The 265,547-nt window shown below is 44.7% G+C and overlaps 2 protein-coding genes across 4 annotated transcripts; one reads left to right on the top strand and one right to left on the bottom strand.

Annotated features, from left to right (window-relative positions):
* The first annotated feature begins 201 nt into the window (after window positions 1–201).
* SLC49A4 (solute carrier family 49 member 4) lies at window positions 202–86,115 on the top strand. Its single transcript, XM_042903729.1, has 9 exons — window positions 202–938; window positions 8,913–9,006; window positions 28,338–28,603; window positions 33,167–33,296; window positions 42,500–42,608; window positions 53,094–53,161; window positions 56,256–56,383; window positions 69,653–69,835; window positions 77,216–86,115. The coding sequence occupies exons 1-9, from the start codon at window positions 575–577 to the stop codon at window positions 77,329–77,331; spliced, it is 1,458 nt and encodes a 485-aa protein (XP_042759663.1). The 5' UTR covers window positions 202–574; the 3' UTR covers window positions 77,332–86,115.
* Window positions 86,116–107,483: 21,368 nt separating this feature from the next.
* SEMA5B (semaphorin 5B) lies at window positions 107,484–226,778 on the bottom strand. Of its 3 annotated transcripts, none has more exons than XM_042955860.1 (22): window positions 226,469–226,778; window positions 148,069–148,269; window positions 142,813–142,912; window positions 137,870–137,915; window positions 127,567–127,629; window positions 127,145–127,243; window positions 126,401–126,614; window positions 125,432–125,717; window positions 122,964–123,099; window positions 121,572–121,779; window positions 121,267–121,474; window positions 114,098–114,215; window positions 113,775–113,956; window positions 112,618–112,761; window positions 112,270–112,417; window positions 111,926–112,151; window positions 111,511–111,729; window positions 110,866–111,036; window positions 110,613–110,762; window positions 110,264–110,308; window positions 109,619–109,824; window positions 107,484–109,390 (listed from the first exon to the last, which is right to left on the bottom strand). In XM_042955860.1, the coding sequence occupies exons 2-22, from the start codon at window positions 148,220–148,222 to the stop codon at window positions 109,232–109,234; spliced, it is 3,282 nt and encodes a 1,093-aa protein (XP_042811794.1). In that variant the 5' UTR covers window positions 148,223–148,269; window positions 226,469–226,778; the 3' UTR covers window positions 107,484–109,231. The 3 variants fall into 3 exon arrangements, with proteins under 3 accessions (XP_042811794.1, XP_042811792.1, XP_042811793.1); XM_042955858.1 differs by having other exon boundaries at window positions 126,401–126,518; window positions 226,469–226,544; XM_042955859.1 differs by lacking the exons at window positions 137,870–137,915; window positions 142,813–142,912; window positions 148,069–148,269; window positions 226,469–226,778 and adding an exon at window positions 128,867–129,125.
* Between the last annotated feature and the right edge of the window lie 38,769 nt (window positions 226,779–265,547).

The following is a 265,547-nucleotide window of genomic DNA, read 5'->3' on the forward strand; positions in this document are numbered from 1 at the left end:
TGTAAAAAAATAAACGAAAAGTTAGGTTCATGCGTTAAATCTTATCCTATATCCCCTTTCATTTCTGAAGTTAGAAATCCAACAAAAATAACAATAAACCCAATATAGAAGCAAGCATTAGCGTAAGTGATCAGAAGTCTCAGAGTTGTTTATTGAGCACGTGATGTAAACTTCGGCACTTCCTCCAGCAATCCCAGGTTCCTTGCCCAACGTCCTCTTAAGCTTCTCCGGGAGTTTCCTCTTTCCCGGGCTCAGCCACGCCCCTCCCGCCTTTTCAGTTCTGCTTGTCCTCCCCCGGGGAAGCAGTCTCCACTCTCTCTCCCGCCTCTCCAGCACCCGGTGGGGGCGGGGGGCTGCCCCAGTCCGGGACCCCAGCCTCCTCTTAGCCCGCCGCACCTGCCCCGCCTTCCAGCCCCAGGCGGGCTGGCGCGGCGCAGGCGCACCAGGCGTGGACCGGAGGCCGAGGGCTACCACAGCAGCTTCGGCCTCCACCTCCTCCTGCAGCATCCGCGCCGGGCTGGTCGGCAGCCACCGGGGCCGCGCTGGGCAGGGGCTCCGCGGACCGCGCGTTGTCATGGGCGCGGGCTGGAGCACCGAGGAGGAGCGGCAGCCACTGCTAGGGCCCGGACTCGGGCCTGCGCCGGGGACTGTCTGGAGAAGCCGGGAGGCGGCGGCGGCGGCGGCGGCGGCGGCGGCGTCCGGGGTACCCGCGGCGGTCCCGGGTCCCGGACGGGTCTACGGGCGCCGCTGGCTGGTGCTGCTGCTCTTCTCGCTGCTGGGGTTCGCGCAGGGCCTGGTCTGGAACACCTGGGGCCCCATCCAGAACTCGGCGCGCCAGGCCTACGGCTTCTCCAGCTGGGACATCGCGCTGCTCGTGCTGTGGGGGCCCATCGGCTTCCTGCCCTGCTTCGCGTTCATGTGGCTCCTGGACAAGAGAGGTGAGGGGGTCCGGGCTGCGTCAGACCGGTGTTGTCGCTTCTGGGGGAGCCGGAGCCCGCCAGCCGCCGCCCTCGGCTTCGTCTTAGGGGTTATGTGAGGTGACTGAGTGTTGCTGGTATCCCATTCCCGTCTAGGAACCCTCCGTCCCCAAAGCGACAAATGTGGCAAGGCTCCTTTGCCTTCTGTATTTATGTTTACATGAAGGCCCATTATGCAACAGCAGAGACTAAGAGATCTCTAAATGTTCAGGCTTTTGCACAGTGTGGACGTCAGAGCATCCTCGTGCACGTGCTATGTATGTTTTTTACACCTAACAAAAATGACTGATGCTTTGACTTCAAAGGGATTGGGAGGTGTTGTGGGTGATAGGTCAGAAAATAGACCGACGATGCCCAGATATAAGGAAGTATTGAGTTGGCTTTGCATACTAAATGACTCCTGCCCAAGGCTGTTGGAAAACTCCTGTCCGATGCTTTGATTTCTCTAAAATGGTGAAAGGCAGTTATAAAGTGTGTGTTTGTGACTAGGTTGTTGTTTCAGTTGAGATTTGTGACTCTCAGATAAAGCGTGGCAGGTGAAGGAAGACTCTCTGAGGAATACTCCGAACAGACATCTCACTTTACCACTTGCCATGTGATTCTGTGAGGAGAAAAAAGAGGTCATAGGACTGAATTATATACTACACAGGTGTGGGTAAATGATTCTTGATCAATGTGATGTAACTGATGGAAAAGGAGGACAGTTTTAGGCATATAAGTATAGTTGCCAAAGCAAGAGAAATAGCTTGGTATGTACGCTCTGTGTTTAGTTTGAGCATTAATTTTAAGAAGACCATCGACAAACTGGGGCACTTCAAAAGTTGCATGACAAGAATAATAAAGGATGTAAATATCATAATGTGTAAGATTGAGGGAACTGGGTGTGTCATGTTTCAGAAAGAAACTTGAGGCAGAATATAAAATACGTGAAGATCAATTAAAAGAGGAATTAGACTTACTCTGTGTAGTTCTAGAAGGAAGAATGAAACCGAGTGAAGTTACAAAAGGATGTAACTCAAAGCAATAAAGGAAGAACCTTCTAAGAACAAAAGGTGTCCAGCCCTGGAAGGTGTTTCTTGACTGGCCTAAAACTTCCAGATTAGGTACTTTTGCAGAGGATGAGTGTGCTAGATGTCCAGGAAAGGTTTCTTGTAATGAATGGAGGTTTTGTTTGGATTTATTTGTTTGCTTTTAAACTGATTGTATTTGGATTTCACCACTTTTTCCATCAATGTCTTTTTTTTTCTTCCTGTTCCAGGATTCAATCTAGTGTTCCAAATTACATTTAGTTATGATTTCTCACTGATCTCCTCCAATCTGTGACAATTCCTCTGTCATTCCTTACTAGGTTGGCTAAATTTAGGGGAAACTGTTGTTTTGTTGTTTCTTTTTATTTATCTTTATATCGGGAGCATTTTCCAATATTCTAAATTAAACCAACTTTGTCTTTATGGTAGAAGAATGTTAATTTTTACTTTTTTATTATAATTTTATGAACTAGCTGTGGCTGGATAAATTAGGGACTACCTGTTCACCTTATAAAATAAGTTACTTTAGGATTTCTTTCAGTAGTTCCTCTAACCACATGGGGAATTCAGATGTGTATTTGCCGTTGCTTGAAGCTATAAAACATAAATTTAAAAATTCTCTTTTAGGAAGTGGTTTTCCTTTTCAGTAAGAGAAAGCTGCTATACTTTCATATGTTGGCTGTCCTGCCGCAGATGTCCTATCTACGTACATAGAAAGTAAGTTCCTGCCATCCTTGGGTACTAAAATACGTTGCTCCATAGAGGGTAGATAGTTGTCTGGCCTTCCTGCTACTGTGGGTCCCAGTCAGCTTAGGAGAGAAGACTGGTTATCTTCCTAAGATGGGTTTTATACCCTCTCACCACTTTTCATCATTCAGAGAAGAGACAAAAAAGGACAGCTAGTAAGATAATAGGAGAGCCAAGAGCAAGTGTGCCCTAGAAGCCAAGTGAAGAAAATTTTAAGAATGAGATAGTACCCAAATGTGTGTTGGGAGACAGCCTTCCCAGAGCCTACATTCTAATGAGGAGGTCTACGTAATAAACAAACAATAAAATTAAATATTTAGTATGCCAGATGGCATTGCTATCCAGATAATTGCCATGGAGAAAAATAAAGCAGGGCAAAAGAGAAAGAGAGGAGGTCATGGTTGAAGAATGGAATGCTTGAAATTGAGATGATGTCATGGATGCAATCATAGTAAAGGTCAGAGTATAAGCAAGAAAACAGACTGCTGAGGTGTAGGGTAGAAGACACCATCATGGAATATGAAGTCAGGGGACTGAGAGGCCAGCATATTGAAATGATCATCTAGTGGATATCAAAATCACCAGATTTATGAAAAAGTAGTGTCACAAGGAATAAGAGTGAGCCAAGACATTTGCAAATGGTGAGGGTGAATGCCTTGGAGGTGTGTGGTGGTCTATAGAGGACTGCAGCAAGGAGTTTTGAGTATTAGAATAAAATGTAATTAGAGCAGGGGCTCCTGGGTGGCTCAGTCAGTTAAGCATCCTACTTCAACTCAGGTCATGATCTTGCGGTTTGTGAGTTCAAGCCCCACATCGGGCTCTGTGTTCACAGTGCAGAGCCTGCTTCAGATCCTCTGTCTCCCTGTCTGTCTGTCCCTCGCTTGCTCGCTCTCTCAAAAATAAGTAAATATTTAAAAAATTTTTTAAGTTAATAAAAAAATATTATTAAAGCAAAGACTATTCTGGCCATGATAGAGTAATAGGAATGGGACTTATCCTTCTATTTTAAACAACTAAAAACAAAAAATGTATATGAAACAGAGTTCTCAGACATTGGACAAAAGGCAGGGCAGGACAGCGATCACCATGAATGCTTCAGCTTATTGCCTGGAGAGCATTTCCAGGTAGCAGTGCAGAGATGGGGAGTCCAGACATTCCTGCCGTTTTTCTAAGTTGAGACCATTTAGAATTGCAAGAGGCCAACTTAGCTAGAAATTTTAGGGTGAGAGTACCAGAAAGGAACTTAATGGAAAGTTCTAGATCTACAAGGAGTTCCTCTTGAGTCTGCAGCTGATAACTGATCTGCAGATAAATGTGAGGAAACTACCAAACACTGGAAAAAGGACTAGGAAAAAGAACAGGCAGAACAATTCCCCGAAGGCTGGGAATAGCTCACGTTCCCAACAGCCAGAAAGTAAAAACCTCAAAATACATAGGAGGTTGGGTTGAATACTCAGAGGGGCATTGTTTCAGTAGTAAAGACAAAAGAACTCTAAGGTAAAAAATGCTTTTGTTTCACCTAATAAAGCTTGAAAGTATGTCTTGGAGGGGCACCTGGGTGGCTCAGTTGGTTAAGCGACTGACTCTTGGTTTCGGTTCATGTCATGATCTCCTAGTTAGTGAGTTTGAGACCCTCATCGGGCTCCACAGCTGGCAGCAAAGAGCCTGCTTGGAATTCTCTCTCTTTCCCTCTCTTTGCCCCTCCCCGGCTCGTACTCTGTCTCTCTCAAAATAAATAAACTTTACCAAAAAAAGTATTCCTTGGAAAGGTCAAAAGTAACTTGGCTATATCTCACCATTGTTCACAAATATTTAAAGGAGTGCAAAAGAAAACCTGTCATCCAACAAGGTAAAATTTAGAATTCCTGACATCAAAATAAAAATTTACCAAGCATGCAAAGAAGCAGGAAAATATCACCCATAAAGAAGAGGAAAAACAATGAATAGAAACAGATCCCAAAATGGTGCAGATAACAGAACTGGTAGACAGGAACATCAAATCAGCTACTTTAAATAATCTACATATGTTCAAGAAGACAGAAGAAAGCATGAACATGTTAAGGAGAGACACAGGAAACAAAAAGACCAACATTAAATTTCTATGGTGAAAATGCAATCTGTGTCTGAGACAAGAAAAAAAAAAAAGATGTACTGGATAAGATTGAATAACAGATTAGATGTTACAAAAGAAAAGATTAGTGAACTTGACAGCAATAGATACTATCCAAAATGGAAAAGTGGGGGGCAAAAAAAGACTAAAAAGAAATGAACAAGAACCCCACCAGCATCAGTAAGCTGTAAAACAGTTTTAAGTGACCTAATATGTGTGTAATTAGGGTTCCAGAAGGAGAAGAGTAAGGGGAGAGGGCATAGAGTGAGATGAGGGAGGGCCAAAATAATTGAGGAAATAATGGCAGAAAAATTCCCTGTCTATAAACCCACAGCTCTAAGAAATACAAGAATCCTAGCAGAAGAAACATGAAGAAAACTACACTGAGGCACATCACAATCATGTTGCTTAAAACCAGAGAAAATCTTAAAAACATCAAGGAAAGAGACTGCAGAGCTTTAGGGAGGAGAGAGTAATAGTGATCTGGAAGTGCTAGAGAAGCAGTGTCATCAGGAGAGGGGTTTTGGTGGGAGTAAGAAGGTGAAGAGAACATTTGGAGAAGGGCCTGAGAATGTAGGGATTCCACTGATTCATGGATTCAGAGTGCTCCGGAAGGCACAGTGGAAAGGTTTCAGGAGTTGGGGACACTACAGAGATGAGGCCAGATTAGGGGATATATGAAGCCATATTTGTATAGCAATGACCTGTGAATCTTAGATTTCTCATGACTGATGTAAGCAGAAAATAACAGGCACAATGTGATTATTCCTGATGGTCTCTAAAGCAGATTGGGGTGGCAAGGCTGTGGTTGTTGGGGATAGGGAACCTGGGGGGTCTTACCAAGAACAAGTAGAGCTGTTCTTCACTCCAGCTGTTGAAAGTGTGGAGCCTGGGAAGAACAGGCTTGCCAGATGAACTTTATGCCTATAATTAATTTCCCATGCATCCACCATGGATATGTGTTTGTGTCTGTTTTCCAATCAACTTTGCATCCTGATTTTTTAGGCACTTGTAGAGATGCCATTCCTATACCAAATATGATCCCAGTGAAAGGAGTTATTTCATCTATGGGAAGGAGGCTTCCTGCAGTGTCTGTGTGCCATATTTGGATAGAATTTGTTTTTTCAATCATGTTTGGTTTTCTGAAATTGTTCTAAAACCTTTCATCAGATGGTTTTTGGCATTCATATCCCAATACTATAATCACTTGGTATCTACTTATTTATGTAAAAGTACTAGATGTCTCATAAGCTATTTTCCTAGGGTCCTCATACCTCTCCTTCCTAAAATCAGTTGATGTCTTTTTTGATTACATGAAATTATAGAGTTCCGCCTTGTCAAGATTCGAATGCGATAAAGAAAGCATCCTGTTCGGAATTGAGCATCATCTGGGGTGGATTAAGTAATACTTGGCAACAATTAAAAATAAGCAAGAAAAGGGGTACCCTGGGTGGCTCAGTCAGTTAAGCATCCAACATCAATCAGCTCAGGTCATGATCTCTCAGTTTGTGAGTTTGAGCCCCACGTCGGACTCTGTGCTGACAGCTCAGAGCCTGGAGCCTGCTTTGGACTCTCTGTCTCCCTCTCTTTCTGCCCCTCTCCAGCTTGCATTCCTCTCTCTCTCTGTCTCTGTCTCTCTCAAAAATAAATAAACACTAAAACAAAAATTAATTTAAAAAAAGGTAATCAAGAAAGCCACAAGTGGTACCTGTGAGATTGCTTTAATAATCAGCTTTTCACAACTTGTTTGTTCTAAAATGTATATATTTAACTGTTATTGTCATTTATTTGATAAAAACTATAATTGAGTAGAAAAGTGTGCTGACCTTCAGCCAGTAATAATAGGAAGCCTGGTTATTTGGACTATATGGCCATAAACAATGCCTCACTGCTTACTTGGTGGCTGCTTACCTTAATTACAAACCAAATACTTAGAAAAAAAAATATCATTTAGCAGGTAAGCCTTCTAGTCCCAAATCTATAAAATTTTCTTCAGTATCTCATAGGACACCCCATATAACCTTATAAGAGCAACATTTTGCAAGTTTAGCATGTTTATGACCATGAATGTACTTATTATTAATTACACTCTATTTCCTGTGGCTATAATGTGTGTTTAAAATCTGCATTCTCTTAATAGAAACAGTAAATGAACAGTATGTATATATTACTTCTTACTGAGAAACACAATTTTCTATGGTATTCCTTCTGCCAAGTTGTATTAATCATATTCAAATCATATAAGAATATCATAAAGCTAACTCAGTTCATATCACACATTATCCTCAATGTGGCATGTGTGTGCCTGATGCATATCTCGTTTATTTTCCTTTCTATGTTTAATCTGCATAATTATAGTTTTGTTGACTTTCAATTTCCTTGGTTAAGAAACAAAATTCAACTGAGTAAATTTAAAGATACTTATTGGCTTTATTCAATGATTCATGAATCAGACAGGATCTCATATAGCATATGAGCATATATGCTCATATAGAAAGGAGTTCCAAGGAGCTGTACAAAATGAAAGACCTTTATACACAGAATGGAGCAAAGGAAGTTGGATTGGTTGTGGCAAGGTCATCTTCCTTAAGGGGACAGAAGGGGTCTCTCTGTCAGGCAGGTTAACTCACTAGCACTGGTTGACTAGATTAGGGATCCATTTCTGGGAGAACCAAAAATAATGAAGTCCATTTAGTTTGGTGACATGAGGCTTTGCATGAACAACCCTATTTTTGGCCTGTTGTCTTGTTTTTAACACCTTAAAGCAGAAAAGCCCTTTGAAAACCAAAATACTTAACCATCTCCCATCTTTCAAAAAAAAAAAAAGATCTGGAAAAAAGAAACATTTGCACTAAAAAATTTGCATTAAGTCTATTCACTATGAAATGGCTTCAAGGAAGTGTTGAGTTTAGGAGAAATTGGAAGAAATGTCGTCCCTTTTCCCACATGCTTGGTAAGAGCCCCCTGTGTGATGTGGTTGCTGCAAACAGCAAGGTGGTATTAGTTTAGTTGTAACAGAAATACAGCATTCAAGGGGCCCCTTGGGTGGCTCAGTCTGCTAAGCGTCCGACTTCAGCTCAGGTCATGATCTCGCATTTCATTAGTTCAAGCCCCGCATCGGGCTCTGTGCTGACAGCTCAGAGCCTGGAGCCTGCTTCGGATTCTGTGTCTGCCCCTCCCCTGTTTGTGCTCTCTCTCTCTGTCTCTCAAAAAATGAATAAATGTTAAAAAAAAAAAATGCAGCATTTGAACAGTAGGAATTTATAGTCCCATTATATTATTCTGCCATAGCTAGAATATTGTGTGTGTTTTTGGTTATCTTATTTTAATGTTTTTATATTCTCTTTTACCTTGTTATCCATGTGACTGACCATTGGCACACATTTTAAAAATAATTTATTTTATTTGAAATAGAAAGGGAAAAGCTATCTGATCAATATTATAAAGTTCTAAACCTTTTTTTATACTGTATCATTCTATGAATTGAAAGCCATCTGATAAGTCAAGAAAAATAAAAAGACCATTATTGTATTATCAAAGTGTTCTAAAAGGACCACCTCATATAACAAGCATTAGCTTGTCCTGATTATAAGATCAAGTACATAATTAGCTAGTTGTCATTTTTCAAGAAAATTTAAAGCAGTGGTCTATCACCTTAAAAATCTTTATAGGAGCAGGTTAGAATTTTTGCAACTTGCATTTGAAAATTGGAAATTTCATATTGGACGTATAAAGCTAAAATACCTACTCCTTTAAAATTATGTTCTATATTTTTAGTGTTCTATGTGAACAAAACATTGTAGCCATTCATTTTGAAAAACTAGAGCTATTGGAACTTCTTCCTTAGTGTGATCATTCAAGTTTTCTATTAAAGTTAGAATACTTTCATTTTCAGCATGTAGAATTTTTCCCCCATTTGTAGTTTTAGCAAAAAGCTATAATATTAGAATATAACATCATTATGATTGAGTAAAAAAATCTTTGCTTTTGACATCGGACATATGTGAAAAGGATTTAAAAAATAACCCAGATGTTTTTGTTTCCTCTTAGGTCTTCGGGTAACTGTGCTTCTGACATCCTTCCTTATGGTTTTGGGAACTGGTCTAAGATGCATACCTGTATCAGACTTAATGCTTAAAAGAAGGTAAATCATAAATAACTTAAAATTTATCCCACATTTTTCTCTTTTTTATGAGTATATTATATATGTTTGGTTATAAGCTTTTAGTAAATAGTTCCAGTTTTAAGAGTCTCAGTAGAAGGTCATATATTAGCATTTATTTTTCCCCCTACATGATGATTAATTCAATAAACATTTATTAGTTGTCATATGGAAGAGGACTCTACTAGTTTTTCTGTAAATAAAAAGAACAATTAATCTTCATGCTATCTAGGAGCTATAGTGACCACAGGAAAATAATAGTATAATGTAAGGAATAAAGTAGTTAATGCAGTAGAAGAAGTATGAAACTGTCCTGAGAGACTGAGAGAAGTTTTGGCTGAGGGTGTCAAAAAGAGTTCAAGCGGCACCTGGGTGGTTCAGTCTGTTAAGCATCTCTTTTAAAAAAAATTTTTTTTCAATGTGTATTTATTTTGAGAGAGAGAGACAGACAGAGCTCAAGAGAGAGAGGGGGACACAGAATCTGAAGCAGGCTCGAGGCTCTGAGCTGTCAGCACAGAGCCCAACGTGGGGCTTAAATTTGTGAACTGTGAGATCGTGACCTGAGCCAAAGTCAGATGCTTAACTGATTGAGCCACCCAGGTGCCCAAGTGGCTGACTTTTGATTTTGGCTCAGGTCCTGATCTCAACAGTCATGAGATTGAACCCCACATTGGGCTCTGCACTAAGCATGGAGCCTGCTTGGGATTCTCTCTCCCTTCACTGCCCCTCCCCAACTGGTGTTTTTTCTCTCTCTCTTTCAAAATAAATGAATAAACAATAAAAAAAAAAAGTTCATGAAGGGGGTGATAATTAAACAAGGCATTGGAGGGTGAGTAGAATTTGATAACTGTAGTTTGGGGAAAGAATATTACAGAGTAGAAGAACAGCAGGAATGAAGGCATAGAGGTAGGTAAGCATAGGCCTCTTCTGGGATGGATAGGTAGCTTCGTTTGTGTACAGCATCATTTCTGCAACTGGGGTCTCTGGATGTATTCTCAGAGGGCACAAGGTACAAGAAAATTTTAAAGCTTTATTTTCCTGTTGGTTAGAATATTAAAAATTATTTTACCAGTAATCTGTAACTAAAAGACATTTTTACTGATCAGAACATCAATTTCTTAAATTAGTGTTTCTTAAACTGGGGCCATAGGATGTGATCTTGAAACTCATTGAGAAATTTTTCCCCTTTAAAGAGGACCCATAGGGGCATCTGGGTGGCTCAACCCGTTAAACATTTGACTTCGGCTCAGGTCATGAGCTCATGGTTTGTGGGTTCAGGCCCTGTATCAGGCTCTGTGCTGATCGCTCAGAGCCTGGAGCTGCTTCAGATTCTGTGTCTCCCTCTCTCTCTGCCCCTCCCTAGTTCACGCTCTGTCTTTTTCTCTTTCTCAAAAATAAATAAAAATTAAACAAAATTTTTAAAAAAAGGATTCATAGATTACTCAAGTTTGGGAAACACTGGTCTATGGGATAAGGTATAAGAATGGGATATAAAGAGATGAGTTTAGAAAAGGTTATCCAGAATATGAGGGATCTTAGATGCCGTCCTGTAGAATTGTGTTTTCCTCACTGAGCAGTTGGAAGCCACCTAGTTCTTAAGTGGCTCAGAGCAACAATAGGACCTGACCTGTATTGGGTAAACTCCTGATTTGAGGTATGTAGGATTGATTACAGAAGGGAGAGATAGTTGGTAGGAGACCAGGAAAGAAGGCATGAGAGCCCAAATTGGAGTCATTCTTTTATTTGTTTATTCATTTATCAGTTTAGTTACTCGACAGAATTCACTGTGTGCCAAGCTCTTTTCTGGACATGGGGAATACAACAGAGAACGCTATAGACAAATGCTTGTCTCTTGGAGTTTACATTCTAGTTGGGGAAAGAGGCGGTAAGATAGATAAGTAAATAAAATATATAGTATGTGTTATGGAGAAAAATTAAAGTAGGAAGGAAAGATTTGAAATGTCAAGGGAAGGATGGTGAAATCTCAGAAAGAATGGCCAAAACAAAACAAAACAAAAAAAAACGCTTACTAGGAAGATAACTTTATGGGGTAAAAACCCAAAGAATGCACCATACATTATCTGGGGGCCAAGCATTCCAGGAAGAACAGCAAGTGTAAAGGGTGGGAAGGGAAGAATGTGCCTGCCTGGCAGGGAGGCTGGTGTGGCTGGAGCCATGTGAGATATGAGAGATTTCATGGGAAGAGTGACAGGAAATGATGAGACCAGCCTGGTTATAGAGTGGTGGGAGCATGAGACAGGGTCCTTTAAGACCTTAGCTTTTTCTGGGCTAGAAAACCATTGGTGGTTTTGAGTTGAGGAGAACCTTGGTCATAAGCTGCTCTGTTGAGAATAGACTGAAGCTGAAGGTCAAGGGCAGGAATAAGAAAACCAGTTGGGGCACTGGTGCAATAAACCAGGTGAGAGATGATGGGTTTCTGTGGAAAGCTAGTCTTCATTTCCTATCCTTTTGAGTGAGGTTTTAACAGATGAGTTTCATTATTGTGTTTGAGATGTTCATAATTTTTCAAACATACGGGTTTTTTTTTTAAGCATCCACAGTTTTTAAGTACAAACTTCAGTAAACTTAACTTTAATGATGCATTCTTTCAAAAAGCCCATTAATATTTTTGTTAGCTTTTCTTCTGTCATGGGCCATCCATATTATTCTCTGTAGTCTTATTTCCCTTTATATCCTTTCCAGTTGTAAAATTCTAGGAATAATGAAGAGTTGACTCTCCATCTTGGTGAAGAAGATGATATGAAAAAGAAATAGAGCTCATAAAGAAATGTAAACAAAGAGTTGAAAGAGAACTGCTAAAATAAAGAGTTCAGAGAGATTGAATCTTTCATAAAAAGAGGGTATAAATTGAATTTTCAGTCCTTATATGTTCATCTATAAAGAATGTAGGAATATTATCTCCTTAAAATGACACTTCGTTTTATGTCCATACAGTATTTCTTTTAAGCAGTAGTATTAACAATGCATATGCATCTGTTAAAATGAAAATGCTACAATTAGAATATGTATTTTTGACTAGTAGGTTCAATAGATCACCACTTTTAAGCTTCAGTCTCCATCCTGATACACAGCGGGAAGGGGTAAAGACCTTTAACATGGATTTGACTAGCACTGAAAAGAGTATTTGGCCATCTATATTTTGTGCCCCTGTTTTACTTGGAGCTTTTTGAGTCTCAGACCCAGTCTTCAGGAATAGTGACCCTCCACCCTTGGCTTCCTATATCTTAGCTTCTGTAAGTCTCAAGACATGAAAATAGCAGCTTCTGACAAGCTCTTTTCTCAATCAGGATTTTTCTTACCACCTTCCTATTGGTGCTGTACCTCTGCATGGTATCAATATTTCTTTTATCTGCATAGTACCAATAAAAATTCAAGGAAATTATTTTGCCACTTCTATTAACGTCATGGATAAATAAGGAACTTAGAATAATGAACTATAAAGCATGTCTTCTATGATTGGGAAGCAGATCATACAAAAAAATTATAGATGACATTGCTCTATAGCACTATATGATATTGCATGCCCAGTAAATAAAGATTTCTGGAAGGTGAACTTAAAGTAAGTTATATCTGCTGTTAATCATATGTGTTTATCCAGCAATTCCCTAACACATGCCATATTATCTTCTAGTTCAGTATAGTTTTCATTAATATAAATAATAGATAACATTTACTAATGTGTGTTAGAAAGTTAAATAGTATGGTTCTAGTAAACATAGATTTTTTTTAAAGAAATATATTCGATTGTAAAATGCTTGTGGCTGGCAAAATTACATTTAAAATTACCAAAATGGCTGGCTCAGTTGGTGGAGCATGCAACTCTTAACCTCAGGGTTGTGGGATCAAGCCCCACATTTGGTGTAGAGATTACTTAAGAATAGAATAGAGGGGCGCCTGGGTGGCTCAGTCGGTTAAGTGGCTGACTTTGGCTCAGGTCATGATCTCATGGTCCGTGAGTTCGAGCCCCGCGTCGGGCTCTGTGCTCACAGCTCAGAGCCTGGAGCCTGTTTCGGATTCTGTGTCTCCCTCTCTCTGACCCTCCCCCATTCATGCTCTGTCTCTCTGTCTCAAAAATAAATAAACATTAAAAAAAAAAAAATTAAAAAAAAAATAGAATAGAATAGAAAGAAAAGAAATAACTGTATCAGAAATATTGTTTATTAAGTGGTTTTGTGATAATTACTTAGCTATCTGGGGACCAAAAAAAATGAAGAAAAACCTTAAATCTCTGTCTTACCACTTAAGTAAATTCAAATTGGATCAAAAATTTAAACGTAAAAAAAAATGAACCATAAAAGTGTTAGAACATGAGACTATTTTTCAATACTTTTTGCATGGGGAAGGCCTTCCTACACAAGTCCCAGAAGCCATAAAAGAAAGACTTCATCTGGGACCTCATCAAAATAAAAAGCTTCTGCACAGCGAAGGAAACGATCAGCAAAACTAAAAGGCAACCGACAGAATGGGAGAAGATATTTGCAAATGACATATCAGGTAAAGGATTAGTATCCAAAATCTATGAAGAACTTGTCAAACTCAACATCCAAAAAACAAATAATCCAGTGAAGAAATGGGCAAAAGACATGAATAGATATTTCTCCGAAGAAGACATCCAGATCGCCAACCGACACATGAAAAAATGCTCAACATCACTCATCATCAGGGAAATACAAATCAAAACCACAATGAGATACTACCTCACACCTGTCAGAATGGCTAACATTAACAACTCAGGGAACAACAGATGCAGAGAAAGAGGATCTCTTTTGCATTGTTGGTGGGAATGCAAGCTGGTGCAGCCACTCTGGAAAACAGTATGGAGGTTCCTCAAAAAACTAAAAATAGAACTACCCTACAACCCAGCAATTGCACTACTAGGCATCTACCCATGGGATACAGGTGTGCTGTTTCGAAAGGACACATGCACCCCCATGTTTACAGCAACACTATTAACAATAGCCACAGTATGGAAAGAGCCCAAATGTCCATTGATGGATGAATGGATAAAGAAGATGTGGTATATATATACAATGGAGTATTACTCAGCAATCAAAAAGAATGAAATCTTGCCATTTGCAACTATGTGGATGGAACCAGAGGGTATTATGCTAAGTGAAATTAGTCAGAGAAAGACAAAAATCATATGACTTCACTCATATGAGGACTTTAAGAGACAAAACAGATGAACATAAGGGAAGGGAAACAAAAATAATATAAAAACAGGGAGGGGGACAGAACATAAGAGACTCTTAAATATGGAGAATAAACTGAGGGTTACCGGAGGGGTAGTGGGAGGGGAGATGGGCTAAATGGGTAAGGGGCACTAAGGAATCTACTCCTGAAATCATTGTTTCACTATATGCTAACTAATTTGGATGTAAATTTAAAAAAGTAAAAAATAAAACAAGTTAAAAAAAGATTCCGATGTGAGAAAAAAAAAAAAGGCTTCATGCATCTGACCACATAAAAATTTATATTATCTTCATGATTAAATATACTACAAAACAAAGTCACAAGTTAAAAACTGGGAAATAGTTGCAACAATAAAGTTGTTGAATTTTAGTTGAAAAGAATTCCTTCAAATAAAATAACTTAGGAAAATGAGTGACAGGTATGAGTGAGCAATTACAGATATTGAAATACAGATGACGTAAACTTAGGGAAAGATGTTAAGCTCTCTGTCATAATTAAAGAAATGAAAATTAAAACAGCAAGTAGATGTCTTTTTATTGGCAAAGATGAAAAAGTGTGATGACATGGTATGTTGCTCAGGGTAGGAAAAAACGGGCACCACTGATGTGCGAGTAGTTTGGGGCATTCCTATTTGGAGGGTATTTTGACAGTATTTAGTAGATTCAAAATGCAATGTCCTTTAACCCAATATTTACACTTCTAAAAAATTAGCCCACATATAAAGCTCTACCAGTTTGCAAGGATAAGCATATTTATGCAGCTTGGCTTGTATAGTAGATGACTGGTCAGAAGGTAACCAGTAGATGACCAGAAGATGACATAGTAGATGACTGGTCAGAAGGGCAGTGTCTTCAAAAGAGGATTGGTTATGGTGAAGTGTATGATGGAATAGTATGCAGCTGTGAAAAGGAAGTGAAAGTTCTGTTAAGTGCTGAACAGAAATGTTTCCAAGATATGGTGTCAAGTTTTTTTTTTAATGCAAAGTTTACATATTATGTAACATGTTATGTTTAAAATGTTCCTACTTAGAAAAAAGTGGGAAGGGTGTATGTGCCAGTGTTTGGCAAGGAACTGTTTTTGAAAGAAACCATTATATTGTTTCTGAGGAAGATGTCTGGGGAACTAGAAGTCTGGGGTTGAGGGGAGATTTACTTTTTTTTTTTTTTTTTTTTTTGGTACTCTTTCCTATTCTTGGAAATATTTTTACCATGTGCATATATTACCTTTTTGACTGAAGACACTAGTTAAGTGAAACTAAAATGACCATGTTAGAGTTTTAGTAACAAGAATAAGAGAAGGAAAGGCAAAGAAGGGTTATATGCAGATTTCCCCAGTATAGAAATAGAAACCTTTCCATGTAAAAATGAACAGTTGATAGATTTCAGGATTAAGACTCTTCTCTGTAAAATACATTAAGATTCAGATTTCCCTAGGTCAGTGTCTTTTAAAAGTATGGTTTACAGACTACCTGCTTATTAAAAATGCAGATCCCTGTGCCCCACTGTAGTCCCACTGATGTGGTCTCTGGAATGAATCTCCAGAATCAACAGTTTGAACACGCTCCTTTAGTTAATTTTTTTTTTTTTTAAACGTTTATTTATTTTTGAGACAGAGAGAGACAGAGCATGAATGGGGGAGGGTCAGAGAGAGGGAGACACAGATTCTGAAACAGGCTCCAGGCTCTGAGCTGTCAGCACAGAGCCCGACGCGGGGCTTGAACTCACTGACCGCGAGATCATGACCTGAGCTGAAGTTGGCCGCTCAACCCACTGAGCCACCCAGGCGCCCCTAGTTAATTTTATGTTCATTTAAGTTTCAGAACTACTCCCTAAGTTCTAGCATCCTCACTTTAAATGATTAAGCACATTGCATTGTGCTTGCCCATCCTGCAGTATAATCACATAATATATTTAATGTCTTGAAGCAGATTAAGATTTAGCCTTTATTCAATAATTTTATTTGCCCCAGTTTGACTCTTAAGCCTCCAGGGGTCAAGTTTCACTACTGTTTCTGCAAGGTGGTAATATGGGCTCTGGATGAGGGAGATTGGTAGGCAAAGATAACTCATCTTCATTCGCTTTTAACAGGATAAAAAAATAGAAAGCTGTGGATAATACTTTTTCCTCTTTTGGTTATCTTTAGGATATGGTGATTTTTGAGACATTTCTTCCAAGGGCCCATTCAGTATCTTATATGAATATTTTTATTTACTTTGTTTAGGTTAAACATAATATACGTATAGAAAAGTACATAAACATATATGTACACTTTATGGAAATAATCATAAAACAGGCAGCCATGTACCCATTACCTAAGTTAGAATTCCTGAATTCCCCATGGGCCCCTCCCTCATCATACCCCTCTCCTTCCCTACTTTACATAATCATAATCACATATGTTGATAGGATTTCCAGAGTAGGCTGAGTTGAAAGTTATGAGGAGTATATTCAGAGTCTGTTGTAAATCCCAATTTTTTTCTTTTGAATAAAGATTTGCCCTAGATTTTTTTTCTCTTAATGTCAAAAGGAACAACCAATTAAAATATTATTTTATCTGCAACAAAATCATTATAGGAACAAAATAGGCCAGTAGTAGATGTTGATAATAATTTAACATAATCAAAAACCTGTAAGTCAGTAGGTTATTAAACAAATCATATTTTATTAAGTAGGTTTATCTAATATGTGTTTGGGAAAATCAGTTACTTATTTTGTTACCTTACATACATCAAAATACATTCCAGATGGAGTGATGAGCTGCGTATTTAACAGTGAGACAGTATCAGGGAAAATTAATCTTATCTCTAAAGAGATTTCTTTTTTCCAAGCATAAAAACCATGAAAAAGATCCCAAAGGGAAAGATTTATAGGTTTGACTACATAAACATTTGAACCTTTATGCTTCAAAACAAATCAAAGTTAAAACGCAAACTGGGAAAAATATGTGTTGCAAGTATGATAGATAACCGATAGAATAATATAAAAATATATAAGCAATTTAGGAGGGTGAATGGAAAAACAGATACAGTAGACATAAATAACAAATGTTGGTTTCCAGATTTCATCCTTTAAATTCATAATTCAACAGTCAGCATTTATTGACAGCCTATGCATTAGTAAGGAATAAAAAGCTAAGCTATATAATAAAGATACCAAAAATACACAGACTCAATGAGATAGAAGTTTATTTTTCTCTGGGAAAAAAAAAAAAAAGCAGTCTAAAAGATAGTGGATTGCTTGAGATTTGCTCAAAGCAGGTAGGCAGCTCTGTTCCACAAGGCCCTCCAAGGACCCAAGTTTCTTTTCTGTTGTTGCTGTAACATCCCCTAGAGGTATGTCCTCATCCAAGTGGTTGAAGCCGGCTCATAGTCATACTCTCATTCTAGCCCACAGGAAGGGGAAGTAGGACATCCAGGGCAATGACTACATCTTTAGGTGATGACGAAGAGGTTGTATATGTCATTTGTACTCACGTCCCATTGTAGACTTAGTCACATGGCCACCCCTGTCTTAAAACAGATTAAAGCCCTTCTGTAAGAGAGTCTAGAAATACAGCTCAGCAGCCATGTACCCAGTTAAAATGCAGGTAAATAATGTAGATAAATATATAAAGCATTCACTCAAAATGAGAAAGATTGCGATACACCAGTAGGGAAAAAAGACCAGTAATCAAAAAAGAAATGCAGATTAAAATGAGGAGATGCCTTTTGGCCTTACCAAGTGTGGTAGGCAGAATAATGCCCCCAGCCCCAAAGGATATCCATGCTCTCATCTCTGAAACCTATGAATATGTTATGTTACATGATGAGGGAATGCTTTGGTTGCAGATGGAATTAAGTTTGCTAATCAGCTAACCTTAAAATAAGGAGCTTATCCTGAGTTATTCATGTGGGCTCAGTGTAATCACAAAAGTCCTTAAAAGAGACTGAAGAGGAAGTCAGAGATATGCAGCCTGAGAGGACTCAAATCTCTGTTGCTAGCTTTGAAAACAGGAAGGGGGCCTCTAGAAACCGGAAAAGGCAAGGAAACTGATTATTCTCTAGAGCCTCTATAAAGGAACATAGCCATGCTGACACCTTGATTTTGGCCCAGTGAGACCCATGTTGGATTCTGATTTACAGAGCTGTAAGATAGTAAATTTGTGTTGTTTTAAAGCCACAAGTGTTATGGTAATTTGTTACAAGAGCATTAGAAAACTAAACACGAAGTTATTTGTGTGTATGTGTGTGTGTGTGTTCTTAATAGTGACACTCAATGCTGGTGACACTTAATGCTGGTGAGACAAACATCAATCATAACTAATGGGGATATAAATTAGTACGTATCCTTCTGAAAACAATTTGGGAGTATGTTTCATAAAACCTAAAATGTTCACATCCTTTGACTTATTGACCCTAAAGAAGTAATTTGGGAAGTAGCAAATATTTACATACAAAGATTGTCACAACAGCATTATTAATATTAGCAAGTAAGTAGCAAACATTAGGAAAATGGTTAAATAAGTTTTGTATATCTGCATAGTAAACTGTCATGCTGTTATGATTACCAAGAATCTTTAATGAGAAGATGCTTATGACAGACTATGAAGTTAAAATGACTTAGTGGATAAAACTGTATATTCAGTATGGTTTTCGTGGTTACCTATGCTTAAGTATTGAGAAATGCATTGGGGCGGAGCAAGGGGTAGGGGGGAGAACTGAAAGAAAAAAAGAAGCTCCTGGGTGGCTTAGTCGGTTAAGTGTCCATCTTTGACTCAGGACATGATCTCACAGTTTGTGGATTCAAGCCCTGCATTGGTCTCCATCCTGACAGCTCAGAGGCTAGAGCCTGCTTTGGATTCTGTGTCTCCCTCTCTCTCTGCCCCTCCCCCACTTGCGCTCTCTTTCTCTCAAAAATAAATAAACATTAACATAAAATTTGTTTTAAATACATTAGTATGGTTGTCTGGGCTATGTAATTGAGTTAGTGAACTTAATTTTTTTCTTTTTTCTTTTTTTGGGGGGGTGTTTTTTATTTTATTTTTAAGAGAGAGAGAGAGAGAGAGAGAGAGTGTGTGAGCAGGGGAGGAGCAGAGAGAGAGAGGGAGACACAGGATCCAAAGCAGGCTCCAGGCTCTGAGCTGTCAGCACAGAGCCTGATGTGGGGCTCGAACCCATGAACCGCTAGATCATGACCTGAGCCAAAGTCGGCACTCAACTGACTGAGCCACCCAGGTGCCCCTGGATTTTTTTTTCTTTATACATTTTTCTTCTATGAGTATATATACTTTTAAACTAAGAGGACAAAATAAAAGAAGATAAGAAAAAAGTTATGAGACAAAATGGGGGTGGGGGAGGAGGTAGACATCTCTTAGACCAAGACAACACCCATTTTCCCCCTCTACCTTGCTGAGAGATTATTACTTTTGGCCTTAATAAAACCCCTGTGAGATAAAGTACCTTTGGAGAAGTTGAAACACCAAGAGAATAGGTGATTCACCAAAGATTATACAGGTAATAAATTTAGCTAAGACTAGAATTTTTGTTTTCTGATGTCTAATACTCTTCCCTGTGTTTTTTTAATGTACTGTCTGTAACTAGTACTTGATAAGTTATCATAAGCTATTTAGGGTCAAGACCATAATATGTATTCACCTTTATATTTTCTTTAGTGTCTAGCTATAGGTGCCTTGCCCGTGGTAGATATTGAATCATAGTTGGCCAAAATTATTAAAGGATATAAAAGTGAAATAGAGTTTCTTAAAAAAAATTTTTTTTACACTTACTTATTTTTGATAGAGACAGAGCACAAGTGAGGGAGGGGCAGAGAGAGGAGGAGACACAGAATCAGAAGCAGGCTCCAAGCTCCAGGCTCCAGGCTCCAGGCTCCAGGCTCCAAGCTGTCAGCACAGAGCCCGATGCGGGGCTCAAACTCACAAACTGCTAGATCATGACCTGAGCCGAAGTCGAATGCTTAACCAACTGAGCCACCTAGGGGCCCCTGAAATAGATTTTCTTAAAACTGAAGACTGCAACAGCAGTCTTTAGAAGGCTTATTCCTTTCCACCATCAACTCTTTCTTCCTTTCTTCCTTTTTTCAGTAATTAATTCATGACATCTCTGACCCTTTTTTGCCCTATATTTTCTTGGACTAAATAAAGGAAAACTATTTCTAGCACTCTGCCATTTTCAAAATCCATGAAATTCTATAACACACCACTTTACTCTGATGCAGGATGATTAGGAATTGGGAGAAAGTTTTTGAAACATTGGCATATTGAGTCTTAGAAGTAAACATTGTTGTCAATTCTAAATTATTTTGTATTAAAAATACATAGAGTTAAAATTAAGAATGCTGGACTTAAACTGAGGAAGTATCTACTGTGTTTCTAAACCAATTTTCTATCTTCTAAACCAATTATCACTACTGCTAGTTGTAATAGATTTCTAAAGTAGATATATGCACAGAAGAAAAAATATGCTAGCTACTTGCATGCCTTTGGATCTGAGAACCTTGAGTTATCTTAGCAATCAATGATTTTTATTAATAATGTTAAGAGAACTTTGAGAATGAGACCATGTTGGAAGAGTAGAGAGATTTGTAGACTGATTAAGTCAGATTTTATATTATTTTCCAGTCCTGGCTTAGCCATTAGCTAGTTATATGACTTTGGAGCTTCCCCCAATACTTTTTTGGAGAAAAGAAAGTTATAAAATTATAAGTATGATTTTAAATGTATTAGCCTCTCTGGAACTCAATTTTTATATCTGTAAAATGCAGAGGTGGGTTATCTAGATGAGGTTTGAAGTCTCTTCCAGCTATAAAAATTCGAATTCTGAAACATATTCTAAATAGAAAATAGTTGAGGAATCCCAAGTATTTGTACCAGGATGTCAGAAAGCAAAAGGTTAGGATACCAGAATATCATTAAATACAAACTAAAATGTCAAGTACATTAGAAAACCATGAGCTGTGGATCTTCAGTTTGAACTTTAGCTCTTGGCATTTGTTTGAAAAGCTGTAGTATAGTGAATGATATGAAATGGAATGTGGCTGTGCGCAAATGCCATCCCACGTGCCACTGAGGCCTGGGCGGCAGGGGGTGGGGGGGTTTGGGGGAGATGGGGTTTGCTAATTGAGGGCTGAAGATGAAGGTGCACAGGGCAAGAGCAGGATTTTGTGAGGCTGTCTGTAGTTCCCTTCCCCATACCCCTTCCCTCCTGTCCCCCACCCCCCAGGCCTACCAAAGGCTAGCAACCCTCAGGAGTTCTGACACTAGTGGGCAGCACCTGGTTTTCCTACTCTCTACCATCTAGTTCTGCTGCTGGTGGAGAAAACTCCAGGTCTTTAATTATCCTCTCAGCCTGTTAGGGAAATCACTCTCTCACCCATTTTGCCACCTGACTTGTGAGGATGAGACAAACTTGGCCTCAGAAGTAGGCAGAAGCTAGGTAGGAGGAAAAAAGGTAAAAAGGGGAAAAAGAGCATTGGGGAAAGGTGAGAGGGAATAAATCAAGGAATCAGAGGAGACTGGGATGAAGAAAGAGGGCAGCACACCTGCCTTTGGCAGATCTGTCACATCTTGGCCTGCAGAGTTCGAGACTTGCATTCCCCTAGCAGTGAATGTGTACTGGCCACTATCAGGTGTGAAGTTTCAGGTGAGGAGGCAAGAGTTAAAGCCCGTGAGTTACTGAGTCAACTGTCTGGAGAGCTCCCTTTCTGCTGCACAGCTTGTTGCCCAGGAGCTGCCTCCATCCTAACTTCTCTCCACCCTTCCCAGGTCTACCTCACTTGCATTGACCATGCGTTTACCACCCTCAGTGTAGTATTGGTTTTGTTTGTTTGTTTGTTTTGTTTTTTTAAGTTTTATTGCCAGAATATTTGTTAATCATCTTGGTTTTTGTATCACTGGATTTAAACTTTTTAAAATGGATCTGATGTATGTGTCTAGGTAACTGAGAGTTTTGCAATGCAAGTAGTGTATTTCAGCAATGCCAACTTCCCTGTACCTGAGTCAGTCTGTGTTCTACTAGAGAGCATCCACACTTCGTGAGACACTGTGGCAAATTTAGAAGCCATGGTCCTTATCTGCAAGGAACTTTAACTTGCAAAACAAAACTGAAGCATATAATGATGACACAGAAAAATTGACATTAAATTATGGGATCTGCTTCCTTTTACTGAAGATTGTGAATCACTCCTCTTGACAGTCAGCCCAGATCAATAGGTATTAATTTCTGAAAGCCAGCTGCTTTCACGAGTGCTAAAAAGCATTAGGACAATCACAGTGAGTTGCATTTGCCTTTCAGTATGTGAAGGCAACGGAGACTTTTTGGTCCAGACAATTCGTTTAGGCTTGGGTGTTTTTTTCTTGTCACTTTGCCAAGCTTATATACCTAATTTTTGTTCTGGCATCTAACTACTAGCACCGTCTAAATCCAAATTTCCATTTCCTCACAAGTGTTAACTTCATCCTCAACATTCTGCTGAAATAGCTCTACTCAGATCATGAATGACCTCCATGTTGCGGAATCTAATGGTTACATTTCAGATACCAAATGATCTTTCTGTTTAACTTGACCTGATCTGTTTAACCTGATCTGTTGAACTTGATGAGTCAACCACTCATCCTCATCTCAAACCCTCCTCTCCTTAGTTGCTGCTGTGCCGTTCTTTCACCTTTTTTTTTTTTCTACCTCTGTAATTGCTCCTTCTTAGTTGTCTTTCTAGACTCTTTTTCCTGTATTTAAAAAATATTGGTGGGGTGCCCAGGTGGCCCAGTTGGTTAAGCATCCGACTTTGGCTCAGGTCATGATCTCACGGTTGGTGGGTTCGAGCCCTGCATTGGGCTCTGTGCTGACAGCTTGGAGCCTGGAGCCTGCTTCGGCTTCTGTGTCTCCCTCTCTGTCTTCCCTCCTCCCCCGCTTGTGCTTTTGCCCCCCAAAAACATAAAAAATATATATATGTTGCTATTCACCAGTGTTTGTTCCCCAACCCCAATATATAGCTCTTAGCTCAGATCTCTTTTTTTAGCTTCTGATGTATATTGAATCACTTATTGTACATTTTTATGGACTTAAATATGCCTTCCCAATATGCAGTCATCTCCCTATAGCCACATCTATTATATGGCTAAGAACAGTCCCCCAAACCATCCCCTGTTCTATATCCCCACTGTTGTTGGGGACTTGTATTCTAGAGTCCCTCAGGGCATGACACTTACTAAAATAACTCTTGTCCTGCAATATTAAGATTTTCATATTTGCCTGACACTGTTTTCCAGGGTGGCCAGTACTGCCAAAGGGTCCTTGCCCTGGGCTCCTTGCCTGAAAGTTACCACTCTGGCTTTCCTTCAGCTTTACTATTCCCTATGTGCTGAGGAGTCTGTAGGGCCAGGGGGATGTGCCCACCCTTCTCATCACAGTCTAGCTACACAAGACCCCAGATGTGCCAGCAACAGGCCTTTTTCTCAGGTCTGTTCTTCCCAGAGTGGACCCCATACTTGGTATGTACTCCCCAGGCTCAAGGGGTTGTCAAGGAGCAGCTGTTTGGAAGACAAAGCTTGGAGTCTGACTTTCAGGTCCACGTGCATACATGCGATGATATTGTCAGACCAGAGCCAGAGGTCAGAAGAGAAGGAAGATATTGAGGGACCTCCATTACTACTCTTCTCACAGGCCCCACAGCACTAAAGGCGGGACTAATTATTGCCTTCTTTTTCTTTATATTCCTGGTACAGTGCTGATAGGTGACACTTAAACTACTCCTAAGGATTTGAAGGGCAAGGGCATTAGCTTTGTAATTTCATATTCCCATCACAATGCCTACCCAGTACATACACTCAGTACATGTTTGTTGAACAAATTAAATAACATAGCTTGTATTGAACCGTTTATAAATTATTTCATCTTCTTTATTGTCATTGAATAGAGTTTATTGTAATATTTGTATGATTTTAGTCTTATGGCCACCTGTTTTCAGAAAAAACATACCTCTAATTTTGCATTACCATTAAAATGGGAAAACTAGATTTTAGATATACAGTGAATTTTATTTTTAAATATATTTTTATGTCCATCAACTGATGAATGGATAAAGAAATTGTGGTTTATATACACAATGGAATACTACGTGGCAGTGAGAAAGAATGAAATATGGCCTTTTGTAGCAACGTGGATGGAACTGGAGAGTGTGATGCTAAGTGAAATAAGCCATACAGAGAAAGACAGATACCATATGGTTTCACTCTTATGTGGATCCTGAGAAACTTAACAGAAACCCATGGGGGAGGGGAAGGAAAAAAAAAAAGGTTAGAGTGGGAGAGAGCCAAAGCATAAGAGACTGTTAAAAACTGAGAACAAACTGAGGGTTGATGGGGGGTGGGAGGGAGGGGAGGGTGGGGGATGGGTATCGAGGAGGGCACCTTTTGGGATGAGCACTGGGTGTTGTATGGAAACCAATTTGACAATAAATTTCATATATTGGAAAAAAAAATTAAAAAAAATAAATATATTTTTAGGGGTGCCAGGGTCGTGAGACTGAACCCCGTGTCCATGCTCAGCATGGAGCCTGCTTAAGATTCTCTCTCCCTCTTCCCCTGTCCCCTACTTGCATATGTGTTCTCTCTCTGTCTCTAAAATAAAAAAATATTATATATATATGTATATATACACATATATATATACATATATATATATATATATATATATATATATATATATATATTTTATGGACTAATTTCATAAAATAGGGTAAGTTAATGAGAGGTACAGAAAACAGTGTCAGGCAAATATGAAAATCTTAATATTGCAGGACAACAGTTATTTTAGTAATTGCCATGCCCTGAGGGACTCTAGAATACAAATGTGAAAAAGAATAAGACTGTGCTCTGGAAAACACAAAGAATTTGGCAAGAGCAGGGTCTAGATTTCCCTGTCAAGTTTCCCATGAATTCAGGAGTTAACCCAAAATCCTGTGGGTCCAATTCTTATTGAGTTCATTTGTAAGGAATGTGTTTGTGCATTATGACTTTTAATGCAAAATGCACATTACTACAGTAATTTTTTTAAGTTTATTTATTTTGAGAGAGAGAATGTGTCCAGAGAAGGAGCAGAGAGAGAGAGAGAGAGAGAGAGAGAGAGAGAATCCCAAGCACAGAGCCCAGCGTGTGGTTCAAATCCATGAACCGTGAAATCATGATATGAGCCAAAATCAAGAGTCAGATGCTCAACCGACTGAGCCACTCAGGTGCCCCTAGAATAAATTTTAAACACCAAGTTAGCATGTTTTGATTCCCAAGGTGATTTTTTCACTCTGGCAATTCATGTTTGAGGTTGGCCCCCCAAGTTCAGTGACCTTGTAGACTTAGAACCCATCTGAAATGTCCCTAGTGCTGATATACCTGTTTTGGATACTATTTTTATCACAAGCTTGCACCTTGTATGACTTATGTTTGCTGCTTAAAAAATAGTCTATTTGTGATTCCAATGAGAGGTAACACATAGTTAAACCATGGCAATAAGCTGAGTTTTATGCCTTAATTGTCTCAGGATTCATAGTGTTTTATCATGTTTTGTTTTTTGTTTTGTTAACAGATTGTTTTTTCCATGTTCGCATTCTACTCTTAACATTTTTAGGCACAATAAAATTTACTTATTCTAGCCCTTCTCCTTCTAGATGAGATGAGCCTTTCAGGAACATGTCTTTAGGTATTAAATATCAAAGCGGTTACTCTATGAGTCATCATGCACTGTCTGTTGTGCCACCACGAATCACAAATGAAACCACTCAGTGATAATTGTTTCAAAGTATTTCTAGATGAAATTGCTCTGTTATAGCTTGGGACCCACTCGTGTTTGGAGTAGGTATTCAGTTTCATAAACAGTGTAAATTGTTTTTGTCATCTAGAAAATAGTTCCCCTTTCACAAGAAGATTTTAAAATGTCTTTGGTCTTCTTAATTTAGTAATAGTAATGATGCCTAGGGCTATTTTTGTCTTCAAATAATTTTTCCAGCATTTTCAAAAATTTGAGCAGACCTAATTCACATATTTCACTTCCCACTCACTTATGCCTCTACATTAGGGCCCTACCTCTCTCCCATATGCCTGTTTATTATTTCCTTCTATATTCAAAAAACTTTTTCTAAGTCTCTTAAGGTGGCAGTTATTTTTAAAAAAAGGATTTGGTGTCCTCTTGGTGATTGAATAGCAAAACAGGGGGAAAAAGTGTCACATGTGTATCACATATACTGTTTCTTCCCCTTCCTCTGCCTCCAAGGCAGAAGAGGTTGACTTGCCTCCCTTTCTTGCATATGCTTTTTGGACTTCTGGCTTCTCTTCTCCTTCAAGGCTACTCTTGAATGTGAATGTGTATGTTGGGAATTGGAGGAGCAATGGGAGTAGAGGCTTTGACAAGGAATAGGATAGAGCACTAAATAGAATATTGAGAAAAGATGAGCAAGAGAACGAATGGAATAGAAACAAGAAACTACTTTTTTACTAACCCTTACAGTTAAAGCCACAGAGTATTAGAACTGGGGGGGATGTCGTACTCCTGTGATTACAGTAGCTTAACCTTAACAGATGCTCAATAAATGGATATTGAATTTAGACTGATCTCATTTTATGCGAGAAGAAATGGAATTGCGCAAAGATGTATTGCCCAGAACCATTCAACTAGTTAGTTGCAGAGCTGGGCCAGAACCTAAGTCCTCCAGTTTCTCAACCAGTTCCTTTTCTATTAGAAGCTACTATAATGACTGTTTTTGTTTATTTTTGTTTTTTGTTTTTGCTTTTGTTTTTACTCCTATCACCTGACACAGGGTAGGCATGAAATGTTTTATAGCATTTTATTATTTTTTTTCCATCACCCCGCCCCCCCCCCTTCCTTCCCCTCTGGTAACCATCAATTTGTTCTCTGTGGTTAAAAGTCTTTTTCTTGGTTTGTCTCTCTCTCTCTCTCTTTTTTTTTCCTTTGCTCGTTTGTTTTGTTTCTTAAATTCCACATATGAGTGAGATCATATGGTATTTGTCTTTCTCTGACTTATTTCATTTAACATTATACTTTCTAGCTCTATCCATGTCATTGCAAATGGCAAGATTTCGTTCTTTTTTATGGCTGAGTAATATTCCATTGTATTTTTTTTTTTTTAATGTTCATTTATTTTTGAGACACACAGAGAGATACAGAGCACAAACCAGGGAGGGGCAGAGAGAGAAGGAGACACAGACTCCAAAGCAGACTCCAGGCTCTGAGCTGTCAGCACAGAGCCCAATGTGGGGCTTGAACTCACAAGCCGTGAGATCATGACCTAAGCCAAAGACAGATGCTTAACAGACTGAGCCACCCAGGTGCCCCTCCATTGTACTTTTTTTTTGAATTTTTTTTTTAATGTTTATTTATTTTTGAGACAGAGAGAGAGCATGAATGGGGGAGGGTCAGAGAGAGAGGGAGACACAGAATCTGAAGCAGGCTCCAGGCTCTGAACTATCAGCACAGAAGCCTGACGTGGGGCTCGAACTCACGGACCGTGAGATCATGACCTAAGCCAAAGTCGGACGCTTAACCGACTGAGCCACCCAGGCGCCCCCATTGTACTTTTTAAATATCATTTTAGTTTAAGAAATGTTGAATACACCTGTATAATTTTTTTGAATGACTGGTGGCACTTACTAGGTCTGTTTATGAATGGCAGTCTAGTAGAAAGAATAAGGATTTTGGAGTCAAACTAGGTCCAAATCTCTGCTTTGCCTGTTAGCACTTGGGCAAATGTCTTAATCTTTCTAAACAGAGGCTTTAACATCTCAACAAATAGAGATAATAATAGCTACCACATGGTGTTGTTATAATAAATGAAATAAGGTTATTTGGAGTATTTAGTTTGGTATGTGGCATAAATCAAAGGCTTCAGTAAATATTTGTAAAATGAGTAAGGGGTAAGTATTACTGTATTGATCTCACTCCTGGGGAGTCAACATACTTTACCTTTCAGATGTGTCCTGTTCTTTACAGACATGTATCCTTATTGCCATAGTTAAACTGCAGTTTAGCTAACTTCTTTTTGTGTAGAAATGTCCACTTCAGCTACCTCACAACCTTTTAATTTTTTTTTTAATTCCAGATTAATCCATGGAGGACAGCTGTTAAATGGATTGGCAGGTCCAACGGTAATGAATGCAGCTCCATTTCTCTCTACGACGTGGTTTTCTGCAGATGAACGGGCCACTGCCACAGCCATTGCATCAATGCTCAGTTATCTTGGTGGAGCATGTGCATTTTTAGTTGGGCCACTTGTTGTTCCAGCCCCCAATGGAACATCACCTCTTCTTACTTCAGAGACTAGCAGGACCCACATTAAAGATCTCATAGAGACTGTATTATATGCAGGTATTTTAAAGTTTATTTTCTTCCCGCTCTACTTTGTCTTTTATCCCAGTAATCTTCACTCCACTCTGTACACCAGATCACTTCTTACGAAATACTTAGGAGTTCCAAAATATACATATACACGCGTGTTTTTCTTGTCATATAATATGGAGATGCCTATTTAAAACTTACCCTTTCTAAGAAGTTATTAAGTTTAAAATGTATTATTGCTACATGAAAGTTTATTCCTTAATTTTTCTCTTCCCATCTGTTTACAATTAAGCACTGTATAACACGTTGTCTAGTGTCTTTTCTAGATATCTTATCAGAATATGAAATTACTGGTAGCTGGCAAGCCCATTTTCTCCCTTGCCATTTCCCTGCTCTTCTCTGACCTGGTATACATAGGTCACCCACAGTTCTTCTCCACTTCCTATTCTCTGTATGTTGGTCTATTAATAAGGGGTATTGACCTTTCCAAAACATCTTCTTGGTCCTTTCTTTTTATTTCTAGAGTCAAGTTCTAGTCCGCTCTTCTATTACAGTCTCTTAACAGATCTCCTTAAATACATCTCCCTCGCTGTATGCCTATTTGTTATTTTCTTCTGCATTCAGAAAACTTTTTATAAGTTTTACTATATACTCAGCACTGTGCTAAGCACTGAGAATTGGTAAGGTCACTGATAAGACAGTTGCAGTACAAATAGACATACAGAGCCTGAGAAGCCTAACCTACCTGAGATTGGAGGGAACTTGAGGAGTCAGGGAAGGCTTCACCAAGACTGTGATAATTAAAGTTCAGAATTTCATAGGAGTTCAGCAAGTGTTCCAGTGAGGTAGGGTATTCCGTGTAGAAGGAATAACCACTGCAAAGGCAGATACGGTATGAGAGAACTCAATATGTCGAGAGAATTGCACATAATTTAATATGGCTGAAGTAGTGTAAATATGTGTCTTTGCATATAGGTAACAAGTGGCAGAAAATGAGGCTAGAAGGATAAGGAACTATATTATGATGAACTTTTTATTAATTTATTCACTTATTAAGTGAGCAGATATATTTTGACCTCCTATATATCTGTCCCTGTGCTAGGCGCTGAGGTAGACATGATTCCTGCTCTCACAGAACTTACAGTGTCCCAAAGGAACAGACAGGTAAACAGCTGTAAAATAGGGTAGTAAGTGCTATAACTGAAGGCTGACAATTGTTCTGAGACCTCAGAGGAGGAGGACCTAACCTAGATTTTAAAGGTCAAGTAGAGCTTCCTGATGATGCAGCATCTAAATTGGAGCCTGAAGGATGATAGGGAGTTAGCCAAATACAGTGGGCAGGAGGAACAATATACTAGAAAGAGAGAGAGAGAGAGAGAGAGAGAGAGAGAAAGAGAGAGAGAGAGAGCCAGCCATGGAGGAGAAGCCCAGTAAGGGGCGAGAGCCTGCTATATTCAAGCAACTCAAAGCCCAGAGTGGCTTAGACTCGGTGAGAGTAGTGACAGATAAAGCTAGAGAGGTAAGCCAGGCCATACAAGCCTTCTAAGCAGGGCTAAAGGGTTTGAAATTCACTATATTGTAGGCAAACATCACACTCTGAAGAATTTTACATTAGAGAGTTATGCAGTGATATTTACATCTCAAAATATGTTTTAGAGGGAATAAAACAAAAGCAGAGGTTGTGGTATATATAAAGTATTTAATCCCCCCCCCCCCGGCCTTAAACAACTCCTTTTAAAGAAAAAAAAAAATTGAAATTAAAAAAAAATTTTAATGTTTATTTCTGAGAGAGAGAGAAAGAGAGAGAGCATGAGCAAGTGAAGGTCAGAGAGAGAGAGGGAAACAATCCAAAGCAGGCTTCAGGCTCTGAGCTGTCAGCACAGAGCCTGACTCGGGGCTCGAACTCGTGAACCGTGAGATCATGACCTGAACAGAAACTAAGAGTCAGACGCTTAACCAACTTAACCAGTCAGGAGCCCTAAAAACTTTTGTGTTTGAAAGGATATCCATCAACAAAGTGAAAAGACAGCTTGCTTTGGGAATGGGAGAAAATAGTAGCAAATCATATATCTGATAAAGGACTTATATCCAGAATATATAAAGAACTCTTAAAACAACAATAAAAAGACAACCCAATTAGAAAATGGGCAAAGGACTCAAAACTTCTCCATAGAAAAAATATATATGGCCAACAAGCCTGTAAAAGATGCTTGTCATTAGTCATTAGGGAAATACAAATCAAAACCATAATGAGATACACTTCACATCCAGCAGGATGCTATAATCAATAAAATAGGATGGGGCACTGGCTGGCTCAGGTGGTAGAGCATGTGACTCTTGATCTCGAGGTTGTGAGTTCAAGCCCCACACTGCGTGGGGAGGTTTACTTAAAATCTATTTTAAAAAGTGGGAAATAAATGTTGTTAAAAAAGTAGAAAAATTGGAACCTTCATATATTGCTAGTAGCAAAATAAAATGGTACAATCACATTGGAAACAGTTTGGGCAGTTCTTCGAAGTGTTAAATATATATTATCATATGATCTAACAATTGCATCTCTAGGTATATACCCAAGTGAAGTAAAAATATATCCATGCAAAAATTTATACACAAATGTTCGTAGTAGCATCATTCATAATAGCCAAAAAGTAGAAACAATCCAAATGTCTATTAACTAAATGAATAAAAAATGTACTTCATCTGTTCAATGGAATATTATTTGGCAATGAACAAGAATAAAAGTACTGATACATGCTCCAACATACTTGAACCTTGAAAACATTATGCTAAGTAAAAAACGCTGGTTACAAAGACCACACATATGGTATGATTCCATTTATATGAGATGTCCATTATACTCAAATCCGTAGAAACTGGAAGGTAAACGAGTGATTGCCTAGGGCTGGGAGATTTGGGAATGGGGAATGGATACAGAGTTTCTTTGGGGGATGATGAAAAGGTTCTAAAATTGATTGTGGTGATGGTTACACAATTCTGTGAATATACTAAAAAATGTATCTCTGGGGGCGCCTGGGTGGCTCAGTCGGTTGAGCCACTGACTTTGGCTCAGGCCATGATCTCGTAGTCCATGAGTTCGAGCCCCGCATCGGGCTCTGTGCTGACAGCTCAGAGCCTGGAGCCTACTTCAGATTCTGTGTCTCCCTCTCTCTGACCCTCCCCCGTTCATGCTCTGTCTCTCTCTGTCTCAAAAATAAATAAACGTTAAAAAGTGTATCTCTGAAGCTCTTTGCAAAAATGCCAACAAAAAGATGGGTCAAAAATGTCAATAGAATGTGAACAAGGCAATCCCAGAAGAAGAAATACTAATGGCCAATAAGTGTGTAGAAGATGCTCATTCATTGTTGTTAATTAAAAGATCTGCAAATTAAAACAATTCATTATCTTCTTATTGCTCCTCAGTCTAACAGAGAACAAAGACATCTTCTATGGTTAAATGCCTTATAGGAATATTGTACCTTTTGCTCAGAATATAATAGCCCTAGAATCATAAGTATCCAACTGAAAAGACTCTAGAAATCACTTAGTCCAGTCCCTTTATTGACCACAAAGAATAAAGAATTCATCCAAATTATGTTAATTAATGGTACAGGCAGGTCTCTATTCCAAGTTTCTTAACTTTTCTATTTGAGTCTTGCTTTTCTACTAAATTGGACATAATAGAAGCTGGGATTTACATGTGCCAAAACTCTGGAGGGAATGATCAGGACTCCAAGGAACTTTTCCTTGTTAATAGTGCCAAACTAACATTGTTTGGATGTTCGTTTTACTTCTAGTTGCTTAATATTCTATATTAGCGAGTCTTTTTATTCATTAAGTTTTGCTCTCTTATTTTTGGATGCTTTCCTGTTTTGTTCAAATTCCCCATACAGCCTATAAATTCAGTCTTTCCTAAACTGTGCTTCAGAATATCCAGTCATTGATCAAATAAACCAATTAAACTGATTGGATGGCCCATCAGTTAGGCATCTGACTTTGGCTCAGGTCATGACCTCACAGTTAGTGAGTTCTAGCCCTGCATCAGGCTCTACAGTGACAGTGTGGAGCCTGCCTGGGATTTTCTCTCTCTGTCCCACCCCCACTTGTTCTTTCTCTCTCTCTCTCTCTTTCTCTCTCTCTCTCTCTCTCTCTCTCAAAAATAAAGAACCTTAAAAAAAACAAAAAACAAAACCCTTCTCCTAGCCTGTTCCTACAATTTCTGTATCATATACTTTCTTTCTGATTACAGTACTTATTAATCAACCTAGATCTGTTTCAAAGGCTTATAGTACAGTACTGTTGATTTTTTATGTTTTCTCCATAGAATAATATTTGTTTACTGTCTCAATCTTTTCATCTATGTGGTATACCATTGTATGACTTCTTACCTGACTTTCCACGGGCTAAAATTTATATCTTTACATATCTATTTTTTTTCCACAAGACTGAACTATCTTGGCTAGATACTGTATTTTGGTTATCTTTTTATGCATAGAGCTTAGTTGATGATTTGTTAGATAAGTAAATACTTGAAACATTGAACTTTTTATGTTATCTGGTTAACATTTTATTCTTTTTTTTCTTCCCTACCCCCAGAATTTGGAGTTGTCTGCTTACTATTTTCTGCAACACTAGCTTATTTCCCACCCCGGCCTCCACTTCCTCCCAGTGTTGCTGCAGCTAGCCAGCGACTGAGTTATCGGCGGAGCTTTTGTAGATTATTAAGGTAAATATACTTTAAGTCACTGAGTGGTTTTGATCAGTACCTTCAAGATAATTTCACATTTAGTTAAGGTCATTTTGCAAGTTGATTGCAAATAATTGATAAAATACTGATTAAAACCTCTATAAGTTTTCTACATGCCACCAATGCTATTATTACTTAATCTTTTAAAAAATCAAACTTTTATTGAAATAATTTTCTTTTATAAGGAAATATCACATAATAGTATCTGTGGAATCATGGATTTTATGTGTTTATTATATTTTTCATAATATTTAAGTTTTTTGTTCATTATGTATTTCTTAGTTCACATTAAAATAAACAAGTACTAGTCAGTACAAAGTGAATAAAATACATAAGGTTTATTTACAGCTCCCCTAAAATTAATCATCTCATGCCGGGATCATACTTTTAAAACTTACTATTTTATTTTATTGATATAACTTAACTGTAATTTTATTAAACTCTACCCTTGAATGTTCAATTGCCCAGTACTAAATTTAATTCTTTGAATATATAGACTATCACTGGTGATTATGATTTGCAGTTGGGCTGCTAGAACTTATCTTTTGAATTTTTTTCTCAGTTTGTTGTGATGAGTTTTTATTGATTCATCAGCAACTCTCTGGTTGGTTCTTTCTCTTCTTTTTTTTCTGCCTCCTATCAGTGGTAAGTTCCTTGTGGCCAAGAACTGTGTCTTTATAGCCACTTTAGTAATATTGTCCAGTAGGAATGTAATGTGAGCCACATATGTAATTTTAAATTTTCTAACAGCCTCATTAAAAAAAGTAAAAGAAACCAGTAAAATTAATTTTAATAGCATATTTTATTTAACCCAGTATATCAGAAGTATTATTTTAATTTGTAATAAATATTCAAAATTATTGAGATTTTTTTATGTTCTTTTATTCGAACCAAAGTTTTGAAATCTAGTTGTATACTTTTACACTTAAAGCATATCACAATTCAGATGCTAGATTTTCATTAGAAATAGTCTGCATTGAAATTTCATTAAATTTAATTTCATTAAATTTTTTACTTGAAAATTTTCATCGAGCAGTCTCGCACGTTGCACTACTTATCTAAAGTTCAAAGTAACTTTGCAATATTTCAAATTTTGAATCAACACATCGTTGATATTTGAAAAATCTTATATTCTACAAGCAATTGTTGGGGCTTTAATGGAAGATCTTTTACTTCCATAAAATAGATATAAAATTTTTTTTCTTTATCATTTTTAACAAAATTATCATAGCTAACATAACAATTTCTTTTACCATCTCTCCATCTAAAAATTATTTTCTTTTTGGAGGAGCCAAGATGGCAGAACACCATGGAAGTTTTTTTAGCGTCTCACGTCCATGAAAGACAGCTAGATCAACACTAAAAATGGTTTTCTTTTTGTGCAGGAACCCAAACCGTTTTATAACTGGCCAAAGTTATAAGTCCGATCTGTTTTAAAAAACTGTTTTTTAATGTTTGTTGGACATTTAATTCTGGTTAACTAATTTTTTACTAAAAATTACTAATTTACTAAAATTTACTAATTCCAGTTAACTAATTTTTTTTATTCCTTTTTGACTGATGAAAAGGAGCTTCCTATAAAATTTACTCTGTATCTGTTGAACACGTCCCTTATTACTATCCACTTAATGGTCTTAAAATTTTTTTACACAGCATTCATTTTGCTCTGCTGCAACAGATTGCAGTTCCCATTCATTGTGAAATTTACAACATACTTTCTTATTTTTTTTCATAAGATATTCAAATAAAGTACAATGTTACCTCTATGTGGAACAAAAATACTGAGAACTGAGTCAGTTCACCGACACCAAGATCAGTGGTAGGTTGTAATACTAGAAACAACACGTGCTACACCCACACATTACAATAAAAATCTTACCCGGTGCAGTTAAAGTGAAATGTAGTCCTACCAAAACAAAAATAAAGTTGTGATTAATGGGAAAGTACTTTTCACTGCTCCTGTTTTTTAAGTTTGGTTTAGGTTAATTACAATGAAATAAAATGAAAAATTCAGTTCCTCAGTTGCACTAGCCACATTTCATGTGTTCAATAGCCACATGTGGCTAGTGGCTACCAAGTTAGACAACATAGCCATGCAACATTGTTTTTCAAACTTTGGTTCACAGCCAACTAATTTAGTAGGTTGACCACCTTAAAAAAAAAAAAAAAGAAAAGAAAAAGTAGAATGAAATTAGAATGGAAATATTATTGTATCACCTGTAGTAAGAATACATATTTTTTGTGAGACTTTTGTTTCAGAATCTATGTCTGTGTATGTGGGTAGATCACAAAATAATTTATTTCTTGCTTTGGAGTACAGAAAAAAGCTTTTAAAAACCGCAACTCCTGGCACCAAAGTGGCTCAGTTATTTAGGCACCCAACTCTTGATTTTGGCTCGAGTCATCATATCCTCGTTTGTGGGGTCGAGCCCCATGTCATGGCCTGTGCTGAGAGTGCAGAGCCTGCTTGGGATTCTCTCTCTCCCTCCCCCTCCCCCACTCATGTGTTCTCTCTCTCTCTCTTCTCTCTCTCTCTCAAGATAAATAAATAAACTTAAAAAAAGAAGCCATATATCTACAGGGGGGCCTGGTTGGCTCAGTCAGTAGAGCATCTAACTCGATCTCAGGGTTGTGAGTTCAAGCCCCACACTGGGCGTGGAGCCTACTTTAACAACAACAACAACAACAACAACAACAACAACAAAACACATGTCTACAGCACTTAGTATATTGCCTTACATGTAAGAGGCAAATTAAATATTAGTGAAATTGAATGGTGATCAGTGGCACATATTTGTAAAATAACATTTTAAAATGATGGTTATTTTAAGTTTATTTATTTTGAGAAAGAGCATGAGCAGGGGAGGGCAGAGAGAGAGTGAGAGTGAGAATCCCAAGCAAGCTCTGCAATGTCAGTGCAGAGCCCGATATGGGGCTCGAACCCACAAACTGCAAGACCATGACCTGAGCAGAAACCAAGAGCCAGACACCCAACCGACTGAGCCACCCAGGCACTCCTAAAATGATGGGGTTTTTAAATGCTATTTAAGTTTTTCTCCATACAACACCAGAGATTAGATAGCAATTAATAAGGCTGGAGAGGTAGCTTAGGCTATATTATGCCATACTAATAATTTGGATTAGTCTATAGAAAATGAGGGGTCACTGAAGGATTTTAAGCTAAGGAGTTAGGTAAAAAATTATTCTGACAAGGAAAAACAACCTAAAATTATCACTCTGGCCAAAGTATATACCCTGGATTTGCTTCTAATTACTCTACCATTGAGATCTTTATTCTCTGTTTGAACTATAAAGGGTAAGATCTTTCCTCTCTATAAAAAACCCTTTTCACCAATACCTAACATTCCTTTGTTTCTTCCATTATGTGTCTGTTTATTCTGCAGGATTGCCTGCTTCTCCCTTTAGGCTCTCTAGGGTACTTCTTTGGACCTGCCATGCCCCATTCCCCTAGCCTATCAATGTAATTTTCTCTGGCCTTTCAAAGGACACTTGAAGTCATTACTTTCTGGATTAATCAGAATAACTAACTAGATTCTAATTCCCTTGTCTGGGGAAACAACAAAATCACTGGTTTGCTCCAAAGTTTTCACCGCTGTTATTTATTTATTATCCACATGATTCCCACGTCTTACTATGTGTTTAACCTGTGTAACCTGAGTGAGCCTTCCTCTCCCTTTATACATTACTTTAATGTTTGATGATAGTGGTTGTTGTCTTTGCCTTTTAGACTTCAAGAGTGGAGAGCTGAGTTGACGTGTTTCTTCAGGGCACAGGAACACATTTATTCATTCATTTATTTATTTGTTTATTTATTTATATTTCCCACTCCCATTTCCCTCCCCCTACCCAGGCTACCTCTCAAATGCATTTAATCTTTATTTTTCGTTTATTTAATTAATTAATTTTATTTTGTAATACGTGTTTTGTAGCATCTGTGTTTAATTTATCCAAATGATGGCATATTATGTATCTCAGTCTGAGTTTTTTTCACTAAATGATATATGGTTTTTTTAAATAACTTTTCATTTTTGGAAGTTGTAGTAATATACAAAGGTAGAATAGTATAACCCCCATATGTCCATAACCCAATGGGAACAGTCACTGATTTATACCCAATATTGTTTCTTCTGTAATCCACCCACTCCTCCACTTCTTGTATTATGAAGCAAATCCAAGATGACCAATCAGCCATAAACATTTCAATATGTGTAATATATGTTAGAAAGGTGGGGACTCTTTTAACACTAGTTTGCTAATATCAGATCAATGCTTAAATTTCCAACTGTCTCATAAGTGTTTTTTTAACAACTGGAGTCAGAATCCAAATTTGGTTCATGCATTGCACTTGGTTCAAATGCCTTATAACCTATAGGTTTCCTTTCTATCTCCCTTTTTTCCTTGTAATTCATTTATAGAAGAGCCAGCTCTTTTGTCCCCAAGGTCTGGATTTTGTTGATTGCCTCCTTGTGATAGAGTTTGCCATGTTCCTCTGTCCTTTGTATTTTCTATAAATTGTTAGAGCTGTGTTATGATTTGGAGTTTTATTTGGTTTTACAAGACTACTTCACAGGTGATGCTACTTTTTTCCATCAGGAGGCACATGATGTCTGTCTGGATAGCTCTCATTTTGTGATATTAGCACTCCATTTTCTTTTCTTTTTTTTTTATTTTTTTTTATTTTTTTAATGTTTATTTTCAAGAGAGAGAGAGAGACAGCATAAGCAGAGGAGGGGCAGAGAGAGAGGAAGACACAGAATCTGAAGCAGGCTCCAGGCTCTGAGCTGTCAGCACAGAGCCCGATGAAGGGCTTGAACTCATGACCCGTGAGATCATGACCTGAAGCCAAAGTCAGACACTTAACCAACTGAGCCACCCAGGTGCCCCAGCACTCCATTTTCAAGATGCATCCCTATTGCTGTGTTTTTTGTGCTTTTTTTTTTTTGTACTCTGTAGTATGAAACCTTCACATTTTATGTACCCCCTCTGGCTGTGTGTCCAGATTGCCTCCAATTCATTGTCACCACAAATACTGCAATGACATTCTAATATGAGTCACCATGGACCTGAGAATTTCCTTGGAAAATAGATTCCATGGGAAGATGGTGGGGTCTTAAGATATTTTAAGCTTGATTTGCCAAGTATTGCCAGAGTTTCCTAAAAAATGCCTCCCCTTAGCCATACCTCGATCAGCAGTGCCCATTTCCCTGCATGGCTACCAAACTTGGTATGATTCATCTTCCTAATTTTTGCCAGTCTAATAGATATGAACTAATATATCTTTTGTTTAATTTGCATTAATAAGTTAGAGACTCTCATGATATGATAGCTTGCCTTATGGGTTTCATCTACTATAAATTCCTCTTCATAGCTTCTCTCCATTTCCAAATGGTAATTGTTTTCCTATCTTTTTCTTAACGATTTACATATTCTAGGTATAAGCTCCTTGTATATTAAAAAATTCCAAGTATCTATTCCCATTCTTTCACCTGCCTACAAATTTTATTGATGGACTCCTTAATTATCAACTTTCTGGTTTTATCTTTTACATTTAGGTATTCAACCCACGTAGAATCTACCTTAGTATGTGATGTTATCTAATGATGCAGGAGTTTTGGGGTTTTTTTTCCCATAGAAGAAACTAGCACTACTTACTGAACAATTGTTAGCAGTTTGTTAGCCCTCTATTCTCCTCCATTGTGCTAGTTCTTGGACTATTCCCATACTACTTTTATTATGGCCCTGCAGCTTGTCTTTTTTTTTTTTTAATGTTTATTTATTTTTGAGAGAGAGACTGAGTGCGAGTGGGGGAGGGGCAGAGAAAGAGGGAGGCACAGAATCTGAAGCAGGCTCACAGAGCCTGATGCGGGGCTCAAACCCATGAACCATGAGATCATGACCTGTGCTGAAGTCAGATGCTTAACCAACTGAGCCACCCAGGCACCCTAGTTTATCTTGGTAGGATAAGGGCTTCCTTTTTCATATTTTTTAGAAGATAAGTTAGCTTTCCAAGGACTTTTTTTCTTCCATATAAACTTTAGAGCATGTTTCTTAAGTTTCTAAAAAAATTCAACTGGAACTTTAATAATGATTACATTAAATTTATAGATTAATTTGGGATCAGTTGACAGTATGGATCATCTCTCCATCTATTTAGATCATCTTCTATGCCCTTAAAGGTTGCTTCCTCCTCCCCTCCCCGCCCCCCCCCCCCCCAGAGATTTTGGACTTTCCTAGCTATTGTTAATAGTATGTAATTTTTATTACATTTTTAAAATTAAGCTTTTTATTTTTGAGATACTTACAGATTCACATGCAGTTGTAGGAAATAATACAGAAAGATAATGTGGGCTCTTTACCCAGTTTCCCCCAATGATACTATCTTACAAAACTGTTAATAGTCAAGATACAGAACATTTCCATCACCACAAGGATTCCTTTTTTTTGTCCTTTAGTAGCCATATCTACTTCTTAACCCCTGGAAAACACTGATCTCTTCTCCATTACTATAATGTCAGTTCAAGAATGTTATATAAATGGAATAATATAGTACATAAATTTTGCGATTGGTTTAAAAAATAGAGATGCAAACCAGGAAATGGACTCTTAACTGTAGGGAACAGATTGAGGGTTACTAGAGGGGGGTGGGGGGGGATGGGTTAAATGGGTGATGGGCATTAAGGAGGATACTTGTGATGAGCACTGGGTAGTGTATGTAAGTGATGAATCACTAAATCCTACACCTGAAACTAATATTGTATGTTAACTAACTAGAATTTAAAAAAAAACAAAAACATAATTCTCTAGAGAGTCATCCAGGGTGTTTTGTGTATGAGTAGTTACTCCTCTTTATTACTGAGTAGTATTCCATGGTGTTGATGTACACAGTTTGTGTAACTGTTGACCTGTCAAAGGACATCTGGGTTGATTTTAGTGTTTTTGTTTGGTTGGTGTTTTTGGATATGATACATAAACATTTGTATATAGGTTTTTGCTGTGAACATAGGTTTTCATTTCTCTGGGGTAAATGCCTAGGAGTATAATTGCTGGATTGTATGGTAGTTGCATATTTAGTTTTTTTTTAAAACCCTGCCAGTCTATTTTCCAGAGTAGTTGTGCCATTTTTCTTTACCACAAGCAGTATACAAGTCATCTAGTTTTTGGGCATCTTCACCAGACTTTGGTGTTATCACTATGTTTTTGTTTTAACCATTTTGATAGGAATGTAGAAGTACAGTCTCTGCAGAGGGCACTTGGCATTATCGATTAAAGTTACAAATACACATACTCTTTTGACATGGTAGTTGCACTTCTAGAAGTCAATTCTCCAACTGTACTAGTGCAGACGTGAAACGACTGTAAGAGCAAAGGAATAAATTTATATATATATATATATATATATATATATATATATATATGTATATATATATATAATAAAAATATATATCTCTCTCAGTGGGAGCTGGTGAAATAAATTATATACCAACATAATGGAGTACTACCCAGCTCTAAGAAAGAGTAAGGAAGCTCTGTCTGTATTGACTGTGGAAGAGTTCTAAGACTTATTAAGTTAAAAAAGTAAAATTCAGGGGCACCTGGACAGCTCAGTCCGTTGGGCTCTCAATAATACATCTCTCAATAATAAATAGATGTTAAAAAATAAAAAATAAAGTAAAATTCAGCAAATGGTTGTAACATACTATCATTTATGTAAAAAGATTGGGGAAAGAATATATATATAATTGTGAATATATGTTAATATGTACATATATAAAATAACATATGTAGTACTATATATTTATGTACTAATGTATATACACACATATGTATATACATAGTCTTATATATTTTGAGATGTTTCTGAGAAATTGCCCAAGAAAGCAAGAACATTGGTAATTGTGGGAAGAGGGGAATGGGGTAAGAGGGACATGTTTTCCCCATATTTTTATACCTTTCTGGTTTTGAGCCATTTGCATTGTATTGCTTATTAAAATCTTTGATTAATACAAACTTAAAAAAAATTTTTTTTAATGTTTATTTATTTTTGAGAGAAAGAGACAGAGTATGAGCTTGGGAGGGGCAGAGAGAGAGGGAGACATAGAATCCGAAGCAGGCTCCAGGCTCTGAGCTGTCAGCACAGAGCCCGATGCTGGGCTTGAACTCAACAAACCGCGAGATCATGACCTGAGCTAAAGTCAGACACTTAACTGACTAAGCCACCCAGACGCCCCAACAAACTTTAGTATCAATAAAGCAAAAGTGAAAACTGCTCTCTGAAAATAATAAAACTAGCAAGTTATGTATTTTTAATCTTTGGTTTTTCTTCCCTCTACTCTGTTTATATAGAGAAATAGTAATTTAACCTATACCTACTCACTGTATGAAATAATGTTGATAACTCATCTGTATAATAAACTTTGACAATTTTAATATGAACAAAAAAGTGTTTTTTTTTTAATTTTTTTAACGTTTATTTATTACTGAGAGACAGAGACAGAGCATGAGCATCAGAGGGGTGGAGAAAGAGGGAGACACAGAATCTGAAGCAGGCTCCAGGCTGAGCTGTCAGCACATAGCCCGATGCGGGGCTGGAACTCACAAACCAGGAGATCATGACCTGAGCCGAAGTCAGACGCCTAACCAATTGTGCCACCCAGGTGCCCCACAAAAAAGATAATTTTTAAGTAAACAAAAAATTTAAAGACCGTTGAATTTATTAACAAACTAATTATTAACAAACTGAATATTTTCTATTTCTGATTCTGGTGTTCCAATTTCCAAATGACTTACATTTTTCATGAGTAAGAATTTAAATTCAGGGGCAGCTGGGTGGCTCTGTTGGTTGAGTGTCTAACTCTTGATTTTGGCTCAGGTCATGATCCCAGGGACATAGGATCAAGCCCCATGTTGGGCTCCATGCTGAGCATGGAGCCTGTTTAGGATTCTCTCTCTTTTTCCATCTGCCCCTCTCCCTACCTTGTGCTGGCTCGCCCTCTCTCTCTCTCTCTGTCTCTGTCTCAAAAATAAATAAATAAATAAATAAATAAATAAATAAATAAATAAATAAATAAATAAAGGCATGAAGAAAGTGATTCTACTTGCTTTAAAAAATTTTTAATTCACAATTTTGAATCTGTAATAATATTTTCTTTTCTCATTTACAGCAATATGAGATTTTTGATGATTGCTTTAGCATATGCCATACCACTTGGTGTATTTGCTGGCTGGTCTGGAGTTCTGGACTTAATTTTAACACCAGTGCATGTCAGTCAAGTAAGTATTTCATTTCTTTATATGTTGGAGATATTTTTTAGTACATTTAAATTGTAAATATTGTCTGCGTGTTCTTGGTTTAAACTTCAAGGCCTGGGTAACCATTATCCAATACCATTGTTGCAAAAGCAAGATCCTAGGGAGCCTGGGTATCTAGTAAGTTAAGCGTCTGACTCTTGATCTTGGCTCAGGTCATGATCTCTCAATTCATGAGATCGAGCCCCATATTGGGCTCTGCACTGACAGCGTGGAGCCTGCTTGGAATTCTCTCTCTCCTTCTCTGTCTGTCCCTCCCTGGCTCGTGTTCATTCTCTCTCTCTTTTTCAAAAATAAATAAACTTAAAAAAAAATCCTTTGAAATAGTTAAAAATAATATTGATTTTCTTCCTGGGTTTTGTTAACAGCCATGAATTTTACATTTATTTGGCTATTATTAATGATGCTAATAAACAGAAAAATAAAGAAGGAAAATCTTCCTTTGTTGACTCCATCCTAATCTTGCTTCATACTTTATATAAAGAAGATTAAGACCCCATCATCAAATATATGGCTAATGTCGACATCTAATTTCTCACTTTCTCCCTAGTCTCAGAATAAGGGTACCTCATTTCTTTAAAAATAACCATGTACCTATGGTTATTTTTGACCTATATTTTTGACCTATATGATTCAGGCCATGTATACCTTCTCCTTACTTCCAGACAGCATGGTAGAAAGGGGTAGAGAGATTTGGAGGGGCAAATGGAAGCAATCCAGCACGCTGGTGTGACTTTCTATTGTATGAATGAACAACAATTTTCCATTCTGCTTTTGATGAACATTTGGATTGTTTACAGTTTTTAACTGTCACAATCACAAACAATGCTGTATGAATGTTATCATACATGTTTCTTGATGCACCTCTATACACATTTCTGTTGGATATGTAGCTAGCAATAGAATTGTTGGTTATAGTATATTCCTGGTTTGATAGATGATGCCAAACTTCCCCAAAGTGGTTGTATGAGTTTATAGTTTTACCAGCAGGATATGAAATTTCTCATTGCTCCACATCTTTACCAACACTTGACAATGTTAGTCTTTTTTTTTTTTTTAATGTTTGTTCATTTTTGAGAGATAACATAAGTGGGGGAAGGGCAGAGAGAGAGAGGGACAGAGAATCCTAAGCGGGCTCTGTGCTGACAGCAGAGAACCCAATGCGGGGCTCAAACTCATGTGAGATCATGACCTGACCCAAAGTCTGACATTTAACCAAATAAGCCACCCAGGTACCTGAGTCTCTAAAGTTAGAAATGCTGGGCGCCTGGGTGGCTCAGTCACTTGAGCGTCTGACTTCGCCTCAGGTTGTGATCTCACAGTTTGTGGGTTCAAGCCCCACATTGGGCTCTGTGCTGACAGCTCGGAGCCTGGAGTCTGTTTCAGATTCTTGTACCACCCCCTCCCCCACACTTGTGCTCTGTGTCTCTCTCTCCCTCAAATATAAATAAACATTAAAAATTTTTTTTAAATTTTTTTAATGTTTGTTTATATTTGAGGGAGAGAGAGACAGAGTGCAAGCAGGGGAGGGGCAAAGAGAGAGGGAGACACAGAATATGAAGCAGGCTTCAGGCTCTGAGTCGTCAGCACAGAGCCCGACGCAGAGCTCGAACTCATGAACAGCAAGATCATGACCTGAGCTGAAGTCGGTCACTTAACTGACTGAGCCACCCAGGCACCCCTAAAAAAAATTTTTTTAAGTTAGAAATGCTAATGGATATGCAGTTAAATGCCACTATAATGATATCTTTTTGTTTGATATTTGAATATCCTTTTTTGTGACACACCTGGTCAAGTCTCTTGCCCACCATTGGGCTGCCTTTTTCTTACTGATTGTAAAGAATAGAGCTATGCAGGGCACCTGGGCAGCTCACTCTTGATTTCAGCTCAGGTCATGATCTCATGGTCATGGGATCAAGCTATGTGCACATCAGGCTATGTGCTCATGGTGCGGAGCCTGCTTGCAAACTTCTCTCTCCCTCTCTCTCTGCCCCTCCCATGCACACACTCTCTCCCTCTTTCTCAAAATAAATAAACTTTTTTGTGAAAAAAAAAAAAAAAGTACTAAAATATATTTTTAAAAAAGAGCTGTGCAGAAGGAGGCTCCCCAGAGCACTGTATGGGGTCCTCAGCACGTCTTAGACTGAGAAATGAACTGCACATGTAAACGGCAAAACTATTAGAGGCTTAACAGAAAGATTTCTGTGAGGTTGAAAGCAGAACGAATACAGTAGAGGGTAAGCAGTGCTGGGCTCTTAGAGTTCTAGTTCAACCAGAATGGTAATACCTCATTAACACCTTTTTAATACCTTGGGCTTCTGCTAAGACATAGAATCTAGGCCAAAATTTAAAATCAAGAACCATGTTCTAGGTAAGATAAGGCCTATTCTACTTAGACCCACAATACCCAAGGCCTATAAACAAGCCCTGACAAAAATCTGCAGAGGAGACAATTTGGAGACTGAATCCTACCAAGTGAGGGGGTCTTGAGAAACATTTAGGTTTCTACTTATCTTCCTTAATAAAACACAAAATCAAGCCAACAGAAGTTCAAGGTGATCAGTTATTAATTGAACTGCCTACTAACACAAAAATCAACCATTTTAGAGAAAGATAAAAGGATCCAGAACCTTTATATTGTGTCATCCACAACATGTACCACACTGTTAAAAAAAATTAGACGGGGCGCCTGGGTGGCTCGGTTGGTTAAGCTTTGGCTCAAGTCATGATCTCACGGTTTGTGGGTTCAAGCCCCACGTCGGGCTCTGTGCTGACAGCTCAGAGCCTGGAGCCTGCTTCAGATTCTGTGTCTCTGTCTCTTTCTGCCCCTCCCCTGCTCATACTCTGGCTCCCTCTCTCTCTCTCTCTCAAAAATAAACATTAAAAAAATTTTTTTAAATAAAAAAAAAAATTAGGAAAATGTGGCCCATATTTACAAAAAGGAAGTACTGAATAGAAACCAACTCAAAGATAACCTACATGTTGGACAAAACAGAGACCATAATGCAAAAGAGTGAGAAAGAAAGAAATCTTTGCTTGCTCAAAGTTTATGAGCATATTCCCCTATGTTAACCTGTGGCACTGTGTTGTCTGGTGCAGTAGCCACTAGCCAATCATAGCTATTTAATTTGGAATTTAAATTAGTTGGGATGAAATAAAGATAAAAATTCACTTCCTCAATGGCCACCTTCTGGCTACCTTTCAGGTGCTCAGTAGCCACTTGTGACTTGTGGCTGCCATATTTTGGACAGTGCAGATACAGAACATATCTGCCATCATAGAAAACACTGTCAGTGCTATTCTAGAAGTTTTATCATTAGTCCTGTCACATTTAAACCTAGAATTGAATTTTGTGCTCATTATAAGGTAGGCGTTAAGTTTCTTTTTTTTCCCCCCGTATAGGTATCCATTAACCTGGTATCAGTTTTTGAAAAGATTATGCTTTTCTTATTGTACTCTAGTGTCAACTTTGTCTTAATGAAGTGCCCTTATGTGCACAGATGTGTTTCTAAACTGTTTTTTCCCCTATAGTCTATTTGCCTGTCTTTGTGCCAATACCAAAGTGTCTCAAGTGTTTCAGTGTTATAATAAGTTTTGGTATTTCATAGAATAAATATGCCCCTTTATTGGGATTTTGACTAGAATTTTTTGAATCTAGAAGATCACTTTGAAAATTAAGGTCTTTGTAATACTGAGCCCTCCGAACCATGTTCATTGTATTTCTGTACATTTACTAAAGTCCTAATGTCTCTGAATGATGCTTTATAATTTTCTGCAAAGACATCTTCTATGTATTTGTTAGATTCAGTCCCAGGTATACGATATTTTCTGAGGCTATTGTAATTGGTATCTTTAAATTTTTTTCTTTTCTGGGGCACCTGGCTGGCTCAGTCAGTAAAGCATGTGACTCTTGGTCTTGGGGTTGTGAGTGTAAGCCCCACAATGGGCTTACTTAAAATTTTATTTTCTGTTGGCTGGTGTATAGAAGTATAGTTGACTTTTGCAAGGAATTGAAATATACCTGATCTTGTATCCAGCAGCCTTGTTAAACTCACTTACTTGTTTTAGTAATTCACCAACAGATACTTTGGCCTCTTTACATATCAGTTGTGACTAATGACAAGTAGATGGAGAAAAGTACATTTAATAAAATTTAACACTTGAGATAATCATATGATTTTTCTCTTTTAAATTTCTAATGTGGCAAATTACGTTTACTGATTATTAAATGTTAACCCACCTTGCATTCCTGTACCAAATCCTATTGTCAGTGACTTGTTACATTTTTTATATATCACTGGACTCATATGTTCATGTTTTACTTAAGACTGTTTACATTTATGCTCATGAATGAGATTGGACTATAATTTTCTTTTCTTTTTCTGTCCTTTAAGTTTTGGTATCAAAGTTTTTACCAGTCTCAAAAACAAATAAGGAGGCATTTTTTCCCCTCTCTTAGTGGGGAGTTTGTGTAATCTTGGTGGTTTGGGGCTTTTGTTTTTCCCTAAATATTTGGTAGAATTCACTGATGAAACCAGCTAGCCTTCTTGTAAAAGGGTTTTTAATATGGGTTCAGTTTATTCAGTAGTTATAACATTACTCAGATTTCCCATGTATTCTTACATCAATTTTAATAAATTCTACTTTTTTAGAATTTGTTCATGTCATCTCATTTTTCAAATTTATTGCTAAGAAGTTCTTCATAGTATCATCTTATGATTTCATTAGGTCTCCAAGATAAGTCAATGTGTCATTCTAGATACTGATTACGTATCTTCTCTCTCATTTTTCCCTTTAATAATTTCACCAGTGTCTCTTTAATGAATCCTTTTCTATTTTATCAGCTTCTGATTTATATCTTTATATTTTTCTATTCTGTTCGTTTTTTTGTTTTTTGGTTTTTTTTTTTTTTTTTTTTTTTTTTTTTTTTAGGGAAGGTACTTTGCTCTCCTTATTCTAACTTTCTCTTTAAATTTTTAAAAATGTTTTTATTTATTTTAGAGAGAGACAAAGAGAGAGTAAGCAGGGGAAGGGCAGAGAGAGAGGGAGACACAGAATCTGAAGCAGGCTGCAGGCTCTAGGCTGTAAGCACAGAGCCCAACACGGGGCTCAAACCCACAAACCGTGGGATCATCGCCTGAGCCGAAGTCAGACACTTAACCGACGGAGCCACCCAGGTGCCCGTCTAATTTTTTGATATAAATGCTTAGATCTTTGGTTTTCAGCTTTTCTTTTTAATGTGTGCATTTTAAAGCTATGTATTTCCTTTTAAATATAGCTTTATCGTCATTCCATAAGTTTTGCTAAGTAGGATTTTCATTATTTTTCAATTTCAAATGTTTTCTAGTTTCCATAGTGATTTCTTCTTTGAACCATGGGTTACTTAGAACATTTTCTTAATGTATAAACTCTTGAAGATTCTCTCGTTCTTTTTTTAATTCCTTACTAAATTGCATAAATGTGATCTGTATTTTCAGTAGTTTCAAATTTGTTCACCCAGTATTTGGTCAACTGTATTCTATAATTCTTGGGTATGGTGTTATATTGTAAGACTATGTAATTAGGTGCACATAAATCTAGAATTATAATATCTGACCACTGAATTGAACCTTCCATCCATATGAAGTATTATTTATTTCTAGTGATGCTTTTGCCTTAAAACTTATACATTATACCAGCTTTCTCTTGACTAGTGTTCGCATGGTGTATCTTTTTACATTTCTTTACTTTTAGACTTTCTTTACGTATACCTCTTATAAGCAGCATGTCCTTTTTTTTCTTTAAGCCAGTCTGATAATCTTTGTGTTTTAATTAGAGTATTTAGTCCATTTACACTTAATATAATTATTGATAAATTTGGGTTGGGATCTATCATCTTATTGATTTCATTTTTTTCAGTCTATCCTTTTTTCTACTTTCTTACTTTCTTCTGGGTTAAGTAATTTTCACTATTCTGCCTTCCTCTTTTATAAGCTTGATAGTTATAATCTCTTTTATTATTTAGTGGTTACCCTAGAAAGTACAGAATGCTCTTGTGATTTATCAACACCTATTATAAATTACAACTTTCACCTCTTCCAAGACAGCCCAAGATCCATAGAACCTTTCAACATTATTTAACCCTCTACAATCTTTTGTGCTATTATCATCATGTTTTACACTGCACAAAACATTATTATTATTGCTTATATAGTCAGTATTTAGATTCACCTTCATATTTGCCCATTTTGTTGCTCTTCATCTCTTTATCTACAGTTTTCCACCTGTGATCACTTTTCTTCTGTCTAAAAAGCACCGTTTAGTGAGCATGTGGTTTGGTTTTTGTGCAGGTCTGGTTGTGACAAATTCTCTTGTTGTGGGTTTGTTCTTTATTTTTGCCTGAAAATGTCTTCATTTCACCTTCATTTTTGAGGATTATTTTCACGGAGATAGAATTCTTGATTGGCATTTTATTATCTTTTGGTTCTTTGAAAATAATCCCATTTTCTTCTGGCTTCCAAGAAGTCAGCTTTTAAGTTTAAAAGTTTGTTGCATTTAAGGTTTTTTCTTTGTCTTTGGTTTCAGCAGTTTTACTATGATATAACTAGGTGGTGACTTTGAAATTTATTCTTCTTGAGGTTTGTAGGACTTCTTGAACCTATAACTTGATGTCTGCCATCAGTGTCTGAAAATTCTTTCTTTCTTTATTTTTTTAGTTTATATTTTGAGAGAGAGAGAGAGAGAGAGCGCGCAAGCAGGGGAGGGATAGAGAGGAAGTTGGAGAATCCCAGGCAGGCTCCATGCTGTCAGCACAGAGCCCAATGCAGGACTCAAACTCATGAACCATGAGATCATGACCTGAGCCAAAATCAAGAGTCAGACACCTAACCAACTGAGCCACCCAGGCACCCCAGTGTCTGAAAATTCTTAGCCAGTATCCCTTAAGCTTTATTTTCTCTAATTTCCTTATGTTAAACCTTCACACTCTATTTCCTATGTCTCTTACTCTCTTTTCTGAATTATCTATGCTTTTTCCTTCCTCTCCTTCAGACTGGATGTTTTATCTAGCTTTTCTTCAACTCACTATTTCAGTTTTCAGCTCTAATATTCTGTTAAACACATCTATGAGTTAATTTCAGTTTTTATATTTTTAAGTTACAAAGTTTTTATTTGATTTTTTTTTGTAGTTTCCAAGTGTCTGTTAAGTGCTTGATCTTTTACTTTTTCAAATTATTAAAAATAGTTGCTTAAAATCTCATCATTCCTTGATCTGGATCCCCTGTGGGTCTTTTTTTATTTGTGGTATTCATTTATGTTTTTTTATCTCCTTATGTGTTCCTTTATTTTTGACTGAGTGCCAGACATAGTATATGAAAAGTTATAGAGATCATTTAAGCTTCAAGGTGATGTTATTTAACCTCAGAAACAACTTATGTTTTCTCTACAGGAGTGTAAGGATCATTTAATCCAGCTTCAAGAATTGAGATAATTTAAAGCTGGGCTTCTGTCCCACAGAATACTGTTCTATTTCCAGTGCACAGTACTCTTAGATACAGCCTTTCAAAGTTACCATCTAAAGGCTCGGGTTTTTATAAGGCCACCCACACCACAACAGGCCCCACACTCACAGTTTTTTCTTTCCTAAGTCAGCAGGCTATTGATATCTGTCAGCCCCTTAGCTACCTTTTCTGAAATCAGGTACCCCAAAGGAAACCAGGCTTACCTTTCTGGGTTTCCCTCCCATTTTACATCATGGTTCCATAATTCTGAATTACCTTCTGGGCCCTCTGATGCCATCAGATAGATTTTCCCCTGGATTTTCTAGTTTTCAACCAGAATATCAATCCAGATTACCTAGTGTACCTTCACCAGAAGAAGAAAGTCTTCCTTTAGTTTTCTAACTTATTTTTCTGGATGTCAGGTGTTCCAGGCATGCTCAATTCCAAAGAAAGAAAAGTGTAGCACCCATTTGAATGATTCTGATTTTGCAGATCTTATGCTTATAAATCCTGAGAAGCCCTTTCAAGTATCTCTGTCTGTATAAACTCTGAGAGGTAGAGAGACCAAGAATTACACCAGGTATTAAATGAAATGAAATTTAAAATTAAATGAAAGCAAAAAAAAAAAAAAAATTAAAGAAAAAAATTTTAATTAATTAGTGGGTAGAATGTTATTAACTAAAGCAAATGTCATGAACAAAGGAAGCAGTAAAGCACAAAAGCCTTACCTAAAAGGACTAGGATTAGTACAGTCAGATGCACAGTGGTTCTTAGCCTAACACGGAGCCCCACTCAGCAAGGGGATAGATGGAAATGTTTGGGAGGCCCAATGGCATTAAGTGGGCCTTAGACAATGGATGTTAAATGCTCTGCAGTGAGAGGGGCAGTTCTGCAGAACAGAGAATTCTCTTGCCCCAAATGCCAATGATATGAAAAAAAAAAAAAATGTAGAGATAAATTAAGCTTCAGGCTGTTCTCTTTCTCCAGAGAGTACTTATCTTTGCTCTGGCACCAAACACTGTTAAGTAATTGTATTACTTAGAGTAGGCTAAGCTGCTATGAGAAGTAGAATCCCAGAATCCTGAGGCTTAAGAAATTTATTTCTCATTTACATAGCAATCTAGGACAGTTTGCATAATAACCTAGGACAATTGTGCACAGTTTGAATAACTTCCTCACACTGATTTAGAGACCGAGGTTGCTTCTTTCCACTTTGCAACAGTCTTATCTTCTTCTTTTTTTTTAATTTTTTTTTTTAACGTTTTATTTATTTTTGAGACAGGGAGAGACAGAGCATGAACAGGGGAGGGTCAGAGAGGGAGATACAGAATCTGAAACAGGCTCCAGGCTCTGAGCTGTCAGCACAGAGCCCGATGTGGGGCTCAAACTCACGGACCACAAGATCATGACCTGAGCCGAAGTCGGCCGCTTAACCGACTGAGCCACCCAGGCGCCCCCAACAGTCTTATCTTCTAAGACCTTGTTGTATGCATCAGTTAGGCGGGTGACTGCATTCAGAATCCAGCTGTCAAAAAGGGAAAGAAAGCATGGAGGAGGCATACAGCTGTCCTCCAGATTCTAACCTACAGGTGGCACACCTTAATTCTGCCCACTTCATTAGGAACTTAAGTCACCTAGTCATATGTAATTGAATGGGAGCTGGGACATATAATCCAGCTAAGTGTCCAGGTAGAAGATCACATATTTTGGTAAACAGGTATAATGAAAAATACAACTGGGAAAATAATAAAAGGTAGAAGTTAGTTGGGCATCTCTCAGTGCCAGGTCAAGCTTGGACTTGACCCTGTAGCCACAGTGAAAGCTTGTAACTATTTCTGAGCAGGAAAGTGGGATAGTTAGGATAATTATTCTGGCAATAGTGGGCAGAACAGGTTGTGGAGACCATTTAAGAAGCTATTATAGCAGTCCAGAAGTAAGAACTAAGGTAATAAGCAAGCATGGTGACCGTGGAGAGGGAACAAGGAGACAAAATGCACTGATATCGTTAGGGACAAATGGAATTCCAGTGGTAACCTCTAACACGTATTGAACATTTTACACATATTAGTTTATTTAAGTCTCAAAAAAATAAAAATCTCTTGTTATCCTTATTTTAATGAGGAAACAGAGACCTACGGTATGAATTTGGATAGAAGCCAAGTAATAGCAGGAGTTAAAGATACATGAATGATGGGTAAATCTAGGCAGCATTTGTAGATTTCTCTGAGAAAGTTTGGCAATGAGGTGAGGAAAGAGTTAAGACATTAGATAGATGGAGAAGCATCATCAGGTAGTAATAACAGATAGTAATAACACATAGATAGTACTTCCTGTTTGCTGACCACTGATCTAAGTCTATGCACAGATTATCTCTTTTAGTTCGTTTTATAGATAAGAAGACATAATCCATCCAGGGTCACAAAGCTAGTAAATGGCAGGGTTGGAAATGTTTTCTCAAGAGTGGAGTGAGCTCTGTATTTGAAACCCAGCTCCAGTTCTCTTTCAGTGGTCTCCCTACGTGCTCCATTCCACATTGCTCTTGCTGTCACTCTCTCTGTCTTCTGTGACCTCTTGATACATCTTTAATTGTTGCCAGATGTTTTAGCACCTAATTATTTCCTAGTAGTGTCCTGTATATTGCCTATATTTAAGCTTCTTGAAGTCACTGACCATCTTCTGTCCTTTTCCTGTTTGTGATGCTGATTATTTTTTGGATTTAAATATTCCAATAAAAACTTAAATAAGGATATATTTACTTAGATAAGTTGTATTAATTAGTCACACATGAATCCTTTCATTTTATTCATTTTCTACATTTGTTGCCATTTAGCTGTTGATTATATTTGAATTATACGTGTATATATAATATATAAATATATTTACATATTGATGACAGAGGATCTTTATTTCTTGCCTTCTAAATTGCAACATGATAGTCTTATATTAAATGTGTCTGCCACTTTCTCCGCAGGTAGATGCTGGCTGGATTGGATTTTGGTCCATAGTTGGAGGCTGTGTTGTTGGAATAGCTATGGCAAGGTAAGAATATTTTACGTTAAACATGTGGGTGGGCCAAACCAAAAACAAAAAAAATGGCTCCTTTTGATAAGTGTTAAAATTCAGGGGAAAATAAAACAGGCAAAAGTCAGAAAAGGGCACTTGTTCAGGCTACAAGAAAATTCACATGCAGTAAGAATTTGCTGCTGCAAGAAACATTCTCAGGAGTAGTCTGTCTTCAACTGTTTCCAGAGGATAGAAATGTGTTTCCAGTGTAATTAAGCTGCCTGTCTCCATATTATTGGAGAACAGAAGCTACAAATGGAGCCCAAAGAAAGGTAATACAGTAATAAAGGAAAATTGATTATTTATCGAGAATAGAAAAGAATTGAAAAGAATCATTTGTAAGAACATCTTTAGAACTTTACATGAAAAGGGAGTATCTGATTAGCAGATATTTATTTTTGGTCTTTTTTGGCAGGTACATCCCTATATTTATCCCATTTTGATGAAAAGTGTCCATAAAGACTTCCAGTCACCAAACTCCCTTTGATCCTAACCCATTATGACAACACATTTTTAGAAGGAATCAGAGGAAGGAAAATGTCTTATTTTTTCTTAAAAAAAAAAAAAAAAAGAACAGAAATGTCACTCATCCAGGTGACTGCCTATAAAACTATTCTTGGTGTTTCCAAAGAAATGAGTTATTCACTTCCCAAATTGTTTACCCTGTTTAATCAAAAACAAAATTAGGCAATCAACGTTACCAGAAAGAGAAGAATCTAATTACATGTTTGGGGAGATCAAATAAGATATGTAAATCACCTCAATTTCTAAATACTTAAACATAATTGGCACAGGATAATATATCTAGACCTTACAGTTTGCATAGTGTTCCTGGGATAATGAAAGAATAAACTGACACTGATTTCTAAATCGCTCTGAGGTTTTTATAAGTTAGGGAAATATAAGAATAAAATCTAAAAGCTAAAGAAGAGGAATAGGAAGATAGCATTTGTAGGAAATCACTACACAAATACTGAAATACATTGACTTGTCACATTTGACAGAATCATATCTAATTTTTCTGATTAAATATCCAAGCCAATTATAGTGAGTCATCATTTCCCAAATCCTATTCTGAGCACTAGATAGGTCAAAGAGGAACTATTGTATATCAGAAATGACATCTCACATGTACCTTTTGCTTTATTTTCTTTCTGTAAACCCTTAATTTTATCTATATAGAAATAGAGCTAGAGGGAAAAATGAGACTGAGGACATTTCTGTTTTTAATTCATTGAAATGTAAGATCTAAAAAATACGACCCTTACTCTGAATTGAAGTCAATTATAGCTATCTCCTAGGCCTAGAATCAATTTTAAAATTATGTTCATAACATCATTTTGGGGATCCCTAGAACAGAATCTCCTTATACACATTAGTGTTTGGGTGATTTTTTTTGTAATTATGTTGCTAAAGGCCACTACCAGGTGTAATAATTTTGATGGTATTAGCCCATTTGAAAGGACTAGGTCTACATAAATAGCAAATCACAGTGGTCAGTTTATTCTTATGTGACCTGGCCCTGTCAGCTCTCTCACTGTTCAACTTTATTCAGTTCTGATTATACCATAAAACTATTTTATTCTCTCATACTTTGCCATCTGCCTATCAGACAAGTATGTTCTTGCAGCATACCAAAACATAAATCAAAAAAGTGTTTGGTGGGCATGAAAACTGTTTTTGGAGTTTCTTGAGGGAAATTTCTATGAAGCTGTGGAACGTTTTCAGAGTACAAAAGAATTTTCTGCTGGTGAACTTTAATAGTTGAGAACAAACATAAGTCACTGGGCAAAGATGCATCCATGTTTTCCACCAAAAGATGGCATCAGCTGTCACAGAAAGCTATTTTAGTCCAGGCAATGCTTACAAACATGATTAACCTTATCATGTCAAATAAGCACAAAAGATAGCATTGAAAATATTAAGAAGGACAGTAATATAATTACAATAAAAATTAAAATCAATTTTAAAACTTCAAAGTAGAAAAAACACAGTAAATGTTATATTTGGGATGAGATCAGTTTTTCTACAGCAGGAACAATTCTGAAGGCCTGAGTACGTTGCATGTAGGCACAGCCAGAGGATTGTGCCTGTACAAATTAGCAGATGAGGAAAAGCTAATTGGCAAATGGGAAAATTGTGGGTCATAACTAAACAATAAGCATCTCTACCATTTGCCTTTTAATTTCATGTTAATTCATAAAAAAGCAGAAATTTTGAGAACTTACAATGCCCTGAAACATTAGCCACAACCTTTGTAGGACAGTAGTCATTACTCCAGAGCTACATTCTTGCTCTCCTGGAGCTTACTAATAGGGAAGACAAAAAGTAAATGCAAAAACAAAAGAAATGCCGATAGAGATAAATGCTGTGAAGAAAATAGAGTGTGGAGATGGGATGGTGAGGGTTTCTTTCATGAGCAGGGAAAGCTTTATTGAACTGAGACCTGAATGACCGGAGTAAGCTAGAGAAAGTCACATGAAGAATGAGGGTACCAGCATTCCTGGCAAACAGGACAAATACCAAAGGTACATATTGCTATGGGAAACAACCCTAGCTTGTATGAGAAACAAAAACACGGCTGTCCAACTGGAGAATAGTAAGGCAGAGGGAGAGTGGAGGCACAGACCAGATCATATAGGACCCCGGTGGCTCTGTGGGTAAGCATTTGGATTCTCTGAGTTTGAATTTTGGGAGAGCCATGTTTGCAAGTTGATGTCAGCAAGTTAGCCTGTTTTCTAAAACGAGAATAATATAATGCTCATTATAGGATGTTTGGAAATTATAGAAATATATAAAGAAAGTAAAAGTAGCATTTAAAAAACACAGAATCCATCCTGTAAGTTACAGACCTTGAACAGAGATCACATTTTGTATGTTTTGTAAGAGAAAAGAATATTTGCCATGATATATGCAAAATGTGCTAGTTAAAAAAGGTTTTTTTACTTGCTTTAAAAAGAACTCCTAGAAATTTTTTCAAGAAATTATTGCTTAATGAAAGTGTGTCATTGATTTAAACAGTATTTTAAAAATCCAAGTAGAATTATAATAGAACATTGTTTCTTTTCAGGTTTGCAGATTTTATCAGGGGTATGCTGAAACTAATTCTTCTCCTCCTGTTTTCTGGGGCTACACTGTCATCCACGTGGTTCACCCTGACCTGTTTGAACAGCATCACACACCTGCCTTTAACCACAGGTGAACACAGACTATTTTGAACTTTGAATAGATATTTTCAGATCACAAAAATATATAAACCCAGACAGTAGGAATTTTCCTTGTTAGAGATATAATGGAAATATAATAATAATTAATATAAAACTATAAAAATTCTAAAACTAATAAATATACAAAAAGGTCTCCCACATCCAGACATCAGACTATCTTCCCATCTAAAAAGAGTCCAAGAATAACTAAAAATATTTTCATTGGTATTTTCACATGGAAAAGAAATGTAATCCTTAGCCTAAACTCATATAGCATGGAAAAGCCTATATTCTTTTAAAATTCATATCAGAGCATAATACAGAAATTTTTATCTTCTTTATAGCCATTACATCATTAAGCAGTAAGGAAAATGAACAGAGGCAAAAAGCTATGATGTTTGAAGTATATACCAGTAAAATTCTTTCTACACCTATAGGTTATTCAGTCTTATTACACTATCAATACAAAACAAAACTTACTAGAAAATACCTTTAGGAAGTATATTACAGACAGCTTATTCAGCTCATCTAATTGACCTGAAATATTTAATTTTTTTTTTTACTGTTTATTTATTTTTGAGACAAAGAGAGGCAGAGCATGAATGGGGAAGGAGGGTCAGAGAGAGAGGGAGACACAGAATCCAAAGCAGGCTCCAGGCTCTGAGCTGTCAGCACAGAGCCCAATGAGGGGCTCGAACTTACGGACCCTGAGATCATGACCTGAACCGAAGTTGGACGCTTAACTGACTGAGCCACCCAAGTGCCCCTGACCTGAAATATTTATAGTTGCTATTGCATTTTTTTTTTGTTTTATTTTAGAGAGAGCATGATCAGGGGAGAGGGGCGGGGGGGGGGGGGATGGTTAGGAGAAAGAGAGAGAGAGAGAGGAATGAATCTTAAGCAGGCTTCATGCTCAGCGCAGAACCCGACTTGGGGCTTGATCCCATGACCCTGGGATTATGACCTGAGCTGAAACTGAGAGTCAAATACTCAACCAACTGAGCCACCCAGGTGCTCCGCTATTGTGTTGTTATCAATACTGTCATTTGGGGGTCTGTATTAGTTTACCATGGCCACTATAACAAGTTATCACAAATACAGTGGCTTAAAACAACACCAGTTTATTGTCTTACATTTCTGTAAGTTAGAAGTCCAATGTGGGTCTCACTAAGCTAAAGTCAAAGTGTGGGCAAACTCTAGACAAGGGAAGAATACACTATCTTGCCTTTTCTGACCTCCAGAGGCCACCCAGATTCCTGGATTCCCTTCCTCCATCTTTAAAGCCTGCCATGGGTCAAGTCCTTCTCACACAGCATTACCCGCGCCTTTCTTCCAAGTCACATCTTCCTCTGAGGTCTAATCCTCTGCTCTTTTCTCTACTTTTAAGGATCCCTGTGATTATACTGAACCCACCCAGACAATTCAGGATAAGCTCTCAATTTTAAGCTCAACTGATTAGTAACCTTAATTCCATCTGCAGCCTTAATTGTATACAGACAAAAGGAACCTTTCTCTAATGGGGTCCCCATGAAATACGCATGCCATTGGTCAATAGGCCCCAATAGAGCCACTTCAGACTCTTGTTAACTCTTACCCATACAAGTGCTTATTACAGCAAATAATCCTACAATTTTATAGCCTACTTTGTAACAAAGAATCCTATATTCTACCTTTATAACAAATAATCCCATAATAAACACATAATCCAGTAGGTGGCTATTACTTACAAATGGAATAAAAAATCTGCATCTTGAGCAATCTTTTATTTAAAAAAAAAAAAAAAAGGAAGTGGGGGTGCCTTGGTGGTTCAGTCGGTTAAGTGTCTGACTTCTGGTTTCCTCTCAAGTTATGATCTCACTGTTCATGAGTTCGGGCCCCATATTGGACTCTGTGCACTAGCACAGAGCCTGCTTGGGATTCTGTCTCTCCCTCTCTCTCTGCCCTTCCCCCACTCACTCTCTGTCTCTTAAAATAAATAAACTTCAAAAAAATTTTAAAAAGGAAGAAACAATAACAGAGCCCTCATGGTCTATAAAATAATATGTCATAGTATCCCAGTTTGGATTTCAGTGCTCTGTTATAAAAGGACCAGCAATTTATATATCAAAGGTATCAAATTTTTCAAAGACAGCCTTTGAACTCACAACCCTGCAATCAAGACCTGCGCTGAGATAGAGAGTCAGATGCTTGCTTAATGGACTGAGCCACCCTGGCACTCCAAAGACAGCCTTTATTTTGGAGTTCCTGCCACTTCTACAGTGACACTTTTATAGGTTGCCCTATATCCACGACTACCAAACTACACCAGGCCAGCTTCCCTGGAGTTCCACAGCAAACTCAAAAGGGCAACGTGGGTTATTTTAAATTTCTGCAGTCAAATGCTCTACCCCTGAGCTATACCCCCTAAATTTCTGAAGGAAACACAGAGATATTCCACATCCGTCAGACACTTTGTGAACGTCTAGTTCAAGAGAGTTCCCAGTTTCGTCATTAGATCCTACTACATTCTTTTCGATGACATCACATCTCTCCGAAGTTAGGTTTCCTGCAGCTGCTGTGATAAAAAGGAAGTGCTGCACAAAAATCAGGACCAGGAAATGAGGGTGTCGATCTGATTGTAAGAGTTGATCCCAAGATTTGAGAAGGCATGCATTGCCCATCAGATGCACGTGTCTCATTAGTAAGCAATTGTGGTTATTTGAGATATATATATAGATATATATCTATATATCTATATATCTATATATATATATATACACACACACACATATATATATAGATAGATAGATAGATATACACATATATATATAATATATGTTAAATTGTTTGGACCTAACTATGTAATTAACAGAATTGTTAGCTATTTCTTTTGGCCTTGGGGCACCATGAAAAAATTACTAAGGCACTAAGGGTGCTGCAAAGGAAGGTTTGGAAATCTCTGTTTTGTACCATCCTGCCAGGTATCCTTAACTTTAATTTTTATTGCTTTGCCTATAAAGCCCAGTTGTCCAGAGTAATAAGTTTTGGTTACTGTGTACTTTTTTTATACTAACATACCTACATTAGGTTTTTGAGCAATTTTGGCAAGTATTTTGGGCCAGAATTTTTTGTTTTATTTTATTCTGGTATAATTTCATAATTTAGCAATTGCACAACATTCCGGTAGAATAGTTTTAGTTTACAACTCCTCATATAACATTACACTCAGATTTTTGTATGTATCTGTTAGATTTTATAATAACAAAGTTATGAGTACATAATGAACACATTTTTCCCTTGAATTAAGTGTAGAATATTCGTTATAAGATATTGCATTCATTAAATTTTATGTGTTTTCTATTTAACATGATGAATTAACAGTTTTATCTCTGGGTGGTGGCAGTAAGAATGTTTCTTTTATTGCCTTCTTTTTTGTCTAGATTTGTAATAATGAGCATTTTTTTACTTTTATAATCAGAAAAAAGAAAGTATATATTTGAAAACTATACATCTTTTTAAATCTTAAGGGAAAATTGATATTATTGACCTTGGTCAGGACTATGGTTTTCCCATCTGTCCTTGAAAACAATTATGTTGGACAGAAAGGAAAGCAGAATTCTAAATTAAATCAAAGCCAGAATTGAAAGGTTGAGTTTGTGTGGCCATCTTAACAACTGAATTTATAAATTCTACTGTTGTTTTCAATTACAAGTGAGTTTTTGAATGTCACTTAGAAACTCCTGAAAGAAAGAAACTCCTGAAAGATGCGTTAAATTAAAAGCACACTGTTGAAACCTAGACTTTTCAGTCCTTCTCTGAATGATCATAGTGGGATTTTTTTTCTTTCCTGATACCATTTAATAGTTACTTGAATGTGTGTCTTACCTCCCCTACCAATCACAAAATCTGGAGCATAGACTCGTGCCTTATAAATTCTGACACCCAACTCCCAACCCACTACCTAGCTCTAGATCCTGACTAATGAGTGAATGAGTGAGTGAATGAATGAATGAAGTGTACATTACCTCCATTTTTTTTAAGTTTATTTATTTATTTTGAGAGAGTGGGGGAGGGGCAGAGATAGAGAATCCCAAGCAGGCTCCATACTGTCACTGTGGAGCCCCATGCAGGGCTCGATATCACACTTATCATGACCTGAGCCAGAATCAAGAGTTGGACGCTTAACCTACTGAGCCAACCAGGCACCCCACCTGCATTTTGAATCTCAGTAGGTATGACTTATTGCAAATAATAGCAACTGTGGCCACTCTTTGTTATTCAGCACTAGCTGCAGAAAGGCAAAAGGGCACATTTTAGTGGAACAATGGAGAATTTGAATAAATCTGTCACAGATACTCTTACTGCCTTTGTAAAAATCTGACCTAATTCCTTCTAAGTAAAAGAGGTTTCATGAAAGGGAACTTACTACAAAATCTAATTATAGACACATCTAGACCTTTAGACTGATATTTAAAGCCAGTAATGGCAAATTCGTATTTCTTTTTTACCAGAGTCATTATTCTATTTTTAATGTGGAAAATATCTAGTCTTTTTACCATTTCCAGTAAATTTAGTATTCCTTTTGTTACTTTTAAATAACAGAGGACTCTACATGAAAAGTGTGAAAATATATGCATTGATTGTAATTACTGACTTAATAAATTAAAAGCTAGTTAATTTTGTTCAAGCCATGTTTAAAAGTGCTGTTACTGCTAAAGCCTTCTGTTGCAATATTTTGTGGTCCACTGATCTTGATACTATTGTTGCCATCTCTATAGAAGAAAAACTGAATCATTCCATCCTATCTAAAGGTGTACTTTTTTTTTTAATGTTTATTTATTTATGTTGTGAGAGAGAGAGCAATCGAAAGGTGGGGAAGAGGCAGAGAGAAAAGGAGAAAGACAATCCCAAGCAGGCTCCACACTGTCAGTGCAGAGCTTGACGTGGGGCTCAATCTCAGAACACTGGGATCACGACCTGAGCCAAAATCAAGAGTTGGTGGCTTAACTGACTGACTGAGCCACCGAGGTGCCCCATAAAAGTGCACTATTTTGATACGTGTACTTGCATATATACATGCCCTTGGAAGCTATCAGCAGTATGCTTTTATTTCCTTAAGGAGATTCAGAATTTATAATTGTGTTATATGTTTATTAATTGAAGTATCTTCAACAGGGCAAATAAATTCATGACTAGATAATGTGAGTTTCAAAATCTTGAAGCATATTCTATATACAAAGTTATGAAAATGCATTTCACCTTATCTGAAAAGTAGACATCTAGCCCCGTTTGCCACAACTCACACAGTCATTTTTCACTGAACAGATAAATGCTTTGAAAACGGCATTTTGAAAAATGTTAGCACTTTGGTGTTGAGTTTACTGAAACAATATAATTTGAGTTTTAGCAGAAGTGGCCTTAGGAGGTTCTTTATCTAATTCAAGTTACTGGAAGGCCTCAGTGGCAAAGTCAGACATAGATAGTGAGTGAGGAGTAAGGGGGAAAGATAAGCTAGACACGAGCCCCTTGACAATGATAGGTGACTACAAGCTGACTTCAAGTGCTATTTGAAGAAAGAAAATATACTCAGTTGTATTGAAAGGCATGTGACATGTATAGGGTAGAGAGTGATCCTCTTAATATATTTTCATGTATCTTGCTTTTATTAAGATAATTATGTCCCACTTTAACAGCATGCAAAGAAATAAAAACATACATTTACCCCAAAATGGAGGGGAAATGAGAAAATTCAGAAAGGGATGATGAGCATGATTATAATATGCACACTTTTAAGGAAATTAGGGATTTTAAGGAAAGGTAGGTAAGTGACTTAATTATTCTTTCCAACTTTATGAACTAGAAGTGACTGTTACTCATGTTCATGATTCTGTGATCAAGAAGGAAAAAACAGAAGGTGGATTAAAGGAAGAAAATGGATTTGTGAAAAATCTTAAATGTAAGAGCCATGATATGCTGATAGGACCTATTGAGCAAGATAATATAATGTTTATCCATGGAGATTTTCAAGAAGAGAAATGAGTCTGTAAACAGACTCTGTTTCTGAAAGATAGAGGGCTTGACCAGGTGATCAGTGTTCCATGATGCAACTGTGCATTGCCTTCTATAGAACCGTAAGTAGTTCTTTGGGAACTTAAAAGTTACTGATAAACCTATACCTATACTACCTGATATAGTACAACCAATCTCTACTCTGGGCCCACTATTTCAAAGGGTTATTAGTTGTGCTTCATTTCTGCAAGATAACTACCTTGCCTTCCACCGTAAGAGACTCTAAACATAACTGTCAGCCTTTATAGGACTAACCTATGCCAACAAAGAGGCTAAACAAGGGACACAAATAAAATAATAACATAAATAAAGTCATTGCTATTAATGAATATTGCAGCAAAATATGCCCTATACTTTTTTGAAACCACGGTTTCATGTACTGCATGTTTTAATCAGTGGCAGATCATGAAGGCCACAACAATCATTTTTAGGAAGAAAATCTGAGGCTGAGAAGAGAGGCACAGCTCAACAATATAGAAATGTTATATCAGTGTGTGTGTACATATGTATGTGTGTATCCCGTATATTCAACACACCTAAAACCCATGAACAAACATATTGTGAATGTTTACTGTTTCTCTTTATACGTGTGTCTTTATTTCCTGAAGGAGTATTTTCAAATGCAATATCAAGGTTAATTTAGACTGTAGAAATATTTTTAATAAAGGTTTAATCTAATAATTCCCAGGTAGCTTTACTAACTTTATCATAAAATAAAATTTAGTCAGTATGCATAATCATAAAATTTATCCAATAAAGTATATTAATAAACCAACTCTTCAGGGAAATTTCTTGATTCTAATCCTTAAAACTTTTCATGATAAAAATTTATTGTACTTATTTTATAATCTTATTTCTTATTTATGATACTTCCTAATAAAACTGGAAAGAAATTCTGTATTATTCATATCTACTGAGAAGCACCTATGAAAGTTTTAGTTTTAGTTAGGCTCTCTACCTAAATTTATTTGTTATTGATCTGCTTAAATGAACCTCAGTTATCATCTGGTATAACTTATCATTCAATAAGTGAGTCTCTTCGCTTACAATCCAGAGATATGCCCATCTCACTGCAACTGGAATCCCGCCTGGATGAGGAAGCCATTCCCTGTCCCATTGTTTATCAGCTCTGGGTCCTGGGAAATTCTTCCTCCTATGGAGAGAGCTGATTTGGAGCAACACAGCCCACAGGGCAAGTCAGCTCCCTCCCTCTTCCACTGACACCCTCAAAACATTGTACCTGTCTTGTCTGACCTTAGCCTTAATCTAAGCATCCACCAGTTCTCACAAGCTGCCCTCATCAAACATGGATTCCCAGCACTGACCACCACAATCAGTCTCTTCTAAACCTACCATACTTTGTCAGGGTTTTCCTTAAAACCTATTGCTAATAGATTTCAGCCCACTTTTCCTGCTATACTCAGCACCTGATAGTGGGGGCTATTGCTTCTCATGGTTAGACATAGCTTTTTTTTTTTTTTTAAGAAAAAAGAATGAAGTATAATTATTTTCTTCACACTGTGCATATAAATGGCTACTAAGCCAATAGCTGTCGATCATATTCCTTTAGGTTAGGAGTCATTTGAGGATACAGTGTGTCCTATTTATTGTTCCAACATAGTGGCTTACAAAAAATAGGTGCCTGATAAATGGTTTTGAAAAAAGTCTTATGTTTTCCCTATTAAATACCTAAACAATCATTTTTGAACCCATTTTACATGTATCATGATTAAGGTTCATCTTCTTTGTAACTTTTTCGGTTTTTTATTTTGTCATCTAGCTTATTTATGTTCAGTCACTTCAAGCTTTTAGTGCTGAACACAGATTGGGGAAGCATGCTTTTTGTGTGAATACGATTGAATAAAAGAAATACCAAGTCTTGTTTGGGGTTTTGGGGGTTTTTGTTTTGTTTTGTTTTGTTTTTCAGTCTGACACAGTGGCTTCATGCTAGATTCTGTACACCTTAATTATATTATTTTTAGCAAAGCTAATTTACATTGTTTCCAAATAAGTCATTTTGACTTCCAGAACTTTCGTCACTTCATCTGTAAAATGCTTTACCTGCTTCAAAGGGTCGATAAGGTGATCAAATATAATATATTTGAAAACAGCTTTAAAAATGCCTTAAAAATTATGTAAACCCAAGATTGAAAATTGTTTCGTTATTAATGATATCTTAAGAATCTCATTAAATGGTTGGGGCACCTGGGTGGCTTAGTCAGTTAAGCGTCCGACTTCGGCTCAGGTCATAATCTTACCTTTCGTGAGTTCAAACCCCACGTCGGGCTCTGTGCTGACAGCTCAGAGCCTGGAGCTTACTTCAGATTCTGTGTCTTCCTCTCTCTCTCTGCCCCTCCCCTGCTCGCACTCTATCTCTCTCTCTCTCAAAAATAAATAAACATAATAATAATGAAAAAAAGAATCTCATTAAATGTTGAATGGGAATAGTTCTTACCTGAAATTTTGTGATTTATTTTATGACACCTAAGGTTTGAGTGTTTGGGTTACTAAAAATTTATTTATACGTAGTTTTATGTCCCTAAGGTTAACTGACTTGGTTTGCCATTGGGAGCAGGAGTGGGGGAGGTAGTAGTTTCAGGGTTATGATCCAATTTGTGTTCTTGAAACACATCCATTGTAACTGTATTCTGTGTTGCACAGGACTTTGTTTTTTGCAGTTTGAATTGTGGGCCTGTGAAATTTTATTAACTTCTTTGAAAAAACTCTGCATCAGCATTGTATTTGTTCTGCCAAATTACCTTGACTTTTTAATTGAAAGGCAGTTTATTATAATTTTAGTATCATAAAAAGTCATAGAAATACTTAACAATTATGTAGTTTGAGCCCTCTCTGACAAGCAGGAAATTATCTTGTCTGCCTGACTTTTCGTAGATGACATTCACCCACTGGATCAGACAAACCAGTGTATAAAGATACTGTATCAGACTCTAAACTAAAAACTCAAATGAAAGTCAAATTCAAATCGGCTTCTACTTTGTGCATGTCCCAGAGCACTGGGGAGTATATGAATTCAGTCCTGACACAGCTACTTTTCCCCACTTTGATTATGAATGATCTTAATTTAACCCTTTCCTATGTAAACTATTTTGATCCTTTATGCAATAACAAGTGATTTCAGCACATCCATCCAGTGTAAAACAACCTCTTGGTCATCATTTTTATATAATAGAAGAAGCAAACCCCAAGAGTGAGAGAATTAAATGAAAATACTTGCTTTTTCTTTAATTTTTTAATGTTTATTTTATTTTTGAGAGGGAGAGAGAGCGTGAGCGGGGGAGGGGCAGAGAGAGAGGTAGACACAGAATTTGAAGCAGGCTCTAGGCTCTGAGCTGTCAGCACAGAGACTGATGCAGGGCTCGAACTTAGGAACCGTGAGATCATGACCTGAGCTGAAGTTGGATGCTTAGCCAACTGAGCCACCAGGCACCCTGAAGATACTTGGCTTTTTGATTACTGGCCTCTGAAGTTATATTACACATCTTAGCTCGTCTATCCTACATGTAATAGGAATTCTTATAAAATGAAGTGAGAATATTTGTGTCAAGGATCCTGCACAAGGGCTGAGTTACATGGCTCCCAGGTGTAGACATTAGGTCTAGGGGTCTTGCCACTCAGTGATAGCCGTTTCTGAATCAGTGAGCTAAGAAACTTACATGGGGGGGCAGGTTGGATCAGCTGCTATTTCGTTAGTTTACAATACAGTTCTTTTTTTTTTTTAATTTTTTTTTTTAATGTTTATTTTTGAGACAGAGAGAGACAGAGCATGAATGGGGGAGAGGCAGAGAGAGAGGGAGACACAGAATCGGAAGCAGGCTCCAGGCTCTGAGCCACCAGCCCAGAGCCTGATGCGGGGCTCGAACTCACAAACCGTGAGATCGTGACCTGAGCTGAAGTTGGACGCTCAACCGACTGAGCCACCCAGGCGCCCCCAGTTCTTTTGTTTTTAAATAGCTAAGATACGCACAAAGTAAATAATTCAAATTCAAATAATAGGAAAAAGGTATAAAATGAAAATGTCTACCCTCCTGTGGCCTCCAGTTTTTCTCTTTAGAGGCAACCCTGTATGTCAGTTTCTTAGGTATTTGCCCAGAGAATTCTATAAATTTACAAACAGCAGTGCATGTGTTCTTTTTAAAAAGATAACACTCTTCACCTTTTTCACTTACGCACCTTAGATATCATTAATATCAGTATAGACAGAGTTACTTCCATTTTTAATAGTTGCATAATACACCTTTGATGTTTGATACATTTTTAAACAACCAACCCCCTATCGGTGGACACTTAGCTTATTTATAATCTTTTTGTGCTACAAACAATATTGCAATGAGTGTTCTCTATAATCTTGTACCTGTATAGCTATAGAATAAATACCTAGAAGTGGAATTGTTGGGTCAAAGAGTAAGTGCATTATTTGTTTTGAAAAGCATTTTCAAATTACCATCAGAAGATGAACTATTTACAGTTCTATCAACAATGTTTAATTATAATAGAAGTCTAATATTTCCAGTGATAAAGATTTCCTCTTCCCTTTCCAGAATTCAGATACCTAGGAAACCAAAATCATAAGATTCTTAATGAACATGAAATGAAACCAAGGGAGTTGGATGATCTTGAGTTTTCAGATGGGGCCCCCTGCTTCACCAAGCTCTGCTTCTCTGAGAAATTCTGTGTGTGTGTGTGTGTGTGTGTGTGTGTGTGTGTGTGTCTCATTTTTTTTTGTACCATGCTTGATAAAAATCGATAAAACCAAACCTCTCTTTTCAAGACTTCATACTGATAGTCCTCTTTTTGTATATCCTTATCATTACATTATCATTCTTTCTTTTACAACATGCAATTGTTATATACATATTGTGGTAATTTTTCATTTTCACTTGCCTGATTACAAACTACATGTAAGGGTATATTTCAGACATAAAAATGTCAAAAGGATTATTTCCAAACGTGTTTCCTAGAAACAGCTGATTCTATTAGTAGTTTGTGAATCTTTAGAAGTAGTACTTCCTGGTTCTTAAGAGATTGATTCTTCCTGGCATTTATTTCAATATTCTCTTATTTTGAACTCTTAGACTCATCTGTGTTTGGGTCGATAGCCATCTCTGCTCTGATTACCACTGTCTGGCTGATAAATTATTATAGAGTGTTTTGTAGATAGAGTATGCTATAAAAGCTACCAATGACATTCCATCCCTACATTTCCAAATGTCCCACTAATGAGTCACATGAAAAGGGGAATGTGTTGATTTGTTTATGTGATATGTGTCTAGCAAATATATAGTGAGCATGAGGGGTTTTGTTTTTAAGAATCTTGAGGGGCGCCTGGGTGGCTCAGTTGGTTAAGCATCTGACTTTGGCTCAGGTCATGATCTCGCGGTTTGTGAGTTCGAGCCCCGCGTTGGGCTCTGCTGACGGCTCAGAGCCTGGAGCCTGTTTCAGATTCTGTGTCTCCCTCTCTCTCTGACCCTCCCTCGTTCATGCTCTGTCTCTCTCTGTCTCAAAAATAAGTAAACATTAAAAAAAATAAAAAAAAAAGAATCTTGAAAGTTACTTCATATTTTAAGTGGTATTTATTTTAACTATCAGATGCTTCCCGTTTAATTCTGTGAATAATTTGGTCACTGCTTTAGCCAGTAGTATGTTCTTTATTCACGGTGATCCTTTTGTTCTCTCTTTTCATATGTGTCTCCTAGTCAAAGAAAATCAGTATAATCACCAGCTATTTGTGTTATTAGAATGACTAAATATTTTATAATCCTGAAAGGCTAGTGTAATTAGAGGAGGAAATGGAAGTTGAGGTTCCTATACAGAAATTTTTTTTCCAGGGCATCTGGGTGGCTCAGTTGGTTAGATGTCTGACTCTTAATCTCAGCTCAGGTCACAGTCTCAAAGTCTGTAGGATCAAGCCCCACATTGGGCTCTGTGCTAACATCATGGAGCCTGCTTGGGTTCTCTCCCCCTCTCTCTGCCCCTCCCCTGTTGGCACACTCCTTCTCTCTAAATAAATAAATAAATATTTTCAAAAAAGAATTTTTCCTTAACAAATATTCAAAATATTTTCCCAGAAAAAATAAAATATTTTCCCCAAAGTTCCCCTCTACTTGCTGGATGGGATGCTGCCCAGTTATGAATCGTTTAATAAAGCCAATTAGATCTTCAGAATTCTTAAAATAAAATGTATTTTCCTGCTAACCTTAGGCTTAGAATAAATTCTACTCATTATTATCTATGGGTATGATATACTTACTAGTCCAAAAGGGATGTGTTTTATAGGATATCATTTTTACCCCATTGGTTCTTTTTTTACCTTCAAATTTAAAATAATGAACATTTGTAGCTATGAAAAAATTCCTTGGAGTGGGGTGCATTTCCCTAGACATTTTTCTAAGAATAAGAATAATGCCCTTATTCAAAGATCAAAGATTTCACTACAGAATAGGGTTAATGGGCTTTTTATTGCTAACCTGGGATCCTAACCACTATATATTATACATTTCTGGGTGAAATTTTTTTTCTATCTTCCTAAAAAGTTACATATTTTTAATTTTTTCTCTAAATTTTTATTTAAATTCTGTTAACATATAAAAAGTTATGTATTTTTTAAAAACTGTTGCATAAAATTCATTCCAAAACTGAAGACTGGTTATATTTTTAGCATTTCTCCGGGAGTTACATACTAAATATTTTTATTTTGTATTTGAAGATGATTACTAACCAGTCCTTTTAAATATGTAATTTTTAGGAACACTTAATGTTTCTTACATTTATTCTTAGATTTTAAGTTTTCTTTAAAATTATAGAATGAGTTTAGATTTCAAATTAAGTTGCTGTATTTTATGTAAACCTCTGTCTGCCAGGAGTGTGACTGAGGGCGAAGAACCCTTTTAATTATATATTATAGTGGTGAAATGATTATAGTGATGAAATCACTTCCGTGCTTTGAAGTAATCCAAACCAAAATGATAAAGCAAATCCTGATGGTCATCTGGCAACAAAACCTTCTCCTATCTACTCCACAAAACCTGAGCAAAGAGCTGACAGATATGTGATGCTTTGTCAAACTTTATCAACTACCATTGAAAAGATATGAAATTCCAGAGTTGATACTTCTGAAAGAGAATACCCAGAAGATCTATCTGATATGACTCACTGTTGCTACCATGAAACTAAAATGTTTGTGTTTTCATTTTAGTGACATTATATGCCTCCTGCATTCTCCTGGGAGTGTTCTTGAATAGCAGTATACCTATATTTTTTGAGCTTTTTGTGGAGACTGTCTACCCAGTTCCAGAAGGAATTACTTGTGGAGTTGTCACTTTTTTAAGTAATATGTTCATGGGAGTACTTTTATTTTTTCTCACATTTTATCACACAGGTAAGAAATTTGACTTTTTATTTACTATCTAAATGTATTACGAGAGAGGTTTGTGGCACTGGTGTATAGGGAATTTATGTGGAGAATTCTCACCAAAGCAAATTACTTTGACAAAGCTTTCAGGTGCCTAAAAAAAAGATCCTCCATTTTGTTTTTCTTGAAATGCATCCTAGACTAATGTAATGCACCCTCACTCCCTAGAGTTTCTGGTTTAATTAACCTGGACTGGGGCCCTGTATTTGTATTTTTAAAAAGCCACCAAGTGATTCTAATATACTGGTTCTTGTTGAGAACCACTGGTATATTGCTTTTTAAAAGATACTTAGAATCTACTGTCTTAACATAAGGTACAAGTTAAAGTCAGAGGTAGATTTGTAGTGTCAATCCTTAGAGATGAATGAGAGGTCACCCAAGGAGTGGGTAGAATATAAGGAACAGCACTCTCCAGTGAAACTTTTTAGGAGGCTGGCAGTGTTCTTTACTGTCCAGTACAGTACCACTAGCCACACTCAGCTAGTGCAAGTAAGGGATTGGACTTTTTACCATTTTCTTTTAATTAATGTAAGTTGAAATTTAAATAGCTACACATAGCTAGTGGCTAGTGAATTGGTCAGCACAGGTATAGAGTGAAAAGAAGGTTGAAGTGAGAACCCAGGGGGTACGCCTTTGAAGAAAAGGGAGGCCGTTACAAGAGAGGAAGGGATGGGGTCCTGAACTCAAGTGGAGGAGTTAGACTTGGACAAAAGGAGTTAGGAGAGGAAGCAGTGCGGGCGGCCACAGAGGCAGACACGCTTCCCAGGGCGATTGTTGAAGGAGCTCCTTCTTGATGGCACCAGCTTCTGCTTAGAAGCCAGTTGTCTGTCAAGAGCTGGTGGGAAGATAGTGGAGACAGGGCTTAAGGAGAGAATGGAACATTAAAATAACCTTGGAGGGATGGGAGGAGACACTGCAGGGACAGCTGGAAAGATTGCTGGGCACACTGAAGGCAGGCCACCTGAGGTTGGGATCCATGGGTTTGTAGTGACTCCGTTTTGCACAGCTGTTTGGTTTTCTCTGTTACTCATTCTTCTCTGTCCAAAATCTGTCTTGCTGTTTTGAAACATTTGAGCATAATTATCTAGTATTTTTTTCTTGCATGTTAAGGGTTTATACTTGTGATTCTTGAATGTAAATTTTTATTAATTTCTACTAGGCTTGTATCCTATTTTATTTCCTCATCATAAGCAATCTGTTATTACTACCTTTTTTTCCTCATTGCTTTTCTCTTAACTGCTCATCAAATACCAGTAAATTTGCATAATTTGTACATGGAAGAATCTAATTTTAAGATTCAAATGTAACACATGCTCTAAAGTGTGACAATCCAAGAGGCCTAATATTTTATAGGAAACTTCCTGACAGTCTTATAATTGAAATAATAGCCACAATAACCACCTTGACTGGAAAATACATTTTTGAAACTTTCAAAGCTGATGAAACAGAATCTGGCCTGGGTTTTAGACAACTTTTAACATAGCATTTTCACCTAACGGCAAAAAGCATCCAAATGATATGTTAATTTCTTAATATATATGATTAACAACAAACTAGATCATTTCCACCAATCAGTAATGCAGGCGAAGTAGGTTTTTACTTTCCTAGACTTGATGTGAGGTCAGTTTCTCTTATGAAGGAGAGAGAGATTGATGAAGCCAGACTCCTGTTGACAGTCCTCTTGAAAACATGTGTTTCCATTAGGGAAAATGCCATCAGGAGGTGTTAGAATAAGGTCTTTCCCTCCAATGTGTTTTCTAAACAGAACAAACAATTCCAAATAGAATAAACAATTATTACACATCAGCTTTAATCCACTTCAGTTTGTCACAGTTGAAGTTAAGAGGCTTAATGCCTCTCTTTTTGCATGGTAAAGTATGAGAGATGGCTATGTTGCCCCCTCAGGTGTAGAAACAATTTTCCAGCCCACGGACACAGCTCTGCTAAGTGGTCCCTGCAGCCTGGTAGAGCGTGTTTTTTTCTGTCTGCTGGGAATAAGTTTTGTCCTCCCAGTATATAAAAACGACAACAGTAGAAGCCCGATAATGTTATCCTCCAAGAAACCTCTTGCATGTGGTCTCTAAAACATAACACATGTTTATTCATCAGTTTAAGGCAGAGACTAACTACCCTTACACTGACTATGGAAGAGCCCAGTGTACCCCTGACCATCTTGCTTGGCCAGTAGAGAGTCTGTGTCACTCTGCTGGTCCAGCTGCAGCTTTCAACTTGTTCAACAGAGACTGGAGTCTGGCGCAAGGGTGCTAGAACTGACATCAGTTGGCGTTCACCCCCCATTTTGCAGATTCCTAGTGACCAGGTACAAGCAGATGTTTTTGTTTCTTTGGCATAGGTGGCAGAAGAAACACTTAGCAACGTTTCTGCTAATTCCTGTCTCACTGATGTGATCAAGGATTTATCCAGCTGGGGAAAAAAACTTCCCTCTTTTTGCTTGGTTTCTGGTCACATGTTTGTATACATCTCTTGTGTGGGTGTTAAAGGTTTCTGCCTAATCTCCATGATTATTATGAAAAATGAAACTTTAATAATTAATTTTAGTCCGGCAAGATGATTTTCAGGAAAAAAGAAAATCTCAGTTCATTTTGACATTTTAGAGAGTTAATGAGAAGGTATGTGTGAAAGAGCCCTAGGCCAGGGCATTACTGGCACTCACCAAATGTTTGTTTTGTTTCCTTCTAGATAATTTGCTGTTTGCTGGTAATAATTTAAATATCTAGGCTTCTTTTTTTTTTTTTTTTTTTTTAAGTTTATTTATTTTGAGAGAGAGAGACAGAGTGAGCAGGTTGGGGGCAAGAAAGAGAGAGAGAGAGACTGAGCCATTCAGGCACCCCTAGGCTTCTGTTTTCTAGGGGTGCCTGGATGGCGCAGTCGGTTAAGCGTCTGACTTGGTTTTGGCTCAGGTCACGATCTCATGGTCCATGAGTTTCAGTCCCGTGTTGGGCTCTGTGCTAATAGCGCACTGCTTGGGATTCTGTTTCCCTCTCTCTCTCTGCCCCTCCCTGCTCACTCTCTCTCCCTCTCTCAAAAATAAACATTAAAAAAAAATGCTTTTTACATGTTTATTTGTTAGTGTGTGTAATAAATGCATACAAATATGCCCACATCTCTCTAAGGCTAAGGTTACTAGAACCATGAAGACCTTGTTGAGGCTCTTTCATATATGACTAGTTGATCTCGCCCAGAAGTCCTGTAGCGGGAGTTCACATGCCTCACAACTGAGGTTTGAGGATACATACATTACAAGTCTGAAGATTCTGCAAAGTTATCTCCTAAAAATAACTTTCAGTTCCCCAGCCAGTACCCCAAACATTTCATAGGATGAATGGAAGTCCCTTCCATTACAGCCAGCATTCAAATGCCATAATTCAGTCACGTTAAAACTTGAAAAACTCACCCAGAAGTTAGTTACATGTCAGGACTCAATTCTGTCAGTTATGTGATTGGAAGGCCTGTATTTTAATCATCATGAAGATCTCTGGTTTCGTAGGTCACTCCTTGAAGAAGTACTAAACTTTCTGACTAGCATTTTATTTCCCCACAACGTGCTACTTAGTGGGTGGCTGTGTCAGATATAATTTTTCAGGGCTATACAGACTAGCCACAAAATGACCACATTAGAATGGCTTGCCAAGCAAGAAAGGCTCCACTGGTGATTTGCTTGCAGATCATGGCCATTGCCATCATTGACGATGGATGTCATACCAGTTTCTATGCCAGTGGCACTGGCTTCTTTGGAGCCCTGGGCCACAGGGTCTCCCATGTCCTGTTTTTATTCTATTTGGGGTACCTGGAACAGTGTCAGAAGTTTCTTAGAGTTTTTCTGTCTTGGGGTTTTCAAGGTCACTTTCAAAAAAAAAGAAAAGAAAAAAAAGAAGCCAAAAACTGTTACTTGCTCCCTAATATAAGCATATTTATAAAACTGAGTTGCTTCGTATAATGTTTGCTTTGAGAATCTCAGTGAGTTATTTCAGACAGTGCAATGAAGCTTTATTCTAATAACTTCAATTTGACAAAATCAGTCTGAGGGTGCTCTTAGGTTCTTTATATGCTTTGAAATATATTCTCATGTTCTACTTGATAGTTTGTAGCTTGTTCTGAAGTTTGTATTGTTTTGCTATTTTGTTGTTGTTGTTGTTGTTCTAGAAGCTTTGCAGCAGGTTTTGGCTAAATGAACTAAAGGTTTTTACCTCTGGCCTTTCATTTTTGAAGTAGCTGACCACATGAATCTGAGGCTGCATTGAGGCTCAAAAGATTCAGGAGCCTGGCTGAGGGGGAGGCATTGACTGCTAGTTACCAGAATAGGTTCACCAGATATGGACTAGTCAGGAGTAATTTTATATGTAGGGAGTAATCATACAACATTATGGTTAGATCATTGGATACTTAGTGTGGAGTGAAGACAGCAGGGCATTATACCATGAGATCATGATGTCAGCTGGCTCTTCTTGAGGGTGAATAGAGGCAATTTTGTTAAATCATCATAATTCTGGTTAAATTCCCAAAGAAAGTAGAAGGTTGGTTCCAGAGGGTGGTATCTGGGAACAGACAAGTACTCAAAGGTGATAGAAAACAAAAGCATAACATCATTAAAGGGAAAGATGAGATGAAGAGTATAAGAGTGCTTCTAGAAGAAAAAAGTAAGAGGATGAGCGAAATCCTAATTAGATAATCCCAGAAGAACATCACCATTTGGTGCAGAGCCCACTTCACTGAGTAAAACATAGCATAGCACCTGTCTAAACTGTAAAACTGGCAGACAGTACTCAGGATGCAGTATATATAATAAATGATAGAGAACCAGCAAAAATAGAGAGAGAGGCAAACTGTGTAGAATAGATTCGTACTTTCTCTAGTGAAAGACCGAAAGAAGGAATATTAGAAAGCTGTGTTCCTTTTAAAAAGGTGTCAAGTTTAAGAACGTTTCAATGAATCAGGATTCTCTTGGTTCAATTATGTCATATGACACCAGGCTCAGAAAGGACAGCAGGTGACTTTGCTACTCGAAGGTCATGTTAAACTTTTAAGCAAGCCATTTCCTGCTTATTAGAGCACCTAAGCTGTGGTTCATGTGAACGGTTTTCAGTGGGAAAATATATAGATGCATACCTTTTTGCTTTCTGAAATGGCAAATAATTTCAAAGAACACTTGTAGTTGGTTGAGCCAAGTGAACTTAACTAAAAGGTGGACTTAACTTTTCAGAGGAAGGCACAGTAGTGAAAACCAACTAAACCATAACACTAAACAGCAGTTATGAGGCATTTTTATAGATTTCATCTGAACCCAGGGCGAAGGAATAATTTACAACTCTGATGAAATAAAAGGTCTGCTTTCGCAATATTCGATAAATTTCTAGGTTTGAGGAGAGCAAGGACAAGTTGGTTGCTGCTACATGTGTGTTACTCTAGCTCCCCATAAAATACAGTCTCTTAAGATTTAGAAAATGTCATTGTTGTAGACTACTTTGTCAAGTACCATACTTTTTTTTAGCTGTTGCTTAAAAGTCAGAATGTTCACTTTAAAATTTTTTTTTTTTAATGTTTATTTTTGAGAGACAGAGACAGACAGCATGAGCGGGAGAGGGGCAGAGAGAGAGAGAGGGAGACCCAGAATATGAAGCAGGCTCCAGGCTCTGAGCTCAAACTCACAAGCCATAAGGTCATGACCTGAGCAGAAGTTGGAACCGACTGAGCCACCCAGGCATCCCCAGAATGTTCACTTTTAATATAAATAGTATGCTGTTCTATTTTACTGCTTTTTCTCTTATTTTTTTTAACTGCTTCTTTTTGCCTGTTAAAATTATCATCAGAAATCCAGAAGCTACATGGTTAATATAAAAGCTGAAAATGCTGGTGTGTCATTTCAGGGGATATTGGAATAAAGACAAGATTCCAGGGGTCACAGCCTTCCTGGGTGTTTAGATTATACTCAATCCAAGTAAAGCACAGAAACAGCTTTGCATAGAAATACCATTGAAATATATGTCTTTGTTGTATGCTATAGAATAGCATGTCTGACTTTTAAAATGTAAAAATTGAGAGGTGGGGAGCCTGCTTTTGTAAGCATATTACAGAAAAAAAAGTATTTCAGCACCTTTTCTTACCACTTGGTTTTCTGATTTCCATTCCTGAGCATAAATTGCTCTTTTAGCCATATGAATTATGGATTGATTGAAAGCAGCAGTGTAGAAATCTTTAGGATGATTTTTGAAAATTAAGGCAGTATTAGTATTCTGTAGAAGTACAAAAGGAAAATATAAACCTATAGCAGTGCCCAAAGGAAAAAATGTACCAGGGAGCTTTTTCCCTTCATTTGTTGTTGTTGTTGTTGTTGTTGTTGTTGTTGTTGTTGTTGTTTTCATTGAAATTGCTAAAGAGATATTAAACTAGGGAAGTTATCCCCACCACCACCAACCCAACCTCTTCATGCCAGGGAGCCGCTCACTTGTGCTCCCAGAGCCTCAGGATTGCCTGCCAAGGAGGGTTGGGTAGAAGGAAGCCAAATGGATGCACAGCTCAAGGGCCACGGGAGCTGGAGGAGGCAGCCACGGGCAGCCACAGCGAGTGGGTGTGTCTTGTTAGCACAAGGCTGGGACTGGCCTGTAGGCAAGCCCTGAATTCACGAGTGAGCATTTTTGAAGAAGGATGTTCTTGATACCATTAAAGCAAGTAATGGCAGAATCACCTGTTCAGAGGATTCCTGTAGGTTTTCAGATAATGGGCATCATTTATGCTGGTAGGGGGGAGAAAAGAACAGAAAGAAACAAACCAAAATATTCATAGTAGTTTTTCTGAGGGTAGAATTAGGATTAATTTGTTAGATTTTACTTTATTTTTTTCATATATTTTCTAACCTGTTTTACAATCATTACTACTTGCTGAGAACTAGATTTTTCTGTCCAAGGAAATCTAAAAAACTTATCTCAAAATTCAGGTCATTTTCTTATCTTTAACCCATCAGATATTTCTAAACAGAGATGAGAGTGATAGTGATAGCATTAAAAAATAGCAAACGAACATTTAAAGGTGATTATTTTTTCTTTGAAGAAATGGATTTTTTTTTTTTTTGCCACCAAGGTCAAGGTGAGTTAAACTGATGAAAAGTTATTAATAATATTGATTTAAAATGTTCCACATGAAAGCGGTATAATACATCATATGTATCACCCAGACTCCAGATCGCCGTTTATTGAACACCGGTTTCCAGGCCTTCCATGATGCATTTAGTGTAAGTGCTTTGGAATAATGCACAGCGATTGCTCCCGGCATACAGGTGCCGTTCTGCTGGTGACGTGTGAATGCTTACAACTGTGTGTTTTTGTCTTACAGAGTTGTCTTGGTTCAACTGGTGCCTTCCCGGGTCGTGTTTGCTCAGTCTCCTCCTCATTCTGTGCTTCAGGGAATCCTATGACAGACTCTATCTTGATGTGGTTGTCTCAGTTTAATAGCACAGACTTGAAGGAGTTTGAAAAGGGACTGCAAATCATACGGCATACTGCACATTTGCTTGGAGTTGCACACCTAACAGGAAAAAAAAAAAAAAGGAGAAGAGAGAAGCTTCACTCAGAGGTTTTGTCAGGTTACAGATGATCATATTCATTTCATGACTACTAGGTAACAATAATGTGGGACTTGAGTGATAATAGGGGGCTTAAAGACTCTAAATGGCATACCCGTGCCTGGTTCTGGGGTTGGAAGTGTGGATATCTTACACATAAAGCACTACCTAAATAATGCCCTCTATGTTCTGTGCCAGTGCTAAACTACTGATTGATTAATTGTAATTATGGGAAGAAATAAAGGGTATCTATCACATACCTTACCGAAGTCACATATCAGAATAGGAAGAAATGCCACTAACTTCTAAAGAAGTTTAAACCCTATATCAGATTTTAATTATAAAATAGCCAACAGGTATATCAATGATAAAATTTAGCCACGTGTACACTACGTTTTTTCTAATAAAGCCATTTCTTATATGACTCCTTATTTTTAATTAGGTCGGAAACCTTTGGCCATCTTTATTATGGTGAACAAGTGCTTCCCAGTGACTTCCGAGCACATATTTGTGTCTCGATCTCAACTTATCCTTGTTTCTGTGAAATACAGTTTCATCTACTAGGCTCTGAAATAATTATATTAAAGGTGACTAAATGTTTAATATAGTCGCATTAAGTATTGTATGAAAAATGTAATTCCGTTCTGATTTAGCACTTTGTTAAAAGTGAAATGACAAATCACATAGAACATTCTGTGTCTTCAGCCTATATATATGCATATGTACATGGTGGCGTGGGATGTAAAGTCCAGCACCAGCTATTATTTCCTAGGGTTGCATTTTACTAAATGGCCCTTGTTTGAAAATAACAATTTATAACCTTGAAATCTTCAAATCTGTTGAGTTATATCTGAATTACATTCTTGTGTTTCAATTCAGGTTGTTTCAATTCAGTTCTATATGGAGTCAGTACATTTGAGAGAACGATATTTTGCCAGTACCTGTTTTCTTTGTATGGAAGATAGCTTTTAAAAAAATGACAGTTACTCATTGGACAGCTCTCAGACATATATTTCACTGTGACGTAAAATATGCTCCGGTGGGATTATGCTGTTACCACTGTTCACATTTACATAATTCCCCTTACCCAAGGAAACCAAACGTTTCTCAAAAAGACAAAAACAGTACTTTCTTTGCCTTCATTATTCTCAGCTTCCTTCCCCCCCTCTTTTTCTCTTCAGTTGAAATTTACATCTTCCTTGTCAGCTAAATTTTATTTTATTTGTCTTTTTCTGGACAAAGCACAAGCCAGCTCCTTCCATTAGCCATGGGGACAAAATGCAGTTAGAGAGAGCTAGTCAGCCCTCAGTTCTGCTCCTCTCTACACATGTGCACACACCGTCACACACAGTCCCAAATGCCCCTCCTCTCCCCTCTTGGTAATTTGAAGGCTGTGTGTTAACTCACCTCAATCTCAGAGGAGGACCTAAGCTTTCTTCTAAGATCCTAAATTGTGCTCCTTGAAAAGTAAGAAAACCCTCCCCTTCAGCATCTGTCTTCAGTCACCTTTAAATCAGCCCCTTTATAACCATCCTGCTAACTTAGCATCAAGAATGGAAGGAACTAAGGAACTTGCCAAAGAGAAGAAAACCTGTGAAGGCTGGGCTTACTTCCAATTAACCCTGTCATTCTTAAATAAAAAGAAAGCAGATTTCTTGAAGATGATTGAAAGCCAGCCACTAGAGATAGGAGTAGTCCGTGAGCCAGTGCTAAAATCACCACCACCCCTTCCTGTATAGACAGAAGACAGAAAGGAGAGGGAAGAACTATGAAGTGTTTGGTTGTAGTCAGAACCACTGACTACAACCACTGTTTGAGGACTGCTCTATGAAATTTTGCTATAATTAAGACATGATACAAAATATTTTAATTATAGCTAATTCTACTTCTAATACAAAGTAAAGAAAAATATTAAAAATATTACCTAAATGACTATTTAGTTGAAAGACATCCCAAGTGAGTAGTGATCAAAAATTCCTACATTGTACCAGACACCAGCCATTGTCTTAGCGTACGTGAGGTGAGATGGTCCTTCCAGCTCATTCATATCTGGCAGATGCTTGTTCTGATCACAAACTGCCATGTTTTAAGTGATCAAAATTTCATATACCAAACCTGATATAACCAAAGGGCTTTGGAGGGTGGGGAAAGAAGATTACACGGTATTTCCTGAATGCTTCAAGTCATATTTTTTTTTTCACTTTGTGTGATTATTTCTAGCATGCATAAAAATAGACCAGCTGTTGTCTCTGTACTTTCTAAACAAATACTGCAGATTTGTAATGATATTTTATAATGAAAGAAGTCTTAACACTCCACTAAGCCAAGCCCTCATTTTAGAATTTATAGAAACCATCCCAGAAAGGTCAAGGGTCTTGCCGAAGGTCACAATTCTAGATAGTGACAAAAGTAGAATCAACTAAAACCCACACTGTCTGACTCCCAAAGCAATGTTTTCCCTACCTCACAAAACATCAGCTTAATTTGGACTTTTTGGGGGTGTTCATGAGCAACCCTTCATGTTCATACACAGTGGGACTTAAGAGCAAATCATCGTTATGGAGTGTGGAAAGTACAGGGGTCCAATTGAGGTGACTGTTTTTTAAGTAAGATCATTCTGTTTTCTTCACCCTGTTGGTGCTCTAAGTCTTAGCTTGCAGGAACATAATATAAAAAGATTCTGATGAATAATTCAATCCTCATAAACCAAGTCAACAGCATTAATTGGTAAGGACATGTTATAGTGTAAGTTCCCTGTGGCTTATCAATGAATACTTCACAGTTTATGGGAAGAAACATTTTTTAATATGGTCCATGGTCGAGGCATAGGAGCAAGATAATTACACACACAAATGCATTTCACTGGAGGATGGAGCTAATAAAATAACAAGAGGGAATCGAGTACAAGTATAATTTTGTATATTTAAGCATATATGGCTTAAGGGCCAAGCTTTATCATAGATCATATATTTATGCTTAATTATTGAGAATGTTTACAGCTTGTTTTTATGAAGCCCTTCTAATGAGGGATTCAAGCTAAGAGATTTTAAATCGAAGAGATTAAATTCCCATCTACTTTAAATTAGGTTTTTTTACTATTATTTTTACTAGAATCTAGGCATTCGTCTTGCTGCTTGCATAAGTAGAAGCTGCATTTCAAACTCAAGATCAAATACAAATGCACAGTAAATTTACTTTAAATTAATGTTAAAAATCACATTAATTCCACACTTGTGCCTGAGATAATAAGTACAGGAATTACTATGATTATACCATCTTATGTAATAAGTGCAAAAGCTGTGATAAGAAGAAAGTGCCATATTAAAAAAGAAACATACAAAAAACTATGAGGGTATTTGACTAGATGTGTTTTGTAGTTAGCGGAACAATAGAAATCCACTTTAATTTGGAATTATACAGAAAGGGACAAATTAAAGTTTATTTCCATACTATCAAACAGTTCGTCAGTCTGTTAGGAAAATATAAGCAATGCTCCAGAGGCAGGTGGTGTTGGACCACCCTAGAAGAACAAAAGCTGACCGGGAGATTTTGGGGTGTTCTTTTAACAGCATCCTTTGGGTACTTTGTGCTCAATGGAGGTAGTTGTGTGCTCAGTAAGCAGACACCTTTGCTACCCTGAGCAGGCATGTCCTTTCAGGTGTCTGAGACTCTCCTAGGTGTCTGCTTCCTCAAACTGACTTCCTGGCACAGGCTTCCCCCTGAACCCCACCCTAAGCTCTGAGGCAAAAGCGTGGTCTCATTCTTGAATACTTCTAAGGCCACACAGCTGGGCTTCCCTTTCCTGAGCAGGACGCTAGCGTGACTAAATCCAGAAAGATTTAACAGTTCTCCCACAGCAAGTCTGATAAGTTAGAATATTCCCTGAAATGGGAATGACAAAGGTCTCTAACAAGCTTTTCTAGTCATTATTTGCTGCATTTTAGAATATGGGCTGATTAAACTGCCTTCTGTAGTCTTTCTGTTGTGCCTTGGAACCTGGAAGACCTCTATTATAATAGCTTTCCATCTCAACCCACGCTCAGAAAGTGAGAGCAAAAGGTTACCCCACCCTAGCTGTTCTTTCATTCAACAAGGGAGAATTACCTTAAAAAAAAAAAAAAAAAAAAAAAAAAAAAAAAAAAAAAACTAAAACAAACAAACAAAAAAAAGCAAATACAAAAGGAAAGCATGGAATTCATTTTAGCTTGATAAAATGAGAGAAACACAACAAACCATTTTAGCTCTAACCCCACATCACAGTGCTCTCAGGGTTCCCTCCTGGCTCTTCTAGTCTGCAAGGGAGGCTTCTACAGTCATGACCAGAATGTCAAGAATGACTTGGAGACACTTTTAATTTACCTAAATGGTAAAAAGTGAAATGTCTGCTTAGTACAACTTAATTTAGACTTTTTCTAATTCAGATTGATTTTCTTCTCATTAACCCAAGATGAATCATGGAATCAAGGAGATGATCTAATCCAACTACCTCATTTTACAGATTAACAGAGAACCTTTTAGGTTCAATGACACAGGCAAGTTTTAGCAGGTAAACTGAGTCCTAGACCAGCATTCTTTCCATAAGCGATCAATGTGGTAACCAGAAACAATTTTTTTAAGTAAAATTTCTTCCATTTCTTTTAATTTTTTGAAAATTAAACACGAAGTGCATGAATGTTTATCCATTATAAAATACCCAGTACAGAAATACAGAGTGAAGTCTACCTCCATACAAACGTGCTGACTCCATTCCCCTTTTCCAAAGTATTCCTTATGAATCCTTTCAGAAATTTTTCTATGCATTTGCATACATATGTATAGATACTTAGAGGGAACTTAAAATCAAGTCGTCTAGGGAACTGTTTCTTAGATCATGTTGGCTTTAACTTTCTTGGGCAGAAGCAGGAGTTTCTGAGATCCTTATTTCTCTCCCAGATGAGTCTCTATCAAATGTAGGAGTGGTTAGTAGAGACATTTCACAGACCTGGTTGTGTACCATCAAGCTCTATCACATCCTGAAGCGTAAAGATGAATTCCAACATGCGATATTCTGTTTTCTCTTATTGGAAATAGAGTTTCTGTTTTTATGTCACCAACTAAGGCCCATGTACTGTGAGAGAAGAAAGTGAATGACCCACACCAAAACCCAAATAGATTTTCTTGACAGGGCTTCCTCATCTCAGCAGAGGCACAAATACTGTAGAAGGTGGAGTCAAGAGAATAAACTATGTGATTCCATTTTTTTAAACAATGGCTAGTGAAGATTCTGGTAATCCTTACTATTTTCCTGGCCACCTTCCTTAGCTATCCTATCTTTCAAGCTAGCTACCCATAAAACTGATTAATTGTAGTAGGACAAGAGCATAGTTTGGCTTGGTCACCTCCTGTTCTTTTCCTGCCCGTCTTCCCATCCAGCTTTCCCTTTTCTGGTTGTATCTTCTTACGTATTCCTGACTATGCTTGAAAGAAAGCTGTGTGAAACCCAGATATTCTGAGTTGCCAGCTTTAGAGAGGAGACCTGGCCAGTTTCTTCATGTACTAGACTGGAGAGACCCAGGAGCCCCCGTATCCCAGGCCTGGTGTCTTCAGCTATTTGACCTGGAGCAAGTCACTTCATTTCTTATTTACCACATCTCTGAAGTGAAGGAGTGAACAAGGATGTTCCCTGAGGTCTCTTCCAGTTCAAAAAACTCAGGTCCATTCTTACTTAAGTAGTAGGAAATGATTAAGCACATGCAGTCTCTAAAACTGCAGAGCTTTCCAGCACCTTCATGTTTCCCTGTGTGCGGTGGCCCTCCTACTGTGAACACATGGACGATTCCACTGCACATTTGACAAGAAGAAATGGCTTTTTCATTGTCTGTGGTAGGAGACAAGCTACCAGACAAGCTAAACAGACAAGGTACTGTTTATTTCCCCAAAGGACTTCATATATGAAATGCAGGGTGTATTAAATTTATCAAACCCAATAAGAGAAAATCTGCCATTTGATGTTGAGATAGCATTCTGGGAGCCAGGTCAGAGTACTGCATTTGTTCCCTGGAGTCAGGCCAAACCAGGAAACCCATCCCTTGGCTTGCTTTGATTCATCGTGAGTCAGTAATGGATTTGCACCTGTAGAAATCAAACTGTCAGATCAGATGTGAAAGCCCATCCTCAAACTTGTATTTCGAGAGTCATGGCCCCAAAAGAATTGCAAGTTGCTTTCCATGTCATCTCTACGTAGCCACATTCTGTCAGTAGAGCGCTGTGCAGATATTTTACTGAATGAGAGCAGGGGCGTAGCATGCCAACATCTGACCTGTGTGCAGGTGTTAGTAAATAAGGATTCACTGAGATTCTAATGTGAGCACAGCTGTCAGAGAGAGAAATGAACCAAAAAAAGAGATGAGGCTGGGAGTCTGGAGGCCTGGATCTCAGCCTCTGTCTCCAGGGCAGCTGCTGGGCACCCTTGGGCAAATCACCTGTTCTCTGTGAACTTCAGCTCCACACCCCTACATTAAGAGGGTTAGAGTAGATGTTTCTTTTGGCCGAAAAGTTTTATACACCTATTGGTCACACACCACAGAAAGTAGAAAACAACATGAATGCAATACCTATCCATCAGTACTTCCAATTACACATTATCGTTTCAAATAAATGAGGAACTATTATAAGGCAGTGATGTGTCATAGGTGTCAGGCAATGAGAGAAGCTCTCAGGCTGTCAACATACCTGTGTATTCCTTCATTCATCCTTTTATTCATTCTGTGTACAGAGTAATTCCATGTGTGAAATGTGTGCCTGTGAAAGAGAATCAGAAAAACCAAAAGATGTTTCTACCCTTCAGGACCTTTTAGATATGTTTTTAAAAACAAAAACAAATGCTCTTCCGAGCTAACAATTAAAAGAAATAATGACAGTTTCCCAAATCCTGAATTATGCCCAGCAGGAACCTAAATATCTTTCTCATACCATCGTTAACCACAACTGATTTCAAGGAAAAGATATTTTGTTCTATTGAAATTTTCATCGTAGACAGAGCCTATATCCGTGTGGGAGCATAGAATCAATTCTGGCATGAGGACTCCCAAACCTTAGCATCATTACAAGGCTGTGGGGTTACTAGTCCTTCAGGAAGTTGGGAAGGTTGTTGGCACCTGCACCTTCCTCCGAAGACAAATCGAACAACTGCGTGCACACTAAGATACACCTGTTCACAAGGCCTTGCGAGTCTCCTTTGAATTTTAACAACAAAGACTAAACACCAAAGAAGGATTTGTAATGAGAGAGCTTGGGATTTCGGCCTGGCAGCTAGATAAAGGGCTATTCTGGGGACTAGAGACTTTGTGGGAGCCCTTCAGGTCTCTCCACCTGCGAGTGAACCCAAGCACACTTGATGCATCGCTAGCAAAGTCCTGGTCCCCAAAGCCTTCGCAGAAATCCAAAGATGCTAAAAAGGTCAGGGTTTAGTTCTGTAGATGATTTTATTTATTGCAAATGTCCCCAGTGTCAAATGTATCTCTTTCTCCACCAGGAATATATCATTTTGGAGGCTTGTGAAAATTAAACTTCAGGAAAATTCTGCTTCCCTCCCACTAAACTGCATCCACGTGTCCCAAACAAAATTGCTTTCTTGACCTACACACACAGCTACCTATTTCTGTTTAGGTCTGTGACTCAGAGAAAGTGACCGGAAGAAGTCATGAGAGGTGATGGCTCCCATTTCACCTGCCATAGGCAGGACAGGGTCAGCCCAGTGGAATTCAGCTAAGATCGAAGGGGTGTGTTGGGGTGGTCTCTTTCTTCTTAGTTCTTTCCTGAACTCACTCATTCACATTGTATTGCTCTTCCCAGTGAGTAAGTTATTGCTGAGAAATCGTTTTAGTAAGTGACGTAGATGTCTCCAATGGGGTGGTCCCTCTCCTCCATAATCCTCCTGCTCTTTCAGCTCATGCCCTAGAATCCTTGCTCCATGTCCCAAGGAAATGCATTACCCTTTTTCTTTTCAGAGAAAAAACATCGATTGATGTCTTAGCCCTGCCACCTCACCCTCTTTTATCTAAGAATAGAGAAGCCTTTCCATATTTGTTGTCTTTTTCCCTGAAGCTTAGTATAGACCCCCAGGCAGGACAACTCCATGCTACCTTCTGTCGCCTGTAATTGTCCTTCCCCCGAACTGGGGGAAAGGTTATTCTAATGAACCAGCTGCTGAGTCTTTTCCTATTTGGTCTTTTATCAATATTGCTCTACCAGTAAATTCTTTGTTAGCTAGGTCCTGGAATTTATTTCATGTTTTTTTTTTTTAACTTTAATTTTTTTCCTACAAAATTGCTTCTTTTATCTTAGAGCCGACTATGATCTTTCTCTTCTGCGTACTTTATAATACAATTTGAACATAATGGAACATTCTAAAATAGTCAGGCAGGGATTTCATCATAGCCAATATTAAATGCCAGGAGAGGCAGGTCATATTAAAAGAGAAAAAAGAAAAAAGATCTAGGATGGAGGAGGCTGGGTCTCATCATTCAACTGGTATATTTTGGGCTCCTGCAGCATGCTGAGCCCTGGGCTAGGCACTGAGGATGCAGAAACAAGTAAGATATTGTGCTGGGCCTCACATTCATTTTCTGATGAGTCCATTCATAAAAACTGTGTAATTCAAAGCTAGCAAGCCCCCCCCGCCCCCCCCCCCCCCCGCCCTGCCCCGCAAAAGGCTGCTGGAAGGTTTGTAGCTTTTTTTTTTTTTTTTACTTTATTTATTTTGAGGCTGTGAGAGCACGAGCAGAGGAAGGACAGAGAGAGAGGGAGAGAGAGAATCCCAAGCAGGCTCCAGGTGGAGCGCAGAGCCCGATGCAGGGCTTGAACTCATGATCAGTGAGATCATAACCTGAGCCGAACACAAGACTGAGCCACACAGGCGCCCCCTGTGGCTTATTTCTACAATTATCTGTGGGATCTTTCTATTTGGAAGAACGTGTTCTAAATCCTGTTTTCTTGGGCCATTAAAAATCCAGGCATATCCCTAATCAATGTATGGCTATGTAACCTTCTTAGTATAAAATACTCCGGGACAGCTTTTGAAGGGAAAGGCAGAGAAATCTGTTTTGATGACTTGAAAAGGGAGGAAAGGTTTTAGGGAACGCTTCCAAAGATTTCCGATCTGTTAGTGCTCATTCAGACATGGGATTGGGCAAAGGGATGAGCCTTCTAGCAAGGAGGAGACAAGGCCATGTAAGGAGGCCCAGGAGACCTCTGTGGAAGAGTTAGTGAGACATAAGCCAGGCCTATAGGAATTTGTTAACATATCTGCTGAGCAAAAGTGGAGAAGGAGGTTTAGAGGCAGAGCTGTAGTAGAAGTAGATTCTGGAAAATAGTCCTGAATCTGGCTTCTTCTCACTGAGTCATCTGGCCCAGCCTCCTGCCTCCAAGTACATCCTGCCTGCGGCATGTCTGGCCAACTGCTTTCTCAGCTCAAGAGGGATTGGGGATCCTACAACCTCCCTGTCATCTGTTCCGGAGCCACTCCCCGCTTGCACTGAGAAGTTCTTGCTTTCAAAGGATGGAGGCCAGAGAGGGGTGGTCAAGAAAGAGAGTGGCAGAGGGGAGACAGAACACATCAAGGCAGAGGATCCCAAGTGAGGAGAAATTGCAGCAGTGGGCCAAGGGCCCCCACATTTCCCACTTCACGCACGCAAGCCCGGGGGAGCGCTAGAAGGTGGAATCAGCCATCTGGGAGCCCCGCCCTCACAGATGCCCTGTCTGGCATAGAGGGGTTTCCTGTTCTGCTCTGAGAAAGCAGTGGGAATGTAGACATGCACTGCCTCCCAAGAGGAACTGTGTTTTACTCCAAAGTCTGTAACTTCAACAGTCTCCCCTCCCTTCCAAACTCCAAGGAATGTTCTGTAATTGAAGGCATGCTTTCAATACCCTATTGTGTTTCATGCGCTCTGCCAGAGTAGTTACTTCTCATGCCAATTCTTAGATGCACAGAAATCTTGAGTAGTCCAAGTGAACTCAGATCCAAGTCAAGTTCCCATCTCTTACTCCATTCAGACTTTTCCATCCACCCCCGCCCTCTCAGTCACACTCCTGGAAGCAAGTGAGAAAGCCTGTCCAACCAGAATCACTATCCCAAAGCCCAAGCACTTTGTTGTTCTGTTCTTAAGCCACCAGGTATCTGGTCTAATTTTATACTGTTCATAGTTCTGTGGCGTACATGGTTCTGCACTACCAGACAGGGCAGGAAGGCCAGCAGAGGCCGCAGGTGGTAGGTAGGATGACTGCAGAAGAACAGAGGCAGGGCCTCACATAAGAGGCTGCAACAGTCCCATGGCCACCACCATCCACACCGGGGGCCTAGCATGCCAGTCAGGCTCCTCCACTCCCATTCCCCGGACTTCCTGTAGGTGACCCTGCCGTCAGCCTTGAGCCTGCCTCTGGGCCTCGAGTCTCATTCCTGTTCATGCCTCCGGCCCTCTCCTGTTCGTCCCAGGCTGCAGTGAAGCCCCTGATTCCTTTCATTCAGTCTATGGAGAAACAAAGTACTTTCCTGCCGGGATGGTTTTTGGCTGACACTGCTGCAGTTAAACACAAGAAGTTCTGGTTGCCAAAGTGAAATAGTGTCCAGCAGGCTGCAGCAGACTCTCTGCTTCTGGGGCTCTAAGAGGATGGGACAGGGCTGTGCCAGAGGACTGAGGATGGACCAGATGATCTCTTGAGGTTCCTCCCAGCTCCAAGACCTGATTCTTAAGATGACAACACTAAGATCTAGGCAACACGAAGATACAGACTCTTTGACAGCAGGTGCCCCGCCTCCTATGATACCCCATGTGTCCGGGCAAACTGTCTTTTCCCAGCACAAGACATGGTATAAATAGGAACAGGTGCAGGGGGGGCAGGGGGAGCTTAAAATCTGCCCACCCTGAGACTCGATGCTGGGGATGTTGTGTGCATATCTACTGGCCCGGCTCTGTGACACTGTGGGTCTGTGCAACTGTCAAAACATGAGTGCGTGTGATAAATTCCCCTCTGATGCTCGTCACAATTTAGGAAGTGTTCAGTGCGTTTTTAAACAATTCTTACCATGTAAAGATTGTATTACATTTTAATAAAAAAATTTTTTTGCATTTTACTTTTTTAATATTTGGGGTTTTATAGACTTTTATTTTATGGCCAAGTATACTTTTGTAAGCAAATGTTGAAGTCTTGAGTATTTTTATTCTTTTAAAACTATAGTTAATGTCAACTGTAAACACTGACAAATTGTATTCATATGCAATTTTCCCTCCTTTTCATCGGGTCTTTTTAAGAAACTATGTTTTGGCAAAGCATTTTATTTAAAACTCTACTTCATTTTACACATTGTGAATACTGAAGATTCTGAAAAATAAAGATGCATTTAAAATCTCTGTGCTGTTACATTGTGGAAATGGTAATGTGCATTGCTTTGCCAAAGTGGTAATTAAATGTTTAATGGTTTAGAACTCCTAGTTGAGAATTGGGTGTTCTAGTCATTACTCACAGTGCGGGAGCTTCCATATAATAAGCCTCCGCTTCTTTGGAGAATACGCATTAGAATGGCGATCTCCTGTTCAGTTAGGAAATATGGTTATGTTGACGTTATAGTTACTGTGCTGCGGTTTTGCAATAAATGTGTATTGAAAGCACTTGTGATAAAGTGGTCCGCATTTTGTTTTTAATCAAACTCCAAATGGCAGTAGAAGTGGAGCCAAAGCTCCCTGAGCACTTGGGCGGCAAGATATGGTGGGAAAACAGGAGCTCGGGATCAGGACAGACCGGGCCGAATCCTGCTGCTCCACCACCAGGCCCTGAGACTTGGGAATCTTTTCATCTCATCTGGTGATCCTGCTCTCTCATCCATTGAAAAAGTATAATTTAAATGGAGGGGGATAATTATACTTACCTCCCATGGATTTTGTGATGATGGAATAGAACAATCAACATAAAGCACCTGGCACGTCTTGGTTGCCTGATAAGTGTTATTTGCCTTCTTCCTTTCTTCCCTCTTGTAGTGCTCCCAGAGTCTTCATTTTAATTTAATTTTTTAGAATATTCAAGTTAAAATTTATTGACCCTCTGAGAAAGGCAATAGTTATTAAATCCTTACATATTTAATACTGCCTTTAATTTATCATAGTTGTTCATTCCCAAGAAGGTTTATCACAGCTGCATTGAAATAGTATTTGGGAAATGTGACAATATTGTTCATATAAGTCCGCTCCAAAAGGATTTGCCTCTGTGGAATTTAAACAAAAGAACAAGCAGCTGGGCGTCCAGGTGGCTCAGTTGGTTAAGCCTCAGATTCTTGATTTCAGCTCGGGTGAGGATCTCACCATCATGCTTCTGGCTCGCACTGAGCGAGGAGCCTGCTTAAGATTCTCTCTCCCTCTCCCTCTGCCCCTTCCCCACTCGTGCGTGGGTGCATGAAGCGTCTCCTTGTTTAGTTTCAAGGCAAGCACATCCACGCTTAAGGGGAGGAGAGCTCAGTCTTAGAAAAATTCAGAATCATAAATGTCCTTTAAGAGAGAAGTGTTTCTTTCTAGATTAGTTTCCAAACAGTGCTATTATCCTCTTGAAGGTTCCAAAGTCTTCATTTTTAAAAATACAGAAAAGCACAATGCTTTCTTTACTCTTTACTTCTTACTGATGCAGTTTTGGAGTGGGGGGGGGGGGGGGAGGCCCAGAGCTGCCAGCCAAGAAAGAATTCTTGAGCCTTGATATGTCTTTGGTGCAAAGAAGGTGATTTTTTTAAAGCACAGGGACAGGACCCGGGGGGCGGAAAGAACTGCCCTGGGGTTGTTGAAGAGTGACTGATTGATTACATACCTTGGAGTTGGGGGAGGTACAGGCAAAGGGGAGGTCTCCAAAAGCACTTTCGTATGCTGAAGAGGAGACTCATAAGATGCCAGAGGCCTTGCTATTGATTGTCAAGCTAAGGTAGTTTTTTCCTCTAGTAAGGCATTAACATCAAGATAGTAGGGAGTTCCTGGAGAAATATTACACTCTGTATTTGCCTCAAGTATTTGTCAACGGGCTGCAAGCTATAAAGAAATTTAATTGTACCTACCATTTCCTTTCTGCCTTTGTTCTCCACCTCACTATGGAGGGGAGAGATGTTAGGGCTCCAGAAAACTGAATCTATAGGTTTCTGGAGATTAGTCTATTGATAAGATTGCCTTTTTCTTGTAATTTACTAAGATATTTGTAAACTGATGGAGACTCATGTCCTTCATGACTGTGACCTCTATGGGTTAACCATTGGTTTTTTCCTTTTTTTTGTTCTTGGGCAGCCAGGAGTGTCTGGGGAATGTCACACATACCCCACCTGGGACGTGAGAGAGGTGGGATTAAGGGGGGGCGAGGTGCTGGGGAGGGTTGTGGCAGTTGCAGGGTATCAGCTTGCCTTATGCTCCCTCATCACTTACTGTAAATGATTTTAATATACAACAGATCATAACTGTACTTTTATTTTCTATCCTTAATATTAATTATATCATGAATTAATTATATCATGAACATTTCTCCATGACCATGGAAACTTTTATAATTTAAAGTATCTAATTTTATTGTTGGATATTAAGGCTGTTTCTGGGGAAGATTTATTCTGGGGAATAGATGTTGTATATTTATCCTCGACCTAGTTTCTGATTCTTTTCTTAGAAAAGATACCTAGAAGGAGAATTACTTGGTTCAGGTATGAAAACTTTTAGCTCCTGACAAATGTCCTGATATTAACTTAATTATTTATCTAGCCTAAATGGAAAAAAGTGTTACTTCTCCGTGCTCACTTCTGCCACCTAATGTGTAGGTTTTTTCACACCAAGCGATTCTCCAATTTGCATCAGACACCAACAGTTTAATTGAATTGTGACACTAACCGCCTGGAGTTAGGGTAGACCCCACAGGTTAAGGGCTCAGTCTCAGGGACTGCTCCCCTACCCCCCACTTCAGACATGAAATGCAAGTCAAATTGTCACCTGTGCTTCTGACCAATAAAATGCTATAAATCAGGGGTTCCCATGACCCTGTCCTCAGGTTTGATAATTTGCTAGAAGGACTCACAGAACTCAGGAAAAGGACAAGATAACCAATTTACTACAACAGGATAAAACTCAGGAACAGTCAGATGGAAGAGATGAATAGGGCAGGGTGTGGGGGAAGAAGGGAGGAGGAGCTTCCATGCCCTCTCCAGGCATGGCACCACCTCCCAGCACCCCCACCTGATCATCAACCTGGGAGCTCAGCTGATTGATTAAGTCATTAGCCATTAGTTGGGGCGCCTGTGGGTGGCTCAGTCCATTAAGTGCCTGCCTCTTGATTTCAGCTCAGGTCATGATCTCAGAGTGCTCACGGTTCTCACAGTTTGCGAGTTTGAGCCCTGAATCAGGCTCTGTGCTGATGGTGCAGAGCCTGCTTGGGATTCTCTCTCTCCCTCTTTCTGCCCCTCCCCCACTCGCGAGCGCTTGCTCGTGCGCGCGCGCGCTCTCTCTCTCTTTCTCAAATAAATAAATAAACTTAAAAAAAAAAGTCTCTTTAAAAAAAGTAAATCATTAGCCATTAGTGATTAGCTCAACCTCCAGTTCCTCCCAGGAAGTTGGGGGGAGGGGCTGAAGTTCTTACCCTCTAATCACTTGGTTGGTTGCCCTGGCAACCCCAACCCCCATCTAGAGGCTATCCAGGAGCCCCCAGCCACCAGTCGCTCATTAGCATACAGAAGAGCTGGCACTTCAGAGATTTTAAGGGCTTTTTTGAGCTGTGTGCCGGGAGTGGGGGCAGAGACCAAAGGTTTATTTCTTAATGTGTTTCAATCCGAATTGGGGTCCAACAGCAAATGAGTTCCAGGGATTCTTCTGAGCTAGGAAAGTGACACGGAGGGGTGACAGGAGGGTAGGTCGCACTCGCCTCTCCTTCCCTTTCCTGTTCTTTTCTTCACTTCTCATAAACCACACTCCCGTGTCTCGGATGGGCCCTGAGTCCACCCTTTAGTCCTTTCTTATATTAAAATACTGGACCTGATACTCTTTTAAGATTCTGTTCAATTCTGGATTCCAGCAAGTAAGAGGCAGAAAGGAGGCAGTGTAGGAAGGGATGGAGGGGAGGAAGGGGAATTCTCCAGTGGATAAATGGAGGTGGGAAGGCCCTAAATGAGAGACTTTAGTTTTTCACCAGTGGAGTCTTGCAAGAGCTGTTTCACGCATAATTTACTGGACTGGTACCATTTGTTTCCCCAAAGGAAGCTAGGTCATATTTTGGAATTTTGTCGATGAAGCAATCTTTGTGAAGCTCAGGACATTTTCCATATTTACTTTGATGTACCAGTGCCTCGGATTGCAGAAGCAACCCTTCACTCCCCATACTCAGCTCAGTAACAACAGTAATAATTTGGGGTGCCTGCTATGTGCTTGACACTGTTCTAAGCACTTTTGGTGCTTCAGCCCTCACAGCAAATCCAGAGTACGTTCTATTATTAGCTCCATTTTGCATTAGAAGAACAAATTGCCCAAGGTCAAATAGCTGGTGAGAAGTGGGGCGGGGTTTGAGCCCAGGCTGTGTGACTGCAGGGCTCCAGCCTTCCATTTGGAGGAAGTAGGTCCTGGGTAATGTCTTCTCTCCCCCTTTCTTTCTTTCTCTCTCTTTCTCTTACTGCATTCACACACACACACACACACACACACACACACACACAGGACTCTTTCAAAGAGCATTGTATTTGTATTGCCAGACTTTGTTCAAGGTCCCATTCTATTATCAATTTACTTTTCACAGAGTCCTGTAAGGTGTTGTCACTACTCCCAACCGACATATCACACATCTGGTGGTGGGTCTAGAATTAAAAAGTCTAGGGTCGTCCCTCTGTGTCAGGGACCTTCAGATCAGGGCTTATGAGGGCAAGAGGTTCCCAGCGTGATGGATTTAAGGAAACCCAAATACTACCCTTCCTAAAACCAGTCTGAGATCTGAGACTCTCCTACTGACAGAGGTGGGCAGGCTCTGCATTCCCACCTCCCTTTCATGTTTGTCTTTCTCCCACTCTACAGATGAAAGGCGGGTCTCTCACACTTGCAATGTACTGTGGAGGTCCCAGGGTGGAAAGGCTCCACTGCCCCCTGCAAAAAAATGGGAGGGGAGCAGGAGAACAATTAAATATATGAGTGTCCACAATGCCCCTGTAAGGAGTTATGATGAACTCAGGGTTCCACACCGCCATCCCTCTCTTATGCACATTTCTGCCACAGACAATGTGGCCTTATAAATGGGGAGCTTTGAGATGCTCAGCATTCGGACGTATTATAGAATGGGGGAGCAGGAAAGATGACAATTGTTATTTAATTTAATAACCTGGGCTGGGGGGCACCTGGCTGGCTCAGTCAGTTAAGTGTCAACTCTTGATTTCGGCTCAGGTTATAATCTCCCGGTTTGTGACATGGAGCCCCGCATAGGACTCACCGCTAATAGCAGGGAGACTGCTTAGGATTCTCTCTCCCTCGCTGCCCCTCCTGCATGTGCACATGTGTGCTCTCTCTCTCTCTCTCTTAAAATAAACTTAATTTTTTTTTTAAATTTAATAACCTTGGTCATTTAATCACCTTTTCCATTCCCCACTATTGTCAAAGATTGCCAAGCTCCTGAGGGAGAATCCCAAGAAAGCAAAGCAAGGAGAGTATCAGAGAAACAGGAAGGTGGCAGGACATTATTTCTCCTGTGTGACACACACATGCCAAGACCGCACGCCTTTTCTAACTGTATCTGTCTTAGAGTAGTCAAGATTGGAGTATTGCATGCTGCTTTTGAAGCTCGGCCTCTGCACCTGTTCCCCATCCTCAGTCTTGAGGAACAGCTCTGAGGTGCTCTTGTTCCCCAGGCTCGTCTGTGCCCCAGGGGTACACTTGGGCAGAGGATGTAGAAAGTTCCCCATTTACTTCAGACAGATGAATAGTACACCTGCAAGTAAGAGAAACGTGGTTAAGAACCAGTTAGTATTTTCTATTTTCTTGGACGTTTATTCACACTTTTTTAACAGCTTTACTGAGCTATAACTGCCGTGCAGTTCGTCTCACCCATTTAAAGTGTGCACTATGCATGCACACCCATGAAACCATCACCACCATCAAGGTAAGGTCTCACCCCCTTTAATATCCCTCCCTCCCTCCACCCCTACTGTCAACATACCCCATCCCTTGGCAACCATTGTTCTGCCTTCTGCCATTATAAATTAGTTTCCATTTTCCAGAATTGTATATAAATGGAGCAGTACAGCATGTACTCTATTCGTGCCTGGCTTCTTTGACTCAGACTGATCATTCTGATATTCATTGGTGTTGCTGCGTCTACCAGTAGTTCATTCCTTGTTATCGCTGTTTATATCCATTGTAATGGCTATACTACAATGTGTTTATCCATTCACCTAATAATGGATATTTGGGTTGTGTCCAGTTTGGGGCCCTTACAAATAAAACTGCTGTGAACACTTGTGTATAAGTCTTTGTGTGGACACATATATTCTTTTTCTTGGGTAAATAGCTAGGCAGGGAATAACTGGATCGTATAGTAAATGTTAAGAAACTGCCAAACTGGGGGCACCTGGGTGGCTCAGTCTGTTAAGCGGCTGACTCTCGATTTCGGCTGAGGTCACAATCTCACAGTTCTTGGGATCGAGGCCCACGTCGGGCTCTGTGCTGATGGCACAGAGCCTGCTTGAAATTCTCTCTCCCCCTCTCGTTCTGTCCCTACCTTGCTCGTGCATGCTCTCTCTCTTTCTCAAAATAAATAAACATTAAAAAAAGAAACTGCCAAGCTGTTTTTCAAGGTGGTTGTTGCATTTTGCATTCTCACCAGCAGTATAGGAGACTCCCTACACTTGTAGAGTTCCGCTACACTTGGTATGATCAGCCTTTTTAATTTTAGTCTTTTTAATAGTGTCTTGTGGTATCTTCTTGTGGCTTTATTTTGCATTTTCCTCACAACTAATGATGTTGATCATTCTTCCACGTAATTATTTGCCATCCATAAATCTCTGGTGAAGGGTCTCTTCAAACTTTTTACCTATTTGTCATTGGGCTGTTTGCTTTCTTGCTACTGAACTTCAGTTCTTTGTATACACTAGATTTGCCAGTACTTTCCCCAAACCTGTGATTTATCTCAGAGTTCATAATCTTGATGGTCTAATTTATTAATATTTTTGGGGTGTTGATTGGGTCAGTTGGTTAAGCGTCCAACTTCCATTCAAGTCATGATCTAACGCCAACTGGGCTCTGTGCTGACAGCTCAGATCCTGGAGCTGCTTCGGATTCTGTGTCTCCCTCTTCTCTCTGCCCCTCCCTTGCTTGCGCTCTGTCTCTCTCTTGTCTGTCAAAAATAAATAAACATTAAAAAATTTACATTTTTATAGATTGTGCCTTGTATGTCATATCAGATCCCTACCTACCCCAAGCTCATAAAGATTTTCTCCTAGGTTTTCTTTTAAAGGTTTTATCATTTTTATTAAATTTTGTCCAGAGAGTCCCAAATACTATAAGTTCATATTCATCTTTTACTTGGGTACAAGTTTCCTCCTCATCATTGCCAACTCTCTGTAGATTTCAATGTCTCTGCTCTAGCAGGAGTGATTTGTGGATCCTTCTGGAAATAATGCACTTGACAACACGCATAAAAACATGTTTGGCAGGCCCTAAGACTCTTACTCTCTGTCTCTCTCTGCTGTTAATATTTCTCATTCTGGTGATAAGTAACATCTATTCTACACCACTGCTCTCTAAAATTTTACTTGACATTTAATAACTGTCAAAATTCAAGGATCTCTGTAACGTTTGATGTTAGTAATAATCACAGTATCTCAATCCCAAATCATTTTTAACTTAGATCTCATCTTCACAGGAAATTTTAAAAATTAACATTATAATTCATATATATTTTTTAGTTGCAAGAAAGTAGGATAGTGTGAACAATAAGAGACTTTCAAGCTTAAAAATACATTACATTAGGATAAAATTCTGCGGGGGAAGTGGAATGATACACACCTTCAAAGGGTAGAAGGAACAATGTAAATTTTCCTATTGTTAAAGTAGAGCCCTGCCTGGATTTTTTTTAAATGCTGTGCCTTTTAGATTCTATTAGTTGCATTCAAAAGAACAGTTTTATTTTAAAATGTCAGTATTTACAATATGCCGGTAATTACGTTCTTTGGATCTTTAAGCTTGGATGAAAAGTTCTAGATGTCAACATAAAAATTATGAGCATGTAACTCAATTCTTCAAAATTCTTTCAGAAACTACGTGGTTAAAAATACAAAGTCATAATTATTAGCCACTGCTCTACCTGCCAGCGGCCCACATGGAAGAATTAGCAAGTGCATGCGTGGTGCTGAGTGCTGTGCACACCCCTCAGAGCAAGGAGATGAGATGGTCAGGGAACTGTATTTACCTCAGCACAGAAGACTGTTGCTGTATATGGCCCAGGAAGGCGGCCGTGCACGTGCCAAACTCCTCTTTTCTCTGAAAGGGAATTTAAGGGTAAAGATCGGAAGCCAAGCCGATCTTGTACCTTGTGGATGGAGGATCTCCTCCGTGGGACATTTGGGTGGAGGGAGGGGGTAGAAGAGCACCCGGGCCAGGAGAGTGAGTTCTGAGGCACACCACGGATGTCCACCAGCTAGTGTGCTCCTGTGGTTACAAGAGTCACTTACTTTAGCCATCTTAGCAAGGTGGCATGACTGGACCTGTGGGCGGGAGCCTAGAGAGGGGTCAACCAACCCACTCTTCCTCCAGCCAGCCCAGTCTCTCCATGGAATCCCCATGTGTCTAGTCCATTCTCGTATTGCTACTGGCCAATCTAATCTTCATTCTTCAGCTCAAATCCCACAGAGAGCCAGTCTGATTGGCTTAGGTGATTTCCCTCTGGGCTTTTGGGCAGAGCCCTTCATGCCAGGTCACCTGGTGGCAGATAGAGCCAATACGGGCCATCCTTCCGCAAAGACCAGCTTACTGTTGCTTGCCTGGCGGGAGGAAGACTGGTGTGTGGGTGGGGGTTGTGTGAGAGGTTTGGGAATAGTAGACTTGATGGTGCCGTGACTGGTGCATCCATTGGAGTGTCATTCTCTGCGGTCGAGATGGAAGTCCAGTCTCCCCCAAGCTCTTGTACCAAGCCCTTCCCACAAATCAAGTTGAAGTTATGGCCTTTATATCACTATTTAGGGACCATGGTCCTATCCAGACATAAAAATGAAGATCCACAAAGCACAGAAATTTTAAATCCACAAAGATGCCCTAAGCAGCAGGAGGGAAACCACTTCTTGCTTGAATGAAAGTACTAGAGATAAAGGGTCGGGAGGGAACCGTGGAGGAATCCAGAAACATCAGGCCTTTTCCCAACTCTTGAAATAAGGAAAAGGGTGGAAGAAGGGAGAGTCATAGTATCCCAGGCAGCTTTGATGCTATTTTAGAGAACCGGGACCCAGGAAGCCTAGAACATCAGACAGACAAGGTTTGATGGCTCAGGAAGAATAGGTGTGATGGGGCCCTCCAGGGAGATTTGACCAGGTGCCCAGGGGACCAGGACCCTGTAGGCAAGAAGGGGGCTCCTTGGAGATGAGGGAACACTGAAATCATCTTGACTGACTGTCTTTCCCCCAGAACGAACCCTCCTACTGAAACTGGAGAATTACCTCTAAAAGAAAGAGACAGATAAAACTAGAAAGTGTGATACAATGTTACAGTAAGTTGGACAAGGTATCAAATTTTTAAATGTGTATACTCTTTGAGTAATTCTATTTTTAGGAATTCACTCTGCCTTTATGCTTGTACACATACAATGGTTATCTTTGCAGTATTCTTTATGACAGAAGACTGAAAACACCCTAAAAGTCCATCATTAGGGTTTGGTTAAATAAATGGTGTGCAATTATTAGGAAAAAAGACCGCCCTGGAGCATGCCCCAGGAAGAGTGGTAAATAGACACACTGGTGCTGAGCGGTGTGCAGGCAGGCTTGTGTGTTCCCTAGAACGCAGACCCCAGCAAATGCTACAATCCACACGGGGTTAAAGTTGAGGCCAAAGTCAGTCATCACCATGTCAGAACAAATTTATGGGATGCAAGAATTAATCTGAAATTTCATCGCAAAGAACAAAATTATTCTTATCATTTTGCGGTTAAAATTGCTAATGGCCGGGGCACCTGTGTAGCTCAGCCAGTTAAGTGTCCTACTTAGGCTCAGGTCATGATCTCATGGTTCTTGAGCCCCACATCCGGCTCTGTGCTGACAGCTCAGAGCCTGGAGCCTGATTGGGATTCTGTGTCTCCCTTCTCTCTGCCCCTCCCCTGCTCGTGCTCTGTCTGTCTCTGTCTCTCAAATATAAGTAAAAGTTAAAAAAAAAAACCTTTTTTTTAAATTGCTAATGGCCACATTTTAAGTTTCCTGCAGAAGCAGTGAGTGCTCAACATGGTCATGCTCACATCACTGAGAACAGTGGAAAAGCCAGATATTTTTTTAAATATTACATTTTTCCAGACTTTTTTTCTCTTCTCTATTCCCTTTACATTCTTTGTTCTGTCTCTGATTTATCATAGATATTGCACATGATTTGGTAATTTTCTTCTGCTTATGAGATGTTGAAGTAGAAAAGCTTCCATTCTTTTTTTTTTAAATCTATTTTCATAAAATGAAAATTTCCAAGTAGAATTTATTCTTGAAAGACTCATAACCTAAATGGAATGAAATACCCCAAATTAAACATACTGCTTACAGTTTATTTTGTTTAACGTAATGAATGCTAGAGAGATGTCAACCCAGTTGACAAATATTAGAATTATTATTTAATCAAATCTCTGTTATTCTGCCCTGTAATATTTTAAATTGCTTAACACTTCAGGTTCACAAAGCCTATAATGTTCTTCCTAAAGTTATCTAGCTAACATTCTCTCACAATATTCTTTTTAACTCTCAGTCTTCTTCCTATTTATTTGCTATTTTAAACTACTTAAGTGGGTGGCTCAGACAGTTAAGTGTCCGACCCTTGATTTCAGCTCAGGTCATGATCTCATGGTTTGTGAGTTCAAGCCCCGCATCAGGCTATGCACTGACAGTTTGGAGCCTTCTTGGGATTTTCTCTCTTCTTCTCCCTCTATCCCTCCTCCACTCTCTCTCTCTCTTTTTCTAAATAAACAAATAAACTTTAACAAAAAATACAAAGTGCTTAAGTGTGTTTGAACATAAAATTAGCAGTTTGACAATCATTAATTACTGTGACATTTTACTTTCACAATATTAAACATACATATATAGTTCCACTGACAGAATTGTAACACATGAAACAGATTTTCACTTCACGATTTACCTAGACACTTACAGTATCATTTATTAACAGTAAATCTGAGAGGCATGCCCTTTGCCTACCATGAGAGTCTGTACTGATTTAATACAGTGGTAACATGTGTAACCAACGGTGACTATAGACCAGACTCAAACTCAAGGGTACTATAAATGGCAGCGAAGTACACATTCAGCTATTTAGACTTCCAAAGGCTGAGGCTGAAGACCAATTTTTGGCTGAATATCAAGTAAAGCCAGACTTTGGTGCATTTTATGTGCACACACATAAATGTACATATTTGCCTGTGTGTGGTTGCCTGCCTCTGTCCATCTCAGGGAAGAGGAACTTGGGGTTCAGGAATCAAGAATTGGAGATCCACTTTTCACTGGGTATCTTTTTGTACTGTTTTTTGTTTTCTTTTGTTTTGATCCCATGCATGTATTCCCTTTAAATACCCACTGTATTCATTAAAGAAATTAATAAAAATACATACTGAAGGAAAGTTGTGAGTTAACCTTCCAGCGAAGAAACACTGTTGGTCAAGGCTGCAGATGGCCAAACGGGAATTGGGTGCTATATGGTTATATCTGGGAGCACTGCATGACCCAAGCTAGTTGGGGCCCCCTCCCCTGGGAAATCAGGGAGATCTACTTGGGGTAGGGGAAGTGGCACCTTGTGTTTGTGAGTACTCAGTGCTGAGAAGAGTGATTAGGAATGTCCTAAGTGGGGGCGGGTAGGTGCTGTGTCCCATCAGCCCCTGGACACTGGGCTAGGGAAAACAATCTCTTATAGAGTGTTTGGAAGGACCTTGTGGATAGGAATGAATTTTCCAATGACTTCAGAGTTCTGCCCTAAGACCCTGAGGCCTGAAGTCCCCCTGCAGTCATGAGCACTGTCAGCACAGCCACGGAATTAGAGCCCCAGCTTCTTAAGCACCAGCTTGCTGGCAGCTTAGGGTGAGGAGAGACGCTTTGCCTGACTCCATGTTGGGCTGGCCTGCAAGGGTTCTCCAGTGAATCACCTGGGGTGGCCTAGTAGTGTAACTGGAGACACAGGATGACCTGAGCAGAGGGCCAGGCTGGGACCCAAGTAGCTGGGCCCTGGGAGGAGGCCCAGGGCCACAGAGACCGCTATTTGAAAGACCCTCTTCAGGTACTGTATCAGGCCTTAGGAACTCAAGGGGCTCCAGACCGAGGCAAGTCCCTATTGCTTGGTATAATAGCTGGGTGTCTCTTATCTAACAGAAGCTCTCTTTCAGAGCATTGTCATTGCAGGAAACAACATTCATCTAGTTGGCTCTCCGAGAAAGACATTTTCCCTGGTTCCTGTGTGAGGACAGTGAGTCCAGGGAGCCTGATTTCCCCAGCAGATGACCCAGCCCTGAGTAGCACAGCAGACTCTGAGACAAGTTATAAGGTGGCAGAAAAAGGTCCAGGGCCGGGGCAACACCAGAGCACTTTGCCAGGAAAGAAAAGACAAAAAGATACCATGTACAAGATTTTTTTTAAAAAAACTCTGGGAATCCTAGACTTTGGCAGGGAATCTGGGCCCAGCCCTGCCATTACATAGGCCAGAACACTGTAACCCAAAACAGGGATGAGCCTGGCTGAGACCACACAGCTGGTGAGTGGTGAAGCAAGTGGCTCAGAGCCCTTGGCAGTCTGTCCAGCATCGTTCTCCCACACAACCAATACTCTGAATGGGTACTATGGGAACAGGTGCCTGTCCGAAGCCAGCTGCCAAAGCAAGTTTCAGTCAATGAGCTCTGTCCCCAGATGACACGTACAGAGTAAGACTCCATTTTCATTTGGAATATAGAGGCTTGAACTGTGCTGTATGACTCTGGAATCAGGAGGTGGAAGCCAGTGCCCAGAGAAGACCTGACACTTGCCCAGGTACACAGCCTCCTGTCAACAGCACGTCCCTGACTGCGAGGGGGAGATTGTCTCCTTGCATCATCAGTGAGCTCCTAACCTTGGGTGCTCGAGGGTTATGAGTGGACTGCTCAGAGACACAGCTGTGACCCAGAGGGCCCTGTACTCTGGGCATGACCGTCCCCTACTGTGGCTGGTCTCTGCCACCCAAGAGAGGAGCCCTGGGATTTGTTTTTCATCTAAACCTCACTTGCATTATCAGGTACAAGGGGCCTCGCTGTATTTCTTTCTCCGGGAGAAATGTACCTCTCACCACACACTCAGTTGTTTTTTCTCACTCTTGGGCATTCTTCCTTCTCTAGGGACCATAGACTATGAGCTCCCACAAGCGAAATCCCAAATTCCAGTCAGGACCCTGTCTTTATTTGTTTAGGGTAACTGCCACCGTGCAAGGTGTGCCGGAGTAAAGTGTGTCCCCCAAACTCTACATCCTTGAGATCTATTGTGGTTGACAGTGAGAAGACTCATTACTTCAGGGTCATTGATGCAAAATCAGTGCAATTTACATTAAAAACAATCTGCAGGTCTGATGTGTAAAAAATTCAAACGTCTGTGTTTCACAACAGGCATACGATCCGTTAGAGAAATATTTCATTCTTTTTGACAAAAGGATTAATATATTTATACACAAGAGCTCCTTTGTATATTTTATACACAAAGCAGTAGGGAAAAGATCATTGCCTAAGAGAAAAGGTACAGAACACCTCCCTTAAAAAGTAGAAATGCAAGTGACCAATATGTGTATGGGGGAAAGGGTCACTCACTACCTGTGTTTACGTGGAAATTTATACAATTGTACTTTAAAAAACAATTGACGACAAGCACATGGACTTTCCCTAGGGTGAAATTCTGGGTCAATCACTGACTAGCTATGTGAGTATGAGCAAGTTACTTAGATTTAGTAAATTTCCATTTCCTCATCTGTGAATTGGCATGTTAATGGTAGTAGCTTTGTCTTAAGATTGCTGTGAGAACTGAACAAGGTATCAATGCACAGCGCTTGGTCCAGCGTTTGGAGGGGATAGCACTTATCAGTGCTGCCGATAGGGTCACTAATAATAAAATGAGAATACACTGCTGGTGGGAGAGTACTCTCATCAGCAAGAGACCCACCCAGAGAAGTTAAGAGCCTTCACTCCTGGGAATTTATCCTAAGGCTATAGAGTCAAAGATATGGACAAAAGGTCCATAAAAGTATTTTTTGGGTAAAAAAGTTTTTTGAAACAAAGGAGAGTTGTTTAAATAAATTATGATAAAATTTATGCAATAATGATACATTTATATAATAGAGTAGAATAAATGTATGTGATAGAATATATAACAGAAGTATAATTTAGATAACAGAATGTTTTAGGCCAGTATTTTTCAAGCACTATGCAAACTTTTTCAAAGTAAATCTTCGTCAGTGGTGTAAACAAATGAAATATATAAAAATTGAACTTTCTCTTTTTCAAGGGGTAAGAGTGTGGATACACTGCTGCTACCTGTGGAGCTCTGCAAACAAGGCCCTCTCTCCAGTCCCTGACCCATTCCTAGAGCAGCCACCGAAAGAGGTCTTGAGGCTCACAGAATTTTTAACAATGTGGGGAAAGAGTGATTTAATGTTACATGTTAAAATCAGAATAAAAACTAGGGTGCCTGGGTGGTTCAGTTGGTTAAGCATCTGACTTCATCTCAGGTCATGATTTCATGGTTAGTGAATTCGAGCCCCACGTCGGGCTCTGTGCTGGCAGCTCAGAGCCTGGAGCCTGCTTCAGATTCCGTGTCTCCCTCTTTCTCTCTACCCCTCCCTTGCTTGCGCTTTGTCTCTCAAAAATAAATAAACATTAAAAATAATAATGATAATAATAATAATAATAATCAGAATAAGAACCATGTACGTAGTATATCTTTATTTTATAAAATACTCTCAAACTCACACACAGCTATAAAAAAATGCCTGAAAGAGAACATAATAAAATAACAATGGTTAATTCTTGGTTGGATTTTAGGGCATTTGTATTTTCTTTTTATGTTTTTTGGGTTTCCCCCCAAATTTCTTTAATGAACATATACCATAGTTATAGTCAGGGAAAAAAATTATTTAAAATGTTTTATTCCTTTCTTTCCTAATATTTACCCAACATTCAGCTGGTACCAAAAGTTAAGGCTTGTCCTTCTGGTGATGTCTCCCCATGATAACAACAACAAAAAGTATAATATATCTGTAGTACAAGTTATGCTTAAGTCCATATAAGTGTTTTATTTATTTATTTATTTATTTTAAGTTTTTTATTTTGAGAGAGAAAGTGCAAGTCAGGGAGGGTCAGAGAGAGAAGGGGAGAGAGAATACCAAGCAGGCTCCACGCTGTCAGCACAGAGCCTGACACAGAACTCAGACCCATGAACGGTAAGATCATGACCTGAGCCAAAGTCAGATGCTTAACTGATTGATCCACCCAGGTGTCCCCATATACAGTGTTTTAATTAGGATGATTATATAAATATCATGGTTCCACCAAGTGATAAACAATGATTACATTTCCTTTTCTGTATGCTCTTTTGTTTTTTGGGGGGTTAATAATTATCTCCCATTTGGAAGGAGGGGGCTGTGACAAGGATGGGATAGAAGAGAGGGACATGGAGTGTTTGTGGAATTCTGTCTCTTGACCTGGATGGTAATTACAAAGGTATTTACCCAATATGCAGTAAGCTATACTTTTGTTCTGTGTGGTTTTTCTTTTTAAAAAAATTTTTTTAACGTTTTATTTATTTTTGAGACAGGGAGAGACAGAGCATGAACAGGGGAGGGTCAGAGAGAGGGAGACACAGAATCTGAAACAGGCTCCAGGCTCCGAGCTGTCAGCACAGAGCCCGATGCGGGGCTCGAACTCACAGACTGCAAGATCATGACCTGAGCCAAAGTCGGCCGCTTAACTGACTGAGCCACCCAGGCGCCCCTGTGTGGTTTTTCTGTACCTATATTTTAATAAAGTTTTTAAAAATAAATCATGCAAAAAAAATGCCTTTTTCCCCTTAGTATCCTTTGAAGCCAATTTTAAGTATCTCTGTACCCCCCCCAACAGTTTTATAAAATAAATCTTCATATAATTTTCCATACAAACCTTCCAGATAATCTGAATTTGTGTTCCCTGGCTCTCTGGGTGCAGGCTGTCCTCCTATACTAATCTGGATTGTGGCTCTCTGTGCCTGCCGCATGGCTGTCAGCCTGATATCTCTCCTCACCCCCTTCCTGTGTTAGATTTCCTTTTCCTTGGATCCACATTTTCTTTGTTTACTCTTGTTTTACTGAAACAAGAGCACATGTGAAATATATCAAATCTCTGAAAGTCTGAAAATGTCTTTATTCTACTCTCATATGACTCATAGTTTGGCTGGGTATAAAATTCACAACCAAATATTATTTTTATTTCGGAATTTTGAGGATAATTTCCACTGTATTCTAAATTTAAATCTTGTTAGTAAGAGGTTTATACATTCATATTCCTAATTTTTTTTGTCTGTGGGAATCTTCTCTTCAAGGCTGTTGTTTTGAAATGTCATGTTTAGGTGCCTCATGGTGCTAGGTACTGGGTGGACCTTTGATCTGAAGACCTCATCCTTTGGTTCTGGCAAATTTTCCTATATTCTTTCTTTGATAATTTCCTAAATTTTTTAAAGAAAAATTTAGAAAATTTCCTAAATTTTTCCAATTTTTTAAAAAAGATTTTATTTTTTAAGTAATCTTGACAAAAATGTGGGGCTCAAACTTATACCCCCAAGATCAAGAGTCCCACACAAAACCGACTGAGCCAGCTAGGCACCATGGTCCTCTAATTTTCTTCTTTTTCTCTCTTATTTTCCATTTATCTTTTTGTTCAATGTTTTGGGAAACTTCCTTTATCTTTAAACCCTTTATTAATTTTTTCTGCTGCCATATTTTAACTTCTAAGTTATCTTGTTCTTATTTCATGAATGCAGTATCTTCACTTATTCTGAAGAATTATGGAGTCTTTAAAATGTTCTGTGCATATACCATATCTGTTTTCATTGAGTTCCTCTATTTGCTTACTTGTTTTGGTCTTTCTTTCATGGCGGCACTTTTTTCTCTGATGTCTATGATCTTTATTTGTATATTCCTATTTATGAGTGAGATGCTGAAAACTGACTACAAGTTCTGTGTACCAGCTGGCTTATTTTTTTTCAGAACCTATAGACTTAGTTTGTTTCTTCAAAGAATCATCTTTCAATCTCCTGCCTGGAGGAGGGAAAGTGGTAGAAGCTTAGGTGCCAGAGTCCTGGAGTTAGCTGGAAAAGGCAACTGCTGAACCCCACTGATAATCATAATCTTTTTTATTCCTCTGGTTGTCCAAACAGACCCTCATCACATACCCACCTCTGTGCCCGGTATCCTCATGTCTAGGGCCTCTCTGGTTCAGTGTCTCAAGGGAACAAAACTTTTTCTTTCTTTCTTTCTTTCTTTTTTTTTTTTTAAAGAGAGAGCATGTGAACAAGGGAGAGGGACAGAGGGAGAGAGAGAGATAGAATCCCAAGCAGGCTTCACATTGTTAGTGTGGAGCCCAAGACCCTGGGCTTGATCCTGAGACACTGGGATCTTGACCTGAGCCAAAATCAAGAGTGAGATGCCCAACTGACTGAGCCACCCTGGTGCCCCACAAGGGTACATACTTATTGCCCTCGGTGGAGACAAAGAAGTGGTGACCTACCTGTAAGACTAGAGAGTAAAGACAAGTTGAAGGCCTAGCTGAAGCTTACATAAAGATTCTCAACCAAACTCGCATTTTTAGGCTCCCACCTGGACCCCACCTTCCCTGATATCAGGTTCCTCCAATTTCTGATTGTTTCTGAAACTGCATGGGTGCTTAGGTTTGACCCACACCCACTCTTCTGGATGACTGCTGTTCCTTTGCTTTCTGTATTCATGTATTATGACTTGGGAGTATAAATACATCCTAGTCTTATTGAAAATAGTGACAGCTTCTGTTTTTTGGCCTCTTTGCTTTTGGAGTGATGTTGAGAGAAGGGGAGAAGAAATGTCTCCATGCCACCATTTAAATCCCCAAGTCTCTGCCTTGGTTTTTACCATAACTGTGATTATGGTTTTGGTTTCCTATATCCTCCAAATTTTCTGCGATGCACATGTATTACTTTAATAACACACACACACACACACACACACACACACATGTTATCTGAAGTCAAGAAAGCCCAAGAAGGCCTAGAGCACCCAACCCTGTATTTCCTTCCCTCTTTTGCTGAGCCAGCTGGACCTAAGAAGTCCCCTTGTCTTTCACACTTCAACTTCTTGACACCATGCAGCCATCCATGTGGCCTCAAGTACCTGCCAGAGAGCACCACAGCCTCCCAGGAGTACATTCTTGGCTTCTTCATCTGTGGACCAGGGCTGGCTATGGAGCAGCCCTCGCCAATCATTCAAGCTAATTTGCATACAGTGTGGGTCCCTTAATGCATTCTGAATGGTCATGCCTCCAGAGCCACAACAGTTTGTATAAAAAGAGAATTCAGTGTGTGTGTGTGTGTGTGGTGCTTTGCCACAGCATCTGCAGCTTTTTGTTCCCACTGATGCCATTCCAGTCAATACAGGGTGACTGTTAGCTGGGTGTTTCTCCATTACCACTTCCTACAGACCTGTCCAGTCCCTCCACTTGGACATATGAGTGGCCCTTGTGAAGAAGGAACTTTGGACCCTTGAACACTCTTGATCTTCACTGCCTGAACCAGGTCCAAGAGAATCAGAGACCCCAAGATCTACCACACCCCACCGGCTCCCACAGGCTCTGGACTCATGATGTTAACAGGAACCCAATAAGAAAATTCCAAAGCAGAAGGACTACTATGTCCCCTGAGCTCTCTCTCTGACTGGGCTCCACCCAGGTCTGAGGACACTGCTACTTCATTTGTCCCAGTAAGCACAAGGGATTCCAAAACCCAGGGCCCAGGAAGGCTCTTTCCCTCCTCCTCACCACTAGGATCACAGGGTTTACAGCCTGGCCTACAAGTAGAACTCCCTGGGGGCCCAAGGAGAACTGACCCAGTCAATTAAGTTGGGAAATTGTTCTCTGAATTTGACATGTCCATCAATTCATCTCTCTCTCCCTCTCTGGCTTGGTGGACTGAGGCTTCAAGGTTTTCCTTAATCCATCATAAACTATACTGGGCTTCTCCCACTTCAGAGGCATATTCATTTCTCAGTCATTTTCAGCTTTATTAAACTAAGCCTTATAAATACCTCATAAAACAGCCCTCATTACTACTCTCCTGCTGGGCTCATGCATTTCCACCCTGGAGTGGTTGCCAAGAAGAGCTGCTAAGGGAATGGGCAGAACAATCTCCTATTGTGTTGCCTTTGGTGTACCTTGTGTTCCTACTTAGGGTTTTGCTTGTCCCTAATTTATTTTCCAAAAAGTATGTACATATACTCACAAGTGGAAAGATCCCCTCTATGAAAGTCAGGCTCTATGTGGGTCATTTTCTCCACCCCGAGAAGACCATCTATTAGTCTAGTGCATTGCTCTGATTGCTCTAACCCACACCAAGAGGAGCTCACACACATATGCACAAAGACAGAATTACATTTGGAGACTGGATATCATCTTTAATAATGCCACAGCCCAACATCCTTTTTGTTACTGTAGCATGTTGTGAGTGTTTGTGTGTGTGTATGTGTGGGTGTGTGTGTGTGTGTGTGTGTGTGTTCCTGAACAGATGAAGGGCCAGCAGAGACTCCCAAGCAGGTCTCAGCCAACATCTCTACTAAGCAGCAGCTAGAAGACAGTCTCCATAGTGGCATGGAGGCTGGACTCCTGCTTCCCTTTCTCTTGGGCCACCTGTTGTGCATTCTGATGGTAAAGCTGAGGCCTGTGCCAGCCCAGATTAAAGGGCTTCTTAGCAAAGTTCAATCTTCAGTCCCCAGCCCTCACTGCCTCTGACCAGAGGGATGTCCCTGGGGAAAGTACAGAGTGCTAGGCAAAGGTGGACAACCTGGGCCAGCCTTGGTCCCCAGGTCACACTGGAGCAGCACCACAGCGGCCCAGCCCTGGGTGGAGAATCCAGAGCTTCTGGGGCCATTTGATTGGTTCCTCTCAGAGATAATCAGGATGTAGCCTACGCCCTTCCTGAGGCCAGCCAGAGAGGGACAGCCTTGGCCTGTGATGGCCACATGAGCGTCATTTCCAACCCAAACTTAAGAGCCTGCTGTTCGGCCATCTCCACTCTCCAGTTCCTCGCACACCCAGTAGGTCCACAGCCCAGACAAGGCAGGGGATATCAGCACGGTAGTGAATTGCAAGGAGGCCATGAGAGACCTGGGTTGTGCTGGAACTGCAGCCACGTGCCAGCCTGAAGCCAGCCCTCTCCCCCATGGTCACCGCCAGCCAGAGCTCTTTGAAGTCGGATGGGACCCCCACAGGCAAGGCAGCAAGTTCTTGGCCTGGTGCAGAAGGAGAAAACCAAACTGGCTCCACCGTCCCATTTCCACCTGCTCTGTGCCTTAAAAAGGCAAGGAGCCCAAGTCCCCAGGACAGTGTTATCAGCTGTTGGGGAAGCACCGTTGTCCAGGTGAGGCCTCAGGCCGGAAGCTGTGTTTGTTCAGCGGGCTGGGATAGTAGGTGGTTGTGTACACATTGGTCTGCTGCAGTGGGTAGAAATTGGCTCTGTCATCAGGGATCAGGTTATTCTTGTTCAGGGTCTGTGGAAGAAGGTAGGAACCAGAAAGAAAGGGGTGAGGGAGGGATGGGGAAAGGCGACAGGCCAGGGCAAGGAGATCAGGGACTAGTCAGTGAAAAAACATTCTGGCTGCTGACGCAGCTCACGATACCCTGTGCCCTCCCGAGTGCCCAGCCCAGTCATGCCCAGCTCAGGGCCAGAACCACTGCCCCCTTTACCCTGCACTCTGCTTCTACAGGTAGGCTCCCACCTTGAACTCCATGGGCGTGTACTTCTCGTTCTTGGGGGTGCCCCCACCCTTGTAGTGCAGGTGGTTGGGGGTGGCAGGATGGACGAGTGTGGATTCCTGGGACTGGCGCTGGCAGTGCTGGCAGGACAGGTACACCGCCAAGGTCAGCAGCCCAGAGCCCAGGAAGCAGGAGACACCTGTGGCTACCAGGTGGATAAGACTGAACCCTGGGAGAGGCAGAGGCAAGTGGTAAGGAAAGGGCCACTGCGAAGAGAAAAGACTCCTGACTGCCTCCCAGCAGGAAACTCTGAGTTCTAAAGAAAGGGCTTTGAGGCCAGAGCCCACGAAAACAGGAAGGCGGGGCAGCCTGCCGCCAGGGGCCTCTCTTACGGGACACCTCTGGTTTAGGTCAGAGGAGGCAACCACAGGGTGTGGAGTTGGGTGACTCTTCTTGAATACAGACTTGGTGACCGTCGGCTAGTTGGGGGGCATGGATGGAACCTCCCAGCCCCCGCCCCCACGCATGGTCTAAAGCAGCCAGGATCTCCACAAGGTTTGTCTCTCTGGAGCAAGAAATTGAGAAACTCCAGATTTCAGGGTAGGGCTGGTCTCCTCCTTGGGGAGGAGAGGGAGAAAGCATCACGAGGTGGGGCAGGTTCCTTTTACCTCCACAGCTGGTGGCCTCCTCCATGCTAGAGGCAGGCAGGATCACTGCAGGAAGACAAACAGAGAGGGTGTTGGGGCAGGGAGGAAAGAAGGGTCCCTCTTGGTCTAGGTATATCTTTAGGAAGACCCATGCGTCAGTGCTGAGCTGTGGGACGGGGCCTGGGGGCCTTCATTCCACCCTGTCCCCACTCTCTCAGAATGGGGGGTCAGCCCATTCTCTAGGTGAGAAGGGGCAAAAGCTCAAAGTGTGTGCCCCTCCCACTCTGGTGTTTCATCCTTCAGAAGGAGAAGGAAGTTGGGGACACAGGATAGGAAGGGTGGGTGTGAAGGTGCTGGCTTGAGGACCTACCAGGAATCTCGCTGTAGGGGCAGGGGCGGCTCTGGCTGCTGTTTCCAGCACAGGTGCTGGGCCCTGGGACCAGCTCCTCACAGTGCCGGCTGCGGCTTTGGACTCCGTCCTCAGTGCATGCACTCCACTCAGACCACGGTGACCAGCCTTCTGTGGGTTGTGGGCTGGGATGAAGTTAACCGCTCTGGGACCCCCTGGTGGGGATCCGAGGGATCCATGGTGCTCCCCAGCCCTGGCAGGATGTTCTCAATACCTGGGCAAGCCTGTGTAGCACACAGCGCCTCCTCTGTGTGCAGACCAAGACAGATGTCCTCGCCCGGGGAGGGCGCGGGGCTGGTGCAGGAACGTGTTCGTTGATAGTGGCCTCCACCACAAGACGCTGAGCATGGGGACCATGAAGTCCAGCAGGACCAACCACCCCGCACTGCAAGTGGACAGGGTGTGTGATGGGGGCTGCAGGTGCAGGCACAGCCCAAGACAGTCTTCTACCTTATGGCACGCTAGGCCACCCTGCCCTGGGCCACCCTGACCCCATCATTTGCACCACCCCCACAGCCCACTGTTAAGGATTGCCCCTATCCCCTCAGGGGTGCGGTGGGGAAATGAGGCTGCAAAGGAGACATCAAAAACCAACTCCACCTCAAATCAATCTCCTTAGCTAGCTAACCTACTAGGGACAAAGAAGAGAGTGACACGGAAGGTGAGAAAAGGCCCTGCTCTGTGGGACAAGCCACTGTATCCAAGTTCAGGGCACAAACTTGCTCTAGGGCCCAGTGGACAGAGCAGCCAAAAACAAAAACAAAACAAAAACAAAAAAAACGAGGAAGACGAGGTCCTCTGGGCATGAGGTGTAGCCTAGGGGGGTCTCCTAGATGGGGATTCCTAAGCGGAAGGTCACCTGGACAAGCCTGGGGGTTGCAGTCCTGGTAATCGGCAGCGTCGCCCACGCATGGCAGGCCTCCGTTGCGGGGCTCCGGGTTCGTGCACGTTCTCTTGCGGACACGGAAGCCCAGCTCGCAGTCCCGGGAGCAGGACGACCACGGGCCCCACGCGGCCCAGCCCCCGCTCACAGAGTGCGGGGAAGTGGCCCCGCTGCGCAGGAGATCCTCCACCAGGGCTGGGTGGGGCACGGGTGGGGAGACTGGCCTCAGCGACAGGACACCCAGCGGCCCCCACTCCCGCCCCACACACAGTCCTTCTGGCTCCTTCCAAACCCCGCTATTCACCGCCCTGAGCTCCACCGGACCCCGGCCTCCCCCAGCCCCGCGCCAGCACTCTGAGCCTGGGAGGGAAGGGGCCGCGCGGCGCTGTACCATCGGTGTCGCAGGCGCCCGAGCCATCCGCGGGGCAGGTTCTGGTCTCCGTCCTCCTCCGGCCAAACTGCAGGCCGTGGGGGTCGGGCAGGGGTGCGCGGCACGTGAAGCGGAAGCGTTGTTCCTGCCGCGCCCCGCCCTGAGTCACGTTCACCGGCAGCCAAGGTGTCCAAGGGGTGTTGCGCCGCACTTCCGGGCAGCCGTCTGGGTTGCACGTCTTGAACTCCTTCGGGATGGGAGCACGCGCTGTCTCGTGACTTACAGCCCCAGGCCGGCCCTGCGCCCCCTCCCGCTCTCCCCTTGGTGCAGGCCCTCCTGCCCGCGCCCCCTCTTCAGGCCCTCACCACGCCGCAGCCTGGGCAGGAGTTGCCGTTCTCACAGGACCGCCGCCGCGATTGCACGCCGCCCCCACAGTTGCTGCTGCACTTGCTCCAGGAACCCCACGACGCCCAGAAGATGGGCACCGGGCAAGGCGTGTTTTCGTTACAGAACCTGAGGGGAAGGGTGTGTGTTGGGGGCGGGGGAGAGCAGGCAGCCCCTTCCCTAACAAGAGGTCACTGGGAGTGCAAGCCGGGAAGGTCAAGAATCCACCGCAACACTCAGAGAATCCAGGCCACTTTCTAGGAGGCCGGGGAGGTCTGGGACCTCAGGGCTAGCTTGTCTGAGGAAACTCTGGCCACACCCTCGCTCACCGCTCCTCCCGGCTCTTGCCCACGCAGATTCGGCCCCCGTGGCGGGGAGCAGGGTTGCTGCAACTTCGCTGGCGGACCTGGAATCCGATCCCACAGGACGTGCTGCACAGGGCCCACGAGGACCACGGCGTCCACGCCCCATTCCTGGTGGGGTCAGAGGGGACAGGGACAGATGACGCTCTGAGTCCTGGCTACCCAGATCTAGTCTGTCTCTGGGTGGGTGGGTTTTATGTTGTTGTCTGGAAGTTGTCAGACAGTGACACAGAAAATATCAGCTCCTAACTGGGCCGTCTCAGGCAGACTTATTTATGTGATCATTTGTTCCTTCATTCCCCAAACATGTGTTGAGAACCTTCTTCCATATATCAGGAGGTGCTCGGGGCTAAGGGCATAGAGATAGGGCATAGGCATGGAGATACTCACACAGCAAAAGGACACATTCTCTAGAGAAGGCCCCAGTTGCCTTTACAATACGCAACATTTGTTTCAGCCTTCTTGGTTGTCCAAGCTTTGCACTCAAACCCATGCTCTCTCCCCTGTTCTACATCAACACGTGCTTTGCTCCAACCTCAGACACTATTCACTGTTGTCTACTTTGATTCCAGTTTTCAAGTTCTGGCTGTACCGCTTACTGGCTGTGTAAGCCTGGAACTGTTACTGAAAATTTCTGTGCCTTGCAATAATACTCTTATCATTAAAGTAAGGATAATGATCGTATTCCTACCCCCATGAGGTTGTTTTGACCGTCAAATCAATAAACATATATAGACTTGAGTTATTTTAAGAGAGTCCAAGGTTGCACCTAGAGTGGCATTTCAGGATTGGCACCCGGTCTGCCTACTTTACTAACATCCCCTGCTGTCCCTTGTGTTTGGAACAACAGCAAGGCTTACTGAGGCTGTCGTCTGTGACTCCTGTGCCTGTACAGCCTTCCTCTTTGTATCAAGAGCCCCCACGAGGCAGAGACTTCTCTCCCAGTAGAGTCGAAACTCCCCCAAGGCTCATGTTTTAGCTACCTTTCCAGTCTCCTGCACAGCTCTGAAGTGGTTTCTGTCTCTTTGTGGGAACACCTGCCTGAAGATGCCCCATTTCCTCTATTCCACCCTCCTCCAGTCCAAGGCAGGCAGCCACCACCCAAGTCCTGTATCCTCATATACCTGGAACAGTTGGCAATGTGGATGGCTGGCCCCAGGCAGTCTCGGCCCCCACAGCGGGGTCGGGGGGAGTCACAGGCTCGGGCCCGACAAAGGCAAGAGCCCGAATTGTCCCCATCTAAGTGCTCACATGGTTGCCATGGTGACCACTGGCCGAAGCCCCCATCCCGAGTCACATTCCGCACCTGCAAATACATAGCAAACAGGTCACACAAGTCAGGGATAGGGAAGGCACCAGGTCCCAGGGGATATGGGGATTCTGATGGACAGTCACAGCCTGAATTAGGGGGAGAGGTCCCAGGTGGGGAGCATGAAAGGGTTCTCACAGGACACGTGGTTATGTTCTGCGTCCAGAGGCTCATGTTGGAGCTGTCCTCAAGCGTGCTGCAACGTTGCTGCTTCCCGTCCCAGCCGCAGTATGGGTCCCGTGCCCCCAGGCATGCCCTGCCAGACAGAGGTCCTGAGACTCAAGCCAGCTGCCTCTCAGTCTCACCTGTATCCCATTAACACACCTAGGTACTCTCCTCTGGGTGCCCTTATCCATCCAGTCGCCCTTCACAGCAATAACTAAGCTCATTGAACACTTACTGCGTGCCGGGAATCCTTTAAAACACTTTACAAGCATGAATTAATTTAATACAGCAACCCAATGAGGAAGGTACTGTTATTATCCCCACGATATATGCAGGAAACCCAAAGAGCTGGACAAGGATTAAAACCCATGCCTTCCAGACCCCACACACTTAACCTCGCCTTCCCCAAGCCTGGGTGCCCCATTCTCTTCATCTAGGTCCACTGGAGAAGATGTGGTAAACAGAAATCCAAAGTAGTGTCTATCAGACACTATAATAGAGTCCTAAAACATTAATGATGGAAAGCATCTTAGAGACGGTCTGGCCCAGTGGTTCTCAACCCTGGCTGCACATTAGAATCACTAATGTGATTCAAAATATTATTGATATTGATAACCCCCCCACCCCCACCCCAACAAAAATCTCTGGGGATAGGGAGGTTTTTAAAAGTTCCCAGGTGATTCTAATGGGAGCCAAGTTGAGAGTTACTGGGATCCACAGTACAACCTTTTTGTTGTACAAAGGAAGAAACAGAGAGAAGGAAGAGGAGTTTCCCCGAGATCACACAAATTGCACATGGCAGAGCTGGGGCTAGAACCTAGACTTTCTGACCACGCTTTTCCCACCACGCTCTTCCTTCCCAGCTGGAGGCTGTGTCTGACTTCACACACTGAGTGCACATAGGCCCATGCCTTAAAACACAGGCACAGGGTCAGGGAACACCTAGGCATAGTTCAAGGTCGCCTGGGGCATCCACATGCTTGTGCTGCTCAGGGGCAGGAACCAGAGTCCAGTGTGTTAGCATCATGAGAATGAGCTCAGGCTGCTGGGAGAGGGGTCACACATCCCAGGTCCCCCTTCCTGGTCCCTCAGGGTTGGCCTATCTGCAATGACCCAGAAAAGGTAATTGATCACACACCAATGAATGCACCAAGTGCCTTTACTTCTCATATTCTAGGCCTCCTCTCTTCCCTTTCTCTTTCAGACTTACTCTTTGTATCCTTTACAGTTTTTTTTTAACAACCACAACAACAACAAATTAAATCTCAGGGTGCCTGGCTGGCTCAGTCAGAAGAGCAACACTTGATCTCAGGGTGATGAGTTTGAGCCCCCGTGTTGGGCGTAGAGATAACTAAAAACAAACAAACAACAAACAAATATGTAAAAATAATCAAATATCTACTAGTAAGCCTTCAAGGAGGTAAAAAAAAGAGTATGGAAAACATTTTAAGGTTATTTATTTATTTTGAGAGAAACAGAGAGAGCACAAGTCGGGGAGGGGCAGAGAGAGAGGCAGACAGAGATCCCAAGCAGGCTCTGTGCTGTCAGCACAGAGCCTGATGCAGGGCTCAACCCACAAAACCGTGAAATCATGACCTGAGCCAAGATCAAGAGTCAGACGCTTAACAGACTGAGCCACCCAGGCACCCCGAGTGTGGAAATTATAGAATCAGGATTTGCTGTTCATTGCTAAGCAAAGAGAGCATCAGACTCTGGCACCTGAAGGAAGTTCCCTACAATACCCAGAGAGCCTACTGCCGACCCCAGGGGATACCCTGGATCCTTTCTGCCTCCTTTCCCCAGCTTCCACCCTTTTTCCTAGGCCTGGCTGCTCCACTGCAGTGGGCCTGCAAGAGTGGGTCTAGAGAGAGCACTGGGACTGGGGGCAGAAATTGGAAGTTAGGAAGCAGAAAAGCTTTCAGGTAAAGGAGGTTCTGGACTGCAAGGAGGGTGGGGGAGTCCACACCATGACGTGACACTACAGAGTGATTTCTGATTGGCCAAAGGGGCCAAGGGTTAAAGGAATACATGAAAGAGTCAAGGGGTTGCTCTTTTTGGTGTTTTCAGGATAGAATCTCTCTTTTCACTTGAAGCTTCAGGGAAAGTCTCCTGTCAGGTGAGTTCTTTATTTTCAGTGGTTCAACAGACCGTGTCAGGTTCCAGGGACAGAAGAGCTTATATGAGAGACCTTACGAAGAAGAAGAGGGTTGGGGCTTCCCCTTGTTGCCAGAGAAGCAACAATGATGCCCCAATGATTCTGGCCCCAATGATGCCAGAAGAAGACAATGATGCCCCTTGCTCAGGCAGCCCCTGGTCTCATGTAAGGGAGGTGATGCCTGGGGCTTCAATGGGCGAGGGCCTTGATGGACCCCAGTAAGCACACTCTGGCCCACCCAGAAATCCAAAACATTCATCTGTTACTCAAGAATCTGTTTCCATTTTATTCACTCAAGAACAATTTGTGTAAATTGTACAATATAAGTGTGTTCATATTTTCATCGGGGATCCAAAGGTCTGATTTGGGGGTGTTTCACCAGCAGAATGAATCAAACTAGACATCATGGGACTAAATGCAGTACATATGCAAAGTAGTCCCAGTAGCATGTGGTTTTGAGATTCTGCTCCTCTGGCTGACATTTGAACCAAATTTGCTGCTAGCAAATTCAACCAATCAGAACTCAATAAAACCCACTCCTGAGGGTATTTCCCTCAGCCCTCAGAAGGCAGTATCAAACTCTAGAAGCAGCTGATGTGGCACTTTGTAAGCTACATAAATTAAATGGAAAAAAAGCCATGACTAGTGATTAATAATAATAATAAATAAGATTCTATTCATCAAAAACAAATGTCTGCCAGTAGAGAATATGGATACAAGCAGAAAATCTGAATCGGTTTATACAAGATAAAAGCAGTAAATACTGGAAGATTGCAATTTGCCTCATGCTACTTCTTTAATCTAGGATCTAACCAGTTCTAGAACAATTGTTTCCAGTTTTGATTGCAAATTAGAATCTCCTGGCGATCTTTTTTAAAAGCTTCAGCAAACAAAATAAAAAACCCACCTATATCTGGGCCTTCTGGATCAGAGGAGGCCCAGGCACTGGAATCTTTTAAACACTCCCCAGGTGATTCTAAAGTATAGCATGGTTGATCATTGCTTTTCTAAGGCTACATTGGTCAGGGTTCTTAAGCTAAGAGATGAAATGTCTTGTCTTTCCAATCCATGACAGAATAAGAAAAGAATAAGGATGGAAGAAAAACACAGATTGGATGCTGGCCCAAACCCCCTAATTCCCACCCCTGCCCCGCTTAGGCTCCTCTCAGCCTGCTCTCAGTTCTCCCAGAGAGGAGACTAGATTCTCCACAGATACGCCTGCCCTGGCCTGCCCCTGCCCCTGCCCCTGCCCCTGCCCCTGCCCCTGGCTCTGGCTGCCTGAGGAAGCTTGCACGACTCCCTTGGAGCCAATGCTTGAGCTCTCTCCTTGTCCACATTTGCTGCTTTGGGCCAAAGACCACTCCAAAGCTTACAGAGCAGGGAATGTTCTTAAGAAAATTAAAGCTCCAAGGAGAGAATTAAAGTGTGTCTGACTGTAAGAATGGGTAGCAATTGAGAGTTCCTTCCATAGAAGCAGCCATTAGACTGATAATATATTACCATGTCTTTTTTACTGCAGTGTCTTAAGCAGCCATTACAAAAGGGAACAGGTTCATTCCATGGGCTGGGAGGCAGGACAGAGATGGATGGTGGAAGTTGAAAGCAGGCGGATTCCAGAACCCTGCAGCAATAGTTTCACAATGGGAGCTGTCCAAGGTGGAGCTTGAGAGCAAGTGGCCATTATTTAAGATGGCAGTGGAGGAAAACCCAGATTTCCTGCCTGGGAGGGAGGTGGGAAGGAGATACTCTGATCCACGTTCCTGAGTGAGCTGGTGTAGGCACCCCCACGCCTCCTCCAGTGCCTCAGGAAGGGCATGCTGGAAGGAGGAAGGGGTGGTTCATGCACAAAGCATCTGCTTTTTAGAGCCAGTCAGCAGCTGATTCCCTCTGCTCCACCTTTTGTGAGCCCTGGTCTCTCTCTGGCCAGGCCAGGATCCTGGTCATGCCCTATGGGGCTGAGATTTGCCTGAGTGAAAGGAGAGGGCTGGAGACAAGCCCCTGGATTCCGGGCACAGGAGGGAGCGTGAAGAGGCCTCTGCGCATCCATCCTCACCCTCCTGCCAGTTCTGTTAGGAACGAGGAAAAAGGCATGAAATGTCTATCCCGGGACACAGTAAACCCGTGTGACAATCTGCCCCACAATAGCACAGATTCTCATATAGTGTGATAGTTGGCTTCCAGACTCTGGAGTGCATGGATTGGTGGCTACACAGCCTCACCCTGGTCATTTTATTAACTTTGGAATAATGAGACCTCACATTTTCAGGTCCACCTCTAGTTTTATGGCAGGATCTCACTGTACACATCAAAGGTTCAGATCCCAAATTCAGGAGTTCAAACAGGGTGAAAGGATCAGATTCCAAACTGACTTCTTTCTCCCTTGCTGTTCCACCTGGCCATGCTCTGCACCCTCCCTGTCCCCTCTCTGCAGCACCATGTGAGTGGTGAAATGTCCCAGCGTCTTCCTTCCTCTGGTTCCACTGCAGACCCCATTACTTGATATCCAGCCTGGAGCCGCACTACCTCATGCTGGCCGACCATCTGACCCTCTACAGTGCTGTACGCCACTGTCTCCTTGATGGCTGTCAAACACCTATTCACACTGCCTGTCACTCCACTTCCCCCACTTCAGTGCCTATAGCCACAGATTGGGATCAAATCCTCCCTTGGCATTCTCAGCTGGCCTCAGTACTATTCCTCACTCCTCTCCTGCACCAACCTCCTGTCTCAGGCCAAATAATCAATCTGCTGATGGATCAGTCATGTGTGGAAGGCTATTTTGTGCCTGGGGCTGGGCACGGTCCCCTGGTGAAGTAGAAAAAGTACTGGGACAGGGGTGCCTGGGTGGCGCAGTCGGTTAAGCGTCCGACTTCAGCCAGGTCACGATCTCGCGGTCCGTGAGTTCGAGCCCCGCGTCAGGCTCTGGGCTGATGGCTCGGAGCCTGGAGCCTGTTTCCGATTCTGTGTCTCCCTCTCTCTCTGCCCCTCCCCCGTTCATGCTCTGTCTCTCTCTGTCCCAAAAATAAAATAAAAAACGTTGAAAAAAAAAATTAAAAAAAAAAAAAAAAGAAAAAGTACTGGGACAGTGAGTTTGCCTTCAAGGATTTACAACCTCTCAAAGAACAAGGCACATGTGAGGGGCACCTGGGTGGCTCAGTCGGTTAAGCGTCCGACCTCGGCTCAGGTCATGATCTCATGGCTCGTGGGGTTCAAGCCCCAAATTGGAATCTGTGCTGACAGCTCAGAGTCTGGAGCCTGTTTCGGATTCTGTGTCTCCCTCTCTCTCTGCCCCTCCCCCAGTAACACTCTGCCTCTCTCTCAAAAATAAATTAAAAAAAAACAACAACAATCATTTAAAGAACAAGGCATATGTGAAAAGTTTAATAACAACACACGAGTTAAAGAAGAATACAAGATATGGGAGAAACACTGCCAGTAGACAGCCTATCATTCATGCCACGCAGTATTACCTGTACTCAATGTCAGAGATGCTGAGACTCCAGAGATCCCAGGAGGCTGCAGGGCCCCTAAATGCATTTGTGGAGATGGGAAAGGAATAAGGACACTAGCTACGACTTGTTGGGCTAGGCACTTCATGGATGTAATTCCCAATCCTTACAACATCTCTGCCAAAACCAACTATCCTTTACTCCATCACGGTTTCCCCATTTTCCCCTGAGAGGAAAGCTCAACAGGTAAAGTAACTTGCTCAAGATGACACAGCCAGTAGATGACGGAGCTGAGGGAGAATCCTAGGTGTGTCCCATTCTGCCACATAAGCCCCGCCTAGTATGCCTCACACGTCCAACACAGGGTGAGGTTCTCTCCCCAGCCAGACATCTACAGCTCTGAGGGAAACGAGAGTGTTCTAGGCCGTGTTCTTGCCTCTCCCCTCTCACACGGACAGCTTTGCAAAGTGCTCTGAGCGTGGGAGGGCTTAGTAAATGTTTGGTGTTTTGCTGACGGAGCCATGTGTTCAGACTGAGGGGAGCCTGAGTGTCTGCGCACTGCCCTCCCTTTCTTCCTCTCTGGCTGCCACACCATGGCCATCCAGTGTCCTCCCCTGCCCTCCAGACCTCTGCCCAGCTCCCAGCACACCCCACAGGGGCTGGAGAACGACTCTTGGCAGCAGGGATACCATTTGTCTCTAAATTCTCAGGACAGATGGGCACAGCCAGGAGGTTTCTGTGTTGCAAAGGCCACAGGAGCCCATGTGGCTGTGGCTATGCCAGCCAAGGCAGCCTTTGATTATCTCAAAAATGAGGGGGCACAGCTCAGGGGAGCTTCACGTGGTAGGCATCTGAGATGCATTTCTATTTGGCTTTGGAATAGGCTTTTTGTTTTCCCCCCTAAATGCCAGTGCCGTTATTGCCAAATTTGTGAATCCACTTGAAGCTTAAGGTCTCAGAAGCAGTTGGGAAGCAAACACAACAAACAACTCCACATGGTTCCTCACCTCCACCCCACCCAAGCCAGTCCTCTCTGCCTCCTCTAAGTCAGGAAGGAAGAAAAGCAAAGACCTGGTGCTGACTCAAAAGTATCATCTCTCATCTCCCCCTCCACATCTAGGTAGTAAGTACTGTGGTTTCAAAGATAAAGACCTTTCTCTGAATTAAAGGGGCTGAGAATAAATCAGCTAAGCTAGAGCTGGCTGGGAGGCCTTAACTTTGGGGTTGACAACAGGGGTAACAGCAGCCACCACCATTTGCTAAGCACACACTTCTCCCCCAGGCAGTGATAAGTGGTTTAGGCAGACTATCTCAATTAACCTTTACAAAATCCCTGCAGATATTTTATGAGAAGGAAACCAAGGTTCAGAGAGGTTAAGTGACTTGTCCAAAGGCAAATAACGAGACTGGGTCAGGATGCCACCCTGGGTGGCTCCAAAGCTCTGCCTCTTAGGCGCCACCTCCGAGGTGCGATTGGCGGGCGTAAGCCTCGGGAGGCCCGGAGCCCGCCCACCCGCCGTCCCGCGGCCCCCGCTTACCCCTGGCTGCGGTAGGCGGCGCACCTCTCCAGCGGGACCCGCAGCACGCCGTCGCTCAGCCCCACGAAGAGCGCGCGGGCGCTGTGCAGGATGCGGAGGCTGCGCAGGGGCTCGCGGCGCCCAGGGGGCAGGACGTGCAGCTCCTCCAGGTAGCAGCCGCGGAGGCTGCGGCTCGTCGTGGACAGTGCCTTGAGGATGGTGCCCGACTCTGCAGGGGCCAGACGCAGGTGGCCTTGAAGGACCAGCCCAGCCCCCGCCCCTCAACCTCTACCCCACCGGGAGCCGGGCTGGACGGGGAGGCTCACCCGTGCCGATGTAGAGCACGTGGTAGAGCGTGTCCTTGGCCTGCACAAGGTCTACTACGAGGTGTGAGAAGCGCACGCTGTCCTGGGTGACACAGGGCTCGGGCGTTACCGGCTGCACAGCTTCGCTCATCAGGAAAAGGCGCTGTGCGTCCTGCAGGCTTCGCTCTGTCAGGTTCTCGTTGGGGCCCACCTCTGGCAGGGTGCCGCACTGCAGCGGGGAGGGGGTGGGGTCACACGTGCCCAGCCAACCGGCTGCCGCAGTCCCCTATCCCTCTCCTTCCTCATCGTAACCCAGGTGGCAGGTTCTGATTCTCCAATCCCGGCTTCCCACCCCCAACATCGCTGCGGCGGGGAGGGGGCGGCTGCAACCCCTTCCAGGGAGCAATACCTCTTTTTTGAGAACTAAGGGAACATGAGGCAGGGAAGATGGGGAGGAGGGACGTTCTGGGGATGGTGAAGAGGAAGGGGAGATGAAATAGGAGCTGGGATTATCTAAAAATGAATCATTTGAGTGCCAAAAACAGTGTCCTGTGATTTTATGCTGTTGCTGTAGGGGCTCCTCCCCCATGCTGGGCCACAACCTGCCTTTCCTTTCGTGGGTTCCTACCAGCTCCAAGCTCTTATGCCTTCTAAACCCAAGCTGGAAGGGAACTACCATTTATTGAGCACTTCTACAGTCCAGGCACTGTGTCAGGTACATATTAACCCTTGCATTTATCTTTGAGGTTGAGAGCATTATCCCTATGTACCAGAGAAGGGTAAAGAGGCTCAAGGAGGTTGGGTGACTTGGCCAAGGTCAAGATCACCCAGAGGGAGGGCTAGATCTGGGTCAGGATAATCCCATTGCAAATGGTGAGGTCTTCCCCTGCTCCATACTGCCCCTTGGGCAGGAAGTTGGATGGATGTGAAAGTCAACCACCTGTAGGTTCCTTTGCCTCATGGCTCTTTCCTCTTCTCCACCACAGCACTAGGTATGCTTTCATTACCCAACGGCTCGGCGCTGACCACTCCTGGCACTCAGACCCTCCAGGAATGAGTACCCAGGCTGGGGAGACTATAAGCAAACTCCAGCTAAAATTCCCAAATTCTGGCCAGACAGCTTGTGAGTGCTTTCCTGGTCCCCTACATTGAGTCTCCCTGGGGGTGAGACATCACATTTAGGGATGGCTCAGAGCATGCTCCCTTGCTCTGCATCCTACCCACTCTCCCTTTCTCAGTCCACAGTCTTAGATGTTACCACCCTCTTAGGGAACTATTGCAGACGGCACAGATGGGTGCAGACCCGCAGGGGCAGGTTTGGTGTTCGTGCTGAGCAGCTGAGAGCCAGCTGGTGGCTGCTCGGCTAGGGAAAGGTGGTCTGTGAGAAGAGGGAACGGGGAGGAAAAGTTGTACCTGGAAGTTGGGGATGGGGTTAGCGATGGGGAGCCAGGCAGCCCTGGGGTTCTCCTGGGAGCGAAATGGGCCATTAAAAGCCTGGGAGATGGCACTGAGGTTGAAGGCGCAGACAGCAGAAGCGGCAATGCTGTTTCTGAAAGGCAAGAGATGGCGGGATGCTGCCCTCCCTGTGGGGCTCAATGCCTGTAACCCCACCTCCCCCCCGCCAGCTGTCACATCACGCCATGGCCCGGCTCCGAGGCTGGCTGAGGACCTGGGTGAGCCTGGTGCTTCCCACACCATGGGGTGTCACAGGAGGAGGAAATATGGCCCTCAAACTCTGGAAACTCGGGGGGGGGAAGCCCCCTGACGAGAAGCACTGGGGGGGTCATTCTGTGCTACTTCCTCATCCCTTTCCCTTCTCCAGTGGGAGGCTCAAAAAAGTTAGTGTTTTTCAAACATTCTGGCCACAGCCCACTGTAAGAGATACATTTCATATTACAACTCAGAATAGCACACACATGAGCACACACATCTGTGAAGAATCTTCATGAAACAATACTGGCCCTTACTAAATACATTATTGTACTCTGATACTTCTATTCCATTCTATTCTGCTGTCTTCATTTTATTTTATTTTTAAAGCTGGTTATCAAACCACTGATTCATGCTGCATCCCACAATACTCTGAGCCGGATGACCTCTTAAGACCCTTTCAGTCCCAGAATTAGGTGTTTCTATGAGTCTGATGTGAACAGGTCACAGAGGCTACACCACTCCCCCAAATGTTTCCAGTTCTGTTCTCTGCATTTAGTCTGTGTCTACTTCCCACCCCCCCCCCCCGCCCCCATCTGGGGTCAGCCACCCTCATCTCCTGCTGGATGCTGTGTTGTCCTCTTGGCTGGCCTCCCTGTAGCCTGTTCAGTCTCCTGGAATCCATTCTCCACACAGCAGCCACAGCAAACATTTCAAAATGCACATCCAAGCTAGTCTCTGGTCAGCTTTAAGCCTTCAATAATTTCCCCTTGCTCTTAGAATAAAGATCAAAACACTTAAGCAGTCTGTAAGGTCTTTGGGACATAATTCTTCTTGTCCCAGCCCCTCAGCCTCCTCTCCTGTTCTCCTCTTCCTCACCCTCCAGGCTCCTGTCATGCTGGTCTCCACTAAGTTCCTCAAACATTTCTTTCTTCCCACCCCCAAACTCTTTCCTAGTTAACTCCCATTCATCCTGTAGATGTCACTTCCTACAGGAAGGCTTCCCTGATCACCACCCCTCCACACTGGTAGAGGCTCTCAGCACACTGCCTTTGCCCTTTGTAGCATTTATCACAGTTAAAACTGGGTGTTTAATAACCACTATTTCTAGAATGTAAGCTTCTTAAGGGCAGAACCAGGTCTTTTTTTTAATGGCATCCCTGCTTCCCCCCCACCCCCCACCATGACACACACCTGGCATGGAAAAGGCACACAATACATAAGCTCCTTACAATCCATACCAATGTCATCATTTCCCCCCGATGCCTCTCCAGAAGCTCCTGCCCTTTGCTCATGGCTGCACACTTTCTGGTGCTGACTGCCAGGCTGGTCACTAAGTCCTGGCTATCAGCTCATGGCTGTATGGGCTATGCTGCATGTCTGTCCCTTGCCTTGGATAGCCTCTCTGTTCCTGTTTCCCAGCTTTCCTCCCATCCCTGTGCATCCCCTCAGACCGTCCTTCCTATAGCTAGCCTGGCCCTCATCCAATCCCTGCTACCTGGGGCCAAGGGTAAGCAAACACCAGTCTAGGGCGCATATGTTTCAGAGGTCCTCACAAAGAAGCCCCAGCAGCATCCTGCACTACAGATGTGTTCCTTGGTCTGTGCTGCCCATTCAGCATTCTGTATAAGAAAATCACCTGATTGGGTCAGCCTTTACACAGAAGGAGGCGGTGGGGGCAGAGTCTCATGATCTCCTTATACCAAGGAAACAAAAGGAGTTCTAATTCCCAGCCTGTGTTTCCCAGTGCCATCAGGACTGCCAGAAGACTCTGCTGGTTAGGTTTAGCAGGTTCACGGAGTCCTGAGGTGGAAGGGACCAGAAAGACTTCCCTCTGAGCTTACCAGTAAAGGGCTGCTCCTGGACCCTCCGGGGCTTCCATCCCCTAGGAGGGCTATTTCCCTTTCACCACCAGCAATTTCTTCCTCCACAGAGCCATAATCCAGCTCCATTTACTTTCTTCAGATCTGGTCTAGGCCTGCCCTTCATGGCAATCTAGAATAAGTGCTTACCACTCCAGAGGCAGCAAGTCACAAGCAAGTGAAGAGTGCGTTATCTGGGAGCAAGTTAACCCTTAAGACCAGATAGAGTGCTGTTACACTCAGACTACCCAGGGCGGAAGGCACGCATTCCCCATCTTACAGAAGGAGAAACAAGGGCTCAAAGAGGGACCTGCCCACTCCCACCAGGCTGCGAGGACCGGAAGGGGCGGCAGAAGGCAAGGGACTCACACGTTGGTGGTGAAGACCCCATAGATGAGGTCCTGCTCAGGCAGGTGGAAGGCACTCTGCAGCTCGTTGTAGTAGAAGGGGACCTCGCCCGGGCGGGAGCAGTTGAGCCGGGCCTTCATGAACGTGGTCCACGTGTCCTCCAGCAGGAAGCGGCCGCCCACGTCATTCTTGCATACTCGGGCCACACGAGAATACACCGTGCGTCCGCAGTCATGCTCCACCGCGTTCTCCCGCAGGAAGAAGTAGGCGAACAGCCCGATGTCGTAGGCTGCCACAAAGTTTGGCTCTGGGGGGCAGAAGAGGAGGAGTGGGTCGGGCCAGCAGGGAGGAAGGGGACAGAGTCTGGAGTACCTACTAGTTCCGTTTCCCCGGATGGGCATCCTGACACCCTGGCCAGCTTGGGCACCTGGGCGCTCTAACTAACCCTGTTCCTACCTCTAATGCAAAGTGCAGGTATAATGATAGTTAACACGTGCTTCCAAGCACTCACTGCATACCAGACAATATTATAAGTACTTTATAGGATCCTCTTAGCAACCTATGAGGTAAGTGCTATGATTATCCCCATGTTATGGATGAGAACACTGTGGCAGAGGGAGGTCAAGTACTTGCTCAAGGCCACATAGCCAGTCAGGGGAGAAGCTGGAATTCAACGCCAGGGGGTTGAAACTCATACCACCCTCTCCCAATCTATTCTTTCCCATAACCCTTTCTCCTAATTAGTTCCTAACTCCTCCTCTGCCCTCACAGCCTCCCCTTCATCTGTTCTGGGTACTCAGGACATCTGTGGTTTCATCCGGAGTCCATCTCTGATGTGCTATGGTCCTTGGGCAAATATCTCCCTGCCTCTGGGCCTTTTGATGAAGCAAGTGTGAGCCCTTTCAGAGGCTGGGAAGGAAGGTGGATTGATAGGGGTCAGGTGGGCTGGCTGGCAGGAGAACCCCCACCCCCGGGGCTGTGCCCCCTTACCATTGAGCCACTTGGAGTTATACTGGGCGGTGCGAAGAGGTGGCCCGCTGCCCAGGCTTCGGTAGATGGCAGGGTCCCGACCTGAGAAGTCGATGACGGTAGCCGCGTAGAGCTCCCCCTGAGAGGAGATGACAGCTGTGGAGTTGTGGCGCGGGTCGTAGGGGCAGCGGGCCACACCATTGATCTTCTCTATGGTCCGGCTGAGGTTCCCCACCTGGGGACGACGGGCAGATAGGGGCACTTTTCCCTGACACCCAGGGGCTCCCTGTTCTCCCCTGCAACCCCAGAGTTTGCTTCCTCCTGGGTTCCTGGTCTCTTGGGGCCTTTCTCTGTCTCCAACCTCTTCCTCACTCCCTCCCCCACACATAGCCCCCCTGAGGGAGCAGCCATCATGGAGGGGGGAGACTGAGTCACAGGAGCTCCATCTGCCTCTGTTCCCTGCATCCCAGTCAGAACCCTCCAAGGTGAGGCTGACTGATAAAATATAGCAGGCCCAGTTGAATTTTTGATGACTAATGAATAATTGTTTAGTATAAGTGTATCCCAAATCTCCCATGGGACATACTTACACTAAATATAATTTGATGTTTATCTGAAATTAAATTTAATTGGACATTCTTGTGTGTGTGTGTGTGTGTGTGTGTGTGTGCCTAAATTTGGCCACCCACCCCAAGGCTGTGTAGTGCCTGGGAAAGACAACCTCTTGTGACCCCTTCAGTTTGTCTTGCCCTGAGGGGGCCCCACCTGTCTGCTGGAGCACACTGGGGAAAAGGCATTGGTCCCACACATGAACACTTTCCGGCCAGTGACAATCAGGACTCGCACGTAGTTCTGACATTCCTCCTGAAGCAAGAAGGGGAAGTAATAAAGGAACAAGAACACCGGGTGTGGGGCTGGGTGTCTTTCCCTCACACCACTGCCCCACAGACATTTGAAAGCACTCCCCTCTGCCCCAGATGTGCCCTGCTCTGAAGTTCAGGTTGCATCTGTGGACATCCTCTGCCCTCACATCTCCCTCCCAGGCCAGGTGGCTGTATCGCTGCCCAATCGGATCAGGCTGGGCTTCTCACACAGGCAGCCTCATGCCCACATGGTGACCCTCCATCCCCACAACCACACACCTGACAGCTCTAAGCCAGACGCCTGCACCCACCAGGGCCACATACCTCAGTCTTCCCTTTGCTTTGGCAGGAGCGACGCGTGTCCTCATTGGAGGCCCACTCTGTGGCCTGCGGGAGGAGCACACAGACATCATATGGCCGTGGCACTCACGGCCGGGGCAGGCAGCAGTCAGGGTCGGGAGTGGACTGGAAGCTGGGAAAGGGTCAATGACAGCCTGCAGGGTAAGGGTTCCCCTCACCACATCTACTCGGACCCAGAGGGCTGCCAGATCTCCTTACTCAGAGACCTTTAAGGAGGATGTGCCCTCAGTCCCTCCCCACCTGCCTGGGTCAGGGAGGCCTAGAGTAACAACTTCTTCATGCTGAATTACCCCCATGCAGCTCTGTCCCAGGACTCTCTGTCCTTCCTTCCCCAGGTCAGCCAGGGAGCTGGAAGTGGCCAAGGACGACCTTCAGAACCACCCCAGACCCAGAGCCCGAGATGGAAAATGTGCTCCCTATGTGTCAGATGTCTCTCAAATGAGTGGGAAGAAAGGCTAGATTTTGCAAACCTCAGAGATAGATCTATTTAATTTTCCCACTATTATCCTGCAAAGTGTTTTTTTTTTCCTTAACAGATGAAGAAACTCAGATTCTGTGTGACTTGCTGCTGCCATGTGCTAGAGCAGGAATTGGAACCCTCATTCTTGATTCAAAGGCTCTGTGTGTTTTTTCTCTTTATCCTGCTGTATCAGGACCTTGGGCTCCCTATTTTTTTTTTCTTTTTAAAAAAATTTATTGATTTATTTTGAGAGAGAGAGAGAGAGAGAGAGAGAGCAAGCGCATGCAAGTGGGGGAGGGGCAAAGAGAGAGGGAGAGAGAGAATCCCAAGACTCTGCACTGTCAGTGCAGAGCCCAATGTGGGGCTTGAACTCACAAAGCATGAGATCATGACCTGAGCCGAAGTCAGACGCTTAACCAACCGAGCCACCCAGGCGACCCTGGGATTCCTATTTCTTAATTGCTACCTCTCTTCCAGATTCTGTGCTGTCTGCTTCCCTTCTTGTTTCCCTTGTAGCATCACTCGTGCTCTATTATGGGGTGCACCATGGGGTGCTAGGGGACACAGTTTTCACTCAGGGCCTCATGTTTCCAAGTGTCCATGGCATTAGGAGAGGGCTATTCCCCACCTGGGAACACCTCTGCCCCTTCACCTATTCTGTCTCCACTCTGAGACATCCCTCCCAGCCTCTGAAGAGCATCTGGAGGGAAGATTGCTACCCTCCAGGTCCAGGCAATGTCAACAGCCCTGGTGTGTGGCTCATTATATATTTCTGGGTCACATGTATAAACATGAACTGCCTACCTGTCCTAGGAGAGGGAGCCTTGAGCAAGCAGGTCTTCCATCCAAACAGGGGGGAAAAAACCCCATCTGCTTTTCATTTCTCACAGAGCTTCTTCTAGCCGTGAAGTCCCTGCCTGCAGAGCTCCAGGGTTGGGGTGTGGAGGGGGGTTGCCTGAAGAGGGAGCAGCAGGTTGCAATCCACCCACAGCTCTGAGATGGCTGCTTTGTGGGGCAGAGGGAGGGCTGGTTCCTGCAGACCCTGGATTCAGGAGCCGGGGGGCAAGTTGGTCATGCCGCCATCAGACCTTTGAGCAGGCTGGGCTCACCCTGCCATGCCGGGCCCGGAGCTCAGGCAGGCCTCTGCTCCCAGACCTTGAAGGAGGGCCCATGACCCTGGCATCTGGCCACAGAGCCATGAGGTTTATCTGGACAGGAACAATGGAGCCATTGTCACCCTCCGGACCCCATCAGTTCCCTGGCTGAGCCTGATGTGAGAAGAGGGACATAAACAAGCAATTTCAGGGCCTTTGGGGTCAGAAAAGAGCAGTGACCCATAGACACTGTAGATGTCCAGGCTTAAGACTCTGGATAACGGATAGCTGTTGGGGTGTGGGGGGGTGCTGGTGGTGGGCAAAGGGGCCTTGCTCATAAGGGGGTGAGATTTCCATTGGGTGGGTGGGTGGGGCAGTTGTACAAATGTACAAATGTACAAATGAAAAGCAGACACCCGGACAGGCTCTGTGCCAGGGACTGACACACCTCTCTTGGATCTTCACTGCAGCCACTAAAAAACATTTAGACTTCTGTTCATTTTACAGGTGAGGAAAATAAAGTTCAGAGAAGTTGAGCAACTTGCCCAAGGTCACAAAGCTAGTAAGCAGCAGACCCAAGATGCAAACCCGGATAGCTGACACCAGAGCTGAGCTCTCTCCGTTACATCCTGCAGCTTGTCACAGTGAATAGATTTCTCAAACCCAAAGTTAGAACATATGGCCTGTAAAGAATATGTATATTTATAATGATAACAGCACAGAACAGGCTTGTTTGAGTCATTTTTAAAATTTTTATTTTATTTAAAAAATTATTTATATCAAAGTAATGATAAAAAAAAAGAGTAATGATGCACAGAGTTGAAAAAGTTAGAGGATATGAAAAAATTATTTAAAAAAAACCCCAACAACTCACTCCTCCTCCGCCCCAATCCCATTTCCTAAGGACAACTTCTTTCAATGCTTTTAGCTGTTTCTCTGTGTGTGTGTCTTTTAATCCAATTTCTTGAAAATATGTATCAAACTCAGACTTTTTCTTCTTACTTCCTGTTAATGGGGGTGAAGATTTTTCCCACTCACCCATCCCATTCTCCCCCCAAGTTAAAGCACACATACATTTCCCTTCTCCTCATCCTCCCACTATAATTATGTAATATTAAACTAATTTAATATATTAATATAATTATTTAATTTTAAATTAAAATCATCAGTATTTACATTATTATGAATATATAAAAATTGTTCACTACTACCAGTCAGTACCCTGGATTTCACTGAATGTAAGACACCATTGATTGTAATATGAAACACCAAGAAAGAAAATATGCTGCCAATCAAATACTTTATTGCTTAAATTTTTAATGTAAACTTATTCAAAATGCTCTTACTGAGACCTACAATTTTTATCACCTATCAATCTTATGAGTACATCAAAGAAAAATGTAAGCAAAATTAATTATTCCAAAACCTTCTTTGAATTCAGAGTTCACCTCTTCTGAATCACTTTTCTCTTTGGTTGTCAGTGCTCATTTGTTTTGTTTGTTTGCTTGTTTTAGAGTATCATTTTTTGAACCACCCAGGGTTTCAGTGATACCACAGTTCTTAAAGAATATTCCACTCTGGTCTCCAGAGTTTTCTTCCAAGCTATTGTTCCCATTCTGCAAGTTTGGATGCTGATACTCTCTTGATCTTACCAGAAGGTATCCACAGAAGGTTTTCTGAAAAAACCAGGACTCAAATTCCCTCCTCATATGATCCTGAAATGTTAATGTGTGCTCTTACCGGAATACCAGGAATGATGACCAAGTTATTGGTCAATGTCCAACAGCTGCTACAAATCCCTCTCGATATCATTTATTAAATGTAAACACAAATGGTTCTGATCATCTATTCAGTCCCATCCTCTTTCTTCTGCCCCTAGGCTCCAGCCTCCTGCCCCATTGTGGACTGGTTGCTCCTGGGGCTTCCCTGCTTGGCTGTTATCCTGGGACTTACCTTCTCTCCTCTCCTTTTCACTGAATCCTATGTTTCCCAATTTTTTGATTTACTTATTTTGGTAAAACACATCTCCACTATCTTCCTAAGAAAAGGAACATGATAGATCAATTTTTAAAAATTCATTGGGGCACATGGGTAGCTCAGTGGGTTAAACATCAAACTCTTGATATTGGCTCAGGTCATGATCTCATGGTTCATGAGATTGAGCCCCACGATAGGCTCTGCACTGTCAGTGCAGAGTCTGCTTGGGATTCCCTCTCTCCCTCTCTCTCTGCCCCTCCCCCACATGCATGGGAGTGTGCACGCTCTCTCTCTCAAAATAAACATTAACAATTTTTTTTAAAAAGATAAAAATTTTTGCATGTCTGATTCATTTTACCTCCATACTTGATTGATAGCTTTGATACAGAATTCTAGGTTAAAAATAATTTTCACTCAGAATTTTAAAGGCATTCATTCCCCCACTGTTTTCTAGATTCCAGTGTTGCGATTGAGAAGTCTGATGTAATTCTTATTCCCCAACTTTTCTAGTTTTTTTCTTTTTCTTTAGGCTCTAGAAACTTTTTGGATCTTCTCTTTCATTACAATATCCTGAATTTCCAACTGAGGTGTCTTAGTGCATGACCTTTTTGGGAACTCACTCAGCCCTTTCAGTGTGAAGCCTCATCCTCCATGCTGGCAGATTTTCTTATGTTATTTCATCCTTAATTTCTTCCTCAACTTTTCCTCTGTTCTCTTTTTTGTAACTCTTATGAATCCAACCAAGTGATGGCCATTGTGCATTGATCCTCTAATATTCTGTTATTTCTCTCCTGTTCGTGATTTCTTATTTTTTTCTTGTTCTAATTCCAGGGAGATTTTTATTCAACTTCATCTTATATTCTTCAATTCGATTTTTATTTCCCCAATCACATTTTTAGTATATTAAAAAATATATTTTTATATATCAGAAGATTCAATGAGTTTTTTCTAATTACTTTTTAAGATGTTTTCTTATATTTCTCTAATTGTCCCTGCACCTTTCTTCATTCCTTCTGCTTGTTTGTTTTGATCTTTCTCTTTTACTTTATAGGCTTTTTTTGAAATGTCTAGTGATTTGGGGCTATTTGTTTGTATTTAAAATAAATCAACTAACCATTTCCTACTGAAAGGAACCGGCATCTTAGAGTAATGGCTGAGTCCGGGTCTGAGGTTAGGAAATGTACAAGGTGAGCCTGGAGCATCTCTTCACACCAAATAGCAAGGATGCAACCAAAGGCAAAAGGGCCATCAGGTCAAAGGACCCAGGAACCAACCTGAAGAGGCTTTGTCCTGGAAGAGATGGCATAGCCATGAAAGATAAGTGCAATGGACTGAGACACATCAATAGTGTTTAAAGCCATTTTGAGTTTGTAATAATAATAATAATAAAAGAATAAGATTAATTGATCATCGCAGACACTAGGAAAACAGCTCATTCTTTGAAAGGTGGTAGATAAAGGAAGAGTATCAAACATTTACTCTGCTTTTCCTATACGACTCTATCATTGGGTAACCAAATAGGAGATGAGAAGTTTTTCTTTGTAGAAGTCCAACTAATACAATGTAATCCCCACAACATTAATGGATCTGGGAAACAATCAATGGCTGCTAACATTTAAAAAAAACACAGAGAAAATCATATACAACATACCTCCTAAAAAAAAGTACACAAAACACTTATGAAGTAACCTTGCTGGAATCTAAACTGAATAAAGTCTTTAGATCTAGCATCAATTTACAGATGATACAGAGAATAGTGGAACATGTTAAGATGTACCACTTGGATTGCAATCAGAAAAATCTGGACTGTGGAAAACGCTATTGGACAAATGACCAGGTTTCTTCAGTAAATAAATTGCATAAAGAGAGAAAGAAGAGAAACATTGTTCTAGCACCATACCCCGTTAGTGTCCTTCAGCTTTCTTGGAGTCTCCAAATTTGGAGACTCACCAGTTGGCTCTTTAGAGTAAGGGTCTTAGTCTCTCTTTGTTGGGGAAGGGGTGAAATGGATGAAGGGATTGCTGTGTAGGATGGGATAGAATCCCTGGATTACAATCTCTCAATTTAGACAATTTCAACTGCCCCCCCCCCCCACCTTATACCTCATCTTCACATTCCACAATACCCAACATCCCAACTTCTAAGCCCTTCCAGGGGCTGGGATCAGTTTGCTTCTCTGCCATATTTTCCTCTGTAAACTGTTCTGTTCTGCCTAGTCAATTATGACTATCCATCCACTTTCCATCTCCCTAAAATATGTTTAATCTCTTCTCCATTGATGTCTCTTTTGTTCTCTCTGTCATTGTGGACCTATACCTTTTAAAATTCCTCACTGTCTTTTTAGTGGGTTTTGTGAAGGAGTAGAGATATACATGTATGATAAATCAATCTGCCATGCATAAAGCTTTAAACTAGGACTGTCCCAGAAATTCTAATACGGCAATCTCCAGTAACAGAGTAACTGTATGGTTTTCTGCTACGGGAGAGAGCAGGCAAGACGGCCAGGGCCTGGATAATCTCCTTGCAGACCCAGCAACTTCCTTGGACACCAGCGACAATGGCTGATCATTAAAACATTTTCTGAGCATTAGGTCCACCATTCAGCAGACAGTTTAGATTTCAAATAACTTGAGAGCTGCCAGACCAGCTTGGAGAATGTAGAGATAACTAGAAGAGAGCTCAGAATCAGCTTCACTGTCTGCCAAGGCCCAACAAAGCCCCTGATGGGGTATGTGTAGAAAAAGTCCGTGTTTCTGCACTTCCAGGACATCTAGCAGCCCAAGATCATGAATCCATTGCAATTAGGCCTCCAGACACATCATTCCCTGAACTACTCTGGCAAAGGCCAGAAAATTGCCAAATCCAGGATAGCTCATCACACAGCAACCCCCTGACACTGTTGACCACTCGCCACCTTTTCTTTCTCCAAACCAGTTCAGGTTACACTGATAAATAACCATCACAGAGGAGCTGATTTTATTTCCCCTTCCTGACTGCAAGCAGCAGTAAACACACACACACACACACACACAGGTATGCACGCACTCATGCACTGCCCTCTGTGCTGCTACCTGTATCTCACCTCTTGTGCTTGGAGAATTGGGAAGGAGGCTGGGTATTTAGATTTTCCTGAAGGAATAGTAGTTCACGTAAACTGTTTAATAGGGGTTAGGCACTTAGAAGTCCTTTTAATGGACACTGGTTTGCATAAACTGTTTGTATTTAGATTTTTTTAAGGGATGTTAATTATTTAAGCTATCAATAAAGCATTGTTAAATCCTTCCTTGGAGTCAGTGGATCATTTGGCTGTAACTTAGAGTTACCGCTTTGCACCCCCAGGAAGTATGGACAGTAGAGGAAGCTGGCTTGGAGGGCTGGGTCCTACCTCCTCCTGACACTGGTGGTCAGCTCTTGGTTAGCACTTGGTTTCTGTAAGCAATTGTGATAGCAGATGCTGAGGACTGAAAGCTTATGAGCAGGAACCCCAAAGCCCCAAATAGGGCAATGGAAGGGTACTTGTGGAGGCCAGGCTTCTGTGGTCAAAAGTCAAGGCTTTCTCACCAGGCCAGATGACAGACCAGGGGACCTGAGCCGGGGGTTCACCTCCAGTCTGCCCAGGAATGCTGGACAGCCCACTCTAACTTCTCTCCCTTTCTTTCCCCTTTGTGGTCAGATGGTAGTCCACTATGGTAGGGATGTGGACATGAAATCCTCTCCTTATTCTGTCATGGAAAATCTAGTCTAGACTCCTGAGATCAGGCTCCAAAGAGACATCTTGGGAAGGTGGTGAAACCAATTCCTAGTGTACCTGTGGCTGGTTGGCAGCAACCTTCAGAGAAGCCCCTGCAGCTGAGCCTTTGCTCCAAGTGCGAGTTATGGGGTTAGCATAAGATATCTTCTCACGGCAGAGGCCAACTCAACACAGAGAGGTTTGAACCAAATGTCAGGCCTCATCATCAAGCCAGAGAGTCCTAACATCTGATAAGGTATGGGACCCGGGAACTGTGGGCCAACTGTCAGAAGCCAAACCAGGCAGGCAGCACCTACAGAAAAGGCACTGATATCCTAGAGCAGCGGTTCCTAAATTTGGCTGCATGCTGTAAGCACCTGGGAGCTTTAAAAAATCCCAGTGCCGGGGCGCCTGGGTGGCTCAGTTGGTTAAGCATCGATTTCAGCTCAGGTCATGACCTCACAGTTTGTGAGTTCAAGTCCCACATCAGGCTCTTTGCTGACAGCTCAGAGCCTGGAGCCTGCTTCAGATTCTGTGTCTCCCTCTCTCTCTGCTCCTCCCTCGCTCATGCTCTGTCTCTCTCTTGTCTCTCAAAAATAAATTAACATTAAAAAAATTTTTTTTTTTAAATTCCCAGTGCCCAGCTGCACCTCAGACAGATCAAGTCAGAATCTCTGAGGTTGGGACCAAGCATCAGTGTTTTTCAAATCTCTCCTGGTGATTCTACTGGGCAGTCAAGGCAGAACTACTGCCAAGAGCCAGGATAGCTTCATTCCCAACCTGATTTATGCTACCCAGCTTTGTAAGCCAGAGCCCTGGATGGCACCACCGTGGGCCAAGCCTTTGGCCGAGCCCCCCAGAGCTGCTAACTTCCCTTCCTCCTTCACACAAAAGACAGTGTGCCTGATGCGCCCTGGAGCTGTTTGATGTTGTGACCTTCTGTGTTTCCGTCACCTGCAGATCTTCCTCCTTCTTCTCTCCATCCCCACCCCCTGCCTTAGTTCAGTTTTCCCCATCACTCACCTGGGCTATTGCAGTGGCCTCCTAACAGGCTCCCCTGACTAACCCATTCTCTGCACCAGGCCAGGTGCAAAGTGGTCTCTCTCTTTTCCCAGGCCTCATCTCCCACCCTTTCCCCACTCACACCCCATGATCCTGCCACCAAGTCCCTCAGTGCTCCAGGCCATTTCACACCTCTGTGTCCCCTCCTGAGCTGCCTGGAAAATCCCCATCCTTCAAGCTCCAGGCCAAGGGCAGCTTTCCAATAAGGCTTTGCAGACCATGCTGAGCCTGATGGGTTTCTAGTGCCTCTGGTGCCACCAGTGCCACCACTGAACCTAGCCTTCACCCCTCCCTGCATGCTCTGCACGGCATCTGTTTCTCTTTCTCTCTGGGACCACTTTACTGCTCCTAGAAGATCTTCACTTGCAGACCTTGGGAACCTAACAAAAAGCCGACTGCCTGAGCTCAGGGTAGGACCCCTGCCCAGGTCCACTTCCTCTCACCCACTTTGAACCACCTCTGCGCCCACTCTCCCCAGGCCCTGACCTGCTGCGCTTGGCAACTTGGTTTCATTTTCTGTGGATGTCAATTGGTAAGTAGGCTCTAGATGGGCTGCTTGTGACCAAGCCAGCAGGTCACTGAGGCTGCTCTAGCCCAGGCCCCAAGATCATGCCACAGAAATCCCATCCAGGACAGGGAATCCATTGTGATCTCATCTGCTTATTCCTTGAGGCCAGGGACTAAGCCTTATTCAACTTTGGATCTCAAATGCTTAGTACCATGGCTCCAACCAGACCCAGCATTCTGTAGGTACTCAATAAATGTTAATTGGGTGGGTAGTTGGATGAATGGATGGCAGCTTGGCTGGTAAGGGTAAGGACTGAAGGATAGATGGAGCCATAAATGAATGGATGGTGTTTCCTTTCTATTTGCCCTAGTTCCTCCCTTCTGATGGTCAGACCTTTTCTGCTCCCTTATACCTCCCCTCTGGCAGTCAGCTGCAATGGCCCATGGGGGTATACACCCAGGTGCAGCTAGAAAAGGTCAGACCAGAATGTCACAACAGCTCACCAAGGAGGTGTTCCCTTGCCCGAATGCCATTTGCAGTGAGACTGTACCCCAAACCATCCAGCACCTGACTGCCTCCTTTAACCATTCTGTAATTAGGTTAGATGCATCACTCACCGTCTTTTCTTGGCTATACAGTGAGCCCTAGAGGTCAGAGACTCTGCTTGTCTTACAACCCCTCCTCCCCCAGCTCAGATCTGATGCACAACAAATACTCAAGCCTCCTAGACACAAGAACGGAGGCTTTCCCCTCATTGAGGAAGAGATGGACTTCTTTCATCTAGAAAGTTCCGCCTCTGCAGAGATGGTTTGGCATCTGTTTCTCAATCTGGGATAAATGTTCTGGATCAAGGAGTCCCATTAAAATGCCTCCTAGAGCACTTAGGGAATTATGCTTGGGGAGTCCTTCTTGGCAGCAGATAATAAATCAATCACAGTCCAGTGAAAACGCTGAGTTAGAATGGGATCACTCAGGCCAAGCTAAAAAAGGAACCAGGGATACCCTTTCTCTTGAGGCCAAAACTCAGTCCTTTCTGTAAGACTTAGAATGACCAACCAGTCCAGTTTGCCCAATTCTTTCCCAGATTTAGCACCTAAAGTCCTGCATCCCAAGACCCCTCAGTCTCAGGCACACAAGGCCAGTTGGTCATTCTCACTTGGGTGCTCCTTCTCTCCCCTTGTCAGCAGTTCCCCTGCACAATGCAGGAGTCCCATGTGTGCCTCCATGTTTATGTGGGTGACCCTCACTTCCAAATACCTTCCCGGCTGTAAGACCTGGAAGCCAGCGTGAGTCCATGGCCAGTGAAAAGAGCATGGGGCTCCTGTTTTCAACCATAGGGGCTGAATTCTGAACCTTGCTCCCTGTGCTACCCCAGCCCCAGCTCCCAAATACCGGGGAAATCACAAAGAAAGGGAAGGGAAGGGAGGCAAATGTACCTGAAGGAGGGAAACATTGGCAAGGCTGAGTCTGAAGAGGTAGTTCCTGTGAAAACAGAGACAAGAATCATAAATCAAGCTGGTTCTGCAGGCAGGTCCCCAGGAAGCAGCTTCCCGGCTCTAGCTTCATAAGGTGCCAGGACAGGGTGCAGACTGCAGAGGGCCTGTGGTGGGTCAACCCCCTGGGAGAGTTTTATCTCCATTGGCTCTGTTAACCCTCACAGAAACTCCATGAGTGGAGAGGGAAAACTGCATTTACAGATGAGGAAACAGGTTGGCCAAGTCATAGACAGTAAGTGAAGGAGTTGGGATTCACGCCCAGACTTGTCTACTCCTGAAGCCCACACCGTCCCTGCTCCCTGGCTGTCCTGGCAGGTCCAGGGAGCAGCCCCATCACCTTTCTCCCAGCCAGAGAGCCCACTTCTGTTAAACGTGATGCCTCATGGAGCTCCTGCAGGAGCCTAAACACACCATCTCCTTCCTTCCACCCAGACCCACTCCTGTCTGACTCCCCTCCTCAGACAGACCAGCCATCTCTCCTAACACCATGCCTGGGGCCCCCGGAGTCCTGTCTGCCTCCTCATCTCCTGCAGCCCCTGCCTGCGGTGACTCTAGATCTGACCTTCCCACGATCCCCTCCCTGGATCACCCTATCCGCTTTTGCCCCAGTGGCCCCCTCAGCGCCCCCACGATTCCTCTCCTGCGCCCCCCCCCCCAGCCCACATGGGGCTGCCAGCCTCATCTGCCTCAAATACTGTTTTCATCACATTAGCCTCCTGCTCAAAAACCTTAAATAAAGAAACGTGTCCACACAAAAACCTGCACATGGATGTTTATAGCAGCATTATTCACAATTGCTCAAACTTGGAAGCAACCAAGAAGCCTTTCAGCAGGTGAATGGATAAATACACTGTGGTGTATCCAGATAATAGAATATTATTCAGAGCAAAAAGGAAATGAGCTATCAAGTCATGAAAAGACATGGAGGAAACTTAGATGCATAATACTAAGTGAAAGAAGCCAATCTGAAAAGGCTACACACTGTATGATTCCAATTATATGACATTTTGGGAAAGGCAAAACTATGGAGACAGTAAGAGATCAGTGGTTGAGGAGAGGGAGGATGAACAGGTGGAACACAGGATTTTTAGGGCAGTGAACCTCCTCTGTATGACGCTGTAACACTGGATACATGTCATTATACCTTTGTCCGAACTCCCAGAATGTACAACACTAAGAGACCATAATATAAACTATAGATGTGGGGTGATAATGATGTATGTGTCAATGCAGTTCTTCAGCGACAACAAATGTACCCCTCTGGTGGTGGAGGCTATGGGAGCAGGAGACACATGGGAAACATGTGTACCTTCTTATCAAGTCTGCTGTCAGCCTAGAAATGCTCTAAAAATAATATAGTCGTAATTTTTAAAAAGGCCTTAAATAGCAGTGATAATGATACTACTACCTCAGTTAGTCACCCATCGAGTACTCACAGCGTCAGACACTGAGGAAATTGCTTTGCCTGGACTCTGGAGCCACAAGCCCACTATCACTATGCACAGACTTGGAGGGGGACAGGGCCACAGTCAACACGCCACACAAAAGTGGCTGCAGGCTCACAGAGTAGACCCTGCAGCGGAGGCAGGGAGAATCCCAGCTTGGCTTCTTTCTGGGGACATTGTGGGGGCCTCAGTGTCTGTGTCTGTAAAATGGAGAAACTAACGCCGTCTTTCTCATTTCACAGGACTGTGGAGACAGGGGATGGTGTGGTGCATGTTAAAAGGCTTTATTAATATCAAACAGATGTAAAGTCTTGGTTTTCCCTAAGAATTTTTTTTTCTCTCCTTCTAACATTTTCTTTTAGCTATTCCCCTTTTGGTTCCTGAGGTTTTTAGGAATAATTGCTTTAGAACATTCTGGCCTACCTCGGCTGTACTGAGAAGAGAATTGAAGGGAAACGCTGTGGAGTGGGCCAGGAGGAGATGGGGGTTGGAGGGGTCCCTGTTGAATGAATCCAGGGGCCTGAAGGAGACACTTCAGCCTGGAGGCTTCTTGTCCCCAGCTCTGGCTCCAGGCCCAGCCGCCGCTTAGCTTCTTTGCTGTTCTGGGGCCGGACAGGCCTCGCCATTGACCTTGGCTGCAGGCCTCTGCTGTCCCTCCCCAGCCCCCTGCCCTGCAGAGCTTCCCCACCCCCTCCCTCCTGGCCTGAGAACAGATGGACTCGGACTCTGCCCCAGCTGTCTGCTCAGGTAACAGAGGCATCTGCTCACAGCTTTAGAAAATTAGGGGAAACATTGCATCACTTTATTAATTTTTATCCCATCAAAAATCGTTTATCACAGCAACGTAGTCTGCTCCTCTTGGAGACGAGAACAGAGAGAAATCTCTTCAGCCTGACCTGCCCCTAAATCCCCTATGGAACAAGGCAGGGTATAAATAAATAAAAAATATTTCCAGCTGAATTCCAGAGACCTAGGGGGTCAGAAAGAAGAGGGAGAATGTCAGGCAGAAGGACGGGAGGAAGGAAAGTTCTTTCTCCCTAGAGAACGGGGGAGAAGAAACTCAGGAACCACTTCATTTGCTGTGAGGGGTGCAAGGGACCATGTCCTGCCTGACTGTCCTCTGTCTCTGAGGGCACAGACAGGCTCAAAATGCTAGGAAAAGGCATGCCTGTCGTTTGGGGAAGCCCCAGAGTGGATCCGAAACAGCAGCGAGAACACAGGCAGGCGGCCTAACCCTTCTGAGCTTCAGTTTCCTAATCCATACAGTAGGGATAATTACAGAACCCTCTGCCCGGCGTTCATGTGAAGGTTAGGTGATTTATTATATGCCTGATTTACTATATGCTCTAGATGCTTTACTACATATATGGTACATAAAATAGTGCCTGTCACATGGCTGGCACAGAAAGACCGGCAGTTTTCAAAATGTGTCCACAAGGTTCAGAGCAGAGGCATCAGTGGTATCCTTTTGGGTTTAAGAAGTACAGCTGTGAGACTGGCAGGACCTGAATAAGGGAGGATGGTCTCAATGTCAGCTTCCTAACTGCAATGCACTGTCATTATGCAAGATGTCACCACCGGGGGAAGCTGGGTGAAGGGTATGTGGACTGACTTCCTACAACTGCATGGAAATCCATAATTATCTGAAAATAAAAAGTAAAACCATTACAGCTGACCCTTGAACAACTCCAGTTTGTTCTACACACAGATTTCTTTTCAATACCGTACTGTAAACGTGTTTGCTCTTTCTTATGATTCTCTTAATAACACTTTTTTCCCTAGCTTATTTTGTTGTAAGAACACATTATATAATACATATAACACCCAAAATACGTGTTCATCGACCATTTATGTTATCAGTAAGGCTTCCAATCAACAGTAGGCTTTGAGTAGTTAGGCTTGGGGAGCCAAAAGTTATAGGTAGATTTTCAACTGCACGGAAGGGGAGGGAGGTCAGTGCCCTTAACCCCCCATGTTGTTCAAGGGTTAACGGTATTTTATTTGCTGGGAAAAATAAAGCCCATACCCTTGTATATTTGCGTAAGCACAGATTACCTCTGGGAGGACACATACTCGTCGCAGGATGTGCCTCCAAGAAGGCGTCCTGTTTGGTGTGTGTGTGTGTCTTTCATTGTATATTCTTTTGTACTTTTTGAATGTTTTACCATGACACATTCATATCACTGATGCAAAATAATTAGTTAATTAAAAAAATGCTTTCAGCCCTGGCTTCACAACAGTCCTGAGAGGTTGGCAACACAGAAGACTGGAAGCCAGACTTTACAGATGGTTCAGAGGTCAGTATCCTAAGAGCAGTGCAGCTCCTCTGGTCTTTGTCCAGAGCTCTGCTTGGCTTGCTTCCTTTTCATAATGTAAATAGGGGGTGGGTACACTCTGGAAAACCTGAAGGTCAAGGTTGGTAAGCCACGCAGGATAGCCTGGGGTTGCCCAACCTAGTGGCCACCCTCCCCTACCTTCAGACCTGCTGAATCTGAACATCTGGGGTGGAGAGCTTCTGAAAAACACCAGTGCAGTCAAAGGTGATAAGGGACTGGCAGAAAAAAACTCTAGCCCAGAGGTAAGGAGACAGGAGTTCTAGCCCCATACTCTGTTGTCGTCTTGTTCAATGGGATCTTGGGAAGGTCAATTCCCCTCTCCTGTCCCTTGCCTCCTCATATTGAAATTGAAGGCAGTTAGATTAGACTAGTGATTTTCAAACCTAGGAGTCCTCAGACTCACCTGGAGGGCTTGCTAAAACACATTGCTGGGCCCCACCCCCAGGGTTTCTGATTCAGCAGGCCTGGGGTGAGGCCCAAGAATTTACATTTCTAACAAGTTCCTGGTGCTGTTGGTACCGCTGGTCCGGGGATCACTCTCTGAGACCCACTGGAGTAAACCATCTCTAAGCTCCCTTCTCTACTAGAGCTAAGAGTCTACAATTTTGTAAGGTCTCCACAAGCCCTCCCTAGAGCCAGAATAGTGAGGCTAAACAAGATTAGGCAACAGGGAGGGAAGTGAGGTGCTTCATACAAGAAGGCCACGGCCTGAGTCCAGCATCCCAGGTGCAGGCGGCCAGCCAGCCAGCAGGGGGCTCTTGGGCACCTTCCCTGCATGGAGCTCTCAGGGAGGACTTTGCCTGGGCAGTCCAGGAAGCAGGGTAGGGACGCGGGGTAGAAGGTGGCCAGCAGGTGTTCCTGCTCTTGAAAACTACCAGCCACGGAATCTGGGGGTCTAGAGGTCACCCTCCTCCCCGCCTTGCGCCAACTAATGCTTCCTCTTGTGGGAGACAGACATTCAGATACAGAGAGGGCCTGGCAGAGAGGAACACGGGCCCAGGATGAGGGCCTGCCCATAGCGGGCTCATCCCAAATGATATTCCCTCCATCCAATCCTAAGCACACTACCCCTCGTGGCACCAACCCTCCTGCACCTCGTTACCTGGCTCCCACGATGAGCTGGTTCCTGGAGGGATCCAGAGCAAGCTGGGAGAAGTCTCGGGCTCCAGGGTAGGTGAAGTTGAAGACCCACGGCTTCAGATCTGGTGGAGGGAGAGGCAAGCATTCCAGTTACTGTTGGACCAGCTGTGCCAGCACTGGACCCCACAATGAAAGGGCGAACATCAGCAATCGGTGAGGTGGAAGGAGACTTGGCACCCCCTAAACCTGGGTTCCACTTGGCCCCTCTGTGAGCAGCCAGCTAGGGGAGAGGGGGTGGGGGTGTCGCCACTGTTCCTGCTATGTCCGCTATCTCAGAGAAGGGCTCCACCTAACCCCTAGCTGCCCAAAGGGAAAACTGTAATCATCCTTCCCTCCCCTAAACCCTCACCAGCACTTAAAAACACTCAGAAATCTTGTCTGTCCCACTTCCAAGAAATCCATCCCTTTTGCCCTCTGTACCCTACCCCCATCCAAGCTAGTATCATCTCTTGCCTGGCCTGGTGCCAGGAGCATCCTATCTAGCCTGGCCTCCACTCCTGTCCCTCTGGTCGGTCCATTTCCTACATAGCAACCAGAGCGATCTTTCTAAAATGCAAATCTGGTTTTGTTGTTCTGCAGCTTAGAACCCTTTAATAGCTCCCAGTTGACCCCAGGAAAAGTCTCAACTCCTATGAAGGCCTTTGGGCTCTGCACTGTCTTCCCAGTTTGGATGCCTGGCACATTAATTATTTAGTGCCACAGAAAGAATCATCCTTCATATTTTACATTTCCCCTCAAACTACCGCTCCAGCCATACTAAACTAGAACACTGTGCAGATCTATCCCACCAGAGCCTGCAAACTTTGCCTTTCTGTTCTCCCTCAGTAGAACAGTTCCTGTTCAGCCCCATCCCCACCCTACCTCCTCCAAGAAGCCTTTCCTGACTCCCGAAAGCCTGGGTGAAGCCTCTACTTTACTGCCATCAAAGCCCCCATATTGCTGGGTGTATATCCCCCTTGTTTTCCCTGGGGGGTAGGGAAGCCCTTGCTTCTTAGATCTCTAGGCTGTGTCCAGCACCTGGAAGGAATTGAGTAAATGCAGGATCAATCCACAATTCCCATCTGTACAAGAAGAACCAAGTTTTCAAACAAGCTTCCGTGGAGGTGGGAAACAGAAGGTGGGTTTATCCCTGTCTATCCCTGTCTCCAAGGAAGGAGCTTCCCAGCCGAGGCCAAAGTCTTCCATGGAGATTGGTGGGCAGAGAGGAGATCTCACAGCCCTCTGGATGGATGGGGCAGTGGTCTGTGGAAGGTACGCCTGGGGAAGGTACGTCAGGGTACGCTGACTTTCCCTCTTTCCCTTCCACTGGAGACCCACTTCTCCCATCCTGGTCCAGAACCCCTTAATAGCACTCCTCAGCCTCTGCCTCATAGATGGGAGGGAACTGACCAATAACGAGAGAGCCAGAGAACCATGGGGCAGAGAACTTTCATGTCAATGGAGATAAAGATGAGGGGGGAATGTGAGGCCCGGTGCTTTCTCCCCACAGTCTATTAGCAACTGGCTCACAGAAGGCCCAGAGAAGTGCGTGCGTGCATGTGTGTGTGTGTGTAATCCAGGGGAAATAAATCATTGCTCATTATCCCTCCACTACAGAGTAAAAGCAGCCCTTCATTTCTGCACGACAAGCAAACACTTAATCGCTCCCTGGAGAACTTGAGGTTTTGTGAGTTGGATGTTTTTCAGAAAACTGTGATATGCATGATTAAAAAAAAGAAGAAGAAAGAAATTCTACAGCAAAATGTAGCAAACCCCTTGGGTCTGCCTCTGTCCTCAGCAGGGGACTATAGGTTAGCAAGAATTACCGTGAAGTTGCAATGGCATTTGGGCAATATCGGTATAAGAAGTGGATCAGGAGTCAGGTAAGCTGGATTTTTAGTTGACCTCAGGGCCACACTCAGAAATCCTGGTAGAATAGTATACTACTTTATAGACTAAGCCAAGGACTCTCCTCCAGGAAGACTTCCTGGATCACAACCTCTCCACCCTGATTTTATTTTGCTCCATATTCTCTCTACCTTGTCTATTCTGTTCACAGTGTATTTTTTTGTCACTCTGAATGTGCTCAAGCCTGTTTTCTGTGGTGGGGGTGGGGAAGATATGGAGGGCTTGCCTGTCACCATCAGAAGAGTGCTCCCCAACGGTAGCAACTGGGTCACCCTTTAGTTCCTTTTGTCCCCTCCGACAGGGGTCTTCCAGATGTGGGCAGCTGAACAGGGGAAGGGGTGGCATGACTGGTGTGCAGCAAACCAGGAGAAACTCCATGTGGGGGCTTCTCAGCTCAGTCTTCACTCAGGCCCTTCCCTGGGGCAGGGAAGGGAAAGGAAGACGAAACAGGGTAGGAGATGTGAAGACAATGGGAGGCAGGGGCAGAGGAAGGAGTGGAGGGTGACGGCCGCTTCCAGTTTCTTGTAACTGACAAGGGCAAGGGGAAAGGGGCGAGGGGGGAGAGAGGCAGGCGGGTGCAGCACGCTGATCTTGGGGGAGCTGTCTTGGGAAAGGAGCCAGCTTCCTCTTATTAAACAGGCAAACAGGACCAGAGGGAAACCTGTCTTTAAAACACCAAGCACGTTCTGAGCTCCGTGTGCAGGGAAGGCTTTGGACGGTGACTTTACGAGAAAAATGACATTCTCCATGACGCGCCTGTGATTTTAATTATAGTCAATTCAATTACCCAGTTTGTGGATTAACCACTGTCAGTGTTAACTCCATCCTGGCTTCTCCCTGCCTCCTAGAAATTCCATGCCGTGGCAGAAGGAATAACGTGCAGGCCAAAGAGAGACACAGGTGGGCCCCCCTTAAAAGAAGGAGAAAATTCAACCTTACAAGATGGAAAAACGCCTGCCAGACTCTGCAACTGGCAGGTCCTCTAGGGTATTTAGGGGTTATTCACAGATCAGCCAGATGTCAGGGGAGAAGGCAACTCACAGCTACCGAGTTGGAAGCCTACTGATCAGTCAGAAATAAAATGTAACATCTGAGGGGATCCTGGAAGCTGGGGGTTGGCACTGGGCTGGGTTATATGGCAACCTCTCTGGAACGGCAGCATCACCCAGAACACAGTTCCCAACATGAATTGAGTCCCTGGTGTGTGCTCACCAGTACTAAAGGGTGTGGGGAGACAAGAGGACCAGTCCTAGTGCAGGACCAACTGCACTGGCAAACCAAAGGGAATGATCTTTAAGGAACAACAAGAGATACTCGAGTACCCAGAGGAAACTCTTACCTCTGAAGTCCCACAGCATCTAGCCCTGTCCTTGGTTCAAGTAGGGCCCAATAACAATTTGGTGAATGGATAGGAAAATCCAAAGCTGTCAGAACGGAGACCCAGGTGAGTGGAGGGGAGGCCAGGAGGGCTGGGGAGGAAAAGTAGAGATGATGCCACACTCTAGGGCTGTCAGTCTAGGATGACGGACATCTCTGCTTGCTGGGGCTAAGGGGATTCCTTAGTTACTCCATGACAATCTGAGCCTCATTCCTCCATTCCGAAAGAGGGTGGGGAAGGAGGTTATTTCATTCAAGTAATATACACCTTAAGATAAAAAATGGTGGGAATAAAGCCAGGCATTCAAGGAACACATCTTCCACCTGTCCATTACCCCTACCCCCCTATCTAGTTTGCCCCAGTACAGACCAGCCTGGCTGGGGGACAGAAATTCTCTTGCTCTCCTTCCGTTGTACCTGCCCCAAGAATCCACCAGGCCAACAGTGGCCTCCAGCAAAGCCCCTCAGAGGAAATGGTTCATTAGGAGTTGCCATGGGGCATCCAAGGTGAGGATAGCCCTGAGAGTCCTGCTCCTTCTGTCCCGCACTTGGTCCTTCCCTTCAGTGACAGCCACCAGCACGCTGGGAGCCATCAGAAGTCTGAGAGTGTACGGGTGTTTTGTAGGCTTAAGGACATTGCTAATTTACTTTAATCCACTTAAGCCTTCAAAGCCTTGGATCCCAGCTCAAACAAGACAGCACTGAGAAGACAGCTGCAAATTCTCCTCCCTGAGGCAGGAGCCAGCCCACAGCTGGGAATCCCACACTTCCCAGCCGCCCCAGCCTCCCCACCTTGCTAACCCTAACACCTATCCATATCACCCCTCCTATCCCCCAAATCCCATGCCAGCCTCGCACTCGGGCATTTATTTTTCTGCTCTGGTTTCCATCTCTGCCCTCTCGATTAGCTGTGTGGAATCCCGAGGACGGCTCCTCACCCTCCTGCCCGTGGCACCTAGAAGGTGGAGCCCCGATCGCTCTGCCACGGGGAGTAGAAAGAGCACTGGGTGCCCAACGTGAAGGCCCGCCTCTGACAAGTCTCTCCCACCCTCTACACCTCAGCCCTCCCATTTGTAAAGGGAGGTGACAGTCCTTGCCTTGCCTCCTTGCAGGGTACTTGTGATGAGGAAATAGGGCAGGTGTCTATCAGACTTAAGAACCTGGGGACCTCTGAAGCTACATCTGCAGATCCCAGTGTGAGCTGCCATGCAGGTGACGGATTCGGAAGTGCTGATGTGGTCCTAGCACCACCAGGGAGCCCCAAACTGGCCAACAGGTCATGGGAAAACATCCTGCATGTTCTGGTGTTTATGTTTTGTTTTGGTTTTCGATTATCATCGACTGTATGTATTAATTTTAGAAACCCTTATTGAGAATTTATAGGCCTCTCAGAATACGCCCAGTGATTCACAAATCCCAGTTTGGGAAACACTTTAACAGGACACTCTCATGCCCTCCCTTGACAGACAGAGGGAGTTATCAGTCACCAAGGACCCGTTTCCCTGTGGGTTCCCAGGGCCCTGAAGACAGGCATCTGCAACTGTCTTAGAGCAGAAGGAAGCCTTCCAGAGATTTCCAGGCACCTCCTAAGGAGTGAGTCATCTTCATTCTGGCCCCCCAACGAAGCTAAGAAATACTCATGCTTCCAGAAGAGCTAGAGCTGAGATGGCTGATGAACCCTTGTCCACTCTACCCAGAGTACCCACAACCCCTCCTCCTAGCAGGAATGCCAGAGCAAGGTGCCCTCCTCCTCCAGGTAAACATGGATGGAAGGCTTAAATAAATTGGAGACTAAAATCAGACCCCTCCAGCCCATGGCTACTCATCCTTCTAACATTTATCCCTAGGGGAACATCCCAGGACTTCCAACATCAAAGAGACCCTGCTGAGTTCAGACCTAAGTCCTTCAAGGCACAGCCATTGCAAAAAGGACCGAGTGGGAAGTGGCTCTCACCTGCAAAGGCCACAGTGGGGTGTTCCCTCAGGGTGCACAGCTGCTGCTCACTGCTAGGTTCAGTGACGACATCCTGGGAGCTGGACAGGTGGAACACCAGCAGTGTGAGGCTGGGCGGCAACAGGGTGACAGCCAGGGGTCCCAGGAACACCATCGTTGGGCCCCTCTGCAGTCCTAGCTCCGGAGGCAGGCAGGTAAGGTCTGCAATGCAAACATTGACTCTCACCACGAGCTCCCTCAGCAAGGCCCACTTCTCCCAGTTTCCTCCATGGTTGTTGGCAGGCCCATGGGCTGTGTTTGCTTGTTTAAATACATTTACATTTTACCTATGTTACTTACAGTTTACTCTGCTCTAGTAACACAGAGTTATAGATCATATCTGGAGAGCTAATTTCCCTTGCAATGGTATTCTGGATAAAACTGACAAATTATAGAGCTTTTTCTATTATGATCCCAAATGGCGTAAAATTAGTTTTAATGATAAAGGTGGTATCTAGGGATCTTAATAAGTGGAGCTAGGACACGTGGGTAGCCATTTGTAAAAAGATAAATTTGGATCCATAACCCACACCTTGTACTAGGAAAAATTCCTACTGGATAAAAGATTTAGGTGTTAAGAATAAAACCATAAAAATACTAGAAGAAAATGCGGGCAGAATTCTTTATAATTTTGGAATAAAGAACCGGGACTCAAAATCCAGAAGCTATTAAAGAAAAGATTGACATATTTAACTACATAAAACTTCAAACTTCTGCATGCCCCCCACCCCCCGCAAACAAACACCAAACAAAATCAAAAGGCAAATGACAAACTGGAAAAAAATATTTGCATTACATATCACAGACAAGGGGCTAATATTCCTAATGTATAAATAATTCCTGGGAATCAAGAGGAAAAAGGTCAATAATACAGTACAAAATAGGCAAAGAATATATGTACAAATAGGGCTTAAAGATATGAATGACACTGGAGCACCTGGGTGGCTCAGTTGTTAAGTATCCGACTCTTTTTTTTTTTTTGTAACATTTATTTATTTTTGAGAGACAGAGAGAGAGAGACAGTGTGAGTGAGGGAGAGGCAGAGAGAAGGAGACACAGAATCCCAAGCAGGCTCCAGGCTCTGAGCTGCCAACACAGAGCCCGACGAAGGGCTCGAACCCACAAACCACGAGATCATGACCTGAGTTGAAGTCAGACACTCAAGGCACTGAGCCACCCAGGTGCCTCAAGCATCTGACTCTTGATTTTAGCTCAGGTCATGATCTCAGAGTCATGAGATCTAGCCCTGCAGACAGTTTGGTGTGGATGGAGCCTGCTTAAGATTCTCTCTGTCCCTCTCTCTTTGCCCCTCCACTGCTTGTGCATGTGTGCATGTGTTCTCTCTCTCTCTCTGTAAATAAATAAATACTTTAATTAATTAAGACGCTATTTTCACTCACAATAAGAACAATGCAGATTAAAACCTAGACTGAGCTACTACTGTTCACCTATGAGTTTAGCAAAATTCCAAGACAGATGACACTCTCGGCGAGGCTGTGGGGAAGGGGGCACTCTCATATACCATCGTGCAACAATGGTACAAGCCCTATGGAGAGGAATCTGGCAAAACGACAGAGGCATGTACCTTTTGATCTAATTTCTGGGAGTCTTAACCAGTGCTACTCAAAGTGCGGTCCGCAGATCAGTGTCAAATCCACAAACTGTGACAACTTCGTTGTAAGATAAATGCAGAAACTTGAGAGTGTTTAAAAATCTTTATAGTAATGTGACAGAGTAATTTTGATGTCTATTGGATCTAATAAAATTTGGAGGTTTGTATTTTTCATAGTTTTTTTGTCAATTCACTTCTCCAGTAATTCACTTTTATTGAATTTTATGTAAGTATCCATCTGCGACAGATTGTAAATTGAAATGTAAAACCTGCTCCTTCACCAGAGATAGTTGAGAAGCAAAAATAGACTAAACAGTCACCTGTACATGTGCCAGGTGATTTATGCACAAGATTACTCCTTGGGGGCATTCTTTGAAGTAACAGAAGACAGGAAACAACCAAACACCTAGCAACTGGAGACTGCTTGAATACGCGAGGGTGTATTTGTGTAACGGAATACTACACAGCTCTAGAAGAGAATGGGGATTTTTCCCTAGATTTCGATATGGAGAAGTCTCCAGGTATAGTGACTGGAAAAAACCCAATGCAGAACAGGGTATTAGCTTGATACCTTTTGTGTAAAAAAGAAGGTGGAAATAAGGATACATATTTATAATTGCTGGTATGAGCATTAACAGACACTGGAAAAATAAACCCAAACTAATTTTAAATCAGGCTACCTATAAATAGCAAAATCATGACAGATGCTCCTTAATATATACCTTAAAAATTTTTTTTACATTTATTTATGTTTGAGAGACAGAGCACTAGTGGGGGATGGGGGGGGGGGAGAGAGAGAGAGAGAGAGAGAGAGAGAGCGAGCAGGAGACACAGAATCCAAAGCAGGCTTCAAGCTCTGAGAGGTCAGCACAGAGCTCGATGCAGGGCTCAAACTCAAAGACCATCAGATGATGACCTGAGCCGAAGTCGGACGCTTAATTGACTGAGCCATCCAGGTGCCCCAATATATATACCTTTTTATATTATCTTCACTTTTGATTATTAAATGTTTAATATCACCCATTCAATAAAAACCTCAAAAACTTTTTATTTTTTTAAAGTTTATTTATTTTGAGGTGGGGGTGGGGAAGAGAGTAGGAGAGGGACAGAGAAAGAGGGAGCCAGAAAATCCCAAGTAGGCTTTGCACTGTCAGCTCAGAGTCAGATTCGGGGCTCGAACTCACAAACCCAGACTAGTTTTGGTTCCCTAAAACTTCTAATATGGGGCAGCACAACACTTCCTCTGGAGCTTGACTCAGACACTCTGAATCAGCTCCCACCTCCCTCCTTTCCTGGCCCATCCAACGTGTCACCCACCAAGCCTTGCTGACATCACATCCCTCACAGGTCCCTAACCCACCGATAGACCTCCTTGGTGACACTGTCGTCATCTGTGAAATAAAAGGTTGGACTAGATCAGGGATTCCCTGCTGGAGGTGGGGACAAATCAGAACCCCTTCCACTGGAGGTGGGGTCCTGGGACCAGCAGGTGAGTGATTCCAAAGATGACTGTGACAAACCTCTGCAGGGACTAGGGGCCCCTAGGGTTCCTTTCCTCTCGAACACCCTTTGCTCCTAACCCCTCCTCTCTTCCTTTCCTACCACCACTACCTTACTCTAGGTCTGGAAAATGAGAGTAGGATGACTGTCTTCTTGTCTGTTTCCTCACACCTGTGTGAGATGGGGTAACTCCTGTCATCGTGTTGCTGAGAGGCTTTGAGGAAATACCCCAGTGACTATGCAGACGGTGCACCTGGACGAGCTCCCTTCTCCCTTACCTGGCCTCATCCTGGATCCCAGGGGGCCTTAGTCTCTGGAGCAGCTCTTGGTCCCCTCAGCCTCAGGTTCAAATGTGGAATTCTCTGTCCCTCCCCAGGAGAGGCTGGACACCCCTGCTAGTGGAAACCCTCTGGGAGGGAGCTTTGGCCCAGACATCCTCCCTGGAGTGACTTTCACATGGCCGCTCACGTGGCATTATTCCTGAGAGCTAAACTGGGTCTTTCCTGCTGCATGGGGCTGGCACTGCTATGGAATTTCCTCTTGCCCTTTGACACTTGTGCTGGATGCTTTCTATTTGTCCCTCTACTCTGTCCCTCCTCCGTGCTCAGTGCCTGGGCTGCAACAGGGGACTCCTTCCCTCTGTTTGGCCAGTGGGGACACTGGCGGAAGATGGGAGGAATGGGAGAGAGAGGAGGCAGCTGGGTGAGCAGCCACATCCCCCCACAGAAGGTCAGAGTTAAGCTCCCCCCTCCTCTCTTTGCCTGGGGTGGTGCCAACCCCTCATTATCGGCGGCAGGGTAGAGCCCAGTGAACAGTCCCATATGGCTCCCAAACCCCTTCCCACACCTTCGTAAATAGTTCCTTTATTAAACTGCCCTCCCATTTCCCAGTTTGAGTGTGCCATCTGTTTCCGGGGGGGACCCTGACTGATATGACATCTCATTGGTGATATTCGATGCCTATGCAAATATCATCTTTTTAGACCTTAGCTGGGGCTTTTCCTCCATCGGCCATCAGCCCTTCATCTGAGGCAGTGTGACAGCCACCCTCCCCTCATTATTCCCAAGCCTCCCCTGGCCCCTGCTTCCCCCAGGAGCCAGGCCTTAAAGTACCTAATTTCCACAGCAGAAGCTCCACTCACATTATGGTTTTTATGTAAATATGTCCTCCAAGTCCCTCCGGAATCAATAATTACTAGATTACCATCACCTGGTCCACCTGGGCCCCAGCACAGCATGCCTGCTCTTTAAGGAGAAGGGAAGGGAAGGGAACGCAGCATGTGGATGGGGGTGGGGAAGGACTGGGGGCAGGACCTAGATCCAGATCGGCTCCACTCAGGTGAGGGAGGAAAAAGGAATAGAGAGCCAGAGCAGTGGATGGACATGTACACAGCACACCGACCAGAAAGCCCCCAGAGAGAGACAGACTGAAGGCTAAGCAGGAAGAAGATAGGAACAGCCTTTATTCAGATGAGCATTCCAGTCCTTAGGGATGCAAGTATGGGCCAAGGTGCTGACTTCGGGGATCCCATGGGGGCACACGCACAGGCCTATTTTGCCATCACCTTCAAGGACGCCTTCTGTCCTTAGTAAGGAAGCCAGTAGACCCTAAGAGGGGTACAAAGGAAGGAGAGAAGCAGGGCACCGAGGAGTGGGGCTGGGGTGTGGGGTGCTGGTGGTCAAGGCAGAGCTCGATGAGCCAGGGCTTGCGGCTTAGCAAATGTCAGCAAAAGTCAAGGGCGCCATACTGAAAAAAGGAGAATGGTCAATCCCCACATCACTGAGTGTTACAGGACTGGTCTTTGTGAGCAGAGTTCTAGATACTTGGGTGGGGGGTGAATTTCTAGCTCCCGAGAATCCCCCTTCTTTGGAAATTATCTCCCCCTTCCCTCCACAGGTCAAAGGGGTAGGCCCCCGCAGCCTTACATATGCCTATCCCCACTCCACCATAGCTGCGTGCACCAAGGATAGTCATGTCAAAACAGACCAATCAGATGTTCTCTCATGGCAACGTGGGGCTGTAACCCCCATCCAACCCCCAGGGTCAAGTCAAGTCAGTGTTGTAGAGGAACCTGGAACAAGCAACATGGGCCCTGTGGGGTGGCCATCTTTTACCTGTCATGTGGGCTGAGGAGGGGAGCAAAGGCAGTCTGAAGACAGAGAGCCAGGACAGGAGACAGACAGCAGAGCCTCTCTGGGTTGCTAACAGACTCCCAATTCTAGCCCTTTCCTGAGGCCTGACTACTTTCTACTACCACGAGCCATCAGCCGACTTCCTGGATCCTTGTAATAAAATCTCCCATTTTCTCTTAAGCCAGCCAGAGTTGTGTCAGACCAGGAGTTGCCTGCACAGTATTGCCTCCTTGGTGTCCATTCTCACCGCCTCCTTCCTAAAGGAGCTTCTGCGTCGGTGGGGGTTAGGGGGAAAGGTACCCTGCTCAAAGCCATCCAGACAGGGGTGGCCAGTGAGATGTGTGAGGAAGTCATCGGTAGGGCTTGTGGGGAAGGTCTCTAAGAGGGCTTTCCTTCTCTCAGAGCGGCCGGTAGCTAGGATGGATGATGCTACATTACTTAGCATCCCTTAGCCTCGTGATCCAGACTGCGGTGCAGAAAGATAGGTGGGACCTGGGAGATTGATGACAGAATCAGGCAGCTCTGGCCTGCCCTCCTCCAGACTTCTTTCTGTGATGTTTGCTCATCATACTTCTGTGCCTGTTTCCTTGTCTGTAAAATGGGGAGAATAACACCTACTGCAGAGAGGTGTTATGAAGATTGAATGAGTTATTTTGTCTAACAGGCTTAGAGCAGCAGCTACCCCAAGGTACACAGCATGGGATACACAACCTATCCCATACAGCTTGGGTTTTCATTCTTATACCCAAATATGCCTATGACAAACAGGAATTTCTATTTGTAGTATATTTGTCTGATCTGACACTAAAATAATCCGGGAGTTTCTCTGCCGGCAGTGCGCAGCGGAGGCCTCTCGATCTTCCTGAGGGCTGTAGTTACCACAGCAAGTCCTGAGCTCAGGAGGCCACCAGGTCTCTACAGATCTTAGTTCTGTCACCTATAAATTGGGCTAATATTTCCCTGCCTTGGAACTATGTCTGGCACAAGTAGGCCCTTTATGAAATCCACCTGTAAAAATGTATTCGTGTACATAAAACACTCCCTAGTCACTGAAATGTCTTCCCAGATTCATCCATTCAGTTGTTTATATAATACTTCACTGAGCATTTGCTGAACACCTACTATGTGCTGGTTCTGGTACAGATGGGGGAAATGAGGGATGGGGGAATACTCCTTGAAAAAGTATGGTCCCTGCCTTCAGGGAGCTTACAGTTTAATAGAAGAGAGGAGACAGTTCTCCAAGGAACAATATATCACAAGGCAGACACAGTGAGCTGGGGCCTGGACAGGTAAGGGAGCACAGAAAGCCTGTGCTTCATCCTGTCGTGGAGCCACGTGGCGCTGGCACTGTGTGGTAGGGTGCTCTAGGAGTGGGGAAAAAGGGAGACGTAGCAGCAGCCGACTCCTGCTATTTTGGGAAAGCTTCAGTGATAAGGAAAGCATTTTCCTAAATCATTGGCCAGAGCTTCCATTGCTTTCTCTCTCGCTGCTGCCCCAATTCCCTGTGGTCCTCGATACAGGGTCACTCCGATGACACTGGGAGGCATGTGATGCATGTGCTTGTGTGTGAGAGAGGACGCACACCCACACATGCACCCCCCTGAGGACTCCTCGCCTTCCATGGGACTCCTCCAGGGCTTACTTTCCCAGCACAGACAGTGGGAGGAGGATTAGCTGCAACCGGGGGAGGGGATGAAATTGCTGAGTGCAAAGGAGAGAAAGCAAGAGAAGGACGGAGGGCCAGGGCCAGGCCTGCTGGAAGGCCCAGTTACACAAGGACCTTTGCTCTTCTCTCTGGGGCAAAGGAAGAGGGAAACAGGGGTGGAATGTGTGTGTGTGTTTGTGTGTGTGTGTGTGTGCGCATGTGTGTGTGCGTGTGTGTGTGTGTGTGTGTGTATGTGTTATGAGAGAGAGAGAGAGAGCGGGCTGAATCCCCCCCAAAAGCCCAAAGCAGACCGTGCTGCTTGCTGGAGTGCTGACTGCCCAGACCTTCCTGCAGCGGGAAGAAGCTGAACTACTGCACTGGAGACCATCTTCATTCACCAAGCCATTCAGTGCCGGGAGGAACAAAGGGGTCTCAGTGTCCAGCAGGTTACAGTCCTACAAAGGAGATGGAGGCCTGAGTGCAAGATGAGCAGGAAGCAGATGACGAGGGGGGCCTGAGACAGGTGCAAGGTGACCTGGGAAAGGGAGAGAGAGGAATGCCAGGGGCCGGAGGTCTAAGATGCCTCCTGCAGAAGGGAGAACTCAAATAGGGCCTTGAAGGAAAGAAGGTGGGAGCTTCCCCGGCCATCACGGGCAAAGAGCATTCCAGAACGATGGAATGGCAAACAGCACAGGCAAAGACTTGGCCCTGGACCATCCTCACATAATCTAGCAAGGCTGGAGAACGGGGCAGAGGGAGCTGAGTCTGGAGAGGAAGACCAAGGCCAAATCATGGCGAGACTAAACCTAAAGCGTTGCGAGATTTCCTTCTGCTGAAACAGAGGACTCGTTAGTGGCTGGGGCAGTGGAAGGATGTGGTCACATCTGTGCTTTGGGAAGTTGGGTGGCAGTGGACAGTGACAGCAATAGGTTAAAGCAGCCATCAGTCTGCAGGACAACTCAGAGAATGGAAGTGGGTGTGCCTCTTGCTCCAAGAGACTTGAGCCCCACGCCTGGAGCACGGCAGATCTCAGCTCCACCTACTCCCCCGCAGGGGACATATCAGCTCAACTACAGGCAGTGGCCCTGCAAAAAGGCTGGGAGTGACTGAGGGATCAGGTAGGAGAGGGTGTGTCATAGGGACGAGTCAAAGGGGAAGACCACTCAAATTGCTACTGCCAGGGGGTCCTCTCCAGAGAGACCAGGGACCTCTTTCCTTTTGATTGATAAAAAGAGTAATTGGAAAGGAAAAGACAACCTACAACCCTAAAGATAAGGGCTTAAATAAGCATGGTTGCTGTGTATGGAGAAGTGCCAGGTACTGTGCTAAGCTCTTTCCCTGCAAGACCTCATGGCATTTTGGCAAGAAAGCTGAGAGATGCCCTTGTAATCATCATTCGAAGATCATCATTCATAGCTGATATGAAGAAACAGAGGTTAGCCAGGCTGAGGACCATGCCCCAGGTCCTAGTGCCAGTTAATAACTGAGTAGGGATTTGAACCTGAGACTGTCTGCTGTAGACACAGGCCACTACACACACAGTGTCCTCCCTGGAGGAGAACTGGCCTCAGCCCTCCTGGCACCTTCCAGAGCCCTAACTCCATGCACTCTCCAAGCAGCCTTCAGAATTTAATTTGGTTTCCTGAGTTGGCTTCCCAACCAGGGAGAGCACTTTCTGGCTATAAATTATTAAACTGACTTCCTGCTGCAAATCAGTCTCCTGTGAGTTTGGGCTGTGGGAGCCAGTTTTCCAGGTCTTGAGCGGCTATGGGGAAGGAAATTCCAGAGGTTGCCTACAGACAGGGCAGAATCCAGACCCCAGCCAGAGCACTGACAGCCACAGCCCACCCCCCAGCACAGGCTGTATAGCTAGGGGCCAGGGTGGGTGGGAGAGAATGAGACGCTTCTGTTTGTCCCCACCTCAAGCTCAGCCCAGGAGCCCTTGAGTACCTTCCAGGAAGGGTGCACTGCTGCTCCTCCTATCCGGCCCCTCCCTTCTTGCCACCATTCAAAGTCCCCACTTGGCTGCCTGCCTGGGAAAGAGGGAGAAAAAGAGAAGGAAAAGAAAAGAAGAGGAAACAGGGGGAAACCAAGAGCAGGAAAGAATGCATTCTGTCTGCGGTTTGGTAAGGAGGGGAAGGCGCAGGGGTGCCCCTCACTCCCCCACGGGGGCCACCAATGCCATCTTCCCACCCACCCATCACTCACCACTTGGGGGGCAAAGTTTAGCCAGGCTCAGCACAAAGATAAAATTGAGATGCAGATTCCTTCCCATTGCTCTGAATAGAGCAGATTGGATACGGATTTTCCTCTTTTCTTCCCATTTAGACCATCTGGGCGACTGGGGCCCAGAGGGAAGGGTTGGGACCAGGTGGGGGAGGGACAGAGGCTCGGAAAAACTTAGCACTTTTCAGCTCTGGAACCTGGGAGTGGGGGTGGGGATGCTCCCCCTGTCCCAGGTCAAGTTCACTCCCTGCCTTTGCACCATGCTCTCTGCTCTCTGGCCAGGCCAGGCCCTGCTTGGGTTCTCCTCTCCTCTGTCTGTTCCTAGCAAACTCCAGGTTGTGCATTTGCCCTATCAGCGTTGGGCAGTCCTTGCCATCCCACCCACATCCTCCCAACTGCAGTGAGACCCAGGGGGAAGATAAAAGGAAAAGGGTGATCATAAAAAGTTAAACAGGAAGGGCTCTTGAAGATCATTTAGTTCAACCCCATATTTTACAGATGAGGAAACTGAGGCTTGGGGGAGCGTATCTAGCTCAAGGTTGGGCAGGGAGGTGGTGGGAGATCCAAAACTAAGTAAATAGCAACAACAGAGACATGTTTTCATACATCAGGTGGTATTCTTTTTTAAAAAATTTTTTTACTGTTTTATTTTATTTTTTTTGAAAGACAGAGAGAGACAGAGTGCTAGCAGGGGAGGGGCAGAGAGAGAGGGAGACACAGAATCAAAAGCAAGCTCCAGGCTCTGAGCTGTCAGCACAGGGCCTGATGCGGGGCTCCAGCCCAAGATCATGACCTGAGCTGAAGTAGGACGCTCAACTGACTGAGCCACCCAGGCGACCCTCAGGTGGTATTCTATGCTCGTTATGCCATTTAATCCACACAATAACCCTGTGAGGCACATACTATTATCATACCCATTTCATAGACAGGGAAACTGAGGCATCAACCAGTTAAGTAGCTTGCATACGGTCAAACTGGTATCCAGATCCAAACCCAGGCAGTCAGGCTCCAGAGCCTCTCCCTTACACAGTCTCAGTGCACCAGGCAGGAAAATGGCATTATTTGACATAGCTTCCGGAGCTTCTCACCAGGGCTCAGGCTGCTGCAGTGATCATTCGCAGATGGGAACCCTCTAATGCATTCAGTCATTCTGTATTTATAATCACGGAGCCTGGACTTGCTCCTGTGAACAAAGTATGTCCACACAAGGTAAGAATTGAAAACAGGAGTACAAAGGGAATGTTCACATTACTTGGGAAAGCAAGCAAACGTGAACCTCATGGGGGCAACTTTGTAGGAAACAACACGTGTGTGGAGGAAGCTGGACCAAACGCACAAAGAGAGAATGAGTGCAGAAGGGAGATGCCATGGGTTAGGCCCAGGACACTGCCTCACAGTTGCCACGCAGCTTAAGCGAAGCAGGGTGAATAAATGTTTGGTTCGTGCCTTGCACAGATAACTGTCCTGAATGGTGATAGTGGTCCCACAAAGGTAGTATGACAATGAGTAGGGATTCTTCCCCCAAACATTCTGTGATATTTTATTGTTTTTGCAAGGAAAAGGAAAACAAAGGAGACTTGCCTACTTTAATTGCTAGAATTAAATGCTAAGGATGTTGCCAAACACAAATCAAGCTTATCTATTCATTAGAGCAGCCTCCTTTTCCTCCTCCCCATGGGCAAGCTCTCTCTGTGGAAACATTTTGCTATCAGATATTCAGTTACTGCATAAAAGGAAAACTGCATTTGAAAACATGCCTACAGCTCAAAAATAGAAGGCAAATCCAGCTGAAGGCCTGGGCTTCCTCGGGTTTCAATGACAGATTCACTTGCTCAACATAAACCTTTGCAAAGAGGGCCCGTCTCCACTCACTCTCCTGAGCATGGCTCTCCACACCCTGGGTGGTGCTGACGGTTGCACAGCAATGTGAATGTATGGAAGACCACTGACCTGGACACTTAAAAATGGCTAAAATGGGTTGGTGGGAATGTAAAATGGCACAGCAGCTATGCAAAACAACATGGTGGTTCCTCAGTAAATTAAAAGTAGAAACGGGGCACCTGGGTGGCTCAGTCGGCTAAGCATCCGACCTCTGCTCAGGTCATGATCTCTCGATTTGTGAGTTGGAGCCCCACATCGGGCTCTGCGCTGACAGCTCAGAGCTTGGAGTCTGCTTTGGATTCCGTGTCCCAATCTCTCTGCTTCTCCCCCACTCTCGCTCCAGTCTCTCTCTGTCTCTCAAAAGCAAAATAAACATAAAAAAAAAAAAACAATAGAATCATCATCTGATCCAGCAATTCCACTTTGGGTACACACCCCAAAGAACTGAAAGCAGGGACTGGAAAAGGTATTTGGACACCTATGTTCCCAGCAGCATTATTCACAACAGCCAAAAGGGGGAAGCAACCTAAGTGTCCACTGGCAGGCGAATCGATAAACAAGATGTGGTACATACATACAATGAAATATTATTCAGCCTAAAAAGGAAGGAAATTCTGACACATGCTGTGACGTGGATGAACTTGGAGGACCTTATGCAGAATAAAATAAGCCAGACACAAAAGGCCAAATATGTGATTCAACTTAGATAAGGTACCTAGAATGGGCAAATTCATAGACACAGGAAGTAGAGTAGTGGTTCCCAGGAACCAGGGAGAAGGGAAGATGGGGAGGTCATTATTTAATGGGTGCAGAGTTTCAGTTTGCAAGAGGAAAGAGAGCTGGAGACGGATGGTGGTAATGGTTGCACAACAATGTGAATGTACCAATACTACTGAGCTGTATACTTCAAAATGGCTAAGAAGGTAAGTCTTATCTTCTGTGTATGTTGACACAATTAAAAAAAAAAAAAAAGAACTCCTAAAATCCACTGGTCCAAGGAGGACCAGGAGATCCCAGGAGGTGAGCTACTGGCACACCTTACCCCTGAACTGAGTGAGAAGAGGCCCCCTACTGTCCATCCACAGCTTGGCTGTGTGGCTGAGACATCGAGCGGCTCGGGGATGAGGTGTGGGCAGCCAGAGATGGAAGGGAGCCATAGGGCACCCAAGAGACACAGGCCCCAGAACCAGCTGAAATCACTCAGCAAAAGGGGGAATTTTTGGGTGAGTCCATAAGCACAAGGTGAAGGAGGCAAAAGAGACAAGGTCAGGTGTGAGGTCAGACTGCTCCACAGACAGGGTGGTTGCCCCTGCACTTGCTTCCTGTTGCTGCTGAAACCAATTACTACAGACCTCATGGCCTCAGGCGACACATTTATTCTCTTACAGCTCTGTGGGTAACAAGTCCGACTTGGGTTCTGCTGGGCTAAAATCATGGTGTCAGTACGGCTGCCTGCCTTTCCAGAGGCCCTAGGGGAGAATCCATTTCCTTGCTTTTTCTAGCTTCTAGAGGCCTCCCATATTCCATCTCAGAGCCAGCAACACTGGCTCCCTTTACCCATTCGTCCATACTTACATCCCTCTCTATCAAAGCTGGGAAAGAGTCTCTGCTTTTTTTTTTCCTCTAAGGTTTATTCATTTTTGAGAGAGAGAGAGAGAGAGATAATAGAGCATGAGCAGGGGAGGGGTTGAGAGAGGGGGAGACACAGAATCCTTAGCAGGCTCCCGGCTCTCAGCTGTCAGTACAGAGCCCAACACGGGGCTCGAACCCACAAACCATGAGATCATGACCTGAAGCTGAAGTCAGAAACCCAACTGAGCCACCCAGGTGCCCCTTTAAAAATTTTTTTTAATGTTTATTTGTTTTTGAGACAGAGAGAAAGAGCACAAGCTGGGAGGGGCAGAGAGAGAGATGAAGACACAGAATCCAAAGCAGGCTCCAGGCTCCGAGCTGTCAGCACAGAGCCTGATGCGGAGCTCGAACTCACGAACCGAACCGTGAGATCGTGACCTGAGCAGAAGTTGGACGCTTAACCGACTGAGCCACCCAAGCACCCCAAGAGTCTCTGCTTTTCAGGCCCCCTGTGATTACGATGGGCCCACCTGGATAATCCAGGATGCTCTCCCCATCTCAGCATCCTCAGCTGAACCACATCTGCAAAGTCCCTTTTGCTGCATAAGGTAACATACTCACAGGTTCCAGGGATAAGGACAAGGGTATCTTTAGTGGCCTACCACACCTGTCATACATATTCCCACCCAAGTGGTCACACGTGGCAAACATATCTAATGTCCAGAGACTGATCTGTGCCTGAATTTTGGAAGAAGGAAGAGCAGCAGCCAGTAAAGAGTCACGGGCAAGTCAGGGCCACACAGTCTGGGGGTGGGGGAGAGTGGTCAGGGGGTGTGATAGGAGAACCCTAGGGGGCAGGGAGAGGGGGCTACACATTGGACAGCACACACAGGGAAGGGGCACAGTGTGTCCCGTGGAAAAGAAGATGGTCACAAGATGAAAAGAGGAGGTCACGAGAAAGACTTTACAGGTGAACCGCACTTCAGACAAAGAAATTCTTGAATATTGGCACAAAAGTTTTACCAAAGCATGATTATTCTTCACTTCCCAAAAGGATTTTCCAAAGCTTTCTTCAAGTAATGAGTTCCACTGTGTTCTTAAAATAGGATTTACACCCAATTTTTCAGTAACACATAAAGGGATGCTTGTAAATCTATTGAAATGAAGTGAGACCAGTAACATCTGCTGCCTTCTGTGCTGCTGGTGTCAGGGGGAGTGGGAAGGAGCTTCTGTTGGGGGTGACGGGCCCACCCCACGAAAGCCAGCCACTTAATCCTCATGGCAACATTCCCTCATTCTGCACATGGACGAAGCAGCGGCAGAGAGGTGACAGAAAGGACAGCCACAGGCTGGGGACTGGCCCCAGGCCTCTCTGACTCCAGAGCCCTGTTCCTCCCGCCTCTCCCGAGAGAGGAGAGATTTTTGGGGTGTCAAGGAGTTGTGTGTCTGTGTTGGCTACAGAAGCTGTACCCCTCCTACATCCACACTCAGGGCTGCTGCTTACCTAGTGGGTCGTTTCCAGGATGATACTGCAACTTTCCAGTAGGGACAAAGCCTTTCATTCTAAAGTTATTAGAGAAAAGACTCTGGGTGGCCTGAAAAGGGTAGAACTGCCATGATGTAAATGCTTGATTTCACGCATCTTTGGGGAGCCAGCAAACACAGAGCACCAGAGGAACAAGGGCTTTAGCCCCATTTCCCTCCCTTGGGCCATAGAGGTTGCTGGAAGTACCCCTTGGGCTTCAAAGCAAGTAATATAGAGGAAGGTGCCATAAAAATCTTGGACGCGATGCCTACTTCTCTGTCATTTCACTGTCCACGTTCTTCCCAACCTCTCAGTCGGCCCTAACTTTCATTTCTAGCTCTTTCTCCCAGATACGTGGTTCTCCAAGTTTCTATTCTCAATTCCCTCTTCTCTCACTCTGCTCCCAGGATCGTCTCAGCCCCCGCTCCCTCTTCCCAGTGTTCCCACCTGGACTCCAGCTCCCTCAGCTGCCCAGATCTCCAGCCCCTCTCTTCAAACGCCAGACCACACGGAGTGTGGTCACACTCCATCTCTACCTCAGGTCACACAGACATGACCACTGCAGCCTTCCCCAAATTAATTTGTCACTTTTCTTCCTTAACTTACTCCTCCCATGTCCCCCATTTCTGTCAATGGAACTACAACCCCCCCCCCCCCCCCCCCCCGCGTCCCAAGGTATCCTGACTCACATCTCGGCATTCCCAGACTACCCCCTTCCTCATCTCCCATACCCAACCCATTGTTAAGTCCTGGGACTTGTGTCTCTGTAATGGATCCCAAACCCAGAAGTCCTCAGGGGCAGCAGGGACACATGAGCGAGGTGGTGAGGGAGGGGGCAGTGGAGGATGGAAAGACACATACTCCATCTGGACAGGACAGCTGTGTCTCAGTTCCCTCTTCTCCAGCTGACTGTTGCCTTCTCAGGACATAGGGCTTGATCTGTCCATTAAAAAATATATATATTTATCTATTTTTGAGAGAGTACAAGCAGGGGAGGGGCAGAGAGAGAGGGACAGACGCGGACAGGCTGACAGCAACGAGCCCCATGTGGGGCTCAGACTCAAAAACCGCGAGATCATGACCTGAGCTGAAGTCAGATGCTCAACCAACCGAGCCACCCAGGTATCCCACATCTGCCCATTTTTAAAGAAAGTCTACACATCCATCTGGATTTATGTGAAATTCCCTTATTTTTATGTTTATTTATTTTGAAAGAGAGAGGGAGAGGGAGAGTAAGCACACGTGGGGGAGGGGTAAAGAGAAGGAGAGACAGAATCCCAGGCAGGCTCTGGACCATCAGCACAGAGCCTGATGCAGAGCTCAGACCCATGAGCCAAGAGATCGTGACCTGGGCTGAGATCAAGAGTGGGACGCTTAACTGACTGAGCCACTCAGGTGCCCTGAAATTCCCTTATTTTTAAATGGCGGCAAATACTTGCATTTTTCCAGTCCCTGTGTGCACCAGACAAAACAGGTCTGTGACCTCAGGGCTTCATCCTCTCTCCCACTATGACTTTCCTCTGTTCCCAACGCCAGTATGCCAGCATGTCCATGCTCCTCTCCTGGACAAGGGAACCCCCCTTCGGGACAAAGGAACCCCCTCCTGAGCCACTTTCTCCATATTCCCTCTGCTGGTCTCAGGCCCCCTGCACCAATATTGGCCTCTTCAGGTTTACAGAGATCAGTAAGGGTGAAGGAGACAGATAAGAGAAGGCTGATGCCACTCAGGGTAAGAGAGCCATTAATTAACAGAGTTAAACATCTGGTGTTTAATTAACACTTCCCCTGCTCTTTCATCCTCCCTCCCATTTTCCTTTCCCAAAGGGGCTCCACGGTGGGTAAAAGTAAAGTGAAAACCAGGAGGGCAGAAGGCAGATGCGGGGAATGGGGAGGTTGTGGCTGGCAGTGGGCCGGGGGTGGGGAGGAGGAGAGACGGTCTCCATGTGAGGAAGGGGAAAAGGACAGGCTAGAAAGAGGCAGGTTACGATTCAGCAGGGGGGGCTCGGATCAGTACAAAAGTTTCTTGGGCAGGAGCTAGGGGCAGAAGCTCACCGCCCAGGTTTGTACAAGGAAGTCCACAGCTCTTCTTGCGGCAGCAACTAGTGACGTTCACTCCCCCATCATCCTCAGTGACACCCCACGTTGCAGAGTGGCCACGCTGCCAGCCCCGGGTAAGATGCTTTCCCAACTTGCATGCAGTGAGGTGGCTATGTGCAGCCAATTAGAAATAAACAGAAGTCAGCTGCAGATTCTGGGAAAGTGCTGCTTTCCTTATAAGAGAATAGAGTCAGCTGGCCCCTCCTGCCACCTTCCTGCCCCGCAGAGGAATGTGATGTCTTGAGCTATGGCAGCCACGTTGGCACAATGAGAGACAGGCCGAGAGAATCAGAGAATATCCTGATGCTGTTGAGCCAGGGAGCAAAGGCCAGCAGCTGCTGTCACCTCCGACCACCTTTGAGCGGTTAAATACGTCCTCATGTTTAAAGTTATTCTGGTGGTGTTCTCCGTCGCTTGCAGCCAAAAGCATTCCTAGGTGACACACTCCCTCCTCTAAAACCTCTTCTCTCTTGGGAGGGAACAAACCGACCACTTGCTTATGTAGAGTTGAGCGAAGTAAAGAGCAGACACTGCTGCTCAGCCTGGACTGCATAGACCCAGGGATTAGGGACTGGAAAGATGACAGCAGTGTGGGCCATGTTTGCATGAGATGGTGAGTTTCAGGGGGAGCCCTCTCCCCACTGCCCTCCCAGAACCAAGCACAGAGCCTGCCATGTAATGGGAACTCAGCTGACACGTGTTGTGTGAATGAATGGATGAACGGACGGATGTGCCACTGCTTGGCACAGGTCTCCCAGTGACAACCAGCTGGCAGGAAGGGATTATTTAGCAGCTAGCTTGAATCTAGCCGATTCAAGACCCACCCTTCTCCAAGGCCAGCCTGGAGCACCTCTCACCTTCAGAAGACCCCCCCCCCCCACATCCAGTTCCTATGATGCCCACCTAATCCTCTCAGTTGGCATTCGATCCAACCTCCCTCTTTGTTATATATCTGACTCCCTGGTTAGACTGAAATAAAGCCCCTTAGGCAGATGCCACAATATTTTTAAAGTCCCCAGAAACTACCAGTGTCTTGAACACTGAAGACAGTTGATAGAAATTTTCATTTGAGGTTGATGCTTTGGAGAGGTGCTAAGAGTTTGACGATTTAAAGAGCTCTTTTTAGGAAAGAGCTCCCCTAAAAAGAATAGTCCCTAGATGTCTGTAGTACCACCTGAAACTTTACTGTTAGAAATGGACTACTTTGATTTAGCTGAGTCACCTTATGTAAAACACATAAACATTCTAAGCAACAGTTTGTATAATGGGAATAATAATAAAAGCTGTTTCGCAGTGCCCTTTTGGGAATCAAGTCAGCACGAAATCTCATTGTAAGAATGTTTATTAAAATAAGCCTTTATGTGTGATTAGTCTTGGAAGAATTATCCCAATAATTATTTACTTTTGAGTGCAATCTTGTAGACTTTAGGCTAGAGAAGAACTTTAGACTTCCCTCTTACAATCACCCCACAAATGACCTCTATATGGTCTTCAGAAGTACATGAGGAACTTCTTGAGTTTAATTAATGCGGCTTTTCACAGGAGAGAAAGAGGAGAGGACTGATGTGGGACTGGAATAGCTGTGTAGCAGGTGCTGTTGGCGCCTTGCCCAGACCCCCATTCCTGGGCCAGGGTACCCATCCCCCATGTCCCAGCAACCTTCTCGAGAGGCTGGCCCTGAGCCCAGGGCAGTCGCCTCGTGGAGATACGCCTGGGAGACTAGGGGGCAATCACGACTGACACAGAAGTATAAAAGCCCAGCCCCCTGTCTTGGATGTACCAAGTTCTGTTGCGTAATTCACACCCCAGAGCTCCCAGCGGGATCAGGCAGGCTTCCCCGGACAGTGCATTTTCACCTGGCTTTGTCTTCTGTCCCATCCTGCTTCCCTCTCAGGTGCTTACAAGGGCTCTCCCAGTCAATCACTTGCACAAGAATCCCAGGTCAGGCTCCGCTTCTAGGGAAACTGCCCTAAGAAAAGCCCTTCAGAGGCTTTGCAGAGGAGGGCTGATGAGGAGCTAGGGGAAGGAGTGAGCTGGGGTCGGGACTAAACTGCACACATTGTTTGGTCTGGGGCTCTTCCCCTCACCCTGTATGCAAGGCAAAGTGTGGGCCAGGCCCAGACCTCCATCCTTGCCAGGGCTGGAACCTTCGCCAGGGCTGGTGTCTGCATCTCCCTCCTCCAAGGAAAGGTGTGCATCCTTTCCAAGGCCCCACAGTGTTTTCCTGAAAAGCTGTGAATCCAGAAATCAAATGGTCTCCATGTCACCCGATTACCAGGGTTGGCCCCCAGGAATGTTTAGGCTCATAGACTCACAAGGTATTTGTGCAGAAAAAGCCTTGGGGGATAGTGTGACTCCCTTTCGCAGTTTAATTTGGATTATACTTCTGCACCCGTGCTCTCCCTGCTCATTATAATTGTGATAATTACGGGTTGCTTTAGTTTTCACTAAGCCACTTACATAGCTGGACAGAATCAGAAATGCATGGATGTTAATCTCCCACCTCAGGCCCTTTTTTCAGGGCTAGTCTCCCCAGAAGCAATGAACCTGGGTCAGAAGGAACAGTGGTCCTGGGGGTGATCTAGCAGTGGGGTGGGGGTGGGGCTGAGAGGGCCGGAGGCGTCCCTCGTCCAAGAACTGTCCCTTTCAGATTGGAAAAGAGGGCAGTTATTTGCATCCCAAACCCCACACCAAACACAATTGGAAATAATCATTTCTTTTTAAGAAAGGGCAGGGGGAAAGCAGGTAAAAATTTGGATCTTCCTGGGGTTAATAATGCTTTGTGTGGACATCTGAGGTAATTCTGTTCATTCTCCCCAGGTTCTAGGTAAAATAGCTCCTCCCCACTCCAAGGCAGCTGGATTTGAGGAGGGGAGGGGTCACTTCACATTAACCACATCTCTCAGTGACCTCATCAGTGTCTGGTACCCATCACTAACAGGACATTCTTGCATCTCTTCTGCTACATGAACCAACACTTATCAAGGGCCCTAATAAATGCCACGGGCCCCAAGTACTGGGGAAGGACAGTGTCTCTTTCGTTGGAGGACTCCTCTTTTGAGAATTACATGACCTTCTGCTCACTTATTAATGCTTACATCCGAATCCATTTTCCTCACCAATGATCCCAGCTTGCCAAAATTCAATACCAGGTCTTCCGGTGGAAAATACAGTTTCTGCTCTCTGATAATTATAATTATATGTAAGCTTTTTGTGTTCTTTATTCTATGACACAGTGTGCTAATTGTTTTACAAATGTTGTCTCATTTTATCTTCACCATATGCCTATAAAATAGGCTTTACTGACTTTGACAGGTGAGAAAACAGAGAGGTTGGGTGGCTTGTCCAGAGTCATACAGGCAGTGAACTGAGCTGGGATCTGACCTCAGATCCGTTTGATGCCAAAGCCTGTGCTCTTAGCCAGGCTGCTTCCTGTCTCTAGACAGGGCTCCTGTAGAGGGGTGTTCCCTCTAGAAGGAAGGCGGGCATTAGGGTGGCATGGGGGTACAGAACAGGGAAGCTTCCTGAGTCTCCTCTGCACCCCTGTGTCCAAGGCTGAGTCCAGCTCAGTTCCTCTCCCATAGCCCAGAGCGTCCGCCCCACATCCCATCCCATCCTACTCCATGCAGGGTTCTGGGTCCATTTTCAGTTGTGCTTCTCTGTTCTAGCCTCAGCAATGAGAGCTCCCAGCTCCACCTCCATCCTGCTCCATCCCCCAGACATCACAGCACCACCCCCCCCCCCCACCGCCCCGGTCCTCCAAGCCTTCCCAGAGCCCACCTGTATTGATACTTCTGGGGTGGACAAAGTCCCCACACCTAGCTGAGCTGCTCACTGCTGGGGAGCTGGAGGCACCAGCCCTTCTGCTCCTCCACGTTAGCCATCACTTTCCAGTCACTGCTCATCAGCTGGGCCAATAGCGGGGGTGGCACAGAGCAGCCAGGCAGATAATCCAAGGTAGTGGGGAATGTAAAAATCATCTCTATTTGGCTGCGGAAGGTATTTTTGGACCTAGAGTTGAATGTGGGTGTGTATGATGTGCTGGGAATTCACAACACTTCAAACCAAATCCTGAAGTGAAATCAGCACGACCTGACTGCTGGTTTGGGGAAGGAGAAAACCGCTACCCTGTACCTATTTCCTGCTGGGCCGGGTGGCTCAGCATCTCTGGGCATTCTCCTGACCTCCTGATGCTCAGGAGCAGCTGAAGCAGAGCTGCTGCCTCTCCATGAGTCGGATCTACACAGTCCCCTGACCCAGAGCCCTGGCTGCAAATTCAGATGCCTGCCGACAGGGGCTGGGTGGCCAAGTAAGTGGGGCCAGCTGGTGTAACGCAGAAGGGAGCAGCAGAGTGAAGACTGTAACCCCTTCAAAAGGACACAGCCACTCCTCAGGGGCAGCTGCTATTCAGCTCCAGCTGATGACAGAAGCCAAACAAAACACATCTGTAGAAGAATTTGGCCCCCTGACAGCCAATTTGCAGTCTCCAGCCCAGAGGTTCTCACATTTTAGCATGCATTAGAATCGCCCGGAGGGCTTGTTAAAAGACATTGCTGGGCCCCTTCCCCAGAATTTCTGATTCAGTGGTTCTGAGGTGGAGCCCAAGATTTGCATTTCTAGCAAGTTCCCAGGTGCTGCCGAGTCCAGGGCCACATTTCAGGAACCACTGCTCTGGCCTAGTGGTCCTACAACAGAGGGCCTGATACGTCCTTACCTTCTAATACTTGCTAGGCTTTTCTCAGTAAGTGTCAGCTCCAGAGGTAATCATGTCCTTAAGAAGTTGAAAGTCATTTGTACACTGAAGGAAGGGTGGCCACCCATCTAATAAATGGCAAACATGCATCAGAAACTTTCATGAATAGGATCTCATTTAATGGCTGCAGCAGTCCTGGAAGGCAGCGATTATTGCCCCACTACGGCTGAAGAGCTAAGGTGCAGAGATGTTTACAACTTGCTTCAGCCCCACAGCTAGGAAGTGACAGTTCTGGGCCTGGAATCCACATCAGCCTAACTCCAGTGCCCCCTTTGCCAAGCCAACAAACTCCACAGAGGAAATAAGGCCCCTCTTCTGTCCTCTTTCTGGGAGGTGAACAGAATGGCCTCTTCTTTTCAGAGGATCCTCTGAGCTCTGTCCATTGGGGCAACTCTCATAAGAAGGGCTGGATCAAAAGCCAGGAGACCTGGGGAGTTATAGGCATCCTTTTCCTCCCTCCAAAGGGAGGGATCAACCAACTTGGTCCTTGGGTACTGCCCTGTGGCTTATCATTCCCAGATGGGATGGGCTGACCCTGGGGCAGCAAAGGACCCTAGGAATGCCATGCCTGCTGGAGACACTCCTGAACAAAGCACCTTAGTCCTTGGGGACACATCAGGGCAGGATGGGGTAATTGTCTGGTTAATGTCTGTAAACTCCAAAGGGCAGGAACCATGTCTTTTTTGCTCAGCACTGTATCTCCAGTTCCTCACACAATACGTAATGTGTAGACCCTGAATTATTTGTTAAATGAAAGAATGACTGAATGATGGAACAAAAGGTAGGGAATCTTCGGTCTTAGCCAAGGGGACTTTAGATAACGTGCCCACTCATGATTGAAAGTTTAGATACTCATAAAGCAGCCAGCTTTGAGAAGGAGAATGTGGCAGGTGATAATTCTGCTCAAGGTAATTGATAGGAAATGTTTTCTGAATCCAGTGTGGGCTGAGAAGCAAAGATATTAACAGGTCTGCTAAAATCTGAAAAGAATAATGTCATATTCATCTCTGGATCCCCAGCGCCGAAGTCTGTTGAATGAATGAATGAATGTGAGTCTCCCATCCTGAATGCCCAATGAGGAAGGTGTTCACACACTGCTGCGTGGGTGGTGTCGTGCCTCTGCAGAGGAAGCCTTCCCCAAGGCTTTTGGGAAGGCGGGTGGAGTGTGGTGACAACAGCGTGGACTTTGCATGCAAAACCCTGGCTCTGTCCCTGAAATAGTCAACGGGCACAATCCCAGGTGGGCCAGGGCCAGGCACTGTGCCCTGAATTGTTGGGCCCCACTGCCTCCCTTCTCTGTAAAAGAAGGATGATGACAACAGCAACAATAGCAATCACGACAACTCCTTCCTTGACTTGGCAGGAAGACAAAATGCTTGTGGATGTGGTAGCACCACCATGAATAGAGTCGGTGCTCAACAAATGCCTATTAACCGAATGACTTCATTGAGAGACCCACTGTGGCTAGGTCACTTCTCCAGTCTAGATGGTTGGAGAAGAGTTCCTCAGCTCTCCAGACAGAAGGTACTTCCAGGGTCTAATTTGTCTTCCTCCTAGAGCAACGGGAAGCTTCTTACTCTGCTGTTCATGATGACAGGGAATAGGATAGCAGTTGGTGGGACCTTTCTACAGTACTCATATTCTCCAGTATTTCCAGGAAACCAGCAGTAACACGTTGTGGAGCTGTGCACTGACATTGTGAAGAGTGTGCATTGACTTAACGGATGATATGTCCAAATCAACGCAACTCCAAACCACACGGTAACATGTAGGGTGCTGGTGCCCCATGAGAAGCGTGTCAGCTGTTTTCCCTGCCACCCGGCACACGCTGGACCTCCCTGTTAATCCAGTTGTGTATGTGCAACACTCAGCCTGGACTAGCCATCCTCAGAACTTGAATCAAATAAAATTTGTTCAAGGGTTGCACACTGTTTTGCATTATCTGCGCTATGGGCTATGATTCAACTTCATTCAGCTCTTTGTTTAACCCACTAGCTCCAGATGATCCCACTCATGCCCTCGGGCTAATAGGTCCAGCACTGGGGAGAGAGGTCCCCAGGAGTTTGTGAGAGTGGTTAGGATGCTGGCTTGGGTGCAGGTGAACTGACTCAGCGGAAAGGCTGGTGTCAAGGATCACACATATCCCCTTTCCTTTGATGGGCTTGTGCTGCTCTTTATAGCCATGACCCCATTGGATCCCCTTTGCAGTCTGCAGGAGGGTTGTCATCCCTTCCACTTAACAGATGAGAAGTCGGAGGCCTTGAGAGCCACCACAGATCCAAATGCTCAGAATGTGAAGTTAACCCAGATCTGCCCTCCCCTGCTGTACCTTGCCAGACCTTGGATACAATATTCTCCCCAAGTCAAGCCTTGATGGTTCACACTGGATAAGGCTCTGAGCAACTTGAGCTGAGCCTGAAACCGAGAGAGCCCCTACTCTGGATGACAGGTAATTCAGAGCATCCACACACCTTGATTCAGAAATCTGGGAGCTAGAAATGACTGAATCCCAACGTCTCCAGAAAAATCACTCTAAATACCCCCTTTGGGGAGTGAACAGTCCTAAGACCAGGGCAGGAAAGAGACATGATAGCTATTCATCCAGCCTGGATCCCTAGCCTCCCTGAATCCAGCCTGTGCTCCTTACATTTCTGTCCTCTCTCTGCCTACCCCCAGTCTCCCAGTCAGAGCTGGGAGAGCCAAGTGGGCCTGGGTCCCCAGACCCCTGAGGGAAGCCAGCCAATGAGCTGCCCAGCCCAGGGTGCCCAAGCTGCTCCAGCTCGGCTTCTAGGATGCAGCCACCCAAGGATGGCATCCAACCCTTTGTGCTGCAGGTGTGTCTTCTCTCCTACCTCGAGGTGAGCGGGGCAGAGCCTGGCAGCATGCAGAAGGTGCTGGAGTCTGCCCCCTTTCCTCTTATAGGAAGGAAGGAAGGAAGGAAGGAAGGAAGGAAGGAAGGAAGGAAGGGAAGGAGTGGAGAGGGGTGGAGGAGGAAGGCGGGAGCGATGTAATAAGAACAGGGACCATAAGGGAACAAAGAAAACTGAACAGCTCATCTGTTAAGGTCACGAAATGGAGGGAGATTTTTTCTTTGGTTTATGTTATTGCTGTTATGGTGGTGTTCGTGCAATAAATAAAACAGCAAAGGGATAAGAGACTGGAGTCTGTGCTCATGCAGAGTTGGTATCCCTGCACATTCCCAGGGAAGGCAGACAGTGTGGAGCCCAGGTTAGGGGAGGGAGAGGCAAGGAGTGACTCCAGCAGGGTTTCCTCCTGGAGGGCTGAGAGTTTTCTTTACCAGGCTCAGTTCCTGGTGATCTGGGCCCTGCCAGCTCAGATTCCCAAACTTCCAGAACATAATTGTGTCCCAACTCATTGGGGCAAGGCCATGGGCTGGCTGTGAGCCGGCTGCCATTCCCTGTGCACGCCCCATCGGCACCCAGATCCATCTGGCAGCAAATGGTTGGCTCAGAGAAGCTGGGAGAAAGAGCTCAGGGACACCAGCCCCCATCTGCTCCCCACACATGCTACACACTTCAGCCCAGGGAGGAGGAAGGCTCACAGGTGGTTGGCTGATGGGGAGGGGAGGCTGGGACGCAATCAGGGCACACATAGCCCCGCTGTCTAGCCCTAGCAAGAAGACTTTTCAGAAAATGCTTCCATCACCCTTCCTTGCCAGGTGAGCCCCATCTCTCCTGCACAAACAGGTGAAGAGTGGGTCTGAATGAAGACCAGGTCTGGGATTGCACCACCACCACTGCCCCAAACGCACACCCTCAACATGTGAATATGCACGCGTGTACACACTCAACTGTGCACACACACGCACACACGCTCAGATGCCTACAAGGCTTCTGTAGGTACAATAAGAGCCTCACTGCTGCCCTAGCCCCAGGCACCTATGAAGCAGGTCCTTCTCGTTTGGGTGTGGGGGGCAGCACAGGGCCCATGCTCAAAGACCTCTCAGGTGGACAGTATCCAGGAGGTGAGCAAGGCTCAGAGCTTTGTGGAGGGCAAAACAGAGAGCTTCAGCCCTGGGCCAGGGGATGGGAGGAGAGGAGGGGGGTCTTTAAGAGAAGTACAGTGAGCTCTTTCTGACCTGGTATAAAAGCAGCCCTTCTTAGAGACAGAAAGATGGTCAAGATCTGACAAAGCCCTTCCAGTGCTTAATGAATGTCTCTCTTTAAACCTGGTCATTGGTGCCAAAGTCCCTAAGCTCTGCATTCATGGAGCCCAGTTATAATAAGAATAACAGCTAACAGGCTTACTATTTGCAGGCATTTTTCTTCTATAAGGACTTTATTACTCACCCTACAGGTCCTGCCCCCAGCCCCATTTCCTTTTCAGTAATGGAACTGCCTGGGTATAGAGTGGCCATGGTACGGGCCTGTTGGAGGAACATCTGAAATGCAAGAATTCTGGGAAGGTGCCTAGAAGTGTCTGCTGCTCAGGCTCAAGAACAGCGGGGACACAGAAGGGAGTAGGGAGCAATGTCCTTTTTCTTCTAGAAGTTTTAATTAAGTGACTACAGGTGTGGTTTGCAGGCAGCTGTGGGGAGCACTGGATGAGGAGGCACAGAGAGTGGGCGCTGGGCCAGGGGGGCAGGGTGGAGGGAGGCACAGCTAAGCCTCTGCTTGCCGGGAAAGCAGTGCTGCTAGCTGGTGGGGAGGGACAGTGATGGCTGCTCCCCCGCCCAGCTGCACCTCTCCCGTCTCAGGCCTCAGCCTCAGCAGGGAAGTGAATGAGGCCCCGAGCCAGGGGACATGGATGACTATCTGCAGAAGTGGAGACCAAGGTAGGGACCTGCTGGCCTCCTGCTCCTCCCCATCACCCCCCTTGCCTTTGTGTGAACACTCACACAAAATGCATGGCCCTCGGTTCAAGTCCCAACCTGGACATTCCTTAACCTCTCTGAGTTGGTTTCCTCGTCTGTAAGACCAAGCAGGGCAGTTGTGAAGATTAAAAAAGAATGTTTGCAAAATGCACATGGCACTGGCTGGCACCTAGAAAGCACTCGATAAATGTTAGCCATTATTTTATCATCATTATTAGTGTCATGATTATGCGGACCCTCCACATCGCTCACTGCAGATGCTCACAATAGCCTCCTAAGGACACTGCCTATCTTTCATCTCTCCTCCCCAATCTGTCCTACACAGAGCTGCCAGAACAATAGTCTATGGCGATGATTTGGTCACATCATTTTGCTGCTAATAAACCTTCACCGGCTTCCCACTGCCTACATGATCAAATCCAAATCCATCTGGCATGAGCTACCGTTCCTGCCTCCTCTCTGGCCACTCCCTCTCCACCCCACTTCCCCCAGCTCATCCCAAATCCAGCTACCCCCCATGCACTTGCCCACCTCTACTGTTCCCTCTGTTTAGAACGCACTCTCCTCCAACAAAAACCTCTCCATCTTTCGAGGCTCACAGACAATGCTGGCTCTTCTGCAAAACCTGTTCTGACCCCCACACAGCTAATGGCTTCCTCTGCTAACAGATGTGGCGTGTGGTTTATACTAGCATTTATCCATCTTGTGTTTGGCTGTGTGTGTGTGGGCAGTGCTTCTCAAAGTGTGGTCCCTGCACCAGCAGCATCTGTATCCCTTGGGAACTTGTAAGAAATGCAAATTCTCACCCCCACCCCAGACCTACTAGATTCGAAAGTCTGGGAATGAGGCCCGGTAATTTGCTTTAAGCAGCTCTCCACACTCGGATGCACTCTCCGTCAGGGAACCACCGATGCAGGGTACCTGTACCCTGCAGGTGATGCCCAGTGCACAGTGAGAAGTGAGGGGTTAGATCAGATCACCTGGGTAGCTTTGAAAAGATCCTGCTGCCTGGGCCTCACCTGGGAAGATTCTGACTTAATTGCTCTGGGATGGGACCTACGTATCCAGGTTTTTTTCCTCCCAACCTTTTATGAATACCTTCAAGCACACCAAGTAGTTAGAATATTGTACAGTGAACACCTGTATACCCATCACCTAGATTTTATCATCAATGTTTTGCTGTATTTGCTTTATCACATATCTATCTATTCATCATCCTTCTACCCATGCATTCATCCATTTTATTTTTTTGATGCATTTCAAAGTTAATTGCAGACATCATACACATCACCCAAATACATACATGGGAGTGATTTAAAATCCCTCCAGGTGGTTCCACTGTGCAGCCAGGGCTGCTCTGATCTCAGTTGGGAACCTCTGACAGCCCCCTAGCCTCAGTTCCCACTGTGAAATGGGGATAGGATTGCTCTGCCTCCCTATCATTGTAAGGATGGAATGAGATCACATCAGAGAAAGCCCTTTGTGAAGGGAATATAATTAACAAGAACCAGTCGCTGACTCCAGGCTCCAGAGAAAAGTGTGCAGAGCTGTTATAGGGTTGCCAGATGAAATACAGGATGCCCAGTAAGATTTGAATTGCAGATAAATAACAGATAATTCTTTTAGTATAAGTATGTCCCAAATACTGCATGAGTCATACTTACACTAAAATATTTCATTGCTTATCTGAAATTCAAATTTCATTGGGTATCCTGTATTTTCATTTGCTAAGTCTGGCAATAATATCTAAACCCTGTCCTGTGGAGGGCAGCGGGGTCAGGACCCTCCACCCAGAAAAGAGTCAGGGCTGGGCCACAGCAACTACTGCTCTGCCCAGTCAGTCTCTCTGGTGCTTTAGAGCATGTGCCTACAAAGCCAGGGCTGATGGGCAGAGCCAGGCAGGGGTCTGCTTTAAGCTGACATCTGCCCAAGTGTGACTATGACGGCTAGGACCTTGCACATAGCAAAACAGTGTATTAGTCAAGGTTGTTTAGACAAACAGAACCAATAGGGTGTGTGTGTGTGTGTGTCTGTGTGTGTGTGTGTGTCTGTGTGTTGTGTGTCTGTGTCGAGGGGGGGTGTTTATTTTAAGGAACTGGTTCATGTGATAATAGAGGCTGACAAGCCCAAAATCTGCAGGGTGGGCTGGCAGATTCCCTCTTGCTGAGAGGAGATCAGTCTTTGTTTTATCCAGGCCTTCAACTGATTGGATGAGGCGTACCTACATTATAGAGAGCAATCAGCTTAATTCAAAGTCCACCAATTTACATGTTAATCTCATCCAAAAACATCTTCACAGAAACATCTAGAATAGTTTTTGAACAAATATCTGGGCACTATGGCCCAGCCACATTGACACAAAATTTACCATTACAGCCAGCAAGTCTCAAACATTAGGGCACAAAAGTATCACTTGGGGGAACTGATTAAAATGCAGATCCCCAGGCTCCACCCAGAGATTCTGATGCATTAGGTCTGGCGTGGTGCCCAGGAGCCAGAATTTTAACCATCATTCCAGATGGTTCCAATCCCAAAACTCCATGGGCCCACTTTGGGAAGCACTACAGTTTGAGCTCAATAAATATTTGCCAACTAAAGGAACGCTGCAGGCAACAGTGTGGGCAGGAAGATGTCCAAGCCAGGGCGAGACTGCCCCTGCAAGACTGCGTGCTGGGGGCTCTGGTGTGGGGGCAGCGAATGGCAGATGGGAAGCCTGCCAGCTAGTCCTGCCCCAGGTGGGGATCCACAGCAGAATGTGCAGAGAGACATGGGAGACAGAGGGCAAGACCGTGACTACCCAAGCCCTGAAACTAACCTCAGGAGTGAAGCCCTGAACCTGAACCTCCCCGAACCCCACTCAGACCCTAGAATGCCCCCGTCTCTCCAGCGTGAGTCTACGTGCTCAGCCTCTCATAAGCCGATGAGATCATGGCTCAGGAATCTGTGCAGTCGGTTGCCCCTGAAAAGAACCACTCACTCGGCTGGGGAAGTGAGCAGCTGAATGCTCACAGGCCAGCGGGGGAGGCTGGGTGTCGGGCTGCGGGATCGCAGCCTCCCAAACACCAGCCAGCCAGCATTCTTCCTTTTCTGCAGAAAGGAGGAAAATTGATCCAGGACAGTAGAAGCCCATTATAACTCAGCTTGTTTTTTAATGGACTCCCATAAACCATGGGTCAAAGTTATGTCCCTGAAAACCTAACAGCTAAATAGGTAACAGCTTGGGAGTGAAGGAAGTTAGGCAGGCAGAGAAACTCGGTGGTTGATTAGCCAGTCTCCCAGTACTAGCTTCTCAGAGTAATATATTAGGGGAATGGAAGCCTCAGCCATGAGGCCCAGAGTAAGGCTCTGCAGGGTTGCAGAGGAAGGACACAGGCTCCATTCCAGGAGACTCATTCACCCCCAGCTCTCCACGGAGCGTGTAGGTACTCCATAAATGCGTGATCAGCCTAACTGGGCAAAGGGTGAGGGAAAGCACAGGGCAGGAAAGGAAGCTGAGGACTGTTCCTTCTTCTAGGCCCATTCGGCACCTGTTACCATGTCCTGTAGCTCTAGGCCGCTCTGTCTCTGCCCCTTTCCTGGGATCTCAAAGCCACCATGCTCCCTCACCTCCAGTCATCCTGCCCAGGTGCTTCTGACTTCTTCAGCTGGTCCTGAGATTGCATAGTGGCTGGGAGTGGGGGTTCAGAGGGAGATGTGGGGTGCAAGGAACACCTCAAAAGAAAGGATAAAGGGTTGGGACTCTACAGACTGGAAAAGGAACAAAATATCGGTGGAACTGGAGTTAGGGGGGCAATCAAAATTTTTAAGTCTCTGAAGGGCTATCACCTAGAGAGGATGACCAGAGACAGCCACTGCTCCAAGGACAAAACAAGGCAAAGAGCATAGGAAAAATGAGAACCGAAGCCAGGGGGCAGACTTAGCTCTCAGAGCACTTGGAAATGCCGCGCCGCCTGACACAGACCACAGAAGCTGGCCCTGCAGCCTGGCTTCCCTGACCACCCATTATGGCTTGTCATCCATGAACATTTTTGCGCTCTCCCTGAGTCTATTCCTATATTTAGCTTATGCCACCTCTGGGGGTTACAAGTTCCACATACACTTACTACCTGCCATGTAAATAGCACTTACTTACTCACGTTTGTGCGAAAGCTGCCTTTTGCCAGATCCTCATTCTGATTTCAGGGACTTGGAGATCAAGTCCATATGTCACCTCAACCACAGCGTTAATAGGGAGATGGCATTCACAGTGCGGATGGTCCCCACCTCCCGATTTCCTTCCTGTCCTGGAGTCCTGGTAGACTCAGTCTCACCTCGAAAAGACAATCCTTTCATGAAAGAACAACAGGCTACATGTCCGGTTTTGCTGAGGTCAGAACCAAATGCCGTGCTCTTTCCCTCACTGTAACCCCTGGCTATTTGGCTAGTCTTTTCGTCCAAACCAACGCATAAGGCCAAAGCCTTTAGGGAAATACTTCCAACAGCTTCTTAGATTGGCTGGGCTGTGTCAGACCAATGGCATCTCCCAACTTGTGGACATGACTTTACTTATTTTCCCTAAATGGCCTCATACATCTGAGGTAAAGTGGAGCTGACACTGTTTGGGGCCACACACACCAGCTGACCTGACATTTCATCACTCGGAAGCTTTTGATGTCATCCACATTTTCTATGAGACTCTGCCTTTGGCTTCCCCCATGTGAAAAAGTATCATTTCCTTCTGTTTTGTTAGGCCAGTCTCATGACACAAACCCCTCTCATCCCAGGATGACCTACTGTGATGTCGATCTGAAAGACTCAAGGAAGGTCTCCCTGTCTCCAGGGGTGTGGGATGCTGGGCAGGGCAGTGGAAATCCCACGTTCTCTGGAGAGCTTCAAGGTCAGGCAAGGCTGATCATTCTAGCCAGCACAGCTCTTCCCAGGGGCAGGGGAATGGCTCAAATTACTATAATTTTTTATTGTGGTGAAAAATGCATAACATAAATTTACCATTTTAATCATTTTTAAGTGTATAGTGACATTAAGTACATTCACATTGCTACCATCACCACCATCCATCTCTAGAACTTTCTTCATCTTCTCTAAGTGAAACTCTGTACCCATTAAACACTAACTCCTCATTCCCTCTTCTCTCACAGCCCCTAGTAACCATCTACTTTCTGTCTCCATGAATTTAACTACTTTAGGTACCTCATATTAGTGGAATCATACAGTATTTGTCCTTTTGTTACTGGCTTATTTCACTTAGCGTAACGTCTTCAAGATTCATCCATACTGTAGCACGTATCACCAAAATATTTTTTAACGTTTATTTATTTTTGAGAGAGAGAGGGAACTAGAGCATGAGCGGGGGAGGGGCAGAGTGAGAGAGGGAGGCACACAATCTGAAGCAGGCTCCAGGCTCTAAGCTGTTAGCACAGACCCCAAGCTGGGGCTCAAATCCACGAACCATGAGATCATGACCTGAGCCGAAGTTGGACACTTAACTGACTGAGCCACCAAGATGCCCCCAAAATATATTTTTTAAGTAAGCCTTATGCCCAGTGTGGGGCTTGAACTCTACTGACGGAGTCCATGGGTCCCATGCTCTACTGACGGGTCCCATGCTCTACTGATCAAGGGTCCCATGCTCTACTGACGGAGCTAGCCAGGTGCCCCCTCACCAAAATATTTTTTAAGACATGTCAGCAGGTGGCACTGTGAAGGCATGATGAACTGAGAATGGACCCAGTTACCAGAGTGGCACCCATAAACACGGACATGTGCATGCACTTGGCTCCTGCAGATCCATGTGTATAAATGTGCATGTGCTTACAAACTCTCCTCCATGTGACCTCCACGAATCCCAGAGGGCTGCCCTCTGTCATCTAGGAGCATTACCTCTAGGTAATGCACAGACCTCCTTGTGCATTACAGACATGAGAAGGGCTCGTCACAATGCCAGTCCCAGGCCCTGCAGAGATTGCTTCGGGCAGAGTACATCAGGTGATGCTGAGTCAGGGGGACCAGGCGCCATGCAGTCATGGGAGCTGTTGCATGTGCAATAAAAAGAGGACTTGACCTCAGCCTGAGCTCATGTGTGGACAGTTTGCATTGGACAGCTTCTTGTGAAAACCGACAGACAAGTGCTCTGTCGGGAAATGAGGTCATCAGGGTTTTGGAGACCTAGCCGGACCTACGACAGTCAGCTCTAACTTGCTACTTCCATTCCAGGGGGTGTTCCCATCCTCTCTACTCAAGTAACCCCTGGACAGCACAGGCCAATGGCAAGACACTGTCCTGGGGGTTCCACAGGGAGGACAGACTAAGCAAGAAGTTCCAGGGTGTCTGAGTAGAATGAGACAAGAACGCCACAGCTGTCACACAGGTAAAGCTCGACATGAGCCATAAGAGAGGCACATCAGCCACTGGTTTTTCTGAGCAGAGAGAGAGAAAGAGAGAGAGCACTTTCAGAGCAGGGACAGCTCTTCAGAGGAGGTGGAACTTGAGATCAACAGAGTCCTGACAGCAGATACAGGAGATGAGGCAGGAACCGAGGTGCGGCTTTGGGAGTCAGCCAGGATTCAGTGCAATATGCATGGATAAAGTCTCTGAGTCAGAATTCTGGGTCCAATTCCAAGTGCTTTGCATTTAGCCATGTGACTGTGGCAAGCCACCAGGCCCTATAGGCTGTTGTTCCTAATGTCAGGAGCATGGCTGGAGTGATGGGAGAGAAGGTTGAGACCTCGTTGTGGAGGGCCTTTCGTGCACTTAATTCAGGGAGAAGCTGGCAGCCATTCAGTGCTCTAGAGCAGAGGCTCATGCTCCTCTTTTTTAAGCCACAGGCTTGCTGGGGGATGTGGGAGTCTCTCTTGACCAGTGCCCTCCCATGAGACTGCCCTGGTTAGCCTAACACTTCCAATCTCTTCTTCATTTCCCACTTCGGGGATTCCCTCCAGTGAGTGCATAATCCCTGGAAGAGGGTTTCCTCTGGCTTCTGGGAGGATTTACAGCCCCCTCCCAGCACCCGTTCACAAAATCACGAAATGTGAACTCTAAATAATTTATAAACATGTTAAATAAGACTGGTTCTAGCCTTGATCCCTGGGGAGCTCGCTGTTAATACTTCCCTCATTTAACATCAGCCTGAGCCAGACATCATTAGGAAGGGAAATCTCCTTCTCTCTCTTTTAAAAATCATGTAGCTTAAATGGTTTGGGATTATTTGCTGCTTTGAATCATTCTTGCCACTGCTCCCTCCCATTACGGGGATAATTAAGAATTGACTATGGTTGGCAAAAAGCATTCGACAGCCAACTTTTCATTTGGTTTTTCAAGTGCCCCCGCCCTCCCTGCCCACCCCCCAGTCTTCCTTTTCTTGTCCCTGCAGCCTTGCAGCCCGGTCCCCAGGGCTCCCCCCACTCAGGTCTGCTGCCTATAAACACACTTGGGGCCCCATGGAAACCACACACTGAATGGAGGGAAAGCAGGGAGGCCATTCACTCTCCTCTTATTCCACTGCCCCATTTCCTCCAGGCACCTTGCCTGGTGTCCCTTGGGCCCGGGGCCAAAGTGTGTTTGTTCGGCTGCCCTGGTCACCCAGGAATGGGGTGGGCTCAGATCCCAGGCCTGTCCCCCAGCTGCTCATTCTTTCTTTCAAGAGTCACTCTCTCTGACGGGCTAAGGCAGGATTAGAGGCTTCAGGAGGAAGAGCATGTCTCTGAAGAGCATGATCAGAAGAAGGGGTCACGACACCGGGTGACCTCCAAGGCCAGCCAGTCAGGGCACTGTGGGGTGAGGTACCACCTGTCTCCATCTTCCCCGCCCCACCACCACACACAGAGCCTCCTCAATCTCCTGCTGATCAGAAAAGGCAAGGGGTTGGGGTGCCTGGGTGGCTCAGTCAGTTAAGCACCTGATTTCGGCTCAGGTCATGATCTCACAGTCCGTGAGTTCGAGCCCTGCATCGGGCTCTGTGCTGACAGCTCAGAGCCTCGAGCCTGTTTCAGAGTCTGTGTCTCCTCTCTCTGTTCCTCCCCCATTCACACACACACACACACACACACACACACTCTCTCTCTCTCTCTCTCTCTCTCCCTCTCTCTCTCTCTCTCTCAAAAGTAAATAAAGATTTTAAAAAAGAGAAGAAAGGAAAGAAAAGGCAAGGGGCACCCAGCCAGCCTAATTCTTTGAGGGCAGCCCCCAGACTGGGGTGACCTCTATTTCCCTGCCCCCAGCCAGAACCACATCTCAATCATTGCACGGATTTTCTGCCTCTATCTCCATGTCACTGATTTCTAGATTTCTAAATTCTTTTTGTAGTCTAACTTCAATCTTTTCTGCTGTAGGTTCAATGAATTATGGGTTGTTCTGGGTTCAGGAAGCAGAGGCTTTGTCTCTTTCCTCTAATAAATCATCATGGAAACAAAAACCACCCATAAAGGCACACAGGTAGTTGAGCTACCTTTTCGGGGAGATTGGGATCAGAACGGAGAGAAGCTTCTAGAGTGGTTGCCAAAGGTCTTTTTCTCCACCTGGGCGGTGGCGTAGGGCATTAACCTTAATATAACTTGTTACTAAAACATCTATGTTGTGGTTTTCTATATTTGTTTTCTAATATCTCAACTAAAGTTAAAAGGAAAAAATAAATCATCATAGTGTTAAAAATAATCAGTCATTTGAATCATCATTCAGGCCGCCCTCCCTATGAGCTCTTCTTTGGGGTGAAAAACCCCAACTTCTTTAGCATCTCCTCCAAGGTTCAGGCTCCTGCACCAAATGGTTAGCTAAACCCTGTGACATTTGTCTCAAGGGACCATTTCAGGCCAGGTGCTGTTGGCCCACTTAAAAGGGCAGAGTTAGCACTTCCCTGAGCTTCCAGAAGAGGTTATATGACTGTTTTGTGCTGGGTTACTAATAAATATCTACATATAGAGAGAATTTGGACTAAGAATTATCTATACAGAGAGAATTTGGACTGAGAATTATCTATATATAGAGAGAATTTGCCTTTCATGGCAACCTGGTAGTGAGGTGGGAAGGGGCCCATAGCCCCCACTTAACCCCTAAAGGTTCAAAGTACTCAAGTTTACCAAAAAGAATGAAGACTCAGGCAGTTCATCTCAGCCAAGCACCTAGTAACTGCTCAATAAATGGTAGCTATCATGACTCCCCCCATTACCACCGCTGTGAAGAAGAGGGGTGGGGGTGGCAGGGAATGTGGTATATGAAGGGAAAAGAGGGGGAGGGAGAGAGAAACAAGGGCAGGTCACCCTCAGGGTTTGGCCCTAGAAAGGCATTAATTCATCAGCTTCATAATGTCCTGCTGTGAAAAGAGGTAAATAAATAAACAGCTGGCAGGGCTGATAGGAGCCACCCTTAGCATCTTACAGTATTTTGCTTCAGAGGGTTTGCCCATAATTCTCCAACTAACCTTCCCCCCTCCCTTCTCATTGGCTCCCCAAGTGGCTCCCATAGGCTCATTCATATAGGGTTGTCCTCCAGGTATTGGAAGCTGCAAACGTAGGCCCAAAGGCCCAGAGTGGACCTTCCTCTTGGGGATGGGCTCACTGTTAGGAGGGTGTCTGGGTTTACTCCTAAAGTCCTCTTTCTTTGTCCCTTGTCAGTTGGGGGCTGCCAATGTGTCCATGTCTTTTTATATCCATCTGTGGTCTTTATCTCTTTGCTATCTCCAGCACTCTTGGACTCCTCTGCTCCAACCAAAAGCCACAGTGGAATTCTGGGTGTATCACACATGTTTTTCTTTAAGAATAATGACAAAGGACGCCACAGAGGAGGGAAGAGGAAAGTAGATTTCATTCTAAATTTGCTGAACACAGGAGATTCCCCAGAGACAAGACTGAAAATGTGAAGGCCTGGAAGAAACACGTAAAGCAAAAAAAATAATTCCCCCTCTGTTTTGTCCCAAGGACTTCTTTGAAACAGATTATTTCAAATATGTTTCGGCATTCTAAAACTTTTTCAGCATGAATAAAGTGTTGAGGATGGAGTGTTTTTACGTTTCCAAACCGTTTCTAAAAATTACACAATAAGATTTTATGTTAAACGAACTGTATCAATCTTTTCGTCTGCATATAATGATGTGCCTTGTTTGACATTCCTTTCTCAATGACCTCCTCCAGAAAAATCAGTTGTTCCTGGGAATCCAAGTACATCTCCACTTGTAAGTACAGAGGAAAGTAAAATAAATTACTTTAATCAAGTATGGGAAAAATTTTGTCCTCAGCAACTCAAATTGTTGTGGAAGCCCTGGGTCCAGGATTCAGAGGCAGATTTGCAGGCAGGCGGGAGGGGAATAGCCACAGCGCTTAACAGAGCCACTAAAATAAACACAAACCATGCCCTAGCTGCTCAGGGCTGCAGACAGTGATGGTATCAGTGGAGGCCTGAGTCTAGGGAAAGCAGGGTTGGGGGGGGGGGTCCCAAGCAAATCCCCCCAACATGGTGGCCTTGCTTGCCATCCTATGGCTCCAATCTGCCCCCCAAAATATCTTATTGCACGTGACGGACATGGAGCCATACTTGGAAAAACATGGTGCAAATCAAGAGATGAATTAATATGTGAAAAAGGAGAGAAGTTTGTCTCCAACTAGGCAAATCTTCAGTTTTCAAGACTCTGGAAAGACCACAAAAATGCAGGGTTGGAAGAATCCAGAATGACTCAAGGTGAGGGCTCAGAGGATCAGGCTGCTTAGAGAAAGTTCTGTGGAGCAAACTGCATCCAGCGAGATTGGAAGGTCTCCCTCTTCTTTTTTCCACAATTCCCTTTCTGAAAATAAGTGCTTTTCTGTTTCTCCCAGCACCAAGTCCAGAAAACATAATACTGTCCTTTGTCTTGTTCTAAGTGTATTTATTGTAGATGGAGTCTTCTGTTCAAGGTTTTACTACTTCTTAAAAACGATCAGAAGAGAAAGGATGCCAGGCTTCTGAAAGGGTGGGCACTTCACAATGGGAAACTTGGAATTATTAGCAGAATAAACTGCAGCAATTTCACATACCCAGCAAGCTAATTTTCTTTTTTAAAAAATCAATTCTATACAACCATTTTTGATGTTTCAAAACAAAGGGAGATCACCAAAGGAAAGTTTTAGATGTATGTTCATTTTCTTTCTAATATTTGAAAAAAAAAACATTCAATCGCTTTTCCTCATGCCTCCCAAATTTCTGAGAATGTTTAAATCCAAAATACCACACTCCAGGTGTTCCCCAGAAAGCAGAAGGAGAGGCACGATGGGGCACTGGGAGGGGAGGCCCACTCCAGACACATGTGTGCACATGTGTCTATTTGTGTGTTGGTGTGTGTTGCCCTCCCCACCCCGCCCCTCCCATGCAAATGGTGGACAGAAAGAAACAAGGGACACACACACACACACACACACACACACACACACACGGAAGGGCATCCACTCAGCCAGGAAAAAACTCTCAGCTGAGGTTAACCCCATAACCCTGCATTCGCTCTGCCCTCTTCAAAAGAGATTTTGAATTCTTTCCCCAACTTTGCTGCACTTTCCATGAGAATGGGGATGTTCCTGCATAAAACATGAGTTTGGGAGTGAAGGAGCTGCAGGCTTGGGGGAGCCTTGGGGAGTTAGGGGGAGTGGGCAGGGAGAACAGAGCAGTGGGGGAAGGGAAGGGAGGCTGTTTTCTCAGGCTGCATTTCTTGCAGGCTCCTTGGAGACCAGAGAAAGGCCGGGAAAGGTCTCAGCTGGGGCCAGCCGCTCACAGAACCAGTGCAAAGCGGGATGCTGAGCGTGACCTGATGGAGCCTGACCAGCAGGGGTTTGAGGACCTCCAGGAAACTGATGCCAGCTGTCTGCACCGAGCAAGGAGAGAGGCTTTGAGCAAGGGGAAAGGCCTGCAGGAGGAGGGAGGAAACCAGTATTAAAAGCTGTGGACTGTGGCACTGGTCCCCCCTTTAGACTGTCAGTTCACAGAGGGCAGGGACAAAGGTTCTATTTCTTTCGGTATCACCACAGAATCCAGTCTAGCGCCAGACCTTTTGCACGTTGTTTTGTGAATGGCTGCAGGTGGCCAGACAGGATTCCTAGCCTGTTATCAGCACCCCAGCGAGTAGGATTTAGGGGTCTGTGAGAGGTCTGCTCACCGGCAAACCGGTTATTAGTATTGCTTGAATTAACTCAGCAATGGGCTAAATGCCAGCAGCGGGAGAGAGATGTTAGGGCATTCTGCTCCTCTGGGGAGAGAGGCATTATTAAAGTCACTGGGGCAGACCTGTGGATGCTGCTGTGGGGGGTGTGCGGGGAGGATCAGAGCAGGGCATCCCGCGAGGCGAGCAGCCAGCCGTGGTTCTCAGGTCTGTGGTGTGCACGCGCCCCAACCCCAGGTTTCTGATTCTGCGGTCTAGGGGGAGGCCTGAGAATCTGCATTCCTAACAAGTACTCAGGTGATGCTGATGTTGCCGGTCTGAGGACCACACAAAGAGGACCCCTGTTCTAGTACAGGTCTTCATTTTATATACGATGGACAAGCATCGATGCTTTAATGGTAGAGCCAGGTACAAACAGCCCCTTTCTCGGAGCCCTGAGCTTAGTGGAATAGGAGAATGTGGAGGTGAGCTGAGGAGAGGAAAAATATCAGAGAGCTAAAATCTAACATATCCCCTCCCTCTATCCTCCACGTGTTCAGGTAGAGTTTCCAGGAACACCAGCCACGTGGGTCCCACTGGAGGGTCGGAGCGGGCAACCAGGGAGGAAGTGACAGTTCCAAAGCTGGACAGGCAGACAGCAGCAGGAGGAGGAAAGGCAGGAGCAAACAGATTATGGAAAGCAATTAACTGAGAGCAGAGAATAGAGGGGCACCAAGGAGCCTCCTGCCAGCCCCGGGGGGCAGAGATTAACAAGCCCCTTTAGGACCTGGCAGTTTGGGAACAGCCCCACTGCTTCCAGCTGTGACTTGACCCCACAACTCTGTTATCTCCCCAAAGCCTTGGGGTGGGGCCTGGAAAGCTCTGCTGGGAGAAGAGCCAAAAACCCAATTAATCTGGACCTCAAATGGGCTCCCACAGCTGTGTGAGGACCACCATGTCTCAATCAGCCTCCATCCTTCTTCCCCTGGCTGTGAGTGCCGTGAAGCTGGAGAGGGTGTCACCTGGCACCGGGCTGGCAAGCGCTCTATAAAAGTTGGATGAAGAAATGGATGTCGTAATGAATGTAGCCTCCTCTTCCCAAAGAAGCGGGCTCTGCCCTCAGTATACTTCCTCAAGAGGAGTCACATCTGCTTAAGCTTTCAGTGTAACTCCCAGGTGGAGATGGCCAGCAGGGCTCCTGTTGCTAACTGGCATGGGCAGAAGTCCCCTTCACAATGCCACATCTCTCCACATCTCTCTCCCTCCCTGCTCCACTATGGGAAAAAAGGTTTTTGCATCTGACGAGCACATGTTCTGGGAGTCTGACAGAGTCTGACCTCTACTCAGGGAACTGGGCTGGGAACCTCATGACCACCCATCCAGTTCCCAGACTCAGGCCCTGCTGTTTCCCAGCAGCCACACAGAGGCAGCTGGTGGGCCCGAGGGGGCTGTGTTAGGGATGCTGCCTAATGTCACCAGGGCTCACTGGTACAAAGAAAGGTCCCACGTGCAGGGCTGTGCCATGACTTTCCCCTGTAAGCTGACCCTGAAACGGCCCACCAAGACCCCAGATGGGGCTTCCTGATTTGTGCCTAGTCTCACATACATAGGCGTGTGCCCTCTGTGGGAGCAACGAGGGCTTCTGTCCTTCCGAGTCACCTCTCTGTCTCTGTTCCACAGCGGAGGAGTCTCATGTAAGCCCTGGAAGTTACATAAACCCAGGCCTGGCCCTGCCCATGGGCCCTGTATTCCTATATGACCAGCCAGCCCCGAAAAACACAGAAAAGTAGGTGGGGACCCAGCTCCCTCTTGGGACCACAAAACTGCAAACCTCAGAGCATTATCACAACACTATAGGTTCAAAAGCTGCAGATCACAGAGCTGTTTATTGCCCCAATACTCCACCTATAATGAGATTTCTCTCCCCTTCTCCAATGCCCATCAGGCTTTTCAGAGAATAACTGGCTTGCTGAGGGAGACAGGGCCAGGAAAAGGGAAGGTCAAAGGCTCCCAAAGAGTTGCTGGGGAAAACAGTCTGTGTACTTAGGTGGAGACCATGGAGACTCAGGCCTAAGGACAATGTGCTGTGGCTTAGCTGGGATAACCAGAGAGGCCAGGCAACACTGTGCAGCCACCTCCCCATCCCTGCAGTTCGGACACTGTTTGGGGACTGTAAACTCACCCACCAGAATCAAGCATCATTAGAAGATATAATCTGCTGAAATGGATCACGGGAGGTATTTCAAAGCTCAGCAGGCTGATTAGATGATGATTTGCTGGTTCGTGTCACCTGAAGCACCTCTCTGCTCTATTCGACAAATCAGAATTTGGCCATCATTTCTCTGCAGCATGGGGCTTTCTGTAAGTCCCTCCTCTGTGCTGGGGGTGGGAGGGTCTGCCTTCCAGCTCTGAAGACAAGTTTCAGCAGAGTAGATGGGAGGCATGGAGAAAAAGGGCTGGCACCTGCTTATTCAAGGAGGAAGGAAGGACATGCCTTAGCCAGCTTCTCTACCTGCCCCCCCCCCACCCAGAGTCACTGTCAGATAAAAGATCCAAGGGCTTCACACACACACACACACACACACACACACACGCACCATGCTGCCTCTGCCCACATTATAGGCTCTGAAATATCTCCTCCTTTATGAAGTCCTCCTGGATTGATGAAGGGCAAGACCACCATGATCCCACAGAGATTCTGATAAACCAAGAAACTCAAGAGCCTTCTTCTCCCCTTGATTGTTCTTACTCATAAGTAATTTGCCTAGAAGGATGAAACTTAATCCAAACAAGGCACAGAATCCTTTCGATTGGTTTATCTCTTTATTAGTACGTAATAGGATGTCCATCTCACTCTGCAAGTTCCCCAAGGTAGGGCTGGCCTCCACATCATTCATTCAGTACAGGGTCCAGAAAGCTGCAACCAAGTGCGTGTGCATATATATGTGCACATGTGTGCATATTCACACTTGCCCTGGGTACAGAACCCATCCTGGCTCCCATGCCACTTTTGGCTTTTGGGAAAATGTCAGGAAGAAATGGTGGTATCCTGGAGTGGGGTTTTCTTTCCCAGACCTCATCCCCCACAGAAGGGAGGCCCTACCCAGCCCCACTGACCCTGACCACTATGTTTCCACCAAGAAAATCTGGAAGTTGGTGGACACAGGGGAGGGCTAGAAGTGATTCTCCACCTACACTGAGTGAGATCACTCAAGCCCAGACCCCAGGTGTCTGTATTCCTAGGCCAGGGATGGCGACACTTCACTTGGCCACATTGGACCCAGTCCCATGAGGCCAAAGGAGAGACTATAGAAGCAACAGCATTAACATGAACCAGCAATTCTCAACTGCTGTAATTTTGTCCCTGGGCAAAATTTGGTAACGTCTGGAGATATTTTTTGGTGTCACAAACGAAAGTGGTAGAGTCCAGGGATACTGTTAAACATCCTACAGGGCACAGGACAGTCCTCCTCCGCCCCCCCACCAAGAATCATCCAGCCCCAAATTTCAGTGGTACCACTGCTGAGAAAACCTGCCCTAAATACACACTGCTTGCCCAGCTCTAAGCCATGATTTTGGAATCATAAGGTCAGAATTCTCAAATGAGTCAGAACCACAGTTCTCTAGCCATGCCTTGGATTTCAGATAGGCCTCAAAGGATCGAGGTATAACAGGACATAGGATTACAGAGTTGTCCCCCAGTGATCCTCCAGAAAGATATTCTTCAAAGGGACCTCAGAAGTCATCATGTCCAAACGCATTCACTGTATGACACTTATGCAGATATAGGCAGACTGTGCAATCACAAGGGAACAGAAAACATGATCACAGACATGTTTGGAAAGCTAGAAAGCATGCACTTGACTGTGGACTCAAAAGAGACAATCAAGGGCTCATATAGGAGTATAGGAAGTATGACTTCATCCAGCATGTGGCAGCCTCCCAGACCTCCTTATTCCCAGAGGCAGCCCACGCTGAGAACATAACCGTAACCACCAAGGACAGCGCTCTTTTAGAGGGGTAGGCAGGGACCAGGGCTACCACAGAGAGCCCCAGGGTCCCAAGGCCGCATCTCCCCGGCCTTGCTGGGTCTCACTCTGCACATGTGAGGGGGAGACTGCTGCTGTCCCATGCCCTGCCCTGGGAGTGCTGACAGCAATCTGGCCCTCAGGAGGCAGCCCACAGATCTGAGGGAGCAAGGAAAAGAACTAAAGGGCCCTCTTCAATGGCCCCAGGATGATGACGTCAGAGTGGGAAGAGGCAATAAGCCACATGGCCAGATAGGAAAAGGGGAACCTCACTGAGCCCTTCAACCAGCAGGGTTTGGGCAGCAAGAGTGCAGCTGGCCCCAAAGCCTGAAACACCTGTGAGGAGCAGGCATTTTGGGGGCAGCCTTTCCTCCACACGCTGCTTAGGTACATCTCTACCCAATCGGGAGAGGGAGCCAGTGAGAGAAGCTTCTCCTTTCAGGGACCTCTTTGTCCTAAGAAAAAACACTTGCAGCCCCAGTTGCGTGAAGCTCACCTCCACCCCCCCGCCTCAGGTTGGCCCTGCTCCCTAGATTTTCTACCTCACCCAGCTGGCACGAGGTGAGGCAAATTAATGTCTATTCTCTCTGAAAATAAAGCTGCAGAGCCAAGCCACTGTGACTCGTGCAGGGCATGGCCAATGAACATGAAGAGGGACATCTGTCCAAGTACTCACCACTAGCAGTTCAGCCGCGGGCACCCAAGGCTCAAACACGGTTTAGGCAGGAGAAGCAATCCTGGGGAAGCCAGCACCGTCAGCCCGGCTGTCAGAGCCCAGGCGAGCAACCACGCTCTCATGCTCCTCACCCCCAGGGCTAGCACTCACAACCCCAGCCCCAGCCTAGGAGCAGAGCCAGGGCCACAGGCACGCCCAGCTCCCAGGTCTCTGAAAGGGGCTGGGGGGGGCTTCCTTGGGATGGTGAGGGGCCAGGGCTTGAGTCCCTGCTAGTGTTTCTCAGTCCAGGGGACCAAGGCTGCTGCCACTGCTTTCAGGAAGAAACACTTGCTGATAAATCGACCCGGGCTTCTGCGCTCAGGTTAGCCAGAAAACACCTCCGTCCTGTCTGGGGGCTCTGGTATCTCGGTCTGGCCACAGGGACAGCAGGACACGATGCAGCAGCCTGCCCGAGCAGCTCTGATTGTCCCTCACACTGCTGAGCCTTGCTCCCAGCATCAGACAAAAGCACGGGAAACAGCTTGCAGCCCCAGGCGTGACACACCAATCACCAGCTCCCAGGCTGTCCTCCGGGCCACCCCACAGAGGGCTGGCTCTGTCTCCCGAGTTTCCTCAAAGGCGCCTGAGGATGGTTTGGGATGATTTATCCTCATGGAGTAGACTGCTCATCCCAGAAATACTCCAACTTTGGCTGGACCGGAGAGCAGTGGTGTGATGCTTATGGAGACAGAGAAAAGAGAGACCTGCAAGAGTTTGTGTGTGTGTGTGTGTGTGTGTGTGTGTGCATGAGCGCACGCGCGCGTGGGTGTGCATGTGAGCAGGAGTGTGAGAGGCAGGGTGTGTGCATCTTCCTGGGGTGTCTGTCCCTCTCTCTCCTTCTGGGTTTTGAGCCTGAGGGTGTGTGGGGGGATGGGTGGTGAGAGACACAGATTCCAGAACAGGCAGGAGACACCACTCACCCCCCCTCCCGCCCCGGAGGGTGATAATGCCACCCCTCTAGCTCCCGCCGCCTCCACAGCTGCTGCTGTCAGCAGTCAGCTTCCTCTGCCGCACACTCTCGGGTAACAACTTTGGAGGAAGCAGTGTTTCACAAAAGAGTCAGCAGCGCAATCTCTCTTTTTTCTAGCCCAAGTCATTTCCTGTCCCCATTTTGGTCATCGTCCTCCCTGCTCCCATCCCAGTGCCCACTCTCCCAAAGATGGAGAGCCCAGAAACCTTCCCCATCTTCTCCCATCACAGAGCCATATCCTTCTCCTTCACCCTCCCGGGGGTCCTGGGCTAGGAAAGGAGAAGCCAGCCACTGTGGAGCTTCCCACCAGGGGAAACAGGGAAGACAGTAAGCAGGGTGCAGGCCCTGGAATAGGATGAGTGCTTTGGAGAAAAACCACCAGGTGTGCCACCCAAGGCCTAGGTCATGGGCTTGGCCATGCAAGGTGGCCACCTGGGCAGCTTGGTCTTGTGGGTAACTGCCTATGCTCGGGAGTTAGGCACAACTAGGACTTTGAAACTTATTAACTGTGTGATCTTGAGCAAACTGCTAAATCTCTGACATTCAGTGTCCCTACATGAAAACTGGGTGAATGCTGTGAGGGTTCAGCGAGATACGATGTATAAGGTGCCTCCCACATGCCTGGCCTGTATCAGGCCCCCAGGAAAGCCTGGAGCCTGGTTTTCTTCATCTGTGGAATCCTGAGATGGTTGTGGTGGTTCCTACAATGGGAAGGTGTCCAGGGGGCTGACTGGAGAAGAAGGCCTTGGCTCTAAAACACTAAGAGAAGCAGGTAGAAAGTGCAGAGCCAGCACGTAAATCTGGAAAGGAGAGGCTAAACGGAAGCATGCTGGAAAAGTGAGTCTAGCAGAGGAGGCAGAACATAAAACAGAGCAACCGTGCTGGAGAATAGGGCCCACAGGAATTGTAGGAGAGAAGCAGGCATAGTTGTTGTTGGTGGTAGAGAGAGCCGCCTGCCCAGAACGAATGTTGTTAGTCTGAGGTTTTCTGGAAAAGAATCCAGAGACTGAGGCAGAGAGTGGCTGGATGGGCACCAGCAATCAGAAGCCAAAACGGACAGGGGCACCTGGCTGACTCAGCTGGTGGAGCCTGAGACTCTTGATCTCAGAGTTGCGAGTTGGAGCCACATGTTGGGCGCTGAGATTACTTAGATAAACAAACAAACAAATAAACCTTCTTAAAAAAAAAAAGAGGACAAGCCAAAATGAACAAACTGAGACCTAAATAGAAGAGAGCCAGCTCTACTGGACTCCACCAGAAAACCCTCAATAAACTCCAAGGCCCACAGGGATGGACGATAGGGGAGCCACAACCCAAAGATCTGGGCCTGGAGACAGCTCCAGGGCTGAAGACGCCACAACTGGAGGTTGATCGTGGAGGTCTTGCTTCACACCTGAAGTGACTTTGCCTGGGTCACACATGATTTACACCCGGAAGCCCCTTTTGGCAGAGGAAAAGCTAAGAGGGGCATGGCACCCAAACTCAAGAGGTGGGCCTGACTGTTGGACAGAGAGGGGGAAATAGGAGAACTGCTAGGGTGGAGAAGTGGTGTTGGCCATGAATGCTCAGACCAGCACCTTCAAAAAGGCAGCTCAGTATCATGGAGTGATGGGGGAACCAGGGGGTTTGGGCTCCAGTCCCCATTCTTCTAGCAACTGGGCCAGGCTACTGGCCTTCTCTGGACCTCTGTATCTTCCTCTTTGAAACGAGACCAGATCTGTGGCCTTCAAACTTTCGTTTTCAGCAGCAGAATCCATTCTTTCAAATGAAATCTTATCTAGAACATCCATATCTAGATCAGATAGAAGTAGAGTTACACTGGTGGGCAGGGAGCTGGGCCCTGGGTGTTCAGCCTCTCTCAGCAACTCTCAAGGTAGCTCACAGGAAGCCCAGAGTTCCTGGAACATGAAACTACAGTCCTAGCTATCTCTGGAGTCCTTTCACCTTTCCGACACCAAGGTTTTTTATTCCCAGGGGAAGTTAAGCAGACACCAGCTAGGATGGGTACCAGCTAGAGGCCCTAGTAGGAGAGGGTCCCAAGACAGGGAACAGGCTGCCTGCCCCCCATCCCCTCAAGGAGCACCTGTTGGGGCTGCAGGCCCTGCAGGAGAGGCTACTGAAGGTGGGAGCTGTGGCTACATATGGCAGAAGGGAGGCAAGCCTGGTCCCAGGCTCCAGGGTGAAAAATGTACTACACGGAGAGGCCAGATGGATGCCCCTGCCCTTGGCACTGTGGCTCCTCCAGGAAACACTGGGCTGCTTTTCAGACCCTGGATGGTTGCAGGCTCACTCTCTCCCCAACTCAGCCAAATCATAAATCTAGCCTGCCAGGGGAGCTGGCCACCCCGACCCCAGCCCTGTGCTTCCCCCGTCTTGGACTTGCCTCATGCCAAGATGGAGATCCAGACACGAGCAGCAGAAGGAGGAACCGTGGGTGGAGCTGGGCCACATGGACTGAGGCTCCTGTCTTAGTTTGGCTTTCCAGAACTCCTTCATCCAGATTTTTCTCTTTTTGCCTTTCGCATCCTTTCCCTCTCCTGTCTCAGATTCTGCCTTGGGCTTTTACCACGCTCCCCTCACACCAGCCTCCTCAGTCAAGAGTTTCAAGCGTGACAGAAATTGGGGAGTGCCACGACACCTCGAAGCCCCAGTCTGCCTTCTCCCTTCCCCGGGCGTCTGGGAAGGAAGCTTCCTCCTGCCCTAGTCCCACTTGGGCTGTTCTCACCCAGGCAAAGGCTCCATTGCTGGAGATGCAGCCTGCCACTGGCAGCTGCCTGGATTCTCTGTCTCCCACAGGGAACACAAACAGCCTCACCAAGGGAGGGTTTTATTTCCTCCTCGGTCCACCTTTGGTTATTTCCTTCCCACTCCCTACCCCTCTCCTCTATCTACATCCCCAGGAAAGAAAAGGTTCATGAAAGGATCTCCCCTGGCTCCCTGCCCCCAGCCTTCCCTGCCTCTCTTGTCAGTGCTTTTTATTGCGAATTCAGCATGTTAATTTGTGTGGTACTTTATGGTTTGTAACCCGCTTCTTTTTTTTTTAATCCTTGTATCCCCAGCACCACGTTTCAGGTATGGAAGCCAAGGTTCAGAGAGCCTGACTCGCTAGTGATGGGGTGGAGACTCAACCTCTGAGCTCTGTGTGTTTCTTACTTTATCACGGCTCTCTTCTCCCCATGTCTATCTCTACCCTCCTCTCTTCTCCCCTTTCTTTCTGGTGTCTCATCTCAATCCTTCCTCTGCCCCCACTCCAAAAGACCTCCTCTAGACCACCTGAGGTCAGAGCAGGTAGGGACCTCGGGCCCATCTCCCCCCACCCCCTGGTTTACAGATGAGGAGACTGAGGCCACATTACCAGGCTCGGTCCCCAGGCCTCTTCTCCCTCTCCACCAGGGCACGTAGGTGCCTGCGGGAGGCCGAGAGGGGTAATGGATTTCTGAAGTCATCCTGATTTTATTACTTGAAGCATTTCTAGGGCAGGACGCAGACAAATGCTTGCTGGTGTGCTCCCTCCCTCCCTCCCTCTGCAGCAAAGACTGCATCTCGGCATAATGCTTGCACCCTATTTCACTCAGAAAGGAAAGGTCAAGGTCTCGTGTCTCTGCAGTCAAAGTCACCAGCAGTTGACTTTGAGAAGTTTATCTACTTGCTTCCTGCCTCTACTCCCAGGGCAGGAGACCCTACCCCTCCCCACACCACACAGAGGGGTTTCTCTCCTTGCTGGGTCTCCTTATTGTCTGTCCCCCTGGGACAGAAATCTTCCCCACCTCTATGGATCACCCTTTCTCATTCTCTCACTCCCTTGCTTTAGGGCATTCCCCAGTTAGATACAAACTCAGGGGCTCTGCAAACACTGTCTGAGCACTGCCATGCCAGGGACTGCCATGCTGGGTTCGGTGGCATGTGTGGCTGTGCCCAGCTCTCAGCAACCATGCCACGGTCTGTCATGAACCACGGAGCCTGCCCGGGAGCCTTTGTACCGCAGATTGGACGCCATCACCCTCCACGCCAGCCTGATCTTTCCCACCCCCACAGCCAGCTCACAAAGCCATGTCCCAGGTGGCTGTGCAGGCCCTCAGCATGCTCTTAGTAGGGAGGCCAGTAGAGGTGGCCTGCCAGGCACGACAAACTAGCCAGATAGGGCAGAAAGGACATGGGCTTTGGAATCAAGAACCTTGAGCTGAATCCTGATTATCACTGATTAGCAACTTAACCTTACCTTGAGTGAGTCACTGCTCTCAGCCTCCATTTTTCATCCATTAAATGGGGGAGATAAAGGTTCCAAGTTTATCTATTTCACCAGGTGTAAGAGGATTAAACAAGATGATGCAGGTGAACGTGTTCTGGAAATGGATACAAGGCACTATGCAGAGCTGCCAACATTCCGCTTTATCCACGCGGCTCCAAGCCTACCCTGAGAGGTGACTCATTTTTGTTTTAGGACAGTGCCACCTAGCTTCCTCTATGTGTGGCTTTGTCCCTGACTCCTGGCCTCCCTGAGCCCCCAGGTAGGAGCCTGTAGTCCCATGCTCCCTCTTCCCAAGGGCTCCATTAAGTGAAAACAAAATCCAAGTCTCATCTACTCATTACTAGAAGTGGAGAGATTTACTTCTGAGGCCTTCATTATCACCTAATTGTGTTCCCACTAAAAACTCATTAATTAGCCATTCTAAAGCTGTCGGCACATTTAAATAGACTTATAGACTTACAAACTTTTAGAGTTGGAAGAGAACTTTGGCAAGTCCAACCTGTTCAACCCCTTTATGTTAGAAATGAAGAGGGTGAGGCCCAGAGAGGTCAAGTGACTCAACCAAGGTCACACAGCAGGCTAGTGATGGAATCAGGGCTAGAAACCCAAGCCGTTGAGTTCTAGCCCACAGACCCTTCTTCCCACTCTGCTACTTTTCTAAAGGAAAGCAATGTCATGCCTCACCTTCTCTCATCTATCCTTTTCCCAAAGGAGTGATTCTAGATTGAGGCATGACCCCACCTGGAAGGAGATGTAAATGTGGAATTTTAAGTAGATATTTTTAAATGATGATATATGTACCTGAGGTGTAACATGCGGAAGGGCCTCATGCTTCCTGGGGGTGGGGGCAGCAGAGGCCCTCCCCTTCCTGGACAATAGCAGACACAGAGACTGGACCTACAGAGCTAGAGGCCGGTGCTGTGGAGGCCACCAGTGGCAAGTTAAATACAGATTCTTGGTCCCCAGCTGGATATCCTGCCTCAGAATCTCTGGCGTGGGGCCCAAGAATCTGCATTTTGAGTACCACTGCCTAATAGAGGTTCTAAAAAAAAAGAAAACAGTAACAAACATATACAACAACTACGGAGAGAGAAGAAAAGAGAAATACCGTGGAAGTAGACTTCTAATGAAAGGCACACAGGAACAGCCCTCTGGAATGATCAAATGGAGTGAGGGCAGGACTGGGAACAGAGTCAAGGAAGCACAGGTTCCCAAGGGCGGCTCAGGTCCAGGACCCTGGGTAACTGCCCATACCTGGAGCCAAGGTTCTCAGTCCCGGTGGCCACTGGCCCAGCTGTTTCTGAAGCAAGTGTCTGCCAGGAGCACAGTTTGGACCTGAGGCCAAGTGAGGAGCCCGGGAGGCCTGGGTAAGAATAGCGAATGCTTCTATGGCACTCGGTGCGCACGGGCTGTCCTAAGTCTTCGTATATATCAACATCAAATTCTACTTCAACTCCGTGGAGTGGGGGCATTGTTAGCACTCCACACTACAGTGAGGAACCAGGCTAGGAAACTAGTCACAGGGCCGTAAGTGGCAGAGCAGGGGCTCAGACCTGACTCCGCTGCACTGCCTCCTGCATCTGGAGAAGATCAGAAGCTCATCATTGAGCCTGGAGTGCACAGTGTTTCTCAATGAAGGAGCCTATGACATGTTTTGAGGGCTATGCCTCCCCTGTGCCCTGCACAGACTTAGATCCCTGGCTTCTACCACCAAATGACAATAGAGTTTCTAAGTCACCCTCACAACAAAAAGAGCCCCACACTTCAAGACCCCTGTGTGGGGGGTGGGTCCAACCTAGGAGTACCACCTGAGGTGGGAATGAAGGATGGAGTAGGGAGATGCATTGGCTCCCAGAGGCTCAGCTCCCGCTGTGGGGGGCTGTGGTGGCAAAGGAGCTGGCCGAGCCATGCAGCCATGTGAAGGGTGCCCGGGAGGAGCAGGGGGAGTTTGTATCCAAGAGCCCCTCAATGCTCAGGCTACTGGGCTGCTGCAGGAGGGATAGGCAAGGGTGATGCTGGAAGGAAGAGGGAGAGAGTAAGAAGAAACCATAAATCCAGACACCAAGGCTTGAAAGGGAAACCCCAGGTCAGTCTGAGTGTGGGATTTCCTCAACTGCCTTCCGTTGACCTCAGCATCTCCTCGTGCTCTCGCATGGTAGCACAGAGTGGCCCTGGCTCTCAGAATCTCAGAGGGCGACCGTTTCTGCAGAGGCCTGGGTAGCAGCAGGAGTATCGTAGAGAAAAAGAGAGAAACAAGTCTGAGAACCCAAGCCACTGACTTTAGAGAAGAAACCATCCCCCCACCACCATTTTTTAAAGCTTGGTTGGTGGCAGGAGAAAATTCGCAAAGAGCGCTAGCAGTCCCGAATGGGCTAGGAGAGCCCTGTGTCCTTGTTTGCGAGGAACCCCTCCATCTCATCATCAGACGTGGCATCAGAGCAGCGTACACGCGGTCCTTCAATCCTTTCTCTCGTAGTATTCAAGACACCAAACCCTCAGCGTGCAACTCTGTGCTTCCCACCGCTCTCCCCTGCAGAACTCCCGGGGACTAAATGCTCAGAATGAATTTGTAATGTACTGAGGAATGCATTCAGATATTATAAACTGTGTTCACACCCACTCATCCCCTTAAAAACCCAGGCTTCGTGACTCCCAAATTCAGTCTCACAGTGAGTGGCCAGGCAAGGTACTCAGAGGCAGAGGGAGTGAGCACAGATAATCCATAAAGTAGAACTCTAAGAGGCGATGACATTCCTCAGGTATTTATTGAGTAACACAGCCCTTTGAAAACTCTAAAATTCTACAGGATAAGGTAAACGCTAGGTGCTGTGCATCATATGAGAGCAATGTAAAACATAATCCTTGCCCTCCAGGAAACAAGGCATACACACAAAGCCATTTTCGAAATAATGTCAAAATAAGTGTTCTACACAACAATTTCTATTGATGCTCAGAAGCAAAGCAGAGATCGTTTCACCATAACCAAAGGCATAGGCATCAGAACAGGCTGTGCACCACACCATGGCAGCCATCGTTAGCAAGGCTCTGGCAGGAGAAGAGTTCAAGTGCAGGAAAACAAAAATAGGTTAGGTCCATGAGGCAGTGGGGAGCGAGAAGGGAAGGGCTAGTGTGAGAGCATCATTTTGGGGTGGGGGCAGCAGAGGCCCTCGGCAGGCATGTTCAGGTAGGCAGGCATCACGGAAGGAGGGATGGGGTAGAGATAACTTTTCACTTTTCAATGAACCTCATGCACTGTGTACTGAAGGGGCCCTTCACAGCTTTGATATATACAGGGGAAGGCCTTCACTGGGCAGAAGGGAACTTCAGAGTTCCCAAATGGCTTTGTGTGGATACCCATTGTGACTTGCGCCCGGAGCAAAAAACCCGCAAGTTTCACAGTTCATTTTTAGCTGCAAAACTTAGGAGAGCAGAGGGAGGCGAACTCCAGTTTCTTTCATTGGGGAGCGCAACCCAGTTTGAAGAGTAAGTGCCAATTAGCTAGGTGAGAAGCTCAAGCTGTGAATCTTGAAGAGCTCTAAGCTGATGGCAAATTGCAATTCTTCAGGTGGCAGTGGGAGGTAGGGTCAGTGCCATCCGGAAGCCCAGACCCGCAGATGCTGATCATTACGTTATTTATGTCTCTTAGTGACCACAGGAGTACCCGTGTAGGAGAAGTCTTGTAAGAGAGACTCCTTTTGGAGCACAGGGGTTATCTGTTCTAATAGGAAGTGCTTTGGATGCCACTTCAAAATTAAATTTGTTAAGAACCAATGATAACATTAAGCTTCATGTAAATCCACTGAACTTTGGTTTTCTTCTCTGTAAAATGGGAATGATCCTGGCCCTGTTTCCTGAGATAAGGTCCAGGTGGTGTTTTGTATGCTGGAAAGCACTACAAAAAATTACCAGTGTTAAGAGTTTGTGGCGTGTCTTTAATATTCTAAAACCTTGATAGGTAAAGGGCAACAAGCTCATATAATTGCCAACAGGAAGGAGAATGCACCCCGCAGATACAGGCAGGCTGCTGAGTTTAAGTCAATTTAACAATTTTTTGAACGTCCAGTAAGTGCAGAGCACTGTGAAAAGTACTGGGGATACAAAGATGAACGAGAAGTAGTCATTAACCACCTGGAAAAACTCAGGAAGAAACAAACTCTTCAAAATCAAAACACAAAACCACACTTCTGAGAAACCAAAACAGAGTAACGAAGTACACATACGAAAGTCCCCAGGCCTCACCCAGAACCCACTCACTTTTATTTCATATATTGGATTTTTATCCATTGGTATGCTTTTAGCTATAAGTAACCCCGAACCCTACTCAATTCAAAGGAGCTTAAACCAAAGCAAGTATAATAATTCACATGAGAGGAGGTTTAGACATTCAACCCCCCACCAGCTCATGGTGCTTTCCAATTTCTCCACTATGGCAGCCTCTGTAATTCCACGTCCCTCTCTGCCATCCCCAGTCGATTTTTCCCAAAGAAGGCAACTAGAACTGTGTCTTTTCACTTATGTCTACTTGGAGAATGACTTCCCATGGCCGTCTATTACTAGTGAGGAAGAACTTTCTCAGAGATCAGGGGAGAACCTCTCTTCAAATCCCATTAGTCAAAATTGCATCATGTGTCCATTTAGGACCCAACACTAAAGAAGGAAGACAGTGTTCCCTTAAACCAATCAGGTCACCTCCTCAGGCTGAGGTCAATCTCAAATGTCATTGCTGCCACTCAGGGAGAGGGTGTGGAATGAATAATGGCAAGTTAACCACAGATTTCCTACCCAATTACAAGGACTTTAGTTATCCATTTCCCAAAACCATATAATAAATGCAAATTGAAAGTGAAGAGACATTTTCTTTAGGCAGGTACATTATGTCTAGCAAGAAGGGACATCAGTCAGCAAGAAGTACAGCTGGAAAAACTAAAAAGCAGACACAAAAACTCAAAACCTCAGGGGGCCATTTGGTATAAGCAAATTGTCCCATAAGCCCCACTGAATTATAGCTCAATACATTAATTAAGGTTCCTAACATACCCGTGGGACATCAAGAAAAGGTTACATTTATGCTTGTGTGACTGTTTAAAAAGTCAGGGACGCATGTAATACATTTTACACAGAATCACAAACACAGTGGCTGACAATTTTTTTAAGTGTTGTTGCTTAAAAGGACAAATCTTAAGCTGGTTAGAGAACTTTGAAATTTGGAATGACCCAGCCCAGCTTCCCTGGAGAGCTGGGCTTTCGTGTTCAGACTGTAAGACTGTAAACAGGGTACAAGGCAGGCGGCGAGATGTCACGGCTGGCCTCCTCCCAGACTCCTTCGCGCTGATGGAAATTGATTGCCCCTCATCTCCTGACTAGGTGGCTGATTACCAATGCCAAACAAATAGTAGGTATTCGAATAATGGTGTTTCTCCTCTACAACAAATATTCAGACTCTCGGCCCCGCCTAGATCTATCAAATCAGAGTCTCACGGGTGTGGCCTTAAAGTTCCCCTAGAAAAATCTGATGATCAGCCAGACCAAACCTCACACTAGCTCTCTGAGAATCCAGAATGCTCTGCAAAGAGCAAAAGCCCTACAGATGAGAGAATCAGGTCTTATGAACTCTAAGAGGCCGCTTCTTTTGTACTTTCTTGTAACAGGAAGGCCAGCATGAAACGTCAGAAACAGTGAAAACTCTGGGCACTCACCCCTTACAGCTCAGCTCCCCCCACCCAACAGGAAGGCCCCAATACTACCCGACACACATCACCATCAGGTAACTCTCTCTTGCTCAGGAACCACAGCCAATCCACCTCCTAGGCCCAGCTGCTCCCCTCCTCCACCCCTTCCTGCCCACAGCCTTCCCCTACCAGGCCTTGCCCCCACAGCTTGACAGCTGGTCCCTCCCCAGCCAGGAATGATATTCTTTGTTTCCCATTAAATGACACCACCACTCCACAGGTTACCTTTGTAACTGACCCCCCCCCCCCACTCCATCCTGTCCCACTCTCCAAGACCTTATTTGTGTTACGTCCAGCCCCAGTCCCTGTCATTGCAACTGGCTGAGCGTGGGGGTGGAATAGGGACTCAGGACTCCGTGGTCACCAGAATGTGACTCTCAGACACCAAAGGGTGGTTGGCCTGAAAGTGAAATGTGCTCTTTACCTTTTTCCAGGCAAGGGAGAGCACAATGTCCTGACCTCTAACACTCCAGCCAGGGAGACATGGGTCCCAGGCCAGACAGAAATAACTGCAGACAAAAAACTAAAAATAGAACTACCCTACGATCCAGCAATTGCACTACTAGGTATTTACCCAAAGGATACAAAAAATACAGATTTGAAGGGGTACATGCACCCTAATGGTTATAGGAGTATTATAAACAATAGCCAAATTATGGAAAGAACCCAAATGTCAATCAACTGATGAACGGATAAAGAAGAAGTAATGTACATATGTGTATGTACACATATATACATACACACACAATGGAATATTACTCAGCCATCAAAAAGAATAAAATTCTCTCTCTCTCTCTCTCTCAAACAAAGTGGGGTGGTGCCCAGGGTTATGGGATCAAACCCCATGTCAGGCTCCGCTCTGAGTGTGAAGCCTGCTTAAGATTCTCTCTCTTTCTCTGCCCCCCTCCCTGCTCTCTCTCTCTCTTAAAAAAATAAAGAATGAAATCCTGCCATTTGCAACGACATGGACGGAGCTAGAATGTATTACGCTAAGCGAAATAAGTCAATCAGAGAAAGACAAGTACCATATGATTTCACTCATATGTGGAATTTAAGTAACAAAACAGATGACCATGTGGGAAGGAGGGAAAAAGAGCAGAGAGGGAAGCAAACCTAAGAAGCTCTTAACTATAGAGAACAGACTGAGTGTTGCTGGAGGGGAGGTGGGTGGGCTAGACGGGTGATGGGCATTAAGAAGGGCACTTGTGATGAGCACTGGGTGTTGTATGTAAGTGATGAATCACTAAATTCTACTCCTGAAACCAATATTGCACTGTATGTTAACTAAAATTTAAACATTTTTTAAAAAGAATGAAATATTACTTAGCAACAAATAACAATTTACCAACACATTAAAAAAAAAAAAAGTGACTGCAGACAAAAGTCACCATATCCTGTAGGCCAGCCCTCAGCTTCTTTGACACTCTGCCTCCAACTTCCCAACTCCTGTGACCTTTTGTTACCAGTCTCTGTGCAGCCAGAGATTATGGGATTGACCATTACCCGAAGGCTCTTCCAGTCCTGGCCCCACCTAGCACCACCTGTGTGACCTTGAAGATGGGCTACAACCTCTCTGAGCCTCAGTTTCCTCTTCTGGGATGGATAATGCTTGTCTTGGTTCATCTCCCCAACTCTCATGAGGCTTAAAACACACAACAAATGTGAATGGGCTCTGTCAACCAGAAAGCACTGTTCACTCATGAAGGATCACTGTCCACTGGGCTCAGAACATCTCCAGCTGGGAAAAGTGTCTCATTCATCTTTGTGTCTCCAGTGTCTGGAGCTGGCAAATGTCTCCTGAGGGATGGCTGGGGGTGGTACATGAACGGAATGAGAAGAGGGCAATAGAGGAGGATGGGAGCGCCTGACAAGCCAGGACAGTGAAAATGAAGGAAGTCAGGGAGAGAAGAAGAAATGCCCCTCTTTCCTATCACCCTCCAGTCTCCAGGACCAACTATGTCCCCCAAATGGTGCTCCCCCATCATCGATTAGACAGGTTGCTTTTAAAAGTTACCCTAGTTCCAAATAGGAATAGAAAAAGATGTTATTAAAGCTTTTCCATGCTAATTGAAATAAAATGTCAAACACACCCAACCTTTAAAGTGAACGGAAAATCCCTTTTTGTTAATAACCCTCCACAGTGCTTGCTTGCCTTGGCTGGTGCCACGCAGAGCACTGAGATTGGGAACTGGGGGGCCTGGAAGCTTGGGGTGGGTACCTGGAGGACAAAGTCTTGCCTTAACTCCATGTTGCTTTGGTTTTCTGGAAGAAGAGGCAATCCAGAGGCTGAGGGAGCCAGGACGGCAATTGGATAATTTAAGTAAAGGGAGGAATCGTTTCTGCACACTGAGCAGCTCCAGTCCTGGGAACCCACAGGACAATTCTTACCACCACCCCATCAGCTCTGCTCCACACGTATACCCTACCACCACCACCCCCTTTCTTGGAACAGAAACACAACCCCTTAGAAGATAAAAAGCACAGCTGCTTTTCAGCACACACAATCCCTCCCACTACAATCTCTACCACATTGTCAATATTCTTGCCTCCCTTTGCATCCCCAAGCCTCAATTGTAATGGAACAATTGGGATAAGCTGTAAAGGAGAAGCCCTTCCCAACCCAGAAAAGCATGAGGAATCAGAAGGGGGTAATTTGGGGACATAAAAGAACACTCCCACAATGTTATCCTTGCCCTCTGAGCATGTGGGGCAAACTGGCAAACCAGCATGCCCTCCTGGGCACATCCCTGCTACACATACTTGCACACTTACACACACACGCGTCTTGTTCTCACCCCCTTCCGTCCTCCCCACTCAGTGTTAGAGTTGGACAGAGCCTTGCTCCTAGGAGCAGAGGGTGGGCCAAGGCTCTCCAGATAGCCCCACATCCACAGAACCTGACCCTCCTCTCGCTCTCCAGGGTAGAGCACAGGGAGCCAGGGCCGAGGGGCCTGCTTTAGCCATGCCACCCTCACTCCAGAGCTCTGTCACATCTGCTATGCACTTCTCAACTTGAAACCTTGATTCTTCCCATTATAATAGGATACCGAGTCAAGCATAAATCCCATTCCACAACCGTCTAGTCCACACCGAGCAGCAGACTAGACTAAGGAAAGAGGAAGAAAATGGATAAGCCACTCTCAAAGTGTGGTTTTCCAAATGCTCTCATACAAATGTAATTTAAACTTAACTCATTAGTGAGGGATGGTAAAGTTAGCTCCAGAGAGAATTTGAGAACAGGGGTTTGTTAGTAAGTCAGGAAAGGCATGCAGAAAGGAGTTTGTGAAGCAGAAACAAAACTGGTTACTGTCCTACAGGGCAAAAAAAACCCCATAATTTTGGAGTTATCTCTTCTACTGAACAGAATCATTTGTCAAGGGTAAAGATCTGGGTTATCTTATCAACCTATATGGTAACATTTAACTTCATAAAGCCTGCCTCCCAATCAATAATACATTGAAAGTCAAGCAAAAGTACATCCCCATAGAGAATTAAATAACCTTTGGGTGGACCTGTTAGGCTACAGTACGAGGTTGCCCGGACGTGCAATCATACTTTTGCCTTGTTTCCAAGCTTTGGATGCTTGAACACCATGCTCCTTGCCCTCAGGGGGATTCCGACACCTGGCGAGGCAAGACTGTCAGACATGGCAGAGTTAAACAGTCCCTCAAGAATTACTGCTGGTTTTGTTAGGCGTGACAATAGCACAGTGTGTATGTACAATGTAAATACATCTTAACCAGTTGAGCTGGACACTGAAGTATCTATAGATAAAATTTCATGATACCTGGGATTTATTTAAAAATACGCTAGGATAGCGGCGCCTGGGTGGCTCAGTTGGTTAAGTGTCGGACTTCAGCTCAGGTCATGATCTCACAGTTCACGAGTTCGATCCCCGGGTTGGGCTCTGTGCTGACAGCTCAGAGCCTGGAGCCTGCTTTGGATTCTGTGTCTCCCTCTCCTTCTGCCCTTCCCCCACTCGTTCTCTCTCTCTGTCTCTCTCTCTCTCTCAAAAATAGATTTAAAAAACATTAAAAAATTTTAAATATGCTAGGATAAATAAAAGTTTGGTGGGGGATGGAATGGATAAAACAAGATGGGCAAAAATACTGATAACTGTTGAAGCAAAGTAAGGGATACATGGGAATGCACGTATTGTTTAGGGATATATTCAAATTGTTGTCCTGCTAATAGTTAAGACCACACCCTATCACATTTTTTACTTTTATTATCATCTTCTCACACACTACATGATTTACTGTGTTTTTTCTCTGTCTCTCTCGATGAGAATATAAAGTCCGTAGGGACAGGGCTTCTGTTCAGAGCTCTGGCTCGCAAGCATTAGAAGGGCAATGTGCACCTGTGAGCACACAGTAGGTATTTGTGACAAGATTATTTGAGATGCTCCACCTCTCAGGGCCCAGGAGAAGGGGCCACTTGCATCAGGTGGGCTAGTCCTGGCCCTAATGGGCAGGTGGGATCAGAATGGGAGGAGAGGAGAGCTGTTAGCAGAGCAGAAGGAGGAGGTGTGCAGGCAGGCCAGAAAGAAGCCTGGGAAGGGCAGGATTTTGAAAAGAGGTTGTTGAGAGTGTTAAAGGTGGGGGATCCCCAGGGAACAAGCACCGACAAAAGGCCACCGGAATGAATCACTAGAAGCCCACCTGAGAAAGTCACCCAGGGAAAGTGACAATGGCAATAAAAGACTAAGGTGGGAACGGGGGAAGGGACTGCACAGATGTCGAAGGCAGAGACTGCACGTTTGAAACCTGACTTACAAGAGACAAAGCAGAGGCAATCCAGTGAGCAGCCAAGCTGAGCGCAGGTCTGTGGAGAAGGGTCTGTTTGGAGATAGGACGAGAGAGGTGTCCAAGTGGCGGGTAGGATGTAGACCTACTGGACAGGGGTCTCCCCTGGGCCCTGGGTTCAGGGGCAGTGGCAGGGGGCGGAGCCTCCAGCTGGAGGGGGAGGGCCTGCAGCTGCCCAGGGCTGGGAGGGGGGGGCCTCCCTGCCCCCACTGCAGGTGCGCCTTTGATGTGGTTCAGGCTGTGGGGCAGGGGAAACCCGAGCTTCCCAGTGTGGACCGCAGCATCAATGCCACCCAGTCTTGAATGGGGCCGCAGAAGATGGGGGTCCATGGGCCCGTGGCGGGGCTGGCAGGAAATCAAGGCGCAGCATTTCAGCAGGAGATGAAAGGGAGTTTGTACCCAGACTCCTACCAATGCACCCATACTCCATTCTCTCCTCTCTGGGAGGGGTTCTCAGTGTGGGGAGCAGGCTCAGAGACTTCTACTTTCTCTTCCATTCCCTCACTTCACTGAGAGGAAGAACCCACAGTGGGGTGTCCATAAGGAGAGAGGCTGTGGGCTGAGGGAAGGGTCTTCCTTATCTCTGCAGGTTTCCATTACCCAAGCTTCCCCTGCGGGATGAGGGAGGGACCCACCTCCATTCACAATTACATCCAAGTATGAGAGAAACAGACAGACAGAGAGAAAATAAGAGAGAGTACAGCTCCATACTTGCCCCACAAAGGACCCCTCCCATTGTCCCCTGCTCTATTTCCAGCTATAGAGACTCTCCAGTGACCCTGAAATTCTGCAGGGGTTCAGCACCCTACTCCTCACCCCACACTGGAGATATAAAAATCAAAGATCCTGTTTTTGAGAACATACCCCATCCATGTTTTGAAAGAGAGAGAAAGAGAAGGGGAAACCAGGATGTTCTCTGACTGGCTCTCATTAACAACTCAACACGCACTGACTGAGGCTTTGGTGCCAGGCATTAGGCTAAGCAAAGGGACACAGAGACAAACAGGGCTCTCTCCCTTCCCTGGGAGATGGAGTGCACATCAGGGAGACCATCACAGGTTCTAAAGCAGTACAGGCAGCACAGAGTGCTAAGGGCAAGGCAGAAAGAGATGTCCCGGGGTTTCTCTTCCTGACTGTCCCTGAGATTCACCTGGGGCGCCCTAAAAATATATCAATGCCCAGGCTCCATCTGGACAGATGGAATCCCTCTTTGATAGTGGGGCCTGGGCTTTGGTGGTTTTAAACCACCCCCCCACACTCCATCCCCCACCACCCTGGTGACTGTATTGTTCTGCCTGGGAAGAAAACCGCTAAACATACATCCCTTCACAAGATGGACCCGGACAGAGGAAAACAGGGGTCAGGGCCCTAGGGAAGCACTACCAGCTCAGATTTGCTCTTCTCCACCAAAGCATGGCACGGCAAGTGAGCAGAAACAGTCCCCCCTCCTCAAACGCACCCCCCCCCGCCTCCGGCCAGTGCCGGGACAACACAGAGCAAGAAGGCAGTGGTTTGGACTACTCCCCACCCCCCACCCCGCCTGCCTTCTTTGACCTCGAAGGTGGAGAAGACCAAGAGGTTTTGCTGACCTGGAGCCCAGAAGCATCCTGTCCCTCCCCGTCCTTCTGAGTTTTATTGTTGCCTCTTTTAGGGCACTCCAGTGTGCTGGTGGAATGAAAAAGGACAGCACCCCTGCTGAGTGTCCTATGTGCCCAGGGAAGGGAGAGGCACCGCTGATAACTATGGGCGCTCTGGGTGGGCACCTTCAGGTCCAACTCCAAACAGATCTAGAAAGGAGCGGGCAAGGCTTACCCTTAAGGAACGGGGCAAGTAGCCAAGGTGGCAACTCCACTAGGTGTGGGGCAGGGAGCCCTCAGCACCCCCAGGATACCAGTGCTCGCCAGAGCCTGGCACCAGACTCCCCCAGGACACTCACACTGACAGCAGATACTATGTGGTGTGACAGGACACAGCGTGGAGTTTGGAATTGGAAACAAGGATTTGAAACTGCCTGTTAGGTTGATGCATGACTGGGACATATTCTTCCTGGAGAACGTCTTCATTTCTAAAATGAGTAGAACAGTACCAAACTCCGAATTGTTTGCTATTGGTATAAGAATTAAATGAGATAATGTACAAACCAGTTAGAACAGTGTTCGGCATAGAGTTCAGTAAAGGGAAGTGGTGGTTTCTGGGAGAAGAAAAGAAGGATATGAATGTCCTTGGCAATAGTAAAGCACTCCATTAAAACATGGGTTTTGTCAATATCCTCCTCATCATTTTGCCCGGAGCAGGAGAAGGTGAATTACCTGAGCCAGTGAGTGGAGCCAGTATGGAGCCAGTGAGTGGCCCAGCCAGTTCCTAAGAATTTAGCCCTGCAGACAGGGCAGCCATGGGTGTGGGCAAGGCCAGCAGCTCAGCAGACTACAGGGGGGCTAACAGGCTTCTTGCCTCTCCCTGGAACTGTCACCTCTTGCAAGGAAAGAGCTGTGCCCTATTCACCCCTATCTCTCCAGCATCCATCACAGTCCTGGTGCATGATGGGTGCTCAAGTCAATATTCGTCATTACTGGACAGTCAGTTCAAGGTAGAACTGGAGAGGCTGATAGGGCAGGCCAAGGGGTTGAGTCTGTGAACTCAGAAAAGCTCCCTGTGTTGCCCTGTGGTGAGAACTGTCACAGCCCAGAGGACCGAGTGGGCAACGCCAAGGCTGGCTCGATCCCGGGCACCACTGCGAGCCTCCACCCTCTCTTTCCCACCCTGGCTCTTCTCTGTCACATGTGGGCCCACACATGGGGTGTGGCATCCCTGGTTTCTCACCTCCCACTTTGAGATGTAAATCTTATCACCAGATAATGAGAACTCTAGAAGGTTGTCTCTTCAAAACCCCGAGAACAACGGTGACCTCCCCATACCTAGAGGAGCCCATCTTCCATTTATGTCCATTGTCACTCAGTGAGAAGAATGGCTCACCTCTGAAGCCAAATTCACAGACAGGCATAGCCAAAACTCTGGAACCACTACAACCTCCACATCCCAGCTCCTGCTGCCCACACTAGATGTTATCCCAGATCCTTCCAAGCCCTGTGGTTCTCCAGTTCACTGCAAACATTTTTACCCACAATGTAAACACTGTTTTGAGTTTAGAACCAGGAAGAATTTTGGCACAGTCCCATCAGAGCAAATCCAACAGGAGAAACATCATTTTCCTCAGTGCCTCGAAGGATGGATCATCCATGCACACAGGTCACCTAGCGTCTGAAGCCCAGCCTCCCTCCCACTGACCTTCACACCCTCATAAAGGGCACCAAGTTGTGTCATACCCACAATATGGGTCTTCTTAACATAGAAAGATTATCTGAGACCTGCAGTGAGTGGTCTGATTTCTGTCTTCTGAGATGTGAGCCTCTCCAAACCCCCTGACCAGCTTCACCACCCCAAATCTCTATGACAGATATGGGGTATGATTTGGACTGAACATCTGCGTGTAAAGCTGTGGTTCTGTCCTGGGAGCCTACCCTCCAGTGGGCAGGCCCCAAAGCCATTGCTGAATGCACTAAAAGAGGTGTGTGCAGTAAGCCCCTCTCGTGGAGCTGCTGAGCCCCTTTCTCTTGCAAGCCTTCCCCGGGCAGGGCTGCAAGGGAACAGAGAGAGCCAGTGAGATTGAGTGTGCACTAAGGCCAGTTACCTAACTATAAGAGCCTCAGTTTTCCCATTCATAAGATGAGGGAATAACTCTTGGGATGGTCCCCTGGTAATTTAGAGAGCAGAATGCCAGGCACATGGGGCATGCAAGACATGGTCCCCCTGGTCTAGCCTCCTTGTCACACATGAGCAAGCTCAAGGGTGTGCAGGTCCAACATAGGGCACTATGGGGGGACATCTGGGATGGCAGTAGACGGAGTCTGGAGTTTTGCCCAAGAACAATGGGAATGTGAATTCTCACTGAGATGGGAGATGGGGCCTCCATAGGGCAGCAGACTCTACCTCAGACTACCCCCGCCCCCACCACCAGCACATACACGCACACACAGCCTGTGACTCAGGGCCAAGGCTTCCACACTGGAGGTTCAGAAAGTGCGTAGGACATTGGCTCTTGGCAGAGGTACAGGCCTGGGAGTGGTCACTAGAGGGCTTAGGATGGCATTGAGGTAGCTGCCCCAGTGAGGTCACAGGAGAGGGACAACCTGGGGAAGGGAGACCATGGCTATGCTATGGAAGAGTAGGATGGCTTCCCATAAAGCTTCCCATCACCTCCTCAGGACACAGAATGACCCAGAGAAACCCAGAGCCCCGGGTTTCCCAGCAGCGACAGCACTTAAGAACAACATTACAGCAGAAAACACGGCGTATCCCAATCTTTGGATTCTGCATCCCAGATCTACAGGAGACTGCTACTGGGAGAGGCGACCAGCTACTGGGAGAGGCCCATTGTCAGGTGGAAAGAGCACTTGTTCTGGGTTTACTGTGACCTGGGTTCAAATCCTTCCTTTACTTCACCTTTATATGCAATGTTAGGTAAGTTTCTTAGCCTTGCTGAGGTCTTTCCTTCCTCTGTAAACTAGGGGCTAAATCCCTCCATTATAAACCTCCATGAGGACTTAAATGAGAGACTGGCCCACAGTAGGTTCCCACACGTAGTGGTTATTGGAGAATACAAAGCAGATCCCACCAGGATTAATCCTTGGGTCTGGAGGCATTCATCCACCCCTAGGGCCACTTGTGCCTTCTCCTCCTGCTCCTTTCTGCCCTGCCCCCCCCCCCCCCCATTTCTGGCTCTCAGAGCCCCTGGACGAGGCTGCAGCACCAAACTGCCAGAAGAAGCCTAATTCACAGTCAGGGAGGTTTCCCCAGACAGGTGACCAGGACAGGAGGGCAGGAGGGTAGGGGACGGGCACAGGCACACTCCCCATTCCTATCCCCCCAGGCCCAGGCCCAGGCCCAGGCCCAGGCAAAGCTCTCCCCTGTGGTCCCACCCTCGCAAGGAGAGGAGTTTGTGAAGTGGAAACTGCTTCAGACATTTAGCCCAGTGCCACAATCTCAGAGCAATCCTCTCTCTCAGCAGGACCAGGCTGTGAAGTGTAATTAAAGCCATGGGTTAATTAGGAGTGGCAGCCATCTTGCCAAGAGGAGCCCCTCACTGGCACGCCTCTGGCATCCAGAGCTGTCATCTCAGAGGTCCAGGACGCAGGAGCCATACCACCTCTCCTCATCCTCTTCCTCTTCCACCCCTCCACCTTAGCCCTAAAGATCTCCAGCTAAGTCACGCTGTTTTAATTTCTCTTACAATTCATACTTGGGAGGCTCTTCCTGAAGTTTAACTTAAAGCCACCCTTCTACAGATCGACAGTGGGAGTGGGGGAGAACCGACATGGATATGAGTTAGGGCTTCACGGAAGGTGCCCTGAGAAGTGTCCTGAGAGAAAGGCAGGGCCTTGCACCCCACCCCACAACCGTGAAGAGGAGTTGGCGTGAGGATCCTACAGGATCCAGCCGGGGATGGAGGCAATGTGATGGACGAACAGGAATGGGAAATGGAAAAACATATTGGTAGGAAGGAGGAGAGAGCGAGCTGGGAGGTCGCGGGCCAACCTGGGTTGGAGGCCTGGACTGGCTTAATAGTTATGTAATATTTCTGTGTCTCAGTTGCCCCATCTATAAAATGGGGGTAATAAAGCCATACCTACCCCTAAGACTTTCATGAGCTAAAATACACAGAGCAGCTTTTTAAATGGCCTGGCACATACAGAGAAAGACAGATACCATATGTTTTCACTCTTATGTGGATCCTGAGAAACTTAACAGGAACCCATGGGGGAGGGGAAGGAAAAAAAAAAAGAGGTTAGAGTGGGAGAGAGCCAAAGCATAAGAGACTCTTAAAAACTGAGAACAGGGGCGCCTGGGTGGCTTGGTCGGTTAAGCGTCCGACTTCGGCTCAGGTCATGATCTCACGGTCCGTGAGTTCGAGCCCCGCGTCGGGCTCTGTGCTGACAGCTCAGAGCCTGGAGCCTGCTTCCGATTCTGTGTCTCCCTCTCTCTCTGCCCCTCCCCCATTCATGCTCTGTCTCTCTCTGTCTGAAAAATAAATAAACGTTAAAAAAAATTAAAAAAAAAAAACAAAAAAACTGAGAACAAACTGAGGGTTGATGGGGGGTGGGAGGGAGGGGAGGGTGGGTGATGGGTATTGAGGAGGGGATGAGCACCTTTGCTCAACCTTTGCTCAACCTTTTGGGATGAGCACTGGGTGTTGTATGGAAACCAATGTGACAATAAACTTCATATATTGAATAAATAGATAAATAAATAAATAAATAAATAAATAAATAAATAAATAAATACATGGCCTGGCACAACACAAACTCCCAGTAAACTCTAGGAAATCTTCTTAACAACCCCATCCTCTTCCACAAATTGCTCAGAATCCTGGGGCTTCTTCCTTCCCGCTTTCTCTCAGACTAACTCCTTCTTTTCCATTCTCGTGGCCTCTCTGCAATCCTGGCACTGCGATCTCGTCTCCTCCCCACCCTCGTCACAGGCCTCCCTCTCCCCCACCTCATCCATCTCCAGCTCACCAGGCCGCTCTGCAGAAGGGCCGGTGTGTTTGGTACCCTTAGTTCCCAGGTACTTTTCCATACGTCCTGCTTTACTCAGAGGAGCTCATTTAATTCAGTTCCCACAACTGCCCTCTGAAGCAGGTATTATGGCCATTTTACAAATGAGGAAACCGAGCCTCTGAGAGGAGAAACCATCTGCCCAAGGTCACTCTGCAAGTATACGGTGGAGCCAGGATTCAAGCCCCGCTGTGTGGCTCCAGGCTGCCTTCCGCACCAGACTCCTCAGCAAAGCATCTGAGGCCTTCAGCAGATGGCTGCCCTCACCTGTCCCAACGCAGCCAGATGCTTGCCCATGCGAGATAGGCCAGCCCCCTGATGCACACCTCTCATCTTCACTTGTGTCTTACCCTCAAGGAGTCAAAGAGCAAGAATAGGAAAAAGAAAAGGAGAGGCTGTAGGAATGAGAGGGATTTGGGAAAGAGAAGAGCGGGAAGGGGAAAGCATGCTGAAAGGGAACTAATGTGGTATCCAGAGGTTTGGGGGCTTCTCTGGTGGGCCTTCAGCTCTGCCTCCAGTTTAGCTTCTGTCTTCTCCATCAGGGCATGGGATTCCACGGAAAGGAAAGAGTGAGAGGAGCCTCGGGCACAGGAGGCCCAAGCTGGAGGCTGGCGCAATGGCTGTAAAAAACTCCAGCTGCTCCAAATGCATTCAAGCCACTTGGCCCAGCCGCACACCCAGGGTACATGCAGATGAGGCTCAGACAGCTGTGGGGATCTCCCAGGAATCCTGACAGGATCCTGGCCAGCACGAGAGGGGCTGGGAGGCTTCAGGCAGGCCACAAAGCCCTCACTTCCAGAAACGGGTCTGGGGTGGATTCTGTCAACCACACAGTGGGAAACTCAATGTGCTGTCCGAGAAAAATTCCTGAAAAGACTATAAACAAATGGTGGTGGGCACTTTGAGAAAGGCAGCTGAGATCATAGTCAGGAAGTGTGTGTTCAGTAATAAAGTCCTGTCAGGCAAAGCTCATCTTCTCTGTTGACAGGGTCACCAGGCTGGTAGACGAGGGAAATGGGGTTTGCCGGTGTAGCTGATCTTGAAACCATCTGACAAGCTCTTCAAGAAATTGTTGCATATAAGCTAGAGAAAGGAAGCTAAAAGGTGAAGAATTAGTAGCACACAGAGCTGGCTGTACAATCTTACCCAAGGGTGCCTACTGATGGTTTGAGTCCCCCTGGATGGAAGCAGCCAGGTACTTACAGGGCTCTGAACTATCCCACTGCATTCAATACCTTATCAGTTCCTTGGATCGATAGATGGGAAGCATTTGAAGGTGGGAGTTATTAGCAGGTATATTGGCTGTCAGAGACAGAATCTTGGATTTTTTTTTAATTGTATTTTTAACCAGTCTCTACACCCAACGTGGGGTTCAAACTCACAACCCTGAGATCAAGAGTCATGTGTTCTACCGACTGAGCCAGCCAGGCGCCCCCAGAATCTGAAATATTTTAATCAGCTAGAGAGAGGGGCTGAATTTAGACAAGATGAAATGAACTAGGGAAAAACGTAGAGTCTCAAACATAAGACCAGAAAGACTACAGCGCTGTTATGGGTTGAACTGTGTCCCTCTAAAAGTCACATGTTTAAGTTTCAATCCCCAGAACCCCAGGATGTGACCTTATTTGGAAATAAGGTTGTTGCAAATGTAATTAGTTAAGATGAGGTCATACTGGAGCAGGGTAGGCCCCTCATCACATATAACTGGTGTCCTTACAAAAGGGGAAATCTGGAGACAGGTGTACAGGGAGAATGCCATGCAAAGAGAAAGGCAGAGATTAAGGGGGTGCTTCTATAAGCCAAGGAATGGCAAGCACTGTCAGGAAACCACCAGAAGCTAGAGGAAGGTTCTCCCTCAGCCCTCAGAAGGAACCAAACCTAACAACATCTTGATCTCGGGCTTCTAGTCTCCAGGACTGTGAGACAATACACTTCTGTTGTTTAAGCCACCCAGTCTGGGGGACTTTCTTACAGCAGCCCTAGCAAACTAAAGCAACACAAAGACATACTTAGAAGATGGGGCTGAGTTACAGATTATGCTAAAAGGGAGACCTAAGGGGAATGGTTGGCTGCGAGATCCGTGAAAGTCAGCAGGGCCACGTGGCTGCCAAAAATAGCCAGGGCAGAATTAAGGCTGCGTTAACAGAAGCTGTGGTAACTGGACGCATGAGGGTGTGCTGGCCGGGCCTCACCTGGAAAACCAGATTTGGTCCTGGTGACCGCAATTTAAGACAAGTGGGAGGATGTTCAGAGTTCTGTGCCCAGAGATGAAGAGACAAGTCAGAGGAGCACTCGTGGAAGTGGGGAAGAGGTGAAGGCAATCGGTCTCCCATGCTGGATAAGCTCTGGCATGGAAGTGACCGGGTTTGCCTGGAACAGCCACATGGGAAGAGATGGGGCACACAAGGAGAGACACAGACTTCAGAGAAATATAAGAACTTTCTATTAGACATTGTTGAGCAAAAATTGAATGGGCACCTTGTGGGGTGATGAGCTCTCTATCTCTGAGGAAGACTCCGCCAGCTGACTGCTCAGTAGGGACCTGTAGAGGTGACCCTGGCCACTTCCAGCTCCAGGAAGGACCCACTCCTATTCCCCTGCCTGGCCAACACCAGAAGCTCAGGCCCCTTACCCATGTAAAGTTAGAGGCTCCTGCGGGTTGTTTCGGCCCAAGACCTTTCATCGATGGCTTTGGCAGGCAAAATGGCATGCCGAGAGCAGGGAGTCTGGAATCACACACCTCAGAAGATCAGGTTCAGCGAGACGCAGGTGCACTGGAAGGATGAACTTGTTCATGCTCATAAGGATGGGCATGAATAGGGGTGGGAAGGAAAGCAGCCATGGCTCTTCATTGCCCAGAGAGCGAGGAAACTGGCAGCCCCAGAGTTCACCAACTCGAACTGGGTGGGAAGGCCCTGCTGGTGGGTGCTGAGGGGATACAGAGGAGGCTGCACCCAGGCCTCCCTTTGACCAACTCCTATGCTATTAAGACTGTTCCCAGGATGACCTGATACTAAGAGTGAGCATCTGTCTACAAGAGTTTTACTACTTCATTCCATCCTCCCTTAAACTAGTCCTCCCTCACTTCACAGTACAAAAAGGAGGCTCAGACAGGGAACGGAACTCATATGAAACCCACAAACAAAAACTGGGTTTGAACTCAAGTCTGTCTCATCCCAAAGCCCGTGCTCCTTCCAAGTTTCCACACTAAAGTGGAATGGGATGTAGAAGTGTCACAGGCACCCAGTAACAGAAAGAACAGCCTAGTGTGGTCTAAAGTAGAGTCTCAAACTTCAGCAGGCATGAAAATGGCCTAGAGGGTCTGTTTAAGTGTGGGTTGCTGGGCCCCAGCCTGGGAATCACTGAGTTACTAGACCTGGGGTTCAGTCCAAGAACTGTTGCATTCCTAACAGGTTCCAGGTGGTGCTGATGCTGCTGGCCAGGGACCCGCTCTGTGAACAACTGCTCTGGAGTAATCAGGCAAGGAAGCAGGTGTCCTCCAGACTCAGAGCCACGGAGAGATAAAGGTTCACTGCCGGGATCATCATCTGTCTCCAGTACAGGAGTCCCCCAGCAACATCCTGGGCAGCAAGACTGACAGCTGGTGCTGCTTCACCAGAACCCATCTGGTTGGGAAGATGCCCATTCTGAAAAAAACCCAGCTTCCTGTACTTTCTACTCTGGAGTCTTCTGCTTTTCCCGGGCTGATGAGCTGTGTTCTCTCCTATAGGAAGTCCTGCCCCTTCTGCAGTCAGCCAGCATGACCCCTAGGGTTTTCTCCCTCTCTAAATAAATGGACAGGTTCCCTTCACTGGAACTTTTGTGGCTGAGTTTCCCAAGCCCCTCCTGTTGCTGGCTGCCCTCCATGGAGCACACTGAAGTTGGTCAGGGTCCCCTCTAAGATCCATGTCCAGAAATGAGGACAGAATTACCGGGAGAACCCAATCTGGTTCCTGCACTTCTCTTAGTGCCATTTAAGATGGTATTGTTTTGAGCAAGCCCATCACCCTGTCAGTTCCTATAAAGCCTGTGCACAATTAAACCCCTCAGATCTTTTTTTCTTTTTTCAGGATCTGCAGCCAAACCAAGTCTTCTCCCACTCCCATCCCCCTTATGAACTTGAGTAATTAATTTGTGCAATCTAAATGTGACTTTCCATCTGCCCCTGTTAAATTTCATCTTGTTGGTTTAAACCCAGCATTCCAGTCTGTTGAGATCATTTTGAATATTTATTCTATCTTTTATAGGAGCTGCCCATCATAGTCCTGTCATCAACCAATTTGATAAGCTCACTTACACCAGTTTCATGCAACTCATGGATAAAAATGTGAAGCTTCATTTTTCAGAAGCTCACCTGCCACACACCATCTTCCCTTTGGGAATCCCTAATCATAAGATCAGACTTCCTATAGTCTAGGGAAGGTCCGTGGGCATGTCATTTCTTTCCTTGGCTGTTATTACACCAGGCTGATGCGGTGTCTTTCATATGAATGCTGTCACATCACAACCTAGTTCTTGGTCATGGTCAGAATCAAATCACAAGGATAGTTTCGGTTGCTATCTCTCTATCTTTTGGGCAACAGCAATGTGAAAGAGGCAAGAATGCAAAAATGTATCCGAGCCTCCACTTTAAACAGTATTTGACATCCAACAGAAGTCAGGCTGCCTATCCCCCCATCATTACTAGAGCATGCCTCATCATTACTAGAGCATGCCTCCCTGGCAGCTTTATAAGCCATACTGGGCAAGTAGCATCCAAATCCTTCCGACTGGGTGGGGAAAATTCAATAGGGATATGTCAAACTTGGACCTGCTAAGCTGCAAGGCATGCTGGGATTTTGGCAGCTGGTCAGTGAGGAGGCATGTTTTCTGGCATGGGGTACCTGGAGAAAGGGGTGAAGACAGAATCAAGGAAGTGAAAAGGAAAATGGGGCCTTGACAAATGGCCACTCTGCTGCCACTCGTACGTGAGAAGTGTTCTGCTGGAGAAAGACATAGGCTATGACCATGGGATGCTGAAGGAGCATTTGTGAACAATATTTTGATACCCTCAGCCAAGGGTGGAAAAAAGTAATATACACAGTTAAGAGTATAGGCTCTGAAGTCGATAGTCTGGGTTTAAATCCCAGCTCCACTACTTTTTAACCATGTGACCTTGGGCAAATTGTTTTCTGTCTCAAGGTTTCAGTTTCCTCTCAAGGTTTCAGTTTCCTCGTGTGGCAAGTGGAGATAAAAATAATCCGTGCACATGAGGCACATGAGGATTAAAAGAGACAATGGGTATACAGAGTTTAGCGGACTGTCTGGTACATAGTAACAGCTCAATAAATAATAGCTGTTATTATGGAACAATAACTTGAAGGCACTGAAGGCTGATAGTTTCTGGGCTGGAGACGTGAAGAAGAAAAAGCTAAGCAGGTGAAAGAAGCAACTAAAGACACTGGGTTAGGAGCAGGAGAGACCTGGAGCTCACCTGGAGGTGGAGCTGAGGCAGGCATCCGGCCAGGGCAAGGATTCTGACCCCCAGGTCAAGTAGGGTGAAGCAGCCAGCTTGAAGCCTCAGAAGAGGTCAGTGAAAACAGTTTATTTTTTCAGCTCTGAATATGAAAACATTTTATTGCTATAGGAAGTCCACCAAAAATTGTCTAGATGGTCCATGTGAAAAAGAAGCATAAATATTCCACTTCTAGAAATCTGTTCTGAAATAATCATTTACAGGCACAAAGATTTATATACAAGGATGTTCACCGCAGCATTATTTATATTAGTAAAAAGTAGTTTACATCTTAGATGTCCAACCCACAGAGGATTCAGTAAATAAATTAGGGCACATCCATAGGATGGAATACTGGCAGCCATTAAAAAGCCCATTGGAGAAGAAGACTTAAGACGTGGGGGAAATTACCACAATGTATTATTAAATGAAAAAGGCTACTTACAAAGTAACACAAACAGTACAATCACAATTTTGTTATATGTGTATCTAGAAGTAAACAAGCAACAGTGTTGAATGAATGTGCGTTACTGTTATAAATGCTTTTTAAGAAGAAACGATCTCAAAGAAGTTACACTAGAAGGGTGCTCCCACAATCAGCTTATAATACAAAGCCATTACATTCAGAACGCAGGAACACAAACAGTAGCTATGATCTGAATGCCAGGAGCTGTAGCTGGTGACTACTAGAAAGGACCTGGCTGTTTGGAAGGGCTGAGGGCAAAGAGATTGGGCACGCCATGCCATTGGCGTGCGGCCAGGGGCAGCATAAGAAAGAAGATTTAGGTCAGCGGCTCTCAACTATAGCTGCATATTAGAAGCGAAAAAAATATCAGTTGCTCAGGCTCCACACTCAGGGACTTTGACTTAATTAAAGTCTAGGATGGAGCTGGTCATCTATAGGTTGTCAAAGCTCTGCAGGTGATTCTAATAGACATCAGTGGATTCATATTGAACTGAGCCAAGCTACGGTTACCTGAATACAGAGGTCACTGGAGACTTGCTCCCTGGACTGGGCCCCATATATCAAGAGAGACTCACTCTATAAGCTGGAGAGATGCTGAAATAGAGCAGGCAGCCCCCAGGTACCTGGTTTATGCAGGAAAACAACCGTCAGCCTTGAGGGGCTTTCACAGAAGTGCTCCTTGGAGCTGGGCTGTTTGGGAGTTTTTGCCACAAGGACACTGCTCTCCATTGAGGCTCCTGATGGGGCCCAGGTTACCAGCTGACTCCATAAATTGCAAGTACAGGTGGCTTTACAAACAGGAGAAGGGAAGGAAACAAAGATTGCGGGAAATCTACAGGGACCTGACTCTGCAGAAGCCAGAGCTGGTCTAGTGGTATTTTCCTCTTCTGTCCTGCTTTCGGGCAGAAACACACCCTGGTCAAGAGAGCAATGTGTAGACCTTAAAGGCAGTCTGTTCTGGGTGGATGAGGCCTCTCAGAGGGCTCCTGGTTTCCCCCAGGTGCCTTAAGGGAAGAGGAGCAGAGGGAACAAGCTGCTGGAAACAAAAGTTTGTGTTAAATGATAAGATCTCCCCCAGCTTCTTGATACAGGTATAGAGTTACCCAAGGCACCAAAAGAAGGGAAAGAACAGGCTTGGGTCGGTTGCTTTACACACTGGATCCATCCATCCCTGAATAATTAAGAACCAACTACAGCTCTTTTGTGCTCCTTAAAGGGGAGCTCCTGGGGGCTCCCTCAGGACAATGACTAGGGCAGTATGGAGGGAGTTTTGTCTCAGGTGGAGCAGTGGGGTTGGCAGATAGGGATAGATCTAAATTGCCACCCCACCATTTCCCTAGAGACATTGACATTGTCTCCCTAGAGACAGAATAACATCAACTCCGGCAGAAGAACAGAGCTGCAGATAATCCAAAATGCTGGATGATCAAACCCTAACAGAGCTTTGCAATGCATTGCGTCTATTTGTACATGGATGTATGTGAGTATATTCACTCTCTCTCTCTCTCTCTCTCTCTCTCTCTCTCTCTCTCTCACACACACACACACACACACACACACACACACACACACACACCCCTACTGTGCAGCAGATTTAGCTTCCAAATGATGTTTGGCTCAGGCAGAAGCTAAAGGGAGAAAGAATGCACTCTCTGAAGATACTGGCAGTCAGGTGGCTTATCAGCAGTGGGTCTGGAGGGAACTAGAAACTGGTCTTAGACTAAACATTCTCCACAAGTGATCCACAAAAAAGAGATTTTCCTGGAAAATGAAGAAGTGACTGTAATCTCCATTCAAGAGTGCTGACCTCAAGGGCCAGAAAGAGTCTTAGGGTTCATCTGACCATCTCATTTTCACAGATGGGGAATCTAGGTCTGGCAGAAGCTCTCAAGTGGGGCAGACTCCCTCATTTCTAACCCAGCCTCCCCTTTTGGGAATTTAAATCTATCCGCTCCAATTTGATCCTCGGGGGACTGACAAGCAGATGGTCACCAGCCATCCTCCAGTACCATCCCTTCCTATTGCAGAAGAGGCCAGCCAGAGACATTCTTGGTTCAAATGCAAAGCTATTCTGATAATATCGACAAGGCTTCAAATTCAAACGAGTTCCAGGTGCAAGTCTGATTAAGTCATCCTTATTAAGGCAGATCAATGAGGGCAGTGTCATGGCGCAACTCAGCACACACAGCATTGCCTATAAAGCTTTCACTTGCTCAGGAACAGCCCAACGGAATCCTTATCCTTCTGTTTCAAGTCAGACTGGAGGAGGGTGAACAGCCCAACTGTTGGGAAGTGTGCTCAAGGTCAAACTCTCCCGAGCCTGGTCTTCATTGCAAGGGTTCCTCCTCCCGCTTTCCTCACTATGCCCAGCAGCAAATTGGATAGGAAACCACCTTCTTTTTTTCCATTTTGAAGCTACCAAGTGTAGTCATTTCTCATTGGTGAGCCCCTGACTAATGTCAGGATTAAAGAGTGCATCCTGCAAGGTTTGGTTTTCATCTCTCATGCTCATTAAAGCAAAACACTACAGCAGAAGGGAGAAAAAGTGGCATGGCAGAGCCATAGAACATTGGGCACCCTGCTTCCCTTCCAGAACCCTACTCTCAGCTGGAATTTGCCTTGCTACTTTCTAGCATTCAAATCCGTTATTAGGGACATTTTTTCAGAAAGAAAATCTTGGGGGAGAATCTTCCATCTGAGACAGAGAATGGCATATGCAAAGATCCCCTTTCAGATTACCCATCATTGAGCTGTCTCTTCAGTGAAAGCACCCATCATCAAACCAAAAGGAGAAGGAGGTTCACAACAGTATAGCATTGTGAAATCCAGGTGTTGCCCACACAAGCTGTAAAAGAAGGGCTCAATTTGGTCAATTCAATGAAACTCCATTAGTCAAGCCACTTGCTTTGGCTTCTTTTCATACATTTAAGACCAAGTTAGTTAAGCTTTGTCATAGATTTAGATCAACTTAGTAGCGTCTGAATTCAAATGCAAAGATCTGAATGTGAAGAAAATCCATCCATTAGAGGTAGCTATCTCCAACACACACACACACACACACACACACACATACACACACACACACACACACACACACACACACACACCAGTCAATGAAGACAGGCTAGTGATCTAGGTGACTGGATGAGGCAAAGGATGGTCCCAGGACCCAGTGGGGTTCAGACCCTGAAGAATAAGTAACCAGCACTTCCTCCCTATAGTTCTCATTTCCAGATCTTCAGATGCCTGGCTTTGTCTCTGTGCACACCACAGGCACAAGGTAGTTGTTCAGCCCCGCTCAATGAGTGACAATCTGAGGAGCCCAGGGAAGATCTGAGGTGGTGGAACTCTAGCCCTCTCAGCATTCCCCACAAACCCAGGACTCCAAGTCCTTCAGACAACTCCACATTAGCTGTCAGATCACCCAGTCAAACCCCAAGGGGAAAGAAAACCCCGACAGTAAATTCCATCACAGAAGTTAAGGTAATGCTAGTAACTGTGTTCTCCTAGTCATACCAGTTCACCTCCATTCTGATCAGAGACATGCCTTGTTTATCCTCATATCCATATCTTCCAGCACAGTGCCTGGCACACAGTAGGTGCTTAGTAATAAATGGTGAACACAAGAGTTCACTATTATTGTTGGTCTCATCTATCCTGTACTTAGGCAATAACAAAGCTAACACTTGCAGATCTTGGGGAACATCTGGCAGCTGGGGGTGTGAGTCTCAGCCCTGTATCACTTAAGGTTTCCATGGTCCTTTGCCCTCTGTGCCCATTCTAGCACTTCAGTCTTCAATGAAAGTACTAAATTGGTTGATTATATGCTAGTGATCCGAGTTTCTACCTTGTTGACCTTCTATGGGATATAGGAGGGTTACCAAGATTAAGTATAAGAGTGTCAGGGCACCTAGGTGGTTCAATTGGTTGAGCACCCAACTCTTGATTTTGGCTCAGGTCATGATCCTAGGGTCGTGGGATCGAGCCCCATGTTGGGCTCCACACTGAGCATGGAGACTGCTTAAGATTCTCTCTCTCTCTCTCTCTCTCTCTCTCACCCTCTGCCCCTCTCCCTCACTTGTGTGCATGCCCTCTCTCCCTAAAAAAAAAAAAAAGTGTCATGATCAATGCTGAAAATAATTGAACCCACAGCATCTTCCCCCCCAAGTGTACACACTCTACATACTCATCTTCAGCCTTGTCAGGCTAATCCTCCATAAACGTCTGCCATCCCTCTCCCCCTTGCTGGGGCTCCCCTTCTCCTTTTTAGACCCATACTCAGAGCTCAGGGCTTCCTGGATAATCCTTGGGATCCCTGAATATCTTTTCTCATCTAACCCCTGAATAAGATTTTACTACATTAGGGGAAGCAAAAAGTCATGGTTGGATTTGCTTCTTCTTCTTTCTTTCTTTCTTTTTTTTTTTATTTTTTGCAGAGAACAAAGCTGGCTTATACTCACTGAGTTCTTCGGGTGCTGGGGAGGGAGAGGGAAGAGACCTGAGTTCCAGTCCTGGCTCTATGTCTGGAACCTTGCATCAATGGATGTGAAGTGCTCAGATTTATATAAGACAGATAACTCCGTGACCTCAAGGAACTCATCATCTAGAGAACTCATCATAGTACCCCCAAGGTTCTGGGAGACATGATAACATGTACACACAAAGAGATCATGTTTCTTAGGATCTTAAGTTCTTGATCTGTAAATATAGGGGGTCAGGCTGCTCAAGAGCAGATATTGGTTTTGCTTGGACCATTTTATCTGGCCAGTTTGACTTTGAACATCCAGGTGTCCAGCCATTCTAACTAACTGCCTGATCAGCACATTGCTACCTGCTTGGCTTCTATAGGCATTGGAGTTTGTGACTTCCCTAACATGGACAATCTCTAAGCCATCTTCCAGGTTTGAGCCTCAGTAAGAAGTAACGAACAGAGTGGCTTTCAAACAAGCCAGGGAGGGTACACCAAGACAGAAAAGCGTATGCAATTCTCCCAGTCCCCAAAGGGACATGGCAATCCATAGAGCCAGGCTGGACCTCTCAGCTTCTTTGCCTTCCTGGTCTGGCTCTAGGAGAAGTGGAAAGGGAGCCCCTTCCTGGCCTTCCCTTCTCTTCTCCCACCCTCCCTTTACAGACAGCTGGTGGGCAGGGGGGCAGAGCCAACAAGCCCAGCTCTCAGTCCCACCTGAGTCCCAGAGCTTTCTTCAAACAGTCTTCTCCTACGCCCTAGGTCACCATTTGGCACCAAGCCCTTGCTGTTTTGTACGGCCTGTGCTTTTCCCCATTATGTTCTCCCTTCCCAAACACACACATACACACACGCGTCTTCTTTAGATCAAATTGGTGAATTTAGCAGCCTCTCTGGGCATGGGCTCAGCCCTGTACACCTTTGTATCTACCCACATGTAGTCTGGTGCACTGCACACAGTAGGTGCTTAAAAAGTGTTTGACGTCCAAGTGATAATAATGCTGGCTATTGTCAGGTCTGGAGGACAAAGGCTCTGGCACTGACTCCCTGGAAAGAGAACAGAGTTGGAAGCTCTGCCGCCCCCTCCCCAAACTGCTGCTGGCAGCTGTTGAAATCAGGAAAGGAGTTGCCCTCCTGCCCCTACACACACACACTTTCTTAACCTGGCATCTTCTTGCTGAGCAGGTCTCCCAAAAACAATGCTCACTGTCCTCTGGGTGACCAAGTGGCAAATTCCCTCTCTCTTTGATATTTTATCCCCCTTCCTCCTCTGTTGGGAGTCTACATTTGGGGCAGGGTACTGGTGGGTTTTCCCAAACTGTTTCTTAAGCAGTCCTCCCTTTCCTGGATGTGAGGTCCAGTTCTCAGGCTCAAGTTCCCCCCTGCCCCTACCTCAAGGTCACCTATCTAGGCTCAGAAAAGGTGAGAGGTCACTTTTAAACGTCAAGAAGAAATGGGGGGGGGAGGGACGGCGGCGGGGTAAGTGAGGGGAATGAATGGGAAAAGACAGACTATGAGATGAGGGAGAGTGGGGGTGGGGAGGACGGAGTCGCAGGCGTGGAGGGCGTGTGAGAGGCGCCGCTGCTTTCAGAGCAGAATGAGGCCGAACTGGGAGGATGGGGAGAATAGGAAGCGGGGTGACTGGTGGAAGCAGACTGGAATCGCTAGGGGCTGAAGGAAAAGGATGGGGGTTGGAGGCACAGAAGGTAGGGTCGCGGTGGGGTCTAGACCCAGGCAAGCCTACACGCGTCCAACCCCATTCACGTTTGCTCAGGCACGGGACCGGGAAGGAGCGCGTCCCGAGGGTGGGCAGCCCTCTCCCAGCTCCTGCTCTCATCCCCGCCGCGGAAAGCCTGCAGAGCGTCGCGGGGGTGGGGGCAGAGACCGGCGGCTACCCGTCCCCGTCCGGCTCGGGGCCCACTCCAGCCCGGCGCGGCGGGTCGGGAGGAATGACCCGCGGACTCGGCACAGGGGGCTGGGGAGGAGGCAGGAACCGCGCTTCAGGTGGCTCCTCCTCGTTGTTTAAAGTTTGCGGCAGGCGGAGGAGCCGGCTCTGTCCTCCCACCGCCGCCGGCTCGCGGCTCCGCACGGCGGGGTCGCCTCAGCCTCGCCTTCTCCCCCGGCGCGTCCTACCGCCACTTCCCTGTCGGCTCCCGCCCCGCGCGGGTCCCGGATCCCCTCTCCTGTCTCCATCCCTCCCGGTGCCCGAGCGCCCCCCGCTCCCTCCCTCCGCGCTGGATCTCCCGCACGACGTGAGCGGAAAGTGAATGAGCAGCCCCAACCACAAAGACGAATTACCATGAGAAAAATAAATCAGGGAATCGCCGTCCGCGTCCCACGTTCCCGCCGCCGCACCCTTCTCCACCCTCCGAGGCGGGAGCGCGGGGCCCCCGGGCCGCCGCGTCTGGGCCCTGGCGGGGCACAGTTCGGGCTCCGCGGGGCCCTGACAGGGCAGGGGGTCTGGGAAGAACCGGGTGGGGGCCGGGCAGGCGGGGACGTCCGCGAGCGCGAGATTTCACACTCCGAGCGGGCCACGCGTTCCCACGCGCCTCGCCGCCCGCACTCTCCTTCCCTCCGGTTTACTCGTCGGCCCTCGGTGAGCCTCCATCGCGGCACCAGTCTCAGCTCCTCTGCCCCGCGCTCTCTCAGCCTTTCATTCGTCCGTCCCCTCCTCCAGGCCCGGGCGGCGGGTCCCCATCACGGCTGCTGCCCAGACGCACCGGCCGCGCGGCCAGACCAGGGCCCCGCGCAGCCGGGACCCGGAGCGGGCGGTCGGCGGGAAAGCGGCAGCGCGGAGGGCGAGGATGCCCGGGGACCCCCTTCTCCTCCCGCCCGCAGCCTCCCCCACCCGGTTCCAACTTGCTAGCTCCTCCGGGCCCCTACCCCTCTGCCCAGCCGAGTTGCTGAAGTTTGCAACTTGCAGCCCCAGCCCGCTCAGGGGAAACGCCCGGGGCTCCCGGGACTCACCTCCGGGTTGCGGGCACAGGTGCCCTGCTCTCGGCGGCTCCCGGCTCCCGGCGGCACGGAGCAGCGGAAGCCAACCAGGAAGGCTGGCGGCCCGTCTGGGAATGGGCGGCCGCGCTGGAACAGCCCCCGGCCCTGGGCTCGGCGCTCCCCTGCAGTCCCGACCCGGGCCCCGCGCCGCTGCGCTCGGGCTCCTCCAGCAGCCGCTGGACGCGCGGCCGACCCGCCCGGCTCCGTGGAGCTGGGCTCTGGCAGCAGTCCCCGCGCTCCAACTAGCTCCCGACCCGGAGCGCGGGTGAGAACGGGGAGGAGACGGAGGAAGCCGAAGAAAGGGGGGAGAGGCGGTGGGGGGAGGAGTTGGGAGAGAGCGGAGGGAAGGAGGGAGCGGGAGCGAAAAGGAGGAGGGGGTTGGAGAGGACCTGCCGCGGCCGGCGCTTCACCCGCCAGCCCCGAGGCGCGCGGAAGAGCGCGAGGGGGCGCCCTGCATCTCAATGTCCCCAGGCTCGGCCCGACTCCCGCCCCTGGCCTGCCTAGTGTGTGTCACCCAGTGGGTGGACACAAGTCCCGCTCCGCAGCCGGCATTCGGACGACGAGACCCAGGTCCTCCTGAGCCCTGGCTACCTTTTGCCACATCCTGCCTTACTGTCCTCGGTGACCCCATCTCGAACCTGACTTCCTCTAGGGGCGTCAGCCCACCAGAACCCTACCCACCCCAACCCTTGGCGCCTGAGAAAAGTCTCCCTTCCCCCCGGCTCCCAAATTCCCCAGCCCTATTAGCTAGGGACGATCTTCCTGCCTGTGGATTTAAACGGGGGAAGGAATCGCGTACAAAACAGGGGAAATCTGGTATAAATTGCGGTCGAAGACGAGGCTGCTGGGCTGGACTGGAAAACCAGAACTGGCTGGATCAGGGTTAACTTTACCAGCTGCACGACCTTGAGGGAACCTCTCCATGCCTCAGTTTCCCCAACTGTAAACTAGGGCTGGCAACACCTACCCTCAGAACGATTTGGGGAACAAGCAGGGGCTGTAGTGAGTAAAAATATCCTCAAGGAACACTGGGAGGACATCCAGGAGATTAGCGATCCCGGGAGGCAGAGGAGTGCTCTCGGCTGAGAGAGAAGGGTTACGGCGATCTCACCGATCAAGGCTGAAATGTTTACAAGTTTAAGCATCTAGTGTTTCTGAAGGCAAGAACCGGGGAGGGAGAGACGGGGGGCTTCGAATCCTATCTGCCCGGGCTGCAAGAGGGATGGGAAGGGAGCCCTCTGCTGAACAAAAAAAGGTATTTTAAAATTAAAAAGGTGACCTAAGAAAAGAAAACGAAATAATGAAGGATAAAGACAAAAGACTTGAAAAATTAAACCTCGAAAAGAGTAATTTTAAGAGATAACCACAGAGAACTGTGAAATAAAAATGGGTAAGTCAGAAAAAGGACAACATTAAAAGTCCTCCTGGAGTATGCCAGAAATGGAAGAAGGAGAGTGAATCATTTTATATAACAAAATTCTGGGTAAAGGAAATCCCAGATAAAGCAGAGGAACGGAGACAATAAAAGAACTCCAGAGCTGTGCTTCCCTACACACGCGCGTGCGCGCGCGCGCGCGCGCGCACACACACACACACACACACACACACACACACACCTGAACCAACATGAGAAGCAATTTGGTCAGGATGATGGGAAAGAGAGAAAGAATCCAAGAAGGGAGTTTATGGGACGCTGTAAAAAAGGGGGAACAGTGCACAATCTCAGAAATAAAGACTTTTTAGGGCAACAGAAATGCCAGAACTCATAAGGTACAGAGTGGAGAGGAATTGCAAAAGTAAGACACACTCTTGACAAGAGGAGAGATACAAAGAGGAAAAAAGGAAGGAAACGTGTGTCAGCACATACCAGCACATACCATCTGGTAGCCCTTCCATTTACTTAGGGGTAGAAATCAAGTTCAAAGACGGAATTCAGGGCACTGATCCTGACCTTCTATCTGAGACCCTTCCACTGCTGTGAGAGCTGCTTCCTCTCCCCCCAACCCCCACTCTCATTCCTGACAGAATCATGGAGACAGGTTTTTGCCATTGCAAAAATATAAATGTATGTAATATATAGACACCTTTTAATTAATATGGAAACAGGAAAATATTCGATATACTGTAGGGAAAAAGGGTGAGCAGGAGAGTCTGTCTGTTGGGAGAGTAGACGAAATGCCTTGTGAGCAATTCTGTCTGCAGCAGCTCTCTCCTGAAAGGTAAAAACAACCATCTCCATCCTTCATCATATTCTCTCCCCTCCCCCTCTTTCTCCACCGTGTTTGATTGCTTTATCTTTCTGCCTTTCCAACATCGCTTCATGCCCCTTCTTGGCTCTCCATCTCCACTTTATGAATGGGTGAATGAATGACAGAGGGCTTGGTGCAGAAAGAGAAGAAAGGAGACCCGAAGATTCAGGCCAGGGACTCTTCCTTTCTGGGGGGAAGCAGGAGCCAAGAGGCAGAGACACCCAAGGAGACACAGACAGAGGAGCATAGCTGCTGGGGATGCGGGCTAATTAATCTTAATTGCATCCTACAGTATTGTATTGATTAACAGTGATTACTCAAGAGCTCTCAATAAAAGAGAGCTTCAGAAGTCCAAGCCTCAGGAACGGACAGTTGCTTCACTAGCCTGGCTCACCACATGCATCAGGCATCTCCTGAGTTGGACAAATCCAATCCAGTTAGAATCTCTGACTCATTTACTAGGAACAAAACCTGGAGCATTGACCCCCTCGCTCAGTGTCACTATCACCTTCTGTCATCTTCCTTAAAACTCTGTAATAACCTGTACAATAATTGCTTCTATCAGAAGCAATTCTCTACCTACCGGAAATGTGTTAATTAAGTAGAATGTAAATACAGTAATTAACACAGAATTACCCAAAACAAACATGCTAAAAGAGCAGCGATCATGGTGGGGGGAGGAGGTGAAAAGAAGTTCTTAGAATTCGCTGTTGACCTAGAAATTCCAAACTTATCTTGAACTAAGTTGTCAAGAGGTTAAGAAGGAAGTCCAGATTTTCCTGCTCAAGGATGACAAGGCTGAGCACAACACTGCCTCCTGCCTCCCATCTGAGGGCATTTTTCTGGGAGCTCTGGGTACCTCCGAAAAATGAGAGTGCAGCCCTCCCAGGAAGGCGTGTACATGTGTGTATATGTATGCATACATGTCTATGCATGGCCCAGGCACAGACACAAATCTGGCCTTGTAGCAAAAGGCATACAAACCACAGTCACACATATATTGATAGCAAAGAGAGAATTGAAAAGAAGGCACCAATCACTTATGATGCCTGAACAGTTTCCTGGTCCCAGAATCACCTGTTTATTGTGCCTGGGGAGAGAGAAGAAAAAAGAAAATTCCCACCCCAGAAGTCATTGTCTAACTGTGAACCGAAAGCACACTTATGTCAGAGGAACTGAAGTGTCACTAAACAGCTTTGCCATTGTCCTGAGCTAAAGTGAGAGAGAAGATCTTCCTTCCTTCCTTCCTCTCCAAACATTTAAGTGCCATTCACTGTGCTAGGTGGAGAGGTCATAGGAAGAGGAGAAAGTCAGGGTCTCACAGGCATACAGGGCAGGGCGGGGGGCGGGGGCAGACATAATCACTGCAAATCTGAGGATTCTGCTGCAGGACCAAAGCTCCACGGGCACGTGGAGGGCCAGTGACCAGCTCCACTCGGCAGGGCAAGGAAGGGCAAAGGGTCCTTCTAGCTGGGAATGGAGACAGAGCAGGAATTTGCCAGACAGAGAAGCAGGAGGAGGCAGAGTATTCCAGGCAGAGGAAATAGCATGTATGAAAGCACCAGGCGATATAATTAGATTTCTGTTTTGGAAGAATTACTTGGCCCTGGTTAACAGATTCAGAGAGAGCTGAAGCAGTAAATGTGAGCAGGTGCATCGTGTGTTGGAAAAGAGCACTGCACCAGCAGTTAGGGCTTCCCATTTCTAAGACCAGCTCAGGAGCTGATGACCTGGCTGTCCTTGGCCACCCTCTTAAACTCTCTGACCTCAGTTCCTCATGGGTAAAATGAGAGGGGTTGATCAACCGGTTTCCAAGGTCTTCTCTGTACACACATTCTATGATTCTAACTTTTCCGGCAGACAGTCCTTAAAATTATGTTTCTTCACCGAAGGTATGCACTTTGTCCTTTCCATGTGTGTAGCACTTTCAGCTTGCAAAAGTACTTTCCATTCGATACGTTTTGACCTTCATACTCCTATGAAGGAGATGGTTCCATGACACTGCAGACAGTCTTGTCCAGCTCCGTGGTGGTAAACACCATCTCTGTGATGATGACGTCCAAGTTTGTGTCTGTGGCTCTGACCTCTCTCTTTTGAGACCCAAATGTACAGACCCAACTATCTGCTCCTTTCGTCCACGTGAACATCTAGTAGATATCTCGAGTTTAACATTCCCGAAATCTAACTTCCAATTTTCTTTCCTAAAACCAGCCCTTCCTTGTGACTTCCCTAATCTAGTAAATAAAAACTCTGTTCTTTGAATTCCTCAAGGCCAAAATCTTGAAGTCATCTCACGCTCCACATCCAAGCCATCATAAATTCCACGGTCTTGACCTTTGAAATATTTTCAGAATCAAACTACTGCTCACCCCCTCCTCCACTAGCACCCCAATTCAAACCACTATCTTCTCTCACCTGGATGTTTGCTCTGCCTGCTTTCACTTTTGCTGTTATAGTCTGTTCTCTGCACAGAAGCCATTCCAAGTCAGACCCTGTCACTCCTCTGCTCAAACACCTTCCACAGCCCTGCAGCTCACCAGAGGAAATGCCACATCCTTAACAAGCCCATAAGACTCTCTGACACCATCTCCTACCACTCTCCCCTTCTTCACTTCTCTTTCGCCTTACCATCCTCTCCGCCATTTCCCAAACACCCAAGGCTGCCGCGTCAGGGCCTTTGCACTTGATGTTCTCCCTGCCTGGAAAGCTCTTTTGACAGATGTTCACATGGGCAGTTTCCTCACTTTCTTCAGTCTTGTTCAAATATCAGTTCATTAGAGGTAGAGGTACATTACTTATCTTTTCAGAAATAACAAACCCCTAGGGGCGTGTGGGTGGCTCAGTCGGCTGAGTGTCTGACTCTTGATTCCGGCTCCGGTCATGATCCCAGGGTCATGGGATTGAGCCCCACATTGGACTCTGTGCTGGGCATGGAGCCTGCCTGAGATTCTCTCTCTCTCTCTCTCTCTCTCTCTCTCTCTCTCTCTCTCTCTCTTTCTCTCTTTCTCCCTTTGCCCCTCTCCCCCACTCCCCCTTTCTCTCTAAAAAAAATAATTAAAAAATTAAAAAACAGAAACAAAAATAACAAACCCCTTTCACCTTCTATCCTCATTCAACAATGTACATACATGCTTATTTATTGTCTATCTTCCCTGACAAGAATATGAATTCCGCGAAAGTGGAGACATTGTCTGCTTTGTTCATTACTATCATCCCAGCCCACAGAATGGTGCTTGGTAAAGAGAAGAGCACAATGACAAGTTAATGATTGTATTAGTATTATCCTTATTTTACAGACAGGGGAACTGAGGCACAATAACACAACTGGGCATTTTCAGAGCTGAGAGTTGAACTTAGGTTTTTCCACATCAAACTGTTCTCTCCACTTGTTTGTTAGTTAACATCTATATTTTCACTTAAAACTTTTTAACAGAAAATGCATAGTAGAGAAAAATGTACTAATTGTTTTCCACTCAATTAGACACATGGGTCCGCTGGCCCACACAGTCAAGACAGAGTAGAGTTAGCTCTGAAAGCCCAGACCCTCTGAAGTGTCACTCACCTCACATGCGCATCCTCATCCTGGCATCGTTTTTGATTCTTGTGTTATAGTTCTGCTTCTTCTTCTCAATTCCTGAAAAAATAAATCCCCTTCCAGGCATTCATCTATTTACCCTCACACGTTCTCTCTGGCAACATGCGTAAATGAGTGTGTACATCATGTGTGCACACACAACATACACACAACACACACACCCCATTTTCATGTCTCCTAAATCAGGGGTGTGGTGCGAGAGAAGGCAGGCTGATTTTGCAGCTTGCCCTCATACGCAGGGGCAATCACATGTCTCTCCCCAGGCACTCGGGAGCACCTTTCGCCTTCCCCTTTCCTGCTGTCCCAGCAGGCACTATCAGATCTAGGCTGTGGATGAGTCAGGAAGAAGTGAGGGATGGGAGGGGTGCAAAGATCAGAAGGAAGGACAGAGGCACCGCTGGCCCAACAGATGACACCAGGATGCCTGGTAGATGAGCTACAAAGGGACAAGTCAAGTGCTCAGCTAGAAGCCAGCAGGCAGGGGTCATTCTCAGGACACTTGGACTCAAGGAAGAACAAAAAGTGTGGTCACTGTTCTTAAAGACATTTGAAAACGTGAGATCTTTGTCTGTGATTTTCTCCCAAGACCAGCCACAGACGTCCCAAATTGATCAGGACACAGGATGGACATTGGCCAAGGAAACATGAGACAGTGTTCCCAGAGTGGGATCAGAATCCTGCCAAGAAGAGAATCCCAAGTTGTGACCAAGAAGAGGCCCAGGTGTGGTACTGAGAGGACCTGAGCAGGGCTAGCCCTCTGGATGGGAGAAAAGGAGGAATCTGAAGAAGAATCTGCTGCCTGAGTGGAGATGGAAAACCATCAACATGGTTGAGAGGTTATAGAAAGATTCCTTTGCGGGATGCCTGGGTAGTCGGTGGGTTAAACGTCTGACTTCGGATTTTGGCTCAGGTCGTGATCTTCAAGCCCTGCATCAGGCTCTGTGCTGAAAATGCAGAGGCTGACTGGGATTCTTTCTCTCCCCTTTTCCCTTGCTCAAGCTCACACTCTCTCTCTCAAAATAAATAAGTAAACATTTAAAAAAAAAAAAAAGATTCCTTTGCCCTGACCAAAATGTCTCTCCTCTGGTGCTCAGTGACTTCAGAAATCCTCCCTGTTGGGGAACAATAGGTTGGCATAATGCCTTATCTAGATAAGGCAACCCATAAATTAACAGCACTTTTACAAGGGTGGGGAATAAACCGTCATTCCCTTCATATTATCCACTGAGCACACCACTATACTGGGACTGTACGATACCCCCAGAATCCTAGCCTGAGAAGAATCATTCCATACATTGTTACTCATGGAACACATGGGGGGATATAGTAGGGGTTGATGCCCACCTGTGAGCAGGGCCAGATTAGAGAAGCCTTGAATGTCATGGAAGGGGGATTGGATTTAATTCTACAGGCCAGGAGAGGAGGATCATCCAAGGTTTGGAGCAGGAGCCTGATGGGGTGAGATGGGTGGCAGTGGGTGGAAGTGAGAGAAGGAGACCAGTTAGGAGACTGTTATGACAGCCCCTGCAACCCACTGGGCAGAGACGATGAAAAGCATAAAAACCCATGTCCACTTTTGCTGTATGAGGAAGGAATCTAAGGGATGGGAATCCACAATAGGGAACTGAAAGGGACAGGGGTGAAACAAAAGCAGGAATATGGGTGCCCAGGGAAGTCAGGAGTGAGAGCCAAGTGAATAATAAGGTAAGTCCTGATGAAGAGAACTTTGCCCCCTCTCAGTATGGCTGAGTGTTGGCTCTTACCCAAGTCTGAGAAGTGCAGAGGGGTGGGATGTGCCCTTAACACATCTTGGTGATGCTTCAGGCAGCTCAGATCTCAGACATTGGCTGGAGGCACTGATTCTCAGGGAGAGACAGCAAACTCCTTCATTTCAATTAAATAAGAATCGTCCCCCCCCCCCCATTATTTGCTCAGTTTTGCACTGAGGCTGGAGAAGACATAGATAGAGGATGAGCAATACTTAGGGGATGATCATGTTATTGGGAATGTGACGTGCATGTGAGAAGTAAATAGCAGGTAAATGCTAGATAGCCTGCTGTAGGCAGTAAACACCAGACAAGCTCAAGAGAGAAGGAGCCCATGGAACTGTGTCCCGGAAGGCTTCCTGAGGGACGGGGAAATTGCCCTGGACCACACAGAAAACGTAGGAGTGGACAGACACACAAGAGGGAAGAGACACAGTTAGTGGAGTTCTTTGAGACAGTAAAAAAAGTAAATATAAAGGAGGAATGACTGTAATCTACTTAGACTAAGTACTTAGACTAAAGTACTTAGACTAAGTACTTAGACTAAAGTACTTAGACTAAGTACTTAGACTAAAAACTTTTGACTAAGTTGTCTAAGAAAGGCTGTTTTAAAAGGTTAAGTCATCATATGGCTGCAGGAGGGAATGTCTCTTTTCTTAAGATTAGTGAATGGCTTAGATTCCGAAAGTAAAATTAGGAGCAAAATTTGGTTTCTTTAGATGGTGCACTGTTAAAACTCCCTCCTTTTATACTGATGCAATGAATAGATAAACAAAATGTAGTATAGACATACAGCGGGATAATATTCAGCTTGAAAAAAGAGGGATATTTTGACACATGCTACAACATGAGTGAAACTTGTAGACATTATGCTGAGTGAAATAAACCAGACACAGAAGGACAAATATTGTATGATTCCAATCATATGAGGTACCTAGAATAGTAGAGTAGAATGGTGGTTGCCAGGGACTAGGATGGCAGGGAATTGGGGAGTTCGTATTTAATGGGTGTAGAGTTTCAGTTTGGGATGATGGAGAAGTTCTAGAGATGGATGGTGGTGATGGCTGCACAACACTGTGAATGTTCTTAATGCCACTTCACTGGCCACTTAAAAAATCATGAAGATGGTAAATTTTATGTTAAATGTATTTCACCATAATTAAAAAAGGTTAAGGGGTACCTGTGGCTCAGTCGGTTAAACATCCAACTCTTGATTTTGCCCCAGGTCATGCTCTTACGGTTCATGAGTTTGAGCCCCAAGTTGGACTTTGTGCTGACAGCGTGAAGCCTGCTTGGGATTCTCTCTTTCCCTCTCTCTCTGACCCTCCTCCACTCATTTTCTCCCCCCACCCTTAAAATAAATACATAAATTTAAAAGGGGGGGAAACCAATACATATAGAATGATACAGTATATATATTAAAGAGGAAATATTTTTTAAGATTTTAGCTTTTTAAAAAAATTTTATTCTTAATTTTTTAAATGTTTATTTTTGAGAGAGAGAGAGAGAGAGCATGAGCAGGGGAGGAGCAGAGAGAGAGGGAGACACAGAATCTGAAGCAGGCTCCAGGCTATGAGCTGTCAAGCGCAGAGCCTGATACAGGGCTCAAACTCATGAACTGTGAGAGTATGACCTGAACCGAAGTCAGACACTTAACCAACTGAACCACCCAGGTGCCCCATTAAGATTTTATTTTTAAGTAATCTCTACACCCAGCATGGGGCTCAAACCCACAATTCTGAGATCAAGAGTAGCGTGCTCCATTGACTTAGCTGGCCAGGCGCCCTTAAAAAGGAAATATTTTTAAAGAAATAGTTAACATGCTAAATATTGCGTTATGTATACTTTACCACCAACACCACCACCACAACGAAAGAATCTATGCCAAGACTGAGCAGATTTAGTATCTTTATAAATGTTCTGGAGCGAGGGAAAGTCACAGGATGTACCTGCACGTAGCAGATGACTAAATGTATTCTTCTGGGTACAGTAGAAAAAACTAACAGGCTTTGACGGTAGGAGGCACCAGAGTAATGGCCCTCAATCCTGGGTTGATGACGGAATTGCCTGGGGGAACTTTTAAAGATATCTGTATCTGGACCCCAGCCCCCTGAGAACCTGACTTTGTTGCCCTGGGGCGGGGCCTGAGGAATTGGCGGTTTCTCAAAGCTCCTAGGTGATTCTAATCTACGGCCAGGGTTAACTGCAAAGAGCGTTCAGGCTGAAAAATCTCAGCCTCTCTGGGTTTGAGATTAGGTTCTGCCATTTGCCAGCTGTGCAATGACCAAGTTACTTTTTCTCAATATTTCTTAATATTTTCATTTCTCAATATTCTCAATATTTTGTTCTTCAACATTCTCATCTTCAAAATTGGGTGATAATAATCCCTACCTCAGAGGGTTGCAGAGAGGATTAAGAAAGATACTACACATTTAGCACAGTGCCTGGGGCATTTTCAGAGCTTACTAAATGTTAATTATTATTGCTATTGACTGACTTTGTATAAATTGGCAAAAAAGGGGAAGATGAATTTAACATGGCATAAGCAAATATGTTTTAAAAATAAACAAATCCAAACTTTGTGACTAACATCTCTGTCAGAAGCCAGGAGAGAGCCTGTGTCTTTAGAATACATGCATTTGAAGTGCTTGCTTTTGTTCCAAGAAAACACACATCAGACATCGGCAAGGTGGGGGCAGTTTGGGAATAACTTTGCTCTCAAACCTTCGTGTTTCTCTAAACACCATACATCCTCCCTTCATTGATTTGTGGTGAGTTCTAGTCAGTGAAACTCTGAAGGGATGTTCTGACCCTGGAGAAGGAAAGGAGATAGAACAATTGAGGGCTGCGGAGGGAAGACAGGCCATAAAGGTTAGAGTTCTCCAGATGGGAAAAGGACACGATGGAAATCAGTAAACTCATCAATAATCAGGAGAGGGTGAACAAGGACTTATTCAGCGCAAACACTAGCTGGAGGGAAAGATGAGCGAGGAACAGTTAGAACAAATAAAGGGAATGGGTAATAAACTTGTGAGACACATTACTCCAAGATGTAGCACATGAGGGAAATATAAATGAATTCACAAAGGATCTGGACAAATTAATGTCAGATGTAAATGGATGCCCAGGGGAGCTGACATATGCCCACCTTGAAGGTCGGTGTGGGGGAAGGCAATGAGTTTGTCCTTTCCAACAATGGCTGGAGACTGTGGTCTGACCAGGATGTATTTTCCAATTTTCTTAGTCTCCCTATGGAGGGATTTGGCAAAGGGTCAAGAATGAATATGAATGTGCTATGTTCAGCGACAGCGAGAAAACTGGTTTGGCTAGAGTAAAGGGGCTGTGTTAGGAAGCAAGGGGGTTTTGTCTGGATATACAAGACTGGATTAGATTATGAAGGGCACCCAGAGTGGAGCTGAGGGGCTAACATTAGTCCAAGAACCACAGAATGTTGTAGCTCTCCTAGTTTATCCCCTTCCTTTATAGGATGAAAAACTTGAGCTCAAAGAGATAAATTCACTTGCCCAAGGTCCCACAATGTGTTAACAGCAGAGATGAGAATCCTGGGGCTTTTCCACTATACCACATGGTGGACTGGGTCTTGGAAGGACTTTGGAGAAAGATCATTACTAAATCAATAACCTTTGGCAAGTATCTTATCTCCTCTGAGCCTCTGTGAAACAACATAACCCTCCCCGGCCACACTACCCTGGGGGTAAGCATGGAGACTTGGCAGAAGTCACAAAGCTGTATTCTCAGACTCCAGCCCCATCAGCCTGTGGGAATTGGGGAATTCCCCAAAGTCTTCCCAGTTAGTTCTTGCACACTCCAGCATAGATCTCAGTCAAGTCCTGGGCTCAAGGCATACTGGCTGCTCTTGCTTTATCCCTCCTCCTTGCTTTGGTTGTTTGGGTTAATGTCCCATCAGAGAGCCCTCCTGGTGTCCAACAGTATTCCAAGTTCTGCCTTGACGTTTGTGTAGAGGACATTGTCACACAGAGTGCAGGAAACACTGGTTTTCCTCTCGCTGTCCTTTTTTTATTGTTTCTCAGAAATGGAACCAAAGTTAATTTTTGGTGTTTGATCACTTTGTACTGCAGCTGTCATTCCTTAGGACTGGGGTCTGGGTAACAGGACAATCTGAGTGGTTCACTCCCTGCTGCGCTCAGAATTCACCCTCCCCTCCAAAACTGGCTCATTGCCCTTCAATTTCTTACAATTGTATCCCTGGTGCCCAGCACACTGTAGGGGCTCAACAAATATTTGTCGAATGAATTAGTGTGCAAATTTCTCTTCCAGTGGATTCTCTCTTCAAACTTAGAAAATTAATTTTTTTCCCAGGAGGCTCAAACCAGCCCCTGCATTCTTGCTCACCTCATTCTCTCTTCAGACTCCAGATGGGTTTGTCTGAACCTCAGAGCAAACAGAGCTTAGGCTTCAGCTAGGACCCTATAAATCTAGGGTGCATGCAATGAGATAATGTAGATAAACGTGTCCAGCATAGAGCCTGGGATATCATAGATAACTCAACATTGTTATTCTTTTTCTTTCTTTTGCCTAACTAGGATCACTGACTCAGAAGGGGGAAAAACATCAAAGCCTTCACACAAAGAAATTGATTCAAAATGAAAGCAATTTGGAGTCAGGAAAATTATGGTGCATCCACATATGGCATAATGTGGGTGGTTCTACTCACCGAAACTTAAAAGGGCTACATGGATTTTATTTATTAGAATTTTACTTTAGACCCTCATCTATTTCCAAAGAAGACTGAAGACAAGTGAAACAGTTGGAAAACAAACATTTCTGTATAAGAAAAGAAGGAAAAGAAGGATGAACGTATCGACCAATTGCATGGGTTTATGTGATAAAAGAATGGAAAGAGGGAAAAATGAATCTATGGACAGAGTGATACATCCCAGGTGCAGGGCCCGACGGCTGGGGAGGGCAGAGATGGTTGTCAGTGGATGAACACGTCACAAGGGAGTGTGTTTTGGGGCCAACACAACAGAGGTACATCTGTGGGAGCTCCTGGGTGAGGGGGAAGTGCTCAGTGTTTTTTCCATCAATCTAAGAATAAAATGGAAAACTGGTTAAAAAGCAACAAAAGAGGTATGTTGGTAGATTAAAAAAAATTTTAAGGTTTATTTATTTTTAAGACAGAAAGAGAGAGAGAGAGGCAGAGAGAGAGGCAGAGAGAGAGAGAGAGAGAGAGAGAGAGAGACAGAGGATCCAAACCCAGCTCTGAGCTGACAGGCTGACAGCAGACAGCCCAAGGCAGAGTCAAGCTCATGAACCATAAGATCATGACCTGAGCTGAAGTTGGACGCTAAACTGACTGAGCCACCCAGGGGCCCATTTTTTCCTCTTCTCCTTCTCATTCTGGCCTCAAGGCAAGGGAAAATCCCCTGGATTTTCTAGACCTTGGGATTGGCATGAGAGGGCACATCTAGTTCCTGAGAGTGGGGCAAGAGAGTTAATTGAGAGAGTGCCAGAGAGCACTGTAGGGAAAGCTGGAGCCCTGGGAGGGGTGTCTCCAGATAAGGAGACAGGCATCAGAGGGATGTAGTCTGGACATTCCCAACAGCGAAGCTGATGAGAATGTGACCACAAGTCAGGGATCCCCAGCACCAGGACAGGGCACTCTCCCTTCAAAGGAGGACCAAACATTATCCCAGCCAAGCCCACCTATCAGGGCTTTGGAAGCTGAAGACTGATGCCACTATCTGCTTTACAACCCCCCTGCAGGGGAGCATTTGCAGAATCCCACCTTTCTCTGGGAACTCAATACCATCCCCAGGGGGAGAGGGGAAATCATCTTGAGTTGACTAAGTTTTAAATTAAAAAAAAAAATGGCTAAGAAATACTGAATTTTATTGAGTTTACTTGAAAGTGACTAGAATACATTTCTTGCATCAAGCAGAATGGGAGCTCAAGATCAGAAATTAACCTGAGTTATAAGAAAATGAAGTTACACGTTTGCACACCCTAACCTGTGGATGTGAAATTTGTACATGCTCTTCTGGTTTTTATGGTCACTGTTGCCATAGTAACACTTCAATTAACCAGAAAGCAGCCTTCCAGGCTTTAAACTTCAGGCATAGCCCCAAAGTGGAGATTAAAGTTGTTCTAATGACAAATGTCCCCAGATGGGGAGTGACAACAAAATGGTAAAAGTAGGAAAGGTGTGAAGAACTCATACTAAGATGGTTGATTTGCATGCCAGAAGCCTCTCTTGTCTCTCTTGCACCACTTCTTAGTTGTGTGACCTTGGATAAGTCATCTAACCTCTCTGAAACTGAGAACTGCAGTGGGAGAATTGTGAACGCACTTGGGAAACTGTCACGAGCTATACATGAGCAGTGTGTACTCTCCCTATTAGATGATGAGTTCAGCTCACATTGGCCATTGTGTTTGCCTGTATCAGCCCCTGATACAGTGCTCAGCATGGCTAAATGCTCACTGTATACAGGCTGGAACTGAACTGAACAGGTTGACTATAGCTAGTAAAGTCAGGATGCTCCCTAAGAAAATGAAGAATGCAAGAAGGATAAGGAGAGAAGGAGAAGACAAAGAGGAAGGAGAAGAGGAATCAGAGCAGAATGAACAGAACAAGAAACAGGAAAAGTCAGGCAAGAGCACTCCAGAGTGAGACCCACTAGCTGTGTGACCTTGGCCAAGTTAATTCATCATTCGGACCTCATCTGCCAAATGGGAATTATAATAGGACTGACTGCATAGGGTCCAGTGAAGATTAAATGAGTTAGCATCAGCAAAGTAGCTGGCATATAGTAAGAGCTCTGTTAATTATTTTGATTGTTAGACACATCCACGGGGTGTGTGAAAAATGGGTAGTCATTAACAATTAAAGAAATACAAATGAAAACAATGCCATTGTCATCTGTTGGCAAAGATTATTTTAAAAAATTATAATTCTTGAACCCTTCACATTCTATGAAGATATAAATGAAGTACAGGGGATGGCGATTGGGAGGAAAGAATTATTTCAAAAAGATTTCCTGGAGAGTGTTGTTCTGAGAATCACACACACACACACACACACACACACACACACACACCACTAAGCATGGGATGTCAGTGCTTATCCATCAACACAAGCCTAGTGAATTGGGGATCCAGCAGAACCACTCAGAAAACTAGATATGTGACCCCTACAGTTGGAAGAGGGGAGTGCAGGAGTCCAATGTCTGTTCCCATGAACCTAGAGGGCAAGAGAGCTGTATGGGCTGCACAGAGATTGAGAGCAAGAGAGTTGCAGTCAAAGACACACAGCAAGGAAGCCTCAAAAAGACACATGAAAATGCCCATCAGAGAGTCAGCTTTAAATATTCACTGTGCCATGAGGAGCACAAGAACATTTTATGACAATCCCAGTTAAATAGAATCTTTCTTTTCCTCCTTCCCACTCCTTCCCCGGCTGTGACCACGGAGGGAATGAGAAGCAGCAAGTAGCGAGAAGAAGAGAATATAGGCTGACCACTCTCATTGCCAAAGGCAGACAGCTTGCCTGCAACTGATCCCAGTTGGGGAATGGCGGAGAAGCCTTATCTCTGAATGAAGATTAAAGTGCTAATTGGGGCACCTGGGTGGCGCAGTCGGTTAAGCGTCCGACTTCAGCCAGGTCACGATCTCGCGGTCCGTGAGTTCGAGCCCCGCGTCAGGCTCTGGGCTGATGGCTCAGAGCCTGGAGCCTGTTTCCGATTCTGTGTCTCCGTCTCTCTCTGCCCCTCCCCAGTTCATGCTCTGTCTCTCTCTGTCCCAAAAATAAAATAAAAAAAAAAACGTTGAAAAAAAAAAATTTAAATAAAGTGCTAATAGCATTAACATTCTATTACTGAATTTAAGATTGTGTTTGCATCTTCGAGTGATCACAGGCTGTTTCACGTTTTAAAAATGAGTAAAGTTTCTACATTCAAGGACAGAAAGTCGATTTCCTTCACTAAGCAGGATTAAAGAGACGTGGGAAGCAGAAAAAAAGTTGTTTTGTTATTACATCCTACGAATCCTGTTTACCGATGGTGTATTTTCAGGCAGTGCTTCGAGGTTGCTGTGGATGGCTGTTTGCCTGCCTGGCATCCACCCCCTCTGGTAACATCTCCCTGATTTCCCTGTGGGGAATGACTTCCTCCAGGCAGTGGTTTCGGTAGACGTGTTAATCAAGGTGTCCCCTCACTCTGCCTAAGAGAAGGGCACGTACCCAAGCTAAGCCAATTAGACTTTCTCTTCAGACTCTTGGACCTTGAAGACGGGACTGGCATGCTGGAATTATTTCATCCCCACTACTCTGATTAGTTCCTCTACCCAGATCTCTGGAAATTTCCCTCACTCTGTGGGCCAAGCTGGAGAGAAACCATACATGGTTTCAGAACAGAACTGGTGATGCGACCAGTGCCCTCTGATAAGGGGGATTTCCTAGTTCCTCTAAAGAAAATGTCACAGAGCACATCTCAGCTTTTGTGGATTGTGGACAGTTATAAAAGGTGGCAGGCAGGTAGGTAGGTAGATAGCCAGACATATAGATAGATGTGGATAAAGTTTTTATTTCCTATATCATATGGCCATCCCTCTAGCCTAGTACTAATGGAAATGACATACGGATTTGAACGAGCAAGTGTGGTTGATGGAGTCATGTATTTTCTGAAGGGCTGCTTTGGCATTTCAAAATGAGACTCATAATCAGAAGGTTATACCAAGTTAGTGAAAAGTAATCACTTCGTCATGAAACTGTAGCCCAATTTTGTGGCTTTTTCAAGAAACTGTTTTCTGAATACAGTCTCTCTTGAGTGGTTTTATAGTGTTTCGGAAACTGGTTTGTTATTATGTGAGGCTTAATGATCTCTATCCCAGTAGGTGTCAGTGAATCAAATGTCCTGAGGTTTAAGCAGAATAAAATGGATTAAAATCAAGAAATGTGTATCGAGCCCTATAGCAGCCATCATTGTGCCCTGCCTGAGAGCTATCCCCCCTCCCACCACTTCTTTGCTAATAGAATATGTGCACAGTTCAGATGCCAGGCAGTCATGTATTTCAGGGATATGCCACCTCAGTCTTCAGTCCTTCAAAATAATTCTATTTATTTTGCTAGTGATCGGCTTTGAAAAGAACAATTCTGTTCTTTGACTGAATTCTGTTCAGTAGGATATTAGTATCTGTATCCATTTTCTGGGTAGAACATTTCAAGAGAGATTTCTTAGTCTTAAACAAAGGCACAAGAAAGAGATTGCCCCTCTTCTGCCTCTGGATGGTGGTATGTGAGGATGTGATGCCTAGAGATGGTGCAGCTATCTTGTGCCTATGAAGAAAGCTAGCTAACATACTTGAACAACAGGAAAGGTAGATAGAACTTGGATCACTGATAATGTTAAGCGAATTAATTCACCATCTCTAAAATTGTCTTACCTTTAGGCTTCTGTTTTAAAAAATGTTTGTTTAGTTTTGAGAGAGAGAGAGAGAGCATAAGCAGGGGAGGGACAGAAAGAAAGGAGGACAGAGGATCCGAAGTGGGCTCCACAATGACAGCATAGAGCCCAATGCGGGGGTCTCACTCATGAACCGTCAGATCACGTCCTGAGCCGAAGTTGGACCCCCAACTGACTGAGCCACCCAGGTGCCCCTCCTTTAGACTTCTTACTATGTGAATTAATGGTAAATCTTTTATTTTTTCAGTCATTTGGATTTGCTTTCTGTATTTGAAAGCCTTTTTCCTTGAGGATTTTATAATCTCTTTTAAAATTTTTGCAGTTCCTGTCAGACAAAGATATTTTTCTTAACTGGTACTAACATCCTTTTGAATCTTATATGAAAGATTACTTGAGAACCACAGAACTCCCTAGGTAAGCAAAGCTATCCTATTACTAGATAATTATAAAATGCTCCCTGAGGTTACAATCTGATAATATTTTTACCGGCTTCCTGCCCTCCCCCATCACCCTCGCACTCCATGTTACTTCCCTGATCTGGCCCACGGACCAGGGGATATGCTGAATATGAAATATTATTACAAAACAAATGTCACGAGCAAGCTGCTTTACCATGTAGACACCATAGAGGATTTCTTCCGTCTTGTGACAATATTAAAGATATGCCTTTCATATTGCTTCTGCCTGAGAGTCTGTCAAAAGTCAAACATTAAAAAGAACTTGAGGAAATCATGATCAGTGGCATATTTGGAGAAAAGTGTCACCTGATGAGAAAGAGGATGATAATATCAACGATATTTTGAATAAATTGGTGTCAAAACACTCTTGCACAACTTCTTGGCAATGGCAAAATACAATCTTCCCACACGTTCAGACATAAACCTCCCACACGTGAAGGCATAGTAGGTCCCAGTGTAGTTCACAGGGTAGAGAATAAATGATATGGTTTTCATGGCTGCCAGAGGGTTAAAAGACACGGATGGCCACGGTGAAGGGAAAAAAGCTATTCTGGAGGACCAAACAGTCACTGGGGAGAAAGCAGCTCTGACCTTTGATTCACCAATTAATTTTGCAGAAAGGCAACTTTGCAGTACATTGTCCCCAGGAGCAGGCAGGATACAACCTTCACCTAGCTTTATGAGAGAGAAGCAAATAGCCAAAGCAAGCTGACTTTGGGGTTTTCCAAGAGAGCAATTTGCAGGGTTTTCTGGGGTCAGTGAACATTTAGCCCTCTGGCCACCCTGTCTGCCACAATTACCACAGTGCAAAGTGATGGGCAGTGTTTGGGAGGTTGATGGGAGACTGCGTGGCATGGGGGAACACCCCAAGCTTTTATGCCACCTACCTCCTACCACTCCTGCCTCCAGCCTCCCCATCCCCAGCTGTGTGATCTCAGGCAAACTCTTTATTCTTTCTCAATCTTATTTTTTCCTCTTGTGAGGAACAGATGACAGGCTTGCCTGCCTGAGAAGTTTATTTTAAAGATTCAAGGAGATAATATGAATGTAGTGGAAGCTATTGTTTTGAAGATCCATACCCCTTTGCTTGAGGACACACCCTCCTCCACCTGCAAGGTTTCCAGAGCGTTCATCTTATTGGTGACAGGACCACCCTGCCCCGACCCATGCCACAGTTGACTGGCCTGAGATACACATGAACCGAATTGAAGTTTAGGAACTGAAACAACCCAGAAAGAAAGGCTAATCTCATTCTGAAAATGAGAACCAATAAACTGAAAAGAAGGTAGCCGTATTCTGTACAGCAGAAAAACGTGGTCAACAACGAGAGAAAGGAAGGAGAAGCCCAAAGACAAGCAGAGATGAGAATAAGGAATTTTTCCTGGGTCCCTCCTCACCCGCTCTTCCCCAGGCAGGGCTCCAGCCTGGTGCCGGTCAATTCCTGCTGCTCAGACTGCAATTAGAGACCCCGTAAATCCCTCAGATCTTCTTCATTTTTGCCTAGCTTAGCAATAACCATTTTCTGATAGTAGCAACAAGTCCTTCATAATACAGCATATTGTACAACAGTGGGGTCTCACTCTTTCAACAAATACGTCTCTGTGCCCACTCTGTGCCAGGAATGTCCTTAGGAACGGAATGTAGGGTTCCGGACTTCATGGAACTCACAGTTGAGTGGGAAACATAGCTGTTCACAGACAACCACTCAGACAGATACGTGATATACCCCTGGCTCTCTTCCCTTGTGTTATTAGAAAAAGGCTAAATTATGCCCCATACAGACACTCATAAGATGGAGAAACATCTTAATGGGGTTAAAGGTCAAGTCCTGGCACTTCAACAGTTAAACATCAGTCAGGTGGAAAATGTACTAATCCTAATGGCTTATCCCCTCCTGCCAGATGAGTGAGGACTTCCGTTTCCCATCATCACCTTTATTGCTCTCTTTAAATCCTGGGGTTTCAATTTCCCTTCCCATCAGAATGATTCTGCTTTTTAACAACCCCAGACCTTTCTCCCTCTTTCTGTAGCCCCAGGCTGGTGCATCCACATCTTATAAGAGAGCCATCTCTCCCCAGCAGAGGGCTGCGCAGACCCCAAGGAGCTCTGTTGTCACTGATTTATGATTCCCTGTCCTCTGCCTGTTGAGGGAAATCACTTTATCAAGATGAAAAGTCAGGGGTGGGGTGGAGCATGATTTCCTGTTTGGCTCCACGCACTCTCCTGCATATTCCAGAAGCACTTATATTTACAAGCCATCAGGACTGCATGTGAGTGATGTGGAGAGAAATTACCAAATATTGAATAGAGGTGTGTGATTTGCCTTACATTTATTCAGTTATGCTTTTAAGGATTTCAATACAGGACAGGGAGGGAGAGCCATTCTGGATGTAGAAATAAGGAGCAAAGGCATCTGGTCTGCAGACATTTTCGGGGAGACACTTTTCTGCCCCTTACTCTCCCGTTCAACGAATCGGAATGCACTTGTGGGTCATTAGCACTATCTGCATTGTCACCTTTCAGCACAGGACGTTTCTTGGGCACTCTCCAAGATAAACCCATTGTTTCACAGACGTGAGAACTGAGGTTCAGAAGGGAGGAACGATTTGCTCAAGGTCATACTGTAAAATGGGGGCAGGGACTAAAAACCAGATCCTTTGACTTCTGACCCGTTGTTATTTGGACTTTTGCTCTGGGTGAAGTGCTGGGTGAAGCCTAAAGCACTGGGTGTTGTTCAGTGGCCTCAGCATGGTGTGTAGTGACTTCATCATCAGGGTATTACCAGTCTTGGACAGACATGAAAATACACACAAGGCAGAATTTTCTGCACAATCTTGTATCCTGCGTTTTCAGTTGACTTTATGGCACAAGCTTTTCCCATGTTATTGCTTTGTCTTCATAACCATTTAATGATTTTAATGATTACTTAATATTTTACCAAATAGATGTGCCACCGTTTACTTACCCGTTCCTGTAACATTGGACATTTCGGTTTCTCCAGTTTTCCATTAATATAAATAATATTGCAATGAGCATTTTATGCATATAGCATCTCCCCCCCCCCCCCCCATATTTATGTTATTTCTCTAGGATTGGTTCCAAAAGTGGAATAGTTAGGCCAATGATTCTAAACTCTAAAGAGGTTTATGGCTCTTGATACATATTGCCAAATTGCCTGCTAAAAGCGTCTTACCAATTTACATAAACAATTTTGAAGAAGAGTGAAGAAGGTGACCAAATAAAAACTTAGCAAGGAATTCAATAAAAACCACCTCATGTATACATCATGTATGTACGCTGGGTAAATGCATTCTGGGTTGCATGCCGTGGGATAATCCTCTCTCTCATAGAGTTGAAAGAGAGGAAGAAAGTAAAGGCCTTTGGGTTCATCATGCCATTATTATCTCCAGGCGTCTCGGCTGTAGTTCTTGTGGGCTGTACAATAGACAATCACCTAAAATACTTACCAAAATGCTAATAATGTGCTGGGCTGGTCTCCAGAGATTCTGGTTTAATTGGCCAGGGGGTGGGGGGTGGGGGGCAGGGGGTGGGGTGATCCAGCTCTGAGATTGTAGAAGTTCCCCCGGTGACTATAATGGGCCAGCATGCTCCCTGCATGGACTTAGAGGCAGGCAGGGAGGCAGAAGAGATCAACAGAAGCAAAGACCCTGAGTGATGTCCCCAGACCTACTTCCCTCTCTGCTTCCTGTGCCCTAGGGAGGCCTCAACACATGGGTGCCAAAAAATCTCCCACCGCTCCTCCCATCCTGAGGCCGGATGTGTCTGCTGCATCCAGCTCCCACATCCTGATTTTAGAGGCCCAGGGATTCCAGTGATCAAGAAATGCAGAAGAGCATAATGTCAGGACAATTGTGGAGTCTCCAAACGGCCAGCCTGAGGGGCCTTAAAAGAATGGGAATGTCCAGCTTTGAGTAATCAGTAAACACATCATAGTACATTCTCATTGTAAAGTGTCATACAACCGTTACAGAGTTTATCTGTGCTAAAACAAAAGGTTCTTCAAAATACTGAATGAAAATAATCAGATACAAAAGGGACATACAGAGTGCTCTGATTCGGAGATAAAAAGAACCCATTGTGCACCAGTCGCACGTGCATAGAAGGTGTCTAAAGAGCTACATACGAAATGAACAGGAGTTCATTAGAAGGGGAATGGAGGCGTAGCATGAATGAAGGGGAGTCGAGCTATTCCTATCAGGCCCTGCTTGTATTGTGTCTTAAGCATGTGTGCTTTTAATTGTGTTTTTAAGAACCTACAGGGTGCCTGGGTGGCTCAGTCTGTTAAGTGTCAGACTTCCACTCAGGTCATGATCTTGAGGTTCGTGGGTTTGAGTCCCGTGTCAGGCTCTGTGCTGACAGCTTGAAGCCTGCTTCAGATTCTGAGTCTCCCTCTCTCTCTCTGCCCCTCCCCAACTTGCTCTCTCTCTCTCTCTCTCTCTCTCTCAAAAATAAATAAAACATTAAAAAAATTTTAAAAAAAAGAACCTATAATAAGGTTTTCCAATAACTGAAGGGCAGGAGAGACAATAGTAATAATAATCTTATACCTTCTTCATAGCACATTACAGTTCTAAAAGTGCTACCACTATCTCTTTTGAGATGAGTTGGGTCAGTATTTTTCCTGTTTTATAGACAAAGAAACTGAAACTCAAAGAAGTAAAGAAATAGCGAAAGCATCGGGACCAGCAAGAAGTGGGCTAGAGTTCAAGGCTCCAGACTTCTAGCTTCTGACCCTAGCATTCTTTTTACAATTCCATACTTTAGAAGTAAATTCCAGAGGGGCAGGATTCTAATGTCCCAGGACACACTAATTTTCCTTGGCCACAGCTTTTCCTGTCCCCACCCCGTACACATGGAGCCCTGGGTGGCATCAAAGGGTGTCAAGGACCTGGATCCCAGACAAGGTGGGAGGTGAAGGTTTAGGTAGCTCACCTTCCAGAGCTTAGGTAGCTCTGTCAATGGCAGAGAGGTCTAAGAGGCAAACAGGACCCTCTCCTGGAGGGTCTGCTGTTACACGACTCCTCTGCCTGCCAGCATGTGGGTTGAACTGAGAAGAGAGGCAGTGGGAGGATGAACTGGCTGGAACAGTGTTGGGGGAGAGGAGGAAATGCCATCATTGACTACTGACAATGCAACACGCAGCCTGAAACTCACTAGTAGCACTTCAGGCAGCCAAGACCCGGCTGACCTGGCAGGAAATGGTTAACTCACCACCTGAGTCTGGGCCTGAATTCTCCCAGGCCTGGGGCAGAGCCCTTCAGAGTAGGAGAGAGAGACAGGGTGAGAGAGAGACAGAGACAGAGAGACAGAAGAGGAGAGAGACAGAGACAGAGACAGAGACAGAAAATAGCTCAAACTCTGTCAGAGCCCCATAAAACACCACACCTGCAGAGAGAATCTTTTAAAGGTCATTTGTGCACTTGGCTTCCACGCTGCACCCTTTTCACCTCTACCCACTAAATCTGGAGTCCTGGGGGATGAGGAAGGGGGAACGCCTGAGGCCACCAGTCGGAGGGGGAGCAGGGGGAGGCCTGGAACAGTTTCTCTGTCACAGCCCTCAGAAGAACCACCCTGCCCACATCTTCACTTCAGCTTTCCACACTCCAGAACTGAGACAACAAATTCCTGTTCCAAGCCACCCAGTTTGTGGTACTTTGCTACGGCAGCCATACAAAAGTCATACACACTCCTTTTGGTGACCTGCTCCTTCCCTCTCAAGCATGAGGCTCAAGGAAAGTTTACTGTCTCCTGCTCCCTCCTCGTGGCTGTCACTGTCGCCTGTCACTGTCATCAGTAATACTTATGGAGCCTTACTTTGTGGTGGGCATTATCCTAAGCACTCTAAATGTAATCTTAATAACAATCTGTGAGGTAGGTCCTGTTGTTCCTTATTTTACAGATAAGGAAACTGAGGAATAGAGAGCTTAAGTGCCAGGTGTCACGCTGCTAATTTTTAAATTTTTAAAAAATGTGTATTTATCTTTGAGAAAGAGAGAGAGAGAGAGCATGAGCAGGGAAGGGGCATAGAGAGGGAGACAGAACCCAAAGCAGACTCCAGGCTCTGAGCTGTCAGCACAGAGCCCGACTTGGGGCTCGAACTCTCGGACCGTGAGATCATGACCTGAGCCAAGTCAGACACTTAACCAAATGAGCCACCCAGGTGCCCCATCACTCTGCTAATTAATGGCAGAGCCAGGATTTTAATCCAGGCAGTCTGACTCCAGAGTCTGTATTCTATCCTCTACCCTTGTCTGGTGCCTTGTCTGGCACCCATCCCACGTAGACCAGGAGTGACAAGGCATGCCCCAGACTGGATCAATTAGAGTACACTCTCAGGATTTTCTTAAATCAGATTTTGTGGAGAAGAGGCAACCTTCTCGGGAGCCAAGATTTATCAGGTGCCACTAGTGTCCTTTAACATGTAGAAGGCGTACGCTTACATTAAGGAAAGGATACTCCTAGGCAGGGATGAGCAGTGGAGAGATGAATGACAGCCAGTCCTGGTTACCATCTGTCCAGGAGGCCTAGCCTCAGTCCTGCTCTTCCTGAAGCTTGTTCATCAGAGCCCTAAGTTATGCTTTTGTCCACACTAGTTATGTTGAGTGTCCCTCATTTGCGAGCAGAAGATTCCTGACTCGCACACCTGCAAATTGGAAACGGAGACTGAGAGGCGCCGTTCCCAACTGGGGAGTGGTCTCTTGAGTGGTGGGGATAAAAATAAACCTTGGCTCCTGTGAGGCACCATCCTTCCGCAAGGGGCTGAGTACCAGAGAGAGCTCGGTCTGTGGGGGAGATGGAGAAGCAGATGCCCAGAAAGACAGAGAGGGGATGGAGAGAGAACCCTGTGGAATCCCGATAATTTTCCGGTTCTGAGGCTTGGCTGCATTCCTGTCCTTGGGTTCTAGGAGGTCTCCCCTATTTTGGAGGAATCAACTCCTGTTTTTGGTTGAAGCTGTCACACAATGGCTTCAGTAGGCTGTGTGCAAACCATCATAAATAATGCACTTACCGTAGGAACCCAATAGTTCGATCATATTTGAAGGTCTTTAAGTGAGTAGGATGGGAGCTCTTCCTCAGGTGTCTCACTCTGGAGACTGTGTGTGGGAGAGATTACTTGGGGGAGCAAGGATGGGGGAGCAGGGGGAGCAGAGAAGAGGTGCCCGTGGAGGCCAGTGTGAGAGGGGAGCTTGTCCTGAGTAACCGGAGACAGATGTGGGGGTGCTGAGGGAAGGATGCAGTGGCACTCAGTAACTGAGGAGCGGTGAGGGGAAAGGAGAAGGAAAGGCAGAGAGGACAGGGAATTGGAGCCTGGTTTCCAGAAGGAAGGACAGTGCCGTGAATAGAAAGAGGGAGGCAGGCGAGAAGATGAGCGGGCTTTCACATGCTGACTAGCTCAGCTTCCAGGGACAGAGCTAACTGAAGCAACTGACCAGAAAGAAATGTGTCCTGGCATTCGGGAGAGGGGTCAGCAGTAGAAGCAGAGACTTAGGGTCACCCTCAGCTGAGAGCTGGAGCCCGCAGAGCAGGAGCACAGCACGTGCAATGTGGAAGGAATGGAGGAAGGAGACAGTTTCCAGAAGGGGATCTCGGTGAGCGGCATTCAAAACTGCAGAGAGGCCGCAAAAGGACAGTTCTCAGGGGTGGGAGACCGGGTGATTTAACTCATGAGGAGGAGAGTATGGGAACCCCCAGGGAGCAGCGAGGCAGTGATGAGTGTGGAAGACAGATGGCAAGGTATTGGGGAGGGTTGGGCTACAGGTAATTTAATGCCACAGCAGTCTGCATGCAACTGCTTGTGCCTTCTCAGGGAGGTGTGGGGCTGATTTTACAACTGGGAAGATACCTGGGCAGCCTGCTTGAGTGTGAAAGTGAAGCATTCGGGACATAACCTGGATACGCCGGTGATATCATGAGAAAGCTGAGCCTGAACTATCCTGCCTGATAAAGGAGCAGGGGCAAGAGGCTGGGGCTGTGGCTTGGGGGTAGAGGGAGAAGATCTGAAGAAGTGGTACCAGCCAGTGCTCTTGGTTGCAAACAACAGAAATGAACCCCAGCTAAGTGACACAGAAAAATAATTTACTGGAAGGTATTTTGGTGGCTCACAGAATCTAGAAGTGCACTAGCTATTTATGCTACATAACAAAATGATTCCCAAAGTTAGACACTAAAAACAATGCACATTTATTATCTCATGGCTTCTGGAGTCACTCATTCAGGAGCAGCTTAGTTGGGTGGTTCAGGTTTGGGGCCTCTTAGTGCGTTACAGTCAAGATGTCGGGGGCGAGGGGCTTCAGTCATCTAAGTTTGACTAGAGCTGAAGGAGCTATTTCCAAATTGGCTCACTCACTTGAATGTTGGCAGGAAACCTCAATACTTCATTGCCTCTAAGCAGGAGGCTCTTCTCCTTTGCATAAGGGTCTCTCCATAAGGCTGCCTCAGTGTCCCTATGGTAGCTAGCCTCTTCCAGAACGAGTGTTCTAAGAGAGTGTGAGCAGAAAGCTGCGATGCTTTTTATGACCAAGTCTTACAAGTCACACATTGTCACTTCCACCATATTCTATCCATGAGACGTAAGTCACAAAACCTAGCTCAGCCTCAGTGGGAGGGGAATTAAGCCCCAGCTCTTGAAGAGAGGGGTACCAAAGAATTTGTCGACATATTTTAAGTGAAACCCATTCCAGGAAAAGTTGGAGAACTGGAAAAACAGGCTGGAAGCTGGATATCCAGTAGCTCAGCCAGGGTTACACCAAGCAACAGCTTGTTAGCAGTTGACGGTAGACAAGTAGATGCTGTGGGCCCTGCTGCTCAGGCATGGGTGTTCCTCTTGTAAACATTCCCTGCTTTTTTTGTAGCACTTGCTCCAAAGATAAAATCACTGGCTTAAAGAGCTGATTGGCTGAGTTGGACCATGGTACCCACATCCCACCTAGCAATATGGCCTTCGGGGCTTCTGTAACATGAAACAGGATCTTGACTCCTCTAAGATCTACATTGTGCAGATCCCCCCCAACCCCCCCCCCCCCCAACAGAGCAATGTGCATCACAGAAGGACTCCTGTCTGATTCTCCCAAGCGTGTCCAATCATTTAATTCTGACACTCCCGGAGTTAGCATAGATCTCACGTGTTAAGTAAGGGCTTATTCTTCTAAGACTGCCCCCACTTCAGATGCAAGCCATAAATGGAATCCCCAGATGATCCATGCTTCTGCCCAGCTCACTTCAAATTTGGGGTTCCCACAATTCCTCTTGGGTTTGATAACTTGCTAGAATGACACACAGAACACAGGAGAACACTTTACTTATGTTTATGGTCTTATTATAAGAGGTATCACTCAGAAACGGCCAACTGAGCAAGGTATATGGGGGTAAGGCACACAGAGCTTCCATTCCCTGTCCAGGTGCACTACCTTCTCAGAACATCAATAGGTTCACCAACCCAGAAGCTCTCCAAATGCTATTGTCGGAGACTGTTTATTATATCTCAATCTCCAGCTCCCTACTCCTTGGAGGTTAGGGTGGTGGTTGTAAGTTCCCACCTTCTAATCAGGTGTTGGGTCTTTTTGGTGACAGGTCCCAGCCAGAAGCTACCTAGGGGCCCCATCCTGAGTCACTCTTTACCATAAATCCAAGTGTTGTCAAAAGAAGCTCTTTATGAATAACAAAAGACAGTCCTGTCACCACTTGGGAAATCCCAAGAGTTTCAGAAGCTCTGTGCCAGGAACCAGGAACAGAGACCAAATATATTTTGATTAAACCACAGCTCCAGAGAGAGGTGAGGTAGCAACATAGCGATGGGGAGGGGGGGAAGGGGGGGAGGGGGGGAAATCCCCAGCCAGTGAGGAGTTCCTTGGGACAGAATGACACAGGCTTTTATTATTTATTCCATTTAGGTCATTTGCTGTTTGTGACGTTCTCCCTTAGCTGCATAATGCAACCCTCCTCCATAGTCAGTAAAGCCTTCAATAAACCTGCTGGATCTTTGTGTTTATACTAGCCTCAGAGAGTCAAGGGAAAAAGGGGCTGCATCCTCTTTGTGCAGGCACAGGGTGGGGAGAAACCAAAGTGCCAAAGAGATTCAAACGCTTCCCTGGAGACTGGATTTGAGTTCTCATCCCTGAGACTTCTCAGAATCCCACCTGATTGTCCCCAAAACCTCAGATCTACTTGTTGGGGAAGGTCTTGGGTTTCCCACCATATGTGGGATGAGGTTTTGAGTCATGTAAATGTAACTATTAATAGAAGGGTGATCCCACAAGGTAGAGGATATGAGGGCATCCTGGCTTTTGACACTGGGCTTTAAATGTAAACTTGAAGTCTTCAGTAATGTGAAGACCATTGCTAAGGAAGAAAATGGTATCATCTAAGGTCAATTCTGGATTTTAGTTTTAACAAGCCAAAGATTTTTTTTTTTTTTTTTAGTGAGCTAGAGCCTGAGGCCCTGTAGTGAAGCCAGTTAGAGAGCTAAGTTATAAGAGGAAAGTAGAAAATGAAAAAGAGAGAGGTCAGGGACACAACTCTCTAGGACATCTTCTGACCAGGACAAAGGAGTCAGAATGCACAATGTCAGGGTGCTGTGGTCTCATCCAAGGTCCAGGCTTCTAAAAAGGCCTAAAAGCACAGGGCGGGAGATGGTCACAAGGGAAGGATGACTGTTCCAACAAGGCCGGCTCATCAGCTTGAGAGGCCGCGGGTTTAAGCAGCCCACAAGCTGTAGCCAGGACCCGTGGGTGGGAAGGAGGGGTGACGCAGTCAGGAGAGAGAGATCAATCTCTGAGAGGACAAGCAGAAAAGTGCTCTTACCAGCCTGAGAACCGGGTTTTTTAATGTGATATTTTCTTAATGGAATGTCAGAGGGAGAGACCCTGCAAATGAGTCTATGGTGAATGTTCAGTCAATGTCCAATAATGAGTTACTAATTATTATCAATGAATAACCACACTTTTTCCAGGCCTGCCATGGAAACAAGGGGTGGACAGAGATCCTGAAGCCATCCCCTAGATACCCCTGTTTTAGGAGGACATACTTTAACCCAGACTTGTGAGGGCTCTTTTTTGGTCTTAAAATTACTTGACTAACCTGTTCTGTTTGTCCAAATTAATGTTGAGAAACTTTCCTTTCCTGTGTTGTCAAACACTCCTGCTAAACTTCACTTCAAACATTTAATGAGCTCCTACTATGTTCCAGACACTGGCCTGACCACGGGGGACTGAGGTAAACAAGGTAGATCAGATGTAGTCTTTGTCCTCAAGAGATCACATCAAAGTGCATGTGTGTGTTGGGATATGGGTATTAGGGTGGTTGAGAAACTGGACACTCCAGGAAATATAATACACTGTAAAGAAGGCTATCAAATAAGAGATAAATATTCATACAGTAGAAATGCTAGCTAGATATTTTGTATATATAATCTCACTTAATCCTCAGTATAGCCCTCTGAGGAAAGTACTATTATCCCCATTTTACAGAATGGGGATCTGAAATCACGTGACTTCTCTAAGGTCACACAGCTAGTAAATGGCAAAGACAGGATGCAAACCCATGCCTTTCTAAGGTCACAGTTCATATATATTTTTAAATTGGGGTAAAATATACACAACGTAGAATTTACCATTTAACCACCCGTTTTAAAAAAAACTGAAGAGTCTTTTTCTTTTACTTATTTCGAAATTTTCACATTTCAGTTTTTTATACTTTTGATTTTTAAAAAATCATAGTAAAATATAAATAATATAAAATTTACCATCTTCACCATTTTTAAGTGTACTTTCCATGGTGATAAGTATGCTTACATTGTTGTGCAACCTATCTCCAGAAAACTTTTCACCTTGTAAAACTGAAACTCTGTACCTACTGAACAACCGCCCAATTCGCCCTCTTCCCCCAACCCCTGAAAATTACCACTCTACTTTCTGTTTCTAAAAATTTGACTACTCTGGGTACCTCGTATAAATGGACTCACTGGTTTATTTCACTTAGCGTAATGTCCTCACGCTTCATCCATGTTGTTGCACATATAATTTCCTTCCTTTTTTTAAGGTTGAGTCGTACTCCATTGTATGTACAGTTGAGTCTTGAACAACACAGGAGTTCAGGGCACTTCTGCACAGTCAAAAGTCTACATATTATTACTACTATTGTTGACTGGAAGCCTTACTGATAACATAGTCAATTAACATGTGTTTTTGTATATGTACTGTACCTTGTGTTCTTACAACAAAGTAAGCTAGAGAAAAGAAAATGTTATTAAGAAAATCATAGGGAAGAGAAAACACATTGATATTACTGTACAGTAGAAAATGCACATGTGAGCTCAAACCCATGTTATTCAAGGATCAACTCTATAGACCACATTTTATTTATCCACTCATCTGTTGATGGACACCTGGATTGTTTCCACCTGGTTATTGTGCTGCTATGAACAGGAGTGGACAAATATCTCTTTGAGACCCTACTTTCAATTCTTTTGGGGGTATACCCAGAAGTGGAATTGCTGGATCATATGGTAATTCTAGTTTTAATTTTTGAGGAATCACCATACTATTATATAGCTGCTGCAACATTTTACATTCCCACCAACAGTAGGATTCCAAATTCTCCACATCCTTGCCAACACTTATTATTTACTGTTGTTGTTTTTTTATTTTTTTATTTTTTATTTTTATTTATTTATTTTTTTAACGTTTATTTATTTTTGACACAGAGAGAGAGCGAGCGTGAGCTAGGGAGGGGCAGAGAGAGAGGGAGACACAGAATCCGAAGCAGGCTCCAGGCTCCGAGCTGTCAGCACAGAGCCTGACTCGGGGCTCGAACTCACAGACCGTGAGATCTTGACCTGAGTTGAAGTTGGACGCTTAACTGACTGAGCCACCCAAGAACCCCTGTTGTTGTTTTTTTTAATAGTAGCCATTCTAATGGGTGGGAGGAGGTAACTCACTGTAATTTCGAAAACCAAAGAAAACCTAATGATTAGTAATGTTGAGAGTGTTTTCATGTGCTTTTTGGCCATTTGTATATCTTTTTTGGAGAACTGTCTATTCAAGTTCTTGGCTTATTTAAAGAAAAATTTTTTAATGTTTATTTATTTTTGAAAGAGCGACACACACAGCAGGAACGGGAGAGGGTGGAGAGAGAGGGAGACATAGAATCTGAAGCAGGTTCCGGACTCTGAGCTGTCAGCGCAGAGCCAGAGTGGGGTTCAAACCGTGAGACCATGATCTGAGCCAAAGTTGGCCACCCAACTGACTGACCCACCCAAACGCCCTTCTTTGCTTATTTTTGAGTTAGTTTTGTTGTTGTTGTTGTTGTTGTTACTGAGTTGTAGAAGTTCTTTAAATATTCTGAATATTTACTCCTCTCAGAAGAAACGCTCAGAAAGCTTTACTTGGTATGAATATTTTATTGAGCAAGAAAAAACTGCTTAAAAACAGGGAGACTTCAAACCCAAAGTGGTTGGAAGCTTGCTTTCAGCAGTTACAGCTCAGTTTATAAAGAATGAATGAGGGAACACCTTATTTTCTATTGTGACTGATTACTAGAATCTTACATTTCTTTTCATTGCATAAACTGGCTTGTTTGTGGTTGCCTGGCTGGCTCAGTTGGGAGAGCATGTGACTCTTGACCTTGGAATTGTGGGTTCGAGCTCCCAAGTTGGGTATAGAGATTACTTAAAAATAAAATTGTACAAAAAAAAGCGTCCTTGTTTGTAGCTGATTGGCCGGGAAGCTATAAGATCATACTGATCTGAAGAAAGCTTAAGTCTTAAGGGTGGAGTCAGTATAACGAGAAAATCAGACCAGTGTTAAGTTTTGGTTATGTGACTCTGATGGTCGGGTCTAGGGGTATATTCAGACTGTGGCCTCTGTTTTGGTTTTTCTTTAATGCCTTTTATCGAATATATGATTTGTGAATATTTTCTCCCATTCTGTAGCTTGCCTTTTTACTCTGTTAATTGTGTCCTTTGATGTAAAATTAAAGTTTTAAATTCTGATGTAGTCCAATTTATCTATTTTTACTTTTGTTGCTTGTGCTTTTGGTTTCGTATTTAAGAAATCATTGCCAAATCCGATGTCATGAAGTTTTCCCCATATGTTTTCTTCTAAGTGTTTTATAGTTTGTTTTTTCATTTAGGTCTCTGATCCATTTTGAGTTAATTTTTGTACATGGTGTAAGTGAGGCTCCAACTTCATCCTTTTGCATATGGATATCCAGTTTTCCCAATACCATTTGTTGAAAAGACTATCCTCTATTTTTAACCATTTTTAAGTATTCCGTTCAGCCATATTAAGCACATTCACACTGCAGGGCAAACATCCTCACTATCTGTCTCCAGAACTTTTTCATCATCTGACTGAAATTCTGTACCCATTAAACAAAAACTCCTCATTCCCCTCTCCCTTCAGCTCATGGAAACTACTGTTCTATTTTTTTGTCTATGAATTTGTCATAGTCCATGCTCTTAAGGACTACATTTCACACGGGAAATTGTGAGAGCACAGAGAAGGGACATTTGGGCCCAGACTTGGTTGTGGCCGGGGGGGGGGGGGGGGGGGGGGGAGGGGGGTTGGTGGGAGACTGTTGAGTGTCTTCAGAGGAGGGGCTGCCCAACACGGGTGGGTACCAGCCGAGCAGGGGAGTATGGGTGGAGTGACACATCAGCAGACATGATGAGCAGAGGCAAAGGCTCGTAAACAGCAAAGGGTGCCCTGGGCGCTAGGAGTCTTCATGTTCAATCTCTCTTTGGTGGGACTAGCTGTTCCCCCAGGTGTATGGATCGCTGAATGACTTCCAAGCTATCTCTTCTTTGGATTCTCTCCCCTGATTTTCACCTTCCCTTTTCAGAGCTGACTTTTCTTTCCCTCCATCTCATTCCTCCTCTTTTTAAATTGTAGACTTAATGAAATATAACATATGTACAGCATAATCCATGAATGTGTGTGATGAATTTTCACAGAGTCAGCATACCTAGGTGCCCTGTACTCAGAGTAACAGAACCCAACCCAGGAGACCCCTTCCAGAGATTCCCCACACACTTCCCTGCCCTTTTTGTACCTTGTATAACTGACATTATACAGAATATACTGTTTGTGTCTGGCTTTTTTTGGCCCAACATTCCTCCTATTTTGTTCTGGCCAATTCACATCCTCGCTTGAGTGTCATTGTGCTAGCTCTCATCCCAGTCGAGATGATGGAGAGGAACTGGCTACACAAATATAAGGTAGTGTCACAATTCACAATAAACCACAGGACAAGAAGTTTCTCTGGCCTGGCCCTGCGGGGCTGCTGCTGGAAAATGGATGGTTCCCGTTGAGGGCTGTAATGGAGGAGGGACAGCACTTGCCCTGTGCTGGTCTCCTAATATTTCAAAGAGAGTGGAGCTTAGAATTGTTAAACATTCCCAGAAGGGCCATAAATCTCATTTTAGTTAGTTTCAATTGCAGAATTAAATGGCCTGTTTTCTTGGCAATTTTTATTTTTCCCTTTCAGTCCCTTGTCCTCTTGTTCTCTGGCTCACAGGCTCATGACTTCCTTCCTTCCTTCCTTCCTCTCCCAGACTCTTTCCCTTTTGGCAGTTGCATTGCTGCAGAGTTCAGCCCTCCTCCCAACCCAGGAGCTTTTAGACAGCCTTGGACTCTTGAGATGTAAGAGTTATAAGGGATAATAGAGATTAGCAGATTTACCCTACCCTTCATTTTTTTTTTTGACTTTTAGAAAATTGAGCATGATTTACATAAAGTGTACAAATCTTAGAATATAGCTCCAATAATAAGCTCAATTAATAAGTTAGTTTTTACATATGTAGACTGTTGTGTAACTATTATTTACTATTATTGTAACTATAATCAAGATACAGAACATTTATAGCACCCAGAAAGTTTGCTTATGGTTTTTCGCAGTTGACCTCTCTTCCTTCCCCTCCCCCTCCCCCCCCCCCCCACATTGGTAAGTCCTATTTTTCTATTATCGCAATAGATCACACTTGCCTCTTCTTGAACTTCTGATAAATGGAAGCATACAGTATGTCCTTTTTGTCTGGCTACTGTCACTCAAAATCATGGTTTTGAGATTCATCCATGTTGTATATCCATAGCTTGTTCTTTTTTATTGCAGAATATGCTATCATTTATTCATCTATTTTTCTTTTTTTTTTAATTTTTTTAAACGTTTATTTATTTTTGAGACAGAGAGAGACAGAGCACGAACAGGGGAGGGTCAGAGAGAGGGAGATACAGAATCTGAAACAGGCTCCAGGCTCTGAGCTGTCAGCACAGAGCCCGACGCGGGGCTCGAACTCACGGACCGCGAGATCATGACCTGAGCCGAAGTCGGACGCTTAACCAACTGAGCCATCCAGGCACCCCTATTCATCTATTTTTCAAGGACATTTGGATTGTTTCCTGTTTGGGCTCCCATATTAGTTTGTTAGAGTTGCCATAACAAAGCATCACAGACAGGATTGCTTAAACAACAGAAATTTGCATTCTCAAAATTCTGGAGGCTAGAAGTCCAAGGTCAAGAAGCTGGGCTGACTTCTTTTTTTTGAGTGAGAGAAGAATATTTATTTATTTATTTATTTATTTATTTATTTATTTATTTATTGAGAGAGTGTGAGTGAGGGAGAGAAGCAGAGGGAAAGGGGGAGAGAGAGAGAGAGAGAGAGAAAGAGAGAGAAAGAGAGACCTGTAAGCAGGTTCCATGCTCAGCCTGGAGCCTGATGCAGGGCTCAATCCCATGACCTGAGCCAAAATCAAGAATTGGATGCTCAATCGACTGACCCACCCAGGCACCCCCGTGTGTGTGTGTGTGTGTGTGTGTGTGTGTGTGTGTGTGTGTATCAGAAAGCTCTCTCTATATAATAGAGAGAGCAGGAGCAGGGTAGAGGGGCAGAGGGGAAGAGAGAGAGAATCCTAAGCAGGTTCCATGCTCAGTGTGGAGCCCAACGTGGGGCTCAGTCCCATGACCCTGGGATCATTACCTGTGCTGAAATCAAGACTCTGGACACTCAGCCAACTGAACCACCCAGGCACCCCTATTTATTTTTTTATTGAAGTATAGTTGACATACAATGTTATATTAGTTTCCAGTGATTCTATAATTCTAAACATGACACAATGCTCACCATGAGAAGTGTAATTACCATCTGTCACCATACAAAGTTATCACAATATTATTGACTATATTTCCTATGCTGTACTGTTCATCCTCATGTCTTATTTTATAGCTGGAAGTTTGTATATCTTAATCCCCTTCACCTATTTTGCCTGTATTTCCTATGACTTATCTGTTTTATAACTGGAAGTTTGTGCCTCTGAATCCCCTTCATCTATTTTACCTTCCCTTCCCTCTGGCAATCACCGGTTTGTTCTCTACATTTATGTTCTATGTATTTATGTTTTTGTTTGTTTTGTTTTTTAGGTTCCACATGTAAGTAAAATCACAGGGTATTTGTCTTTTTTTTTTTTTGTCTGACTTATTTCATTTAAGGTAATACTCTTTAGATCCATTCATGTTGCCACAAATGGCAAAATCTTATTCTTTTTTTTATGGCTGAGTAATGTTCCATTGTATATTGTGTGTGTGTGTGTGTGTGTGTGTGTGTGTGTACATCTTCTTTATCCATTCATCTATCAATGGGGATTTAGCTTGCTTCCATACCTTGGCTATTGTTAAATAATTCTGCACTAAACATAGGGGCACATATATCTTCTCAAATTAGTGACTTCGTTTTCTTTGGGTAAATGCCCAGCAACAGAATTACTTGATTGTGTGGTAGTTCTATTTTTAATTTTTGAGGACCCTCCATACTGTTTTCCACAGTGGCTGCATCAATTTATATTCCCACCAACAGTGCACAAGGGTTCCTTTTTCTCCACAGGGTTGGTTTCTCCTGAGGATTTCTCTCCTTGGTTTGTAGATGGCTGTCTATCTCTGTCTTCACATAGTCTTCCCTTCTGCGTGTACGTCTTTTTTTTTTTTTAATTTTTGAAGTTTATTTTATTTTTGAGAGAGAGAGAGAGACAGAGCACTAGCAGAGGAGGGGCAGGGAGAGAGAGGGAGACACAGAATCTGAAGCAGGCTCCAGGCTCTGAGCTGTCAGCACAGAGCCCGACGTGAGGTTTGAACTCATGAACTGTGAGATCATGGCCTGAGCTGAAGTTGGCACTTAACCAACTGAGCCACCCAGGCGCCCCCTGTGTATGGGTCTTAATGTCCCTTTTTTATAAAGGTACCAGTCATATTGGATAAGGGTCCATCCAATGACCTCACTTAACCTTAGTTACTTCTTTAAAGGCCTTCTCCCCAAATAGTCATATTTAACATACTGGGGTTTAAGGCCTTCAATATATGAACTTTGGGGGACACAATTTAGCTCCCAACAGGTACCATGAAAACACTGTTATGGGGCGCCTGGGTGGTTCAATCAGTTAAGTGTCAGACTTTGGCTGAGGTCATGGTCTCGCAGTTTGTGGTTCAGCCCTGCGTTGGGCTCCGTGCTGACAGCTCAGAGCCTGGAGCCTGCTTTGGATTCTGGGCCTCCCTCTCTCTCTGCCCTTCCCCCGCTTTTGCTTTGTCTCTCTCTCTCTCTCTCTCTCAAAAATAAACATGAAATTTAAAAAAATTATGAACACCTTTCTACATATTTTGTACATGTACTGTTGCCCAAAGTTGTTGAACCAGTGTTTACTCCCATTAGCAATGTATGAGAGAGTACTGTTGTTCTAACATCCTTACCAGCTGCTTCATCTTACAGATGCGAACTAGAGACCCATGGAGCTGCGAGGCCCACTTTTCCACATACAGGTCACGAGCTTGACGTTGCAGAGCAAGCATGCAGAGGAAGCCCTGTCCCCCAGCCTGCTTCAGGAAAACTCCCCACCATATCACTTCATTTAATCATTCAGTCTTTCATCAAGAACAACTCCAAGAACCACCAGAGGCTCAGGTCCTGTGGTAGGTTTAAACTTAGCTGGCAAACAAGAGAGATGTGAAACTTACATCTCAGTTGTAGCAACAGACAAGGAACACACCAACTAGGTAAGTACTTGCAGACTGTGGTAAGCACCCAACAGCAAAGAACAAACAGAACCCGAGCTAGAGAATAAGGGGTTTGGGAGTGGAGAGGGTAAAATCTCCTGTAGATGGGGAGAGCCATGAAGGATTGGATGGAGCCAATCAGACAAAGGGCCGGGGTAAGTGTTGAGGCAGAGGGAATAGGAAGAGTACCGGCCCTGAAGTGGGAATAGCTGTTAAGGGTGGGAGAAGGAAAATGATGATCTGAGTAACTGGAGCCAAGTGGACAAGGCAGGAGATGAGGTCTAGAGGGCTGGGACCAGACCATGCCAGGTTTACACGTCCTGAGAAGGAGTCTGAATTTCATTCGAAGGGCAATGGGAAGCTACTGGAGGTTTTCAGGCAAGTGACAGGCAAGATCCAATGCATTATAGGGGGTATGCAGGAAAATGCATCCAGAGATTTTACCCCTGCTTGGGTGAGACATGTCAGTGACTTAGACTCAGGAGGTGGCAGAAGAGATGGATTGTGAAGGTAGAAATGACAGGACATGATGACAGGTTGGACGGTCCTCCAGACAGTGAGCAAAGATCTTTCACTTATAGCCTACCAAACCCAGTCTGTGCACTTCCTTGTACATCACGCTACTGTATATCTCAGGCCTCAGGATGTAGTAGGTGTTCAATAAACATTAAAACAAATTCTAAAGTTTATTTACATTTGAGAGAGAGAGACAGAGAGAGAGAGAGACAGAGAGAGAGAGAGAGAGAGAGAGAGAGAGAGAGAGAACACAAGTGGGGAAGGGGCAGCGAGAGATGGAGACAGAATCCAAAGCAGGCTCCAGGCTCTGAGCTGTCAGTACAGAGCCCAAAGTCGGGCTCAAACTCATGAAGTGTGAGATCATGACCTGAGCTGAAGCTGGACCCAACTGACTGAGTCACCCAGACACCCCTAAACATGTTTGAATGAATAACTACATGCAAGAATGTTTTAGCACATGGAATGAGTTCAGTAAAGGTTTCTTAAACATTTTTTATTGAGGTAAAATTCACATTACCATAAAAGCAACTATTTTAAAATGGACAATTCAATGGCATTTAGTATATTCACAATGTTGTGTAACCATTATCTCTTTCCAAAATATTTTCATCACCCCCAAAGGAGATCCTATACCCACTGAGCATTCATTCCACAAACCCTCCTGCCCACTAGTCCCAGACAACCACTAATCTGCTTTCTGTTCCTATGGATTTACCTATTTCTGGATATTCTATATAAATGTAATCATACAAAATGCAATCATTTGTGTCTGGCTTTTTTTTTGCACAATATTTCAATAGATAATATTTTCTAGGTTCATCCACATTATAGCATATATCAGTACTTCTTCCCTTTCTATGGCTGAATAATATTCAGATGTACTATATATATATATATATATATATATATATATATATGGATGTACTATATATATATACATATATGGATGTATATATATATTTAAATAATTTATTGTCAGCTTAGCTAACATACAGTATATACCATGTAGTCTTGGCTTTGGGAGTAGGTTCACATGATTCATCACTTACATACAACACCCAGTGCTCATCCCAGCAAGTGCCCTCCTCAATGCCCATCCCCCATTTTCCCCATCCCCCCAACCCCCTATTCCCATCAACCCTCAGTTTGTTCTCTGTATTTAAGAGTCTCTTATGGTTTGCCTCCCTCTGTTTTTACTTATTTTTCCTTCCCTTCCCCTATGGTCTTCTGTTAAGTTTCTCAAATTCCACATATGAGTGAAAACATGTGATATCTGTCTTTTTCTGACTGACTTATTTCACTTCGCATAATACCCTCCAGTTCCATCTTGCAAATGGCAAAATTTAATTATTTTTAATTGCTGAGTAGTATTCCATTCTCTCTCTCTCTCTCTCTCTCTCTCTCTCTCTCTCTATATATATATATATATATATATATATATATATATATATAAAACATCTTTATCCATTTATCAGTTGATGGACATTTGGGCTCTTTCCATAATTTGGCTATTGTTGATAGTGCTGCTATAAACATTGAGGTACATGTGACCCTACGAATCAGCACTCCTGTATCCCCAGTAGTGCTATTACTGGGTCACAGGGTAATTCTATTTTTAATTTTTTGAGGAAACTCCACACTGTTTTCCAGAGTGGCTGCACCAGTTTGCATTCTTACCAACAATGCAAGAGGGTTCCTCTTTCTCTACATCCTTGCCCACATCTGTTGTTTCCTGAGTTGTTAATTTCAGCCACTCTGACGAGTGGGAGGTGGTATCTCAATGTAGTTTTGATTTGTATTTTCCTGATGACTAGTGATGTTGAGCATCTTTTCATTTATCTGTTAGCCATTTGGATGTCTTCTTTGGAAAAGTGTCTATTCGTGTCTTCTGCACATTTCTTCACTTGTGCCATATTTTGTTAACCATTAATCCCTCAGTGGACATTTGCATTGTTTCCAACTCTTGTGAATAAAA

The sequence above is a fragment of the Panthera leo genome, chromosome C2 (assembly GCF_018350215.1).
Source record: "Panthera leo isolate Ple1 chromosome C2, P.leo_Ple1_pat1.1, whole genome shotgun sequence".
Taxonomy (NCBI): domain Eukaryota; kingdom Metazoa; phylum Chordata; class Mammalia; order Carnivora; family Felidae; genus Panthera; species Panthera leo.

Coding starts and splice junctions, on each gene's coding strand:
- SEMA5B (XM_042955860.1), bottom strand. CDS start 148,222: ATGGTGTTCCTGGGACCCCTGGCTGTCACCCTGTTGCCGCCCAGCCTC. Junction 110,309..110,612: donor CCCCTACAGCGAGATTCCTG/GTAGGTCCTCAA, acceptor GTCTTCCTGCAG/TGATCCTGCCTGCCTCTAGC. Junction 109,825..110,263: donor GGAGGCCACCAGCTGTGGAG/GTAAAAGGAACC, acceptor TGCCTCTCCCAG/GGTTCAGTCTTATCCACCTG.
- SLC49A4 (XM_042903729.1), top strand. CDS start 575: ATGGGCGCGGGCTGGAGCACCGAGGAGGAGCGGCAGCCACTGCTAGGG. Junction 939..8,912: donor GTGGCTCCTGGACAAGAGAG/GTGAGGGGGTCC, acceptor GTTTCCTCTTAG/GTCTTCGGGTAACTGTGCTT. Junction 42,609..53,093: donor CACCAGTGCATGTCAGTCAA/GTAAGTATTTCA, acceptor CTTTCTCCGCAG/GTAGATGCTGGCTGGATTGG.